The following is a 288358-nucleotide window of genomic DNA, read 5'->3' as shown; positions in this document are numbered from 1 at the left end:
ATTTTTTCTGAGCCAAAGTCACATCCTCAGTTCTCGTTCATTTCTCGCATTTTATTTATTTATTTTTTTTTTAAACACTCAAAATGTAGTTGTAACACAAACTTTTTGTGTTTACCATAATCCTCAAAAACATTATTTTTGAACTACAACTCAAATAATAACAAAAATAGGCGCGCCAGGGATTAGCGTGCCTTATTCCATAGGCGCGAAATTAATTATTTCTTGTGCAATAGTTCGGACAATTTTCAATCGTTTTCGTAAATGAACAATTGGAAAGCGAAGGAAACAATTTGAACTTCGAACAATGACCATTTGGTTATTTTGTTATCATACGATCAACGTTGTGTTCAGCCGAAAATACGGCCGAATATTCGGCCGAATATTCGTCTCACCGAATAATGGAAAAAAGGTTATTCGGTATTCGGCCAAAGGCCGAATAGTGCTATTCGGTACTTCTCTAATAAATTTTTATAAACATTTTTTAAGTATTGATTGAAGATTTTCAGAGGCTCAACCGGAGACCGTCTAAAGGCAGCACTGGGCACTAGAGGGTTAAGTTTAAAAGCTTTGGTACTTTGGCTTTTTAAAACTTTGCATACTGGTTTCTCAGCAGGAAGTTTTCAATTCTACATTTTTTGAGAGTCGAATTCTGAATTTATCTTTCACAGCATTGAGTTTTAGATTTTCAGCTCCAGCATTTAAGTTCTGATCTGGGGATTTTTAGTTTAATTTGAAATTCTGACTGATTGTATAAGGTAAGAGCTCTGATTTCTGAGTTCTTAGTTTTATTATCCAGATCTACAGATCAGATGTTAAAACCAAAAGCTTTTCAGGAATGCGTTATCGTGAATAAGGGCGTTTTTCTCTTCGCGATAAATGGTATTCTGAATTATGGTTTTTGTGTTCTGAGTTGTACATTTTGATTAACACTAATGTTCTAAGCTTTCAATTTCCGGGATGACTGAGGCTTGATGTTTTAAAAATTTGCTCTCCAGATGTGAGTTCTGAAACCGAATTTTAAAGTTATTTTAGACTCTAAGTTTAAACTTTTAAGTTTGAAATCAGACACATAAAAAGGTAATTCTCACCCAGAAATTTTTAGCTCACTGACCTTAGTAAGTCACGATTTCTATAATTTTCTATGATTTCGTAAGAGATTTGATGAGGTTTGACTTCAATACTAATTAACGAAAGAGTCCCAAACAAAGTCGACATTCGATGGTTTAAATCACGAGTTTCAAACTCTGAGTTCCGATGTTTAGAGTATGGTTTCAAGCTTTGAGCTTCAATCTTGATGTTCTAAGTTTCAAGGCTATTCCAACAATCCAAGTTGTCAGTTCTGAGTATTAAGCGGTATTCCCATTGTTTCCATGCCGGGACCAAGCCGGGTCCTGGCCGTGTCTGTGCCTTGTGTCGTCCGTGCTTGTTTGAGATTGATGGCATGCGTTCTTACGAACGCAAGCGCCGTGTCGAGACCGGGGCAGCGCCGAGTTGCTGCCGACATTCGAGAGAAAAAATATCGTTGCCAACGATATTTTGTGTTGCCCGGAGAGTGCACGGAAGGCACTATGTATGTTGTAGTGACTTATTTTGCGCGGAGTTAGCTGCGGTATGAAAAAAAAAGTAGGAGGGTGGTATTCAAGACACGACCGCATGACGTTGGACTACGGTATTCTTATATTCCATTAAAACAAATAATAGAGAGAATTGCAACTCTAGTATTTGCTGCAATTTTATCTAACAGTGCATTTCTGAATTCTGAGACGTTAAAACGTTATAAATAATAATATATACTGAAAGAATGGATATCTTTTATTTAATCGCTGTCATTTCATACATATTCGAATCAAACCTTTGTTCGTAGCTGCACTACCAAGACAATCATTTAATTGAGCGAATTGGTAAAATTTTCCTATCTAACCAAAAAGCAAACTTAACGAAACTATCTGAAAATGGAGCCCAGAACGATTTAAACGAAAATTTTAAATTTAAAAATTGTTTGACATTAAATCGATAAAACTCATGCTAGGTTATCTCCAGCCCAGCATATAACTTCATGTATTTAAAAAAAATACGTTTATTTCAATAACTTAATATAGCAAGAGTTCAGTTACACGTTTTTCGGTAGTTGTTATCAAGGTTTTGGTGAGTGACAGGAAAATATCTTAACTTCTTCATTTGCGATTTAGAGCATTTCTAATTGTTTTGTTATTTTTCACGATAGCGAAAAGTTTGTTTCTTTCTCTGTGTGCGAGAAACAAAATCAAAACCGCGCACCGAGAAACAAAAACGAAAATTCAATGAATGCTTCTCATTGAGAAAACTTGCAACTCTTTTTACTAATAATTTATGATACTCAAAAGAACCTGTTCAGATCTAAATGAAATTTCTAGTAAATAAGTGTTGATCATTCATAGGCAGTAATTTTTCCTCGATGAATAAAGACTGGCTGAAGCAGTTGAAATCGCTGCTGTAAATTCAAATTCACAACTGTGTTCTTTAAGACATTCTAATATTTTTAATGACTACAATAATCTCCCGATCAGAAGAGCATAACTAAAAAAATACAAAATTATATCAACGTGAGACACAAATAACATATTTTGATACAATTTTGTATTTTTCCATATAATATGATAACAAAATTGAATCTGAATGAGTTATAATAACAAAACGTGAAATGAAGTAGTTCTGAAACAAGTCTAACTAATTTTTCGTTTTCATCAAAACCTGTTGTTTCTAACAATCTTTGTTATTATATTGTTCTATATACTATCTTATTTTGTTAGAAAGCTGATATATTAGTAACAAATTTTGATATGTGTTTGATAATAGTAGAATCATTTCTGTTATAATTTCTGTTATTTTAACACCTAACGGGACCAAATTGAAAACACAGCCTGTAAGGTTTTTCCCGTAACAAACTAACAACTTCTGTTACATTTTTGTTTGTTCTGTCTGATCGGGTTCAATAAACACCCGCTATAGTTATCCACACACATGCTATAACTATCTATACACACGTTAAAACTATTCATACACACGCTGTAGGTATAGTTTTTTATACACATGCTAAAGCTATCCATACACACACTATTTCTACCCATACATCCGATACAACTATCTATACACACGCATGAGCTATCCAACCATGTGCTATCACTATCCATACATACTAGGGTGGGGAAAATGATCGATTTTCCAGAACCAAGTTTTTTTGGTTCTTTTTAGGATCCCAAACAACCCTAAACTTACCTGAAGTCGATTGGTCTTGTCTCCGCTTGGCGCATTGCATTTCAAATTTGTATGAAAAACCTACTTTTTTGCATTTACCTTTCTAGAGAGCTCAATAATGCTCTAATAATGCACTACATTATCTTAAAGTATAGTATTCTAGTTGCCTAACAACTTTGTAGAAGACACAAAAGAGCTAGGATGTCCCTAAGAAGAGCTACAGCTGTTCAAAGTTGAGTATGTCGATTTAAATGCAGAAAATCTTCTTTGCTGCCAACATTAACAATGTACCGGCGTCAGTAGGATTCCCATCAAAAGTAACCTGTCGTAACGACTTAATACACTCAGATGGATCAAGTGAACACATTTAGGTCAATATTCTAGGCGTAGATATAATCTAGAACATGTTTCAGAGGTAACTTCTGATGGAAATCTGACTGACGCCGGTACACTGGCAGTGTTGGCAGAAAAAATGGTTTGCAACATAAATTTCGACAATCTCAACTTTGAACAGCTCTAGTATTTTTTTGGCTCACCCTAGCTCTTTAGTGTCTTCGGCCAAGTTGTAAGGCATTAAAAACCTACCGTTTGAAGTAATGAAACCTATGGTTTGAGCCATTTTGAGCTCTTTAGTATGGAAAATGCAAAAAAGTTGGCTTTTCCATACAAATCTCCATATAAATTTGAAATGCAATGCGCCAAGCCAAATTCAGGATTGTTTGAGGCCCCAAACAGAACAAAAAAAACTTGGTTCTGGCTTTCTGCTATCAAATTTCATTTTTTCCATATAACGATTCCCCACCCTAATACATACGCTATAACTAATCATTAAACACGCAGCAGCTATCCACACACACGCTATAACTATCAGTACACACGCTGAAGATATACACGCAATGGCCATAATATGCTACACATGCTATGTCTTACACACGCTATAGCTAGCCATACACACGCAACAGCGCCATCCCTGTCATCGCAAATGTCATAGCAATGAAGATGCACATACGCTATATGTGCACACTGCACACACACTAAATGGCGGTAGCTTTCCTAGTGGCGGTGCTGGCTCGTGCAGTTTCTGGCCGTTTTCACCCAACGATATCTGAATTGGATTACTCCTGGTGGGGTCCAACTCAGATCGAAGAGGAACCGAACTGAATGAAGAAATGCATCTGCCCACTACCTCCGCCGCTGCTGGTTATTCAGGACCGTTCTAGTGGCCTTCCACTTGTTAACTGATGACTGCTATGAGACGACGCAGGCTATTATATAGCCCAAAGCAAAAATCCATCCGCGAACAAAGTAGAAGCGAGCTTGTGATTGGTTGAATGTGCACGACTTTTAACACAACTTTTAACTAGTTTAGTATCGAAAACATATTCAAATTATTATATGACAATCTTGCGCAATATTTCCCCTATCAATCAAGCCATTTGTGTTTAGAATCTGTTTAGTGGTAATGATAAAAGAAGCATATTGAAACGGTGTTGAAACACCTGTTGCAGCTACCGAAAGCGAGCTCGTTATTGGTTGAAAGCTGTGAGACTGTTTACAAAGTCAGATCGGTTGTATCCGTTAGTGTCGACTGTGCTTGTGAAGAGAGGTGGTGATTGGTTGTTCGGTATGATTTAGACAATCGATGTGATTTATCAATTTTTCAATAGTGTATCTCGAACAATAGGTTATTTTTGTTACATAAATTCAACCGTAAAAGAATTTCTGATCGGTTGATGCCAAAACCTCGAAATTCTGAAAAGAAATGACTGATATATAAGCGCTCGAAACCTAACCACTTTTCCCTGGTTTTCCCCGGTTGAATTACTAGATTTTCAAATTCAGGGGCCTAACTTCGATATAGACGTTAGTTCAACGTCAAAAGACGAAGACGTTCTTTCACATACACACATCAACATTTCTCAGCCAGAGCACGGCGCAGGCACGGTTCAAACACGGAGCAATGTGAATGCATGAAAAATCCCGGAGAAAACACGGACACGGCCCCGGCCCGGCCCGAAGCAATGGGAACAGCGCTTTAAGCTCCAAGTCTCGAGGGCTCCTTAATTCGTATTCCTAGTTTTCAGTCTTAACTTTCGATTTTCGAGGTCGCATTGAGGCAGGATTAAAAAGGTTCAATATTCTGGTTCATACTCTTGGTTCTAGATATAAGATATTGCATTTTAGAGTCCCGTGATCTGATTTCTTGCTACTTTTTTATGAGTACATGATTGTATGCGGAAGACTCTTCCAAACAAGAGAATATTTTTATTGTATGTTACAAGTAAAAAGGAAGGCCGAAGTCCAGTCTAAACGACATGTTATCAGCGACGCACCGCCATGTGAATTTAGTGAAGTCCGCCATTTGGCTAACAAAACTTGTTTTAAATAAATGTAAAAGATCATTTCTTTGTATCTCTTTTTTCAACTCAAAAAAAAAAAGTAGGAGAGTGGTATTCAAAACACGACCGCATGACGGCGACTACCGTATTCTTATAAAAAAAAAAATATTTCATTGAAGCAAATAGTAGAGGGAATTGCAACGCTTCTTTTACAAAACTTCTGTAACAAAATTTGAGGCACCAAAAGGTACCAGTTGCCGATTATTCTCGTTTATTGGTTAGTCCGTCCAGAATTCCAGCCATTTTAGTATTTTGCAGTAGCCATTTATTACTAACAGCCACCAGCATAACGGGTGAAACCGGCACGAGATGACCGGTACTATTTTGTCTTTCCTCCTTTCAGCTGCTAACACCTAGCGCTGTAGTGAAATTAACATCAACATAAACATGCATTTTTGCAAGGTTTTTTTCCGCTAGCAGCAGCAATTGTAAAACATAAAATTCAACTAACCGCTTCTATTATAAAACTGCGAGGCACCAAAAGGTGCCAGTTGCCGATTTCTTGTTTACTGGTTTCCGTCCAGAATTCCAGCCATTTTAGTATTTTGCAGTAGCCACCAGCATCACGGGTGGAACCGGCACGAGATGACCGGTACTATTTTGTTTTTCCTCCTTTTAGCTGCTAACACCGAGCGTCCGTATGTATCCGGTACGGTTTAGTAATGAAACTGATGGGGTGAAATGTTCGAACGGTACGTTTTATACCAAGGCTTCGTCAGATAAATAAAAAGAAGGTGGGGCTACATAGGTGATGGAATGGTAAGGAAAAATTTTTCTTGAAAGCTGCGCCGGCCGCTGTCGTAATATTAACACCAACACAAACATGCATTTATGCAAGGTTTTTTCCGCTTGCAGCAGCATTTGGTAAAACAGAAAATTCAATTAGCCGCTTCTGTAACAAAATTTCAAGGCACCAAAAGGTGCCAGTTGCCGATTATAGTTTCCTGGTTAGTCCGTCCAGCATTCCAGCCATTTAAGTGTTTTGCAGTAGCCATTTACTACTAAAGCCACCAGCATAACGGGTGAAACCGGCACGAGATGACCGGTACTATTTTGTATTTCCTCCTTTCAGCTGCTATCACCTAGCGTCCGCATGTCACTGGTGCGGTTTTGGAATCAGAATTATGGGGCGCCGGCCGCTGTCGTAATATTAACACCAACAAAAAAATGCATATTTGCAAGGTTTTTTCCGCTTGCAGCAGCATAAACATCGGAAACAGAAAGTGACAAGAACAATAACAACAAAGTCAGATCGATTGTATCCGTTAGTGTCGACTGTGCTTGGGAAGAGAGGTAGTGATTGGCTGCGCGGTATGATTTAGACAATCGATATTAATAACCAATTTTTCAATAGTGTATCTCAAACAATAGTTTGTTTTTGTTACATAAATTTAACCGTAAAAGAATTTCTGATCGATTGATGCCAAAACCTCGAAAACCTGATTATAGATGACTGCAAAATAAGCGCTCAAAACCTGACCACTTTTCTCTGGTTTTCCCTGGTTGAATTACTAGATTTTCAAATTCAGGGGCCTAACTTCGATATAGACGTTAGTCAACGTCAAAAATAAATAGAAAAACTGTCTAAAGAGTAAAGTTCTGAATTTCGAATATTGAGTCATAAGCTCTGTGCTAATAAGAATACTGAAATCCAGAGTATGATAGTGAGTCTGTAATATATCTAATCTAAAATTTTTGATTCGAAGTTCTCTCTATGGAATTCTCAACTTCGTAATCTTGTTTAACTTATTAAATAAGCCAGCTCGATTCGAGTACTGTGATCAATCACAACTGTTCTACTAGTTTATCTAGTAAATCTCCACCAGTGAGAACAACTGCATTCTGATGTTGTTAATAGAACAAATCTATTCAGCTAATCAAACAGCGTGGCCACACGGGGCAAATGATTCATCAGCTTGCAAACAATTTACTCGCATTAATTATCACCTTAAATAACCGCTCGGATAGCTGCCGATCTACAGACATTACGATGACTCCCATAGCAGCCGTAGTCATTTTGATGTTCTCTGCGCGGCTGGCCGCGGCACTAGACAATATGCCCCCCAATGGCAACGTCAGGGGATTAATTCCGCTTACGTTAATTCATGTTAACGATTTCCATGCGAGGTTCTGCTTTATAACCATAGGTTTCTCTCATTTCATTCAATATGTGTTTTTTTTTCAGATACGAAGAAACGACCTTACAATCAAAGGTTTGCTCACAACAGGTTCGCGTCAACGGCAACTGCATAGCTGGCATCGCTAGGGTGCAGTATACAGTCAAAAAGTTACAAAACGACTACAAGGAACTTAATTCAATCCATCTGAACGCTGGAGATAATTTCCAAGGAACTTGGTGGTACAATCTGTTGAAATGGAATGTTACCGCTGCGTTTATGAAGAAACTAAATCCGTCTGTTATGGTGAGCATTTCGTAACAGTTGGTTTTCTTATACTCAAACACATTCTAGGTCCTAGGTAATCACGAATTCGATGATGGCGTGAAAGGTCTTAAACCCTATCTGGACGAACTGGAGAAGAACAACATTCAAACATTAGCTGCGAACATAATACTGAACCACGATAAAGAGATGAGCCGATCGAAGTTACCAAAATCGACGATACTAACCGTGAACGGGCAGAAAATCGGTGTTATCGGTATGTCGTACTATAAAACTCATGTTGGTGCTTATGTTCTCTTTTTAAACACCCTTTCTGAACGCTGTTTACCGTACCACAGGAAATTTCCAATACGGGAGTGGTGACCTTCTCCAGTGCTATCGAGGCGGTCAAGTCGGAAGCTGCTGAACTAAAGAAGAGAGGCATCAAAATCGTGGTGGTACTTTCTCACAGTGGTTTGGCAGAGGATACAAAAATCGCGCGAGAGGCGGGAACTGACATCGACGTGATTGTCGGTGGCCATTCGCATACTTTTCTGTACTCTAAGGAGTCCAAAATGCCCTACGATGAGAAGAATGATGTGATTGAAGGATCCTATCCAGTGATTGTTGAAAACAGTGAAAATCATCAGGTACGTTTTTTCCTAGCTCAACTAATGTTAAAGATGGAAAACAATTGATTTGCTGTGAAGGTTTTGATAGTTCAAGCAAAAGCGCACCGAAAATATGTGGGCCGATTTACCTTATATTTCGATCAAGGTGGTCATGTTAAATACTGGGAAGGTTTTCCGCTGTTCGTTAATGGATCCGTTCCCCAAGATCCAGAAGTGGCAAAAGATATGATCCGGTGGAGAGAAAGTGTGAATAAAATAGGCTCAACTGTTGTTGGTCGTACCGAAGTTGAATTGGTGCAACATTCATGCCGCCAGCAGGAATGCAATTTGGGACTTCTTGTCGCTGATGCTTTCGCAGACTATGTAAAAATGTCCAGTAGATTGTGCAATTTCATTCTCACACGGTTCACATTTACAGTACACCAATCGGACCTTCAAACCGGTGGTCGTCATTCAAGGAGGAAATATTAGAATCCCAATAGAAAAAGGAGGTTTGAGCAATATTTTTATCGTACGATCACTCTTTGTAGATCTGATTTTATTTTCACCTAGATATAACCCATGGTGATATATTTGAAGTTGTACCATTTGGTTCGACGGTGGATTTAATCCGTTTAAAAGGACGGCATATTTGGGAGGCGGTGGAGAATTCCCTCACACCGGACGCTGCGAATCGGCTTAACTGTTTGCAAGTCTCCGGTTTGCGGATGGTAATCGATGCTAACAAAAAGGTCGGAGACCGCGTTATTTCAATCAAAGTTCGTGATTACAGAAATCCGAATGCTGAATTCTATCAACCGCTGGATTTGGAGGCTGACTACTACGTGGCCTTGACGTCCTACCTGGCTGCCGGCAAGGACGGGTTCGTTTCGTTGAGCAAATTCACATCCCGATGGTAAGAATTTTTGGATACTATCTTCTATTGTAACTGATTCTTCAATGCTCTTCTACGGTCCAGGAAAGGTCCACTGGATGCGGACGTCGTTAAAGCTTACGTAGAAAAAATTGGTGTGATAAATGAAATAGCGCTTGGACGCGTGAAAATAGTCGGTAAAGATAATCGTAGAAAGTGATTGACGAAAAATTACTGGCATGTTTTTTGATAAAAATCACTAACATTATGTTCTACGAATGTCTGCTTTTGCGTCTTTAGCTCCGCAAAGCCTTGGCCGTACTTGGTACGTACGGGATGGGTTTTTGTGGAATAAAAAATAAGCGAAAAATTAACATTAACATTATTGTTGATGACGGTGAGCATGGTAGCTTGTGTATCACTAGTGTTCTTATATAAAAGCTTTTTTTTTGTGTGAAATCAATTGCTTTAGGTGATCTATTGCTAGTGATCCGACGGCAAAATTGGATATTTTAACGAATAAGTAGAAGTGTCTTTGCATGCTTTTTATTTATTCTGGTTTTTACCGATTTATTTTATACCAGCGCCGACCAACGCATCTATGTTATATAGACGCTACGGCTGCTGATTGAAATTTCATTGTTGTGTTTTTTCATTGTTCATTTGCCTTTACCCTCCGTTGCTGCTGGACGAGTCCAGCGTATTTGTTTGCAGCAGCTTCGGCTTGTTTGCAGCGGGAAGATGGATTGTGGCAAATGTGGTAATATCATTCGCATTAGCGACGATCCAGTTATTTGCGTCGGTAAATGCAAATCTCAGTATCACAGAGTTAGCACGCCCCTTACGAAAATAGCAGCGAAAGTCGTTAATGATAATGAGAATATTGTGTTTAAATGTGTTTCGTGTTTATCAGCATGTGATGACGGTGGGAAACTTGATGTTTTGAATGAGTTGACAAAGATGAGAGATGCCCTATCATCTGTCTCCTAGTCGCTCACGAATAATCAAAACAAAATTGAAACCCAGATAAATGTTGCTGTTTCTAACGCGATCGAGACTATTTTGAAATCTGTCAGCGATTCTCTTCGTGAGAGTCTGGCAAACATTGAGACCAGTGTTGCTAGAAAGCTGGATGATTTCAAAAACCATATAGTCTTAAATACCGATCGCGATAGAAATAATGATCCAATGAACAGAAAAAGGAGTCGAAATGAGAGAACGGTTCACTCTGAATCGGACTCTAACCCCAGTAAAAAGATGTTAATAGTACGTGATGATGAGGTTTTTTCGAATAGTATACCAACATACGCGAATGTTTTAGCGGGTTCGGTTTTTGAAAAAAACTTTAGATCCAAAAATCCACAAAATTAGGAATTTTAGAAACGGTAAGAATGGCTCGATAATTGCAGAGTGTGCAGTAGGGGATAATGTTGAGGTTGTTAAAAAAGACATTGAAAGCAACCTAGGTGAACGATATAATGCTGTTATTCCCACAATCCCGAAGCCTAAGTTGAAAATTGTGGGAATGAGTGATCGATATTCCTCCGATGAATTCATAGACTTGTTAAAAAGTCAGAATGATAGCATCGGCTTTAAAAAAGTAAAGGTTATTGCCGAGTATGAAAATTCACGCTTCAAATATAACAAGTTTAATGTGATAATCGAAGTTGATCAAGACACTTATAACTGCCTAATGAATGCTGTAAAAGTAAGCATTGGGTGGGACAAGTGTTTCGTACGAGAGGCCATAAATGTATTGCGTTGCTTTAAATGTGGCGAATTTGGTCATAAAAGCACAGAGTGTGTTAATCATGAGCAGTGTGTCGAACAGTTGACATTTTTGCATGACACCGTATCGAAAAATACTGTTGCCTCTCTTGCAGACTGCGACAGCAGCGTTCAACTGTACGCTTCTCTATTTGAGAGAATCGTGTGACTTAAAGCCAACACGGACGGTTAACGATTCTCTTTTGTGCCGATCTCCAGCCGCTTCGATATCTCGACTGTCGCATTGTGCGAATGACAATAATTGGCAATCATGCGACAGTTTAGCACAGTAATAAGATGGAAAATTAATAATCACTATGTATGTACTGCCGAAAAATATTATCAATCGTGTACACCGGAAAATTTGAATCTCAACTTCTAAACCTTTTCATTCGAAAATAGTTCGCTGTAGCGAAAGTCTCATCCAAATTTTGCATATTTAATTAAAAACAGGACAATAAAAGCATGAATCTTACAAGTTCAATTAACGTTCTCGTGCCAAAATGAAAATTGACGCTAAGAAAATTGATTCCACTTCAATTCGTAATAAATGCAATAAATACTACAGACAGCTACAGTCAATAACACACGATCTATACAATGACAACAATATAAAAAGAAGTGAGCGAGAGAATTGTTGTTCATATTGAATTCGTGACAAAAAGCAAGAGATAAAGCAGATCGTATGAAACTTCGGTAGCGGCCACTGTCGCGTAGTGTTTCATTCCACAGAGGTAATCACAAAAATTTTGCTGCTGTCGTGTGAATACTGTAGCGTACCAGTACATTTCCCTACCCTGATGCTCTAAGTGCAGTGGAAAGCACAAAACATCGGAATGCTCATCGACTGATTATAATTGCGTAAATTGTTTAAAACATAATAATGATTTAAAAATGAATTTGGACGCGAAACATCCAGCATCAAGTTCGCAGTGTCCAGTTTTTCGAAGACTGCTTGAAAAAAGGAAAAGCAACATGTTGTCAAGTAAATAGCAGCTGAAGAAAATGCAATGTGAGAGGAAATTAGAAATAGTTTATCTTAATATTGCTGGTTTATCCACAAATTATGTTGCTTTGCGGCATCTTGTGGAAACAAAACGACCAATGTTAGTATTGCTGGCTGAAACTCACATAGTTGAAGCTGATGCATTTGATCATTATAGCATTCCGGGTTATAAAGTTGCTTTTTGCCTTTCACATTCCAGACATACTGGTGGGGTTGCTATTTACGCTAAGGAATCAGTCAAGTTCAACATTCTATCAAACGAATCTGTTGAAAACAATTGGTTTCTGGGAATATCAGTTCAGAGAGGCATGACGATGGGAAATTTTGGAATAGTCTACCATTCCCCCAGTTCAAGTGACCAGCGTTTTTTGGAAATTTTAGATAACTGGTGGGAAAATTTTGTTGATTTGAATAAATTAAACGTAATTGCTGGTGATTTCAATATTGATTGGCTTGGTGAATCGAATTCGAATCAATTAAAGTTTTAGTTAGTTTAGTTAGTTGGTTTTTTTCAATTTAAGACAAACAGTTTTTCAATTTACAAGAATTTCCAGACACTCTCGTACCTTGATTGATCTTGTGTTCTCAAATTTTGATAATGTTCATTCCATTACAGAGGCCGATTATAAAATAACAGATCATGAGACAATTTGTATTTCAAATGAAAACGATCAAAACCGAGAGGATAAAGTAAAAATGAAGTGCTGGAATAGTTATTCGAAACAAGTAATGTCTCAGCTTGTTTCAAGAAGTTTGAATTTTCATCCAATAACTGGAAATTTGGACAATAAAGCAGCTGTTCTAACCAATACGCTGGAAGAGTGTACCAAGAATTTAGTTTTTGAAAAATTTGTTGAGTTACAAAATTCGAACAGCTGGTACTCTTTAGATCTTGTGCGTTTAAAACGTAAAAGAGATAAATGCTATAAAAAATTTTGTAGAAGTAATGATAACGATGATTGGAACAGGTACACCGCGGCGCGAAACATATATTCACGCACCTTGAAAAAGGTTAGATGTGCATATATACAACGGAAGATCGATCAATATCAAAATAACAGCAAAGAGTTATGGAAAACTTTAAAAAAATTAATGAAAAGTAATAATACATTATCACAGTCCATAACTTTTAATGGTATTGAGGAGAACTCCGCGCGAGTTATTGCAAATAAATTGCAAATGTAATTGGACACGACCTGCTGGACCTTGTCAACGAATCTTTACAAACAGGGCACGTGCCTGAAGTTTGGAAGGAATCTCTTGTGGTTCCTATCCCCAAAATTACTGGGACGGATAAAGCCGAAGAGTTCCGCCCCATTAATATACTGCACACATTAGAGAAAATTTTGGAGCTAATTGTTAAAGGCCAGCTAATGCATTATTTGAACAGTAATAATTTGCTAATCCCAGAACAATCAGGTTATCGAGAGGGACACTCTTGTGAGTCTGCATTGAACTTGGTGTTAGCAAAATGGAAAGAGAAAATCGAGGCTAAAGAAACTATTTTTGCGGTGTTTTTGGATCTAAAACGCGCTTTTGAAACAATTTCTAGGCCCTTATTGTTGCAAACATTGAAGTGCTTTGGTATCGTAGGGACAGCATACAAATGGTTTGAAAGCTATTTGTGTGCTAGAACTCAGATCACTCGTTTTTATGATTCTGAATCAGTTTCCATTGCTAGCACACTGGGTGTACCGCAAGGAAGTGTTTTGGGGCCCATTTTGTTTATAATTTATATTAATGACATGAAGCGAGTATTACGGTTTTGCGATGTAAATTTATTTGCCGATGACACTGTTCTGTTCATTGCGGCTAAAAACCCAAATGATGTTGAAACACTTTTAAACCAAGATTCACATTATCTGGCGAATTGGTTGAATATTAAAAAACTTAAACTAAACATTAGCAAAACAAAATATTTGATTATTTCTTCGGCCAACTCCACACTAGACGTAAATATTGCAATTAATGGTGAGACGATTGATCGCGTAAATGAAGTAAACTATCTTGGAGTAATCATTGATGACAAGTTAACTTCAACGTCATCAGAAAAATGGCTAAAAAATACGGTATTCTGTGTCGTTTAAAAAATGAATTGACTGTTAGTAGTAAAATTTTGTTGTATAAGTCAATCATTTCACCACATATAGACTTTTGCTCATCCATCTTATTCCTTGCAAATAATACACAAATATTGAGATTACAGCGGTTACAAAATAAAGTAATGCGATTAATATTAAGATGTAATAGATACACTTCCCCAAGTTTCATGCTGGACGCGATGCAATGGCTTTCTGTGAAGCAACGAGTATATTTTTTGACAATGGTGTTTCTTTATAAAATTTTTATTTATATGCTGCCTCGATATTTGTGTGATCGAATTGATAGAGGAAGTGATTTTAATAGGTACAACACTAGAAACGCGGAGGACGCTAGAACACCACACTTTTTATTTAGTAGATCACAGAACTCTCTGTTGTACAAAGGAATTAACTCTTTCAATTCGTTGCCCGGACAAGTGAAACGTGCAGCAACAATGGCGGAGTTTAAAAGGCTTTGTATTTTACACATAAAATCTGTTTTGTAGACAGATTTCAACGAACTTTTTGTACATTATGGAGAAGATTGTAATATTTAAGTTTTTTTTTAAATTTATCTGGTACACTAAGTTAAGTTATTATGTTCATGGATGATGATGGATTTTTGTTTGAATATAGCTAATAATATTAAATAGTAGAGTTAAAAAAAAATGAGTTGACTACACATGTTTGAGCCACGCGCGCGTAGACTGACATAGACAATCTGGATACTGAGTACATCAGGGTTAAACCCCTGAAATTGAAACAAATGGCATATCGGGTTGATAAGTTGCTTTTTGGTTTGTAATAGTATATATATCTCGAGGAACCTCAACAATATTATCTATCTTCTTCTAGGGACCTTGTATTTTAAAGCAACATATTTCATGCATCAAGTTCTTCTTGAAGACCAAAATACACAGAAATCCATAAGCACGTCATCATGAAGAAAGGCGATTAGGGTGTTTTGGTCTATGAAATGACCGCCAAAGATGAGGTGGGGAATCAAATGTTAAAAGGAAACGATAAACTCAATCAAGGAGGAATACGTCATTTATCGTAAGATGTGTAAATATCTAATACAGTTTAATAATGAAAAAAAAACTGTTACAACTCAACTATTAATTTGTTTATTCATTTGAATTTATTACAATAAATTCATTAAATTTTTCAATAATATTATCATTACTATGATTATATATAATTGCACACCGTTGTCTTGGGATTCAGATCCGCCTCGAAGTGGTTAGGTGAAATTATTTTTTGCCCGTCTATCTTTTCCAGCAGGAACCAACGGTTTTAGAAACGTTGCATAATATTTATCATGGTGGTGATAAAGACGATTACCAAACATGATAGCAATTTTCGCATGAAATTTTACCATTAACAAAGAGGGAACCATAAGAAGTTGAACGGCTATTCTCGAGGCTAAATCGTCCAATCTTGAGGTGGTGACACTGACTGAAAGAAGTTCGAAAAGAAGGTCCAGGACAAGATAAACAGTTGTTTGTCTCCATACTGTGGAAAAGATGACTTTGTCAGCAGGACAGTAGTGACATTGCTGGGGATGGTACTGACTCTTGAATGACGAATTACTATCTGAAATAGTATTTTTACCTGAAATTTAATTTTTAAACTTCATAGAAATTATGGCAATAAACTTTACCTTGCAAACGAGTTGTTTGCGTGGATAGATCATTTTCTCGTTTTTTATTACCGCTATAATTTCATGTGGTTTGTAGTCCTTAGATTTCGAATGTCGTCATCAATTCTCTCAGCGGCATGCCACGGCATCTAAAAAAACAATGTAAAATATATAAACAATATAAAAATAATTCATCAACTTACCGAGATTAGATGAAAAAAACTCCATCTTCCGCTTTCCATTGCATTTTACCGATTAAGAATATTCACCAAGTTTTGCAAACAACAACTGTAGGTTCGAGGTCCAATCTGCATCTGTCAACATTTTTATACGAATAACAGATTGGCCTACTTACAGGAAAAACGTCCAATCAGAAAACTGAGTAATATTGTACTATCCATCCAATTGGACGTTTTTCTCCCAACCTCTGAAATTTTTATAGAAATCAAAAATCGATTTTAATTTTTGAAAACTCAAAGACATAAAGCTTTTTTACAGGAATAAGCATAAATCGGGTTTTGTTTACAAATGTCAGATTGGACCTTTTGAAATGTTCCTCGAGATTTGTTCTCATCAAGCCTTTGAAGCCTTGAAATCAAAGGACCAATGTGCCGCCAATATTTACTAAGAGACCAATCATATAGGGCTGTGATAACGAAAACAACATAGGTCCTATGTAACAAAATCATCAATAAAACCTGGAAAAATGATTCAAAACATTAAAAAGAGCATTGAAGGTAAAGACGATGTTCTTTCTTAATACTCGAGGTCATAAAAGTGATTAAATTTTATTTTTGTTGAAATTGGCATTTGAAATAGATTTACGAAACTTCAAGTTCGTTTTTCTCTGATTAGCATCAATGTCAGATAGGACCTTTTGAAATGTTTCTCTAGATATCTTTACAAAGATTTTTAATATTTATCTGTTTTCACGATTTATAACAAAGGGTTGGGAGAAAAAACTGAAAAGGCTTGGGTTTGCCTGTGGACTGTAAAGCTCGTTATCGAGAAATATAATATCATAGGATCTCTCTCGTAGTTCTGGATCGTTATCCAGAACCAATTCTGATTAGTTAAAGCTCCAGATCCAGATAATTTTTCGGGTTGGAAATGTTTTGGATGAGCCTTGGATCAATTATGTTATTGGAAAATCGCTTTTTTTATTTTCATTGTACATTGTATGTCTCTAAATAATATCTTTCATAGATGAATCGACCAGCTCAAACCGATGTAGGGGTATGAGGTGGGACCATCATCATCATCATCAACACAGAATTGATATTAGCAAAAGAAAGTCCCTCCCATTTGCACTTCCTGCAAGCCGAGAAATATACGCTTTTAATTTGATAGCATTGATGGGACGATACGTTTGGATGTGTTTCCGAAATCTTCCAGAAGAAAGTTGTTGACTTCATCAATTGTTACGAAACTTTGCATAGTTAGCTACCATTTCTGATTAGAAACTCAATTTAGTAGGAATATGCGCGACAGATCAGCGTCCGTGGTTACACTGCGGAATGACTACCGCACTGTTTAAAACGTGTAAAATAGCAAACGAGTCACACCAGTTTCCATGCAATCGTTGAAAAGCTCTGAAAAGTATATTCGCTGTGTAATTCTTTTTTTCATTCGTTGCGTGTCGATCCGAAGACGAGCATCAAGTACCAAGTGCATGTTAGATAGAAAGCAAAAGCTACCTACCTGAACCAGCATGTTTTCCTTCAAGACATCAGTTTTAATAACAGACAACAATAAAATATGTACCTGATTCGAACGCATTGTTGACGGATATCCTTGTTGAAAACGACAATATGGTCACAACTGCCTCCAAGTTGAAATCATCGCTTTCTTCTGAACCTGACGCAATTTCTGCTGTCGTATTGAAGAAGAGTATTGAAAGCTTGCTACAGCCACTGCCATGCCTGTTTCGGTTATCACTGCGTACCGGAACCTATTCAATTCTATGAAAACCTGCTTTCGTCTTCCGGATCTATAAAAATAATGTTGATAATCTATAGGAATTTTGACATTGTGCGCAATATCAAAGCTGTTCGAACTGGTGAAAATAACGTCAGTTTTTTCCATTCTAAACCCTTTATCTTCGATGAGCAACAGCGGTTTATACCAAATCGATCAACCGCTAGAAATCTGTATCCTAGAATCTAGGAAAAATAAAAAATATTTTTTTTTTCGGATTGATACTCTGTATTTGAACAAAAAAAAAAAATATTCTCTACAACTTTGCCAAAGACTCCATACTAGGGTGGTTTACCGGTAAAACAAAAACCGGTGAAACCGATATTTTTTTCAATACCGAAATACCGGTATTGGAGAGGCGAAAAACCGGTATTTTCGGTATTTTTCTCAAAATTGAAAAAAAAACTTGTCACAATTTTCATAAATCATTGTAGGGCTGATGAATGCTACCAACTTACGTAGGCGTTAAAAATCATATGACGGTGTATATAATAAATACATTTACACAAAAGCAACATTGAACATAAATTTATTTTCTAAGTAAAGCAGCTAATCTCTATACACACTCATACTTACAGGGGCAACTAGTGAGTTTCGAACCTACTAGTCAACTACAAATTCTGAAAATCATAGTTTGAGGCAGCAATCACAATCATGGTCGCGAAAAAACGCAAGTCATTATTCGTTTTGTGCTATTTCAAGGTAAAACTTAAAAAATAAGATAAAAATATAAATTTGGATTAGGAATTTATTTTTTGTTCGGCATCTCCGTGTGCATTGCACAAGTTGAACCTAGTTATGGACAAGTTGCTCCTGATCCTTGTGTTTACAGGATGAAATAATCAATCAATGAAGAATTTTATCCTTAAAATTACTGTCCCTTGAAAAATTACATTTAAATAGCTATAGCATGGTCAAAGCTTCGTCGCCCATACCGCAGTGGATTCTATTAGCCATATTTCTAGCGGAGAAAAATGTTTTCTCAGGTTCAACTGAATTCGGACGAACTGTTCAAACAGACAGATCCGAATAGAGAAGTATTTACCTTCGGTTCCTTTCGATTCTTGTCTGATCATCGTTTTATTTTCTTCTTCATTCATTTACTCTTCTCAACAGTTTCAGTTTCTCTAAGACTTTTGAAGTTATTTACTAGCTTAATTCATTCACTAGCTTAATTCATTCGATTCATTCATTGAAATTTTCCAAACACTGTTAAATGTATCTGGATCGTATACCACAAGAGATCAAAACAATGGTCGCAGTGCACATAGGAGTATTTCAGTCAAAAAGCTGGCCAAAATACGAAAAAAAATAATTTAAGTGTTCCTCGTGCTATTGATCCTTTTTGCATTCTCTTATACATACTACATTGCACAATGGTACAGAAATCGGATTTAGGGGGAAATTTGGGTCTAGAGCTCTATAGCAACATTTTAGAGAAAAACTTTTTTCTACAAAGTTGTTAAATATGATAAAGCGCTCATTGAAAAATTATCAAAAATTAGGGTGACCAACATTTTCGATGCAATCAAGTATCTAACTTTTTTATCTTTGTAGATAGAAGAAAAATTTGTTCTACAATGTTATAGCTACATTAATTTTAAGTAACTTTGTAAAATAAAGTTTTTCTCTATCTTTGAAAACAACCGATTTATATTGAAAAAACATTTTTTACGCTCTAACTTTTTTATTCCAAGTTTCATCTCAAAACTGTCTGAATGATTTTTAGAGCTTTTTGAGAGAAACAATTTGCAACGCTGACATCGTAAATATCTCAATTTTACTCAAAGTTATTATTATTTTTCATCAAAATATATGCGTTTTTCATTTGTATGTCATTCATTTTGGGGCAAACATAAAAAACATCTCTTGGTCTCATTTTGAAGGGCATATTTGACTCTATAAATGGAGGAACTTTTAGAGATATGTTATTTTTTAAATTTGAGTAAATTCAATTTAAAAACAAGACGACAATTTCAACAATTTTATACATTATGCATATAAAAGCACCCAGATTTATTTTTTGGTATTTTTTCTTATAACTAGACGTAATTACCTTTAATTTGACCCAAAAATATCGAAAATCGATCAACTGGTTTAAAAGTTATAATTTTTTTTAAATAAAATACATCGAATATAGCCGTTTTTTATGATCACCCTATTTCGGAGCTGGTCCCCTTAACAACCCAACGAAACAATACGGGTTTGATTATTTTCAACATAGATGCATCCCTGCGATTTTGAGCACAATTGAAGCACTTTGCGTGACCAACTTCGAAATAGGGTGACCATAAAAAACGACTGTGTTCGATGTATTTTATTTTAAAAAAATTCATAACTTTTGAACCAGTTGATCGATTTTCGATCTTTTTGGGTCAAATTGAAGGTTATCACGTGAAGTTATAAGAAAAAATACCAAAAAATAAATCTGGGTGCTTTTATATGCACAATGTATAAAATCAATGGAATTTTCGTCTTGTTTTTAACTTGAATTTACTGAAATTTAAAAAATAACATATCTCTAAAAGCTCCTCCATTTATAGAGTCAAGTATGCCCTTCAAAATGAGACCAAGAGATGTTTTTTATGCTTGCCCCAAAATGAATGACATACAAATGAAAAACGCATATTTTTTGATGAAAAATATTAATAACTTTGAGTAAAATTGAGATATTACGATGTCAGCTTTGCTAATTGTTTCTCTTAAAAAGCTCTAAAAATCGTTCAAAGACAGTTTTGAGATGAAACTTGAAATAAAAAAGTTAGAGCGTAAAAAATGTTTTTCAATATAAATCGGTTGTTTTCAAAGATAGAGAAAAACTTTATTTTACAAAGTTACTTAAAATTAATGTAGCTATAACATTGTAGAACAAATTTTTCTTCTATCTATAAAGATAAAAAAGTTAGATACTTGATTGCATCAAAAATGTTGGTCACTCTAATTTTTGATAATTTTTCAATGAGCGCTTTATCATATTTAACAACTTTGTAGAAAAAAGATTTTCTCTAAAATGTTGCTATAGAGCTCTTGACCCAAATTTCCCCCTCAATTTGGTTTCTGGACCATTGTGCATTGAATGCAGCCCATCTTGAAACTTTCTGAATTGTTTACAAACGACAGTAACTATCATAACCTTGGTATTAGTTAGAGCCCATGAATAAGTCACAAAATGTTCTACGAAAAAATATAAACTTCATCTCATGTTATTATAACTTTAAAGTGATTCTTGAGCGTCAACGGAGTCGCTTTAGTTCAAATAAAATCGACAGTTTCGAAATATGACTAAATTGGTAAAGCTTAATCATGAAATTGTAAAGTGTGTCGGAAGCTTCACATTCATCAAAACGCAAATGCTAAGAGAAAATGTACCATTGGATGAGTTGAGTTACGCAGTTAACATGACTCAATGATATACTGGAACCACTGTGGTTTCCGAAATATTCATATCCTTTTGAAGCGAGTGATTGAAAAAACGCTTTAAAAGTAGCAGAATCAATTATTGGCAAAAAAGTATTCACCAGAACAAGCTCTTACTATATTTGTGTCGAATTTCAGAGTGATGGTGATCTAACTTGACGGAAACTTGTTAATAATAAGTTTTTATGTCTAAATATAAAGTTTAATAGAGATAAAACCACTTTAAAACACATTAGAAATGTAAATGATAAACATTTCAAAAGGTCCTATCTGCTTTCATCGTTTTTCCGAAACGTCTTTTCATTTTGGAAATGTTTAGCTTAAGTAACTCTCCCAAGCGTGTTTTTTTGTTCAGATGCTAGAGTAATCCCTCCGCTATCTACTTGTGCAAATAACGTGTCAAAAAAGATGTTTAATAAGTTGCGGTGATTGAATGAAAGTGACCGATCCAAAAATCGATCAAAGCAGATAGACCTTTTGAAATGTTCCTCTAGATTTGCTATCTGAAAACTTATTAAAAAAATGTTGGCCAAGTTTTTGTTCTACGTACTCCTATGTGCAATGGTCTAAATCTTACAAAAAAAATCTGGATCGTAATAAAGCATAGGTACTCATAAATGCAGTGACACGTCCATAGATGCAACCTGAGACGCTGAGCAAAAAATAAATTCAAAATCAAAATTAATGTAAATGTAAATTTTCTAGTTTTATTTTAAATAGTACAGTGAGAATAGCTTGCCTTCAGATTTTCAGACTTTTGTAGTTGAACAAGTAGGTTAAAAGAATACGAGTCGCCCCTGGTTTGCATAAATCCGAAAAAATGAAGATACCGGTTTTTTACCGGTTTTACCGGTTTTTATTTTTATGAATACTGAAATACCGGTTTTTCGAAAAGTCGGTAATACCGCGACCACCCTACTCCATACTTATAAAATCAACCGTTTTGGCCCTAAAAATATGTGTTATCCTCAACAGATGGTGGGCGATCTTACCCCGTTCATGGGCGGGCATACCCCGCATGAAAAAAATCTGCAAATTTTCAATGCATTTTTAAAATTAAAAAAGCAAAAGCTGGAAAATAAACAAAAATATTTCGATTCTTATTTTTTGGAGGCGGGCATTAAATAGAAGAGCCTCTTTCCAAAGAAAAAATGACATTGCAACTTTTGTTTTCCATAAACATTCCGCGTCGAAGACTCGACAGAAACGAACATGCAAAGTGGTCGTTCCATTATAATCCGGTCCGTGTGTACGAATAGCCAAACAAAAGAGAAGATAATCCGTGTTCAAGGCCAACTAGCTTGTGATCTGTGTCGCTGCGTTGAAGTGACTCCGCACCCGGCTTGCTGTGTGGCTGTATTGCCCTGCAGCTAACGACTGCAGCTTCGAACGATTGGACAACCAACCCCGTTGGAAGGAAATAGTAGCGAGGTACGTGTTCTTGTTGGCGCTAGTGCGCTAGATTTAGCGCGATGGATGTAGATCCCGCGCCACCATCCCAGGACACCCCTCCTCCCCCGACCCTGTCCCTTCCTCTGTTAATTCTTCAGTCTGCCCTCGCCCCAGGCTTTACCCGGCCGGATCTCAGGGCAGCTTTACTGTTTTCTTTCGGCCAACGGCAGGACCGAAATCGAAACCGTTAAACATCCTGCCGATTTCGAAAGACCTGATGAAAGGGTACAAGACCGTGATCGAAATCTCCAAGGTCAGACCCAACAAGTTCCGTGTCGTGGTCAGCGACCTGGAACAGGCGAACGCTATTGCTCGCTCTGAGCTTTTCACACGCGAGTATCGCGTTTACATACCTGCACGAGACGTAGAGATCGACAGTGTCATAACCGATTCGAGTCTGTCGGTCGAGTGTGTTCTGGAAAGCGGCTTTGGCGGCTTTCAAAATTCTTTGTGTCACGACGTAAAGATCTTAGATTGCAAGCAATTGCGGTCTGTGTCTCTTGTCGACGGCACAAAAGTGTACACTCCATCAGACTCGTTTCGTGTTACGTTTGCCGGATCTGCTCTCCCTAGCCACGTCTCGATCGATCGGGTTCGTCTGCCTGTGCGATTGAATGTACCCCGTGTTATGAATTGCACCAATTGCAAGCAGTTAGGCCACACAGCCGCCTACTGCTGCAATAAGGCATGATGTAGCAAGTTTGGTAAAAAATCATGCGGACGATTCTTGCAGTGTAAATGCTGGAAAATGTATTCACTGCTAGAAAAATCAGCATGAGCTCTCCACATGCCCGGTGTACATGCAGCGCAGAAGTTTATTTATTTATTTATTATCTATTTTCATCTGACCATATTGGTCTCCATGAAAGTTAGTGGATGGGGAAAAGCCTTTTGAGGCCATCCTCATGGAGGCATAAAAACCCCATCATCTTTTGTTAAGAATACATTTACAATTTTAAACATTTACAATATTACGCATTTACAATTTGTCAATAATAAAACTACAAACATTACGAACTAACATTAAATTCAACAAAATACATTGGGTTGCCCCGAGTCAGCATATTAAACATTGGTCCTAATATTATTCTATATGGTCAATTAAAAAATATTAGACATAGTCACTTTTCGTAGGAATTTGTTCGACGGTTCACCGAATTCGAAGATCTCTTCAACTGAAGTGAATGCTCGAACACATGCAGTGACAGGTTCATTGTAACCGAACATTGTGCGATGCACTCTGGGTTGTAGCAATCCAGCGGACCTTAGTGAGCGTTGCGGAGCGCGAAAATTCAGCAAAGATAGGGTTCTCGGTGAGTCAATTTCGCCATTCAATAACTTGGCCACAAATCCGGCTTGCTGGTCTCCTGCGTCGTTCAAGCGTGTCAAGGCCAATAAGGCGACACCGCTCGGAATACGGTGGTAGGTTAGCGGGATCACGCCAGGGAAGATTTCTCAATGCTAAGCGGATAAATTTTTTTTGCACTACAATCCTCAGAGTCCAACTAAGCTGATAAGGAGACCAAATCAAACACGCATTTTCTAATATTGGTCTCACGAGTGAACAGTATAACGCCTTCAAACAGTATGGATCATTAGAATCACGTCCTATTTTACCAATGAATCCGAGTTGTCGAGTTGCCTTAGAAATGATAAATGAGCGGTTCAGATTAAAGTTGAGCTTGGCATCGAGCAAAACACCAAGGTCGTTTACTTGATCCACTCTTTCGATCACATGACCATCAACCTTATAGTCGAACAGGACAGGATTCGCAATACGATGGAATGTCATGATCTGACATTTCGCAATACTAACTATGAGCCAGTTTTTGCGGCACCAACTTATAAAAATATCCAACAGTCTTTGTAACTCACGACAATCATCAATGGTTCGCACAGCCAAATACAGCTTCAGATCATCAGCATACACCAGCTTACATCCAGCACTTAATAGCAATGTCACATCGTTAAAACAAAGTAAGAAAAGGAGCGGCCCCATATTACTACCTTGTGGTATTCCAGATGTATTGGAGAACGTAGAGGATAAACAGGAGCTCAACATCACGCGTAGTGTCCGACCACATAAGTAGGATCTTAGCCAACCAACAAATTGTTGCGACGCACCAAGTCTCAAAAGCTTTCGTAAAAGTATGCGGTGATCAATTCGGTCAAAAGCTGCCTTTAAATCAGTGTATATGACGTCAATCTGGGCCTTTTGCTCCATGTGCGATATGCAAGTCGTAGTGAAGTCCAAAAGATTTGTGGTAACAGAACGTCCCGGCATGAACCCGTGTTGGTCGCTAGAAATGTAGTTTTTCGTACAAGATAAGATTCTCGAGCTAACTACAATTTCAAACAATTTAGACGAGGCAGAAAGACTGGTAATGCCCCGATAATTCCTGATGTTACGCCGATCTCCACTTTTAAATACAGGAAACATGTGCGACTGCTTCCAAATCTGCGGGAGTTTTCCTTGCTCAAATGATCGGTTGAAAATGCGAGATAAGGGTTCAGCTAAAACGGTTGCACAACGGGTATAAACTACTGCTGGGATTCCATCGGGTCCCACGGAAAAAGAAGTTTTAAGTCTTTTCGCAGCTTCCAGTATCATGTCCGCAGTAATTTCAAATGTACTTAGATCAACTAAGTTTAGCGGTACATCTGCCGAAGCAATCTCAGCATCCGATTCGGAAGCAGTGCTGTCGGCGAAAACAGAAGCGAAAAATTTAGCAAACAACTCACATGAATCCAGAGAGTTGCTTCTGTTCCATCGAGGTAAACATTAGAAGGAATTACCGAACACTTTCGCTTCGAATTTACGAAGTTCCAGAACTGTTTAGGGTTTCGACGGAGATCAGTTTGTACCCGCATCACATAGGTTTTGTATAAGCTGGCGTTCAATCGACGAAAATCTGTACTTGCTCGTTTGAAATTACTTTTTGTCTCGTTTGTTCTAATGTTTCGGTATTTACGCTGCCAAGCATTACGTATGCGCTTCAGTGCACGTAGCCGCGAAGTAGCCCATGGAGGGGAAGCAGGCTTATTAACTGTCGGTAAATTTTGCCTCAGCCACTGGCATAATGTTTCACTAAACGAGTTAGCTAGATCGTCAACATCAATTACTCCGTAAAGATTCTCCCAGTCGAAACTTTGTAAGTACTCTGTAAGAGCCGTGAAGTCAATTTTGCGGTAATTCAAAGCTCTAGTGCTGTCCGCTGACGATTCCGGTGTCGTCATTTTGGATATAATTGGTAACGATATAACTAGCGGAGGATGATGCAGGTCAACGGGAACAAGTGGGGCAACACAAACATCGACGACACAAGTTTGCTCGGAAGAACAAAAAATAAGGTCGAGCATGCGGTCGAGATGGTTTAATTGCTGGTTCACTTGGCGCAGATTTGAAAAGTCCATGCCATCAATCAACGCAGCACTAGCAGCAGACAATTGAGAAGAATTGGTGTGCGTTTCACTCTCCTGTGTCCAAACGATGCGAGGCTGATTAAAATCACCACAGATTAGAACGTTATCACCAGCTGATCTCTTGTTGCACAGCTCGGTGACCGAGGCAATATGTGCGTCAATTATGGCTGGATCGTTGCTTTTGTCTGGCGGGATGTACACTGCACAAAGCAATATTTTCGAGCCACCAATAGTGGTGCTCACGCATATCTGTTCCAGATGGTTGCCATGTAAAGTATATAACAGGGCGCTCCGGTATCGTTTATTAACGGCGACCAAAAGAACGTTTATAACTGTTAATAGAGCTTCTATCGCACCGGAAAACATTAAACGTGTCGCCAAACAGCTGTGAGTTGATGCGGCTGTCCAGTCCAGTTTCAGTCAACACGATCACGTCGAAATTGCAGTCGTTAGTTGCCAGGTAAAACTCGTCGATTTTTGTGCGTAGACCGCGAACGTTCTGGTAGAACAACCAAACAGCATTCGTATGTTGGGCAGTGTGCTGAAAAACGTCACTACACGGTACAGGTTGTTGGGAAAAATCATCAAGATACTCGCCTTTGGTGGAAACCCGAAGGTTCCCACCGTCCACAGTAGATCGCAAAAATTCGTTACCAACAGGCTCATGCTCGTTGCTTGCAGTGTAGTCGGCATCGCATATTAGTTTTTTGGTATGTCGACAAACTCACGAAACAGCAGTCCAGTAGGCCACGAGGCAGGATTCAAAGCGACGCTCTTCAGGTCCGGATCCAGGCCGATTTTATAGGACACATACGAGTAGTTGGATGTATCCGTTCCTTTCCTAACGAGCCGAACAACAGCAGCAGGTTCAGTTGTATTCAAGCAGCGTGAGATGATTTTTTGAATATCATTATCGGTAAGTTGTGGATTCAAACCCGACAGATATAGCCAAAAGCGTTTCTGTACTGCGATTGAAGCGATGGATGGCACTGAAAGATCGCTTAAATCGATATTGTTTTCACCACGATCAGGTTGAACCGGGATGGGTGCCCGCTCTGTTCGGCGACGCTTTATGTTTTTGTTGGGCCATACAGGAGTGGCAAACGAGGTAGATGGGGTGCCGAGAGCAGAATTTCCATTCATTGATATTTGAGAGAAATTGTCGATTTTTTTGCTTAAACCGTCAACAACCTCGAAGAGTTTTTGAACCTGAGCCGGCAGTTCAGTGAGTTGCGTAGTTTGTGCGGGTTGCTCTAACTGTGGTAGTTGCATATCTGCTATATATGAGCTAATAGAACGACCGTTCAGCAATTCTCTGCATTCCGGGCAAATGAACATAATTTTGCCAAGTGCGAAAAGATCCTTGCACACTCTACTGTTAAAACCACAGCATTGTTGGTTTATGTGGTAACAGTTCTCACAGAAGCCACATCGGATTGGTTCGATATCATTGACAGCTTGTTTACATTCTCCACACAGTTTCTTCTCCATTCTGTTTTGATTCACTTCGTAGCGCAAAGAGCGGCAAAATTCGACGAAAGATGTGTTTTACTATCAAAACAAAACAAGGTAGCCTGTACAACTTGGCTGGAGAATCCACACAATTAAATTGCTCGTTGGCGGCAGCAAAGTAGTGATTCAACGATATTTCACAACGTTCGGGTAATTTAACAGGTACACTTTACTATACGCAGGTAAAAAGCACAAAAGAAGAGCTTTGTCACTTTACGAAATGTAAACTAGATTGAGAAAATCGAAGCGCAGTTCACCATAAACTTAACGAAAGCGAATATAAGCGAGATAAAATCAAGCGGTCACATAAGGAGCGTTCAAAGCGATCTTACGCTGAGATGCTGAAGAAGGCCCTGACCACTTATACCATAGCATCGAACCCCTTTGATCCGTTGTCCTCTGATGAAACCAATTCTGACGATTCACCAGCGGGAACATCTTAAGCCAATCCTGGGGAGTCTAAAGAGAGGGAAAATATTTCCTTTCCTAAACTTCCTCAAAAAGGTCCTAAGATTTCCCAAAGTGGAATAAAGGTTATAAACAAACCAAACAGTGCTGCGGAAGAACCGAAGCAAACTCCTCCTGGGCTTGCAAATTTAAAGTCCCAGAAGGAGTTCCCAGCACTGCCAGCAACATTTAAAACCCCAGTTGTTCCTTTTGCACATCCAGTTGATGAAACAAACTCTGGATTTGTGAAATTCTCTGACGTTGTGGACTGGATTTTTGAACTTTCAATGTACCCGATCCAATCAAAGTTTTTCTTACAGCAATCCTCCAAATAGTTAGATCATTTTTGAAGCAGTTGACTGCCCAATGACCCCTTCTTGCAGCGATTCAGATTACCTTAGCATGCGTCCCTTCCCCAAGGTATCTACGAACCCGTGGTTCAAGGGATTGGATGTAGGACGGGATTTCATTTGCGTGATGTCCCGGCTTATGTCCAATCACTACAGATTTGACGCGCATCTCCGTTTCGAGGAAAGTGGTATCTGTGCCTGTGGTGAAGGTTATCACGACATAGAGCACGTTGTTTGGTCATGCCCTGTACACCGTGACGCCAGGTCTAAATTAATAGCTTCCCTTTAGGCCGAAGGTAGGCAGACGGCTGTATCTGTTCGTGATGTCTTGGCGAGTTGTGACCTACCCTACATGTCCCTTATATACGTTTTCCTGAAATCCATCCATGCCCCAGTCTAGTCCCATTCCCTTCCGCCTACATCCAACCAAACGACAAGAGCACGCTATGACCCCGGATCCGGAACCAACAACCAGACCCGCACGATACTCTCAGACCCGAGGGAGACAACTCTATATGCCAGTCCGTAATATCACGGCCCAGCAGCGGAACATACTAAATATGCTGCTTACCCACGGGAATGGAAAACCATCAAATAACAAACCATTCTAGCTTAAGTTAGATTCAGTTTTAGCTCGTAGTCAGCAGCGAGGCTAAAAAATTTGCTTTTAGTTATTAAGCTACTTTAGAGAGTACCTCAGATATAATTGGCGCCGTTAAACATTAATTTGTATTTGTGCCCTGTCAAATGAATATTAAATGAAATAAAGGGCGGTTTTACCTCGCTTACCCCAAAATAAACTCTCACAGTAGATCATTAAATTGTCTACTAATAGGGATAGTTATGTTAAATTGCATGTTGGAAAAAAACCTTAGTTGACCTGTTACCGAGGCGAATGACTAAAATTGATCGGTTGAAGCCTCGTTAAATTAAATAAATGAGAAGATAGTTAACATGTTGGGACGGGCAGATTATAACGAAAAAAATGTGGCTGCTGATATAGATAATATCACAGAAGACGGTTGATGTCTACTCATGGCGTCTGTGCCAGGTCTGCTCGTGATTGGTTCATTGTTTACAAAATTGTCCATAATTTTATGCATCCAACAACTCGACGCCGGCCGGTGAAAGTGTCGGAATAAACCGTGAATTACACAGGTGCACTCCAAAAGCTCAAACCGGAAAAACTGACAGATCATAGCTATTCAGCCATTCCTGTGGTTTTGGTGTCCCTAGCCACTAACCTTTTTCAGGGACTCAATTGCGGTTACTTGTATACGTAACGTTGAAGCGACGAACCTGGTGAGCAATTACTATGCAAACTCTCATGTAAATTGACGCGTTTTGGTAATGGCAAGGGGACGAAAATTCATAGGAATGGTTAGGTTCATAGCTATAATCTTTCATTTTTTTTTGGTTTGAGCTTTTGGAATGCATTTTTTTCATATTGTAGACCAGTAATATACAGAAGGCTTGGGAAAGTAATTAGCTTATCATACGTACCTCCCTATTTCTTTGATCAAGGACTAAACCCAAGTTACAAATTAGGTTATTTCAAAGTTGTTTAGTACATGATACAACTAAAACATAAAACCTTCAATGCCGACCATGCGGTTATAACAACCTACTTACAACAGCTACAAACATGTGTTATGGCTAGTTGGCCCAGCTTTATTGCAGTCATCAAAACTTCATATACGCTCCAACATAGGATCAGTTGTTTTATACAATCCAGCTTACTTACCACATGATGGCCTCGAACTTTAAATCGAGATTTATTCTCCAAGTTAGGTGTGATGCATTGAATTCTATCTTGGCTTTAATACTCTATGACAGGAGTTATTCCCGGCAGTGTCGTGAAAACAAAATTGTGTAAATTTTTATTTCCATCTTGACTGATTAATGAATATATTGTTGCCTTTAAATTAGTTTCGTGCATGTGAAAACACATGCCATAAAAAATTTGTGGTGAAACCAGCCACGAATTTTATCGCAAATGATACGCGCCGCAGGAAATCGGTAGGAAATGAATATATAATTAAAATTTAATTTCTCTAAACTAAGGTGATAAATATATAAATGCCATGATTTTGAGTATTTTGTTCAATGTATGCCGCTATCTATCATTAGATTTTCAAAACAATGGTGTGGTTTTGTTATTCTCGTAAAAGAAAAAGCTGATTTCAGATATAATTACAAAAGTTTGCAATTTTTCCATTCAATGCGACATGTTGTTTTTGAATAAAACCCCGGACGTATTTAAAATCTTCGTCATAACCAATTCTCATAATTTGATCAGAACATAGCATATCACAACCTAAGTAAACCTATTATAGCATTCGTCTGGCTATGTTCCGATCATCAAGTTTTATACAAACCACAATCATAACCTACATGGCGGGGTTGCCATAACAAATTCTGTTTAAAAGGAAATTACAGCTTGAAAATTAATCTTAGCTTTAAGAGGGACTATCATGCAACTCCATGGGTGATATATTTCTGGTTTTATTTGGTTGTTATGAAAGTCAATATAAAACAAATTTATGGCCGTTCTTAAAACTGTGAAGCTAAGTTGTATTGTGGTAGACATATGATGGTTTGTAAAGCCTATTTGCAGAACATATTTCATGACTATCAAATAAAATCTTTTTACAATCGAAGGCTTTAACGCAAGCCAACTTGAAACAAAAAAAAACCAGAATAAATTCTTGAAGCATTCTGCATGTTACTTGGGAAGATAACAGTCGATGTATACTTGAAGGCTCTGCAGGGTGTTATTTCCTACGGGGATGAAGAAGGTTACTGCTGAGGGTCATTTAATCTTACACTAAGTCGGAGCACCTGCTCAAAATGCCGCTGAAACGGCTGCCTGAAATGTTAACAAGTTTTTGAAGAGGGAAATTTGGATTCCCAGCAGTCCCGAAATCAATGCTTTGGATTATTTCATGTGGAGCGTCGTCAATCGGGATACCAACAGAACGCCACACACCACACTTAGGTCGCTCAAAGCCAAAATCATGGAGGTAATGACATCTTTGAATCAAAAATAGTTAAACTTGCAAGCGGTAGTTATGGACATCGAAAAGAGAGGCAATTTTTGAATGAAATAATAAACTCAAATATTTTACGAAAGAAACCAAAAAATTCATCGCATATATGACTAACAGATGTAAATTTACTAAAACATGTTGTATATAGCAAAAATTTGTTACACACCCTGTACACAAGAAATGAAAGTAAAATATCATACAACAACGAATGGAAAAATCAATAAAACATCAAATAGTAACTGAATCAGAAATTTTGCAGACAATTAAAAAAAGTAGGAGGGTGGTATTCAAGACACGACCGCATGACGTTGGACTACGGTATTCTTATATTACAATAAAACAAATAATAGAGAGAATTGCAACTCTAGTATTTGCTGCAATTTTACCTAACAGTGCATTTCTGAATGCTGAGACGTTAAAACGTTATAAATAATAATATATACTGAAAGAATGGATATCTTTTATTTAATCGCTGTCATTTCATACATATTCGAATCAAACCTTTGTTCGTAGCTGCACTACCAAGACAATCATTTAATTGAGCGAATTGGTAAAATTTTCCTTTCTAACCAAAAAGCAAACTTAACGAAACTATCTGAAAATGGAGCCCAGAACGATTTAAACGAAAATTTTAAATTTAAAAATTGTTTGACATTAAATCGATAAAACTCATGCTAGGTTATCTCCAGCCCAGCATATAACTTCATGTATTTAAAAAAAATACGTTTATTTCAATAACTTAATATAGCAAGAGTTCAGTTACACGTTTTTCGGTAGTTGTTATCAAGGTTTTGGTGAGTGACAGGAAAATATCTTAACTTCTTCATTTGCGATTTAGAGCATTTCTAATTGTTTTGTTATTTTTCACGATAGCGAAAAGTTTGTTTCTTTCTCTGTGTGCGAGAAACAAAATCAAAACCGCGCACCGAGAAACAAAAACGAAAATTCAATGAATGCTTCTCATTGAGAAAACTTGCAACTCTTTTTACTAATAATTTATGATACTCAAAAGAACCTGTTCAGATCTAAATGAAATTTCTAGTAAATAAGTGTTGATCATTCATAGGCAGTAATTTTTCCTCGATGAATAAAGACTGGCTGAAGCAGTTGAAATCGCTGCTGTAAATTCAAATTCACAACTGTGTTCTTTAAGACATTCTAATATTTTTAATGACTACAATAATCTCCCGATCAGAAGAGCATAACTAAAAAAATACAAAATTATATCAACGTGAGACACAAATAACATATTTTGATACAATTTTGTATTTTTCCATATAATATGATAACAAAATTGAATCTGAATGAGTTATAATAACAAAACGTGAAATGAAGTAGTTCTGAAACAAGTCTAACTAATTTTTCGTTTTCATCAAAACCTGTTGTTTCTAACAATCTTTGTTATTATATTGTTCTATATACTATCTTATTTTGTTAGAAAGCTGATATATTAGTAACAAATTTTGATATGTGTTTGATAATAGTAGAATCATTTCTGTTATAATTTCTGTTATTTTAACACCTAACGGGACCAAATTGAAAACACAGCCTGTAAGGTTTTTCCCGTAACAAACTAACAACTTCTGTTACATTTTTGTTTGTTCTGTCTGATCGGGTTCAATAAACACCCGCTATAGTTATCCACACACATGCTATAACTATCTATACACACGTTAAAACTATTCATACACACGCTGTAGGTATAGTTTTTTATACACATGCTAAAGCTATCCATACACACACTATTTCTACCCATACATCCGATACAACTATCTATACACACGCATGAGCTATCCAACCATGTGCTATCACTATCCATACATACTAGGGTGGGGAAAATGATCGATTTTCCAGAACCAAGTTTTTTTGGTTCTTTTTAGGATCCCAAACAACCCTAAACTTACCTGAAGTCGATTGGTCTTGTCTCCGCTTGGCGCATTGCATTTCAAATTTGTATGAAAAACCTACTTTTTTGCATTTACCTTTCTAGAGAGCTCAATAATGCTCTAATAATGCACTACATTATCTTAAAGTATAGTATTCTAGTTGCCTAACAACTTTGTAGAAGACACAAAAGAGCTAGGATGTCCCTAAGAAGAGCTACAGCTGTTCAAAGTTGAGTATGTCGATTTAAATGCAGAAAATCTTCTTTGCTGCCAACATTAACAATGTACCGGCGTCAGTAGGATTCCCATCAAAAGTAACCTGTCGTAACGACTTAATACACTCAGATGGATCAAGTGAACACATTTAGGTCAATATTCTAGGCGTAGATATAATCTAGAACATGTTTCAGAGGTAACTTCTGATGGAAATCTGACTGACGCCGGTACACTGGCAGTGTTGGCAGAAAAAATGGTTTGCAACATAAATTTCGACAATCTCAACTTTGAACAGCTCTAGTATTTTTTTGGCTCACCCTAGCTCTTTAGTGTCTTCGGCCAAGTTGTAAGGCATTAAAAACCTACCGTTTGAAGTAATGAAACCTATGGTTTGAGCCATTTTGAGCTCTTTAGTATGGAAAATGCAAAAAAGTTGGCTTTTCCATACAAATCTCCATATAAATTTGAAATGCAATGCGCCAAGCCAAATTCAGGATTGTTTGAGGCCCCAAACAGAACAAAAAAAACTTGGTTCTGGCTTTCTGCTATCAAATTTCATTTTTTCCATATAACGATTCCCCACCCTAATACATACGCTATAACTAATCATTAAACACGCAGCAGCTATCCACACACACGCTATAACTATCAGTACACACGCTGAAGATATACACGCAATGGCCATAATATGCTACACATGCTATGTCTTACACACGCTATAGCTAGCCATACACACGCAACAGCGCCATCCCTGTCATCGCAAATGTCATAGCAATGAAGATGCACATACGCTATATGTGCACACTGCACACACACTAAATGGCGGTAGCTTTCCTAGTGGCGGTGCTGGCTCGTGCAGTTTCTGGCCGTTTTCACCCAACGATATCTGAATTGGATTACTCCTGGTGGGGTCCAACTCAGATCGAAGAGGAACCGAACTGAATGAAGAAATGCATCTGCCCACTACCTCCGCCGCTGCTGGTTATTCAGGACCGTTCTAGTGGCCTTCCACTTGTTAACTGATGACTGCTATGAGACGACGCAGGCTATTATATAGCCCAAAGCAAAAATCCATCCGCGAACAAAGTAGAAGCGAGCTTGTGATTGGTTGAATGTGCACGACTTTTAACACAACTTTTAACTAGTTTAGTATCGAAAACATATTCAAATTATTATATGACAATCTTGCGCAATATTTCCCCTATCAATCAAGCCATTTGTGTTTAGAATCTGTTTAGTGGTAATGATAAAAGAAGCATATTGAAACGGTGTTGAAACACCTGTTTCAGCTACCGAAAGCGAGCTCGTTATTGGTTGAAAGCTGCGAGACTGTTTACAAAGTCAGATCGATTGTATCCGTTAGTGTCGACTGTGCTTGTGAAGAGAGGTGGTGATTGGTTGCTCGGTATGATTTAGACAATCGATGTGATTCATCAATTTTTTATTAGTGTATCTCGAACAATAGGTTATTTTTGTTACATAAATTCAACCGTAAAAGAATATCTGATCGGTTGATGCCAAAACCTCGAAATTCTGAAAAGAAACGACTGATATATGAGCGCTCAAAACCTGACCACTTTTCCCTGGTTTTCCCTGGTTGAATTACTAGATTTTCAAATTTAGATGCCTAACTTCGATATAGACGTTAGTCCAACGTCAAAAAATGTATAACCAGTTAAACTTAGTGCCTCAACAAATAAATACAGTATAAACAAGGAAAAAAAACAAATTGAAAAATATTCATTAGTAAAACAAAAAATACGAGAAAAAATAAAAGAAAATTATTGTGTGGCAAAACAAATCACCAATTCGGCAGAAATTATCATGAGAGGCTTTGTCATAATCTCTTATATATAAAAAAAAGTTACATATATGTGCGACCGCCCATAACTTTACAACGGAGTGTCTGATTTGAGCTGGCTTTGTTTTGTTGTGTTCGTCTTCATCCAAGGCAAATTGTTATGGCGAGAAAACTAGGAAAATTTAAAGGAAAATGGTGACAGCAATTTAAAATAGGTGACTCTCGTCAGTTATTTTGAAATTATCCTTTAAAAGCTACCACCGAAAATTAAATACAAATAGAATCACGCTCAAATGGTGGCTACCGTCACGGTGATCGGTTCAACTATCTAAACATATAGAAATGCAACTCTGTCTGTCTGTCTGTCTGATTCATATAGGCTTGGAAACTACTAAACTGATCGGCGTGAAATTTTGTATATAGGGGTTTTATGGGTCGAGAAAGGTGACTAAGGTAGTTCGAGACCCCTCCCTATTCTAGAAGAGAAGGGTCCCATACAAATGAAACACAAATTTCTGCACATCTCGAAAATTGACCAAGCAAATGGAACCATGGATGTGCTTATGGATGTCTTTAGGGGTAACAAATATGTCCATATTGGTTCAAAACCCTTCGCTCTTCTATAAGGGAGGGGTCCCGTACAAATGAAACACAATTTTCGCTCAGCTCGAGAACCAATCAAGCAAATACAACCAAATTTGGTATGTGAATGTTTTTAGATGTAACAAATATGTCCATGATGGTTCAACACCAAATACAAATTAAACAGATATTTCACCCAGGTTTTCTGAAAAACAGCATATAATGATCGGAGCAGCATATAATGCACAGGAGTCGAAACTCCGGACGCCATTTTAAATTTAAGATGGAAAATTCTGGTTTCTAATATGGGTATTTTCGGAATCGTAATGGTGCACAGAAGCTAGAAATCGATCACAGACACCATTTTGAATTCTAAGATAGCGCTTTCCGGTGTCTGGAAAACTGCCAAAAATGACCAAATAACAACCAATATGGGTGTTTCTTTAACCAGAATGACGCTCAGGGGCCAGAAATTGTCTCAAATGCCATTTTGATATCCAAGATGGCGACTTCCGGTTTCTGAAAAACCGTCGAAAAAAAACCGAATATTACTTAATATGGATATTTCCGTAATAGAGATGATGACTATTTTGAATTCAAAAATGACCACTTTCAGTTTCTGGAAAACAACAAAATTACTGAATACCACCCAATATGGGTATTTCCGGAATCAGATTGATGCCAGAAAAACAGCTGAAAATGATTGAATACCACATAATATGAATATTTTCAGGATGGAGGTAATGTACAGAAGCCAAAAGGCGAGGATGTTGTCATTCCGATAAAGTCAATTATTTCAAACGATTTGCCTTCTGACTTCCTATGGCCGATTCGTCGTGCATTTGCAGACTATAAACAAATCGCAAGGAATCATAGAATTTGGAATGTTTAAAATTATTAAATTGAACACAAAAATGGGCGAGACGAAGTTTGCCGGGTCAGCTAGTTTTGAGTATAAAAGTGTCATCAAAAATTTACAATAAAACTAAACACAAAAGTGCCAAAAACACGGTACAGATCGCATAAATACCGTCCCTGGCAATCGCCAGCATTGCGTCGTTTGAAAAAAAATGAAAAACTCCGCGTTGAAGCGGTTCTCAGCGACAGGCGCTCATTTTCTTCGCGATCACTACCGAAAGCTGAACTACGAGTATAAAAGACTTCGCCGACGGTGCTACTCGAACTACAGACGCCATATAGAAGGCAAATTGAGAGCAGATCCGAAGAAATTTTGGAACTTCGTCAACGAACAACGGAAGGAGTCAGGTTTACCATCCACGATGGAATGGGTTGGTGAGAAAGCCGATAATGTTGCTGCTATTTGCCGAATGTTCGCTGCAAAATTCTCAAGCGTGTTCAGCAACGTAATACTAACAGATGGAGAAATTTCTGATGTTGCTAATAACGTCCCTTTTCCTGGGCACTCCATGGCTTCGATCAACATTGACGATAACGCAATCCTTGCTGCATCTAGAAAATTGAAACACACGTACTCTCCGGGCCCGGATGGAATCCCAGCTACTCTGCTTAAGAAACGCATTACTGGATTGCTTACACCGCTCACCCATTTGTTTCGTTTGTCACTCACGACTGGTCGATTCCCTACAACCTGGAAGCAGGCCTTCCTGTTCCCGGTTCATAAAAAGGGCGATCGCTCGAAGGTAGATAATTATCGAGGCATTTCTGCTTTGTGTGCTATTTCGAAGCTTTTTGAGTTAGTCGTTTTTCAACCGATTTTTTCTCATTGTCAACGCACTATTGCGGACGACCAACACGGATTCCTTCCCAAGCGATCCTGTGCTACAAACTTGCTCTGCTTGACTAGCTTCGTGTTCGACAGTTTTGTTCACCGACATCAAACGGACGTTATCTACACGGACCTTTCGGCTGCCTTCGACAAAGTGAATCATCGAATCCCCGTTGCCAAACTCGATCGATACGGATTCAGTGGTAACTTGCTTTGCTGGTTAGAATCCTACCTGTTGGGGCGAACTCTCAGAGTGAAAATCGGTGACGAAATCTCCCAACCATTTGTCGCTACTTCCGGAATTGCCCAAGGTAGTCATCTTGGCCCATTGGTGTTTCTGTTGTATTTTAATGATGTACATCACTCGCTAAAATGTCCTCGTCTCGCGTTCGCTGACGATTTGAAGCTGTTTAACGAAATCAACAACGTCGATGACGCCACTTATCTCCAACAACAACTCAACTTATTCGCACGTTGGTGCAAGCTAAACTGCATGGTACTCAACTCTGAGAAATGCTCAGTAATAACGTTTACTAGGAAACACCGTCCGCTACACTTCTATTACATATTAGATGGGTCTTCTATACAGCGAGTCGATCACGTCAAGGATCTTGGAGTTTTCCTCGATACCAAACTGACATTCAAGCAACATATATCGCTTATTGTTGCTAAAGCCGCTAGACAACTGGGATTGATTTGTCGCATGACACGAGATTTCAGAAATATACAATGTTTAACAACACTCTATTGCTCGCTTGTTCGGTCCTCATTGGAATTCTGTTCCACTGTTTGGGTTCCTCACTACAATAATGCAATCCGCCGCATCGGAAACATCCAGCGCCGATTCGTACGCTACGCTCTTAGAATGCTCCCTTGGCGGCAACCAATGCGTGACACCCGATACGAGGACCGCTGCCAGCTTCTCCAGCTCGATACTCTTCAGCTTCGCCGCGAAACAGCGCGTGCCATGGTAGTCTCGGATGTTTTGACTTCACGGATCGATTGCCCGGCCATTCTTCGCCTGATCAATCTAAACGCGCCATCCAGAACCCTGCGGAGGTCATCTGCGTTGCAACTGCCTTTTCGTCGCACCAATTACAGTGCAAACAGTGCCATCATTGGTATTCAACGAGCCTTCAACCGGGTGTCATCTACTTTCGACTTTCATTTATCGCATCGAGTCCTACGTACAAAATTTGTATCTCTGTTTCGTAATGTTTTATATATGAATAACCATTAGGACTAGTTCAATAATGTCTGTTGGTAAAGATGAATAAATAAATTTGAGATTATCTGTCTACATACCACTGATCAATGTGGAATAATAAAAGATAAAATAATAATTGATAGAACCTTAAACCTAAAATGAAAAAACAAAACAAATTCAAATACTTGAAAATGAGCACATACATTGAAAAATACAAAGAAGCTATTGCGTGAAAACAAGAATTAACCTGATTGTTACATAATATTACATATTAAAAGAAGACAAAACATTCTAAAAAATATCGTGGAATAAGGAGAAAACGAGGTTGAAAAATAGTTGATTTCCTGTGAAATATTTCTGCTATTCATTGCATACACCATGGAAATTTCAACCGAAAAACGATCAGTTTATTTATCGAACGAGTTAAAAAATCGTACAACGCTCCAAAACAGTTGTTTTAAAGACCGACAAAGTTTCGTAAATCAAATAAATTCAAAACAAATTTTAAAGCCCGCCTGCTTGTGAATCTTAGAAAAAGGGATAACATAAAATCCAAAAGTGTGATTATGGTTGAAACTTTCTACTTTTATTTTCTCTCGAGTTATTCTAATAAATAATTGTATTAATTTTTAATTGCAACGGCCAGAGGAGCTCATTTCTTTCTCCACAGTCGTGAATGGCCTTGAAAATGACCTCAAGTTGCGTCGCACATTTTATTCTAGGAATAGAATAAATAATAATCAACTAGCTTATTTTTAAATTTACCTAAACAGAACCTGAGCTGGCAGTGACTCATTTAAATATTGCTGCACCATTCTATACTGTCAAAACAGAGTAAACTCGATTTTTTGCTTATCATGTTATTGGCCGGTATCATTCTGTGCGTATAATCGATCTCATTAGACAATAACTATCCCAACGATTAAATAACTCATCTAGCGTGACGTTCATTTTTCGCCTATAAAAGCCCACTTCCACCGGCAAACGGCAGTTCCAAAATAAACTCCCCCAAAACAGTTTTATCACAATGCAAAAACAAAATCATTTGCTGTGCTTCGTCGCAACTTCACTGTTCTGCGCCTTACTGGTAAGTCTAGTTCTACAGCAACAAGTTGGAAATTTTGTCCAGCGGAAGATGCTTCGTGACACCGTTAAATTCGTTGACGTCACACGCGTACGAGTACCCGCCCGGAATGTAGTGTCGCTTCCACTTCAACCAGGTTATCCGCTCGGAAACATCGTTACAAAAGATATAATCGTTCTCGATCTCTTCCTGCGTGGCGTGCGGATTATTGACCCCAATCAGCGCAATTCCGGCATCGTTTTTCTCGTCGTGCAATATTTTGTAGTAAACTTTCGGAACGGGAATTCGCCCTCCATTGTTGGGATCAACGTCCATGTAGATCTTCTGCATATCGCCGTTCGCATCGGGCAGCTCCAGCACACCATAAGTGCCGGTGTACACAGTCACTGGAGCTTCCCGACGGGCGATAAAATCTTTCACGCCCGTTTCGATGCGCTGCCAGTTGAAGCCGTTGAACTTTTGCCACTGCGGAGCGACGTTTATGAACCAAAAGGTTGCCCGCTGGTGAGGACTGTATACGAAGTCTGCTTTGGCCGCCAGATGGCCACGGGCTAAAAATAGATCTTTCTTTTTATCCAAAACCGCGTCGACGCGTTCCGGTGAGCCTAAGATTTTTTGTAGATTTTCGCGCTGCTTTTCAAAGCTGTACAGTCGGGACATTTTTAGACCCGGATAGAAATCACCCTGCACGAAAGGAGGCCTTTTCGTGGGCTGATGTTTGACATTCCACGGGGACAAGCTGTGCTTTACGAAGTACGGCTCAAGGGTGTGTTCGTCAAAGCACACTTCGTACATTTGCAGAAACCGAGAGGTTTCCATATCGAATCCCACCTTGACCAGTGTTGCATTGTTAAAGCAGCTGTCTTTGGTCCTGAGAGCCACATGGAACAACGGACCCTTGCAGGTGATTTGTGAGATATCGTGCACCTCGTCGTTGTGAATGAATCCGTTGTTTCCGTCGCATGAGCTAACGATTGATTTTTTGTCGGAGTCGGAAAACCCACGGGTACAGAATAGTTCTACCTGTTCGCCCTGGCGGAACAGGAGGTCTGTGGTGTTGGGTGTCGGAACGTAGAACTTGTCCGTTCCAGGAATTAAATACAGTGGTTGCTTCGGACTTAGTGTCTCAGCTAACGATAGCTTGCACTCTAAAAGATAGGCTTAGTTATGATAATTCCATTTAATGTACATGCCTCATAGTTACTCACCTCCGCTTTTCATCAACTCTTCAGAAAGTGGTTCGTAATCTTCGATTGAAGTCTCCAGCACAATCCTACAGTCATGTCTTCCCAGTTGTGATAACATCAACAGCAACACGAGAAAAAGATTCCACATTGTTAATCGGGTTCAAGTTTGATTGTACGATTTACTTTCACTCTGTCCTTTATTCGAATATTTAACAGCAGCTCCACTAGCACGCGGTCAGGTTTCAGCGACTGACCGAAACCTAATGAACACGAATGGGCAATCCGCCGTGCGCTCACAGTCGAACATAGGAGCGCATCAAAGCCACACTTCACTCCGCCGTTATAAACAATACGCCTCGAACGAGGTGAATATACGGTACCTGCCTAAACCGCATCGAGAGAATCAGCGATGATTGCAGCGTCGTGAGACGGTGCACTCGAACAATGATATTTCTTTAAAAAATCACTAATGAATTCGTTTATTTTCCTACGTGAACATAGATAAATGCACTGGAAATCGTGGTCCACAAAGTAGAGCATAAGAGCAACCCCGACTACACAAAGGTCTTCATCAAGATTCGCAACGCGACCGAAAACCAGCGCAACACCGTCATCGACATCGATTCGGAGATGTACCGGGACATCACCGACGGGGTCCACGTACGGGTGGATTTGGCATCGAAGATGGGCAACGAGTATCGCGCCCTGGTCAGCAAGGATGTCGATCTGTGCAAGCTGAATGCTTCCCGCTCCGATGATCCTTTGCTGCGACTGCTGGTAGGCGAATTGAAGAAATATGGCAACATGAGCGTCGACTGTCCGCTGCACTCGGTAATCAAACGCAAATCGCTGATTCATACTGATCATTAGAATACATGTATCCTCTTTGTAGGGCAAATACGTGGTGCGTAACTTCCGCGTCAATCGCGAAAACATGCTGATAAAGCTTGCGCCACCCGGCGAGTATCGGCTGGGCATCGATGTAAGACACAAAATGGAACAAAACAAACCGGCGGTTCCCGTTTTCGATTTAGAACTTTACGCAACGCTCGAGGGAGATAAAGCGTGAACGGTTTTTCTTCTTCTTCTTTTTCTAGCACTGCGTTGCAATGATTGAGTTCGCTAATGCGGTTTGAAAGGTTTGAATCTAATTATCTTTATGAATATAAAGGCATACAGAACTGAGTGAGCAGCTCTTATCGTTAATTGTTTTAATATCTACATCCGATTCCACAGCGAACCAATTTTGTTGCATGTATGTTGAACTCACAAATTTTGTATGTATTGTTTTGCATAACAGATTTTAACACATGTCCACACGGGGGGGGGGATGTAATTTTTAAATTTCGTTTCAACACTTTGAAGAAACAGAATCAGTTTTGTCCTTAGTCTAATCAATCTATGAAATCACTTTAATTAAATATGAAATCGATGTTTTCTTTTCCCTTTGCTGTCTTTTGGAAGCATTTTCCAATTGCTGGAAGATAAACCAAATTTGAAATCTATTTTTTAAATTTTTTCAGACCCTAGAAGCGTTCTCAAGCATTTCAAGTTATTTCGAAATAGTTTATTACTTTTTTCAGACAATTTTCGAATATATTTTAGTCGGGTTTTCATTTTATTTTTGTTCTTGTGCATTTACCCAAGGAGCGGTTTTCAACCCTTTTTGACTAAACTTTGATCAATTTCTCTTGTGGCCTATTCTGGCTAAATTTTGATGATGTAATTTTTCTAGTCGTTCTATCTTCTAGAATTGTTTGAGATAATTTTATTATTTTCATGCATGAAACGCGCGTGCCGCTAGTTTCATAGAGAACCCTATCAAATGGTGGGAGTTAAATCGCCTGCAAGGTAGACAATGAGTGCTCGAATCAAGGGGAATTACTGATGGGGGTTGGATACTAATATTTTGACAGTCTTGGAAAAGGTTGGTTTCACTGATCAGTAAACGAAAATAATTATAGTATGGAAATCATCGTCAAGAATTTCTACAAACGGAAATTAAAAGAAATTAAGAAAATTCGAGGCTTGGCTGAACGAGGGAAAAAATAGCTCGATCTTTCCCGTTCAGACCGCCGAACAGACAAGGCAGAAATTTCTAAAAAAATAAGCCAGTGAACCATAAAAGTTAATTTTATTAGTGAATTCAAAAAAAAAAACAAGTGAATAAATTTAACCGTTGCAAAATTGAAGTGTATTCTAAGTAATTTGATTTTTTCCAGATTTTGACCTAACAAAAGGTTACTGGTTCATTCTGTGCCGAACACGCATCAGTATCGGACGTGTGATCGGTGATCGCTCCGATAGAATATAAAACAAAAGACGTGTGAACAAGTGTTGGCATTGTTTGCCTGGTCGAGGGAAATAAATCCGGGTTCAAGGTCGCGCCTTTGTGCAACTGTTTCGCATCGTGACTACCAGCTGGTGCGTAAGCCGATTTGGCTGCTGGCTGAATTGTGCTACAGCAGTGGACGAGACACAAAAGAGGAAAAAGAAGAAGCCATCAGTTGACAGTTGAGTTGTATCGCTGTGTGGAGTGATCTCACACCTGGCTCGCTGCTGGTGGCTGTTTGGTGCTGCTGTATTGGTGCTGCTGGCTGTAACGGCTGCAACTTCGAACGATCGGACAACCAACCTTACTGGAAGGGAGAAGTAAAAAGGTACGTGCTCTTGTCGGCGCTAGTGCGCTAGACTTAGCGGGATGGATGTAGATCCCTCGCCTCCCGCGCCACCATCCCCGAACCCCTCTGACCCTGACCCTTATGTTACGCCCTCCCCTGTTCATTCTTCAGTCCCCCCTCGCCTCAGGCTTTACCCAGACGGAGTCCAGGGCAGCTATACTGTCTATTTTCGGCCAAAGGCGGGACCGAAATCGAAACAGTTGAACCTCTTGCAGATTTCTAAAGACCTGACGAAGGAGTACAAGGGCGTGACCGAAATTTCCAAGGTCCGGCCTAACAAGCTCCGTGTCATGGTCAGTAACCTGAAAGAGGCCAACGATATAGCTTGCTCTGAGCTCTTCACACGCGAGTATCACGTTTACATACCCGCACGAGACGTGGAGATCGACGGTGTCATAACCGATTCGAGTCTGTCCGTCGGGTGTATACTGAAAAGTGCCAAAGGGTGCTTTAAAAACAAAACCTGTCCCGATGTAAAGGTGCTCGACTGCAAGCAATTGCGGTCAGCATCGATCATCGGTGGCAAAACAGTATACACCTCGTCAGACTCGTTTCGAGTTACGTTCGCCGGGTCAGCGCTACCAAGCCACGTCTCGATCCACCGGGTTCGTCTCCCTGTGTGATTATATGTGCCTCGCGTCATGAACTGCCTGAATTGTAAGCAGTTAGGCCACACCGCCGCCTACTGCTGCAATAAGGCACGTTGTGGCAAGTGTGGGGAGAATCATGCGGATGATTCCTGCAGTAAAAGTGCTGAAAAATGCATTCACTGTGGGAAGAGTCAGCATGAGCTCTCGACATGTGCGGTGTACATGCAGCGCAAGGATAAAATAAAGATGTCTCTCAAAGAGCGTTCGAAGCGTTCTTACGCTGAGATGCTGAAGAAGACCGTTACCACTTCTCCCATTACATCAAACCCTTATGATCTGTTGTCCTCTGATGAAACCGATTCTGACGATTCACCAGCGGGAACATCTTACGCCAATCCTGGGGAGTCTAGAAAGAGGAAAAATATTTCCTCTCCTAAACTTCCCAGAAAAGGTCCTAAGATTTCTCAAAGTGAAATGAAAGTTACAAACAAACCAAACAGTGCTGCGGAAAAACCGAAGCAAACTCCTCCTGGGCTTGCAAATTTAAAGTCCCAGAAGGAGTTTCCAGCAACGCCAGGAACATCTAAAACCCCAGTTGTTCCTTTTGCACATCCAGTTAATGAAACAAACTCTGGATTAGTGAAGTTTTCTGACATTGTGGACTGGATTTTTGAAACTTTCAATGTACCCGATCCAATTAAAATTTTTCTTACAGCGTTTCTCCCAACAGTTAGATCATTTTTGAAGCAGTTGACTGCCCAATGGCTCCTCCTTGCAGCGATTGTATCCTTCGATGCCTAATTCAACTGCGTATATGAAGGATTCTATCTCTGTCTTACAGTGGAATTGTAGAAGTATTTTACCAAAAATTGATTCGATTAAAGTTTTGATAAATAAAAACAAATGCGATGCATTTTCCCTTTGTGAAACTTGGCTTACTTCAAATATTGATCTCAACTTCCATGATTTTAATATTATTCGCCTTGATCGAGACACCCCATATGGAGGAGTACTTTTAGGGATTAAAAAGTGCTATTCTTTCTATCGTATTAACCTCCCCTCGATTCCAGGCATCGAAGTTGTCGCATGTCAAATGACAATACAAGGTGAAGAGCTTTGTATTGCCTCAATATATATTCCCCCCAGAGCACAGGTTGGGCAACGGCTGCTCTTTGATTTAATAGAACTTCTTCCCTCGCCACGTTTGATTTTGGGAGACTTCAACTCTCATGGCGTGGCTTGGGGTTCCCCATACAATGATAACCGCTCCTCTTTAATCTATAACCTTTGCGATGACTTCGACATGACTATTTTAAACAACGGTGAAATGACACGTATCCCGAAACCTCCAGCGCGCCCAAGCGCTTTGGATCTATCCTTATGTTCGACGTCGCTACGGTTGGATTGCACATGGAAGGTAATCCTCGATCCTCACGGTAGCGACCATCTGCCTATTCTTATTTCAATTACTAACGGGTCAACTCGCATGCGACCAATTGACATTCCGTATGACCTCACACGAAATGTCGATTGGAAGTTATACGAGGAAATGATTTCAAAAGCGGTCGAGTCGATTCAACATCATCCACCACTTGAAGAATACAACCTCCTCGCGGGCTTGATTCTCGACGCCGCGTTGCAAGCCCAAACGAAGAAATATCCCGGCGTAACGATTAAAGAACGGCCTCCCACTCCGTGGTGGGACCAAGAGTGCTCCGATGTCTACACGCAAAGATCCGACGCGTTTTTGGCCTACCAGAAGGGAGGTATACCTGGCGACTATTTACGGTATTCGGAGCTTGATACCAAGCTTAAAAGCTTGGCTAAAGCAAAGAAACGCGGATATTGGCGTCGGTTCGTGAACGAGACGTCGAGGGAGACATCGATGAGCACTCTTTGGAACACAGCCCGAAGAATGCGGAATCGCGTAACGGTCAACGAAAGCGAGGAGTCTTCAAGTCGGTGGATATTTGATTTTGCCAGGAAAGTATGTCCGGACTCTGTTCCTGAGCAAAATATTGTTCGTGATACGTCTCCGGGCCACGATGCGATAGAATCACCTTTTACGATGGCAGAATTTTCAGTTGCCCTCCTGTCCTGTTACAATAACGCGCCTGGGTTAGATAGAATCAAATTCAACTTGTTGAAGAATCTACCCGGCAATGCCAAGAGGCGCTTGTTGAACTTGTTCAATAAGTTCCTGGAGCAAAACATTGTACCGCAGGATTGGAGGCAAGTGAAGGTGATCGCCATCCAAAAACCAGGGAAACCAGCCTCTGATCACAACTCTTATAGGCCGATTGCAATGCTATCCTGTATCCGGCAATTGATGGAAAAAATGATACTCCGTCGTTTAGACCATTGGGTCGAATCAAATGGTCTACTATCAGATACTCAATTTGGCTTCCGCCGTGCCAAAGGGACGAATGATTGTCTTGCGTTGCTTTCAACAGATATTCAGCTGGCGTATGCTCGCAAAGAACAAATGGCGTCTGCGTTCTTGGACATTAAGGGGGCTTTTGATTCCGTTTCTATTGACATTCTTTCGGGTAAACTTCACCGACAAGGATTTTCTCCAATTTTAAACAATTTTTTGCACAATTTGTTGTCTGAAAAGCACATGCATTTTACGCATGGCGATTTGGCAACTTTTCGCATTAGCTACATGGGTCTTCCCCAGGGCTCATGTTTAAGCCCCCTTCTTTACAACTTTTATGTAAATAACATCGACGAATGTCTGGCAAATTCATGCACGATAAGACAACTTGCAGACGACAGCGTGGTCTCTGTTACAGGAGCCAAAGCTGCCGATTTGCAAGGACCATTGCAAGATACCTTGGACAATTTGTCTGCTTGGGCTTTACAGCTAGGTATCGAATTCTACTGTGTTTTTCGATACATCCATGATAGAAGAAACTCGTGGAATCCCGGATCATTTACGCGTGCAGCAGATCCCCAAAATTTTTTCCAATAAATATCGAAACATCAACTGCGACAATATGTTCTACACTGACGGATCACTTCTTGATGGGTCCACTGGCTTCGGTATTTTCAATAACAATTTAACCGTCTCCCATAAGCTCGATAATCCTGCTTCTGTTTACGTCGCAGAATTAGCTGCAATTCAGTACACCCTAGGGATTATCGAAAAAATGCCCACGGACCATTATTTCATCTTTACGGACAGTCTCAGTTCCATTGAGGCTCTCCGATCGATGAAAGATGTTAAGCACTCTCCGTATTTCCTGGGGAAAATACGGGAACATCTGAGTGCTTTATCCGAAAAATCGTTTCAGATTACCTTAGCGTGGGTCCCTTCTCACTGCTCGATACCGGGCAATGAGAAAGTGGACTCTTTGGCTAAGGTGGGCGCAACAAACGGTGATATTTATGAAATACCAATTGCTTTTAATGAATTTTTCGCACTTGTACGTCAGAATACGATCATCAGTTGGCAAAATTCTTGGGCCAAAGGGGAACTGGGAAGATGGTTACATTCCATAATCCCCAAAGTATCGACGAACCCGTGGTTCAAGGGGTTGGATGTAGGTCGGGATTTCATTTGCGTGATGTCCCGGCTTATGTCCAATCACTATAGATTTGACGCGCATCTCCGTCGTGTTGGGCTCGGGGAAAGTGGTATCTGTGCCTGTGGTGAGGGTTATCACGACATAGAGCACGTTGTTTGGTCATGCCCTGTACACCGTGACGCCAGGTCTAGATTAGTAGCTTCCCTGCAGGCCGAAGGTAGGCAGCCGGCTGTTCCTGTTCGTGATGTCTTGGCGAGCCGTGACCTATCCTACATGTCCCTTATATACGTTTTCCTGAAATCCATCCACGCCCCAGTTTAGTCCTATCCCCTTCCGCCTACATCCAACCAAACGACAAGAACACGTTAAGACCCCGGATCCGGAAACAGCAACTAGACCCGCACGATACTCTCAGGCCCCGAGGGAGACAACCCAATATGCCAGTCCGTAATATCTTGGCCCAGCAGCGGAACATATTCAATATGCTGCTTACCTATGGCGATGGAAAACCATCAAACAACAAATCAGTGCTTTTAATGCAAAACATTCTAGCTTTAAGTTAGATTTAGTTTCAGCTCGTAGTCGGCAGCGAGGATAAAAAATTTGCTTTTAGTTATTAAGATACTTTAGAAAGTAAGCTTCCAGATATAATTGGCGCCGTTAAACATTAAATTGTATTTGTGCCGTGTCAAATAAATTATAGATGAGGAAAAAAAAAAGGTTACTGGTTTAATTTGATAAAACCGTGAGTTCAGCAAATTGATTAAATTCTAAACGGTAAGCACGCGTTGCTATAAAAGGAAAACGAAATAAATCTAGTAGCTATTTTATTTCTAATTAAAAAAATTGATCAAATTATAACAGAAATCAAAACGTGAGTCAGAAAAAATCAAACTATTAGTGAGGCAGAGCTAAATAAAAAAAACAGTTTCGTGAGGTAAATTGGTGGAAATTGAATTTTGTGTGTGTTGGGTGTTAATTAATTTCTTTCTAGTCGGTCACTGACGACCACGGAAAAGCGTTGGGAAGTTTTGGCCAGGATATCCGCTTCTTCAAAGGCGGACGACCCGCAGATTGGCGGCCCTCCTCGGCCAGCACGCGAACCTCTACCATTTATGGTTATGGTAGCATCGAGACATGCTGTAAGTACGTCCGGACCTTTTTATTACACACCGACACCCCCCACCACCACCATAAGGAAATAGTAGGGCATGAACAAATTGTAAAAACAAAAGGGGAAAAGAGATTTTGCACAGATAGGGAGACTCACGTAACAGGGAAATAGAAAACATATAGTGACGTTACGTAAAGGAACTGGATTCCTGGGATAGGAGAAAGGTGTAGGGACAATAGCAAATTAAATCTCGTTTTGTAGTAATCAAAATTGACTTAGAATAACTTCAACCTTATCATTATTTTTATCGCCTGCGAATATAACCACTTTTCATAAAAAAAAGCAATAATAAAACAACTTTTAATGGTTCCAACCATTAAATCGTAGTAAATTAGAATTTTTTGTTGAATTTGGGAAACATTCCTGCTTTGCGAATTGAGGTCGATGAGTTTTGGGATAGTCGGGACTTTTAAGAGGTGGATCCTGCAGTAGGGTTAGTACTGAGCTGGCAGGGCAAACTGATCCGTAATTCTGGCAGATGATCTTGGTCATCTGGCGCATAAGCTAGAATTTAGAGGCCCTACCAGGATCCTCCTTACATGCATTTTGATTCGCGTTAGGAGCGATATTCGTTTCAGGGAGCGTTTTTGATTATTTTGCTTCTGGTTTTTCTAGCCTTTACGGGAGTCTCCAGTTAAATTTATTAATTTTTTTTTCTTTTCTGGTTTGTATAGACCAGACGTCAAGTATCTAAGTTGGACAGATGCTGGTGATGCAGTTTGGTTCTCAATCATAGAGAATTGTTGTCAAAATGCCCTTCAAATGTTGTGCGTGAAGTGCCACTAAAACAATTTTAAATTGAATAGCATTTCCACTACGCACACGGGTACTCCACCACAATGTCGTGTTATTAAACCAGTTTAGATCTTTTTTTAAAAGCAGCAATATTTTGCGAGTCGGTATGATGGACCGCTTCGACTGCCTACGAATGGAAATGTTTGGCCAGTTGAATTACACCTTCAGAATTTCCATGTATTCAGTTCCATTCTAAGGGAGGAAGCGGATAGACCACAAAAAGGTTCTGGTCCTATGAGCTGATGAGACGATCCGATTCTTGCCAGTTCATTGGCTCTTTCGTTTCCATCGATTCCACAGTGACCCAACATAAATTTACATGATTATTACAACCCAGTGTTTGAAGTGACACGGTTATATGGGAAAAAAGCGATGGGGTTATTTTTTCGCCCCCATGCATATAGTTCCACCGATCGATCTGAAGGTTACACGATTGTTATAGGACCCATAAAAAACACGAAAAGTGCGTGGGAGCTGGAATTTATTTTTTGTCCCACCCTATTGGACACACTTCCAAATAAGTTTTGATGGGCATATCGCAGACTTCAAAGCTCTTAAGGTTGCTTGACGATCGGATATAATGCAAATGTTTGAGTGTCTGTATTTCTTGCGTAGCATATAACAGAACATCCTAAAATTGCTTGAACTTCAGCATAGAAGACAGTCGGCTTTTATTTTATTCCATTGAAATAGGTTGGTCTATCCTTGGGCCAGTAACCCCTGCTCCCACTCAGTTGTTCGTTTTTGAACAGAATCTGTGTAAAGTCAAGTTCAAAATTGTGTATTTTGTCCATCCAGTCTTCATTGTTGACTATTAGGAGATTAATACGAACAGTTTTTAGAATATTCTGATGATCTGTTAGGTCCCCTCAAAAAGTTTAAATGATTTTTTGACCCGTAAACTATAGGGATACCATCTGGTCAGAGGAACATATCAGCAGGGCTGTCATTCGCACACTCATTGCGCTCAGTGTGTGAATTTTACGTCAAGGCACAACGAGAACGGTACCTACACATTTTGACAACCAACAGACACAAAGAAAAAGAGCGAAAACGAAATGACTATGAAAGATATCACCAAGTGAGAAATATTTCAAGAGAGGGAGAACGAACAACACTTTGTGCTGCTTTTTGTGACACATTGCGTGATAACAAAGAGCTTCAGTTTGAGCAGTTTGCGTTGCGTTGCGGGTGGAAAAAATAGCAGAGAAAAGGAACCAAGAAAGGACCATATACATTTTTGAGAATTCATTTACAAGGTTGTTACAGAAACCTTAATTTTGAATCCGCAAAATCCGCGCCACGGATTTTTGGATCCGCGCCGTGAAAACTAAATCCGCGCCGAAAAAAAACTAGGGTAAGAACCCCAAAAATCGCCACCCCCCCATTTTTCGCCAATCAGTGAATTTTGTTAAATTTAAACTTGATGTAGTTACGGCTCATGATTATATTTAATACCTTTAAAAATTGGCAATGTTTTCAGTGCTTGAACGCACTAACAAACATATTTTATTATTACAAAATGTCTTCTAAAATTATGATCGAAATAACGTTGTCATGTAAAGAGCAAAATTTTCTGCCAAACCATAACAGATGGCAAAAAAAAAACTTAGTGGAAAAGTTGGCATCAAACATTTAGTTTATTGAAAACTTTGTGAAAGTACTTTTAATTACACTGTTATTGCTTGGTTTTCATGTTCATATAATTCAAATTTCATGAAACTACTGTAATTTTATACCTAAATATAACTGGCGAAATTTGGATCCCATATTATGCGCTCGACCCTAAATTCGCCAGATTATCACAAAGCCAAAAAGGCTTTGGAGCAATGTGTTTCTGTGATCGGAACGTCAAAAATAAAAAAGTTCAAGAGTGATTTCGTCATTTTCGACAACCCAGACGAAAAAGCACTCTTTACCATCGTTCAGGTTCTGAGAGAGACAATGCCAGAGGCAGTCGAAGCAATCGAGAGAAGTAACCTAGAGGGTGAAGGCAGCACAGTGGTTTTTGATGCAATGGAAATTCAAGCAGACATAACTGAGCTACCTGTAAGCGGCGTCTGTGGAACACAACATGAGGCAAATTCATCGACTGCTAAGGAATCAGTGGTTGATGCCAAAATGCCCCAAAACAGCGCCCCTGACTTACTCAATCAGGCATTAAATGATTACTTGAAGATGCCACCCACTCTTCAAAGAGAAAACAAAAGGGAATACAAGTCCAAACGGTATCACGTTTTAACATCAGATGAATTTGTTCGTGAATATTCTCAGAAGGAGGAGGAGAAGAGACGCCTCGAAGAAGAGAAGGAAGACAGGAAGCGAATTCGAGAGGAACGCAAACTCGAAAAGGATTTCAAGAAAGAGGCGCAAGCGAAGAAGAAGGAAGAAAGAGAAGCAAGAAAAAAGACAACATTGGCAAAAGTAAGACGTGTAGTTTCAAAGCAAAACTAATGTTCTTGAAAAATTTCTTTGCATCACATATTTTTGTTATCACAATACACACAAAAAATTAAAACACATGAAACGGCGTGTTCTATAAATTATCTTGTTGTGAAGTCTTATACAGATTGCCCCCTGACTGACAAAATGATCTTCTTACAATCCAGCTTAAAAATATAAGTTCAACATAAAATAGAATATTTTCAAAACCACCATATATTGAATTCCGAGTAAGGCTGGATACTCAGCTAATGTAAAATAAAATAAATGCTTCTCATTGCTAACCAGTCAATTGCATAACATCATCAATTTGATTCTATTTTGTATGTGTTGATTTGTTTCATTTTACAGCTGTCTTATAACATTTAGGCAGCAACAGAATTTTTTCAAATAGCTCAATGATCGAGTATTATTTGCATTTCCGTCCTGTTTCGAAGGTGGCGAAAAATGGGTCTTTGGGTTGGCGAAATTAGGATTTCGGGTGGCGAATTTAGGGGCTTGTGCACCCATCAGGAAATTTCTATTTAACATGACTAGATAAGTTATTTTGGCTGTGATGCAACCCCAATTTGTAACACAATGTTTATTGGGCAGTATACAGTAAATACTGTACATTGTCGAAGTAACACATTAAAATGTATCACGTTCAACTTGCTTGTCTTGAATAAAAGTGGTGATTTATGGGCCCGTTACCCTAATAAAAACTTATGATTCAACATGGTAAAATTAATACCATTTTTAAAATGTCATTCTGATATGTATAACTTGTTTGTATTTAGTTCAAACGCAGGACAGTTGACTTACTGCGGCCATGTTTAGGAATGATGCTGACCAAAAATGTTGTATGAAAATTCTTATATACAAATGTAGAATGCCCGTAGCACTGATTTTCTCTCTCGCGATTTTCTCTCGTTGAAAAAAGTATGATTATGACGAGTAAAATTCCGGTGAGACATAACTTAGACCTAAAAAGTGAGAATTGATTGACGAGATTTGGAAAGTGATGGATAACCATTTAAACCTGTATATTTTCGGAACATTCAAAAAGTAATTAATAATCTTCGTGAGCTGCAAATGATAGCAAGTTTTACTAAAATTTGCAAAAAATCTTGTTGAAAATAATTCAAAAGGACGAAATAAGTTTTAGCTAGAAAAAAGGTTATAAATACGGTTAAATATATGTAACTCACGTAGAGCGCCAAACTCGAAAAAGTAGAAACAATCGAAAAAGTAGAAAAATCCCTCAACTCGAATTCAGGTCTAACATTCAAACATAAGTTGAATGTCATTAAAAATGTTTTCGGAAAGTCTGAACAACATCCTCTGTAGAAACATGGAATAGTCTCAAGTAAAAGTTTTTTAATGTAGGGTGACCACTCAAAATCAATATTCGATTTCCCGCTTTTTTCCCGGGTTTCCTGATGATAGGTTCTAAATTTTCTCGGTGCTTTATTTATAAAAAATATGTGAAAAACATCAATTTTACATGTTTATATATATCCTGGCGAGAATAGTGTTATTAAAACTATGGAAAATATTTCTCCTTCAAAAAAATTTTCTTCCTTTTAACTGTTTATCGACTTTAGAAAGTACCTTCATGGAAACCTGCACAATTTGCGCCCTTTTTATATAAAAATCGTTGACAATCTTCCTTCTGCTTTTACTCTCTGTCAACCTGCTCTTGAATGCCAATGGAATGTTTGGAAAATATTAAACATCGATCGTTTTAAATTATAGCTTAGAAGTTTTGTCTTCTCATGCAAAGTTTGTTCTCAAGCGAACATCGATCGGGAAGAAAAGCCTCAAAGTGACCAATGAAAAAAATCACATGGAACTGTTAACATTATTTTTTTATGGTAAATGTGTTGAAAATTCATAAAACGTTGAGGTCTGTCATCTCGAAACATTTTTTTTTTAAGTTTCGATCTTGGGACCAATTGAATGTTTGAGAAATTCACTAAAATCCGTAAAATAAATTCAACCGACACTCTGAATAAGCAATTTGAAAAGAATATTATTTGAAACAATTGGTGTACAACGCGACTTTTCTGGGAAATCCGCATGATAAACCACGAAAATTCCGAAATTCTCATTAAAAAAAGACGTGAAAAGCCAAACCAAAAACTGCGTAAAAAGCAATTTTAATACATTTCTAAACGAAAGCTTGGCAGTTTTTCAGGAATTCGATAAATTTGAGCTCCTTTTTTAAAACAGTATACAACACATCCTAACGAAATCGTCTTGAAAATTCTAAGACATATCAAAAAATTGTATTGCCAAAATAGTTTTTGAATGACATCAATTTCAGATCGTTATAATTTGGAAAAAAAAAGAATGATAATTAAAAAATAAATAATTTTCTTTTTTAATCCAATGTATATATTTTCCAGATCTAGGAATTAGTTTGCTACAACTCGTTCATTGGCAACATTAGTAGAAGACATACAGAAGGATGATTTTCCTGATGTGAAGCCTAATTTCCCGCTTTTCCTGTCTTTTCCGGTGATTTGAAATTCCCGTCTTTTTCCCGCTTTTCCCGGCAGAGTGACCACCCTGATTATCAATGTACGTAAACATTTTTGTAAACAAAGCTTCGAACGACGATTTGAAGCAACTGCTAAGTAGGCGTCTCAAGGTACGTTGCTGGCCTAACAAGCCAGTTATCGAAGGCTCGAGTCTCGGCACGGGAAAGACTGTTAGTATCAGTAGGATGGTAACGCCCCGCAATTGTCCTGTACACTTAACAGTCGGCTGCGAAGTCTGTGTATAATAAACAGAAAGTCAAGTTCCGAATCGGATTGTAGCACCAAGGCTTTGCTTTGCTTTGCGTTGGAAGCTTTGTTTACTTTTTTACCTGAACAAACAGTTTGAAATTAAGAAAAAATAAAACATCAACAATATTGGATATTTGCATTTTGAACAAATTTGAGATTTTCAAATAGAGTTTTTGTTAGAAAAACTTTTTTTTTCTTAAGAGTGGGGCCCCAGAGGGTGTTTTATTGTCGAGCACATAACGGTGACGATAAAATTTTTTTTTGTAGTACACTAAGGTCGTTTTTTACGCGGGGGATGCGTTCCAAATTTGTATGGGCCCGCGTGAAAAAAGACTTTTTTGAGTTGCAAATATTACAAAGAAAATCGTCTTAAAACGTTTAAACCTCGTTTGAATATGATAATGGCCAATCTAGAGACTAAAATTCATTATATTAAATTTTGAGTACTTACACCAAAAATTGTGATTTTTTTTTTGAAAACTGATATATGATCACTCGTGGCCTATAACGGAAAACGTGATTAAAATGAGGGTCGATATCTTGTACCGTTTTTGAGTAATGGAGGAGAGAAACCCGCGTAAAAAAAACCGCGCAAAAAAAAACCGCGTAAAAAGCGACCTTACTGTATCTCAATTATTTATTTCTCTCAATATTTTTAAATGGAAATTCAGACATCTTTCTCAAAGTCATTTTTTGACGACTTTTTTCTCTTGTCATTATTCAGATATATCGATTTACAAAAAAAACTTCAGTCCTCTTTAAATGTAAGTCTAGATAATTTAAAAAAAATAATATTGAAAAATAGGATGCCAACCAAAATGGTAATTTTAAGAAACCATAAACAAAATTTTCACCTGCCCGAAAAAACACCTAGTGAAAAATCGGAGCCCAAGAGGGGTCGGCTGCATGAAATTTCGGTTTTCGAAAAATTTTTGGTGTCAGATAGCTTACAAATACATGAAACGTCGAGATCTGGTATTATATGAAAATAATCATGATTTTTATGATTTTTCGGATTTCTCAAGGTCTAACTTCGTTTTGCATTTTGAATCCAACTGACCTGAAATTTCGCACATGGTGTTTTTCGGGCAGGTAATCATTTTGTATAGGGTATTTTTCCTAAATTTTTTGATTACTTTTTTCTCATACAAGTGATTGTAGGGTGCCACCTACTACACACCCACCATATTTCACAGAACTCTGAAAGGGTGTTGCCAGCCCTTCAGTCGATATCCTGATTTTTGGGTAATTGAAAGCAAGGTTGCAAGGCTTTCCGCAAAATCCGCGCCATAGAGTAGTAAAAACGCGCCAAATCCGCAAAAAACGCAAAATCCGCAAAAAACGCGAAATCCGCGCCGACTGTAACAGCCCTGCATTTACACACGGTTCTCAATGGCGTGGACGTGTTTCTTAGGACATATTACGCACGTCCAGACATGTTTCTGCCCCGGTATTCATATAGAATCGCTTCATGCATTCACTACTGTGACCGTTCATTAGAGTGGTAATGACTTGTATGGAAAAAAATTATCCATCGTCGCATTTAGAAGTTCAGTCAGTCAAAAAGTGAAACTTTAACCGATCGATTGTTTCATTTTTTGTTTTTGAATAACACCAGATCTCGATGTTTCATGCATTTATAAGGCATTTGGTATCAGAATTTTTTGATATTCAGAAATTTATGAATTACCTGTGCATTTTTTTCGTTGGTCACAAAATAATGCTTTCGTGCTCCCAAAGTCAGATTAAGCTGAAGTTTAGTATGGGAACTTTTTTCGAAGACAAAGCTATTGAGCTTTACTTTTAAACGAAATGCGAAAAGTCTATTTCTATTACCACCCTACTGTTAATGTACGAGACATATTGCGGCTATCTCCGGGAAGAAACCATTTTTAGTTTTGAAACAAAACGCATTGAGCCGCACTGAAAATTAGCTTCTAAATTATATCAGTAGGAGTCAAATGAAGTGTAAAAACCAAAAAAAAAATAATACTATAATTATTCGTTTGTCAAATCCGATAATCATTCCCTTAGGCAACACACGAAGTAAGACACAATGTGTGGTGTCGCACATTTTAGCAAATACACAAAGAGTACTCAGTCGCATTTTTTCGGTGCGAAAGAAATAAAAAAGAGCGAATGGGGAGAAGAGAACACAATCGAAATATCGGGAGTGGCATGCACGGTTTGATGGCAAATGTGTTGTGTACAAATTTGTGTGGTTCTGTCTGCACTGAGGTGAATTCCAGCCCTGCATATCAGGACATTTTTTTCCGTACAAACTAGATCTAAATTATTTTTATTCTGGTTTAAACTGGTGGTATGTGATTTGCACTTCAAAATGCGATTCGGTTGTTAATTTTTTTAACACGTATCTCAAACGATCAAATTTTATCAAGCAACTTTGAATTTTCAAAAATTTGTATGGTTTCAAAGAATTCTGTTTAAAATTAAATATAAAAATTGTCAGATGTTTAACACTATTCACTTTACTTAGGCTCAATTAAAGAAATAATTTACGCACTGAGCGTTGTGTAGTAAGGTACCGAGATTTATCTGAATCATCCGCATTATTGCATATGTATCAAGATAGACAGGTTTAATGTCTATTCTCCCAGATATTTCAAAAATAATGCAGATTTTTCCAGTTTTTGGGACCGATTAAAGGAAACGAGACAATTAACTTGCCTGACGAGCCAAATGTTGTATTAGGAAACGCGAGTGAAACTTGGCTGGTGACAGTTGAGTGGAACAGTTTTGCAGACGAGCTACTCGTCCGAGATCCAGCAGACTCACTATCTGTTATATCATATCTAAATTGGTCAGGCGAGTAAGTCGCTGCTCAAGTGCTCACTTTGTTGACTGTTATAGGCCCCTTTATTTTCTTTAGCCCGCAAAATGGTCATCACTTCAAATTTTACAATTTTACCTCATAAAATGTTACTTTAAGAATTTTATCGGAGAAAAATGTCCTTTTGTTTTTATTTTTACCAGCGAAGAATTCGAACTGGCAACCAGAAATGAAAAAAAAAATACTGGGCAATCTCTAACAATTCCTAATCTCAGGTAACATTCACTTTTCTGTTAACAACTTACCGACTTGTGCCTTGCAATATGAGCTTGGTGATTGAAGGTTATTGCATGTCTTATTAAAATCAGAAGAAATGCAAGAATATAAAAAATAAATCAGGACGTCCTAATAGGATCTCAAAATCAGGACATGTTCTGCTTAATCAGGACGGATGGTATCCCTAGTAAAGTACCCTTATCTGCTTCTAATTGTATGAATTAATGTAGTGGAAGCCTTGGCAGGTATGCTCTACGTTACACTCGTTATTGAAACAGCCGTTGTCTAACCATTGAAGTTTTTCAACTTATCTTAAGTCCCTTTCTCCTTAGTTTTCGACAACCAAACCAATGAAGATAATTCTAAGTCTCACAACATCCGAATAAATTCGGTTTGAGTCCCCACGGTTTATCAAAAGTTTTACTACGTATCCATGGAGTATTTGTGGCTTTACTTTTGTTATTCCGGTTGAGTTTTTTGTCGAGAAGTACTCCGAGGTATTAGACGTCATCTGAGAGTTCCAAGAGCTCACCGTTCAGTCTAATATTATATAACCTAATTTCTTTACTTCGTGTGAATGGAATAATACTAGTTTTTGAGGGATTCTCATTTTGCATCACGAGGAAACAATGTTTAAGGCCACTTCTTCGCATACCTACTGCTACTTGAGAAATGCATAAGTTGGATGCTTCAGACTAATATTTGCCACCTCCCGCTTTCTGCTGCTTCAGAAAGAACCGTCGGCTTGGCTTTTGAATACTGAATGGGTGAATTGAAATAACAAGCATTCTCACATAGCTTCTGGAAGCAAAGTACCAGTTTATATGTATGTACTGCCGCTCATGGCAAGTCCGTCCCAATTGCATTTTTATCAATTTTGAGTTTATTTATGGAATCAATTCCTTTTTATATCTACTTTCGATAAAACAAATATTTTTGAATACTTTGTTCTGAGGAACTATGAAAAAAATAGCAAGTCGGTTTGTCCCATAGCAAAAGTGATCGCAAGTCGGTCCCATTGAAAAAATCTTCGCAATTTAACCCCACAGCCAATGATGATTATGAAGAATGTGATATTTACCAGAACTTATGGTCTTCAGGTTTAGAATTGGATGTACCAAGTGATATTTGATAGGAGGTTTGATTGAATTTTACGTGTTCTACATCGTGTGGCTCTAGCTGATAGTACAATGTTTTCTTCAAGACAAGGTTTCCACCAGTAGCTTCTTCAGCTGCTGTTTGTTGATACTAAACGCTTTAGGGGTGTCACTATATTGTTAGTTGAAGCATTCTTTACTAAATACTACTTTTCGTATTTTATCCGTATTTTATGTAAATACGTGGTTAAGAATTGTTCAATTATTATCGTGGATTTCGTTTTGAAGTTTTTGTCAGTCATATCAAATACTTCGGTACGCTACTTAGCTGTTTTTCATCGGAACAAACATTTTCCTAAGCTATAGGTGTTCTTTTTTATTTTCTGCCACTGCTACATGGAAGCTGTCCGCCGTCACGAACGTGTGACCCCTCTCAGGAAAATTTGAAACAAGTTCCTACACCTAAACTGACTTTGAATTTATCAGTAGTATCAAATGTAAAAACAAAATCTAATTTTCTTTTGAGTGGTGCAGTTGGTACATTGTGTTATGCTCCTTACAAAAAACTTGTTCAATGAAGCACGAGAGAAGGTCATTTATGAATTGACCAGCGATGGATTCATTCCAAACGCAAGCTATAGCACCGCCATCGATTTGCAGTAGTTTGTTTTTCATCACCGGCCGTAGCTGGCTATGGGACTGACTTGCTATCATTCTGGTTACGTACCGTAAAAGTAATCGCATGTGAGTCCCAGCTTATGGTTTTCAACAAATTTGAATCAAATTTCGGTGTCAATGTAAGTTTATGATGCAAAAGTGTTAGATTGTCATTGCAGTACTAAATTCTGTTGATGGTCTTGATTGAAAAAGCATTTGAGTGCAAAATTTCACCTAAAGTGTTACGATTTTCAACTGCTGTTTTCTCGTCAGCACCAAACCGCAAATGGGACGGACTTTAAGGGGGGATTTGTTAGTAGCTTAAGTATTTATGATAAATATTAGTAAATAATGAGTATGTGTGTCCAATCACAAATGGTGACTTCTCAACACTGTTAGAAATTTGTAATTTTAATTGTTAGGATTTGTTTGCTTTCGCAATTAGGACTTATCATTCGTAGGGATTTAAACCTACTTGTCAGAAAAGGGGAAGTAAACTTACAACTAACTTAATTGCTAACTTATTGGCGATAAAGAGAGCTTATCGTAGCAATTGAGGATTGCAACGATTTTTGTCGAAAATTGTTAATAATTTTATTTGACATAGCTTCTAATGGTTTAACACCAGTAAGTCTATGTAATTCGAGTGTATCAAACCAAGGAGGACGCTTCAAAATCATTTTCAGAATTTTATTCTGAATCCTTTGAAGCGTTTTCTTCCTTGTTGAACAGCAACTTGACCAGATCGGTACAGCATAAAGCATTGCTGGTCTAAAAATTTGTTTGTAAATCAAAAGTTTGTTCTTTAAACAAAGTTTAGAATTCCTGTTAATGAGAGGATATAAACATCTCGAATATTTGATGCACTTGGCTTGTATACTCTCAATGTGCTCTTTTAAAATAAGTTTTTTATCATAAATTAGTCCCAAATACTTAACATTGTCGGACCAACTTAAAATAACCCCATTCATCTTGACAACGTGATTATTGTTTGGCTTGAGGAAAGAAGCCCTAGGCTTATGCGGAAAAATTATCATTTGAGTTTTAGAAGCATTGGGAGAGATTTTCCACTTTTGCAAGTAGGAAGAAAAAATATCTAAACTTTTCTGCAATCGACTGCATATGACACGAACTTTTTCCTTTTACGGAAATGCTTGTGTCATCGCAGAACAATGACTTTGTGCATCCTGGAGGCAAATCAGGAAGATCTGAAGTGAATATGTTGTACAGGACTGGACCCAAGACTGAACCTTGAGGTACACCTGCTATGACAGGAAATCTATCAGATTTTGAATTCTAATAGACAACCTGCAGAGTTCGATCAGTAAGATAATTTTTTAAAATTTTGATTAGGAAAATTGGAAAATTAAAAGTTTGCAATTTCGCAATCAAACCTTTATGCCAAACACTGTCGAATGCTTTTTCTATGTCTAAAAGAGCAGCTCCAGTGGAATAACCTTCAGATTTGTTAGCTCGTATCATATTAGTAACTCTGAGCAATTGATGAGTTGTGGAATGCCCATGGCGAAATCCAAACTGTTCATTTGCAAAAATTGAATTTTCGTTGATGTGTGACATCATTCTGTTAAGAATAATTCTCTCAAACAGTTTACTTATTGAAGAAAGCAAACTGATTGGTCGATAACTTGAAACTTCAGCTGGGTTCTTATCCGGTTTTAAAATGGGAGTAATTTTTGCATTTTTCCATAATTTGGGAAAATATGCAATTTTGAAGCAGCAATTGAAAATTTTCACTAAAAATTCCATTGTGCTCTCAGGGAGATGTTTGATTAGTATATTAAAGATTCCATCGTCACCAGGTGCTTTCATATTTTTGAAATTTTTAATAATTGATTTAATCTCATTCAAGTTAGTTTCAATTATTTCTGCAGGTAAAAAATTCTGGGAAGAAATTAAATCAAATTGACGTGTGACTTCATTTTCAATTGGACTCACAAAATTCAAATTTGAGTTATGAACACTCTCAAACTGCTGAGCAAGTCTTTGAGCCTTTTGTTCATTGGATACAAGAAAACGTTCACCATCTTTTAAAACTGGAATAGGCTTTGAAGGTTTCTTAAGAATCATCGACAGCTTCCAAAATGGTTTTGAATATGGTTTCAATTTTTCAACTTTAGTCTCAAAATTTTGATTTCTCAGAAGAGTAAATCTATGTTTAATCTCTTTCTGTAAATCTTAATAAATAGTTTTAAAAACAGGGTCACGAGAACGTTGATATTGACGTCTGCGGACATTTTTCAAACGAGTTAGAAGTTGAAGATTTTCGTCAATTATTGATGAATCAAATTTCACTTGAGCCTTTGGAACAGAATAATTCCTGGCATCAACAATTGCACATTTTAATGCTTCCAAAGCGGAATCCATATTCACTTCGTTTTGCGAATCAAGCTCATTATTGAAATTTCTCTCAATATGAGTTTTGTATCTTTCCCAATTAGCCTTGTTATAATTAAAAACAGAGCTCATAGGGTTTAAAACTGATTCATGGGATAAAGAAAAAGTTATTGGAAGATGGTCAGAATCAAAGTCAGCATGTGTTATCAAATCACTACATACATGACTTTGATCTGTCAGCACCAAATCAATTGTTGAAGGGTTTCTTACAGAAGAAAAGCATGTAGGACTATTCGGAGACAAAATAGAATAGTATCCTGAAGAACAATCATTGAATAAAATTTTGCCATTGTAATTACTTTGAGAATTATTCCATGAACGATGTTTAGCGTTAAAATCGCCGATTATGAAAAATTTCGAACGATTTCTGGTGAGTTTTTGTAAATCACCTTTAAAATAATTTTTGAGCTCGCGTGTGCATTGAAATGGTAAATATGCTGCGGCAATAAATAAAATCCCAAGTTCAGTTTGAACTTCAATTCCCAAAGTTTCAATAACTTTCTTCTCAAGATGGGGAAGAGCACGATGTTTGATTCGGCGATGAATAACAATTGCAACTCCACCGCCGGAACCCTGAATCCTATCATATCTATGAACCACGTAATTGGGATCATATTTTAATTTTATGTTAGGTTTCAAAAATGTTTCAGTAATAATTGCAATATGCACATTATTTACTGTTAAAAAATTAAAAAGCTCATTCTCATTGGCCTTCAATGAGCGAGCATTCCAATTTAATATTTTAATTGTTTTATTTAAAATCATTGCTAAATTTTAAATTAGAAACAATTTTAATAGTAAAATTTGTGCCTATTTGAATGGCTTCAAACATTGATTTTGCCTGCAACATGGCGTTCATAAGATCGAACATTGCCTTTTGCAAAAAAGAAAGTTTACCTGCCGTAATAGGCCCCAGGCAGTTGACATTAGAAAAAATATTTTCGGCAGCAATATTAGCTGGAGTAATAGGTGTACAATTATTTTCTAGCGTGTTTTGCTTACCCATATTAACGGTCATTTTCGAACTACCAACACTAGGCGGTATAATGTTCGAACTACCTGTAACCTGTGCATAAGTTAAACGGGTATGCAAAGGAGTAGGTAAACTATGCGTCACTGGTACGCTTGGAGAATTTTGTTTTGGAGTTGGTTTTAATTGAGAAATTGAATTTTGTTTACCTCGCCTTGACAATTGCTAAACGGACTGGGCATTGATAAAAATTTGACATATGGTTGCCGTTACAATTCGCACAGCGAAAATTTTCACTCTCTTTCACAGGACATGTGTCCTTTTTGTGAGAAGAGTCTCCACAATTAAGACATTTTTGGTCCATGTTACAGAATTTGGAACCATGGCCATAACGTTGGCAAGTACGGCATTGGGTGATATGCTTTTCACCTCCGCCATACTTCCTATAAATTTCCCACTTTACACGCACATTATACAAAGCATGTGCTTTTTCAAAAAATTTTAAGTTGTTAACCTCATTGCGGTTAAAATGAATTAAATAATTAACAAGGGAAATTCCAGTTCTCTGACTTGTTTCGCCTCGTGATTTTTGTTTCATTAGAATTACTTGGGTAGGGGCTATGCCAAGTAATTCTGTTAAAGTAAGTTTGATCTCATCAACGGTTTGATCGTTGGTGAGACCTTTCAAGACAACCTTGAACGGCTTGGCGTTCTTGGTGTCATATGTAAAAAAATTGTACATCTTGTCAGTTAAATACTGAACAAGACGATCACGACCCTTTACTTCACCTCTACGGCCAATTTGATAGGTAACTTTAACGTCAGAAACAAACGTTGAAAGTTCCTTTTTGAATATATTAAATTCAGAAGAAATAGTTACCACAATAGGTGGAACTTTCTCCTTTTTTAAAGATTTTATATTTTGTATAGTTTCATTATTAATAACTTCCATTTCACCAGCTTCTTGCTCAGGCAAAATATCAAAAGGATTGTCACTACAGACACTCGAAGTGTCAGAAAGAGATGCCTCTCTTTTCCTCCCCGCAGCGATGCGAGGTTTCTTTTTCCGTCCAGCCATTTCAGGTGATACGAAAAAAGTTAAAACAAATGTTAAATTCAAAAGTAGGTAGTCTTGAGAAAGACTGATGGGAAATAACTTTCAGGTTATTGAGGTTATTTTGAAATAAAGCTTTCGGCGTTTTCCTGGCATAATATAAATTTGGATTCAATTTCATATTTTCCTGAGAACTTGTTCAACTGAAATTGAAATATTTTTTCTTTATTTTCCTGTTTCAAATGTGTTCATCAATTCATGCTTTACCTTTTATTGTTCTTTTGGTGTGTTTCTCAGCCCTTCTATGCTGAATTTTGATGGGATTCTTTTCACTGATGGCTTTTCTAGTCTAGGTGATTTTAGGCAAAATTAATTTTTTTAGTAATTCATTTGCTGTTTTTTCAAGTATTATATAAAATCGTAGTTATTTTCCTTCTGACCTCTGCCTTTTAAAGTTGTTGTGAAACATTTGACCTATTTTTTTTTCCTTTAATATTTTTTTTTTTTTATTCTCGCTTATTTTACGTCGGTCTATTTCCGCCACTGTTGTGGCCAATTACCGACGCCCAGGGAGGCGACTCCACACCCAGGTCCCTAACTCACGACCCGTTTATTAACGGACCGGCGCCAACGGCTTTACTTCCTCATGCGATGGAAGGCGTGATCCCAGAGATTTTTCGCCTCAGAAAATCTCCCGGTGTCGGCTAGGATTGAATCTAGACCAGTTGGGTTGGTTGTGAGTGGATCACGCCACCCCACAACCATCGACACCTATGTCGGCGGTGGGATTCGAACCCAGGCGTCGAGCGTGGCTGGCGGAGACGTTACCAACCACACTAGGCCCCCGCTAAAATCCTTTAATATTTGACCAATTTCTTTTCTGATATTTTCTGGTTTTCGATACGACTTCAACTGATCATCATTCTAGTTATCTATTGTTCCTGTTCGGCGAACATCACGATTATTTCAAGCTAAATTCACGATCTTATATTTGACTTTTTGGTATTTGGGAAGTTATTTTTAGCCATTTCAGCTTAGTTTGGCAGATGCTTGTCCACATAAGCACTGATGATGGTTGTATGTAGCAGCCGAAATACGTATCTGCGGACGATATTTCGATTAAAGGGTATTCGATTTTTTGTAGTAGAATTAAATGGAAACATAACCTGTTCTCAATATTCAGATGCTTCTAGTTGAATTTTCCGTATTGTATTTGTCTTTTAAACTTGGTAATTTAAAACTAGAAATTTCTTTTTTCCAAAAACCTTTCCAAGCTGAACGAAAGATCATTAGATACTATTCATTTATTAGATGGTATTGGAAATTCATTAGATAGTATTAGAAATCAATTTCTTTGTTGACCCCTGAAGTATATTTTCTTTTTTTATGAAATAATGTACATTTTTTTGTTCGTTTTTTTTCTGTCGTCTACAGCAACTACTCTGCCTAGAAGCGTTATTATTTTCAACCTGACTTGGGAGTAAATTTTTGTTTGCTTGCTCTAGTTGCTATCCAAGATGAATGTGGACGGCCCTTAATCCCAGAAAAAGGTTCGTTGCATCGCTTCACACGGTAATTATTTTATTCATCACCTTCATTCTTGTTTACGTTCGTATCCAACATTCGTACGAAAGTTTGGATTCGAATGAGTTCGAAAATGCCATTCTTGTTTACGTACAAAGACCATACGAATCCATTCGTATCGCATACGAATGCGATACGTATACGAAAAAGGTGGATGTCTATGCAAAAACGGTTGATGTCTAGACTTAAGGGTTAAAAAAGTTTAAATGTCAGGAGAGAAATGTCGAGTGTGTTAAGCCGATTGAGCGAGGCTCCTGACGGCAAACAGTTTTTTTTATGAAAGAAAATGAAATATGTTTTTATTATAATTTGCATAATAAAATGGTCTTTTTTGAGAAACATTTATAGTTAACGTATGCCTACAACACAAGACTATCGCGGTTACTTAAAATTTTCCTTTTATAAATAGAATTTGTTTGGCGAAATATGCAATTGGAACCAAATTTACAAACTCCGATGCAAAAACAATAAGCGGGTCATGGGCCTGCATAATGCATTAAAACTTGACTGTTTACGTTTTTTGAACGACTTGGACAGCATACTTGAGCAGTTTATTTTGCTAAATTTTGGTGAATATTGTAATAAGTGAAAGGGTGAACAGGTGTGAGCCGACAGATATGGATAGTGCTACGACAGAGTAATTTCACAGTAAGTGTTCTTTTGTTGCAGAATAGTTTTTCTTCATTCTCAAAAAAAACTACTTTTTATAGGAGTCACACAGCACGACCAACTTGCGCTCGTTCCATTGTTATAAATTGGTCCACAAAAAGACGCTCGCCGATAAGGAAATTAGCCTGGCCTACAAGCGGCCTAAGCATCAGGTAAGTTTGATTCTAAAGAAAATTAACAACTGATATTTAATTAACTACACCCACTAGCCAAAACGCGTGTGTGTGTGAACGTTGTGTCTTTTTCTCGCGAATTTGTGGACCACTTTTTCTAAGAGTTTTTTGTGTGTTAAATTTCAGAACCAGCCGACACTGAGCAACGTATCTTGAAGAACATCATCAATGGCAAACAGCAGCGACGGGACTTGCGTTAGGCCGCCCTGTGTCGTGCCAGTTTAGTACTATTGTTAAATCCTAGCGATCGGCCAGGACTAAGTAGGGCACTTCCCTAAAAAGGTGAATTGTTAATACCATGCAGGAATTTTTGTCAGACCCTCTGTGAGTGACAGATAATGAAAAATAAATAATGCTTCGCCTACTATTCTGAGATCTTATTTTTGAATTAAATTCCTGCTACCTGTCCGGAGGTGGATTAAATTTTTGTTGTACACATCGACAATTTTTGTTGTCGAAAAATGAACAACCTGATCGACTATGTGACCGAGGAATAGTCGTATTTTAGTGCGGCTGATTGTCAAGATTGATTTGATTAAGGAACAGTATTTATTCTGCGTCAATGATGTGAAACCCGAAATGAATTTAGAGGGCAAAGGGTTTGTGGGCGATAGAACGAACGATGAAACGTGCGGTGGAGCTGCGACCGATGGTTCCATTAATGTGCGTGATATATTAAATGTCAGGACAGTTTGCGATTAATATTACTGCGAAATGTGCTGGTGCAATTCATTACAAGTACCTCAGGCAAATGCAACGATGCTTCGATCAGGCACCATAATGGAATTAATCAAGATAATCGAAGGTTTGCTAACTTATGCCAAAATGTTTAGAAACTCAACAAGGCTTAAAGTGGAACTGCACACTGACTCGAAGTTATCAAATTAGTTAACCAATATTTGATCAAGAAAAAGTACTTCGTCGTGGTTGAGAGGACACAACTTCCAGTTTCTTGAAGACATGTATCACTGTGTGGGAACGACAATTTGTAGGTATTTTGTTATTTGAACAGTGTAACAACTGTTCCGATTTCCTAATTATTAGTACTACGAATGTACACTAAGGTCGCTTTTTATGCGGGGGATGCGTTCCAAATTTGTATGGGCCCGCGTAAAAAACGACTTTTTTGAGTTGCAAATATAACAAAGAAAACCGTCCGAAAACGTTAAAATCTCGTTTGAATATGATAGTGGCCAATCTAGAGACCAAAATGCAATATTTTAAATTTTGAGTATTTACACCAAAATTGTGAAAACTGATATATGATCACTCGTGGCCAAAAACGAAAAACGTGATTGAAATGAGGTCGATATCTTGTACCGTTTTTGAATAATGGAGGAAAGCAACCCGCGTGAAAAAAAACCGCGTAAAAAGCGACCTTACTGTATAGGGATACCATCTAGTCAGAGGTAGAAATCAGGACACCCTTTTTTCGGCACAAATTTGATCTAAGCTTAAGACCTCCTAGCTTGTCTCAAGGTACGATGTTGGCCTAACAAGCCAGTGGTCATAGCTTTAAAACCCACCCTGGGAGAGATTGTTATAATAAAATCGGAGCGTTAGTTCCGCAATTGTTCTGTATACTAATAATTGGCCGCAAAGTCTGTGTCCAACAAACAGAAAGATCAAGTTTCGACAGCGTAATATTAGTACCTACGTTTCTTTGATTTAACTGTTATAGATGTGAAGAGGCAGATAAATGAGTAGAATGATTGTAGAATGATAGTCTAAGAATCACAGTGTCGCAGTGAAAAAATATGACATAGGTGGTTCAATTCTGTTGAAACCGCGGGGCATTTCAAAGGCGTGGGACACGTTTCGTTGGATGTATTTCTAGACGGGACATTTTGTTGAAACACAGGATGCTTAATGATTTTAACATTTCTCTCGTCACATCGCACAGTGTTTTATTTTGCCGTTTTCATGCGATTAATTGAATAGCAATATAAATGTTGATTATAGCCATAATGTATGTTCGGATAAGTTTCAATGTATTCAAAAATGCATATTTCGTTCTAGAAAGATGAGTGATCAACCCACCCAAAAGTGAGATAGAGAATTTACTTTTTCATCAGATTGAGATAGACGAGTGGTGTCTTCGACAAACTTTTAGTTGATATCAAAACTAGACACTTTGCCGTTATAACTTTTTTCTTAGATTTCTCTTTTATTTTTTAAACCTTCTACAAAGTTTTAAGCCATCCAAAAATGCATGTCTATGCTAAGCATTGTTATTTTTAATCACCTAAAATAAAAAAGTTATTTGACATATTTCGATATTTTTGGTGATACCTTCACGTGAGCCCTCTCCAAATTACGCAATTTTACGCAAGTGGCAGTTCCATACGATGAAATAAATATCTTAAGACTTTCAATTGAAGGCACAAACTTTCGTATGTAATAGTATGTAAGCAGCCTTTCAAAACTATTTGATGCCGATTTTTGTATACAAAAATATAAATATTAAAAAGGTTTGAGTTTTGAAGGTAGCACTAAACCATCTTGAGCTAAACATGCATGCATGCTTTCGTAAGGTTAGAAAAATTACTCTAGCTTGTACCTTATATACACTACCCGTCATAAGTTTAGAATCGCTTTACTGCGTATTGCAACATCCAGTTTGAATATTGCAACACCCCGAAAAGTTTAGCATCACTTGATATGGGCAGATTAATGTAACGCTATCTCTTGATTCCGGAAACCCAGAGAGTTGTGGTCTTCAGCAAAGTTGCTCAGAAGGTCAGAGGCTTGTAATTGGCGGACAGTATAGTGCGAAATTTAGCTGCAACGCAGCGCTAGTGTGCATGTAGTTTTGAGCGTTTCGACCTTTTTTTTTCGTAGGATTTGAGCCACTGCGACCATTGTATTGATCTTTTGTGGTATGTTTCGAACTTAGTTTAGCTCAATAATCACATATATATACATATATATATATATATATATATATATATATATATATATATATATATATATATATATATATATATATATATATATATATATATATATATATATATATATATATATATATATATATATATATATATATATATATATATATATATATATATATATATATATATATATATAATTTTAATTTAAGGAGTAAATGTAGTACTGAAGATAGAAAATTAAACTAACTGAAAATATGATTGTAGAAACTACGAAAAATATAGTTCAGCAGGTGGGACTCGAACCCACAACTTCCAACTAGTTGTGGGTTCGAGTCCCACCTGCTGAACTATATTTTTCGTAGTTTCTACAATCATATTTTCAGTTAGTTTAATTTTCTATCTTCAGTACTACATTTACTCCTTAAATTAAAATTAAAAAATAGCATGACTTTGCTTAGAGTCGAAAAAAGAAAAGTAAATATATATATATATATATATATATATATATATATATTTTTTTTTTTTTTTTGTTTCAGGTGGAGGGGAAATTTGCATCCAAACCCCTGAGGTAACCAACCTCAGGGAGTGTGGGGTTGGTTTGAATCAGTGACCGGACCCACTAAAACCCCTCCAGTCTCCAGCCCATAATACTCCCCGGGACCACCGCTAGGTATTGCTTCGGGGAGCGGCTTTTGTGCTCTGTGCACCCTCTTGGTTCTATAGATCTCTTTGCTAACTTAGCTAACTAACCTGGAGACTGGCCGTTAGCTAACACTGGCGTGTCGGTGGTCAACCTGTCGCCTGTTTTGCAATTCTAAAACTATTTGAGAGGCGGCTGTACAAACCGCCCTCCAAATGTTTGGGTCTTTACACATCCTCCGAAATAGGTTGTCCGGAGTGGTGTCTGGCCCGCTCACTACCATCATGTCGCTCCGCGCATGCACAAAACGAGGGCACACGAAGAAGACATGCTCAGCAGTTTCTTCCGCATCCGCGCACTCGGGACACATGGGGGACCCCGCATGCCCGAATCTGTGTAGATACTGCCTGAAGCAACCATGACCTGACAGAATCTATGTCAAGTGGAAGTTAACTTCTCCATGGCGCCTCCCGACCCATCCGGATACGTCCGGAACAAGTCGATGCGTCCATCTACCCTTTGCGGAATTGGACCATTCCTGCTGCCATCTGATCATCGAGAATGACCTTCTGGTGCCTCGTATACCCCTTGTGTCACGTTGATCGAAGCATTCTACATCCTCCTTAATGGCTATGCTGATAGGCATCATGCCGGACAGGACGCAGATTGCGTCGTATGACACTGTACGGTACGCACTCACAACCCTCAGGCACATGAGCCTGTAGGTACTTTCCAGTTTTCGACGATGACTGTTGGTACCTAACGCTTTGGACCACGCTGGCCCACCATACCTAAGTATGGACGAAACCACGCTGGCAAGAAGTTTACGCTTGCTGCCATATACCGCTGAGCTATTGGACATCATTCGAGATAGTCCTGCAGCGGCCGTTGAAGCCCTCTTACAGGCATAGTCGACGTGACTCTTAAATGTGAGCTTATCGTCAACCATAACCCCCAAGAGCTTCAAGGAACGCCTTGAGGTAATGGTGCAGTCACCGACTGTGACCACCGCCTGTTGCTCTAATTTGCGGTTGTTCACAACCGTAACCTCCGTTTTATGGTGCGCTAACTCCAGTTTCCTAGAGTGCATCCAGTCTTCGACCTTGCGTATGCAGTGCGCGGCCGTCAACTCGACCTCTTCGATCGACTCGCCGTAGACCTCTAGCGTGATGTCGTCTGCGAAACCGACGATCACAACCCCTACAGGGAACTTTAGTTTCAACACCCCGTCATACATGACATTCCACAACACCGGGCCCAGGATGGAACCTTGCGGTACCCCTGCGGTGATTGGGACGCACTTCTGACCCTCCTCCGTGTTGTAAACTAGTACCCGATTCTGGAAATAATTTTCCAAAATCTTGTACAACGACACCGGTACGTGGATGCTCCTAAGCGCGAGCGCTATGGAGTCCCAACTGGCGCTATTGAATGCATTCTTCACGTCAAGCGTGACGATTGCGCAATAGCGAATGCCCCAACTCTTACGCTGGAGTGCTACCTCTGCCGTCTTGGTGACAGAGAGAATAGCATCCAGCGTGGATCTACCTTTCCGGAAGCCGAACTGGTTACTTGCCAGACCGTTTACACCCTCTGTGTACTTCACCAGTCTGTTGAGGATAATCCTCTCAAGCACCTTGCCCGTAGTGTCCAGCAGACAGATAGGTCTGTATGCCGATGGGTCCCCTGGCGGTTTCTCAGCCTTCGGCAACAGCACCAATCTCTGTCGCTTCCACCTGTCCGGAAAGAGGCAGTCATCCAGGCACTTCTGCATGACTGCTCGAAATAGATCGGGGGCCACTTGCATGGCCGTCCTGATGGCCAAGTTCGGGATTCCATCCGGTCCCGGTGCCTTGCTCACCTTTAGGGAGTTGGCGATCACGATGAGTTCCTCATTCGTAACCCTTACCTCCTCCACAACCTCTGCACGGCTGCCGTCTCTCACGGATTGGATGCCCAGCAGGTTGGCCGACCATCCCTGGTCTGTGTCTGAGATACTGGAACGTCGGACGTGAGACTCAGCAACCGGAGGCCAAGGATTTGGCTCGTGTCGTGGAAAGAGTCCCTCGATGATACGCTCCAGCATCGCTGGTGACCGCTCTGCAGGCGCCAACACGCCTTTGGTCTTCGGCATTACGACTCTGTAGGCGTTGCCCCACGGATTCGTATTGGCACTCGCGCATAGCCTATCGAAGCAGGCCCTTTTGCTCGCCTTTATCGCACTTTTAAGCGCCGATCTTGCAGATCCGAATACTACACGACGCTCTACCCTCTGTGCATCGGTACGTGCACGTTGCAACATCCGTCTTGCACGGAGGCACGCGCTACGGAGGTCCGCTATCGCGTCGGTCCACCAGTATACCGGTGACTTACCATTCCTAGGTTGGCGGGTCCTAGGCATGGTGGCGTCGCACGCCCGCGATAATGTGGCAACTAATTGGTCAGCACTCGGGCGGAGCCCCCCTCGCGCTCTCTTCTCATTGCTTCTGCAAATACCTCGGCATCGAAATGCGATGTCTTCCACCCGCGGACGGTCGGAGTATTGGCTCTACCCGTCGCCTGCCGCCTCACGTTCTGGACTACGCTATAGCAGACCGACTGGTGGTCACTATAGGTGTAGCCATCGTCTACCCTCCAGTTCACGATCAGTCCTGGGCTGGAGAACGTCACTCCGATGATCGACTCCGCACCATTTCTGCTGAAAGTACACTTGGTTCCAACGTTGGCCAGATCTAGGTTGAGCTTTGCCAAAGCTTCCAACAAGATCTGGCCCCTCCGGTTCGTGCGGCGGCTTCCCCACTCAACAGCCCAAGCGTTGAAGTCGCCCGCCACTACTAAGGGTGTTAGTCCCGTCAGCTCCATAGATAACAAATCGACCATCTGGGTGAACCTTTCGATAGACCAACGCGGCGGAGCATAACAACTGCAGTAGAACACTCCGTCCACCTTGGCAACCGCGTATCCTTCATTTGAGGTTGACACAACCTCCTGAACCGGGAACTTGCTGGTCGTGCATATGGCCGCCGTACTGGACTTATCTGCAACCCAATTACCGTTTCCGGGAGGAATGCAGTAGGGGTCCGATACGATTGCGATGTCCGACCGCGACTCAGACGCTGCTTGGTATAGCAGCTGCTGTGCCGCATAGCAATGGTTCAGGTTCAATTGTGTCACCCTCACGCCCGTGGTTTCGTGGCCGCCTTACCGGCTGGGCACCGTGGGCCTCCCATAAAGTGCTTGGCGTCCCGTTTTCCAGTACATACCAAGCACCTGGGAGGCTCCCCGCAGTCTTTAGCTTTATGGCCAGCACCACCACAACGCCTACATAACTGGCTCCTATCGGGCCCCTTGCAGGTCCAGGACTTGTGTCCTCCCTCGAAACACCTGAAGCAAACGTCCGGCTGCTGGAGTATGCTCAGGGGACATACTGACCAGCCAACCTTAAGTTTGGCTGTCTTCAGGGCCAGAGTTGCATCGGCCGATGCAAGCCGGAAAGTGGCCACCTGGGTCCCCGCTGGACCATTTCGGAGGCGAATTACCCCAGTGGCTACTTCCACTCCGCACTTCTCCTTGAGGGCCTGTGCAATATCGCACCTCTCGGTGATTTCATCCAGGTTTTTGAGCTGGAGAGTCACCTCTGAGGTGAGTGCCCGAATTTGCACATCTTTCCCGAGGACCTGCTCGGCTACCGTCTTGTAGGCAGCGCCCTTGTTTTTAGCATCCTTACGGAGCTCAAGGATCATCTCGCCGGTGCGAGAACGACGGATGGTCCGCACATCCGCTCCCAGATCCTTGAGCTGGGTTTCGCCTCTCATTTTCTTCAAGACTTCGGAGTACTTGGACCCCTCCGTCTTGAGTATGAGGGCGTCGCCCCTGCTTCGCGCCTTCTTTCCCATTTTTGGGCGATTTGTCGCCTTCTCGTCGTTGCGCTTGCTGTCTTTTTGGCGCTTCCTTCCTCCCACGGTAACCCAAGGGTTTCCCGTAGCTGCCACTTCGGCAGACTTTTCGGCGGACTTGGAGGCCGTTGGTGTGCTATCTCGCGGGCTTAGCACAACCAACCGTTTCTTGCTGTTCTCGGGGGCTTCCCCCGGAGACTGCCTTGCTCTTTTTGCGGCTGACCCGGAGGCGCAAACCGCTGCAAACATGCAGGTGTCCGTTTGGACCGACTTCGTCGCCTTTCCGGTCACCTCCGTTGCATTCTTCTCTGCAGCCACCGCTCTTGCCTTGAGCTCGGCGTGCTCCTCCTTCGCAGCATCGACGGAGGACCGAAGCATGTAGAGAGCCTGCTTCAGGTACTTCGTCGTGTTGGTGCGACTTTTCGCAAACTCGATTATGGCATCGAGCTGCTCCGACAGCGCTACTACCTTCGGTAGCGTGTCTCGCTGTCTTCCGACCGCCTTTATCAACAGTGGACCAGCCACTGCGATGTCTTGCGTCGATCCGGTAGGCGTACTGCCTTTGCCGTCTTCGCAGGCGTCCTTTACTGCATCCATCTCCGCCTTTCTCGGCGGAGACCTCTGGATGCCTCCTCGTGCAAACGGGTTTTTCAACCCATCTGCGCCCAATTGTTGATCTTCATTATGTTCATTATTCATTTTTGTTAAGTGGGTCCCCCTTCCAGCCGCTATCCTTATCCATACTGGAGTGGTCGCCTATCTGGTCCCATGGTAGTCTATGCCGAAGCAGTGAGGCCATGGCTAGGGGCGGCTGCCATAGCGCCTTATGAGCAACTATGACACCCCCGACCGGCGCAAGTCAGGAAAGGACATCTGATCCCACTCCTGCCCGGTTCCCACCGGGCAATGAATTTGGAACGTACTGGAAGGCCTGCCAGGTTTTACGGGACGGAGACCCCTGCACCGGTTGTTGTCTCGCCGTTTCAAGCCGTTGTCACACGACCTTACTAAGAGAGCTCGGCGCAGGTGCCAGCCCAGAATCGTGGTACGAAAACGAAATCCGACTCTTATCATATGGCGTTGCGACCAGTTACCGTAATTGGGAACTTACTGGCATCAATCCCAATGGGCGAATTAGTGCATTTGGGTGGTGGGAGCGGCACTATTCGCTCCGTCAGAGCTGCTTCCGGATAATGTGGCTTTTGTGAGAATTCGGCGGCCCAATGCCTGAGTCTCACCACAACCTAGGCTAGCTCTCGCTGATGGTCCGGGACTGCGTTCTTGCAGTTAGCACTTCCGTGGCCTACGGTAATCGCCAAATACCGACCCGTGGTGGCATACAGCTCTGCTATCTGCCAAATATATATATATATATATATATATATATATATATATATATATATATATATATATATATATATATATATATATATATATATATATATATATATATATATATATATATATATATATATCTACTATATAAAAATGGAATTCCGTAACGCTTGATCTTATTCACCTTCATTCTTGTTTACGTTCGTATCCTACATTCGTACGAAAGTTTGGATTCGAATGAGTTCGAAAATGCCATTCTTTTTTACGTACAAAGGCCGTACGAATCCATTCGTATCCCGTACGAATGCGATACGTATGCGAAAAGGGTGGATGTCTATGCAAAAACGGTTGGTGTCTAGACTCAAGGGTTAGAAAAGGTTTAAACGTCAGGGGAGAAATGTCAAGTGTGTCAAGCCGATTGAGCGAGGTTCCTGACGGCAATCATTTTTTTACTGAATAAAAATTAAATATGTTTTCATTATGATTTGCATAATAAAGATGTCTTCTTCTTAGAAATATCGTTGGTAAACGTATGCATAAATACAAGATAATTTCGGCTATTCAAAATTTCCCTTCCAGGAATGATATTTGTTTGGCAAAAAATGAAATTGGTACCAAATTTACAAACACTGGTGGAAAAACATAAGCGCGTCATGGGCCTGCATGATGCATCAAAAAATAAACTATTTTACATTTTTGTGCAGGTCAGGCTGTATTTTGTGGGCAGTTTATTCTGCTTAATTCTGGTGAATATAAGTAAATTGGACGTGTAGTAGATTTATAAAGGAGACTAATATGCACGGCCGAAAATGAAATCAACGGCCGAAAAGGAAATGAATAGCAGGTAAGTTTGCCAGAGGAAATAATTACTTTCACTAGTCAAAACTGCAACTTATACCGATTTTCTTGCGAACTTGTGTGCAGCTGTTTTTAAGAGTTTTTTTGTTACAGAGCAAGCCGGTCGAACTTATAGTCAACGACGTTCTTTATCTAAACTTACGTCCCATAGCAAACTGCTGCTGCTTAAAAAGCTCCAGAAACAACAAGTACAACGAGTGCGCGGAAAACAGGATAAATCGGATAACATTGCCGCATAGGTATTGTATTGGTTAGTAGTTTAAACGTGACTCGTTTTAATTTAAATTTTGACCGTTTCAGTTATTCTTGGAAAATAAAATAAATTCATCTGCTTATCTTGCTTCAAGTAGGATCCCCCAGGTCGGAGGTGAAAATCAGGACACCTATTTTTCGACACGAATTATTATTATTCGATGTATAAATAAATTAAACTCGTGGTATGTGATTTGCACATCGAAATGCTATGCGGTTGTTTATCTATTTAACATGTTTCTCTAACGATCCAATTTCATCAAGCAACTTTGAGTTTTTAGGCTTTCGTAGTTACCCAAAGAATTCAGCACACGTATATTATTTAAAATAAAACATACATATACATATAGGCACTTTTTTCAAGAATTTAGGCTTTGAATACATAGAACTTTGTCAGATTTTTTCTTTTTGTAAGCGGGTGTCAGCTTTTTCTTCGTCTCAGGGAACTCATTTCGCGGGAACAGGAACACAGAGATTTCGCGCGCTATTGTTTTTACGCCCGATATGGCTCTCTGGTTAGAGACTTCGTTCGTGTTTTTTCTTCACTTCACCAGTTTTCCAAGCGTTGTAATTTTTGTTTCCCGTACAATTGCTAACAATTTTCATTCGGCGAAAGATTTGGCTTACGTTCTATGAAATCAATTCGTGACTAAGAAGATGGTGCACAAATTGAAGCGGGCATTTTTCAAATGATTAATGATTAGGTATTAGGTAACCGAAATTTAATTGATATTTCTATTTTCTTGTATACCTACACAGCGGATACGGAGTCATTTCATTGTCTCGTGGTGGTCGGAAGCCCAGGGACCAAGTAGTAACCTTATCATGAATGTAGTTGTATAGCAACGATCGTACCACCTACCTCGGTGATCCAGATCAGTTCCATTCCGCTACCACTAACTCCTTTCTTTGATACTTATGGATGCTGCACAGGGTTTCTCAAACTCTAGTAGCAACTAGTATTGGATTACTACTCCAAATATCTCATCCTTTTTGATCTGCAACTGACGTGGCCATCTACGTTATTTACTAGGTAGTGAAAAGCAAAATCATCAGGTGTTGCTCACCAAAAATAGTTTGCTATTCCCAGGACGGTTTTGACGGTTTTTTGTGCAGTTTCAGCTGATCCTGTTTAATCGCGGGCAACACACGGGCGATATGCTATGCTATGCTAGTTAACTCCTGATGCTTGTCCGAATGTGGTGCTCATTTGCTAATTTGTTGTTTTTTTTTGTTGCAGTGCCAAAAAAGCCGTTCAATAAAATCACCATGCGTTTTAATTGAAGAGATACTGCAATACATGATGGGGACGCATCTGATATATTTTGTTATGTTGAAGATTGAAAAATCTACAATTTTTAAAATATCAAGCGATACGGTCTCCTGTGTCCTGGAACCCTCCAAATCGGCCAAACGAGATAAGATAATGGTGTACGCATAGTTATTGTTGTTCGAAGCACAATTAGATACTTTTCTCGAAAGGCCCATTAATTAACTTCAATTTAAGGTCTAAACACTAAAAATCGGTAAAACGGCTCGAAGGTTACAAATTTATGATAATTTAAAAATTAAAATAAAACCCAATTTAAAAAAAAAAATCATATGGTTTGGTAAACCATTTAAATGTTTATAAAGCATGTTAAACTTGATTTTCAATAACGTGGTCCACTTTTGAGGTTCTATTCATCATAGCTTCGAGCGCTTTGAAGCACCCCTAATATATGTCCGATCGAGTTAAAATTTTACACAGGATTTTTTGGTGCCTGTGTAAACGTACATAGTCATTCTTCAAATTCGATCGTAATTTTTTCCATAGAGGTCTTCAGGTCTTTATCACCTTAATATACATAAGGAAAGCATTACTTCTTTCCAATGCACGACGCTTTTAGAAAATGTCATTGAATTTTATTCAACAAAACCGATTTAATGCAAAAATTTTTGTGCAAAAAATATATGTATATATATATATATATATATATATATATATATATATATATATATATATATATATATATATATATATATATATATATATATATATATATATATATATATTAGGAAAAACATAATAACAGTTCATTTATTCTATTCAGAAGTCATGTTTTTTATTTGCAAATCAATCAATTCTTTTTTTGCTTTCAACTTTTCCAAGGCAATTTTTTCAATCTCGAGATTATGGCGGCGCTGTTCTCGAAGTTGCTCGGCCTGTACATTGTGGATCTCCAGCAAACGTTTTGCCACCTGCTTATTGTAATATGCTAGATCTTCTAGCTTTCTCGTTTGCTGTTCCAATATTTTTTTTAAATCCTGATAAAAAAGCTGTTGTTGCTCAACCTGTTGATCAAGTAGGGTCAGCGCATTTTGTTTTGATCGAGGAGTGCGTCCGGGCTCTGGGGTGGAAGGCTCCTCGGGAATACCTCCTGCTGCTCGTTAGGGTGTGGGGAATCCGACTCTTCCCGGTTGCTATTCTGGATAACCCCATGTGAAGAGGTTGACGGTACGCCATAAGAGACGCAACCGTCTATCCCTTCAACCGCTGGGGTTAATCCAGATATTTGCACCACTCTTTCTTCGAGAGCGCTAATTTCAACAATTTTGTTTGGACCTCCCCAAGTCGCCTTTTGTTCTCGCTTATTGTGGGCAAGTTTCCGCTTCAAATTCGACTTCCAGTCAAACCACACCTGAAACATTGAGCGTACAATTATCTTTGACCTTATATATATATATATATATATATATATATATATATATATATATATATATATATATATATATATATATATATATATATATATATATATATATATATATATATATATACGAATATATATTTATATATATATATATATATATATATATATATATATATATATATATATATATATATATATATATATAAATATATATATATATATATATGTATATATATATATATATATATATATATATATATATATATATATATATATATATATATATATATATATATATAAATACATATATAAATATATATATATATATATATCCCTCTACAATTATGGGTCAGTCAACGTGTTGTCGATCAATAATTAGTTTCACTGCAGTTCATGCGTGTAAATCGGTTGGGAAGAAAAATATCACTTACATAGCAAAAGACACAGCTATGGGTGACTTTTTGCATTCAAAATCATTTAGTTTATAAAACCGTTAAAACAATGCAAGTTTTTTATTGTTGTAAAAGTTGTTTTATTCGGTCATGATGCATTATCATGTAAAAGTAATAAAAATAGCCAAAATATGGACTGACCCATTGTGCACCGCAAGATGTAGCATTACTACAATTATGGGTCACTTCACTTCCTGCACTGAGCAGAATTATAGTTTTTAGTGACATTTTCAACTTAAAATTATTTTAATCGTATAAATGAGGTTACAAGTGAGTTACACAAAATACCACTGCTAATGAAAATGGTTTAGTTTCGTGAGAATAGAGGTATTTGCGTAAAAGTGACCCATAATTGTACTGTATAGGCACTGTACATATTTTTTTTTTTTCATTTACCTTCTTCCATCCAGCTGGATCTTTCATTGGTGGTCCAATAGCATTTAATTCGACGGCACAATTTTCCCAAAATGTGTTGCTATTACTTCTTGTGAAGCCTCTTGCTACGTCCGGGTGTTGTTCCAATATATCTACCAATTTTAAGTATTGCGCTTTAGTCGTGCTTTTGCTTTTTTGCCTTTTGGACCTTAAAATAAACAGATATTTTGCCGATGTTAAAGTTCAAAATTACTATACTTACATTCTTGTTGAATATGCCTCTTCACAAATAAACGTAACTAAACGGCGACCAGTTGCATTTTTTAAACATATCGATACATATAAAAATGGAGTTCTGTCTGTCTGTTTGTCTGATCCACATAGATTTGGAAATGACTGAACTGATCGGCGTGATAATTGATATGTAGGGGTTTTTCTCTACATAACTCAAGAACTAATCAAAAAGTAAGGATTTTAGAGTACATGAAGCGTTTCTATGATGGTTGGACACCCCTCCCAAATCAGGAGAGGAAGAGGAGATGGTAACAGCCAGCCTTCTGAAAAGAACTGTCTTTCCGTGACAGCAAATTTTAAACTTACTCGGCTCTCATTGTATTGCACAGCTCTCCCTGCCATATTTGCATATGTTATCGTAAGTGGCTGTCTCACTTACGATAACACACACATGCAATGTTGAACGGACAGTTATTTATCATCTCCCTATGCCCGTTGGTTGTTCCAAGCTGGCGCTAATGTTACCCTTTACAGCCTGACATCCTCTGGCACAAATCCGAGCGGGATGTCAGATGATTATGGTTCAAGAGAGTAAGGCTGATCCTATAATGGAACCGAGGCGGTGCAAAACACGTTTTTTTCTCACCTGGAGAGTAATATAAACAATGGGAAATATATGAAACGGTTTGCTTTGTATTCATTATGACATCGGCCTAAGATAAAGGAGAAGCGAAGCCCAATATCATCGCTAACAGCCGCAGCCGATCAGCAGGCTGTCAACAGCGCAGGCCAAACCAAACTAACTCAAAATGAACAAACTAGGGTATCATTTCTGAACGAACAAAATACGTGCGCAAGAACGAGCTGTCGTGTGCAACACAAGACGGCTTCGTTGCCTGTGTAAGCTTCAACTGAATGTGAGCTCTAATGAATAGCTCATTCATCAGGATGCTAGAGTAAAAAGATAGAATAGTCGTCAATATACTATCACACCGCAGTAATCTTCCAAACAGCCTTATGAAGTTCTACGTCAAACTTTTGGCCGTGGCTCTGCACACAACGCTTTCTGATCATTAGATTTATACTTATATAGACCATTTTACGAAACGTTTCTGAACTCAATTCATGAATGAAATTTTGACAGAAAGCTCGGAACCGCTCACATAACGCACGTAAAAGCAACATCAATATCAGCAGGATCCGTGACACCTGTCAGTTCGTAAATTGGTCTATACAAGAATCAATATGAGGTATTGTTTTTTTTTTTTTTTTTGATTTTCGTTTGGTTGATTTCGTTTCCGTAAAATTTCAGCTGATTAATATCGACTAAAGCGAAACTCATTACAAATATGTCTTCGAATGTCGATATTTTTTTTTATTCTCGCTTATTTTCCGTCGGTCTAGTTCCGCCACTGTTGTGGCCAATTCGAATGTCGATATGAATTTTATCTTTCAAAACGAAATTTTTGAAAATCAACATTGTGTATTAACAGTAGATTATAAAAATTATCACGAAGAAGTAACCAATCCGCTGGGTAGGAATCACGCCTCGAAACCTAATGAGACAAAATTTTACGTAAAGCATCTAAAAACCAATGTATTACAAGCAACGATACTTCAAGACAAAGCCCATGACAAAGATGTTCTCATATCGATGAAAAAAAAATAATTCAAACGATTTTTATTTGAGTTTGAGTCAATGTTTGAAAGTATGTGGAATCAATTTAGAATAGTTCAATTAATTAAATAAAGAAAACAAATGAGAGGGACGAAGTTCGCCGGGTCAGCTAGTACAGGATATAATTTATCCGCAGTATATTTGCGCCTCACATATCTGGCATTATTGAGTGAAATAATAGACGTTGTGCACCATCACATAAAAGGACCACTCACCGATTCAATCTCAACTACTCGCTATATTTAGGGCTGTGCATTTACCCACGGCAAGGCGAATCGCTTTGCGATACTATTCACGCTTACTATGTTACCGTCCATACAGTGCGGAGAGTGATAATAAATAACGTTTGTTATTGGATTATATGCTAAGTGATTATTAACAAATGTGTCGATATATATTTGTGGCAACAAGTCGCCTGCGAATTTTGTAGAAGCAATATTCTATATTTTCTGGTTATATTCGTGATGGATTCTATTATGTTACGATATATAGCTGCACAAGAAGACAAAAGGCAAAATTGTAGACAGCGAAGATGTAACCTACGGAAAAAGAGTAACGTCATGAGTTTGTCCGCTACAGAGTGAGTTTTAAAAAATGCCACAACAAAGGCAAGTTTGTGTTTAATTTACTATAAAATCTTTTAGATTCAAAAAGAATTTCCGATTGAATAAAACTGCTTTTAGAAATGTACTGAGTGAAATAAAAAATGATTTTCCTCCACAGAGACATGGCGGGTTATCTGTATCAGACAAGCTGGCCGCATGCTTGAGATTTATTGCTGAGGGTAGCTTCCCTCGTTCCCACGGAACAGAAAAAGACTACGACGTTGCGATTGCGCAACCAACTTTTTCTAAAATCCTCAGTGAAATGCTAGACATATTGGAAAGAAGGATTTGCTCGAGATGGATAAATTTTGAAATGACCGCAAATGAAAAATATCAAGCAAACCGATATTTTTTTGAAAAGTCGAGAATACCCGGTATCATTATGTGCGTGGATGGGACACACATAAAAATTATCCCACCGAAAGTTGATAGAAACTTATATTATAATAGGAAAGGATTTTATAGCCTTAACGCAATGATCGTAAGTTTTAAAAATTCCATGTACTTAGGAATAATCATGTTAATACAAATATTTCATAGATGTGTGACCACACTCAACGGATCAGATTTATCGATTCCAGCTACCAGGGATCAAATCACGATTCCCATGTTTGGGGACTGAGTTCAGCTCGTGCACATTTACGGGATATGCACAGAAACGGTAATACAAATATTAAAATTTTAGGTTAGGCAATTATTTTTCTGGTTATATTCCTGCATATTTGAAAATTTATTATATATATATATATATATATATATATATATATATATATATATATATATATATATATATATATATATATATATATATTTATATATATATATATATATATATATATATATATATATATATATATATATATATATATATATATATATATATATATATATATATATATATATATATATATATATATATATATATATATATATATATATATATATATATATATATATATATATATACATATATATATATATATATATATATATATATATATATATATATATATATATATATATATATATATATATATATACATAGTTTCTTCTACCGAACTCAGCAATCTTTCAAACGAGTTCTCACATGAAAGTAAGATATCCATTTTTTTTTGAAAATCACACGCGAAACACTTAAAAACTCAGCTTCGGAACTCTGAATATTTGAAAATGGCGGACATTTGATGTTTCGTTTTGACAGATGCAGAAAAATTACCGAACAGTATAGTAAAAAAACAACAAGATAAGTCCAGTACGGCGGCCATATGCATGACCAGCAAGTTCCCGGTTCAGGAGGTTGTGTCAACCTCAAATGAAGGATACGTGGTTGCCAAGGTGGACGGAGTGTTTTACTGCAGTTGTTATGCTCCGCCGCGTTGGTCTATCGAAAGGTTCACCCAGGTGGTCGATTTGTTATCTATGAAGCTGACGGGACTAACACCCTTAGTAGTGGCGGGCGACTTCAACGCTTGGGCTGTTGAGTAGGGAAGCCGCCGCACGAACCGGAGGGGTCAGATCTTGTTGGAAGCTTTGGCAAAGCTCAACCTAGATCTGGCCAACGTTGGAACCAAGTGTACATTCAGCAGAAATGGTGCGGAGTCGATCATCGACGTGACGTTCTCCAGCCCAGGACTGATCGTGAACTGGAGGGTAGACGATGGCTACACCTATAGTGACCACCAGTCGGTCTGCTATAGCGTAGTCTATAACGTTAGGCGGCAGGCGACGGGTAGAGCCAATACTCCGACCGTCCGCGGGTGGAAGACATCGCATTTCGATGTCGAGGTATTTGCAGAAGCAATGAGAAGAGAGCGCGAAGGGGGCAGTTGGCTCCGCCCGAGTGCTGACCAATTAGTTGCCACATTATCGCGGGCGTGCGACGCCACCATGCCTAGGACCCGCCAACCTAGGAATGGTAAGTCACCGGTATACTGGTGGACCGACGCGATAGCGGACCTCCGTAGCGCGTGCCTCCGTGCAAGACGGATGTTGCAACGTGCACGTACCGATGCACAGAGGGTAGAGCGCCGTGTAGTATTCGGATCTGCAAGATCGGCGCTTAAAAGTGCGATAAAGGCGAGCAAAAGGGCCGTGGGGCAACGCCTACAGAGTCGTAATGGCGAAGACCAAAGGCGTGTTGGCGCCTGCAGAGCGATCACCAGCGATGCTGGAGCGTATCATCGAGGGACTCTTTCCACGCCACGAGCCAAATACTTGGCCTCCGGTTGCTGAGTCTCACGTCCGACGTTCCAGTATCTCAGACACAGACCAGGGATGGTCGGCCAACCTGCCGGGCATCCAATCCGTGAGAAACGGCAGCCGTGCAGAGGTTGTGGAGGAGGTAAGGGTTACGAATGAGGAACTCATCGTGATCGCCAACTCCCTAAAGGTGAGCAAGCCACCGGGACCGGATGGAATCCCGAACTTGGCCATCAGGACGGCCATGAAAGTGGCCCCCGATCTATTTCGAGCAGTCATGCAGAAGTGCCTGGATGACTGCCTCTTTCCGGACAGGTGGAAGCGACAGAGATTGGTGCTGTTGCCGAAGGCTGGGAAACCGCCAGGGGACCCATCGGCATACAGACCTATCTGTCTGCTGGACACTACGGGCAAGGTGCTTGAGAGGATTATCCTCAACAGACTGGTGAAGTACACAGAGGGTGTAAACGGTCTGGCAAGTAACCAGTTCGGCTTCCGGAGAGGTAGATCCACGCTGGATGCTATTCTCTCGGTCACCAAGACGGCAGAGGTAGCACTCCAGCGTAAGAGTTGGGGCATTCGCTATTGCGCAATCGCACGCTTGACGTGAAGAATGCATTCAATAGCGCCAGTTGGGACTCCATAGCGCTCGCGCTTAGGAGCATCCACGTACCGGTGTCGTTGTACAAGATTTTGGAAAATTATTTCCAGGATCGGGTACTAGTTTACAACACGGAGGAGGGTCAGAAGTGCGTCCCAATCACCGCAGGGGTACCGCAAGGTTCCATCCTGGGCCCGGTGTTGTGGAATGTCATGTATGACGGGGTGTTGAAACTAAAGTTCCCTGTAGGGGTTGTGATCGTCGGTTTCGCAGACGACATCACGCTAGAGGTCTACGGCGAGTCGATCGAAGAGGTCGAGTTGACGGCCGCGCACTGCATACGCAAGGTCGAAGACTGGATGCACTCTAGGAAACTGGAGTTAGCGCACCGTAAAACGGAGGTTACGGTTGTGAACAACCGCAAATTAGAGCAACAGGCGGTGGTCAGAGTCGGTGACTGCACCATTACCTCAAGGCGTTCCTTGAAGCTCTTAGGGGTTATGGTTGACGATAAGCTCACATTTAAGAGTCACGTCGACTATGCCTGTAAGAGGGCTTCAACGGCCGCTGCAGGACTATCTCGAATGATGCCGAATAGCTCAGCGGTATATGGCAGCAAGCGTAAACTTCTTGCCAGATTGGTTTCGTCCATACTTAGGTATGGTGGGCCAGCGTGGTCCAAAGCGTTAGGTACCAACAGTCATCGTCGTAAACTGGAAAGTACCTACAGGCTCATGTGCCTGAGGGTTGTGAGCGCGTACCGTACAGTGTCATACGACGCAATCTGCGTCCTGTCCAGCATGATGCCTATCAGCATAGCCATTAAGGAAGACGTGAAATGCTTCGGTCAACGTGACACAAGGGGTATACGAGGCACCAGAAGGTCATTCTCGATGATCAGATGGCAGCAGGAATGGTCCAATTCCGTAAAGGGTAGATGGACGCATCGACTTATTCCAGACGTATCCGGATGGGTCGGGAGGCGCCATGGAGAAGTTAACTTCCACTTGACACAGATTCTGTCAGGTCATGGTTGCTTCAGGCAGTATCTACACAGATTCGGGCATGCGGGGTCCCCCATGTGTCCCGAGTGCGCGGATGCGGAAGAGACTGCTGAGCATGTCTTCTTCGTGTGCCCTCGTTTTGTGCATGCGCGGAGCGACATGATGGTAGTAAGCGGGCCAGACACCACTCCGGACAACCTAGTCCGGAGGATGTGTAACGACCCAAACATTTGGAGGGAGGTTTGTACAGCCGCCTCTCAAATAGTTTTAGAATTGCAAAACAGGCGACAGGTTGACCACCGACACGCCAGTGTTAGCTAACGGCCAGTCTCCAGGTTAGTTAGCTAAGTTAGCAAAGATACCTAAAGAACCAAGAGGGTGCACAGAGCACAAAAGCCGCTCCCCGAAGCAATACCTAGCGGTGGTCCCGGGGAGTATTATGGGCTGGAGACTGGAGGGGTTTTAGTGGGTCCGGTCACTGATTCAAACCAACCCCACACTCCCTGAGGTTGGTCACCTCAGGGGTTTGGATGCAAATTTCCCCTCCACCTGAAACAAAAAAAAAAAATAATAAAAAAAAAAAAAAAATATATATATATATATATATATATATATATATATATATATATATATATATATATATATATATATATATATATATATATATATATATATATATATATATATATATATATATATATATATATATATATATATATATATATATATATATATATATATATATATACATAGAGAGAGAGATACATATAAATTTCTGTTATTCTTAGGTGATGCTGGGTACCCTTCCGAACCGTGGTTGATAACACCATACCGAGCGCCAGAACCAGGAAGCCCCGAAATTTATTTTAATTCTAGGCACAGCTTGGGTAGAGGCATCATTGAAAGAACCATTGGAGTCTTGAAAAATCGCTTCCGGTGCATTCTTGGTTCTCAAGAGCTCCATTAGGCTCCAGCTAAAGCGGCTAAAATTGTGAATGTCTGCTGTGCTCTGCACAACGTTTGTTCAAGCTACATGGAGGAAAACGATCTCGAGGATGTTTGAAATGTTTAGTGTTCTAAATGTAACATGTTTGTGATGTATTTACTACACTTAGGCTAACTAGACGGTACAGCAACGTTTTTTGACTATTCTTATCGTCCAGTCTTTCCAAAAAGTAACCAGATTTTGGCACTCATTTTAACACAATTTCTATTTGTGACACTCGTAGAAATGCAGTAGAACTTGCGGTCTATAAACAGAACGAGCATCATCATCCTTTTCCTCCCCAAGTAGTGCAGCCGGCGTCGTTATTGGTCAGTGCAGCGGTCCAGAAACGAAATAAATAGGGAATTTTAGATCTAGAGCTCGATAGCAAAGTTTTAGAGAAAAACTTTCTTCTACAAAGTTGTTACTTATGATTAAGCTTTTATTGAAAAATGATTAAAAATTGGAGTGACCCAAATTTACGATTAAATCAAGTATCTAACTTTTTTATGGATAGAAGAAGTTGTTTTACGATGTTTTAGCTGCTTTAATTCTAAACAATGAAAGCACACCGATTTCTTTTTTTCGTATATTTTCTTGAAACTAGAAAAATATACGTTGATTTGATCCAAAAAGATGAAAATCGATCACCTGGTTCAACAATTATGTTGTTTTTAGAATAAAATGCAATGAATAAAGCTGTTCTTATTAAGATCACCCTATTTCGGAGCTGGTCACTCTGACGACTTAATGAAAAAATACGGCGGTTTGATTATTTTCATCGAAAATCCATGTCTGCAATTTTGACCACAATTGAAGCCCTTTGAATGACCAACGCTCTTGGGAGATAAACCGAAGTGCTTCACGCCAGAACCATAACTATCGATTATGAAAATATTTAAAATATTTTTATTATTAAATCCTAATCTTAATATTAATGCATAGGTATTATTAAATAAAATAAAATAAAATTATCCGTCATTTGTATTTTTGGTCAACACCAAACGGAACCAGCTCTCAAAACTGTCCTTTGTAGCATGTAGTGGTTCATTGACCCAATTGTGAAAAATTGAGGCATTGGAAATTGTTTGCTTTGTTGCATTCTTGGTCTTCTACAAAAATAACAACATGAAATAATTATGCTAATAATTTAATAAATAGTAAAATAACTTATTTGCTGGTAATTTCAAAAGCGTTGGAAACTGCCTAATTTACTCAGCAAAGTTATCTCTCATAGCAAGTATAAATATTTGCCGGAAGGATCGTGATTTGATCTGATTTCAAGTATTTTCCAGTGGCTCCTGATCGATTATTTCTACAATATCAATAGATTTAAATATTAGTTTCAAACACTATTAATTTGAATAATCACCTGGTACACAAGTCGGCATATATATCAGTTGAGTAATGATAAATTAATTATCCTGTATCCTGTTACCCAGTCAACTATCTGCGCCAATCAGAATCTGCTAGCTAGTTTACTCTTTGCTGTTGCCGGGAAGACGATCCAAATATTCGGCAGATTTTTGTAGTACCTTGATGGTAGCGACTTATTCCTTTTTCTATCGCCATTCTCCCAGAACTAACGGCAAACCTCAATCAGCTTCTAGCGGCTTTTTTTTTTTACGCGAAACAACCAAAACATCCCACGGCGACGGCGATTTGTACAGCCATTCGGATTTTCGACTGACGGTGTTCTGTATCAACTGGAGATTTTTGAGAATGGATTTCCACAAATGTTCTTCAGAATGTTACTTACACTTCACGAATCAATAAAAACTATTCGGTTTATTTATTTTTTTTTAAAACTAACACCCAAACGGCAGAAAAACGAGAAAAAACTACCGGCGCCGGCGATTCGTACAGCGATTCGCAACTTTTGACTGACGTTTGCGAACGAGAGCAAAAAGAATACGGATACGCATTCGTACGTAAACAAGAATGGCACGTTCGTACGAAAGCAACGATGTTCGAAAGCTCGAATTGGTTAGAACGAATCGGATTCGTATGCGTTCGTATGGCATTCGTACGTTGCTGCTGCTTTCGTACGAAAGCGATACGGCCGTAAACAAGAATAAGGGTGCATGACTAATTTTTGAAAAGTTCTTGCGGAAAATTGGCATTGATTTTTGAAAACATTTTGAGCCAGAACGGTTTGTTCATGTGATGATTTTGGCAAAGTTGTAAATTGTATTCAGTCAGAATGGACCATGTAGATTTTTTTTATTTACCTTTGGATTTTTTTTCTTTTAATGTATATTTTTTTGGTTAACGAGGCTCGAAACTAGTTGACAAGGTACCTAGTATCTTTGAAATAAACTAATGCTGACTTCGAACCAATGCCGAAAATTGCGATAATTACATTTTTTTTTAACACATCTGTTCACTCTGTGTGTTCGCTATAAAAGGGGGGTGGGGGGTTGTGAGTAGCTTTTAGGAGTAGCTTTAGTACTTATCATTCGTAGGGATTTTAACCTACTTGTCAAATAAGGGAAGTAAACTTACAACTAACCTAATTGCTAACTTATTGGCTATAAAGAGAGCTTATCGTAGTAATTGAGGATTGCGACGATTTTTGTCGAAAATTGTTAATAATTTTATTTGACATAGCTTCTAATGTGTCAAAACCCGTTAGTCTATGCAATTCGAGTGTCCCAGACCAAGGAGGACGTTGCAAAATCATTTTCAGAATTTTATTCTGAATCTTTTGAAGTGTTTTCTTCCTTGTTGAACAACAACTTGACCGGATCGGTACAGCATAAAGCATTGCTAGTCTAAAAATTTGTTTGTTAATCAAAAGTTTATTCTTTGAACAAAGTTTAGAATTCCTGTTAATGAGAGTATATAAACATCTCGTATAATTGATGCACTTTGCTTGCATACTCTCAATGTGCTCTTTGAAAATAAGTTTTTTATCGTAAATTAGTCCCAAGTACTTAACCTTGTCAGACCAACTTAAAATATCTAATAAGCTTAGTAATTGCAATGAATCATCGAAAAAACTCATACACTGCAGCGTGTAAAACTTATTAGATTCCGATGAAGGATTAATAGAGACAACATGTGACCAGTTTACTAGATACTAAAATAAACGCGAATGTAGCACCAACACACGCTTTACATTCTAAAACTTTCTGAGTATAAATTATTATATTGAATAAAAAAATTTGAAATCTTTTTTTCTAATTCCAATAAAGGAATCGTCCAAAAACATCTTTGCTACATCTTCTCATCAATTTTTTTTATTCAGTCACGGAGACGCCCGACAATTACATCGTTCCGTCTCTCTAGTTAATCATGATGCACAATTAGACCGGTAAAATATGATACAAAATATAGTAGACAAACATCTCTAATTACTTCTTAGCAGCAATTTGCAACTACCGTTCGCTCTTATTCTCATCTCCCTTCACCTTAAGCTTGAAATTTAGCACGTACATCTCAGCATCACCGTTTAGCGTTACCTCCGGCGTCGAATTGGCAGCACCGCCACCACCACCCCCACCGTCATAAGACGTAATCGGTCGCAACTTGAGAGGCTTTCTTCCACTTTGATTCGCAGCTTCAACTGGTTCCACACGCCCTCCACTGCTGCTCCTTCTCCTCCGTCTGCCGCTGGCGTTAAGTATTTCATCTGAAACTCATTAAATTACATTAACGCACGTGTACTGCATGCTATTCTTGGCTGTACGGTTCAGAATCAAGGACGCTGCTGCATGAAAACCCGGCAGGTTAAAACTGAACCGTCGCAGAATTATGCAGTCAAGTGCCCCTCCCCTTCTCTCTTTCACTCACAGCACCTGCTATTATAGATAAAGGTAAGCTCGTTGCTCTGGCTGTTATTAGCATCTTTTGCACGCTTTCGCCTTTGCAATCATTTAACTTACAATTTATCGTCGTTATCCGGTCGTTAGTTGTTGCCGATAGGGAAGGAGTCTGGCTCACAGCGTTTGTCTTTCCCTTCGATGGCAGGATCTCTCGCCACTTTCTTTGCTCACAGCGGCGGCTGCTGGTACTAGCAATAGTAGTAGTGCCGCTCTCATTACTGCGTCTCACAGTCGGGGATTTTCGTTGATTTTCCCTACTCGAACTGGCACCGGATACGGCTTTTCCGGCAGCCAGCGACACTTTCGGCTCCCTAATTGGCGTTTTAGGTCGTCGCAAATCGTCAATTACCATTATGCTGCCGTGTGCAGTGACACTGCAATCGTTTTCCTGCTGCTGCTGCTGCCGATCGTCGGCCAAAATTAACCGTTCGCCTAGTGCATTTTTATAAATGATGGCCGTCGACCCTCGGCCATTAGTTTTGTCGGGGGACGTCTGCTTCGGGTTTTGTTCTGTAGTGTGTGATTTTACAGCTAGGAACGAGAGGAAATTATTGGCAACCGATATTAATGGCAGCGATTAGCTGGAAAAATGTGTCCTCTCTCTGAATTGGAAGATGAGTCGGACGATTTTTTCCACTGTGGACAGAAATGACCTATTCTGCTACATAGTTCGTTTGTGCATTCAGGTTTGAAATTGACCAAAATAATAAAATTTCAGGACTTGCAAACAATTACCGAGCTTTTCCGACATGGTTGGCGATTCGACGCCGAAAATAGATGGAACAGAAACCGGGAGTAGAATTGAGTCACTTTTTCTTGATGAAGAGGTGGAATTGATTACTGGCTTTTCTTGGAGGGAACTCTTTCTAACCTGCTCGTAGCTCAGCTCGCGTGGTGGGAGAGAACCGATTGACCGATTGGAGGTGATACTTGATTGTCCTTCGAAAAATAAATGTTAGCTTTAAACTAAAATTGCTGAGAACGGGAATACTTCTCCGAATTCTGGGTGGTGAGGATTTCAAGGATTGGCTGTGTCCGGTTGCATCTATGTCCGAGATCGCGCTGCGATCCAATGATTGACTTTTCTTCTCCTCGCGAAGTACATTGTCCGGGGATATCTGCTCCATGGGACTTTTGAAATGTTCTTGCACTGGAAATTTATCACTGCTGGTCGGAGATTTGTAGCCGGAAACGGATGAAACAGGTACCGAGGGAAGGATGCAGTCACTTTTTCTTGGCGAAGAAGTTGATTTGATAGCTTGCCTGCCCTGGAGGAAACTCTTTCTAAACCGCTCGTAACTTGATTCACGTGGTGAAAGGGAATCGATAGACTGATCGGAACTGTTGCTTGATTGTCCTTAGGAGAATGAACAATCGGTGTTAGTTTTGAGTCGGAAATACTGGGAACAGGAATACTTTTCTGAGCAAAAGGCGGTAATGATTTCGGGGATTCGTTCTTAACGGTAATATCTATGTCGTGGAGAACGCTGTGATCCAATGATTGACTTTTCTGCTCGCGAAGTACATTGTCCAAAGATATCTTCTGTATGGGACTTTTGAGATCGGTGGATTCAGAAAGACTGGCTGATTTCAGTGATGCTTCAAAATATGAATATGTTTAGCAGGTTTTTGACGTTGGAGTTAAAATGAAATATTTTGTAATGCGTTTCACGAAGTTTATATGATATGCAGAAACTTCCTCAGAGTACTATTCTAATTTCCTTGGAATGTTCTTTTTGCAGTAATAAAAAACGAATAAAACTATGTGCTTCTTACTTTTGGATATGCGTTTTTCGTTAGTGATGCCAGCAGCTTCAGTCACTAGAAAAGATTTTCGAAAACTGTTAATACTGTATCGCTTAATCTTCCAACCTTCTGGTGGCTTCATGTTTGCTGAGTTTCGAATAAGACTTAAGGGAAAGCCCAAACTAAATTAATCAAAAATTTACCTTCCGATCGCTGCGTTGCTCCATCTTTAACAGCTATTTTTTCGACTGTTTTGATTGCAGCTGTCAAGTCACTCTCGGCTAATCGATCTGAAACGTCACTTGGAGATCCTCTATTATCAACCGATGGAACATATTTCGCAGTGGAATCACCAGTGCTGAAACTACTCCAAGGCAAAACCTGATACATATCCAATGTTGCCAAAGTTTCCGGTTCGGAAAGGGTCTTACGATTGTGGCAGGCACTTGTCTCAATGATTTTGGGATATGATTCACTGCTGTAAACTTTGCGAAATTCATTCCGAGCAACCGATGGAACCGGGCTTTCGGATAGTTTCCAACTTGAAAATGACACCGAACTCAAATCGTCGCGTAGCTTCAAGGTCTTTTCGGATCCATAATTAGCTTCAATGGAGTTCAAATAAATCTTGATTCTGATGAGTAAAAAAATGTGTATTGATGTAACGTAAAGTGTTGAAAATCATGTGAAAAATGGCAGTAACTATGAAAAGATTGTCAGCAATGTGGCTAAAACGTGGAATACCTATTGTAGTCATCTTCTTCCTGTCTCGATTGCACCTGCGCATATCGATCGTCCGTGATCATTCGCTTTAGCTCTTGCAGTTGAACATTGTACTCGCTTGCCAATGCGTCACTTTTAGAGGCACGATCGCGCTCCTCTGCTAGCTTTTCACTCAACTCCTCAATCTGACTCTTCAGAGATTTGACCTCTTGATTCAATGGACCGGTTATCATTCGTTGTTGTTCAACTTCCGAACGGCATGCAGCCAGCAATTCCTGCAGACCATCAACAGCAGCTTTGTCACCGATTTTGGCCAGCGAAAGTTGTCGCTTCAGTGTGTCATTCTCGCGATTCAACTGCTCCCGAATGGACGAATGTTCGTCCAGCTCCGCCTTCAGCATGTCCTTCTGCACGTCCAGCTTAGAGCACAGATCTTTGGTCGCTTCCAGATCCTCCCGAAGATTACTGTTCTCCTTCTTTAGGCTTTCAACTTCTTCCTCGAGCGAAACGATGCTCGTCGACAGCTCGTTAATTTGCCGTTCATATGTCTTAATTTCAGTCTGACGCAGCTCGAGCTGCTCCTGCAGTTCGCCGATTCGATCTTCCGCTACCTGGAGCAGTTTTCTATGTATTTCAGGTTCCCGCGAGGGAGAAAAATAGTTGGTTGCACATATGAATGATAAGAAAAACGGAAAATCGGTATGAAAATAAATTGGCAATAAAGCAATAAACGTGGGAAAAACTAATTATCTTCTACAACAGCAGCCTCTATACCTACACCGGTGTAACGGTCATGCATTACCGGAAGGAAAGATTATAGACACATCCAGACAAAGTGAGTTTGATAGGGGAAAAAAGAGAATAATGCACAAAGGATATTACCAACTGGGATCAGCAGTCGATGGTAGTTATTTTCTAATTTATTTTACTAAGGTGTGAGGAAAAAACCATTACCAGCAGCCATGAGCAGATGTGCTTTACTCGGTATCACCATTTTAGTTAGTCAATGTACTTACTTGACTTCCGCGCTCTCTGCCTCTAGAGTGTGATTGCTACTTTCTAGTATGTTGACCCCTTCGGATAACGACTTGTAGTGCTCTAGCATTTCTTCGCGTTCCTTTTCCTGACGAAATAAATCGAAAAGAATCGGTTTTAAGTGAAAGTCAACGTTTGTGGGGCACTAATTAGGCTCGAGCGACAAGTGATTTCATCAAACGGTTGCTACCGCCTGGGAATGCATAGTAAATCTAATTACCTTGCTACACAACAATTGCTCGGCACGCTGGATTTCCTGCACGTATTCGCGAAGCTGCGACTTCATTCGCTCGACCTCCTGCTGGCAGTCAGCCAGCTTGCGCTTCGTTAGCGTCAGCTCCGATGCGGAATTGGTGAGCTCATCCGACAAGCGTCTGTGGGTAAGGGATAAAAACGAAATAAATTTTACTCAAAATTCAACTGCTCAAAATAAGTTTTAATCACAAACAAAGATTAAATCCTGATACCGCTAACAAAATTCTGCTACAGGACTGAAGGGGTAAAGCTTTAAAAGCTTACCCTCATGACAACCACCCAATAAACGTAATGCTTCAAAGCTCACCCATTTTCCGTAACGGCGTTATCGTGCGAACGCTTCAAAGTCGCCACCTGCTTCTTCAGTGTGTCGGTTTCGGACGTTGCGCTTCGTAATGTGCTCTCCTTATGGATGTTGTCCACACTTGCAGCCCTGGAAATAAAATGAAACAGGAGGTTAAACAGAGAAATGATTTTTAAATAACATTCTTAAACGTCATGATTCACACAAGCTAGTGATATTGGCACAATTGATTGACAAAACAGTGTTGCCATGACCATGACCGTCTACCTTAGCAGTGCAAGTCACTATTGGGATTCACCTATAAGTCACTGCCCACTACTAGCAGTAGTAGCAGTCAACCACAAAAACTACCACCAACCACATTTACTTCCATCCGGGCGAAGGCCGGGCAGTGAAGTGACACGACGTCATTGACATTGTGACCATCAATGGCCATACTATTGCTGGCGGCTGATTGCCCACTACCAGCCCAAGAGGTACAAATAAACGACGAATCATCAAACGTGGGTTGGAGGTTCAATGCAAAACCAAACAAAACTTTAATTCGATGCATGATCACGTAAAACTAAAAGACAAAAGCAAAACCGCACAAATGGTCGCGGGAATTCCGACCAGTCAGTTAACCGATTACTACCGCCTGATAGCTTATTACTAGTACATACGAGGAGTTAGCTTCGCACGCGACACACCACACTACAAAACATCAATGTGCGATTGTTGTCACTGTCTAGCATATTAACGCAGGTGACATACCGCTACCGATTGATCCCACGCTGGCGGATGCGCTGAGTTCCGAAGGTTTTCGAGCATATCGAACGAACACGGAGCGTGTGTTTTATGGCCGTTTAACCACCTTGCGTACATAGTTGAGACATAACACGCCACCACAGAAAGGCAATGAACTTCAGCTGGTAGTAATATGCTAATTATGCTAATTAGCTGCTAGGTAACATAATGTCGCAAACATTGTATGTTTGAGGAATAATTCAAACAGAATAATTGTTGTGCAAGCAGCTATGATGGTAGTGAATGTGCCTTTAAACATGAAAAATATCAATCGACTTAAAAATCCAATGAGAATTTAGAAAATGATTAGAAGTTCACGGTGCTCCCACAGACCGTTATTATAAAAAAAATGCACCAAAGAATCTGAGTACACCATTCGATTCGTTATGACGTCCAGAATCTCTGGTCAAAATTTCAAAATCATCGTACGGTTCATTTTTGAGTAATGCCCTTTCGAAGGTCGTAAAGTACAAAGAAGTGATATTAAAACGACGAAATACTCAATGTAAAGCACGTTTTTCAGCCACAATTTTATGAAACAACTTCCGAAAAAGTTTCTACACATTCCAAGTATTATATTTCAAGACATTTACAGTTGGTTGAAAGATTTATTTGAAAATCCCACAGTGCACAGTGGTCTAAATTCGAAAAATCGTGATCGTTCTAGATTAGACTATGAAAAATTGATTTTATGTACTCAATGTCTTCAGCAAAATTATTTTATAGAACAAGGCCTTACTTTAAGCGTTTTTGGTTTTTCGATCAATTCACCTAACAGTTAGATAAAAAAAATATTTTTTCTAATTTTCAATATACCGGATTGCTTCCTTCAGCAAAGTTGCGGAAAATTTTAAAAGAAAAATAATTGCTGAATACTGCGATGTCCTGTCTGTACGTTGAACACGACAAAATAGAGGTTTTTGTGGAACACCCCTCCTTTTAAGCGGTACCCTTAAATCATATCTGATTAAGATGAAATTTCGCACAAATCATTATTTTGGGCAAATAAACAAAATGTACGGCGATGAAGCAAACATAAAATAGCATTCTCACGGGGAACGCATTATTTATTTCCTAGCCTCGTGATTTTGAAAATTCGTGGTGGTGCTCAAAGTCGGCCGTTTGTGGCTTTAAAGCCGTTTCACCTTAATTTTGTGCTAACGAATGGTTGAAGTGATACCAAATTTTAATTTGCGCATAAAAATACAGCGACACTGAAATGGCACGAAAAAAGTTTAACAAGTAAGAGTGCATGCAGATTAGAATAACATTTCTCTTTTAATTCTAGCGCTATTAAATCTACAACCATTTATTTGTTTTGTCCTTGTTTTTCAGTTTCATATGATGTTGATCACATCTCTGTTCCGACAGTGGGGATAGAACACAATCCAAATTGGAGGTTTCGATAGCTTACAAAGGTCGATAAAAATTAAAGAAGAAAATGATCTCAAATCGAAATCAGAGTAATGAAATTACGCTTCTAGCGAAACGAGAATTTAACTTAAAATAAGATGAACAGGAGAGATACAATTTTAAAAAAAGAAAAATAAACTCGAAAAAAATCCCAAATCTAGCTCAGAATAGTGGAAAAACAATTCCAAAAAGCTAAGAAAAGATGAATGAATAAATAAAAATGCAAAGTTGAAAAAAAATTAGAAAAAAAAATAACTGCAAGTTGAGCTGGAATGACGAAAAACGCTCCTGGAGGCCAAAAAAAATTCAACAAAAAAGTAGCTCAGAATAGCAAAACGCTTCTGAAAAGCCAAAAAAGTAAACAACTCAAAATTGAGCTTTGAAAAATGAAAAAACTCAAGTCAGAAAAAGCTCAAGAGTATGTAATCCAAAATTGAGCTTAGAGTGACAAAAATCGCTTCTAAAAAGCAGAAGAAACGAAAAAAGCCAGAAAAAATGATAAAAAAAAGGCTTCCAAAGACCAGTAAAAGACAAAAAATAACCTCTAACTAAGCTCAGGATTATGAAAAACGCGTCCAAAGACAAAAACGCAGAAGAGATAATAAATTCTGACTGAGCTCAGAACCGTGAAAAACTAATTTCTTAGGCTAAATAACTAAACAGTGGTGTGCAAAGCCCTGACCACAAGGTTGACGTAGAACTACATAAAGCTGTGTTGCATTACTTGCATTCGAGAGTGATCAATACCAATAACTTTTATCCAACACTTATAAAATAACTCTCTAGAAACATGTTGTGACACTAAAAAAAATCATAATGATAACATATTAAAGTACTCAGATAAACCTGTTTTGAACTGGAAGCATTTTTTAGCAAATAAACTGATCGTTCATTAACAGTATTATAATTTGACCTTGTTTGACATTTTGAATGAAGTGTAATAACTATTTATAGAAGTTTTTGAATTCTAGCGCGGATGTCTTCACTAATGTATTTGTTTTGTCCTCAAAAGGACAGTTGTTGTTCAATTTAAATTGGAGTTTTGGGGGTTAAGGCACTCAGAAAACACAGTGGAAAGGAGTCCTTACATTTAAAATAAACGGCCATTTTGATTTTAATCTTTTTGATTTTTTTGATTGACAGGATTCAGAAGGTTTATGTTGGTGCCAAAACAAAGCGTCACCAGAGGAAGTGGCCATCTGTGTCTGCTAATAAAACAATTTATTTGAGTCGAAAGCAGTCTCGGTAAGCTTACTAGTTCCGTCGCTGGTATCCGCTATCGCATCCGCTACCGTTACCACTGTTACTAATTTCAGACCGTCCTTTCCACTATCCACTAGTAAAATGATTGATACTGGTAATAATTTTATTTGACATAGCTTCTAATGGTTCAACACCAGTAAGTCTATGTAATTCGAGTGTACCAAACCAAGGAGGACGTTTCAAAATCATTTTCAGAATTTTATACTGAATCCTTTGGAGCGTTTTCTTCCTTGTTGAACAGCAACTTGACCAGATCGGTACAGCATAAAGCATTGCTGGTCTAAAAATTTGTTTGTAAATCAAAAGTTTATTCTTTTAAAAAAGTTTAGATCTCCTGTTAATGAGAGGATATAAACATCTCGTATATTTGATGCACTCGGCTTGTATACTCTCAATGCTCTTTGAAAAGTACTTAACCATGTTAGACCAACTTAAAATAACCCCATTCATCTTGACGTGATTATTGTTTGGCTTGAGGAAAGAAGCCCTAGTCTTTTGGAGAAAAATTATCATTTGAGTTTTTAAGAAGCATTGGGAGAGATTTTCCACTTTTGCAAGTAAGTATCTAGACTTTTCTGCAATCGACTGCATATGACACGGAGACTTTTTCCTTTTACGGAAATACTTGTGTCATCGCAGAACAATGACTTTGTGCATCCTGGAGGCAAATCAGGAAAATCAGGAAAATATGTTGTACAGGACTGGACCCAAAACTGAACCTTGAGGCACACCTGCTCTGACAGGAAATATATCAGATTTTGAATTCTGATAATCAACCTGCAGAGTTCGAGCAGTAAGATAATTTTTCAAATTGTTTCGTTTTTAGATTTTCATTTTTCGCTCCTATTCAGCGAAATTTCCTGAGAGACGTAGTTCTACGTAAAAAATTAACCGAAAATCATATTCTTGAAAATAAAAATGAGATAATAATAAGACAGCTCAAACATAGAAAGACTATAAAATCTTTCGATTTAAAAACAAAAAAAATATCAGTGAACCAAGAAATTTTCTATTTTTATTAGTAAAACCACAATTAGACATTTTGCGATTCTGAAACTTTTTGGCTCAAAAAAAAATAATTCTAACCAAAAAATTACACAATCAATGATTGAAAGTTGATCAGTCAGCATGATCTGTAAAATTGAAATGAGAATTGAAAAACAAAAAAAATGATCGAAATCGGTGTGAAATACAGTCATATCTCGCTATAAGGCAACTTAATTTTTATTCTCGTTACGTTATATCGAAGCAAAAAATTTTTTTTTATTTATGCAAGGATGTTAATGGTTACTCAAAGATGCGCGAAAACCTATTTTCCATAACCTATCAGTATTTTTAAACCTTTAGAAATATTTTCAGAAGCAAAAGCTATTTACCATCACTTATCAGTATTTTCAAACCATTCTAGGACCCATTTAGGACAATTTTCAACAAGCAAAACTTTTTTTTTTAATTGATGCAAGACTGTTGGTGGTTACTCACAAATGCGTGAAAACCTATTTTCCATCACCTATTAGTATTATTAAACCTTCCTTATGCCCATTTAGGACAATTTTCGCATTGGTTACATTAGTTTTAAAACTTACTGCAAACATTTTTTTGAAGCAGTTTATACCCCAAAAACAGTTGCTGTATTATTTATTTTCTATTTCATCTATTTTAAAAAGTTACGTTATATCGAGGAAAAAGCTATGTTATATCGAGTTACGTTATATCGAGGTTGCCTTATATCGAGGTATGACTGTATTTTCAAATTTATAGAAGATCTAAGAACTGCGAACAAAAAACAGATAAAAAAAAACCTCAAGAATTAAGCAATAGAAATACAAACAAACAATTAAAGGTAATAAAAAAAATTAAAATTTATTCCGCCTGTCGCAGCTCTGCTTGCTGCTAGTCGATCCAGTTCACAATCATTCAACTTGTTGCAACAGTGATCGGATATACCGCTGCTGTTATCCGCTGCCGCTGCTACTTGGTTAAGACCGTGTCAGTGGTCATTCACTAGTAAACCGATCGGTTTGAGCATAAGCAGGATCTTATATAGCTCAAATTGCATTCTCATAATATTCTGTCGACCAAGGCTTGATACATTTCAAAAGTACAATAGTTAGAATAATCAAACTACAATGTTCTGCGATTGGGACGGATGAATATATGTATGCTTTTCCAATCGATTGCAATAGCAATGAAGGAAATTCATTTAGATACGACGTCCAGGAACACTTTGAGCTGGTAGAACTGGAATCATGGTCCGTTTCTTTCGGATTGTTGATGTCTTTGTCAATTCTTGTCAAATGAATCGAACTTTTGTGAAATTATTAGGCTGATAGTCAAAAATCTGCTGAGTTAGGTTCAGATGGTAGCTGAGAAAGTTCATTCCATATTTCGTGGCAGCTTGACGAAGGAACAGTTTTGTCTATGTAACATTTTTGCGGCTTGCATCGGGCGGAGTGTATCCGGTTTTTGATTTCTTTTTTAGAACTTTTTGTTCGTGAGTCATAACCAAAATTGGCAGAGATTGTACAAAACATGTTTTAAGCATCATTTTACATAGAAAATTCAATTGCATTTCTCAAATATCATTGTTTTTGTGTGAAGCTATTTGTTATGGCGTTGTTTCCATTCGCCCCGTAAATTTGCGAACCAAGAGTTTTCCATGAAACGGGGCAATTCTCAAATTCTCTGTAAAAACTTTAAATGCTTTACTACCGACCCAGTACAACACGCAAACGGGTAAAAAGTGGAACAAAATGGCTTCCATAGGCAAAGTTTTTGGGCACCCGGGAACGCTCTGAACTCGAGCCTTTATTTTGTATTTTTTTAACAAACCAACAGTAGTGCTTCTAATCCATAAATGAGTTTGAGGTACTTGCTTACTATGGAACTACATTGAATTCCGTTTTTACGCGACTTTTTTCTACGTGATTTCATTTTACACGATTTTTTTCACGCGTTTTTTTTTCGAAATTGTGCACACACATACACAACATACACGCACATACACACATACTTACACACATACACGCATACATACACACATACATACACTGGCACTTACCACATAGCGAAAGATTTTGTCTAAACGAAGCAATCTTTTTTCACACGATTTTTTCAAAATTACGCGATTTTTTTTTCAAAAGTACGCGACTTGTAAAAAAATTTTTCAAGCTCAGAAGTTTTGTCTCTATTCGCCCCACTCTTTCTATTCACCCCGTATTACGATAATGTTTGTCTATGATCTAGGAAAAAAATCTAAAAAACGCTTTTACAAATAGCTCTTCAATGTGGAATTTCTCCTCAATTGAACGGAATAAACATAACTGGAATATCCGACTACAAGACCAAATACCAAATAAGGAATTAGAAGTGGATAAAATAAACTAGATGGAATAAATAATCATTAACTCCTAGATCCACAGAAAAGGGATCAATAGTCATTGTCGTATTATGTAATTTTTTTTAATGCTCTCAACCAACTAATCGAAACTACTATCCAAGTTGCATAATTTGATTTCTTAACCTTGTAACACGGAAACCCAGTGCAATGCAGTACACGTACGTAACAATTTCTCAAAACTCTAGCAAGTGTACAACGATTTACGCAGGTAATTTCAGTCCCAATGGGGCACACCGTTGAATCATCATTTTTGATAGAGATTCTGTGGTCAATCACTTGCACAACATATATTTACCATCTCCGCCGCCGACACAATCCACGATTAGCAACAGCGGCTACCAAATCACATTAAACGGAAGGAAAAAAAAAAAACATTTAACGCCAACATAAAGTTTCGATCGAAAAAATTTTCATTACAGCAATACCAATTTCCTGCGGCCTGGCAAAGCAAACCGAAAAAGACCTAAACCACACGAAGCGACGAACCCGTCACGGAGTCGATAAATTATCACCGAAATTGGTCTCTAAAACGTGTCTGTCAATTAACATATTATGCTACGTCTTTGCATAATTTCAAGAGGTAATAAACTGTTGATAACTACATCATTAGAAGACTAGCTTACTTAAGAACATTTATGTTTGAATGATGAGTTTGCTGGCCACCAAACGTAGCTCAGCATCAACAATCGGAAAACAAATCTCCACGAGCAACATTGCAACCGAGTTGCATTATGTAATTCCGTTTCACAACTGCAGCCCGTGCCTACGACAAGGACAAACCTATACATGCTACAATCCAACACAATGGTCGGAAAGCCCAGCCACAACACGATCGTCGGAAAGAACCTTCTGAACCTCACAAGGTAACAGAAGCTCATTCTCACCACGCGCTCACACTACCGTGACTGATCTTCTCTCTTTCAAAAGATACCTCCCCATAAACTCTCTTTATTTTCTCTCAATATTTTTTTTTATATTCCACACAAATATGATCAAGTTCGAAACCGCCGGTCGATTCACAACAGAGCGTTCAGTTTCTTTCGTACGGTCGTCGCGTTTACAGCTTTTTTAGCGCCCTCGAGGATCGGTGGTTTTTCGTATGCTGTACTTGGAGTGTGGTTTATGGTTAAAAACTTGACCATATTTTGTTACGATCAATTATGATCAGGAACAGAAAAACCAAACAGGAAAACGAAGTGTAGCTAACTGAATCGTTTCTGCAATAGCAAAGCATAAATCAAAACCAAGAACTGATTGATGGAGTCCTGAAACTGGTTTTCTTTGTCCGTTCTCCACGCCTTCGTTCTGGGAGTGTTAAGAAGTAATTGTTCTTATGTGTGAGTGATCGTACGCAGCACTGGTGGTTTGTCCCATTCTTGTGTGCCCAAGTGTAGATACCGACATCCGGATTAGCAGTAGCAGCAGCGTCAGCAGCTCAAGAACCAAGGTATGCTGTTGGTGCATTATTTGTGTACAATGGCGATCAGTAGGGAAGGCTTAACCTATAATCCAAAAGTCAGAAACACAACAGACGAAAACGACATCATTTACAGCCAATAGACCCCTGCTGGGTAGAATTCTATATTATTTTAACGAACAATTGTTGCCCATTTGAAACCGGTAGGTAGCAATAGTGGATGGGAACCAGGAAAACAGTCTAGTCCTGTTTCCGCGATCTCACGCCACTGGCCGTTGAATATTCAATGCGTTCAATCCTAGGCAGACAAAGAACAAGTGTATCATTCTTCAGAATCGCAACCATCCGGTTGCCTTTTAGCTCCGGCAGTCGAACTGGGGTCGAATGGTTTAAGACAATAGGATGAAAACGTACAGCTTAATTGCATAGAATAAAGGATTCAATCGACCGGTTTCGCTTACCCATTCTTGCTGATGATAGTAATTTATTTATCGGAGAAAATGCAGGCATGCAGCGTGAGCTGACAAGTTAGACGTATATTAAAAGATTAATATTTTCAATTAATTTACGATGGTTTTTCTCTACTTTTTAAAGAAACAGGTAAAAGAAAAGATCTTGATTTCATTTTGAAAATTTCAAACGAAATTACTAACATGTAAAAATTTTTCAAAAGATTATATATTGCTGTGCAAGGTAAAAATTACACGTAAAAAATTCAAAAAATTCAAAATATTGTAAATGACATGAAATGAAAAAAAAAGGTTAAGAAGCGTCAAGCAAAAAACTAAGCACGAAAAGTGTTAAGGAGGAAACAAAGTTGAAACAATTCAAGGCATTTTGAAACGCCAAAATGAGCAAATTGAAACTGAACCCAAAATAAGCTTGAGCGGCTAAAGATAGTACAGTAGTCACAACAAAACCTGGGGTGACATTGCGCATTTCGTTTCGAGCAACTCGAACAAAACTAAATGATCGCTGGGGGGCGTTATGTTTCGTTTTTCGTATCTTTTTCGACTTTACGGGTTAGATGAGCCGCAGGACGAATGACAATGACAGCTCCTCTTAAGCTTAAAGCATAACTGGCAGTATGTGACCTACTCGAAAATAGCGAAAATCGTTCGAATCGAGCTGCGCAATGCCACCGCTGTTTATGTACAATTTCCTACTTGTGCGATTTTTTATTTGTGTTATTTGCGATGTTCGTTAAAAAGGAGCATATCAGTCGAAGTTTTCTATTAAATGACCGATAAGTTTCAATCAGTGATATGTTTTTTATTGCATCACATTGGTATCGAATCAACCAATTACTTTTCAAACCAGTTTTCCACAAGGAAGTTCGCGTATTGTCGCGGTGTAGAAAAGTTTTGTATATTGAAATAATATTTAAAAATGTTCTCATGTGTTGTGAGTTATTTTAAACATGGAATATTTTTTATGTGGCTTTCTTTTATTTGTCTCATGTGCGTATCCAAATCATGAAGGTTTTAAATATTTTAAACATGTGATACTATTCTTTTTTTGCAGTATTGCGAAAATATTTTATAGCTCATCTTGAAGATTTATACGCTCTTGCAAGATGCAGTACCGCATGATCTTCCGGAAAAAAACAATTCCATAATTCAATAGTTGCGGTTAAATAGAAACAAACAGAATTATACTGGAGTCACCATGCCGCGGAGATACGCGGAGGGTGATAAAATCCGCTTAAAAATGAGTAAAAACTGGTTTTTTGGTAAACGAAAAAGTTCACTTTTCTAAAAGAAAAAATATCGCAAGCAAAATTTGAAACAACCTTTCAAGCTTCCTTTTTTAAGAATAGTCGCAAACTCACCCTGTCTTCAAGGGGAAGAAACAAAAAAGTACTCGCTGTTAGTGAATAAATGGCGCCGGCAGCAAGTGCTTGTCAATTTTGACATATCCTATACCTGAGAAATCAAGCTGAGACATATGGTAAAAAATGGTTTCGACACGTTAGCGATTTTATTGTGGCGTCCTAAACTTGTAGTTATGTAAAAATGTATGATTTCGTGCCGAATAATCGTCATTTGCGGGAAGTATTATTTTTCTCATTTTATTTCAAGAAGATGGCGGCTGAAGCGCATCAAGATTTAAAAAAAGTGTACAGAAAGGTTCATCTAAGTAAAACAACGTACCGTAATTGATTTCATCGCTTTAAAGATGGTTTCGATGTTGACGACTGTTCGCCACAAGGAAAGTTCCTTATGATTTGAATCCATGGGACGTTGAGAGTTCTCCTGTGAACAACTGCTCCAGCGGCAGAAAGGGAAGAGTTTTCTTCATCGTATTGTGATGACAAATGGATTCATTCCCATTCCCGTTGCAACCCAAACGATAGAAAGTCATGGGGACTGTCTGGTTATGCTTCTACGCCGTCGGCTCTACCAAACATGCACGCTGCGAAGGTTATGCTGTGTATTTGGTGGGACCAGTTCGTTGTTTTTTATTATGAGCTGTTCAAACCGAACGAAACCACCACTGGAAAACGATATCGAATTCAATTGATACGATTAAGCCGAGCACTGCGCGGAGAACGGACACAACACGAGCAAAGGCACGAAAAAGTGATTCTACCTCATGACAACGCTCGGCCCCATACTGTCAAAATCGTCAAAACTCACATGGAGACGCTCAAATAGGAAGTCCTACCTTGGCTCAAAAAATGACCTGTTCAAATTTTCAGCTCAATCGGACTTGATTCAGGGGTGCCTTAAAGCGCTCAAAGTTATGATTTTGACGTAGGACTACGTCTTTGTTTTCTATGCTATATTACATTTTCTAAATTTGAAAATGAAACTGGCCAATGTTGCGATTATAGCAAGTGAAGGACTTTATGCATCTTAGTCATTTATGTGTCAGTGGATAGATAAAATGTGTGACAATTGTTTTTTATAATGGGTAAAATTGTTGCCTTACTGCTTGTAGGTGAAAAACTCCAAGGTCAAGCTTTTCAATACGTTTCCCGAGCACGGATAACAATAAGATGGACGGAATTAATCTCACTGCCTACATATTCTGACTCAATAAAGTGTTTTGTTTCGTTTCTCTTTCTCGAGACTGCGTGGCCCCGCCTTCAACGCAAAAATCTACGCTCACTTCGATACGTGGCTTTTAGAGGCACGCGGCATTGGGAAACGAGAGCTGCGTACGAGTCAACTTTCAGGCACTGCGGAACACCTTACCTTTATTTTGCATACGACAGCAACCGGTATCATTGTATGCTGCAGAATATTTTGCTGGCACAGCTACCAGAGGGCAGTGCGAAGAGCAAATTTATTATGTGCGGCCAAGCAAAATATTCGATGCTACCGGTGCAGTGGTACGATCATCATCAGCCTTCTGTAGCACACATTTCTATTTAAAAATTATGGAATCAGTTCTTTTTAGAATTATGAATGCTTGATGATGAAAGTTATGAGAATTTTCTCAACTACTACTAGTGCAGAATTTTCATGTATTTCTCAATAATCATTTTTACAATAACGATAAGGCACCAAGGATAAACGGTAGTGTTGCCTATAAACAGTTTCTCGCAGCAATATATAGCCCTCATTTTAAGAAATTCCACTGCTAAATTGGGTGATTTTCCGGTTCAATTGTGTTTGTACCCAGTCGAACACCGTTATCGGTCCAATATCGATAACGCAGAATAGTTAATCTAGAACCAGGGTAATTTTCGCATCAGAGAAGCACAAATTTCCTTTTGGTGCTCATGACAATAATTCAGTAGTATTAAAGGTGTTTTGTTTCGTTTCTCTTTTTCGAATCTGCGTCGCTCCGCCTTCATTGCACAAATCTACGCTCAACTCGATACAAAAAATTGCGTGTAAAAAATTCAACTTCATTCGTGTTCTTATCACGATAGCAAGTGAAGCCCTTATACCTGTGTTAGATACACGACGTATAACCGGCTTAGTGAAATATATTAAACAAGAGTTAAAATCAAAATTTATATTTGTCCTACGTCACCCTTTCATACAACCCCTAGAGCTGTATACCTGGCAGTATTTTGACTCTCTTTTCGAGGTCAATGATTCAGTTGAAATTTATCAAAGGTAATTTTTGATCCAATAAACAACATGTACATGAAAATGTTATATTAAAAGATTTACGGGAATGCTGGGAATAAAAATACGTAACAAATGGCCCGATTCAAAAAAATCTACTCTGCAACCTGTGTTTAGTTCTACGTCACCATTTCCTAAACTCCCTTGGATGTTCACCTCATAGTATTTTTTTAACAAAATTATACTAAACACAGAATAACATTTAGCTGATTTAGAAACATATAGGTGCTTATTACGAAAGTCACTTCACGGTGAAATCAAACTGAAGAAAATACAGCCCTATTACGGGACGTGGTGAGAAAAAGGTCGCAAAGTGGTAAATGCCGTGAAATCTAGGTTATTATTATATCTAGGTTATCAATGATATAAATAATTTCCAAAATATCCGCTCTCAACGTGCGTAATTCTCATTTCTGAGAAAATGGGTAAAAAACGTCGTGGCGGCGATACTCGTTTAACATGTTTGTTCAAGATTGTATTAGGACAGCAAGCCTTGGTAGCGTCACAGAAAGAAGAAGACGATTATCATAGTGAAAAGTGGTTCTACCGTGACCATTTCAAAGTCTGTCAACTTTTTGAACTGTGGTCAATGGAACGTAAGGGAAAAAATTGACCGTCGAATTCCGTTAAGCAGTAGGGCTCAAAAGTTTCGTCTTCTCGAAAAATGTCCTCATACAAAATCTCAGCTCAACAGACTATCTGGGACTTTTATTTTTTGAGCTGGGAAACTTCTTCATTTCACTTGTCCTATTCTCATTTTCACTTCACTGTCAATCTCACCTCGCGGAGCTAATTGTCATTACCTCACTTTAGGTGGAATCGGAAATAGGTCTCAAAAAGTGGAGTGAGCGTGAAAGTGAAATTTATTTCACCGTGAAGTAACTCCCGTAATAAGTACCATACTTTACTCTAGGTTCAAAGAAGTAAAAATTATTTTTCAAAACTAGGTTTGACTATGTTATCAACTAAAAAATTATCACGGAAATATTCACTCGCTAGTAAGGCCATGGCATTAGTTTTCTGGGATCCGCGTAGAATAATCTTCAGTGATTTTTTTTCTAGAACGAAAACTCTCTTATTTACTCACTTAAAACAAATCAAAACTAAAAGGCTGCGTAAAAGAAATGTCAATGCCTCTGCGTATGCACGGATATCTGCATCTGTTCTGTCATTAGCGAAAATATCGAAAAGCCTGTGGGCTCTCAAACGTACTCACATTTCAAGGCTTCTACCAATGAATGGAAAAACTTACCTATCCTTTTCTAAAACCAATCCATTGATTTTAGAGATTTTCTGGATTTTTGGTGGTGTTCGATATTAAGAACATTTTGTTATTATTGATTCTTTTTGAAACCTTTTCCGTTAGACCGAAATCATAAATCATGCTATGGTTTTCAATAAGTTTATTTTTCCGTATCGTCAGCTACTGCTTAGTTGTTTCTTAAGCTTGTTAGCGCTGTATCCAGAAAACTCTTTTGTGTGGTTCGTTAGGTTTAGTTTGAATATCAATTATTTCTATACTCTATCAAGTACTTAGGACGTAAAAAATCACATTATTTGAAAGATGTCATCAGCTTCAACAAATTAAATGACGAGATGTGTCGTGTCGAATAACCTTTACGACGAAACAAATCTGATGTTATCATGTAAATAGTGTGGTTTCTCGACAATTCTCATGATAGAATAACTAAGCGCAAAAACCCCTGCACACTTTTACAAACCGGTTAACACCACCGCCCTTCACCTGAGCCAATTAGCTAAGTTTTGCAATCGATAGACGTTGAAGAAATGTTCTACTCCGACAACTTTCATTCATCACACGCTGGGTCAAAGAACCGCTGATGCAAACGATCGATTCGAGCAGCGAATGTGTCAACGGAAATGTCGCCATTGCAGGAGGAGGTACCGAACGTACGTATGTACGTACGCTCTAGGCGACGAAGAATAAATTTCCATCTAATTTGCACGCCTCTGAATCATCGACCGGCGAACGGCTTGCTAACGGTAGGCGCAAGCGATCGATCGTTTCTCTGATGAATTGACCGCGCCTGTGGGGGCTTTGCGTGGGCCACCGATCCGGTCCGGTGCCAATAAGCGACATCTTTGCTTCTTTTGTGTTTAACAAAATACAGTTAACGTTCAAAATTCATCAGTTTGACATTCCCTTTAGTTTCCTCACATCCTGTGTCATACCCTGGGAGGTTCAAACATTACATCACCGCTGAAGACCCTTCTATGAAAAGGTGATTCTTGTCGCGATGGCAGCACCGCAGACGTCACTTTCTGTTTTTCACTGTTTTCCCTAAACGATCGATTTCAATGCTTCTCATCATATCGCTTGAATGCACGATTTACTTTCATCATCATCATCTTGGCTAAACATCATCGAAAGTGGTTAGTTAGCCTTCTGCTTCGTTAAATTTCACCTCATCTCCACCAGCCTCCCCACCTCCTAAACAGTGCGGTATGCACACAGCACACACAGTTTCGGCTTCGCTTGGCCGGCCTGTTTGAAGGTTTAAACTGTAACTGATGCAGCCCAGAGTGTTGAACATCTTCTTTCCTCGGGTGCGGATCTCGTTCGAATACAAACCACACACCATAAAAAACGCGCAAAAATGTTCAAATGAACGCTCTTCAAAGCGCATATTTTTACTGTTATTGGATTTTGCAATTATTTTGTAATAGTATACGCTTCGGCTGCGAACAGCTGCGAGAGAGACAGAGATGCGAAAGATGCTGCTAACCACCACCCGAAAAATCAGCGCGCTCCGAGAGTGCTAATGAATGTTGACCATCTCGAAGGCACGGCGTTTGCAACATCCATCGGCGCCAAGTGCAAACTTTTGCATCCTTCCTCTGCACTGTGGCTGAGAGTGCGGTTACCACAACCGCAGAGCCGCACCACGGCAAAACTAATAAATATTGAATCAGCAATTGGTGCTTGAGATGAAACAATAACTGCAGCGTAACCAGTCATTCTGGGAAAGCAAAGTTAGGAGCACGAAAAAAAAATAAACAAGCAATTGTCGATTACTGAAGGTTTGTTTTTCCAGTGATGCGTTGAATGATAGTGCGTATTTGTGCTGTTACGGCTGAAACAAAATAAGGAACAGACTTTTTCAAGGCTCATCAAGTGTTAGGAGTGACTAACAATAAATTGACAAATTCCATTGTTTACTGTTCCGGAAAAAATCAGCTGTTATTTAGCTGTTCAGTTAGATTACCTGTTTTGGCTATAGCAATAATCATTCAATAATATATCAATGTACCACCAACACCCGCAAAGCTACTGTAAAAAAATCTAGTCGATATCGCTACGAAAATCGTGATCAATAAGATAGACCTTTTCCTGATTTACTGGTTAATAATTTGTCTAGTTTGACCCGATCTTCCATCTTCGAAATCAGCCCATGGAGAGTGTAAAATTACACGACCTCGCTGCTAGAGAGTTCATTTCAAAACGACAACCGTTCCTGCAAGCAATTTCAACCCATAGTGAACCTTAACTGGGTGAATTACCACCAAGGTGGTAGACTGTAACCCATTAAAAAGCATCCACAAAATCATTAAAGGTGCTTGCCTTCAGGCACCCGGGGATGCTGCCGTTTGGAATTATGCAATTGCCTGGAATGTCATTTATCGTCGATTGCCCTCTGATATTCTGCTTGCAGCTTCCATAAAACCGTCTTTCCGTATAAAATGTGGCTTTTTTCTGCACAATCACGATTCACCATAAGACTACCGCAGTCGATTATGTGCCTTTTCACGTCACTAGGAAGGCCACTACGAAAGGGGGAATCTTGTCTTGACATCGGTGGAGGTTGAGGTTTGGCAGGGTGTACCAATCCTTCAGGGGCATAACGAGCGTACCCAATGTAAAGACCAGTTTGGTCACCCTGTGTTTTGATTGCGGAACATACGGCTAGCTCGCAAGCGACCAGTGACTATCATCAGATCCAAGTGCAGTTGCAGTTGCAGTTGCATTGTTCAGCGGGGAAACTGGTCCAAAGACTCGTTTATGCTACTTAGACAAAATGAACCGACAATCATAAGCTGCATGGTTGCAAAGCTAAAAACCCGACTAGTTTACTCCAAATACGTTCGTGGACCGAACCATGCACCGAGGAACGAGCAAGTGGCAAGTTTCCATACGGTTTACGCTGCGAGGTCCGCCGGGGCATGTGAATGAATCTGCAGTTGAACACCTTTCATTTTCCGCTGACTTTTCGCTGCACCTAAGGCCTAAGTGCCTGAAGATCTAAATGTAGGTTAGCAAGCTTACTTTTTGCGCGCACCCACTTTGGAGTTGCACTAGGCGACGAGCGATTGAATAATCGACGACCCGCCGAAGCTGTTTACTTCTCGAGTCGGTCATCAAGTGTCAGCTGGTTTCTGTGCAAATATGGATGCCGTTGTAGTTATTACTACTGATTAGGAGATTTATGAAAAGTTAGTAAAAAGATATAGGGTCGACAAGTCACAAAACAAAACAAGTATGATCAAATCTATATTGAGAAGGCTCAATATTTTTAAAATAATCTCAAACCGATAAACAATCAAAATAATTTTAGTCAGGTTAACAAGGCATAATAAAATTTTTAACAAATAACAGTATCCGTAAAATCCGACTTGAAATTAATACCAAAAAGATGAGCCCAAAATCAAAAGTAAGCCATTTTTTTCAAATTTTTCGATATAATAATAAAGTTTTGAAAAATTCCTTTGAATATGTCATGGAAAAGAAAACAATAAAATTCACACAATCACAATTTTTATGACAATATCATCAGAAACAAAAATTTCGTACCTGCAAAATTCTGGTATCTTACGGGCCATCCACATACCACGTGGAGAGATTTTTAACGATTTTGAAGAAGATTACAGTTTATCCTGTAGATTGAGCAACTTCGGCGTTTACCATTTTTAGACTTGACGGTAATAAAAAAACAAAAGCAAAAGACTGGTACGCAAAGCCATTTGCATCTGGAAGGATGTTGAACTACAATTCATTCCACTATCTGAAGTACAATATTAATACAGCCAGCAAGATGTCACTGATCACTGACGAAACGTCGGATAGTATAAAATAAGTCGTTCTACTTTCTTTTGTTACTGCTTAGTCGAACGTATAACCAACATACTATTTTCAGAAGAAATTCAGTATTTAAAAAGTCTCATATAATGACAAAAAGAGATATAGTTCAGGAATCCGCCACTAGTACCGCTGCAATGTCTAACTTTTCAATTTTACACTTCATAGAACGAGTGTCTTAAGCAAAGTTGTAGATAATGTCGACGCAAAAAACTTTACCGAAGATATTTTTCTTCCTAGTCCTCTTCTTTTGAAGATATTAATTTTATACAAGACTACTCGCTGAAATGCGATGTTTTTAAATATCTAGAAAAATGAAATATTTAGAAGGCAACAATGTTGAGCATATAGTTGTGTATCATCCGAACACACACAAAAAAGATAACTTCTACACAGTTTAAAAAAAAAAACAAATGCCTCTTTGAATTGCATATCTGGTAATGAGAATACTGTAAGGGACAAACGATTCAGTAAATTTCGTAAAGTTCTTAGGATAACACACCCTCGCGTTTTTGCTCAAAGCTATCTTTTTTGAGTCTTCAACAAAGTAATACCTTAATACTATAATTTTGAAACATCGAAAAATCGAATATTAAGGACTAGTCTAATACGAACGGTCTTAGCTCCAAAACAAGAGAAGTTAGAAGAAAAGTGTCTTATAAAAGCTTTTGTGATAACATTATTTAATAGGTCTCTGAAACTAATAATTGTAAAGTAAGGCTGATACAAATTTCGAATTTTTTTTATGTCCAAGGTTATCAAAGTTAGCAAAGGGGGTGGCAAAAAATAAATAACACCGAGACGAAAAAAAAAGAAATATCTTTGACCAAAGTTTGTGTGCAAGTTATGACGTTTCTAACTTGCACTCAAATAAATGTTGAAAAATAACACTCAATTATTATTGTTATTTATTTCGCTTGCCTTTCGACGACACTCTCGCTGTCACTGGACTTGTTTGTTGCTAAATAAAGTATTTATGCTGTCGGAAAACCAATAAAATGAACAAAACGGTTTGAGCTTTTTTTTCTTCCCATATACATAAATAAAAACAAAATTTGTAACGGCCTAAATCAAAAAAAATCACGATTCTAAGCTTTTCTCTACTGTACAAGTTTAATACTGAGTTAGAACCAAATTCAGGTTTCAATCCTAATTCAAGCTAAATCTAAATTTTAGTTAAGTTCCAGTCTGAGCAAAACTTAAGTCGAAGAACAAGTCGATATCTAAGTACATGTTTAAGTGTAACTCTAAAACCAAATCCAAGTTTAAAATTTAGTTTATTTTCTGGTCCAAGTCTAAATTCGAGTCCGAGTCCAAGTCCTAGTCCAAGTCCTAGTCCAAGTCCAATCCCAATTTCAAGTCCAAGTCCAAGTTCAAGTCCAAGTCCAAGTCCAACTCCAACTCCAAGTCCAAGTTTAGGTTCAAGTTAAAACCCACATTCAAGTTCAAGTCCATATTCAAGTTTAGGTTCAAATCCAAGTTCAAGTTCAAGTCCACAATCTAGTTCAAGTTCAAATTCTAAGATCAACTCTGATAACAAATTAATTCCAAGTCCAAGTCCGAATCCAAGTCCAAGTTAAAGTTTTAATTTAAGTTAAAATTAATGTTCAACTTCAAATTCAAGTCCAAGCTCAAGTCCAAGATTAGGTCACACATTAGGTTCACACTATTAAGGAGATTACTTAAATCCAGAGAAAATTTCTTAAAATGCTTTATTTCTTAAAAATGCTGTAACTCGAGATTTGCTCATAATACCTCGGGGTAAATAATGTAGCCAGAAATTCCTTCTAGGAGGAGGGGTGATTAGATAGGAAATGCGAATTTTGAGAATATTGAAGAGAGAGTTACCTTAGCAAAATGGGATTAGAAAACGAGAGGTTTAGCGCGCTCACAACACTCACTCTCAATATGGGTTGCGTTGTAGTGAAAATATGAACCAAATGAATAATGAAGCGAAAAAAAAGGAGAGAATACCGTAAAAGATTAAGTGTTTTCTTGCTAACTTGAGTGATACTGCTTACCGTACAACGCGCGTGGTTTTAATAAATCGTAGTTCCGAGAACAACATTAGAATTATTGTTTATTGCATGAAATAACCAGCAGGGTGCCAATGGAAATTAACTTTTCGAATTTCGTTTAGCGGTAGGTATCTTAAGGTATAGACTGTTCTGGAAATTATAAATACATCTTCTTTCTTGAATAAAACAAAAAATACAGGATTTTTCGGGTCATTTTATTCTGAAATATAGATAATAAGTGTTTTCTTTCCAGTTTCAATTCAAGTTGGGATTATTTTTCGTAGGATACGCGAGTTCTCTAATTTTTCTCTTAACACTACTCATAAGCTTTGCACAGTGTGTTCTCCGACCATTTTTACCACTTTAAGCCAATCTTTTTTAAATTTTTCAACTTTGTCCGCTGGTTTGACATATTTCCTCAGTTTTGCCTTGGTCGAAGCCCAAAAAGTTTCAATAGGGCGAATTTCAGGGCAGTTTGGAGGATTCATCTCCTTTGGAACACATGTGACATTATTTGTTTTATACCACCCTAGTGCATCCTTAGAGTAATGGCAGGGAGCAAGATCGGGCCAAAAGATTGGACCATGGGTAACAACCTTTTCTGCAAACACTCTTTCACGTAAATTTTACCATTCATTGTGTCATTCATAATGAATGGACGAGATATTTTCCCACATTCACAAATGGCCTGCCAAACCATTACCTTCTTGCCGAATTTGGTGTAAATGGCTTTCACTGGTCCAGGGACATCCTTTCCTTTCGGTAATGTATAAAATTGCGGTCCTGGCAGAGTCTTACAGTCCAATTTTATGTAGGTTTCGACATTCATGATAACACACCCCATTTTTTTGGTCAGAAGTTTGTCATAAAGCTTCCGAGCTCTCGGTTTCACAGATTCAGCTTGTTTTGGATTTCGTTTTGGCTGCTCCTGCTTCCGACGGGTCTGCAGTCATTCTTCCCTTGGCACGCATAACGTTACTCGCCGAGGTTCCAAGCTTTCTCGCTACATCTCGTACTGATACTGGAGGATGCCGCTTGTAGTATTCCTTAACCTTTTTGTCGATTGTGGGATCAACAGGCCCGGGTTTTCTACCACGTCTTGGGGCATCAGTAAATGTGCACTCTTCACAATACTTCCGCAATGCGGTTTGAACTGCTCCGACACTTATAACTTCTTCTCTGGCTAATTTTCTTATAGAAAGACTACTCACGGTGCCCCATTTGTGCACAATTCGCTTTCTTTGCTCTGGAGAAAGGCCACGCATTTTTAAATTTCGCACTGAATGTTAGAAAAAATGACAGCATCTGTTTCTTTTGAATGTAAACAACAGGACGCAGCCAACGTTTTGTTGAATACTGCACGTTATTTGAAATGACGTTGATCGTGAGTGTATTTCTAATTATCGGAACGGTCTATAGTTATCTAAAGTTTTGTCTTCTCGAAAAGAATCTCCATGAAAATTCCAGCTCAATCGTGCAGTTGTCTCCTCCCCAGAGCAACATAAAAAAACTCAAAATTCTATTCCCACATACAGGCAGATATTCGAAGCAACCTTCCGTTGCGTAGTCTGAAACAGTATATTGTCTCAATATTGCTTTTCCGGAATTAGGTGCTGATACTAGACACCTTATTTCCCGTGGAAGAAACAACGACGACTGTATGGTAACGAAATAAGCAACTAACAAAAAAAAAAAACAAATAGCGATTAAGTTTCCCTTCTTGGTAACTATGGGAGACAGTAGAATCTTGATATTGAATTGAGGTATAAATTTCCGGATTCCAGATTTAGATCAATCTAGGGTTTAGATTTCAGGTTGAAAAGCGAAACCTGATATTCCATAACCCAGATTTTGGAATTTGGATTTCAGATTGAGAATTATTATTTTCAGACCTCAGATTTTAGTTTTGTTCTCAGAATGCATTTTTCAGATTCCACAAACTTTTTGAATATTCTTGGATGAGCTCATGATAATTTCTAAGTGACTGAATATTTCAAGAGAATGACATAACCAACTATTATCGAAAAAAAATTGAAGATGCAAAATTTATTTTTATTAGATTTTAGTTACTTTACTCAAGGTTCTATATTTTACATCAAAATATAGTTATTTGATCGCTCTCTAAATATTAATTGCTATGATTTTCTGAACTTATTTGAGTGGTTATGAATTGGCTGATATCTATTTTGAATAGTTTGCTCTCGATATTCTGGTTCAAAATACTCCCAGCTGGTCTCGAGGAATGATGCTGGACTTCCAAGCCAGTCGTCGTAGGCTCGACTCGGGAGAGACTGTTAGTGTCAGTAGCGCTAGCCCCGCAATTGTCCTGTAAACTTCACAGTTGGCTGCGATGTCAGTGTATAATAAACAGAAGGTCGAGTTCCGAATCAGAATGTAGCACCAAGGTTTTACTTTGCTCTTCATATTCTGGTTCAATTAGCATCTAGGTAAAAATTGTTTGTACACTACATAACTAAACTAAATAGGACAGTACTTTATTATCTCAAAGAGTCCAAACATTTCTTATGCAGCGTGCTCAGATAAAGGGAATACAAATTTATTTCCCAAACCTCAGAAGGAATACTGCTCGTGGTTATAGAAGATTGGAAATTTGGCTGCCCATTCATACTTTGTTCAATAGAACTATTACTCAGCATTTGATACTCAGGTGATTATTCGAACAAGGAAAAACAGCATTCTCAATGAGTCATTATCCTGTACTTATCAAATACTGATTCAATACCACCGCAAACGTTAACTCATGTTTTGCCCGTCTTTTTGAGCAGAGAGTACGTAAGGCTATTATCTGCTATGACCTACTGAATTCCGCTAACATTCCCCAGTCATCGGAGATAATTCGCACGTTTTTTAATTGTATCTAGCAGTTCCAAAATTTGCTGTTTACGTTCGGCTAAATGAAGCATCAATGCCTTCATGCACATAAGCCAATGTTTAAAATTATTACTCAACTGCTGGAACGCAGGCGAGTTTTCGATGGAAGTGAGTACCTAGCTATCAGAAGGATGGTCAACGAGAGTTTTTTTTTTGTTTGGTGTGATTTTGGTAGTGAACAGTTTAGTGAGCTTAGTGTTATTATTTTGGGCTGTTTTCGTCATTGCATTTTGATTCGTACCAAGTCCAAGCTGACGTCTTTATAGTAACAGTGTTCATGTACTTATATTGTTTAATGAATAAAAATTCATAAGCGTGAAACATATTTCGGTGTCCCAAAAACACGTTTATACTTTTTCACGTGCAATAACCTTGAGCTGTTTAGTGCTAATGAAACAGCGCTGAACAGTAAAAAACAAAACATAAACCAACATTACTGCTGTTTACGATCCCGACGCTAATTATCAAATCTATGTGTGCCACATTATACTATTATGCTGTAACGCAATCGGAGGTGACGAAAACCATCGTAAGGCCCGGCCTAGTCACGCGCCTACTCCAAAAACTACTAAAGCCCATCTCGAAGAAACGAGCCCTTCTTCGGGTGGTCTTGAAACGATCAGCGCACCGCGAGATGAAGAAGGCACTAAACATCTTTTTTTTTTGCACGGTGCAAGTTTCTACAACGTGGAAACTGAAACAGAAACCGGTTCCACAATGAAAACAAAATCTGAAGATAAATGGTGCTAATAGAGTTGGGTTACATGTGGACCCCGAAAGGAGGACGGTGCGATTTTTTTTTCTTTACTTTTTTGGGAAGGTCTCAAGGGTGCCTAGTTTTGTTTCAACTACCTCTCAAGGACGGAAAAAGTTTCCTACTGAAGTATTGCCAGTTACAAGCGATAATTACACGACCCTATTGGTAACGAGATGTGAAAGATGGCTGGTGGAAGAGCACGCCAAGCTTCTGGCTTGTTTCGACTTATGAGTATACCGGCTTCGCGTGGTGGAACAGAGTAACAACAACCGTTTCTGGCGGTTTTGAAATTTTGGCGCAAATTGCTTCTGCCGCAGTCCAGGGTGAAGTGCGTACAGTTGCAATGCGCTGGCGCCGCACCGGTGTGTTTGTTTATTGGAAAAAAAATGTTCTTTCGATTAGAAAATGCATGAAATAGCAAACCGCAATGTGAAGGCGATTCGTTGTGTTCACCGAACCGAGCCTATGTTAACAAGTACATTATGGAAGACCGTGTAGTATGTAGTACTAAATAGACGATTAGGAGTTGAAATCGATGCGGCAATCGGTCTAACATTAAAATCTTGTTAACATGGTTTCTAACTTGCCGATCAGATGGATGAGTAGGTCAGCGTGTCAAGCGACCGGTTGAGCAGGTTACATTCCGAGGCAACCCTTTCGATCCTCGAAAAAGAGGTCTACATCTCATTATTATGCGGCACAAATTTATCACTCCAACCGGGGTAACTGCACCCTTGTGCCTCGCGTGTTTGCTGTGTGAATGGCCGGCAACCTTGAATGCCGTTGGTTATGGAAGCATATTTACTGATGCGATAAATTATCACCTTGAAATCGTGCAAACTTTCTGCCGACGTGAGAGGGAAGCAATTCCGCTTAAACTTAAAGTAAATCGATAGTGTAAAAATATTGCTGTCCGCTACCACAGTATTTTCTGTTCGGTTTGTTTTCCAAGCCCACAGCATACCGGGCATCCTCTGTTTACCGCGAGTAAATAATTCATTGTCATGCTACATGGCTATGTAAACTGTCACGCTTTACAGGTGCATACGTAAGTAAGTAAGCGCGACAATAAACAATACGTGCGAGGTGTAAAATTATTTGCCAAAGACAAAGCGTCTGGTTGATGTCATTGTAACAGTCGAAGAATTGAATAATCTTCAGTTATTTTCCTGGGGAGGAAGTTTATGTTAACCTCTTCCAGCCGGAAACAATAGTTACAGTGTTTGAATAACTCAATTTGGATTGTACCTATTCCGAAGCCTCAATCCAGATTAGCGCATCCCTGCAGAAAAAAAACCTATCTTCGTTTTCGATTAGGTTATAATGGCTTTTTAAAGCCGTTCGAGATTAAATGCTGCGTTTCGATAGACCTAGCTGATATCGGTCCGGAAGCGTAATTGAATTGTGCAACACTGTAGAAAATGCTACCCTAATAGGATTGTAAATCGTTTTGATGATTCTGTGCCACAATAAATACTCTAACGGGTATTCTAACGCTACAATAATTCGGCACAAATCTAGAAAAAACTTATTCAACGTTAAAATTTACAATTACACTCTCGACTATGAATAACACAGGTAAACCAAAGTAAACGCACAGAAAACATGCAATCAAGTGCATGCAATATGCAGATGTTGAGCCGTTCACAAATCAACGATGTTTGATTTTAGGCTACCTACATAACAATTGAAGGCTATCAACAAGGTTTGAAGTCAATAAATCGTTATGCAATTATTGGCAGCTTTAGCGATGGATTTCCAGAGATGTATGTCTCTTCAGTTCATTTTGTTCAATTAGTAAATACTATACACCAATTGAATATTCTACATGGAAAGAGTTCTGAAAATTCCAAATTGTAATAAGGATTTATTCTACACGTCGCATTTTTCGAATTTTTAGGAAAAAATATTTTAAAGATATTTGAGTAATTAGTATTTTTTGTTACGTTAGCGTTGATAAATATCATACTGAATTAAAAGTTATAGCATTTTCTTAAAATTTTAGGGTGTTTTTATCCAATTTTAAGCTTTACCCTATACTTCACGAGGGTGTAATTGAAAGAGTGAAAGAGTTAGTAAGTGTGTGAGTCAGTGGATGAGTTAATCATTGAATGGGTTGATTAGTGAATTGGTAAGCATATGCATGAGTGACTTAGAGAGTGCGTTGATTAGTGGGTGAATAAGTGAGTTTATGAATCCATGAAGCTTTTATGATCGCATGAGTTAATCGTTGGTTGAATTAGTGAGTGAATGAGTTTGAGTTAAGGTGGCTGAATAAGACAGTGAGTGAATTAAGGCGGCTGAGTGAATAAATGAATAAGTGAGTTAATAATGGCGTCAGCTAGTGAATTGGTGTGCTAGAAAGCTAGAATTAGTGACTGAGTTAGCCAGTAAGTGTCTAAATCAGTGAGTGAGTTAATGAGCAAGTAAATAGTGAGGTGATGAGCATATTAGTAAGTGAACTGGTGAGTGTGTAGGTTAAGTAGCGAGTAATTGAGTAGTTAATGAAAGATTTTATGATCAAATGAGTGAATAATTAGTTGAATTAGTAAGCGAGTGAGTTGAGGTGTCTGAGTGAATAATTTAGTGAGTGAGTCGATGAGTAAGTTAGTTCAATTTACAAAATTAGTAAGTGGATAAAACGTTTAGTGAGATGATGTACTAGTTATTTAGTTAGAGTTAGTGAGCGAGTAAGTCGATTAGTAACTGAGTGAGCGGAAAAATCAGTGAATAAGTGACTTCCATCCAGTGATCATCTCAGCTGGTAAGTAAATTGGTGAGCCTGTGTTTGCTGTGTCTAACAACATCTATGGTTTACTGTTAACTTAAAAATAGTTGGTGCAATACTTAAATGAATAAGTAAAATTAGATAAGGCAGTGTTTCAACACAATCTCTTAGAAAAGTTACTCTCAAGAAATCAAGTTTGACAAGTTTTTATAATACTAAAATTTAAAATTTGGCAATCTTTTATATAGATCAAATACAGTCGCGTTCTTCCGTTTTACTGTTCAGAGTAAGCCGAAGACGCTTTTTTTGTTTATTTTATGGAACTATTATGGCAATAATAATCACGAGTTAGAGTTTTATGAATAACAAAAGTTTAAGTAATGAATGAGTAAGAAAGCTAATAAGTTAATGAGAGTTTTGACGATAAAATGAGTTGATAAGTGAGTGAATCAGACAGTAAGTAAATGAGCGAGTTAGTGAGCAAGTGACTGTGACATAAACGATGAATAAAAGTTCGTTCGAAAGATGAGTTCGTGAATCAGTAAATCAATGAGTGACTCCGTTAGTAAAAAAGCTGATTATAGAGTGGTTTATTTAGTGAGTTACTGCACGAGCGTTGGTGAATGAATTAGTTAGTGAAATTATGAGCGAGACAATGAGAATTTAGTGATCAAATGTGTTAATAATTGAGTGAGGTGATGAGTGATTTAGTCACTGTGTCTGAGTAAATAAGTGAATCCGTGAGAGAATGTGTGACATAAGAAATAAGAGATGAGATGAGATTATGAAAGAATGGATTAATAAACTATCGAGTGTGTGAGCTAATGAGATATTAAATAAGTGAGTGAGTGAGGTAAATAAATGAAGTAGTTAACGAGTGAATGATTGACAGAAAGAGTTAGTAAGTGCTTGCTTAAACACTGCTGTAATGCAATTTGTGTTAATAAATGCACAAAAATGATTAACTGGACAGGACTGAGTACGTGCGTTGTGTAAAAAAAGTTCTTTTTCAAAATGTTACTAATTATTTAAAAGTAGGGTCAATCTACTACTTCCTACTTTTACTCCGAGAAGGATAATCCATATAATAAAAATGAGTCCCAAATCACGATTCAATTCTGGAACGGATCAGCGGATCGGCGTAAAAAATCGTATGTAAGAGTTTCGGGTACCAAGGAGGGTTAATATGCTGGTTCAGAACCCATCCCTCTTAAATTTTGTGAGTTTTTTTTTTCAAATTTTTGCATAAAGTTTTTTTTTCAAATTTTTGCATAACTCAAGAAATAATCGAGCAGATGGAATCAAATTTGGCATGTGAAGGTTTTTGAAAGCAATAAATATTTCTATGGTTGTTCCACATCCCTCCCTCCTCTGAACGGAGTGATCCCATACAAGTGAAACACAAATTTCAGCATAATGCGGGAACTAATCAAGCGAAAGGAACCAAATTTGGCATCTAGGAATTTTTAGGAGCAAGAATTATTTGTATGGTGGAACGACACCCCATCCCGCCTCTGGAAAGGTGGGATCCCATACAAATGAAATACAAGTTTGTGCATACCTCGACAACTAATCAAATGGAATCAGATTTGACCTGAAGAGGTTTTTGGGAGCAAAAAATATCTATGTGGTATTTTGAGACATCTTCCTTCTCTGGAATGGAAGAGTACCCATACAAACTAAACACAAATTTCTGTACAACTCGAAAGCTTATCAAGTAAATGGAACCAAAAATGACACGAAAAAATATTACAACACAAGACATTTGAAAAGTATTTTGAGCTTCTTAGCAGAATGATTTAAGAAATTAGAAGAAAGAATTTTAAGTTTCCGTTAGACTCTACTAGAAATTTGAGAGATAAATATTGAATTTAGTCCAAACAAATACGTATTTCGACTGTGTCATACAGTCATCACCAGTGCTTATGTGGACTGGTCATACAAGACATGCTTTTTTAGAGAACTTTAGAACCAACCAGCCAAATGGAACCAAATTTGGAATGTGAGGATTTTAGAGTACAAGAATGATGATTAATTTTGATTTGATACCTCCCCTACCAGATAAGAGGGGTCCCACACAAATGCACAGAAGCCAACAATCGATTCCAGAGATTCGTCATGCATTTAAAGACTATAATCAAATAGCAAGGTCAATCTTTGGAAGTATACCGAATCAATTAAGAATTCCCATGCTTCCAATGTTAAAAAGAATTAAACAAAAAGATTCAGCCCATTCTTTATAGGCGGGACAAAGTTTGCCGAGTGAGCTAATGTTCGAGTAAAATAGTATTTTTTTATAATAGAAAGCTTTGTTCTATTTTTTCAGTTTTCTTTTCTCGAAAATAAATTGAATAATTTACAACGTTGTTTTTGCCGAAGTTCAACATTTTTCATACTATAATTAAGCAGATTAATCACTCACTCGCTCACTCTTTAACAGTAATTATTGAACAAAAAAACGGTAACCCAAAAACCATCAAAGTTTCATTCAGATCAGGAACACTCGTGTCTAATCGTTTTACTATTTGGCTTAGGGGCCATCCACATACCACGTGAACAGATTTTTAACGATTTTGACCCCCCCTCCCCCTCCGTGGACAACTGCCCATATAAATTCTAAAAAAAATGTATGGACCGTGGGCATTAGCCATCCTCCCCCTCATAGCTGTCCACGTGGTATGTGGATGGCCCCTTATTGGAGTAATTCATAGGATTTTGCAAAGCATTAATTGAAAACAAAAAACTGTTTATAACTTTGGAATAAATATCCTGAATATTCTACTGAATTTAAGAATAAATTAAAGATCTGAAATTTTTGTGGATATAAAAATTCAATTCTTTTAACTTTTAACAGCAAATGGTAAAAAAAAGTCACTTGAATTTAAACTAACTTTTCCAAGAGTTGTTAGAACTTCTTTTAGAGCAAGGTTTCACTGAAGTTCTTAGTTTAATTTTATTAAAAAATTCCTTACAATGTGAATCAGAATCAAATTCAGGGTTTTGTTACTTTACCCAGTTTTTGTATTGTGTTGAACTTCAGTACGGTTTGTTAACCAAAAAATGTCTTGGCACTTTAAATAATGATATCTGATCGAATATAACAAAGAAAAAAACAGTCTAAAGTGGTTAAGCATTTTCTCGCGTTATCCGTTAACAAATATCGGACAAAAACGATCTACTCTAGAACTAACTGACTTTATAATTTTTATTTCACAGAATTTATTTCAAGCGTGTGGCACCGTTCCTTTTGCATAAAAGTAGTAATTTTCGGAAAGTTCAGTTATTCAACAACAACAAAACACGTTTGTTCATAAAAAAAACAAATTTTTGGCGAGTAATGTCCGTTTCCCCGAAACCGGTTGTTTAATCGTTTTAATCGATCGTTTTCATGAGTATTTTGTTTTCAGTGCAAACGGGAATGTTTTAGCGCTGAAAATTCCATTGAAACTTTTTTTCCGTCAAAGTTAAGCTTCGTGTATCAAATATCGATCGTTCAACGACCGGGAAATTTTTCTAACGAACATTCAAAAAAAAGATTAAGAAAATCGGTTCAGTAGGTTCGCCGCAATCGTAAACACGGCAAACTCATTTTTTGAGAAACACCATTCCGAGATAAACGCGTACATATAAAGTTTCAAGTTAAGTTTATGCGGCCGTGGCGAGGCGCGCTGCAAATCGCTCTAACTTTCTCCCTTTTGCTCAGATCTTTATGAAAATTTGTAAAAATGTTCTCAAGATGTTGTTTTATAAGATAATACAATAAAAAATCGATTTTTTGAAAACTAAAAAGATATATAACCCCCTATCAGTGCCTTGCAAAATGTCATTGTAGAATTTTCTATATGGAACAACGTTAGAAGACATCTGTGTAGTAGTTTATTCCATTAGGGCTAAACCATTTTCGTCAATTGATATGCCATAACTTAGCACATTGCATTTAAGGTATAAACCAAAAGCTATGATGAAAATTTACTATCAAAATAATGCAACATTTGTGATAAGTATCTGTCAAATGACCCCAACACAAAGTTTATGATGATTTGACAGCAATCGTGATTCAAGTCAGCGCGACAATTAACATTAATTCATCCCATAAACAGTCAAGCGTGCAAACAATTAAGGCTTATTATTAGCTATTAACAGCAACACAATCCGATAACCTCTCTTCTTCTCTCCGGTGCATCACCCATGACCCAAAGCGGAACAACAACGCTGCAAGAGCAGGGCGTTTTGTATGTTTTGTTTTTCATTTGAATGCGAAGGAGTTACACGCAGGCAATAGACAGTTTTTGTTAACCTCTTATTTCCATCGTTTACTCACAGTTTGCCTACACTTACTGCACTGGGAGGCAAGGGGATCCTCCCAGACGTATAGTTTTGCATAACCTTCTGCCTCCGTCGTGCCCAAACTTAGTGCGGCTGTACGCTATGTAAGCTAAAATATTACTCTCCACCAGCCTCAGCTAAGGCCTGTTTTTTTGCTTCCAATCTCTAAAAGTTACTTTACGAAATCGAATATTCTCTCTGTACCTTTCGCATGCGATTGCTCTATGATGCAACAGGCCAAGCAAAACATTGAGTCTAAACGACAACATAATTACAGATGCTGTCATCGAATGAGAGAAGGTTTATTGTCGAAAAAATTGAAATATAAAGAAAAACCCGCGCGCTTCAAACCTAAGCAATTTTTAAATCATGGTTTTGCGCTTCATAATCGTCTATAAAAAAATGCTCCCATTAGTACCATTCAGGTTTTGTGTAATTTACGTTGTTTGTTTGTCCATTCGGTCAGTTCAGTTGTGAAGTCAGTTGTGAACACAGGCCAATCAACTGCCAACCGTTAGAGAAACAAATAGGTGTCCCATTTCGTCAATTTTGAACAATCGAATCAATTCAGATGCTCTCTCCAAGTGACACCCAGTTGAAGGCCAATGTCTGTTGAAACTCATGAATAAATGTATAATTTGAAGTGGCAAAGTCACTCTAAATCAAGCCCCTGCGGGGGCTACCCCCAGCTACCGCCGACCGTGCGAAAACAGAAACAAGAAAAGTGACCAATTGTTTACCGGTTGCCAAAAATGTTGGTCACCACAGCACTGCCGCGCTGCGTTGATTGACCCCATCAGCTGGGCGTCTGCGTCAACGAAGTCCACACTGCTGACCTATATTATCTCAGCGTGGTTTAAAAATTGTTGCTGACCATGACAGCGGGTAGGCAGCTGGTTACGTAATCGATATGCGATATGGAATCGTATACAGTTTTGATTCCGTGGATCACAACTATTATTATTAAGCTTCTTGTTGTCAGTTAAATTACGTTGTCTAACCAGCTTTTTTCTTTGTTTCACGCAATATTTGAAGTTGATTAGTTTTCCCATGGTTATTACACCGTTTGTCATAACACTGGTTTCACAGTTCTATTGTGCTTATTGTTTTCAAATCGGTTGCTGGGTCTGATTCTCAGAGACAATTTTGTCGCGAAAGCCGCGACCAGTTTCAATCTTACCAAATTTAATTGACCCACGCGACTCACTTGTTTTCATCAACGTTTACGACTATTGCCGATTCGAAATAAAAATTGTCCAATTTTGTTGGATCAATTATTTTTCGCCAACACAAAGGTCAATACTACCCAAGCAAAACAGGAAGAAGTGTAGGACGGTAATTTGCGACAATAGTCGAGCGTCGCTTTGCAATGGCACATTTAAAAAAGCCGCAAAACGAGACTGTACGAACCCCGGCACCGCACGAATAAATGCCGCAAGTCACATTTAATCGGTTTCGAGGCTGGAGCGATTCCTTGCAATTGGAAACACTTTGCAAGAATAATTAATAATGGCAACTGTGCAGGTAGTTTCACATTGCTAGCCTGAAACGCTTACCGATTGTACCGGAAAGCTTAGTAGAGTAACGAATGTGCTCCGGTTGTTTCCGATTTATTTTATATAATTGAGATGCATATCTAATATAATACTCACAAACTGTTGAGTGTTAGATCTGATATAAAGATTCACTTTATTGTTCCTCTCCTAGAGGAACTAGAGTAGTCTTTTGATGCTAAAAAAAATCCCTGGCGGCTTTCTTAATATTGACGGAGCATTTGATAATGCTTTCCGGGAATCTACAAAGTATGCTATAAAAAAACGCGGTTTTGACATGTGCATCTCAAATTGGACACTTGCTATTTTAGTGAACCGGGTAATCACAGCCAAATCGGAAAAATCAACTTTATCGACAAAACCAACAGGAGGTTGTCCGGAAATTTTATCTTCTTTATTGTGGACAACTAAACAAACCTGGGATACAAAGTTATTGGTTTCGCTTATTAGATTACTATTTCAGTTAGGGGTAAATGTGGGTCTACTATTACTAATTACTGAAAGCAAAAAACGCTCTTTGGGCTTGCAGCAAAACATTTGACAAAAAGTGGGGACTCAAATCGGAGATGATTCACTGGCTATACTCGGCAATAGTAAGATCCAGAGTAGCATATGCTTTGTTGGAGTGGTGTCCTGAAACTACGCAAGTATCAGCTTAGAAAAAGATAGATAAACTGCAACGTCTGGCATGCTTATAAACAACAAGAGAAGCTTATTTATATCATCTACCCTTGCATCAAGATGTAGGGTAGGGAACGGCTTAAGCAGTGGCGCCTATTTTAATCAGTCGAAGAAAGCAGGCCCTAAACTTCTGGATTTTGATCAATATCGACAATTTCAATGATGGAAACGATAACTTTGATTGTCTAGCTGTCTTACGAATATAAGAAATACCGTTAATCACGAAGAAATCACACAGAAATCACCATTCGAAACAAATCGACCTGTATCTGAAAACAACTTCTGGCAGAGAAAAAAATAGAGAACAGATTGATATACTTAGGTTTGAATTTCCCCCAACACATTTCGAGTATTTCGTCTCAATACACAGGCGGCTCCTAAAGCTGCTTAGAAAATGTTCTCTACCCCACAACTCTAAGACTAATTTCAAGTTTTCCTTCAAAGTGATTAAATCCAATCTACAGGCACTGAGTTTACTGGTTCAGGAAGCAATATATTAATTGCAATTGGACAGTAGCCCACAGTTTTTCAAGCTGTAATAAAGGCTATTTTAACATGTTTAAAGATTTGTTTGGCTAGTAAATAAAGGTATGCCAATATAACCATCACTGATACCCATAGTGATGAATCGAACTGACAGTGCATAGAAAGTAACACTGAGTCTACCACGGAATAGTGTATCGAACATCGTCGGCAATGGTTTTCTTTGGCAGGTTTTTGCATAAGATTGTTGCAAAAAAACCTGCCGAAAAAAACAGTTACGAAGACGTTCGATACCCTAGCTAACTAATGGTAGCAGTAGTCGTAAGCTTCTACAATGATAAAAATCATAAATCTATCAAGTGATCACAATGTAGTCAAAACAAGATTATACGCATTACGCCAGGTGTTGTGCGTGGGGGGCCCAAATAAAAATTTCAAGCGAATATAAAACAAAACACCGGATTATCATGTATTTACACACATAGCGTGTACGCGTGTGGTTAATGGGTTTGGTTCGCAACACCGATGTGCTAGTGTCAATCCCGTGCACTCCCGTCAATGGATTCGAAGAGAATGAGAGCAAACACTGGGAGCGTTGAAGTTTAACAACATTGTACACTCTCCGCAAGTCTGTTGTTGCTTCAATGAATGCATGAAAGCGAGGCGAAACGTTTCTATCTATTTTCCCATTCTTGCTATTGTTCCTCATGGAATAAAACGTGCATCACACCTATTCGCAATAGTATAACATCAGCCTAAAACCGATGACATAGTAAGCGCGAATAGCGTCTCGAAGTTCTTCGTCTTTCCGTGATTAAGAGCCAGTTCAAGAGAGCCGCAACCGCCTTTCTGAGGGACGTTGTTTTGATGTACTCCGATTGGGCTGAAATTTTCAGCGTTTGTTTGTCTATTCAAGGTAGGATGTTTTGCAAAATTTCAATTTTTTTCATTGAGGTTAAGTGGGGTAAAACGGCCATTGAAAACGATATGTCCAAAAACGTCCAAATACTAAAAAGTGCAATAACTTCTGCTAGCCTTGACGGATTTTCCTAACAATTTGTGGTATTATTCTACACTAAGAGTACTTCAAAACGCATGGTCACAATATATGGCAATGAGGTAAATTGACGAAAAAAACGCACTTTTCTTTTAAGAATTGTCAATTTTCAGGGTCATCCTACTCTTCTTAACATCGCTAGAAAAAATTTCTGAATATGGCTTTTTGTAGAGCAACTCAAGAGCTTTAATGTCATGTATAAGCCAAGTGTGCCAAATGGGGTAAAACGGCCCTAGAAGGTTTTTTTCAAAAAACCGTCAAAATCACTAAAAGCACTATAGTTCCTGCTAGACTTAATAGATTTTATTGAAAATTTGGATTATCACTGTACCTTACCAGAACTACCTACTTTACCAGAAAGTACGCAATTTGGGGTAAAACGTTCCTCGAAGATTTCTTTTTTCGAAAAAAGCCGTCAAAATCACCAAAACTGCAAGAACTTGGGTTAGACTTGATAGATTTACTGAAAATTTAGATTATTACTTCAAATTAATACTTAATTTTAACCTTCTAGGGCCGTTTTACCCCATTTGGCACACTTGGCTTATACATGACATTAAAGCTCTTGAGTTGCTCTACAAAACGCCATATTCATATATTTTTTCTAGCGATGTTGAGAAGAGTAGGATGACCCTGAAAATTGACAATTCTTAGAAGAAAAATACGTTTTTTTCGTCAATTTACCTCATTGCCATATATTGTGACCATGTGTTTTGAAGTACTCTTAGTGTAGAATAATACCACAAATTTTAAGGAAAATTCATCAAGTCTAGCAGGAGTTATTGTACTTTTTAGTATTTGGACGTTTTCGGACATATCATTTCCAAGAGCCGTTTTACCCCATTTAACCCCAATGAAAAAAATTAAAATTTTGCAAAACATCCTATCTTGAATAGACAAACAAACGCTGAAAATTTCAGCCCAATCGGAGAACATCAAAACAACATGCGGTTGCGCCTCTCGCGAACTGGCTCTTAAATGTTACGGCTTGATATTCCTCATGTGAGAAAAGACGCATTTCGCGCAGCTTCGCTATCAATATAACATCGAAGCGTTGAATGCTTACATAAGAATTCTCAAGAATAAATCAGGAGTTCGAAGACGATATTTTCATAAATAAATTTGATTTCATATAAAACAAAAGTTAATGAAAGATCTTCTGGATCTCACGGGAAAAATAAACACTAAATTACCAGAGTTGAATACTTTTGCATTGACATGTGTGTTATATTGCACATTCATAATGACGGCAACTGGGGAGGAAGAGTTAGTATGACATAACCTTGAGTGCACAGTCAGTATCTAAACCCAAAAGACACCACAGAGTTTCACTAAACGTTGAAATTGTAGCAATCGTATTCAATCGCATACTATGAATTTCAATAAATATCTGAACATAATTCAATATAAATTAAAACCTAATTGAAAAAATGTTTTCAATACTAGATGCCGACTCCCACTGGAAGCTTATATCATATCATGCAAAATAGAAATTAAGCAGGAAGTCACTAAAAAATCAACAAAATGCAAAAAATTCAAATTTTGTTAAAAAATTTAAGATCATCAAAAGGATAGCGAAATATAAAATAGTTATTAATTTTAGCAAAGAAAGTTTTGCATTTGTTCCTGCAAGAAATGATCCAAAAACTGTCTTTTTACTATTGGTGCCAGCGATAAGAAATGTCACATCAGAAACGTCTGTTGAGATCGCTCTATGCATTCGTTTCTAAAAAACAAGTAAGAGTAGTTCGGATGTCACAGCACACTTCATTCAAATGTCTCCTACTCTTGAATGCAATGATAGCGTTCGAAACTTGCTATGGCGACTTCCATAAATTATGTAACGCAAAAACCCAATTTTTGGAAATTTCACACAACGCAGACAACGCAAGTTGAAAATTTGCCCTAGGTATGTTCAGCAAAAATTAAAAAATTTCTAGAACATAGCATTTCAGAGAACATAGCATTTCAGAGAACATAGCATTTCAGAGAACATAGTATAAAAGTACCAGTATGTGGCCGATATTCAAGAGATAGAACCATGCTGTCTTAGTTTTTCTACATAAGATTGTCTACAACTTTGCTGAAGACTCCATTTTGATTTGACAAGGAATTAAAAAATAAAATTTTTATCTCACTTTTGGGTGGAAAGAATCAAAAAATTATTTGCATCAAAAGAAGCCTCCTTAGATTTACATTAGATTTACACTGTCGATTACACTATAGCATTTAAATGCCATTATTGAACTGAAAAGGCTGACAATCACGTTTTACGCGTTTTAAAACCACTGTGCGATAGATAAAAAAACAAAGCCTTGGTGATACATTCCGATTCGGTACTCGACCTTCCGTTTATTATACACAGACTTCGCAGCCAACTGTTTAGTGTACAGGACAATTGCGGGGCTAGCACTACGATCCTTCTGACACTAACAGTCTTCCCCCGAGCTGAGACTCGAACCTACGACGGCTGACTTGTTAAACCAGCATCGTACCACGAAACCAACTAGAAGATGCCATATGTGCGTAATCATAGATTTCTAGGAGGTAGGTTATGATTTTTTCAACGATAAAAAAAATCAATTTTGATCACGCTTTCTTAACAGTTACTCTTTACAAACAAATCAAGAGTTGATTGAACAGCTCAACGATTTTATCATTTAGCATGGAAATGCTTAACTATGTTCTCATAAATGCTCAACAATTCTTTGAAAAGTCATTGACAAAAAAAATCACATTGTGTTAAAATGAAAAAAAAAATGAAATTCAATAAAAAATCATTAAGCTTAACAAATAGCTATTGAAAATTTTTAAAGAAGAAATTGAGAAAAGAATTGAATTGAAAGAAACAACACTCTGAAGCTAATTCAAGTTTAGGAGAATGTTCCAAATCAATTTCAAATAATAATAGTAAGAATTATTCCCCCTTCTCTGTCCGCTCTTTTTTCAGATCTGTAATGAGGCATGCATCCGTCTGGGTGTGCATCCTAACCTTCTACAACCTGCAGTCGTCCTCGCTAGCCGCCATCGTACCACCGCCCTGGAGCGACCCGAACAAGAATCCCTGCGCTAGTCAACCGGGCGGTTGGCAGCTCCTGTACTGGCCACCACTTAAGAAATGCTTCAAAATCTTCCAGATGGGCTACCCGTGCCCAGAAACGATGGAACTGAGCCCGGTCGGAGTGGGTGCCACGGCCGCAGGTTCATCGGCTGAATGCCGCTGCCCACCGTCAACAGCACAGTACCCCCTAACGAAGCGATGCCATCGATTGTTCGAGCGAGGTCCGTGCGATTTCGGCCAGTATTTTGCCCCATTCGCGGATTCTGAAGTGAAAAGTGCCATGTAGGGCGTTACGATTTTGTCACACAGAGGAGGCGTTTTTACAATTTGTTTTATTTCCTTCAGACCTAGACAACGATGGGGAACTTGCAAATCGACGGAAATCTGCGAAAGTGGAATGACATTTTGGCCACAGGACAACAAGTGCTATCACCTTCATACTAAAGGACCCTGTCCAAAGGGAAAGTTAATCAGCATGGATAACGATGGCATTGCAAAATGCAAAGTAAAATAAATAACACCACCAAATTTAACAACATCTAAACAATTGTTTTTTCTATTTCAGTGTGAAAAAGAAGGTGAACTCGGAAACTACTTCCACGAGGAAACGGAAACGTGTCATGAATTTTTCAGCAAAGGCCCCTGTTTGCGAAGTGGAGAGCTATTTTTGCCCTCCAAAAAGTGCGCCTGTCATCAGCGGTTACCGCATTTTCATAATGAAACAAACCAGTGTTACGAAATTGGAACGATCGGGCCTTGCCCTATCGGACACACGTTTATTATCGCGGACAAAAAAGGTCGGCAGGAAGTTACCGCCATGCGAGCGGAATGTCGATGTAAGGACAATTATGTGCTGTGGAAGGATGGTTATTGCTACAAACTGTACACCCAGGGACCCTGCGAAACCGGATCGTTTCTGATAGACTCCAACACCTGTATACCAAATCCCTGTGAAAAGGGTCGACTGTACTTCCCAAAAGAGAAAACATGCTACCGGATAGGGTCGCAAGGTCCATGCAGTCTACAACAGGTGGTAATATTTGACTTCACCACCCGACCGTCACTAGACGGCATTTCGTATAACGGAATTTGTGGTTGTTCTGGAGTGATTCATAATCTAGACCAAACCTGCTCAGAGGACGAAGTTCCTAAGAGCGCCTGTGATAGCACTCCAGACATGGTCGAGATAAATCGGCAGTGCTATAAACTCTACACCCGCGGGCCGTGTGGACCGGGTCAGTGGTTAGAGCCGAAGAAGGGTTCTGTCAAAATTCGGGCCGCCACCTGCAGCTGTCGGCCAGGTTATACTCCGTATGATGCTCCACTTCAGAACGGAGTCATCGGTTGCCAACCGCCAGCCGTTGGACTTGCCAGGTATTTGAACGGAAATCGACTACTGTCCATCAGGATTGGGAACTTCACGTTAACCATACCCCAAGTTTAGATTAGCGCTAACCGAATGCCCCCACCCTCTCCTAACATCAGTCAGCATGCGATTCGATGTTAATAGCATGAACTACTTATCCTAGATCAATGTTGGTATAATATGGTTAGATAATTGCACCCACTCCAGTAACGATTTCGAACCGAACAGATTTTTTCCTTTCTATAGGTGGTTCATGAGTTTGTTAGGACTCGGACCAGCGGAGACGGAAGAATACTGAGTTACCAAAAATAGACGACATGAGAGACACGCAACGGGAGACATTCACGGTAATTTATTACTAGAACGTTGGACATCTTTATATGATAGATATTCGGCACGGCTGCCGGAAAGCAAATAGGTAGTAAATGTATTGTGATTGTGCCATAGTTATGAGAACGGAGTGAATCATGTGTACCTAGCCTTAAGATGATATTCGTAACCATCGAAGCCGACTGAGTAGAATAATATTGTATAGGAAATAAAATATAATATGACAGAAAATAGCCAAATTGTACTTACTCGAGTTTCTTCTGTAGCCGATCAATGTTGTCCCGCATTTCGGATTTACTTGCTTTGAGCTTATTTAGCTCACTTTCCACGGTGAACAACTTTTCTGTTTTATTATTCAGCTCCATCTGCAAAAACGAAACTAGTTAGTAACCAATGTTCTACCTTAAAAAGACAACCCATACCATCAGTTTATCATTCTCTCGCTGCAAGGACGCACTGGAAGCCTTCAGTACGCCGATATCGCCTTTCAACTTTCCGATATCCTTATTAGCACTTTCGATAGTACCATCAACCTTCGTAAGCTTTGCCTCCGCACAGCCCAGTTGATTTTCTGAACACATTAGTCTTCTTTGTTGTTGGGTCAGTGCACGTTCCGTTTGCTCTTGTAACATTTTGAGCTGCGAGTGGGACACCCGCAGCTTACTAAAGTCATCCTCCACTTGCTTCAGCCGCTCTTGCAACTCGCGGTTTTCCTCCTGCAGCATCTGAATCGTCGATTGAGAGGAGTTCCGTCCACAGAGCATGTCCCGTTTAGTCGCTTCGAGCTTTGCAAGCTGAGAGCTGTAATCCATCAATGCCTGTTCGTGTTTGGCTTGTTCTTCCTTCTGTGCTTTGGTGGCCAATTTCAGCTTATTTCTCAGCGAATCTCGCTCGATCTCCAACTGTTGTACCTCACGTTTCGCTGCATCACGCTCCCGCTCCACACGATGAAACGCAGATTGCACCGAAAGCGAAGATTGGCCGGATACTGCCGAGTCCGCCGTCTTGATAGATCGCCCCCCGTTCCCTGCAGCGGCGGTCTTTCTCAACAAATGTAGTTCGCTTTCGAGTTGGGCTATTTTATTATCTTTTTCTGTTGTCAGTCTGGTTACGGTATCACGCAGCTGTTTGACCTCACTGCTCAGGAAATCCCGATCGGATGTTACGTTTTTCAGGGATTCTTCCAAAAATTGATTCCTCTCTCGTTGTTCTGAAAGTTCACACTCATCTTGATTGGTTTCTTGACCGTAAACATTCTGCTGGGACAGCTTTAGTTTTAGTTTGGAATATTTGCTTTTAACTTTCTCATAATCATTCAAAAACGTCTGCTCCCGTTGCTTCAGTTCATTTAGCTGCTTGTATAAGGCACGTTTTTCTTCGTTCGCTTGTTTCAAAGCATTCTGCAGCGTGGAGTCCATCGAGCAAGCGGACGCCGAAGAACTACTGAGAATAAGTGCTGGTGATTTTGCCTCCAGCATCGCTTCCAGCTCCTTTATTCTTATGTTGGATTGGTGCAGCCTAACGTTCAAATCCGAGTTCTGCCTATCCCTATCGAGAATGTGCAAATTGGCCTCAGATTCCACATTCAGGGCGACGTTTTCGATTTCTTTGAGCTCGTGTTCGAGCTGCTTGTTGCGCTCGGACAGTTTCTGGATCTTTTTGCTAGCATTCTGCTGACTCTCCAAAGCGCTGGCCAGCTTGTTTTGTATGGACGTCTTCTCCGCCTGCAGCTTCTGGACGTCCTCCGACAGTGTGTTGACGCTACGATAGCAGCAATCTTTCGCAAGAGCAACAGATGGGCGACCACCGGCGAACAGTGCACCGAGTCGCTGAATCTCCCGATCGCGGTAGTCAATCTAAGGGGGAAAAAGAATATTTTGTTAACAGTGGTAGTGATAAGAGCATGAAAATCGAATTCATCTTGGAACTGGTTTAACGTGCAATTATTGATTGTACTCTTCAGATATTGGAACAATGTTTTCGTTTAAATTTTGATAAATTAAGGCACCATTGAGTGACCATTTTATTGTACGCTTTCATTTCATTTTACTGCATTTTCCAAACAAAACGCCACAAACGGAGACTTCCCTGAAAAACAAACCATATAAAAGATTCAAAAACCTACAAAAAGGAGGATTTCTAGTTATTGGCAGTGATTCTGGATACTAGCTGATTCAAGCTTGAGTACAAAACAACCTAAGTACAAACAACTAAATTTCGGTTCATACTGTAAAATAACAGCTGATGCGGAATCACGATCTTGTTATCATCTTTCATTATGATTGATAACGGTTGTATCTAATACTACACGGTCGTCTGTATTTGCACTGATAACAGTCTACTGCAGTGGTTCCCAACCTTTTTGATTTTTGGAAAACTTACAAGACACAACCAGGAGAATTCCAGATACAGGTTCTGTATTACGAGATTGTGTGTATCAGTCTCATATCGTCGTGCACGTATCATTTGTTTTTGTGTTGATTTGCAGAAGGTTTAAAAATTTTCACAGTTTTCACAGTTTCCCCCTCCCCCCTCCAGCCACCACGTGGTTTGGAACCACTGCTATTACAGAAATATCACTTCCCGCAACAAGGTCGACGTCTATTTGGAACCGTCCCTAGCCAACATTTAATCTCTTCATTGCTATAAATTGTTCACACAAACCGGTTATCAAATCGCGCATCAGTACGGTACCTTATACTCAGCGTTACAATGAAACAGTTTGAAGAGCATTTTATCACGTTTCTATTACCTAGTTTAGTATGAGCCAGTCTTCGGAAGGCTAAACACCAAAGGTTTCCGGCAGTCATGTTCCACTACAGACGTTTATCACGAGGCGAAGTGGAACGTTTCGAAACTCCGTACAACGAAAACTTGCTCGAAGTTCACTTGACCGATTGGCCCGTTGATGGTAGTGACGATGATGACTCCAAATGGCTACCAAGTCACTGCGTGATGCCCTCCAGGTATTGCCAATTTGCGGAACGAATTCGAAATCTCACTGTCTACGAGGACGACGTCTGGATTGTAACTTTCCCAAAAGCTGGCACTACCTGGACTCAGGAGATGGTGTGGCTGATTGATCGTGATTTGGATTATGAAACTGCGGCGACTGTTAATTTACAGCAACGATCGAAATTTTTAGAGTAAGTACAAACCTTAGTTTGAATCGTCGACATCATTATTGTTTACTTCGAACACTAGAATGTTCACCTTCGTATCCAAAATGAACCTACCGGACAGTATTGCGTTGGTGGAAGAAATGCCCCGTCCACGGCATATTAAATCCCACCTGCCCGTTGCCCTTCTGCCACAGCAGTTGTGGTCTGTCAAACCAAAGATAGTGTATGTCGCACGGAATCCCAAGGATGTAACAACATCGTACATGCATCATTACAAACACATACATGGCTTCGAGGGTGCCCAGCAAGACTTCCTGGATGGAATTCTCCAGGACAAAATTATCTGGTGCCCGCAGGTTAAACATGCTGCTGATTTTTGGCACATGGCCAAGAATCGCAAGCATATTTTATTTCTACATTTCGAAGATATGAAGAGGAATCTAATGGGCGTTCTAGCGAAAGTTTGTACGTTCATGGGCAAATCGTACAGTACAGAACAGTTGGAGCGCTTGGCGGAGCATCTATCGTTTGAAAACATGAAAAGTTGGTATTTCGATTCGAACAGATTACACATATTTATTTTCTAAATGGTTTTCTAACGAATTACAGACAACAAAACAGCAAACAATCAAATATTGGTCACCCAAGCAGCGGAAGCAATGGGACGCAGCTCCGATCAGTTCAAGTGAGTGATAAATTATTTTGCGTAGAAGAAAATTACTAACTTTTCGTGTTACGTTTAGGTTTATGCGGAAAGGAGAGATCGGAGCGTACCGAAGTGAATTGCCAGTGGATTTTTCTATGAAAATGGATGAGTTAATTCGCGAGCAGCTCTCGGGCTCAGACTTCAAATATAGAGAGTAACATGGCCGTTCAAAAGTTCAATGCCTCAATGTGTTTACTCATATTTTAAAAAACATTTGCAAATCAATAAAAATGGCCACACCAACTCGAAAAATCGTCGTCTCGTGGACAAATCTGCGTATTTGATATCCTTGATTTAATGTGAAAATATTTTAAAAAAATTATATCCTAATACTAACTTATGATAAAAAGATTGGAAAACAATGATAAATCACAAATCAAAACTAATGGCGTCACGATCATTACCAGTCCAGTCTTAAAATACTCGAGAGGAACATTTAATTGTTTAAGACCATCACTTCTACGTAGTCCGAGACACGAGACAAGACATTGGCGTCCATATGTCATTGATACGGTCTTGGAATGAAAATGATGGTGAAATGTTTGTATGGTACCTTTAAAATCAAGGTTTCGTCAGTTACTTGGAAAGAGGGAGGAGCGCAGCAGAATAGGAAATGGCAAGGAAAGTAAAATATTTTTAAAAACTGAACCGGCCACGGCCGAAAAATTAACACTAACAAAAGTGAAGCGAGAACTCGATATGCATAGCTTTTACCGCTATCAGCAACATTTTGTAAGAGAGAAAAATGAACTACCTACTTCAATTACATAGCTTTTGGGGCACCGAGAGGTGCCAGTTACCGATGATTCTTGTTCTCTGGTTAGGCGTCGTACACAAATTACGTAACGCATGAAGGGGGGGGGGAGGGGAGTTGAGTCAGCGTTACTTATTGTTACTTAGGGGGGAGGGGGAGTAGTAGAGACAGTTACGTAACTGTGATGTTTGCCCGAAATTGAAAATTCCGAAGGGGGGTCAGGCTGATCAGCGTTACATAATTTTAGGGGGGGAGTCATGTCGAACGTTACCTATCGTTACATAGGGGGGAGGGGGTCTGAAATCTAGATTTTTAGCGTTACGTAATTTGTGAACGACGCCTTATTTTGGGCAGAATATCCAGCTATTTTTGGCCATTTTGCAGCTGCCAAGTACTCCTTAACAACTGCCAGATATACGGGTAAAACCAGGCACGAGATGACCAGTACTATTTTGCCTTTTCTTTCTTTTCACGATCAGCACCTAGCATCCGTATGATATCGGCACGGTTTTGGAATGAAAATGATAAATGTAAAACGGTAAAATGAGTATGAGTGAGACATCACGTTTCAACTCAAAAGATAAAATTCAACTTAAAGTTCATACTTGGTTAAGAATAATATGAGTTTAACCCTTTCCCGCTCATGGTGACTCTAGAGCACCAAGAATTGTAATGACTATACCTCGACAAAAAATAAATTATTTTGAATTCTTTTTTCTACAAAATCTTGCATTTTTAATGTACTTTCAACTTGGCATATCAAATGTCAGCTTGATTCAATGTTTAAACTGTTATAAAGAAAACTACAGAAGAAAGTCCGAATTTTACGATAAAAAAATAATGTATGTTTTTAGCAACTGTTTTTCTATAACATTCATCATTTGTTTTTATAATAAAAATAACTTTTACGTAGATCCATTGTTCATTGAGTGTAACGGTCCATAAAATAAACAATTTTTGTTCTCGTTCACTTGTTCCATAAGTATTTAAATGGTGCCTCAGAGCACCACTGGGCATACAGGAGACAAAAAAAAAACCGATGGCCCTAAATAAACTATATATCTCATTTCATATTTTGCTGGCCGTTCTTCTCACTACGTGGTGATTCCAGAAGGGAATGAATCAGAACCTTATGAAATAGGAAGCGACATCAAATATGAAGTCACTATGTTTGCGATGGATCCATTACCAGATGAAGTTCATGAGTATTTTTCCGAGACAAACGAGGCAGAAGTAGTGACACCAGCAAAACGGGCCAAGAATGAAAAGAAAGTAGGCCTAAACGCATTGAAAGCGGACCAAAAACGAAAACTTACAATTTCTGGGAAGAGGTTCAAGCCAAAATCTAGGTACATGACAACTCAGAGATGAAGAAAAGAGGAGAACTCGGATATGACAAGCTCTGCAAAATTTGTTCTTTCATCGATGCAGTGAGAGCCAATTTTCTAGCCTAGAAAATTCCTTACTCAATAAAAAATAAATCATCAAATAGTCATAAACTAAGTTTTTTTTCCAAAACTACGTTGTTTTCATTATTTTCTATAGTATTTGAAAAAATACTTCAAAAAGTTTCAGAAATTTTTTTTTTCGTGTTTTTAAAAAATGTCCCTGCTGTGCTCATAGGTGCTCTGGAGCACCATTTCAAAATTCGCTTTTTTCTTCAAAATACAATGTTTTACAGTGATTTCAACTACCCTGCAAAGTATTTTGCCTAAATTGGCCCGAAAAGTATTTTTAAATCATGAAAAACCTCGTGAGCGGGAGAGGATTAAGATAAAATAAATGAAATAAATTATTTCTTTTAAACCAAAAATGCGCAATGTTCGGCAGTTTTGTTTTACTGTATGTTTGTTTGTAAATAAAAGCGCAATCTTTTTAAAAAATCATCTCGGATGCTGCAGTTACTACCTCGACTTTCCCTGTCGTCGATATTCAATTTCATCAACAGAATCCTTGGACTTAGAACAGTTTAATTCTTTTTCAGTAAAATTATTCTAATTTCAAATAGAAAAGACTTTTTACACATTGCTTAACTTTTAGTAAATAATAACCATTTTTGTTTTTTTCTAAGTTTTGTGTGAATTTTTCAGTGGAGGCCCCTAAGTTTCATCCCACAAAGACCCATTTCAAAATTCACAAAAATCCTAGAGCTATAAGCATAAGATGCTATTATAGTAGGGATGTCACGGATATCCGCATCCGCAAATGCGGAACATCCGCATGAAAATTAACATCCGCATTCCCATCCGCATGCGCATCATACCATGCGGATATTGGAAAATATTATCGTAGAAAAATTATTCTTTGTGTATTTACTGCTCGCCCAAATAACTTTTGCACTGGGGAGGGACATGGTCATGAGAAATAAGCAAAATAAAACACAAGGGATTCTACGGATATTTGCATCCGCATCCGCGAATGCGGAACTTCCGCATGAAAATTGACATCCGCATCAACATCTACATCCGTAATCACATATCCGCATCTGCATCCGCATCTGCAGATGTCTGAAAAATCACATCCGTAACATCCCTGCTGTATAGGTTATAAGATGCATTCACAGTTCAAATCCAGAACGTCCTAAAAAAGATGAAACAATTGTATAACTTGCACATCATAGACAAGCAGTTCAATGAAAATAGGAAATTTTAATATTTGAACTTTTCGAAGAATTCAAGAAGTAATTTTTAACACTAATTTAAAACTCGTTTTTTAATTAAATTTATTGATTATAAGTTGTGCCAGTCTTGAAATCAACTCACGACATAGTCACCTGCATACAACTTCAGCGCTTACACTGCGAAATAACTACCACACTTTTCAACGTAAAGCTCTATTTACGACGTGTAAAATAGCAAACAAAAATCAGAATACAGGAAGACGCAACAAGGCAAAGGAAGACATTCGACCAATGTCTTAGAGCCACACCGGACGCTCCATGTGACCATAGAGAAGGCCCAAATGCTGTTTATCGTTCGTTGCGTGCCTATCCCAAGACAAGCATCAAGCATCGAATACTAGGTAAGAAGCAAGAGCTACATTTTGGCTCTACCCTCAGTGACGTGCGTATTTTACCAATTTCGCTGCTGCCTTCAAGACATCATTTTAATAACATTCTCACAAGTGTTCTAAAGGTCCCGTTATTGACAAGTAGGTTTAAATCCATACGATTGATAGGTCCTAATTTCTGTTTGTGCAAAGCAAACAAATCCTAACAATTGAAATTACAAATTTCTAACAGTGTTGAGAAGTCACCATTTGTGATTGGCCACAAACTCATTTTTTACTAATATTTATCATAAATACTTAAGCTACTAACAAACCTCCATCTATATAAAAAGGTGTTCTAAAAGTACAGCCTTGTTTCACTGTCTCCTTAGAATACTTTTTCTGTTGTATATGTTTGCGATAGCTACCCGCGCTAGCAGTCGGGTGATCACAATGTACGAAAAATGTACTTCCTGTTTCGATTCGGCATTATTTGGAGGATGTCTTCGAAATAGCAAATAAAAAAGAAAGAAAAAGATCTTTTTTTCTAAAGACGTTCGTGTCAGTACTACATACAAATCCACTGAAGTTATATGTAGAGGAACGCTCTCGAATGTCATCAATAAATGTCATCTCTTGGTACGTATTCTACCTTGGATCATTGAATTGTCTGCAAAAGGAGGTTGCTACAAACTTACAAGAAATGCTCATATACCCGGATGAACACATACGATTCGCATAGATTCTCTAGGATTCCTCACATTGGATTCGTGAGCGTCCTTGAAAAGGATTTTTTTTTTTGTGGACCCCACTGCGACCAGTAGTTGTTTGATCTATTGTGGCATTGTCCGGACGTTTTTGCTGTTTGCACAATTCTGTTTTTTTACCATTTTGCAGTGCTACTTATTGAGAAGTAACCTGCTCCGTGTTATAGTGCTTTTTGTCTTCTCCTTCAGACTTAGTAGTCTACTACCTTCCTTATCGACCTTATCATATCCTCCTGCAGGCTATCACTCTAAAAGCATATAACGTGCTATAGTCTATGATATTATCGAAGCTTTAGATCAGTGGTTATTAAGTCTGGAGGAAAGTTATAGTGCTTTTTGTCTTCTCATTGAGATTTTGTAACCAACTCTCTTCCTTATCGATTCTATCATATCCTCCTGCAAGCTATCACTCTAACAGCGTAGACGTGCTATAGTATATGATATTATCGAAGCCTCAGACGAGAGGTTATTAAATCTGCAGAGAAGATTTTGTGTGGAAGAGCCTGAGAATAAACCCATACAATTTTTGCGACCGAATGGTTTGGTTCTACTATGATTCGAACCTATCACCTTTCGCTTGTCAAAGCGGACTCTGTAACCTTGCGGCTACGAAGCTCGACTAGGATTACTGAAAAAAGAATCCGAAAAGGATTACTGAAAAAAGAATCCTCAGGAATGCCCTGTACATGGCTCTAGGATTCTTGAATAAGAATCCTGAGTGGGAATCCTCCGGATCGTGTTTGCGATTCCGTTACCGTGTTAGTAAGGGTAGGCAAAAATCTGCAAACAATCTCAGAAAATCTGTCAAATAAAATTAAACATGGAGACAGGGGCGAAGTGTGGCTTTGGGGCCATCTACATACCACGTGGACAGATTTTCAACGATTCTGACCCCCCCTCCCTCTCCGTGGACAACTGCCCATATAAATTCTAAAAAAATTGTATGGACCGTGGACATTAGCCGACCGCCCCTCCCTCCCCAAAGCTGTCCACGTGTTATGTTGATGGCCCCTTTTGAACCTGCCTGTTCAACTAAAAATTCTGAAAATCACAGTTTGGGGACATAATCACAATCAAGTTCGCGTAATCACGCAAGTCATTCTATTTGTTACTGGTTGAAAGTGAAACTAAAAATCAATAAAATATAAATTTGCGTTTGATATATGTTTTTTGCCAGGCGTTCCCGTGTGCGATGCACAGGTTGCCGGCTCTGCATGGAGAAATCTGTGAACAAATCTGAAATAAAAACCGCAAAAATCTGCAAATCAATGAAAATCCGTAAGCGAATTCCAAAATTTTCACAGACAAATCCGCACATTCAATATAACTGGTTTACTGGTTGATGAAGCGATCAAACAATTATAAATTACAGACCAAACTTTATGACGCTACGATTGTTTTGAACGAAAGTTGAATCTAATTGATTTAGCAAATTTCAAAAACTCTACGACTTCTGAACCAGACCATGTCTCATTACCAAGGTGGGTGTCCAAAATGAATTTTCGGTTCACGGTTCTCATGAAGTAAAGCTTTTTTGAAGCATTTCGAAACAAACTCCTGAGCAAGATCGCGCCAAATGACCTATGGTCGAATATCGACCATTTTTGATTTGAATGAAACTTTGCACACGTATTTGGCTTAGCAAACTGAGCATTTTTCACAGATGGAGAGATTTTTTACACCCATGAGTTACATTCTAAAAGGGCGTATGCCTTTTGGCATAGGTTTTATTCGAAGCATTGTAGCCCAGAAATCGTTGGTTGTAAAGAAAAACTGTCTGAGAATGAGTTATAGGGAATTAAAAATGCACCATAAAAAAATATGCACTGTGCAAAAAAAAATTTTTTTTACCACAAAAAAATTTAAAATAAACATTATATTTCAATTTAAAAATAAAAGAGTTGAATTTTTTTTCTATTTTTTTTTTTTTTTTTGAAGAAACTTGACGTTAATACGCAACTTTAAAATAAAAATCCAGGATGGAGAAATGACAAATAATTTTTTTATGGTAGATTAATTTTTTTATATAAATTCTAATTCAAACATTTTTCAAAATATTTGTATTCTGATGATTTTAAAAGATGCAGAGAGTCATTTTGAATTTAAAAGCTCTTGGTAGTAAACATTCTAAAGGCATCGGTTTTCGAGTTATTTTGAATTTAAGCTCGAAAAATTATTAATATTTCAGAAAGTACACGTTTTTATCAACTTGTCCGTGGTTCTCCAGCAAAAACCATTCGTTCATTGGAATGCTTGATCAAAAATATACAATTCATTCTTTGACAACAAAACGATTGGATAAATAACTCAAGCGCTAAACCTTAGCCTACCTACACGTTCCCCCTTGCCGAATGTTTTATAAAAAAATATGTTTGTCGTGCAACACTACCTACTTGTTTACAAATAATAACTGTTTGTAAAGTACGCAACCAATAACTACTGGGTTACCTATAATATCTGTTTTCGTATATAAATACGATTGCACTACTCCAGATGTGTTAGTAATAGTTTGCATTTTGTGAAGATGAATAAAGTGAAAATGGAATACACCAAGCACAACTGTTGTAAACCCTTTCCTGATCATCGGTGCTCATCAAGCTTACGCAAATTAAACGAAAACGTTATTGCAAAATTAAAAATATTGAACAGTCAAGCTCATTTTAATACGTCTTTATCAATTTGTGATTCGTGTAGTTATTGGAATAATAGTCAAGCCACCATTCATCCCTTCGTTGTTTACTATTCAGAATCTGGAACACTTAAGAATATCAGCTTCATCATTATATCGGAAGTACTCCATCATGATACTGTTGCGGTTCAGGTGTTCATTGCCAAATTAATGAGTTTTTTGAAAACAACAATACAGTTGAAAAAAGCGATATTTATGTCCGATGGAGCTGCCTCAAAATATAAAAATAGAAAAAACTTTGCAAGTTCAAGACAAAATATAACGTCGATGCAGAGTGGCATTTTTTTGCGACTTCTCATGGTAAAGGCCCATGCGATGCAATTGGTGGCATATTAAAACGAATGGCAAGAAATGCAAGTTTAGCTAAAGAACATGAACAGCCCATTACAAGCGCAAAAGAATTGTATGATTGGTCTAATCGGAAAAGTAATAAAAATTCATCAAAAATGTCATGTAGTTGGGTTTCATATAAAGAATATGAACAAGGAGTAACAGAATGGAGCAATATTTCAAAAAAAACTATAATAATAGCTGCCACACAAAAGTATTACTCTTTTGTTCCGATTTCAGAAAATAAGATACAAACGAAGATGTTTCCAAAAGATGACCAATCATTTACTTATGATGTATATAAAATACAAGCTAAAACTAGTTCTGTAAAGTATCTATGTCATAAAAAAACATGTTCCCAAGATAATAAAACTCGAAAATAAATATTTGATTCATATATATATTTATATCACTTCGAACATTTAACTCTTTTCTTGAGAACCGTTCGCCCAATCGTTTTGTTGTCAAAGAATGAACTGTATATTTTTGATCAAGCATTCCAATGAACGTATGGTTTTTGCTGGAGAACCACGGACAAATTTAAAAAACGTGTATTTTCCTAAATACTTATAATTTTTCGAGCTTAAATCAGAAATAACTCGAAGATGCCTTTAGAATGTTTACTACCAAGAGCTTTTAAATTCAAAATGACTCTCTGCATTTTTAAAATCATCAGAAAACAAATATTGTGAAAAATCCTTGAATCAGAATTTTCATAAAAAAATAATCTACCATAAAAAAATTATTTTTCATTTCTCCATCCTGGACTTTTTTTTAAAAGTTGCGTATTAACGTCAAGTTTCTTAAAAAAAAAAATAAAAAAAAATCAACTCTTTTTTTTAATTGAAATTCAATGTTTATTTTAAATTTTTTTTGGTCAAAAAATTTTTTTTTGTACAGTGGATATTTTTTTTATGATGCATTTTCGATTAGCTACAACTCATTCTCAGACAGTTTCTCTATACAACCAACGGTTTCTGGGCTACAATGCTTCGTTTAAAACCTATGCCAAAAGACATACGCCCTTTTAGAATGTAACTCATGGGTGTAAAAAATCTCTCCATCTGTGAAAAATGCTCAGTTTGCTAAGCCAAATACGTGTGCAAAGTTTCATTCAAATCAAAAATGGTCGATTAAATTTTCGCGTATTTCCAGGCGATTTGAAATGATTTTGATCTCCTGTCAAATATTCGAATCCGAATACTAGGAGCGCTGCACTGAAAAAAAAACCAGTGCGTCCTGAAATTAATTGACCTGTATCTATATCTTTGTTCATTGGAACTGTATTAACTGTGTGATTCCATCAAATAATGTACTGTTGAGTTAAATTCTGCATTAGTAGTTTTGACAAGCGATCCCAAGGCTCAAACTTTCAATATCATGATTTGAGCCGTTGAGAGCAAAAGTGGTACATGTAAAGTTATTTAAATTTTCAGGAAATGCGCTTAACAAAAACTTCGAATAGTAAATTATTTTCAACAACTTTCTCCAACATGACTGCACTAAATCCTTGCTGGAAAGGTTTCAAAAAACAGTAAATGGAAACATAACGAAATAATATAAAAATCTCATTTCCCGGGAGCCGGGGATGGAAAAATAATTTCTTAGCAAATAAAATTTTATTGTACAAAGTTACCAAATCGTTTACAACTTCATTGTCAATTCGCATGAAAAACGAAAAAAAAAAAACAAAACTTATTCAATTTCACATCAGAAATTCACGATCGATTTTTATTGCAAATATTAGCAGAAGAGCAGGTTTGTAAGTCATTGAGGCAGACAATGTGTGCAGCAGGGGAAGCGAAAAATAAGCGAACTGGAAATATTATACAACAGATTTGGAAAAATATACCGCATCCCGATATTTTTCCAGATCGCTTATTTTTCGCTTCCCCTGCTGCACACATTGTCTGCCTCAGTGAACTTGAATGTTAACGGGTAAAACCCGTTGCTAAAAATAGAAATTAGTTCGAAAATACTACAAGATATACAGCCCTAGGGTTGTATGAAATGGTGACGTGGGACTAAACACTGTAATTAGGGGATTTTCTGTTACAAAATATATAGAGTCTGCAGACAGAATCAATGTGTTTGCTCAGCGACTGTACGTATTTTTATTTTCGGCCTCCTCTGGAAATCAGTTTTTAAAATATATTCAACAACACTCGAAAGAATATCGTTTATATTTGGCGATATTATGCCTGTAGTATTTTTTCGTGCAAACAACATGTATTTGACAAGGCACAAGCATATCGTGCTTGTTGGAGAAGCACCAAGAATTTCTCGTAATGCGTCAAAGTCAGAATTAACTCTAAATCCTCAAAAACCAAATCCAATAATACCTAAGTTATTATAATGAATGGTTTTGTCTTATATAACTCTGATTAATTCAAATCTATAATATGGATCTTACTTTCAAAAGAAAATGGAAGCCCTTACAAAGGTTCATTAGTTGGCAAACATAGGAAGATATGTTAAACAAAATTATTAACAAGTTCCAGTAAAAAATCGTAGCAATCAACAATTCCATTTTTGTGTTTTTGCTTGACAATTTTTTCATTTGCCTACAACTACATTCTCTGTATTACGAAGACAGCTAATATACGTTTAATAATAATATATCATCTAACAATTTTGAAATGTAAAAAGAGATTCTTGATGAATATTAGTAAATGAACCAAAAATTCACAAGCATTCGCAGGCTTTCACTCTTCTATAATTGGTATATTTGGGAATTTTCTTTTCCGATACTATCCGGTCAGGATTATCTAGTGAATATCGAAGATAAAATTGAATAAATATCCGTTGCAAAATCTTACAATTCTTGTTGAGTAATTTATGGTAATCATATTCATGAGATAAAATTTCAATCACCATCAACAGCAGCATTGCAGTTTTTCCTCGATTGCAAACAAATAGGAATGAGGGTCCTGCGGTTCTTTACTCCACTGGTACTGTTGCCTTTACCGGCATGTTTTCTTTCAAGACATAAGTTTTTATTAGGTTCTGAAAGCAGGTTTAGAAATTGTTCAAGAATGGGAATTGTTTCAAACTTTTCGGAAACTTTTACCTTCGAGACATCATATTAGTCTAAGCTAATAGAAGCAAAAATAAATTGACCTATTGGGACGGGGAGACTCTGTCAATTTTTATTTCGATATTGATGCAGAGAATATCACAGGGAACGGGTGCACGCTATTCCCACAGACCGTTATTATAAAAAAATGCACCAAAGAATCTGAGTACACCATTTGATTCGTTATGACGTCCAGAATCTTAGGTCAAAATTCCAAAATCATCGTACGGTACATTTTTGAGTAAGGTCTTTTTAAAGATCGTAAAGTACGAAAAAGTGATATAAAAACGACAAAATACTCAATTTTATGAAACAATTTCCAAAATACTTTCTACACATTCCAAGTATTATATATCAAGACATTTACAATTGGTGGAAAGATTTATTTGAAAATCCCACAGTGCATACAGAAGCACAGAAAAAATTATAGACAAAAAATTGATTTTGGGGACCACAAAAAAAACTCTATTTTGTCGTGTTTAACGTACAGATAGAACATCGCAATATTCAGCAATTGTTTTTCTTTTAAAATTTTACACAACTTTGCTGAAGGAAGCAATCCGGTATATTGAAAACTAGAAAAAAATTTTTTTATCTAACTGTTAGGTGGATTGATCGAGAAACTAAAAACGCTAAAAGTAAGGCCTTGTTCTATAAAACAATTTTGCTAAAGACATTGAGTACATAAAATCAATTTTTCATAGTCAAATCTAAAACGATCACGTATTTTCGAATTTAGACCACTGTGCACTGTGGGATTTTCAAATAAATCTTTCTACCCATTGTAAATGTCTTGAAATATAATACTTGGAATGTGTAGAAACTATTTTGGAAGTTGTTTCATAAATTTGTGGCTGAAAAACGTTCTTTACATTAAGTATTTCGTCGTTTTCATATCACTTCTTTGTACTTTACAACCTTCAAAAAGGTATTACTCAAAAATGTACCGTACGATGTTTTGAAATTTCAATCAGAGATTCTGGACGTCATAACAAATCTAATGGTGTACTCAGATTTTTCGGTGCATTTTTTTATAATAACGGTCTGTGGGAGCACCGTGGGTGGTGTCCATTCACGTCGTCTGTGCTAGGAATGCTCGCATGTAATTGGTTCATTATTCGCGTAAAGTTGTCATTGAAACTTTTTATCAATTTTACCGCTTAACAATGAAATAAGAGTGATAACTAGCATATTACAAAATTGTTATACATTTTATCTATCCAACAATATACTGGTTATTGTTATCCATCATGTGGTTATACTGTTATAACCATTTGAAATCTGACGCAACATTTGCCAGTTTCGTTTCTAATTTTACAAAATGCATCCCAGTATAGTAAACAAAGACGTAGTCCCACGTCAAAAGTAGGTTTGTAAGTTTAAGGGTTTTCATGTCGCCAAACAATCGCTTCAGCTTCGCTAACAATTTTCCGTTAAGCCCAAATAACGTAATTTCCATCTGTAAACTTTGCTTAAGTTCGTTGAATCCTCGCTGGTGTTTGATTTCTAGAAAACTTCTCAATCACTGATTCCAGCTCTTGCTACATTTCATTAGAAACTTGAGTGTCCAATACTTTCAGTTTGTTGAAAAGTGAGTTAAGCGTACTGAATGTTTTGGGCAGAATATTTCTTCGGGCTAATATAAATGCTATTAGCGAATATATACTCAAAGCTCTGTTTGTAAAGCAAAGCCTCTTCGCTTATTTTTTATCAAATATATTGGCAATGCCACTACACGATGCAAATTACTATAACTATTTTTCGTAGGCCGAACAATGTTTCAAATCTTTTTGGAATTGGTATTACCATTGACTAGAGAGTAGGATTGCGTGTAAGAAATTTTATTGTTTTTTGGCCACTCGCCGGTTTGCTGTTTCGGCGCATAGGATAAAAAGAACAGTAAGAAATATACCTCTAAACTTCGAAAAACATACCCTGTCCCAGCATGATGGTTTTGTCCAACTAATTCTTAAATCATCTTTTCAAGAAATCTTATTTCGTATAGTTAGATTTTATTCGTTTAATGTGCAGTCTGTTTTTCATTTTTAGGAATAGGAAATCCTAAACAGCAATTATCAAATCCTAAACAACAAAGCAACTGGTAAGATAATGTCTGCTGCAATAGAAGAGTTCACTCAACGAAAATAATAACAATTTTGATACTAAGTTTGTTGCCTGTTATGCATTCTACTGTACTTTATCTTGCGCCACAACGTTACTTACCTTCGACTTCACTGCTAGCCTAGTATCACTCACAGCTGCGACATCGCGAAAGCCACAAAAAATATTCTCTCACACACTAATGGACCCAAGTGAAAAGGCCGGTGTTCTTACCGATATCCACAGTGAACAGATCGAGATTCGCTTGAACGATACAGCTGATCTTCCGGTCGGAGAACGTAAGCTAAAGCCAGCACATTGTGTGCTAACGCCTAGATACCTCCAAGCTGCGGAACGCATTCGGAACCTTACGGTGTATGAAGATGATGTCTGGATCGTCACCTTTCCGATATGTGGCACTACTTGGACCCAGGAAATGGTGTGGCTGCTCGATCACAACCTGGACTACGAGAAGGCTCGCAACGTGAACGTGCTAGCGCGTTCCGTATTCCTAGAGTACGAATAGTGACTATTCCAAAGCATTCGTTAGCTTTAAAACAATCCCATTATAGGCTATTCTGGGTGGTAGATGTTTTACCTGGAGGTGACACAATCGCGCAAGTCGAGGCACTTGCGAGGCCACGCCATATCAAGTCGCATCTACCGTTGGCTTTTCTGATAGTTCTAATAGTTCTGATAGTTTATTGTGCTAGAAATCCAAAGGACGTTGCCGTGTCCTATTTTCATCATCATCGACATATCCAAGGATTCCGCGGCACAATGGAAGATTTTCTCGACAGAATATTGGCGGACCGGGTATTCTGGTGACCACAGGTGAAGCATGTCCTAGATTTTTGGAACATTCGACGCTTGGAGTATGTTCTGTTTATTAATTATGAAGATATGAAAAAGGTAGGAGAACGCAACGCATGACAAACTTGTGCTATTCTAAAATGTTTTCCTTTCTAATAGGACATGATGAGCGTATTGAGGAAGCTGAGCGCATTTCTTGGGAAAACTTATAACGATGAACAGTTGGTCGAGCTTGCCAAGCATCTATCGTTCGATGTCATGAAAAGTAAAGCAAAATTGAAAAAAATCAGGAAAAAAAATGTCTAATCGAAGTTTTAATACACTTCAGAAAATCCTTCTGCCAATAACTCTATAACAATGCAAGAAATAGCCAAACATACTGGAAGAACCATTGAGTTTTAGTGAGTACAATTTGTCTGCCTGTTGTGCAGTAAAACAATAATATTCGTTTCCTCTCTCTAAAATAGATTCCTGAGAAGAGGGCAGGTAGGAAGTTATAAGGATGAAATGCCTCCTGAATACGTGGACCGACTGGAGCGTTTTGTGCAAAAAGAATTGGAGGGAAGTGATTTTAGATATCGAGAATAAATTTTATGGTGTGTTTTCAATCAAATCTTTTTCAAATAATAAAACAGTTTCGAATAATGTCTTTTTTTTAACACCCCACATAGTCGCTTTTCATTTTCTCATCCGAATGATTCGTGTAAAAACACAATGATATGCAGCAGGTGCGAAAGATATACAGATATACAGCAAGGTGCGAACTACAGTGTCACTCTGACGAGTTTGTTTTTATTTAAAACCGCTTATCTGTTATAACACAATTGCATGCAGCGCTGAATGCTGTTGTAGACCTCCAGCACAGCGAGTGGGGAATCGGCACAAGCAAAATTAGAGCCTTGCTATCAAGCAATTGTTTGGTAGACACAGATAAGATTACCTCTTGCCCGAAACAGCCGATTTCAGATTTCCTAAGACAAATTGCTCATTTGAGTTTCTGCTAAGTGCCACAGAAGCAGTAATAGCGTCCAATCCGTCCAATCATGTTCTCTCACAAACTAATGGAATCGGAGCTGGCTGTCGCCGTGAACACCGAGGCTCACAGCCAGCTAGTGGAGATCTTCCGGAACGATACGTCAGATCTGCCAGACGGTGAACGCAAACTAGAGCCGGCTCATTGTGTGCTAACCACTCAATACCTTCAGGTTGCGGAACGTATCCTGAATCTAACCGTGTACGAAGATGACGTTTGGATCGTTACATTTCCCAAGTGCGGTACAACTTGGACTCAGGAGATGGTTTGGCTCATCGACCACGATCTGGACTATGACACAGCCAGTAAAATCGATCTTACCAGGCGATCGGTGTTTATGGAGTAAGAAAAAAAAAGCGTAATATTAGCATTACTATTATTTTTTTTTTTTCAAATTCAGAATCGGTTGGTTCTTCAAAGCTTTTCCTCATGATACAATCGCCGCCGTAGAGAACCTCCCCCGGCCGCGCCACATCAAGTCCCATCTGCCGCAGGCTCTCCTACCCAAACAACTTTGGACGGTAAAACCGCGAATCGTGTACTGCGCTCGCAACCCCAAAGACGTTGCGGTATCGTTTATGCACCACTATCGCCATCTTCACGGATACAATGGTCCACAGGAAACCTTCCTGGAGGCACTACTAGCCGAGCAGGTGCTCTACTGTCCTCAGATTAAGCACGTGCTGGACTTTTGGAATATTCGGCACTTGGATAATATTTTGTTCATCCATTACGAAGACATGAAAATGGTGAGAAGCAGCCAATCGTTACTTGCAATAAGTTAGCGAAAATTATGGTATCATATATTCTAGCAAATGACGGATGTACTTAAAGAGGTGAGCAATTTCTTCAAAAAGTCCTATACTGACGATCAGTTGAAAAAGCTAGCTGAGCATTTATCGTTTGCGGTGATGAAAAGTACATCCCTTGACCGTAACAAACATGTCTCAAGTTATTGACAATCAAAAATATTTCTAGAAAATCCATCAGCGAACAACACTCTACTGCTGGAGGAGTTAGGAAAATTAACTGGAAAGAAAATTGAGTTTGAGTATGTGACGCATCTATTATCTGGTACTACGTTTAGTTAAAATCGTTTATCTACAGATTCATGCGTCGAGGAGAAGCTGGATGCCATAAAGACGAACTCACTCCGGAGTATTTGGAACGATTGAGGGTCTACATTGACCAGCAGTTGCAAGGAACTAACTTCAAATATCGCGAAGTATCTTCGATTTAAATGAAGAAAAAATCTTGTACTCAACAGTTGCAGCGTTTATAACTAATTTACCTCTTCAGTAAAAAAAACAAGAGATGCTGTTATGAAGCTTATTCAGAATGATATTTCCGACTTAAAGTAGAAATTGAAAACATAATCAATAACATGCGGGATATCCTAAACTCAATGCCGCTGATCTCGAGATATGATACGGGTCTAACAAACCAGTCGTCGTATATTCGAGTTCCGGTTTGGAAGAGACTGTTAGTGTCAGTAGCATCATAGCACTAGTTCCGCAATTGTCTTGTAAATTAACAGCTGGCCGCGATGTATGTGTAAAATAAAAACAGAGCCAAGTTCCGATACAGCACCAAGGCGTTGCTTTTTATTTTAAACTCAATTATTATGTTATGCATTTTAGAAATGAAAACTCGGAAAGGTTGACAAAATGATTTCTTATCAACGATGTCTATTTTATAAATGCATTATATATCATCGTAGCTCGCAGCACCAATTCTTTAAAATTTAGGAGAAGGAAAATGTATGGTAACTATTGCTTTATCAGAACCTTGTGTAGTATCCAAGAGTAACCATTATGCCAGACAAACTTCCTAATCTTCCAGATATTTTATGAAGTGCCAGAATTTCTATGTTGAGCAATTTGAAAAAAAAAAAAAGATTACGAATATTTTCAAAGCCAGAACGTTGTGAACATCTTCGGTTCAGTTCAGTTTTGAATGATAATTGTGTCCTTCTGAAAAAAAAATTCTACTGCAAAAAAGAATATAGAAAACCCTAATAATCCGAAAAAAATTCCAATCCTATTTTTAATAGGAAGAGAAAACTGCAAAAGGGAGCTTCCATAAATGACGTAGTTTTTCAGGTTTTTCTGGATGGCAACGATTGGCAAGAAACTGAATATTTTACGTTCAGCATAACTCACAGTTTCCCATAGTTTTGCTTCGGGTCTGGCAGTTAATGCGGAAGTTTACAGTACTCAATGCTTACCCGAAGTCTCCAGGTTTATACAGAAGTTCCACGAAGTTGTGTTTTGGCCTGACTTTGCGTCATCACATCACGCAAAGAAGTCATTAGACGAAATGAACCGCTTTAAGACACATGTGGTACCCAAGGATTCCAACCCTCCCAACGTTGCGCAACTACATCCAATCGAAAAATTTTAGCTAACTCGAAAAGAAGGATCTATGCAGATAATTTTTTGGCCAAAAATACTGATGAACGACGAAGAGTGTACTAGAAAATATCCAAACAAGTTTTTTTCGAGTGCTATGGTTAATGATTCAGCTACCTACTGCAAAGCAGCTAGCAAAGGTGTAAATTCATTTTTGTAAGTGACAATAATAATTCATCTTGCAAATAAAAAAAACTGTTCGAAAATATATGTATTATAGTTTTTGATTCAGCTCACTTTCTGCAGATTTTCGGATTAACGCGGGTTGAGAACTAAAAACGTTTAAGTGTTTATTGAGTAAAAAAATATCGGGTTTTTTCTAGAGCCTTTTATGGTGGTTTATATTACGCGGATTTTTTAATTACGCGGTATTTTTTACGCGGATTTTTGAATTACGCGGTTTTTTACGAGGTTTGTAGAAAAAAAACCTGACTGTATATTAACTATTTCCAAAATTTTGTGCAAATGAGGAGTTGAAGTACTAGCGAATTTAATTTGCACATATAAAAGCGGTATCACTGAACAGGAATAGAACAACCGCTATGCGGCGCCTTGGTCCAACTGACAGCAATAGTCTCTCCTAAACCGAGACTTGAACCTACGACGACTGTCTTGTAAGAGCATCGTACTCGAGATCACCTTGGAGGAGTAACACGTCTAAGTCTAGCGCGAAAGTACTGAAACTTTAATTTGTGTTTTCCTAAAAAGGACAAATTGTTAATCAATAGAGAGTTGGAGATGATGCTGATCGTATCTCTGTGCTACCCCGACAGTGGGGATTAAGGCACTCGGACAATGCAGTGGAAGCTGTTTTCACACTAGAAATTAGACGACTGGCAGATGTTTAATGCACTGTTGAAAAATTTTATAAAAAATTGTTTTTTTTTAATTATAACTTTTCAGTTTTGTTACTTCATGTTCGAACAAGCATCTAAATTTAGCTAACATTGGTTCTTTTTTTATTTTTTACCTAGATTTTTTTTTTTCTTACGGTGTGTATTTTTTTAGAGCGACAAAAATAATACCTAATCCTTTTAGGTCCCCATGGTTCTGTGATTAGCGATGTCGATCGACTAGCTCTCCCACACGGTTGCGATATCGGGTTCGATTCTCTTGATTTTGCCTCCTTTGCCATTACCAGACATTCCGGAACAACGATGTGATGATGAAAAAAACCGTATGATTATCCTAAATAGGGGAACTGCTCCATTATTCATCTCATTAAGCCGATATTCACGAGGAATGCACGGATTAAACACCAAATTTTCACGAAATCAATGAAAAAAAAGCTAAATATGCTAACGTACTCATGTGGAATCGTAAAATTAGCTAGATTTATGCTGAATTTTGTAAAACAAACCATTTTTCACAATGCTTCGATATCCATCTCAAAACTTGAATCACTGCTCAATTATTCATCTCACGATGCCCCTATACTCATCTCACTGTTAATCATGAATGAATCACATTATCATGAATTAACGTAGTGGCAGCCCGTCGTAGTAGGTTACCTAGATCCGCTGCAGTTGTTTACGTGCAAAATATGGTAACCTAGGTAACCACTACAGTGCTGTAGATTTATGTCAATTATGTCGAAATAATTCAACATTTTCAGTATGATATTTTCGTATTAACAGAAACTGATTTGGCAACTCTTGACGCAGTGAAAACAGATGAAAATACAAACAGATGAAATTTAGGAATTGCAGAAATTCATCTCATATATTTCTGCTAATTCAAGCTTGTTTTAGGAAATTTGAGGTGAACATTTCAAAGATTAAAGTATTCTTAGTGTAGTGAGTGATTTTATTTAGTGATAAAGATTAAAAGTGGTCCGCTAGAGATGAAAAAACTTTGGTTGGCTGCTGAACGAGTCCCGTTGTAGCCGTATAGAACAATGCGCGGATTTTGTTTTTTGAGGTAGGTGATTGAATTAAATGAGTTTTCGAGTGCTGATGCCCGACTATAATATCAAATTTAGTGCTTTCAAGTGAGTTTTTGATGATTATACTTTATGAGGAATCTAAAGTGAACTAAGAAGAATCCATTCCATGGATTAGCAGATTAGTTTGAGAAGAAAATATGCGTTTTTTCCTGTTTTCAATTGTGTTTACATGTTGAATGAGATGAATATACGGGCTGAGATGAATAATGGAGCAGTTCCCCTACCTACGGTGAGAACTTACGCAACAACTTAGCGGCGCGGCGTAGGTGGTGGAATGGAGGAATTCGAAAATGGGGGAGCATGCACTATTTGTAGGTATACAGACGAACGTTGAGCGCGAAGCACATTAGTTTTGCTGATGTTCGTGAGTTTTCTCGAAAAAACGTAAGCTGACATTAGCTTCCGAAATCATGTGTACACCAGTGTTGCGAAATTTCGACCCGGTAAAATGAAAATGATACAACAACAATTTCACTCTCAGTGTCACCCATGTCAGTTCTCAGTGAAAATAAGCATCTACATCCTCAACCAGCATTATCGCTGTCAAGAAAAAAAAAATTTTCACTTTCAGCTCGCTCATGTTGAAATTGATATTCGTTGTTTTCTGAAACTGAAAACAACGAATATCAATTTCAACATGAGCGAGCTGAAAGTGAAAAACAGTGAAAATTTGCAACACTGGTGTACACTCCCATATACTCTGTTACTCGCGTGTACTCCTCTACTCGCGAGCACGACAAGCCGAAAAGAATTGTTTTAAGACGCATTGCGATGATGCGGAGAGACGTTCGATAGCCTACACGTTTCAGCATGCGATATGTTACTCTATATAGATTCTCTACCCCACTCTTAGCGAAGCAAAACTGCTTAGCAGCAATTCAGCTATATTAATCGCATGCGCTAGTCGGTGAAGGAAGCATTTTCATTTTCAAGCACTCATTTTTACGAGCACTCCTAGTCAAGTACTTTTAGTCGAGTACTCAGAGTACTAGCGTACTCAAATTTCTTACGAATGCTAAGGAAGTGGGAGAGGGGGATTTAACAAAGTCTTATGTGAGATTAATTTTTTTACAAAACAAAAAAAAAATTTACAGGATTCAAAAAAAATAAAATTAGTTGAATTATTCCTCGCTGCGATCTTAACAGTTGAATTTTGGAAAAGCAGTGAATTAACCGTCGCTGTATGATTATGTACTTTACTTCATTTCTACGTTTATACTTCGAAAATGTTTTTTTCCTAAAAAGAAAATTTTACGTAAGTCTTGGGGGGACGAGAGGGAAGTAATGCAAAATCATACTAAGCCTTATTATGGGAGGAAGGGGAGGAGTCGAAAATTTCTAAAAAACATAATTTATGGATGACGCCTAAGCAACGAGTGGCAGAAAAATAATAGCTACTTCAATTTTATAATTTTGAGCCGCTAAAAAGTACTATGGAAAGCTTGTTAAATGTATCGTTTTGGATTGTCACTTGACGATGACACGGGACGATTTTAGTTCTGCCGTTAATTCTTCGCACACACTGCAATTCACACTCACACACACACGCTACCAGACACACACAACTAACTTATAGCAGTGGCCAAATGGCTGGAAACAAACGCGACAGAGATTCAAATAGAATCACTAACATTTCCGGTCATGTTTAGCAATGCTGTGCAGTGCGGTCCGCTGGTTTCGCCTGTTGGCGCAGACAGGACCAGGCTGTGAAAGGCTGCGATCAAAATGCAAAATGATTTTGCAATCCTCGCCTGCTCAGCTTTGCTACAATGGAATCAGCCGCTTGCTGCAGTGCGGGTCAAACCATACTACTGAGAATGATACTTCCGATGGGCGTACATCTCGTTGCGAGCAGAACAACTAATTGTTTAGAAAGTCAAATCGTTTGTATACTTTAGTGTCGCCTTGGGAAGCAGTTAGTTCATAGTTGTTCAGTTTGATTTAAACTGATAATCAGAGTTTCGTCTGATATTTGACCATGTTTCCAACTTTGATTGCGTTTAACATGGTTCCACATTTTTATTAGTACAATAGTTAGCGTCACAAAATCACAATTTTCCACATTTTGGTGGACGTACAGCTAATTTTTCAATCGATTCCTGAAAGAATAAAGAAAATCTGTTGAAAACTGAGTGAGTTCTAAGCATTTGAACATGGAAAATTTCGTGAGGCTTCCTTCGTTTTCAGTTTTTACGGTTGTTCCCCTGTGTTATCGTAAGACATAATTCTACTTAAAAAAAAGTTTTCGATATAACACCAAATCTCGATGTATTATGCTTTTTAAGACATTTGGCATCCAAAAAATTTTTCGATATCGACAATTTTACTAACTCATCCTGTGCATTTTTTCATCAGTCAAAAAAGAGAAACTTTGAGTGTTTTGAAGACAAACCTTTTGAGGCCTGATTCAAAACGAAATTCCCTGCCACTTCAATATATATTAGTGTGGCGAAAAGGGATCGATTTTCCAGAACCAAGTTTTTTTGGTTCTTTTCAGGGCCCAAAACAACCCTAAACTTACCGGAAGTCTATTGGTTTTGTCTCCGCTTGGCGCATTGCATTTTAAATTTGTATGAAAATTTATATGGGAAAACCTACTTTTTTGCATTTACCTTTCTAGAGAGCTCAATAATACTCGAATAATGCACTACATTGTGTTAAAGTATAGTATTTAGGATACCTAACAACTTTGTAGAAGACACTGAAGAGCTAGGATGTCCTCAAGAAGAGCTATAGCTGTTCAATGTTGAGTATGTCGATTTAAATGCAGAAAATCTTGTTTTATGCCAACATTACCAATGTACCGGCGCCAGTAGGATTCCCATCAGAAATAACCTGTCGTAACGAGTTTATACACTCAGCTGGATCAAACAAACAAATTCAGGTCCATGTTCTAGGCGTAGGTAGGATCTACAACGTGTTTTAGAGGTTACTTCTGATGGAAATCTGACTAACTCCGATACACTGGCAGTGTTGGCAGAAAAAAAGATTTGCAACATAAATTTCGACATACTCAACTTTGAACAGCTCTAGTATTTTTTTGGGACACCCTAGCTCTTCAGTGTCTACGGCCAAGTTGTTAAGCATCAAAAAACCTACCATTTGAAGTCATGAAACCTATGGTTTCAGCCATTTTGAAATCTTTAGAATGGAAAATGCAAAAAAGTTGGGTTTTCCATACAAATCTCCATATAAATTTGAAATGCAATGCGCCAAGCGGAGACAAAACCAATCGACTTCCGATAAATTGAGGATTGTTTGGGGTCCCAAAAAGAACAAAAAAAACTTGGTTCTGGCTTTCCGCTATCAAGTTTCGTTTTTTTCATATAACGATCCCCCACCCTAATATATATTTATAAACAATTTTCACGCAAAAAATCCATGCACCATAATCGACGAAGCTTAAGACCACATTTCCAACACAAGCGTTATCATCATTGGTGGCACAGTCGCCGTGACATGGGCCTATTTGCCACACGATATAATTGCTATAGTCAATTGGATTGTCTCGGATATTTCGAGTTTAAATGGAATTCTTATTGCTACCTATTTCTTGAAGCTACAATTTCAATTAAATTTATTTTCCTCGAAAATAACTTTTTTAAAAGGCTTTCAAAGTTACCTCGTTGCAGAAAATTAAAAAAAAAATAAGAACTTTTGTCCAACTAAGATCGAAAAAGTTTCAGTTCAGTTTAAATTTAGTTTCAGTTATTTCAGTTCTGTTTCAAAACATTTTCAATTGAATTTTGGTACAGTTTCCGTTTTGTTTAGTATCAGTTCATTTTCAGTTCAATTTCTTTTGTAATTGTAATTTGTAATTGTGTAGTATAGAATCTCCAGTGTATACACCGTCCATGCTATACTAGTAGAATAGTGGAGATGGAACAATAAAGCGATCAGGCGGATCAAAATAGTATTGTCCAACTTACTGATTTAAGACAGAACGGCAATACTAGATTTTTGCACGAATCATTGTAATTGAGCATGACATCGTGCAACCCTCAAGCACTTCCACTATCTCATTTCGAGTAAATCACTAGCCATACATAATAAGACATTGGTTGGGATATATGCACTTGTAATGCATTTTAAAAATTTGATAAAAATAATAATAATATTAAAATAACAATAATAATAATAATGATAATGTCTGACTCATTATTGTATAGAAGAAGAGAAAAGAGAAAAAGTATATACTAAATAATGGTACACTAAAGCCTCTGCCAGGCCGAACGCCAACGCGAGCGATCGGGCGAAACTCCTGCCGTAGGTCAATCAACAGCTCTACTTCCCGCCCGACCGCCCGGGTCGGCATCAAGCATGACAGAGGCCTAATGTCTCCCCTTACGCCGTTTTTCTACGCTTTTTTACGCGGATTTCGGAATTTATGCGTTTTTACGCGCTATTTCCTGCATATAGAAAGACTTCAGTAATGTCAGTATGAAATCAACAAAATATATTATGAACTCAACAACTCAAAACTCACAGTTTCGAGAAAACTGTTTTTGAGAATCAACGTCGAAAACTTTTTTCATTTCCGTGAAAACTTCAAATTTTAAGACTTCCGATTTTAATTGAACCTGTTCAGGTCGATAATGAGCAAGTTATACAAGTTGTAATCTCATTTTGTGGTCTTTTTAGAACATTTTAAATTTGAGCCATAAACGCACATCTCCTTAAAACTCTGGATTTTTTGTGAATTTTGAAACGGGTCTTTGTGAGATAAAATTTAATCGTATTTAGCATCGTTTGCCACCGAAAACTCAAAATTGCAAAATTTTGAGCCGCGCCAACACCGAATCTAACCGACGATTTATTTCTAAGGAAAAGTAGAAAAAAAAGAAAGACAATACAGAAACAAAAAAAGAGAGAAGAAAAAGAAAAAAAAGCGAAAAAACAAAAACAACAAAACGGTGGTTTGGTCCACGTGTGAGATCCATTCTTCAAAACTAGCCTTTTGTAAAATAAAAGCATATTTTAATAAGTAGAAGCATTCTCCCACATAGGAGATAGCCAAGAGAAATCATAATAGGAAAAAGGAAAAGTAACAGATGGCCAATAGAGATGGTCGGGTTTCGGGTTTTTAAACCCGAAACCCGAGCCCGACCCGTACCCGACGGGTTCGGGTCGGGTTCGGGTTTGAAAATTTTCGAAAATATCGGGTACGGGTCGGGTTCGAGTTTTGTGAAAAAAATATTTTCGGGTTCGGGTCGGGTTCGGGTTTGAAAATGTCGGGTTCAGGTCGGGTTTGGGTATGAAAACCCGAAACCCGACTATAAAATCTATGAAATGTCGGATTCGGGTCGGGTTCGGGTTTCAAAGAAATAAAATTTTCGGGTCCGGGTCGGGTTCGGGTTTGAACGAAAAAAAAAGTTTCGGGTTCGGGTCGGGCCCGGGTTTCAACCGAAAAAAAAATCGGTTTCGGGTCGGGTACGGGTTTGAAAAACATCAAACCCGACCATCTCTAATTGCCAACTCTCTTCATCTCCCACTCCCATCCGCCACCCGGGAGTACGCTTCAGTTTAGTTTCAATTTAGTTTCAATTCACCGTTATCTTAGTTACTTATTATTCATCAATAACTCAAATTTAACATAATTTGGAAATTTTCAGTTTATCAACAATTACTTGAACAAAAGATGAATTACATTTGCTTTACATCACAAAAACAATGGAGGCGACTTGGAATGCGATCATCTAGTGACTGAAATCAAAATCATTGCCTTCTAGTTTCTGTCTGATGTACTCCTCGAATCGTTCAATATAATCAACGCTCAGTTCGTTCTTATAATCACCAACTTGTCCTTTTCTCATGAATCTGGAGAGACGAGAAGCGAATTTTATGAATTAGAAAATTCAATATGCCGAAATATAGTACTACTCACTCAAACTTCTCACCACCCCTTCCGTTCATTTGCATCGCTGCCGCTACCATTTCAACGTTGTTGGTTGCCGGATTCTCTGTGAATGCATAAAGAAATTAGCCGAAAAATATATAATTTGAAATACTGCAACTTACTCTTCATTTCATCAAAGGACAAATGATGAAACAGTTCCGTGAGTTGTTCCTCGGAGAAGCATTTCCGAAAGAACTGACTGACTCGCGACAGCACCCCAACCAGATCGCGTTTCATTTGTTCGTAGGTCAAAAAGAGCACATTTTGCTGGTCACGAATGCGCCAAAAATCGAGCACATGCTGTACCTGCGGACAGTACATCACCTTATCAGCCAACAGCCCTTCGAGAAAATTTTTCTCCGTTCCGCGGTAACCCATGATCATCTGGTAGTGGTGCATGTAGGAAACTGCCACATCCTTGGGATTCCGTGACACGTAAACGATTCTAGGCTTCACCGTCCACAGCTGCTTGGGGAGCAGGGCCATCGGCAGATGTGACTTAATGTGACGAGGCCGTGGAAGGTTGGCGGTATTCGAAATGCTATCCACTGACAGGTTGTTAGCGATGGCACCAATTCTGCTTAGTTTGACAGTTAGTTACAAGTTCGGATGAAGAAATGTATGACTTACTCGAAATATGCCGAACGACGGTTCAGATTGATTTGCTTAGCTGTGTGATAGTCTAAATCGTGATCCATCAGCCAAACCATTTCCTGTGTCCACGTTGTGCCACATTTCGGGAAAGTAACGATCCAAACATCGTCATCAAACACCTCGAAATTTCGCACTTTATCAGCAAAATGTTGATATTTTTCCGGCAGAATACAAGTTTTAGATTCACTATCGAGACGGGGATTTTCAGAAAGGTCTTCTAACTTTACTTCGATAAACGTCGGAGCTCCCGGACAGCTGAGCGATTTCACGAGTTCACAATTTAACGGCTTGAATGAAAACATTTTGTTTTGCTTTTGTCTTCGATAAGTTTAACGACCGTTTCGTCTCGTCTACGTCGATAGACTGAACGCAATACAGACAGAGTGACTCGGTTAGCAGAAACTTTCAATTGTGACCTTGAGGACTGCTACTGGTTAGCTGCAGAAATCTATTGGACGTCGTAGTGCCGCAGTGTTGATTTGCTTGGTTGAGTACAACATAACTTTAACACGAACAGAATGAATCGTGGTTTTGATTTATTGACATTGGAATTGATAATTTATGTTTTATTTTTTTTATAGTGACTGGAATGATGCTTATCTAGAATCCAATAGGAAAGCCGACTAAGAGATGTCATTATATGGATATTGATTTATCATTCAGGATCACGATTGCTTTCTCGAAAAAGTATTACAGCAATGACTACATTTAAATATTGAATCCTAAGAGATATCTGGATCTTTCGGCTAATAAGATACTTATAACATAAACCTGAAATTTCTTAACGGTTGGTTGAATCATGGAAGTACCATCGCAACAATTTGTAATGATTCGACATTCAAAACAAATATATTTAAAACAATAACATTTGATTCAAAATGATCCAAAACTCATGAAAAATATTTTTTTCTCTAGTTGAATTCGAAACAAACTAATTTCCTCTAGTTTCGTTGAAAGTATTTCTAAAACGACCTCTTTAAATACCACTCATAAGAACTAAACTATCCTCTGAACTTTCTAATACTAGTTTCTATTGTCATATGACGCAATACCTGCTATTTTCTAAGAGTCAGGTAATTTACAATTAAATTTGTAGAAGCCAATCTTTAACACGGCATCGATGAGACCACACTCGACCGACGCCGTCAGGCAATGCAACTAAAGCGAGCAATCGCAAACGCGTCTATCGCTTCCTAACCCAAAGAGAGGTCATTTACTTAAGCGAAGAACCCGCTGGACAACTATATGGCTGTGTACAACTATTTGCAGTCAATGCACCCGGCCGCCTCTATCTATCTATCTCTTCATACGCACAGTGCATTGCATGAATGAACGCAGGTAATACTAACCGCAACTTATTTTGCACTCAATCGTACATCGGTCGCATTTGAACGCACAGCTACTTGTGAATTCTCCACAGTAAAAAGCACAAGAATGTTTGAAATCGAAAAAATCAACACCGCAGTACTGAATCGTGTTGAGTGTCCAGGAACAGAAAAACATTACAAAATTACCCTGCCAGATGGACTGCTCCCGGATTGCCTGAAAGATGGGAAGGCTAGGTACAGTGTGATGATCGAAACGTTTCTACCGATTGCCGAACGCATCAAAAAGTTCCAAGTGTACGAGGATGACGTGTGGGTGATTACCTTTCCCAAGTGTGGCACAACGTGGACCCAGGAAATGGTTTGGTTGCTGAACAACGGTTTGAACTTCGAACGTGCTAAGAAACATTCTCTTGAGGAACGATTTCCCTTTCTGGAGTGAGTGTTCAGCTTTATTTCACAGAATGTTAGTAATCTTTTTGAGCCACCCTCGTAGATTGACCGGAGCGTTAAACCTAATTGGTGGGGATTCCGTGAGTGACGTCGAAAATCTTTCCCGCCCGCGGCACATAAAATCCCATCTACCACCAATGCTACTTCCTGATCAAGTGTGGACGGTCAAACCGAACATTATCTATGTTTCCCGTAACCCTAAAGATGCGGCAACCTCCTTCTATCACCACTATCGTAACATCGTTGGCTACGACGGACCTAAGGAGCACTTTTTCGATGCCTTCCTAAGTGATAACCTAATCTACGCGCCGTTTGGCAATCACGTGCTGGACTACTGGAAGCTGCGCGATGAACTCAATGTACTGTTCCTAACGTACGAGCGAATGAAACGGAACCTACGGGCGGTCATCGACGAGGTTTCCTTGTTTCTGGGAAAGTCGTACAGTAAACAGGATGTGGACGCCCTGGAGGAGCATTTATCGGTGGAATCGATGAGAGGTACGTGGAGTTGAATTTTTGAATGCTTTTCACGGTTCATTTTTGAAAGACGGCATTTTCTCTGTGGATAAGAATTGTTGATTTGTTGAACACGAAACACCGAATCTATAAACATTCATTTCTATAAAAAGATCCTTCGCTTCTAGACTCTCAATGTAAAAATTTTCACTTATCCAGACTTTTTGCCTTCCTTCTAGAAAGGTATAGCAATCACTGCAAAAACTAAAGGTATAAAAGTGCTCAAAAGGGCCGAATGTCGTATATTACTCGACTCAGTTCGACGAGCTGAGCATTTTTTGTATGTGTGTGTGTGTATGTGTGTGTGTATGTGTGTGTGTAACGCTCTCCTAATCTCACTCGATTTTCTCAGATATGGCTGAACCAATTTCAATGAAATTAATTGCAAATGAAAGGTCTAGTTGCCCCATAAGACCCTATTGAATTTTATTGTAATCGGATTTCTAGTTTAGAGGTTATGTATCAAAATGTAAAAATCACGAAACTTTATTATCTCAGAAACTACACGGGGACGGGACACGAGGCATATGGACGCTAGGCATATGGATGTTAGGCATAGTATGCTAGGCATACAGACGCGAGGCATAATGGATGTGAGGCATAGTGGATGTGAGGCATAATGGATACGAGGCATACTGCCAAAAGGCATAACGGACGCGAGGCCGAATGGACACAAGGCCGAATGGACACAAGGCCGAATGGACGCGAGGCCGCATGGACGCGAGGCCGAACGGACGCAAGGCCGGATGAACGCGAGGCCGAATGCGATGTTGTACGATCGCATGAGATTCAATTATGTAGTTCAGGTGTTATTATATTTCTAAACAGTTTAAGTTGGGTATAATACTTTTCTTGGAATCATGCGGCGAAGACGCATAATCGAGGGCAAGGAAACGAGGCGGCACTAAGCCGCCGTGGTTTCTGCAGTCCGAGCCGGCCGCCGACCCGCCGTCGGAAGCGGCGGCCTCTCGCACCCAAACGACTGATCTACTGGTTCGCTAGGTCTACTCAAACAGAGTTTTCTTCCCTTAGTTAAGTCCGAACGAGCGGTAGCGAGTAAGGACAGCATTCACTCGAACAACGAGTCGGCCGAAGGCCGCGAGTGTATTGCTTTCCAAATGACAGTTTGAAGCGAAATACATGTTATTGAATGCTGTGATGATGATGACGATAATAACATATTCCGCATCACTTCCTTTTGGCCTCGCGTCCATTCGGCCTCGCGTCCATTCGGCCTCGCGTCCATTCGGCCTCGCGTCCATTCGGCCTCGCGTCCATTCGGCCTCGCGTCCATATGCCTCGTGTCCGTATGCCTGCCGTCCATTATGCCTGGCGTACTATGCCTCGCGTCCGTATGCCTCGCGTCTGTATGCTTAACGGGGTGTCATCATTGAATTTTATTGTAATCGGATTTCTAGTTTAGAGGTTATGTATCAAAATGTAAAAATCACGAAACTTTATTATCTCAGAAACTACACAACCGATTTGAACAATATTGATATCAGATGAACGGGCTAGTTAAGGGTTGACTGATGAATTATGATTGAACAAGTGTTTTCATAATTCGGCTGCTCTATACGTTTCCATTTCGTTCGACTATAATCGAACTCAAGCAACCGTTATATATTAAATTGATAAAACAACGATACTATTATCTCAAAGATTACACGACTTATTCAACATAACTAGCGTCATACGAACGAGTTATCTCTTAAACTTACAAATAACTAACTTCATAACAACTTGATATGTGGTTCAAAAGTTATGGAACGAAAAGAAATTCAAAGACTATTTAAAACTATACCTGCTTTGATCAATATATGTGGCCTCAACATAATTTAAATGTGGTTTCGTACTATTTGAACGTTCCCGGTATCGCTCGAGATGAAATTGTTCGAAATTAAAAGTCATTTCTTTTATTTCGTTATTTCTTATGCACTAACATCACGTCAAATTTCATATTTTATACTTCAATTACAACATCAATATTTTAGAACCCAAAGAGTGAATATATTTTATTGGGCTGAAGCCTCCATGTAAATCTATTTTTACAAATAATAACCGCTAGGTGGATAAATTTAGGTTTTTTCCTATCCTACCAATATCGCCAAATTATAATTCCCTAGAGTGAGATTTCACCCAACTGGCCAGGTTTATCAAAACCTCGTTCCTCGTGCCAACATCGCCATTTACAATTTTCTGGAGAGGATAAATATTCCTATGATCAGTTTTATTATAAGAAGCACTTATTTTGTTAGTAGGAAGGAGTCTTATCGAAAGCTCGTTCTTCCTACCAACACCGCGTCACAATTACAATTCCCTGAAGAGGCACTGAATGCTTTACCTCTGATCAGTTTTATTTTCAGTAGAACCTTTTTTGCCAAGAGGAAGGAGTCTTATCGAAACCTAGTTCCTCCAGCCAAGATCATGCCATGATCACAATTCCCTGAAGAGAACTATTATACGTTACTCAGACCAATTTTATCATAAAAGGAACTTTGTTGTTAGGATGAAAGTCAGCAGGAGTACTACAGAATTCAGCTTGAAGGAAGGGGATGTAGTGGAGAGCCTGAGAATAAACCCATGTTAAAGCCTTGCGACTACGAAGCTCCCCAGCATGAGTTATATGTAAGTGGAAAGAAAATCAATGAAAGTTTCATGCCACGCAATGTTCTTGGTTTATTGGAATGAATAGTGCATATAAGCCATGCACGAACTGCCAAAGCGCTGAAGGCTTATGAGCAATTCTTGCTGAAACCAGGCTAGAAATAGAGAAAAACTGATGCCATTTTTGTTTGATCGAATTTGTAGACCCCTCGTTCACCAAGCGGTGAAATAGTTTTTAGAAAAGTTGAAATTTTAGCTCCGCCGTCTTGGATTTGGCCGCTATCTTGGATTATATCAGAAAAATGCGATTTCAACCCTGTTCATAACTACCAATTTTCAACCTGAGACAAGCATTGGAAAGCAGAGAAAAAACGCTATAAGATGCTCAATCGACAATTCTATGCTCTTTGTTTGACTAGAGTGTTTTTCTTTATTAGAGAGGCTTTCAGCTTTTGGCTGGTTCGCCTCTACAGACTAAAAAGGTAATGCACCTCCATCATTGCATTCAATGTTTTCTAACACAATAAGAATCGCCCGTATCGGTAAGGAACCTTGTTGACACCGAATCTCCGCTTGACGTCGATGTTCGATTGGGATACCGTCAAAACCACTTTCACCACTGCTGGTCATGAAGGATATTTATCCGCTCTTCCAGAGGTTGTCATTCCGAAAGACTGGTTCCAGCAATTATAGGCCCGAATTTAAGAGAAGGGGGCAAAGGGGGTAAATGCCCCGGGCCTTTCGACACGAGGGGCCGTACGTGAAGACAGAGTGGAGACCTTTTTTTGCTCGTCAGTTTCCAGCGAAGCGTTAAGTCATATCATTTTTTTTAAGAAAAGAGAGTCCCGCAAAAATATCTGCCCCGGACCCCACAGCACAAATCCGGCCCTTAGTAATTATCAACCCTCAGTATTTCATTGTCTCGCATTTCGTATCGGTAATTCACTCAACACAGGCTAACAAGAGGTAATATAATGCTTTTTAGCATTACGTTTGAAATCTATACATATAAAAATGGAGTTCTGTCTGTCTGATCCGTATAGACTTGGAAACTACTGAACCGATCAACATGAAAATTTGTACGTAGAGGTTTCTGGGGCCGGGAAAGGTTCTTATAATAGTTTGAGACCCCTCCCTCATCTGGAAAGGAGCCCCCCCCCCCCCACACAAACGAACCACAAATGTTTGCATAACTTGAGAGCAATACGAGCAAAAGAAGCCAAACTTTTCACGTAATGTATTAAGAAGCATGAATTATTTCTCTGATAGTTTGACACCCTTACCATTCAAACGAAACTGTATATAAATATCTGTATAACTCGAGATTTATTCAAGCAAATGGAACCAAATTTGCGTTTGGTGGTTCACGGGAGCAAGCAATAGTTCTGTGATAGATCGACGCCCCTTCACTTTTCTAGAAGAGAGGCTCCCATACAAATGAAATAGAAATTTCTACATAACTCATAAACCAAACAAATAAAGGAAACCAAATTTAGCATGTGGAGCTTTCTGGGGGTGAGAAATGTTACTATAGTTGTTCAACACCGCTCCCTCCTTTGGAAAAAGGGCTTATAAGTGAAACACAAATTTTTGCATGACTCCAGAATTAATCAAGCAAATGGAACCAAATTTGGCATGATAAGATTTTTGGAGATAAAAAATACCTTCATGATGATTTGACACCCCTCCCTCTTCAGAAAGGGAAGGGTGTCATACAAATAAAATACAAATTTCTTCACAACTCGAGAACTAATCGAGCAAATGGACCCAAATTTTGCATGTGAAGGTTTTTGGGGATTATAAATGTTTCGATGATGGTTCGACACCCCTCCGTACTTTGAAAGAAGGGGAGGGGGTGGAAAACAGTCAAAAGTGACCAAGTTCCCCCAAATATGAGTATTTCTGCAATCGTGACGCTGCAAAGCAAAGCAAAGCCTTGGCGCTACGTTCCGATTCGGAACTTGACCTTCTGTTTTTTATACACAGACTTCGCAGCCGACTGATTAGTGTACAGGACAATTGCGGGACTAGCGCTAGGATCACAGAACGGAAGGTCATCTGTGATTCGAAAACTGCTGAGTGCTCAGTGAATTTTGCAGAGCTCCCTTGTGGTGGAAAGAACGCATTTTACACGGAAAATAAATAGAATTTATTTTTCTTTTACCGAAATCTGTCATACACACTGGTATAAATCTGCCATGCGAAAAGACTACAGGTGCACTCTTTTAATGCGGTTATGTGTTTATTCTATATTATTTCTTTTAAATTCTCTCTAGTTTCCCAGCAATAATAGTTATTACATTATTTGAAAGATGTTTTATATTACACTTTTGACGTATGAGTACCAGTGGTGGGCACCATTCCGCTAATTCGCTAATTAGCGACGCTAAAATTCAGTTAGCGATTTAGCGATTTCGCTAATTTTTGAGCTGGTTAGCGAAACTGTTAGCGTCGCTAAAATTTTGGCCTTCGAAACGCTAATCGCTAATTCGCTAAATTTTGTGGAGAAGCGACAATAGAAATATTTAGAAAAACTGTGAATTGCTGATGGCGTACGTAAATTGCTTCGAAAGATGAACATACTTTACTGCGAAAGTTACTTTTGTCAGTTTTTTTTACCTTAGAATGGAGTTCCAGTTATCGTACAAGCCACAGGAGCATTTTGAAGAACAAGCACAAGGTCTAGATTGAATTTTCGGCGCACCAAGAACTTCGGTAAATTGCAATGCGCTTGAAATAATGACAACTTTGGTTCTACTTTTTCGATTCAGATAATAATGAATTTTTATGAAAACATTCCTAAGAGTATCTATTTTCAAAGCAAGCTAAATAACTTGTTTTTACAAAATCAAATATGAATACCGTTTCGTGAACCTCTTACTGTAAATAGCTTTAAAAAGTAATTGTTTTCGTTTGTTCTACCAAAACAGATCAAAGTGGTCCAAATCTTACAAAACACGAGCAATAAATATAGCGATATGACTATATACATATTAAAAATTTAGCGATTAGCGATTAGCGAAAGTTACGCTTATGTGGGTTTAGCGTTTAGCGTTTAGCGATTATCGAGCTAGATTTTCCGGTTAGCGACTTAGCGATTAGCGTCGCTAAATTTTCGGTTAGCGGGGCCCACCACTGATGAGTACGAATAATATAATCGATCTGGAAATTTGCAAATTTTTACTACTGCAAGGTACGGGGATGAAAGGAATATTTAAATTGCGTCCGTCACGAAAAGTGATTAGGATTCGAATGCTTATAGAATCTGCGATCTCGAACCGTCCCAGATGGTCTCGAGGTACGATGCTAGCCTATCAAGCCAGTTGTCGTAGGTTCGAGTCTCGGCTCGGAAGAGACTGTTAGTGTCAGACTGACACTGTTAGTAGGATCGTAGTGCTAGCCCCGCAATTGTCCTGTATACTCAAACAGTTGGATGCGAAGTCGGTGTATAACAGAATGTCGAGTTCCGATTTAGAATGAAGTAGCAAGGCTTTCCTTTGCTTTAGAACCTGCGATTTACATACTATCGGTGCACGAGAGATATTGCATATCCTATTTTCTAAATCCTTTGTATTGGTTACATCCACATAATGTGAAAAATCGTTCAAAGACTTATTTCAATTAATTAATTAATTTTAAATTCAATATAAAAGTGTTCTAAATTAGTTTCGTTTCGACGCATATTGATTTTTGTGGAATAGAACTCTGTGTGAAGAAGACCTGCTTTTTCGTGTGCATTTTTCGAAATAAGACCAGTAAAACAGGAGGTGTGAAACGACCCGGGGACAAGCTATTTCAGTCGCACTCCTGCTCAACATGTCGACGGGCTTTGGCAAAATGTATAACTGGGTTATTTTGGCCGAAGAGCAAGACTTCACATAGGGGTGTGCGAAACGGCTCTTTTGCAAAAGCGGCTCTGAACCGATCACTCACCGTTCCAAACAGACTCATATGAACGGCTCATAGTTCACAATGATTCACAAACGTTGAAAGTTCGTATTTTCTCGCGTAAACTTCGGGTTCGCGCGAATCCATCAGTTTTGGTGCGCTCAAAAAACCGTGGCTCTTTTTCGTGAGCCGTTCATTCTTTCGCTCTTTTCTAAGAACCGGTTCATTCACACATTCGAATAAAATCATGATTTTAAAAAGTTTCTATCGTTATCCTTCGGTTTTAAAATTCCGATTTAAAACAGTTCGAAATCTGCTCGAAATCGCTACAATAACAGTTCGCCCATGTACCAACTGTCATTCATGCGATTTAGTGCGATTTTCATTCTTCATTGAAAAATTAAACGACAATGATATAAAATCACGTTTGTTCAGAAAATTACATCCTTTTAGCTGATATATAAATGCCAGAAATCCGTGAATAGTTAATATCGAAATATCGTTCGCAAAATTAATATGCTACAACCACATTATCCGTTCGTACAACCACATTATCCGTTGCTCCAGAAGGTTATCCAAGTTTATCTAATCTCATCCTCTTTATTTTTATTCCATCGAATGCATCTAGCATCAATGAGTCCAAAACCGATATACCTTCAGAGTTTGGATCTCGGGTGATCGATAAAACATGTGATATAATGAAATAACAGGATGAATCCTGTTTAGAAATTTCATGGTTTCAAGGTATTGATTCAATATTATAAAATATCTAGATATTTGCCTAGAAAAATTTATCTGTACAACATCTTCTTACAACACAAAGTTGCACTTCCTTTAAACAAAAACAAAAAAAAACACTTCATATTTGATTTATGACAACGATAAAGTTTCAAACTAATTTTTATGAATAACTTTCGCTAACACATGATACAATCGTGAGAGGAAGACCTTCGCAATAATTGCATCATTAACAGTTTCGAACACCCGATTTTAAATAGCATTGATTGCGGTTCGTGTTCCAAACCAACATGTACGGAACATCAGATAGCTTTTGTTGATACTTTCACTCACTTCCACTAAGCCACATTATAGATTTTCGAATATAAAAAATTGCACAAATGTGAAACTTTGATGTTTTCGCACAACGTTTTTGCATTGCACGTACAAGTTCGAATTGAACAGGTTAAACTGTTGAAATAACCGTCAATTCAAAACATCGAATAAATTATGCCACTTTATACCACTGTCGCAGTGGCGTAAACGTACACGACAAATATATACTGCTGAGGGCAAAGAAAATTCATTCGTGATTTTTCAGTCCTCTTTGTGTACACCTTCTGTTTGATCATATACATGAAGTTGACCTTCCGTTCTGTGGCTAGGATCCTACTGACACTAACAGTCTCTCCCAAGCCGAGACTCGAACTTACGATGACTGGCTTGTTAGGCCAGCATCGTACCTCGAGACCATCTGGGAGATCGTGACGCTGCACAGAAGCCAAAAATCAACCTCAGATACTATTTCGAATTCTAAGATGGCGATTTCAGGTTTCTGGGACACAATCCAAAATGACCGAATAACACCCTATTCAAGAGTTTCCGAAACCAGGATAACGCTCGGAAACCAGAAATCGACTCCACATGCCAATTTTAAATCCAAAATGACGACTTTCTGTTTCTAAAAAACAACCGAAAGTGACCAAATACCACCTAATATGGGTATTTCAGAAATCATGATGATGAACAGAAGCCAAAAATCGACCACAGACACAGTTTTGAATTTCAAAATACAGAGGCGTCGCGTGGCTGATTTCGTTACATGTGTACCAAACATTTATTCAAGTTCTTTTTCCACAAATGAAATGATACAATCAAACCAATGCTTTAAATTGAAGGGTTTCGCTAGTATGATTACTTGTGTTTATAGGTTACAATATTTTGATAATTATGCATATGCTCGGATATTAGAGAATAGGGTACCTGTGCAGTGCACATGTTGCACAGATAGACCCGACGCCATTGCCAAAATGGCAACTTCCGGTGTCTATGCCAATATGGCTATTCCCGTAACTTTGCATCGTCAGTCATATAGAAGTCAAGTATCGACCTCAGACACCATTTTGAATTCTAAGATGGCAACATCCGGTGTATGAAAAATAGCCGAAAGTGGCCAAATACCATCCTAAATGGGTGTTTCCGTCATTGTGATGATGAAGAGAAAAAAGACCGATTACTACCTAAAATGATTATTTTTAAAACAATAATGACGCTCAGAGGCTAGAAATGAACTCCACATGCTGTTTTGAAATCCAAGATAGCGACTTTCAGATTCGGAAAACAGTCGAAAATGGCCGAATTCCACCAGATATGGGTATATTTGGAACCAGAATGATTCAATTCTTTTTCTGGAAATCAGGAGCAAATATGGGTATTTTTAGAATCGAGGTGATGTACAAAAACTGAAAGGCAAAGATGTTCCCATTCCGATAAAACTAATCATTTTAACGATTTTTCTTTTAAGTTTGAACGTACTCAATGTCCGATTCTATGCATTTGCAGACAATTAACAAATTGGAATGTAAATCTTTGGATGAAGGTGAAATCAATTTAGAGTGTTTAAAAATCGTTTGAATGAAGTTTGCCGGGACAGCTAGTCTATAATAAAACCAACGCTCGCACAGGCAAAAATCTGCAAAAGCCTGCAAGTTCCGTTCCGTTGACAGTGGGCAGCACTATCCGTCGAAGTTTGGTCAATATTTGAATGAAAAAAGTCAATAGAGTCATTATCACTTTATCAATCCTGCCTTCAACGTCTTGAGCAGAAAATTCCCTTGAAACATATCTTATGTAAAATCACGGTACTGAGAATTTATTTATAACAAACTTTTAACCATTTTTTTAAACTTCATCAAAGTGGTAACAATTATATCGCAAAAAAACTATTAGGGTTCTACAGTGGCGTAGCCAGAAATTCTGTTTGGGGTTTTTTTGATAAAAAAATGTGAATGTAGAGAATATTGGAGTGGCAGGTTGAGAGAGAGAACAACCTACTTCAATGACATATAACAAAACGGAAAACAGTGATTTGGCGCAGCTCACGTCTCTGACTATCAATATGGGTTATGTTGTAGCTTACATATGAGTGCAAAAGAATATTGAAGAGAGAGAATTGGGGAGAACATAAAACGTGAAAGATAAAGTGTTCTCCTGCTATCATTCGCGATACCGCTTACTGTGCAACGCACGTTTTGTTTAAATCAACCGTTGTGCAGTTTAGTCAATGGTCAATTCGAAAGCAACTTTTGACCTGTTGTGTATCTCATGACATAAAAAATAGGGTGCCAAATAAAATCGACTTTTCAAATTTCGTAGTCTAGTGGTAAGAAGGGTTTGCAATATTCCCGAGAACCGGGAATAAAAAATCGCATTTCCCGGGAATTCCCGGGAATCGGGAACAGACAATTTTTTTAGCAAAATGAGATTTTTAATAAAGTTGATCAGTTGATCAGTAAAAGGTAACAAAAAATTGTTTAAATTTCATTCTCAATTCGCATGAAAAAATTAAAGGGCTTCATGTCGTCAAACAATCGCTTCAGATCCGCTGACAACTTTCCGTTAAGCTCAAAAATTTTATTTCCTTCTGTAAAACTTTGCTCAAGTCTGCTGAATCACCGCTGATGTTCGATTTCTAGAATACATTCAAATCACCGATTACAGCTTTTGCTACACCTAATTGAAAACTGGTGTCCAATCCATTCAGTTTGTTGAAGAAAAAACTAAGTGTTAGGCAGGCATTGGGCGCGGAAAATATTTGCTATATTCGGTACGGACTTTTTTAGCAAAATGTTTTTTACACTACAGTAAATATTTACTGTTTACTTGAGCGGTGGCAAACCTATTCGCTATTTTTTTTTCATTTAAATATATTTGCTATGCTATTGTGATAATTATAAATTAACTGCGTTTTTAATCTAATTTTCATTGACAGAACAACATTTCAAACCCTTTTGGAGTTTATATCATTATTGATTAGAACGTAAGATTTCGAGGAAGAATTTTGGTTCATCAACTACTTTATTTTGTTATTTCGCCGTTCGGTGGTTTTCTGTGACCGAGACAAACCGGAAGGAAACGATAGAATACTAAATAATCAGTTTAATACGAGTCAAAAAAAGTCAGTCTTAGAGCATTTGAAGGCTTACTAATTAACATGCAAAGATGATTTTTACGTTGAAATACTATACTGACTTTAAGTTTTATAAAATGATTCAATTCACTGCCCATAACCGCATAATTGTAACATTTGCAAAATTGGTTGTTCGAGCAAATGACACTTTTATATTTTGACCTTAAATGCATTGTTCCCAATATATTTTTGCAAATAGACAGTTCAACTAAACTTAGTATCACGAAGAAAGCACTACTTTACACTATGTAAACGTTGAACACTACTTTTGAAGTCAAATTGGTGGAAATTTTTGCAATGATACTTTTATGCCGTTACTTTCAAGCTACTTTTGGAATTTATCACAGTGGAAATGAAGTTTTTCTTGTATTCAACGAGCATGAGCTAAACATCAGAAACGGATCACCGGTGGTTGGTTTCCGGACCAGAATCACTTCCGAGTTCCACAGGATGCAGATGTGGATTTGGATGGAAGCTCTTATGACAAATTAGTTGAAAAGGTTAAGTAGTGTGACAATTATGCGGTTATTTACGCTATGTGACAAAACAATTTGGTATTTTTTACAATTTTTTTCAAACAAACATAAGCATATTTTTTCAGATTTGAAAAGTACATACTATTTTGAGCATTTCCCAATAAAAAGCGCAAAATCCATAAAATGTCGAATGTTACAATTATGCGATCACAGGCAGTTCAGGTCGCACCAGTTTAACGTATTTAATTTTATTTCAATATTGCATAAGAATCATACAAAATTTTTTGCGGAACTCGGGAATCCCGGGATCCCGGGAACCAATATTTTTGTTCCCGGGATCCGGGAATCCCGGGAAAAGCTATTTCCCAGGAAATCGTTCCCGGGATTGCAAACCCTAGTGGATTTTTTGTTGCATAGTCTGAAATAGAATATTTCCCGACTTCCTTTCGCCACAATAAATTGCTGATACTAGACACCATATTTCCCATGGGAGAAACAACGACAACCGCATGGCAGCGAAATGAGTAAGCAACAAAAAAAGAAGAGCCATAAAGTTTTAAAGCCCAGAATTAAAGAGCTAAAAATGACAAGGAGAAAACGACAAGGAAAAGAGAATTGTTTCGCTCCGCAATGTCTGTAGGTTGGGTTTAAGTTGAATTCTGCCGTTCCAAGCATAACTCTCCCAGCATACATAAGGTTTGTGTAGAATATGGGACAACTATGCTTGGAACGGCAGAATTTGTTTAGAAAAAATCAGTATAGTAACTGACTTGAATCCAGGTGGCCGTTATTTTCTACGCACGTACGGGGATTCATGTATTACAAGTCCCAGGCGAAGTTCTCAAAGACTAACTTAACCTTTGTAATCGAACTTCCGGAAGTCTTAAGACAGGACTTCACACTCAAAGATTCACTTTTCCGATCGATGATAAAAAAAGATAAAATTTTCGTTACCGAAAATTTTTTCTAATGCCAAAAACTAAAAAACTGCATGGATCCTCGAGATATGGTTTTGATTTTGGATTCACTGAGGCTCTATGAAAAATACAATTACCAGGGCACTGAAAACATAAGAAATTAGATTCAGAACATTGTAAACGATCTTTAATCAGTGGTGAAGGAAATAAAATCGTTAACGAGAGTTCCCAAGTAACAGTGTCACACAAATTCAAGAAAAAATAGGAAAAGAATGACAACCAAACGTATGCATTGAGATACACAATAGTTGGCAATACAAAACAAAAAGTTTCCGAGTTCCAGAAATCTTTGAAAAAAATTGCAAGTTCCAACTTTAGTCACTCTAAATTCCAAGATTTTAAGACGCTGTGGTGGTTAGTTTTATAATAAAAATGGACTACGAAACCGGCAGAGATACTTTTTACGTCTGTTGGTGAGGTCACGACATCATTTTTCTGTGATGCACGTTTACTTTTCATTGGTTAGATTCAACAAGTAGCAAAAAACGGTGAGAACAAAAAATCACAGAAAAGAAACGCGCACTTCTGGTCCCAAAAATGAAGCAATGGCTCTGCGGTAATCGACTTGTCAACAATGAACATATAGTCTAGTCTCACGATTTAGCCTCATTGCATTAAAATCCATTTGTCATTCCCGAATCACATCAAACCATAACGAAAGCGTCAGCGCCCCTGTATGAATGCAATGCCTTCACAGGAGCAAATAGATGTTGCAGAATTGCGTGCAAAAAATATGGATACAAGTATACTTTCCTCCTGATGTTTGCATACAATCAGTTGTAATTCGTTCGCATCATAATTTGAGACTTGGACGTCTTCACTATGCAAAGCATTTAGAATATGAGTCTTCACTTCAAAGTGATGAAATATTCGCGAAGAGAACCGATCGCAGCAAAACAACTAGCGAACTTTGCACACTCACGATTCTCTTATAAGCCTCTAGTGCCCAAGTTAATTTTTAGACGAACTTCGGTAAAATCTATGAATCTTCTTAAACATTGTTTAAGTTTTTATTAAAGCTTTTTAGAGGTTTAACTGAAGCCCGTCTGAAGGCGGCATTGGGCACTAGAGAGTTAAGAGTAGTTATCGAGTGAATTCAAATGTGGAGATAAATAAAGTTGTTTATGCCGTTCCTTTTGAACTTTTTTCTTCTCCGATGAAGAGATTGCTTATCTAACAGAAGGAGGTAGGATTTGCGGCAAGTGTCTCATACAGCGAAGGAATATTGAATATATGAATCAGGAGCCTTGGCTAGAAGCAAACTATGTTGAAAAATTAAAATATAAACCTTTCTAAATTCTCAATGTTCCATTGTCAGGTAAAAGAGGCAAAAGCACTGAAGTTAGCGCTTGACGAAAAACCAGGAAAAGGGACAATGTCACCGAAAAACACTAACGCAGCAAGTCAACGAGAAAAGGAACAACTCTTTATTACGCACGTTTGTAATCGAATGAAAGCAAATATAATGACAATGTATGTGAACAAAGGTATGGTGTTGCCATAAGCAAATACAAGGGGTGACACAGTGGTCATTCTACTCCCACACTCCTCCTGAATAACCACTGGTCAAGCTGAAAGTCCAATACGCTCGACAAATTGGCTATGCAACAATGGCCCTAAAGGCTTGGTTAAAGCATCCGCCACCATCTCACTTGAAGGGCAATACGTCAAAACGATGATATTACGATCGCAGAGGTGTTTGATGAAATGGCCTTTTGTGTCAATATGCTTTACTCTGCCGCTTGAACGTTCCGCCTTCGCGAAACATATACACCCCTGGTTATCTTCATATAATGTTGTTGGTTTCGCTTGCTGTTCACCCAAGTCCTTGAGCAAACGTCTTATCCAGACAGCTTCCTGGCACGCTATGGTTAGCGCATTATACTCAGCTTCTAACGACGAAAGAGCTACTGAAGCCTGAGCTTTACTTATCCAACTGATGGGCCCTTCACCAAAGAAAAACACTACTCCAGTCGTCGATTTTCTATTTTGCTGATCACCAGCCCAGTCAGAGTCCGAGTACCCAATTAACTTCCAGTCCTTAACCGGACCAAACTTCAGCCTCAAATTCTTTGTAGTGTTTAAGTACTGGAGAACTCTTTTAGCAGCTGCCCAGTCACTTTGATTCGGGTTACTCATTTTTCTGCCTAGGAGACCTACACTTATGGATACGTCTGGGCGAGCGTTCACCGACAAATAAAGCAGCGCTCCCACTAGACTGCGGTAAAGCGTTATATCCGAAAACTGCTTACTGTCAGTGTTAATTGTGGTATATCCCGGAACCATAGGTGTCTTCACAGGAGCAGCGTTTGTCATTCCAAACTTAGAAACCAACTGCTCGATGTACGATGTGAGACGCAATGAAAAATAACCGTCTTCACGCACTATTTCAAATCCAAAAAAAATCGCACTGGTCCAAGATCAACGATATCAAACTCTTCGCGTAAACAATTGTACACCTGGGTAATTTGGCATTCTTCCGAAGAACCAATTAATGAATCGTCCGCATATATCAGTATATACACTAGCACGTTCCCGGTGCGTCGAATATACGGACAGGGGTCTTAATCACACCGCCGAAAACCAAGGCTACAAAGTACACTGTCTAATGACCTGTTCCAACATCTGGCCGACTGGCGCAAGCCGTAAATGCTCTTTACGAGCCTACACACTGATTCCTCCTTGCCTTTAGTGACAAATCCAGGAGGCTGACGCATGTAAAGCTCTTCGTCTACGGTTCCATTTAAGTATGCTGTTTTGACATCGTACTGCCTGAGAAGTAACTTGTTCTTTCCTGCTATAGCCAACATCGCACGCAGCGTTGTTTGTCGCGTTATCGGAGCAAACACTTCCAGATAGTCGATACCAAGCGATTGTGCATAGCCCTGTGCAACGACGCGGGCTTTGTGTTTCACCACCTTCCCCGTTTCGTCACGTTTGATCTTATAGACCCACTTAGATCCAATCACTTTCTTCCCAACTGGCAAGTTCACGAGTTCCCACGTACCGTTAAGCTCATGAGATCTCATTTCGTCTTCCATAGCATTCTTCCACTTAGGTAAGACCAGCGCCTGCCGATAATCATCTGGCTCTTCATCATGACAAGTAACTTCCACTACATAATCATTAAATCGTTGCGGTAGGACTCCGCGAGTACGCCGATCAGATCTCCTCAAACACTGTTGATCACTATCATTCTGGTTTTCATCCTCCTCAAAACCCAAGAAATCACACTCGCTTGTATCATTGGCGTCTTCGTACACTGAATTTTCATCGAGTTCTTCTGCTACTCCATCTATCTGCTCAACGGGATTCATCACCATTTCACACTCATTATCAGCTGTCTTCTCATCAGAAACTGTTTGCTGCTTCTGCTTCTCAGCAATCTCCTGCTCCGATCCGTTATTCAGCTAGATGAAGCGCGCATCCCGGCTTAAAACAATCCTGTCTGTATTCCGGTCGAGAAAGCGAAAACCTTTATGATGGTCCGAATAGCCAACAAACACAAGCTTTTTCGCTTTAGGGTCAAACTTCTTTCTTTTGATATCCGGAATGTGAACATAAGCTTCACAACCGAAAACTCTGAATTGCGTCAGGTCAGGCTTCAATCCGGTCCACAACTCATACGGCGTGCGACCAACCGCACGCGAAGGCATTCTGTTCAGAATAAAAGCTGCAGTCAGAACTGCCTCTCCCCAATACTGCTTTGGTAAATGAGCGTCAAGGAGCATACAATTAGCCTTCTCTTGAAGAGAGCGATTCTTCCGTTCCGCTACTCCGTTTTGTTGTGGTGAGTAGAGAACAGTGAATTGTGTCTCGATTCCTTCGGATTTATAAAAACTTTGCAAATCATGCCCGGTGTACTCCCCTCCGCCATCTGATCTGATGGCTTTAGGTTTCCGACCGAAAACATTTTCAGTCCAACGTACATACTCACGAATTTTACCTGCTGCTTCATCTTTCGATTTCAGGAGAACCACCACACAAAATCTGCTGTAATCGTCTATCAGCGTCATCAGATATCTGTTACCGCTTGGCGTCCGGTGTTCCATCGGTCCGCACAGATCACTGTGAATAAGATCCAGTGGCTGCTTGGACTTGCGCTCGGTTACTGGAGGGAACGGATTGCGCACCAGTTTTCCTTGCAGACAACACTCACAAACGATTCGTTGGCCACAGTCTTTAATCACTAGTCCACTTGCTAGATCCTTGGATTGGATATCCGCTATGACACTCACATCTCGATGGCCAAATCTTCTGTGCCAAGTATGCTGACACAGTTCGTTGTGGTAGTGGCTGTCAATTTCACTGCATTACATTGCTCTGCTAGTTTTAACTTATACTGGTTACCGATCGTTTCACCCATTGCGACAACGACACCATCCGGGGCACGGATCTCGAAGCAGTTAACCTTGAAAATTACTGCAAACCCTTTCAATGCTAATTTTCGAACTGAAATTAGTCCACCTTCGAGCGACGGAACGTACAAAACATTTTCCAATTTGATCGCGATTCGTTTACCTTCACCATTTACGCCGAACAAAACCCCGTTACCGCTTCCAACCGATTTTGTCCAAGTCCCATCAGCAAGTGTTACCTCGACAACGACATCCCGCAAAAACTCGTTAAAAAACTCGCGGTCGTTTGTCATGTGACAGGTGCAACCACTATCTATCGTCCAGGCACCAGGAATTGCTCCTTCTGCAACGAAACATATAGCACCATGTACCGTGCTCGAACTCGCTGATGACGTCACCATTGGTTTCGGTTCCACCTGAACCTGCTTAGCTTTTTGTTCGCTGGAGCTAGGAGTCGGTTTGTTTATATTCTCTTCCTTTTTCGAAGCAATTAACTTACGGCAGTTCTTTCGTATATGGCCCGGCATATTACAGAAAAAACACTTTCGTTTGTCATTTTTAAATTTAACTACACTTTTTAATGCTCGCTCCTCCTTTACCTCGCTTTCCGGCAGGCTTCTTCGCTTCTGGCCAAATCCATCGTGAAATCTTCCGGTGGTCTGTTTTCTAACGAAGTAACGAAGCTATCAAAGGACGACGGTAAACTACGCAGCAACATTATGATTCGAAGCAGCTCGCTCAATTCAACTCCCGCATTGTCCAAACGCTCATAGAGATTTTCAATCTCTTCGATGTGTTTTCCGACATCACCGCTCTCGCCCAAATTTAAGGCACATAATTGCTTCAACAGCAACGCTTGATTACCAATAGTTGCTTTCTCGTGGTATGATTTTGTCCAAGTCCCATCAGCAAGTGTTACCTCGACAACGACATCCCGCAAAAACTCGTTAAAAAACTCGCGGTCGTTTGTCATGTGACAGGTGCAACCACTATCTATCGTCCAGGCACCAGGAATTGCTCCTTCTGCAACGAAACATATAGCACCATGTACCGTGCTCGAACTCGCTGATGACGTCACCATTGGTTTCGGTTCCACCTGAACCTGCTTAGCTTTTTGTTCGCTGGAGCTAGGAGTCGGTTTGTTTATATTCTCTTCCTTTTTCGAAGCAATTAACTTACGGCAGTTCTTTCGTATATGGCCCGGCATATTACAGAAAAAACACTTTCGTTTGTCATTTTTAAATTTAACTACACTTTTTAATGCTCGCTCCTCCTTTACCTCGCTTTCCGGCAGGCTTCTTCGCTTCTGGCCAAATCCATCGTTAAATCTTCCGGTGGTCTGTTTTCTAACGAAGTAACGAAGCTATCAAAGGACGACGGTAAACTACGCAGCAACATTATGATTCGAAGCAGCTCGCTCAATTCAACTCCCGCATTGTCCAAACGCTCATAGAGATTTTCAATCTCTTCGATGTGTTTTCCGACATCACCGCTCTCGCCCAAATTTAAGGCACATAATTGCTTCAACAGCAACGCTTGATTACCAAAAGTTGCTTTCTCGTGGTATGTTTTGAGGTTATACCACATTTCCCTCGCTGATTTTGCTTTCTTTATGAACCTAAGCTGGCTATCCTCTACAAATAGAGCGATTGTAGAACGTGCTTTTCGATCATTCTTCTGCCACTGAGGATAATCATCATCGAGCTCCTCCGGTTTCGGCGATTCGATTACATACCAAACCTCATCTCGCTCCAATATCGTCGTCATACGATATTTCCAGGAAACATAATTGCTTCCATTTAGCTTAGTGAAAGAAATTTTCACATGATCCGCCATCTTGACTCGATCAACTTAACACAATCGTCGGAGAGAAAAACGCGATTCTTCCGGAAAACAGCTTTTCTTCATAAATGACCGCTTTTCCTGACACTGGGCCGATAACCTGAAGTTAGCGCTTGACGAAAAACCAGGAAAAGGGACAATGTCACCGAAAAACACTAACGCAGCAAGTCAACGAGAAAAGGAACAACTCTTTATTACGCACGTTTGTAATCGAATGAGAGCGAATAGAATGCCAATGTATGTGAACAAAGGTATGGTGTTGCCATAAGCAAATACAAGGGGTGACACAGTGGTCATTCTACTCCCACAAGCACCATCATGAACCATAAATCAGAGCACTTTTTCCAAGTCATATATTCTCTACACTAAACTTTTTATTTCGCTAATTGGTTCAATACACAGCTGAGACGAAATGACAGAGAAATCAGTTCTCATGTTGCAAGGAAATTATTTACAGCTTGATATTGCTATAAAGAGACGTTATGAAAATTCTACCTATAATTGAATTTATACGACTTGCATTATCTTTGCAGCAAACAAATCATGCAACATGGACGCACTCGTAGAATGGGCCAGGAAGACTAATTATAGTGAGGATAGAAAGCGAAACGATGCCAAAGAATTCCGGTGAGTTCAACTAATTAATTACGTTAGAAGTTAATCAAGAACAAACGACCAATTTCAGTTTTATTCGGAACGGAAATGTCGGGTCCTACAGAGAAGATATGAACGAAAAATACGTTGAGCAATTTAACGATTATGAAAAAAAAATAACCGCTGACAATGATTTTAGTTTTAACATGTGAATATAAAATATCGAATAAAGTTTTTTTTTTCTCTCACTCAAACGAATTGTTGTGTGATAATCAAACCGGACCCCAAACTTTGAATTTACGCCACAATAAATGTCTTATCTAAATGATACGCCAATTCGCTCTAAGCAAAAACATTGAATCGCTCCCCGGTAGCAGTAATAGATCAGAGCTATACCAAGTCGCCACGATGAGTGTCAACTATATTGAAATAACAGATCCCGTGTATCGTACAAGCTGGAAGAAACGAAACGAGCACGGTTATGTTCTGGTCGAACCGAAAGAGCATTGGCGTATTCCGATCCGTGAGCCCGGTTGGAAACCAAAACCCTGCTGTCTTACCAAAAGGTATAATCCTGTCTTCTGGAGAGGTCAGAGTATGTTTTAAAAAGAACAAAATCGTTACACTTAGATTCGAGAAATTCGACGATGAGTTCAGTGCGATGGAAGTACGTAGCGACGACGTTTGGCTGGCTTCGTATCCAAAAACGGGCACAACATGGAGCCAAGAGATGGTTTGGTTGATCTGCAATAATTTGGATTTTGAAACCGCCAGGAAGGAAAGTTTGTTTATGCGGTTTCCGTTTGTCGAGTAGGAAGCTGGTCGAAACTAGGAATTCATTTCACTAAAACATTTATTTCAAACAGACTCAACGGCATCGCAGACCTTCCCGGTGGTTTTGATTATTTTAAAATAGCCCAAGATATGCCATCTCCTCGGTTTATTAAAACGCATCTTCCGGTGGGTCTGCTGCCTCACCAAATTTGGTCGGTAAAACCGAAGCTTGTGTACGTCTACCGGAAGGCGAAATCCGTAGCCGTATCGTTCTACCACCACATGGCGACAATAGCCAACTACAAGGGAACTTTGGAGGAATTCACCCGATCGTTCATGCGTGACTTGCAATTATACTCGCCTTATCACGATCACGTTATAGACTATCACAAAATTTCCCACCTCGATAATTTACTGCTAATCAACTACGAAGAAATGAAGACGGTAAGATGATACGGCAGTTTGGATGTATACTAATCAACCCTATTTGCAGGACCTCCCTGCGGTCATCAAGCGTGTTTGTGTTTTCTTCAACAAAAGCTACACTGACGAACAGTTAGCAGAATTATGCAATCACTTGTCGTTCGAGTCAATGCGAAACAATCCATCGCTCAATGCAAATGAAATGGTTGATATGATTTTAACTGGCACTGGCCGCGCGCATGAACGTGACCATGCGAACAGACAGTAGTTTCCGAGACGTTAGTGAGTGAACGATTGTAATCCTATGCTTTTCATTTGTTTGCAGATTCATCCGCAAAGGCCAAGTGGACGGTTGGAAGTCAGATTTAACACCGGAATTGGCAGAGGAAATCGACAACTGGACGAGAGCAAAAGTACCCGACGTAAAGTATCAGAAATTGTTTTTGTAATTGGACCTAATCGCAGGTGAAGTTCAAAAATAGCTGAAGTAACCAACTAATTGCTTCATGTAATGATTATGCTAAAAGAGATGATTGATGATACGGCATTTTACGATACTGCCATATCACGGACTAAATATACTAAGTACTAAAGCTTCAATTTCTTATCAGCGAAGGTGATATTTTAATGCCGATTGTTACTTCTCACGATAAACTAATCAGTTATTCTTTCCCAGTTACGTTTGAACCATTCAGTGCTTATAGTACAAAAAAAGTTCACATACCTGTTTCTTATAGGCCTCAATAACTTCCTCTTGGTTCTTCGTTTCCGCCTGTAACCGTTCAATCTCGTGTAGAATCTCCTGCTTTCGTGGTTTATTGCACGGACATTGACACCTGCTCTCGCGCTGTTGAGCTTCACAGCACTCGGGCGGCTGATAATATCCAGATCTAACAGTGGAAATGAACGGTTTACGCTCTGAATAAACAACCAAAAGCAATAGTTATTTCCTTAGAGTCAACTACACTTACAGTAGACTCACGCATAATTACACCATCCTTTTTAGACTTGCAGTCGGAACTTTGAAGCTCACGAATTTTTGCCTCGGCCTGCATACATCGTTCATCAAGATGTTTTTTATCGGTCTGTAAATTCCGCACTCGACACTTTAGTTCAGTGTTGGCCAACACAAATTTATCACGCTGTTTCACCAACTCCAAATGCAACCCGTTACACTCCGCCAACAGTCGCGAGTTGTCACACTTGTATGGCTCCACACCAAGTTCCCAGGCTACCTTTTCCTGTTTTTTTTTTTAATTACGTAAAAAAATTGTTGAAAAATGCTGGAAAATGTTACAGTGACCTACTGTGATCCTTACCTGTTGCAGTTGATCAATTTGTTGCCGGGCTGCTTTCAGCTTTTCTGAAGTCTTAATCAAGTCATCGAGGATGGCGGACACAATCCCGATCGCTCCGAGTGGAAGTGGGTGATTAAACCCCAACACGTCTAGCCGTTTACGGAGGTCACAGTGTAGCGCGTCAATATCCATTCTGGCTCAGAATTATTTACTCAGCTAGATAAGTTCATGTTTCTTTATGAACAAATATGACTTAGTTCCAGCTAGAATAGCCCCTAATATATTGTATCAATTTTAAAAATTATCCGATTAGCAACGGTTTTCCACGATTTGTGTACAAAATTAGACAGCAAACTGTAAACAGACCGAAACTACGCGCGTCGAACGAAATCAAATGCAAAAGCAAAACAAAAAATTCGAGCGGACAACGGTAAAGCAAAAGTCAAGCAAAACGCAATGCACGCTTCTTTTACTGCACTCTGTTAGACAGTAAAAAGAGCTCTTTCTACTAACTTTTAGATTAAGCGCGGTATGCAGTTGAAGACTAATAGTGAATTTCTTTATTCCACTGTGTGCGGGCAAAACTGCCGTCATCGCCATTGAAGACGCAAGTAAGAAAGAGATGCCAGATAATTGTTAACGAACTTAGCACGTGCGGTGGTGGGTTGAAGCTGACAAATTTTACAGTGCGCTTCGGGCAGCACGGCAGGTCAAAACTGGGTCAAAATCGAACGAATAAAGAAGGGTTTTGACAACAGTTAGTGCGCTTCCAGGTCAAAACGAGGTGAGCTGGTATTTATAGCGAATTTCTTGATTCCACTGGGTCAGTGCTAATCTAACAATCTCTTTTTATATTCCACTGGGTCAGCACGAATCTACCCATTTTCGTTTATGCTTGCGTCGTAAATCGTGATATCATTTCTTCATTCTTTGGTAGATTTGCACTGCCCCAGTAGAATAAAGAAATTCGTAGATATATATAGAGGCCATTTGATAACTGCAAGACTTTTAACTGCAACGCTTTTTAACTGCAAGAACGATAACTGCAACAACTTTGCAGTTATCGGACCGCAATCCGTCAAATCTGATGTCAAAGTCATATTTGACATTGAAGTGACAGATCTCGCGGGGGGATTCTAAATGCTTTCAAAAATGAAAATTGTTGTATCTTTGTAAACATTTCATTTTCTTTCGATTTTTTTTTTTCGATTCCGTTCACTTGTTGTCTCTTTATTCTAGATTGGAGATAATAGATCTCTCCTATTAATCAATGAAGCAAAATCACCATGTTATGTGGTTCACTTTCCGTAATTATTATAAGAGTTCTCTCTTACAATAATATCCCTTGTGCATTGTTTGGCTAGCTTTCACTACTCAGTGCATAGTAGATCACAAACAATGTTTTGTGACCATGCATTAAATAGACCAGTTTACGAACCGACAGGTGTCACGGATCCTGCTGACATTGATGTTGCTTTTACTTGCGTTATGTCTGCGGTTCCGAGCTTTCTTTCAAAATTTCATTCATGAATTGAGTTCAGAAACGTCTCGTAAAATAGCTTATTGTAGTGATGAACTTTATTTTCGCCTACATATTGGTTTTATAAAGTAGTTACTAAAACGCAATAAATTATGATGCGGAAATATGAATATCAAATTGATTAATCGAAAAGCTTGCCTATTTTAGTTTTCTGCTATTTTTGCCACTATTCCATATAAAAAATATATTTCAACATCATTGAAAACAACAATGGTAGTGACGGACCCCCCCTCCCCCTAAATTTTGGCATGTGTCAAGTGTTGCAGTTATCGAACGGCATTCGATAACTGCAATGTAAACATGTTTCAGTTATCGAACGACGACTGTACATATTATCACACGCAAAAGAAAACAAACCAAAAAATGGTTTTTACTTGAAAAAGCATGAAAATAAATTACATATATCTACAGTGACGTTGCATGACCGGGTGACACCCAAAGCGGAAAATTTGGGCGTCAACCCTTTCCCCTGGGTGTCACCCCCACCAGGTTGCTGTGAAATCATCTTGTTATCAAAAAATTAGATAATTACTAATTATCTAATAGATATATCGTCTACCTCAAACCTTTGTAGGGGTAAGAGGCGGGACCATCACCATCATCATCAATTGTGAGAGTTAGCACGTTCGTTTTCAATTGTTCTAAATCTACCCATTTTCGAAAAATTTAAACAATTTTCGAGGGATTCAGCTCGACTTCCACCTAATTGATAATTAATCTCACGGATGTCACGCTTTTGAAGGTGACAAATATGGAAATTTTTCTCACGGATGTCACCCCCTCACGCTAAGCTAGTGCATATCTCACAATTTTAGATATCAGAACGGTCAGAAAATTACTTAAACAAAATTCAGTCTAAAAACCTGAAAAGCATATAGCAGCGAAACACGGCGTCTGTTGTAGCCAAACATAAGTCGCAGTTCGCCCATGTAACAGCTGTCATTGTAGCGATTTAGAACGGTTTTTATTCTTTATTTAAAAATCGAAGGACGATATAAAATTTAAAAAAAAAATCACATTTTGCTCAGAAAATTACACACTTTTGACTGATGTATAAAAAGTAGAAATTTGTGAATAGCTAAACAACTAAATTTGCTTAGCAAAATGTGATTTTTGAAAATTTTATATCATTGTCATGGTGTCTCTGTTTGAAAAACTTATCAAAAAAAAATTAGTATCGCTCTAATACTCGTCATTCGGAAGCTTGAGCTGTCCCCTTTAATATCCTACCAAAATTGAAATGTTCTATCGGGGGGTCTAGAACAATCTGTTTTCTAACATATATTTGTAATTGAAAAACTAGTGAAATGGAAATAAATAATATGTTTCAGAAATACAAAAAGTTATCAGGGTTGTCTGATCGTACTGGAATATTCAAGGTTGTTTTTATTTATATAACAAAACAAAGCTTTACATAATATCAGATTTTTTGAAAAGGGTTAAGTGGGGTAAAAAAGACCCCTTAAAAATTTGGAGTCGAAAATCCGCTGAAAACAAGTAAAATGTTGTGACTTTGGTTACATTGATTTTGATTGATGATTTTTTTCTTCATCTATAATTGATTGATGATTGATTTCTTCAAGAATCGACATTCTATCCTATTAAATAAAATATGAAATGCTGGTTGTTAAGAGTTGCTGTCGTGGTTTCATTATGGGATATTTGCATTTTCCTTCGAAAAATGGTGATTATAACAGCTCTTTTTTGCTTGTCAACAAAACTGGACCCTGTATCTAAGCTATACGTTTTATAGAGCAACTCAAGAGCATTCATTTGATGTTATTAAAAATGCGCTGTTTTAGTAACCCATTGTGTCAGGAGCGCGCAACTCCGTTTTGTATCGATGTCCCTCAATCGAGCTAAAATTTCCAGGGTTTGTTCATCCATGAAATAATTTGTACATATACGTTTTTTGGGAAAGGAGTTAGTAGGGTGAAATGCAGAGTGGGATTCAGGTGTTGGGGGCCCGGGACAGAAATTTTCGTGGGGCCTCTTTTCTCAAAAAAATTGGTTGAAATGATTTAACGCTTCGCTGGAAGGTGACGAGCAAAACAAAAAAAAAGGTCTCCAACCTGTATTCACGTCTGGTCTAGAACCAGGGGGGCCCTTGTGTCGAAAGGCTCGGGGCATTTGCCCCCCCCCCCCCCTCCTCCATTTAAATCCGGGCCTGGTGAAATGGCATTTTAAACTCTAATGTCCAGGTGCTGCTAAATCATAATGTTACTGTAACTTTGAGCAGAATGCATCGATTTTTCTGCAATTCGGTATGCACATTCTTAATGGTAATGTTTGAAGTACTGGCCGCTAGAGATGGTCAGGTTTGGCTTTCTACAAACCCGTACCCGACCCGTACCCGAATTTCGTTTTTCGGTTGAAACGCAAACCCGACCTGAACCGAAACTATTTTTCCGATCCCGAACCCGAAGCTGTGAAGCCCGAGCCCGACCCGAACCCGAGATTGTTTTGGAGGTCAATTTTCTAAACCAATTTGAGACTGGGATGTTATAGAGCTATAGCCTGCTATACTGCCTATAATCGCATATCAGTCCCACCTTAATTTTCATCATGTTTAGAAAACAGCGCGTAAGGCTATTTTTCTTGCTTTATTGGTTTATTCCCATATTTTCGACATAATATAATGAGATAGAGATTAACCATAACTTCTCTATAAAAACGACAAGAACGCAGGTGGGACTGGTATGCGAATATAGGCAGTATAGCCAGCAAATTAAATCTGGGTACAAAATGGAGTTGCGCTCCTTGTGTAACAGGTTCGAATGATGGCCTAAACCTTGTTATGAAAAAATCGTTTTTTTTAAACGGTGCAATTTTTGAATACGTCCAATAAAAGCTCTTGAGTTGATTTATAAAACGTATTGTTTAATTGTAAGACCTAGTTCTGATGACAAAAAAACTACAAAAATCACCATGTTTTTAAAGAAAAATGTAAATCTAGAGAAACATTTCAAAAGGACCTATCTGCTTTGATCGATTTTTTGATAGATCACTTTCATTCAATCGACACAACTTATTAAACACCTTTTATGCCACGTTATTTGCACGAGTTGATAGTGAAGGGATCACTCTAGCCTTCTGAACGAAAACCACGCTTGGGAAAGTTACTAAAGCTGAACCATTACCAAAATAAAAAGACGCTCCGGAAAAACGATAAAAGCAGATAGGACCTTTTGAAATGTTTATCTTGAATATCTAATTATGTAATCTCGACAGCAACTTTCAATAACCGACATTGTATATTTTTACAGGATAGAATTACCATATCAATTTTCAGAAAAATGGATTAAGCGTACAAAAAGTTATAGCTTTTTTTGTTTTTTCAGCAGTTTTTGGACTCAAAATTTCCGAATCTTTTTCACCCCACTTTACACTTTTCAAAAAATCTAAGTGTTTCATTATATGAAAAAACAAAACTTAAAGGTTTCAACACTATCTGATCGGGCCCCCAGCACCTAAATGCCTTGATAAGTATACATAGTTCCCATTCCACCAGCTTTTCAGTAACAAAAAAAAATGTCTGTAAAAAAATTGTTCTGGACCCGCCGATAGAACATTTCAATTTTAGTAGCATATTAAAGGGGACACCTTGAGCTTTCGAATGAGTATAAGAGCGATACTAATTTTTTTCGGATAAGTTTCTTCTACCAGAGACACCGTGTTGTCCTTCGATTTTTGAATGAAAAACAAAAATCCCCCCAAACCACTTGAATGACAATTGGTAAATGGGCGAATTGTCATTGAAGCGATTGGGTTGTTTCAAAGAACAAAAAAAAATACAAATTTAGCTCGAAATGGTTGAAGAAAATCTCGAAAGACTAGAAAACGCCAACATTATTTCCAATGTTTTAAGAAGCACAGAAAAGATTAGAATAAAATATGATTACAAATTAATCAAAAAGAACTGAAAAATGATATGGAAGAAACAGAACATGAAGCAGGTATTAGACGAAGCAAACATTTGCTATTTTTGGTACGAATTTTATTTGCACAAAATAAAATCCGTACCAAAAATTGCAAATATTTGCTTCGTCTAATACCTGCTTAAAAAGTAGTTCAAAATTACATGAAAAACTCCTCTGAAAAACGGTAAAAGCAAGCAAGTTGTTCCGAACTAAATAAAAAAGGTTGAGAACGCTTTTGAAATCTAAAAAAGGAAAAAAAAACATTCCAAACAGTTTTCATTCTTCATTTCAAAATCGAAGGACAACGACAAACATTTTTCAAAAATCACGTTTTGCTCAGAAAATTATACTCATTCTGCTGATACATATAAATCAGCAAACCGTGTTAACTTTAGAATTCAGCTGAGAGTTGTTTTTGCTATATAATAATTTCTGATTTTTATATATTAGCTAAAAGTAGGAACTTTTCCGAGAAAAACGTTAACTTTAAAGAAATTATATCTTCGTCCTTCGATTTTTGAAAAATAAAAAATGCTTTAAATCGCTTGAATGACAGTTAGTAGATAAATTCATCCCACAAAAATATTAAGATGCGATTCAGATCATGTTTACATTTATGTTTTATCAGCAAATTATTATGGTGTTGACACGGATCCTACACTTTTTTATTTCTTCGAAAATGTTTATCGAATAATAGCTGACCCGGCAAACTTCGTCCCGCCTATTTTAGTGTTTAATTTAATAATTTTAAACATTTCAAACATTTCAAATTCATTGATTCCTTGCGATTGGCTTATATCGTTTGAAATGATTGGTTTTTATCGGAATGACAACATCCTTGACTTTTGGCTTTTGTACATGACCTCTATTCCGGATATATATTGGGTGCATTTTAGTTATTTTCGTTGTATTCCAGAAACTGAAAGTGGTCATCTTCTAATTCAAAATGGTGTCCAGGGTCAATGCTTGGCTTCTTTACATCATTTCGATTACGGACATATCCATATGTAGTAGTATTCGGTTATTTTCGGCTGTTTCCCAGAAGTTGCCATTTTTCAATTCAAACTGGTGTCTGAGGTAAATTTTTAGCTCCTTGCATCATTCTAGATCCGGTGATACTCATATTGGGTGGTATTTGGTCACTTTGGGCTATTTTTCAGGAACCGTAAGTCGCCATATTGGATTTTAAAATGGTATTTGGAGACAATTACTGGCCCCTGAACGTCATTCTGTATAAGAAACACCCATGTTGGGTGTTATTTGGTCATTTTCGGTTGTTTTCCAGAAACCGGATGTCACCATCTTCCAATTCAAAATGGTGTCTGTGGTCGATTCTAGCACCTGTGTATCATTCTGGTTCCGAAGATACTCATATTGTATGGAAATCGGCCTTTTCCGGCCGTTTTTTAGAAACCGGAAATTGCCATCTTACAATTCATAATAGTGTCTGAGGTCAATTTTCAGCTTCATTCTAGTTCCAGAGATACTCATATTGGGTGCTTACAATTCGAAATGTTGTCTGAGGTCGATTTGTGGCTTCATTGCATCATATCAATTCCGGATAATACCCATATTGGGTGGTATTTGGTAATTTGCCGCTGTTTCTCAGAAACCGGAAGTCGCCATCTTGGATTTCAAAATGGCATTAGGAGACAATTTTTGGCCTCTGAGCATCAATCTGGTTGATTTATCGGTCGTGTGCAATGCTTCGGTGTAAACCGCGTTTTCGGCTCGGGAGAGTTTTGCTCATATGAACGTTTTCGAAATGAAGTGATTTCGCGGCCTACCCAGATACCTGTTTATGTCTCACGGTGACCATTTAGCCGAAAATTTCGTTCGGTAGATAAATATCGTGACTAACGAAAACGCGATGTATACCGTCCAAAGAATCACGTCAGCCGACGTATACTCGGGATTGACAATTAGCTGGTTGCTACGAGTGGCAAAGGCTACTTTGCGCGCGTCGTACGCAGAGGATCGTGGTGTTTGGCAAGAAAGATACTCATAGTTCGTTTCCGTAATAAGCGTGCAACATTTTTATATTCCGTTTTTCAGGTGTGATTTTCGCGGGATCGTTTTCTTTTTAAAGCAGACGAAGTGAATACGAGAGACGTCGTTAGTCGATCTGTTAGATAGAAAATATCCGGTTGACCGAACCCCTAGAGACTCCGCGTTTATACCTTTAATGAGGCCGTATTATCTTCAAATAGATCATCAACGCGCAATAGCTTTCGGTATAAAGAGGATCACCCTACGAGGAGATATCCAATCATTTGAAGTTGTCTCAATTCGGTCAAAGATCCAGTATCCTTGCGTACGATTTATTGTTGCGGTGTTACATTGTCAAACTGAATAAGTTCGAATTGCATTATGAAAATCGTGGCGCGACACTTGTTCTAAAGAACCCGACGCTCGAAATCAGCGCATCGTTTACCAAAACGAACCCTGCTGTATACTTTGCCCTTTCTCCAACATCCCAGTGGTTTCTCGTGGAAGTGCAGAGGTGTTCTCGGCTTCCATAAAGCGAGTATCACGTCAACATTTTCCTATACAAACTCCTTCTTTGACCTGCATTCGGATGCGGCCGGCGCCGATATTGCCTAATAAACAGATTAAGGTCACCAGTTTTTACACATTGAGGATGCATGTTAGTCCCAAGCATCATCTATTGGTTCTCTGTGTAATTACTGCTGATCTGGCAATAACGGAGTAGCAACCGCGGGCGGTCAATCATGCTCATGCTCATGCTCTGAGCATCAATCTGGTTGAAGAAACACCCATATTGGGTGTTATTTGGTCATTTTCAGCAGTTTTCCGGACACCGGAAGTCGCCATCTTGGATTTTAAAATGGCATTTGTAGACAATTTCTGGTTTCTGAGCGTCAATCTGGTTAAAGAAACACTTATATTGGGTGGTATTTGGCCATTTCCGGCTGTTTAGAATACACCGGAAATCGCAATCTTACAATTCAAAATGTTGTCTGAGGTCGTTTTGTGGCTTCAGTGCATCATAACAATCCCGGAAATACTCATATTGGGTGGTATTTGGTCATTTGCCGCTGTTTTTCGGAAACCGGAAGTCGCCATCTTGGATTTCAAAATGGCATTTGGGAACAATTTCTGGTCTCCGTGCGTCAATCTTGTTAAAGAAATGCTCATATTGAGTGGTATTTGGTCACTTTGGGCTGTTTCCCGGACACCGAAAGTTGCCATCTTACAATTCAAAATGTTGTCTGAGGTCGATTGGTGGCTTCATTGATTAATAATAATCGTGGAAATACCAATATTGGGTGGTATTTGGTGATTTGCCGCTGTTTCTCAGAAACCGGAAGTCGCCATCTTGGATTTCAAAATGGCATTAGGAGACAATTTTTGGCCTCTGAGCGTCAATCTGGTTGAAGAAACACTTATATTGGGTGGTATTTGGTCATTTCCGGCTGTTTTCCAGACACCGGAAGTCGCCATTTTACAATTCGAAATGTTGTCTGAGGTCGATTTGTGGCTTCAGTGCATCATAACAATTCCGGAAATACCCATGTTGGGTGGTATTTGGTAATCTGCCGCTGTTTTTCAGAAACGGGAAGTCGCCATCTTGGATTTCGAAATGGTATTTAGAGACATGCCAGAAGAAGGAAGGGTGTCGAAACATTATGGACATGTTTGTTTCACCTGAAAACATTCACCTGCCAAATTTGGTTATATTTGGTTGATTGGTTCTCGAGCTGTGCGAAATTCGTGTTTCATTTGTATGGGACCCCTCCCTTGTGAAGAGGGAGGGGTGTCAAACCATTATGGATATATTTGTTACCCCTAAAAACATCCACCTACCGAATTTGGTCCTATTTACTTGGTTAGTTCTCGAGATGTGCAGAAATTTGTGTTTCATTTGTATGGGACTCCTCCCTTCCAGGAGAGGGAAGGGTATCAAATCAACATGGACATATTTGCTACTTTCAAAAACATCCACATGCCAAATTTGGTTCCATTTGCTTGGTTAGTTTCCGAGATGTGCAGAAATTTGTGCTTCATTTTCATGAGACCCCTCCCTTCCAGGAGAGGGAAGGGTGTCGAATCAACATGGACATATTTGCTACTCTCAAAAAGATCCACATGCCAAATTTGGTTCCATTTGCTTGGTTAGTTTTCGAGATCTGCAGAAATTTGTGTTTCATTTGTATGGGACCCCTCCCTTGCAGAAGAGGGAGGGGTCTCGAACTATCTTAGTCACCTTTCCCGGCCCCTAAAACCCTTATATACAAAATTTCACGCCGATCGGTTCGGTAGTTTCCAAGCCTATATGAATCAGACAGACAGACTGACAGACAGACAGAGCTGCATTTTTATATGTTTAGATGTTTACATACATCTGTTGAAAGTTTGCAGGTAAAAACGTATCTGCATGAAAACCCCGAAAACCCACACAGAAAAATAAAACTAGCCAAATATGCGTATTTTTGACGCTAATCAGCTTTCTGTGCGGGAAGGTACTTTTAGGTAAAAATGATTTACCTACTTTTGAGTACCTGCACGGAAGTCATCATTTAGGTAAAATTGAATACCTTTAATCATCAATATCAATATAAAAAACTTCATACATTTTTTTCTCAAAATTAGGTACACGCATTTTATTAAGCTGTTGCGTTGTTTTCTCCAATTTTTATGCGTGTTTTTCACCTAAACCAGTGAAAACATTCAGGTTTACGTAAATTTACGTTGTTTTTACGTGTTCGCTTGGTAATATTTTCTTTGTGTGCAATAAACAGAAAGCTAGTGAAACAAATTTATCAGTGTGTTTGGCATCTTTGTCGCAAAAGCAGAAAGAGTAGAAAAGTAACGGTGGAAACTGACATCTGACGTTTTCAGCGATACAGCGTAGAAAGAATGTTGACTCGAAAAATAGTGAATCATAACAAATCTTACAAGATGATTTTTAAATATTAAGCTATTTGTATAACTGCAGAGTTTAAAATGTTTGTATAATCGAAGCACGTGAAACTGAAAATAGTACACTGTGTAGAGATGAAGTTCCAGTTCCTACGAAGGAGCCGTTTTCCACTGTTCGCGTTGCTGCTGCTCGCCTTCATCAGTGTACCTGCGAACGGGGGCGACATAATCGATATTACGGATCTGGTGTTCGGTTCGATGACCGACACAATCCCAGCCGCGTACGGCGATTTCAATTCCGATGAACTGTTCGATGTGTTCGTTCTGCGGAACAACTTCCGAACGGTGCAGATCCTGTTCGGAAGTGATGATAAACCGTTGCTGCAGGAAGGGCCCAAGTGTGAATACAAACGGTTCCAGATAACCAGTGTGATTCCGGGCGATTTTGACGGTGATGCCTACATGGACGTAATGTTTACGGTTAAACATGATGAAGAACATCAGGCTGTTTACATCAACTGGGGTGGCTCGGAATACATGAATTGCACCCAGGAAGACGAAGAACCGTTGATTGTGATGCGTGGGCAGCCTCTTGCTCTTGACTACGACAGGGATTTTATCATTGATCTATTTGGCGTTGATAAGGAGGGTAGAAGGATGTTTTGGATCTTCAAGCAACCAAAAGATGGCCAACGAAAACCTCCAGATGTAATCCAAATGGAACCGCGCATTCATGAGGAGCTGAAAATTCCCCACTCGCACGCGATTATTGATCTGAATAAAGACTTCACAGCAGATCTGTTTCTTACGACCAACGGCGATTACGAGGTGTGGAATGGCACAACACCAAACGGTGGATTTGTGTTTAGTCACAGAATCAAAGCACCTGAAGGAAACCTAGGCGCACATATTGGCCAATCAATTTTTCTGGATGTGGAATTGGACGGAAATTTGCTGCAGATAGTTCCAGTATGCTTCGACGCACATTGTCACAATTCTAGTATACTGGTTTTTCATGGAAATCACTTCCATGATTTACACATTGATTTCAAAGATGATCACAACGATTTGTGGGGCTTTGTGGTCCCAGATCAGTCCAATTGGACTACCCAAGCCATAACACTTCGAGGAGGAGACTTCAATCTGGACGGTTATCCGGATCTTTTGGCTACACTTGCGAAATCGAATCAGATGCAAACGTTTTTGCTGGAGAATGTTCTTTGCGAGAAAGTGGCCTGTGGTCACATGAAGCGAACCTTTGTGGTGCGCTGGAAAGCTTTGGCACCGTTTGCCAACGGCACGATAATGGGTTCTTTCTACGATTTCTACAACGATGGCATTCTGGATGTGATTCTTGTGGAGAAAACCTCAAATTCAACTCGGTTGGTAGCGTTCCGAAACTCACTGGACTACGATGCTAATTTTGTTAAGGTAATAGTACTAACCGGTCTGTCCAATCGTACCGGACCAAAGAAACTGACACCGCTTGGCAGGAAGAAAAGAACTTACGGTAAATAATCGGTATCATTTTCGATGTGCCAAAACACTAATCAAAGTATTGTTTTAGGAACAAATCTTCCCGGCCCTCGCATTGAATACAACACAACGACGCAGGACGGAGACCCACAGCACGGAGCTTCGGCCCAGCTGCCACAGTCGGCGTACTTTTCCTTACACCTTCCCTACACCACGTTCGGCCTCGGACGCACTCCGAACTTTGTGGACTCGCTGACAGTGGGCCTGTTTAATAATTCGCGCACCTGGACTCAGCTGATTCCCAACTCACAGATGATTGTCGTACCTAAACCGATCTTCGAGCCGGACAAGTGGAAGGCCCAGCTCTTCGTCACCCCCAGCAAGCTTATTCTGATGAGTGTTGTAGCCCTCGGTGGCATCTGTCTGGTGATATTGCTTCTAATACTGATACTGTACGCTAAGGAAAAACGAGAGGACAGAATACAGCGATCGCTAGAGGCGCATCGATTCCATTTTGATGCTATGTGAGACCGACCACGGTAGAAGGTCCTTCCGCAAAGGGGTACATTTTGAGCAGTCGTTTGATATACCTTTTTTCTATTATAAACGGTATTATTTATGCGTGTGGTTTAGCTCCTTTTTGAATAATTTATTTTTACCGGATGAATGAAATCGAATAGTGAGAAATGTTTAAACGAAGTTACTCTTCTTCGCACTATTGATAACCGAATAAAATAAAAATCAGTTCCAAATTATGGTTAATACAAGGAAACAGTGGTGCAGTTATTGTTGAGAAAGCGCTGGCTATATTTTTTTGGGAAAGCTTCAAAACGGAAGTTCTATTTTCACCCTGCGACAGATCCTCTATATGTTCCGGAAGTATGACTTGCAGACTCACCATCTGTTTGTGGATTTTGAGGCGGCATACGATTCAGTGAAAAAAAAAACGAGCTTTGACGGATAACACAGTGCAACACAAATTTACTTAGTTTTCTACCTTGGTTTCTATATATATTTTTTTTTGTGTATTTTGATGCAAAACCGAATTTACCCGAGTTTAAACATATTTTAACTTAAGGGGCAACAATGGCGCCATTTTGATTTTTGAGGAGTCGGAAATTTTCGATGTTTTTTCGACGCTTTTTGTTTTAAGATCAAATATCGAAATTCTTAGAGTTTGTCCACATATTAGCATCTTCTTACACATCTTTAAAAAAACAGATCCTAAATCGGACAAAAGCTGTGCTCAAAACGGTGATTCTACGAAACCGGTTTTGGCATAGTTTTTGTACATTTCGCAAAGCAAGATAATATTAAGAATGTCTGAGCATTAATGGTAATGCACATTCCACTAATATCTGAATGTGGTATTCAAATTATGTCTTATATTAAGTAAAAAATCTCAGGAATCGATTGGTTGGTGTCTGATCTACGTAAAATGTCAGCAACATGTCAATTTTGCCCCAATTCTCCTACAATAATTAAAATAGGTTCTTCTCGACATTAGATTAACTTATTTGAAATCTGTTCAATGTAATGTCGAGAGTGTAAGCGATACTCAAAGATACAATAACAATTTGTCTTCACATGACCCTTCCTCTTTTGCGGGGACGGGGTTGCATTTTTGGCCAGGACCGGTCAAAACATAAAAATATCGGTTCAGCTATGAGACAGAATCATCGCGTCTTCGATAAAGTTAAATGCGACCCCCTCCCCGCATAATGGAGAGGATTATGTGAAGACAAATTGTTATTGTATTTTTAAGTATCACTTCTTGATATTACATTTACAAGATTTCAAATAAGTTAATTTAACATCGAGATAAACCTATTTAAGTATTGTAGGGGAATTGGGGCAAAATCGACATGTTACTGACATTTTACGTAGATCAGACACCAACCAATTGATTTCTGAGACTTTTTTACGTCATATTAGTGCATTACCATTAATGATTTTTTTTTTATATCGATAGGGTAACGACCCCATAATTCGCCCACTTTATTTGAGTACCCAAAATTCGCCCACCTAATTTTTTTCATTGTTCGCAATATAGTGTCAACTCTTAGAACCGTGTTTAAACATAAAAAAGAAACAGCTGAGATTGAAAATAAATTATTATTGAAATATACTAAAACCATGCCAAAACCAGTTTCGTAGAATCACCGTTTTGAGCTCAGTTTTTGTCCAATTTAAAATCTGTTTTTTGTAAGATAGGTAAGAAGATGCTAATATGTTGACAAACTTTTAGAATTTTAATATTTGGTCTTAAAACAAAATGGTGTCGGAAAAACATCAAAAATTTGATTTCTCAAAAATTTAAAATGGCGCCATTGTTGCCCCTTAAGTTGAAATATGTTAAACTCGGGGAAATTTATTTTCGCCTCAAACCATCAAAAAATTATTCATAGAAGCCAAGGCAAAAAATTGTTGCACTGTGTAATGCAGGAACACGCTCTCCTGACGAAACTAATGGGGTCCTAAAGTTTTAAACGGTTTTCTAATTTTTATATATCAGCTGGAAGAGTGCAATTTTCTGAGCTAAACGTGATTTTTAAAAATTTTCTATCATTTTCCTTTGATTTTTAAATGAAGCATAAAAATCTGCTCGAAATGCCTTAAATGACAGTTCTCTCCAACTTACTGTTTATCCAAGGCCTTTGAATGAAAAGCAAACGTACAGAAGAACGGTACAAACATCACGAAATCTCACATGCTCCTTGGTTTTGCGGACGACATCGATATCATCGGTATCGACCGTAGAGTAGCGGCGAAGATAACTCTGCCGAAACTGAGCACATGAAAGCTGGCAGAGAGTATGGGAGTTCCGGTGGTGTTGGTGCTGAAGTGGAAATTGATGGGGAACTTGGTAAGCTTGTAACATGTGACAACGATATGAGCCGCGAAGGGAAACGACGAGTTGCAGCTGCGAACAGGGCCTTCTCCGGACTGCGTAACCATCTAAGGTTACGTAGTTTGCAAACTCGCATTAAACTAGCGCTGTATAGGATGCTGATTCTCCCAGTTGCCCTTCATGGACATGAAGCATGGACGCTGAAGGAGGCTGATCGACGTGTGCTCGGAGTATTTGAGCGTAAAGTTCTGCGATCGATACTTGGCGGTAAATTGAAAGATGGAGTGTGGCGCAGACGCATAAATCACGAGTTGTACCAGGTATATAAACTTGCTTATATAGTGAAGGTAATACAGCGGGGCAGGTTTCAGTAGGCTGGACATGTGGCCAGAATGCCTGACGGGAGAGCCAACACTATATTCAGTAGAGAACCAGGAAGAGGCCGTCGAATTCGTGGTAGTCCTCGCACTTGGTGGTTGTGTGGGTGAACAAGATGCACGATCTGCTGGTGTACGAAGTGACAGGAGAACGGCTGCCTAAGACAGAAGAAGCTAGACATCTCTGGCTCGTTCGGTGTTTCGCAAATCAAACCGCAAGGGAAATAAAACGACGCCTAGAACGTGTGAAGAGTTTTATTAGTGTAAGCACATGCAATACATAATGTGAAACATCTACTGTGCCGTGAATGTAAGCCAAATGCCATGGCCAAAACTTTACCGAACGAATGTTTACAGATCTTTTAATTGTAAGGATCGTTTCTGCTATGATTAGGTTTTTATAATAAACCACATTTTTTTTCAGATTCAAGTAGTACTATTTTGATTTCTAACAGTCAATTAGAATGCAGTGAGGATACTATTGATAGGAACCTTCAAATCCGTACAGCAACTAACCAGTCTTACGATGGAGTCAATTGAATCATTAGTGCGGTCAATACGCAAGCGTCTGCCTCCTTGGTGGTCCAGTGACGTAAGCTGTTGGATCCTGCAATTGTCAGCGAACCCGCGCCACTTCCACCGTCATTCGTGCCAACGGCAGCTGCTGCTGCGGTTGCCATGTCACCCAGATCAATACTAGAGAGAGCCTGCGAACGCACCCGAACTTCAAACGTAGCAAAAATACGATAGCACACACTGCTGGCCATGTAGCGGTGAACTGATCGCTGGGAGTGCTCGGTTGCGTCCGGTGCAGATTGTAGTAGTATGTGCGTACCCGGAACAAAGTTATCACCTACGGTGCTGCTGTCCGGGAGGAACTGACACGATTCTACGAAAAAGTGCAAATTTTACTGCTTTATAGTGATTAAGAAACACCCAGTTGAACCTACCAATCGGCAATGGTTGTCCATGGTCCAGAACCGAACGAATTTTCTCCACCCGGGCATTGTAGTACGCCGTTGTCCAGATGCTATCATCCGAAGTGTTGGCAGCGCACGAGCTGCTCAACGTTTGGTGGTTTATTTTGAAGCGAATCCAACCTTTCAGCAGCGATCCCTGCAGTGACGGAGCGCAGCCTTCGCAGTAGCAGCTAAAGGTGTCCCCCGCGAAGAACACATCCGGCAGCATTAGGGTCCGTTTGAATCCCATTACGAGCTTCAGATAGTCGCAGTCCTTGTTCTCGACTACGCTCAGCATCGAAGACGAGGAGATAGAATTCGCTCGTGATGTACGATTTTGATCGTCCGCAAACTCTACGTTGATCGGTCTACGACCGATAGCGATAACCCCGTTGATCTGCGATTGTTGCAGTCCATTGGAAGCAACAGTAGGAGCAGGCGCTTGATGCTCTGGAGCAGCTGAGCAGGTTGCTTGTAGAGGCAATCCCAGCTTGGCTCGATTGTTCGCTATCGTGTTGCTGTCCTCCTCCGCTTCCGATTCGTTGAGTTGAATACTGAAATCGATATTGCTATCCACGTCTTCCAAATAGTTTGGATCAGTGTTGTTCTCCGCTGACGCTAGACCGGAAGTTTGACTCTGGGTTGAAGGACCATTCGCTCCAACGGGTTGGGCACTAGTCGTACCCGAACGATAGTCCTCGAAGCCCTCGTCAAAATTAACCGATTGTGACAGTTCGCCGCCACGATTACTGTCGAAGCTTCCCTGCAGGGCGTTAAAGCGATGCGTGCTCTGGCTGCGCTGGATGTTGAGATTGGTCGAGTGCTGCAGCTGCAGGGAATCCCGAAGACAACTGTGTAGGAGAAATATAAATCATTAACACGAGTTTAAGAATGGTTTTGTCAAATCATACCAAGAATTTGATAAGTCTTGATTCCTCGCTTCGTTGGCTGTGCGATTTTTGATGGATATGTTCATTAGTAGGTTCTCAGATACGCTATCCATCACCGAACGGCTCCTGAAAAAAATAAATCATAAATAATCTTGTTTTTTTCAATGTTTGTCTCAATACTAACATTGACGAAGCGCCGGCACTGGAAGCGCACGCGACATCCGTTTCCTTTTCGTGCACTTCTAGGTCCGCCTTCTCGCACTGGGGTACATTGTCAACATCGACCGTTGAAGTTCCGACTGTCGTGGCACACGCGCCAGCAGCAGTCGACCCGGAAGGCATGGCAGCTAGTTCTTCGTTGATTGGACTGCCACCTTTCAGGTCTCCGTTTGAGATGGCAATCCTCTCGCATTTGCCGTAGACATCGAACACCGGGTAGACGTGATGCGGCAGCCCGCTCGCCAGATCGTCCAGCTGGGTCTGGCCGAAGGCGATGCCCAGATTACCGGCGTGCGTTAGAGTTAGAGTGATAATCGTACCGACTTGAATTTGTTCGAATATCTCCGCATAGTTGGATTGAGTTTTGTTGCCGTTGATGTTAATGTAGTCGTGGGTGGCTATCCAACAGGGCCGCCTAAAAAGGATCGCCGATGTCGGGAAAGGAAACTGATGCGTACTCGGACAGACCCCTAGGGCTCCCACCGCGATGGTTCCTTTCCACTTAGGGTTCACTGCGGTGATTTTGATGCTTACACTGTGTCCTTTGCATAGGGGCTTCGATAGGCAGACAACTCCTTGATGATAGGATTGAAGACGTCCTGCGGACTTTTTGTCGTCAAAGAGCTGAACGTTTTTACCGTGACACTCCGAGAATTCGAACGATAAACTGTCGGAATCGATCGATTCGAGCATGGAATCTTGCTTGTTGAGTGGATCTAAACCGAGTTCTAGCGAGTCTTGCAGGCGAAGGCTGCACGGTCTCAGTGGTGAAGAAGGACCCTGCGAGGAAATAACCTGGGCAGCCATGGTAGAACCCAGCAGTTCTACGACAGCGAATATATCCTCGGAAACGTTCTGGAAGCTGATATTCATGTCCTCCGAGTTGAGAAGAATCTTCAGTGATCGAGAGGAGGTAAGTTCGATCGCGATACGATCACCGACTCGTAACCAATCCAGTGAAGCAAGCGATTTCTGAAGCAACGTCGAATTGTAGCGAACTTCGTTACCACTGACGTACCAAACATTAGCTGGAATCCGTTTCATACTGATGGGTATATTTTTACGGACATGTTCATCCGACAGATTGAGATCTGTTACACCAACTTTCAAGCTTCCGGCGTAGAGTGGATTGATTTCGGTAATTTTGATTTCGAAAGTTTCACCCACTACCAGAGGACGCTCGGAAAACACCAGACAATGAGATAGCGCGCTGTTTGTACATCGGGATGCCAGTGTCCAGTTTTGCATTAATGTGACGTTACCGGAAATACATGACCAACGATGTTTTGCTTCAAGCGCGGGTTGAATGACGGAGGTTGCTTGTAGACTTTGAGAGTTTTCGCTGATTGCGTACGGTGCTCGAATGTCCGGCTGTGGAGTTGTAATGCTGACCTGAGCGCACTGCCCGTACAAGTCGATCACTGCGTACAGATTGGGTGCTTTGCACTCGTAGTACGGACCTTGATCTACGCCGTTAATAAAGAAGTGAATGTTATCACCATTACGCATCACTCCAACGCGAGAACCTGCGCTAAGCGTGTCTAAATCAAACGGTAAATCATTCCTGATAGTCACACCGTTTCGCATCAGCGTGGTACCTGAGATCATAATTGTGTCATGTTCTAGATCAGTTGCTGTGCTCGGGAGGCTCAGCTCATCCGGGCGTATGCCCGTGACTCCTATCTCGATACTTCCGTTCCACTGATCGACAACTGTTTCCAGCACGATTTCAAATAATTCACGCTGCCTCAATGGTCGGTTACTAAACACTATAGAATCGTTGAATTCGGCTAGAGCTTTCGGTCGACACGCCGTCAAGCCCCCGTTGGAAATTCTTGCGTTTTTGCCATGGACTGAATGGAACTTAAGCTTCGGTTCGCTGCTAAACAAAGTGGTGTTGGAAATCGTTGAGTTCCCAGTGTCCGGCGTTCCACATTCGGAAGTATCCACAATACTGGCCTGGGCAGCTTGACCATACAAATCGATAACTCCGTAGACCTTTTCCGGAACGTTCGAGGCGGCTGGACCCTGATCGACTCCATTAACCCAAAAGTGCAGCGTTCCGTCGTCTTTCCGAACCACGCCCACTCTATCACTGACCTGTAGCCGATCCAAGTTCTGCCCGTACTGCTCGATCACGGTCATCCCATTGTGCATCACACCGTTTCCGGTCATCATCCACGTACCGGAACGAACGTTTGTCATGGTAAATGGAAAATCCAGATCCGTTGGACTGTGAGTCGTAACGCCCATTTCAATGGAACCAGCCCACTTGGTGACAACCCTTTCCAGACGTACCTTCGGAACAGAAAATCAAGACATAAGCTTTCAAACCTGCTTTAAAATGCATGACTTAATCTCACCTGGAACATTTCGTTCGGCCGCAAAGGCCGCCGCGTTAGAACGACACCGTTGTTGAAATCATCCGAAGCATTCGGTCGAAGAGCGGTCCGGCCGCTGTGCGTAACACTGGCATGCGAGCCACATGTTGGGTGAAACAGCAGTCGGTCCGAGTGGCTGTAGTCGATCTCCGGGCTAGGTGGAATCAGCTCCTGCTCGGCAACCGGTAAACTCATCAGATTGTTTCGTCTTGTGACTAAATTTTGTTGCTCCCGTTCGTCCCGATCAACAATTGTCACTTTAATAGTCATCCCGTACAAATCTATCACACCCCACAGGGTTTGCGCTACCCGTGTGGCTGCGACCCCTTGATCGCGTCCGTTTATATAGTAATGCAGATTACCATTCGATTTACGCATCATCCCTACGCGGTCACCTTCGCGTAGCTCATCGAGATTAAATTCCCCATACTCGCGTCGAGTTCCTTTACCGTTAGTTAAAATTCCGCATCCAGACATCATAATGGTTCCACTGCGTAGGTTGGTCATAGTAGCCGGGAACTGCAATGCCGAGGGACAGTGCGTTGTGACCCCAACCTCTATCGAGCCGGACCACTTATCGACCAGCCGATCAATTCTTATTTCAAACAGCTCGTTGTCCCTTAGCGGTCGGTGAGTCATCACGACCCCATTATTGAACTCATCCAGCGGTCGTCGCCTCTCCGCCGTACGACAGTTTGCACTCAACTTCACCAGTGAACCGCACCGCGTATGAAATCTCAGCTTATCGTTCGGATCCAACGCGTCCGAACCGGCTCCCGACCCGGACGGACCACCTCCGTTGGCATTCGCACTCACGGACATTTCCACCGACATTGCAATATCAATGTTCTGCGAAATCTGCGTACTCTCATTCGTGTACTCTAAACTGTCCGAAGGACAGATAGAAACCTGTACGCACTTTCCGTACAGATTCACCAACGCATAAACATTTTTTGGAATGTCGACAGCAGCCACGCCCTGTGATTCGCCGTTCACATAGAAAATCAGCTCCCCTTGGGCGGTTCGCAAAACACCAACTCGGTCGCCTTCGCCTAGTTTATCCAAATCTGACCCGTAGTATTCCATCAGCGAAAGGCCATCTTTTAGAACCGAAATCCCGGACATGACCCACGTTCCATTACGCAATTTAGTCGCACACGGAGGCAGCTCGGTCGCTTCCGGATTCACCGTGGTCACACCGATTTCAATGCTACCGCTCCAGGCATGAATCTATTGAGCGAAATAAAATTGAACCATCATTAGACCGAACAACGAGGAAAAAAATCGATAGCTTTCACCTTCTCGTCGATTCGCACTTCGAACAGTACATCGTCCTGCAGAGGCTCTGCACTGAGCACCAGACCATGGTTGAATTCGCTAATATTCCGCATCGCCGTCCGGTTGCTGTTGGCCAGCGTTATCCGTTTGCCACACCGTCGGTGGAACGACATCCTGCAGGAGATTTTATCCGCGCGTAGGATAGAATTTACTTGCTTCTCTGCCACCCAAAAAACAAAATCACTTTCCGCGACTGAGCTGATGATGTTTGTGAAAATTTTTGACAGTTCGCTTTCGCTTCGTCCGGTCTCTGTTGCTCTGTTATGAATGGATCGATAAGGGTGGAAAAGAATGGTACAAAAACAACAGTTACGGAGCGTGCGGAGTGTATCCAGCAAAGCGTAAATAATACAATGATAGCGTGTTGATTGGTTGGTGTTAGTGTAATCTACAGGTGTTTTCATAATTTGTTTGCAAACAAATGCCTGTAGGAGCATTTCCAGCTCAAGACGCATAAAGAATGTCATTTGTGTTTCATTAGTTCGTATGTAAACTGACACGCAAGGTTTAGTGGTTTAGATTTTAATTGTTAGTATAAAAATGGAAATTGTATAGTTTGTAACTGAAAAAAATGTTACCTAAAATATAAAAATCAAATTTTTTATGAACAAATTTTATTTTCAAAATCAATACCTTTCATATTTATACACTAATGACTAAAATCACTAGGGTTGCCACCTCTCCGTGTCTCACCAGAGGTCTCTGGGTTATCGCGAATTTTCTCCGGACCAGTGAGACTTTTTACAATTCGCTTCAATGCAAACGAAACAAAGCATTCATTTCGTACGGTTTCTTTTCAAAACTTAGACCTCCAAAACGCAGAAATTCAGTGCAGTATTTTAAAAGTTTCGTTTCGTTTGACAAATTAAAACGGATGTTTATTTCTGCCCGACGTTTCGGCCAGGGATTAGCCTTATTCAAGATGAAAAGTCTACCTCAAAATGTCAAGGAAAACTTTTGAAAATGGTCACAACCCCTGGCTGTAACATCGGGCAGTAGTAAACATCCGTTTCAATTTGTTAAAGACTTGCGTAACCGAATTTCAAACAAAACTGATCAAAAAATTTCAATCGAACTATAAGTATTTTATAGGTTCTTGGCAGGAAAGCTTTTTTTTTCCTCATCTATAGTTTATTTGACACGGCACAAATACAATTCAATGTTTAACGGCGCCAATTATATCTGGTAGCTTACTTTCTAAAGTATCTTAATAACTAAAAGCAAATTTTTTATCCTCGCTGCTGACTACGAGCTGAAACTAAATCTAACTTAAGCTAGAATGTTTTGCATGAAGAGCACTGATTTGTTGTTTGATGGTTTTCCATCGCCATAGGTAAGCAGCATATTGAATATGTCCGCTGCTGGGCCAAGATATTACGGACTGGCATATTGGGTTGTCTCCCTCGGGGCCTGAGAGTATCGTGCGGGTCTAGTTGCTGTTTCCGGATCCGGGGTCTTAACGTGTTCTTGTCGTTTGGTTGGATGTAGGCGGAAGGGGATAGGACTAAACTGGGGCGTGGATGGATTTCAGGAAAACGTATATAAGGGACATGTAGGATAGGTCACGGCTCGCCAAGACATCACGAACAGGAACAGCCGGCTGCCTACCTTCGGCCTGCAGGGAAGCTATTAATCTAGACCTGGCGTCACGGTGTACAGGGCATGACCAAACAACGTGCTCTATGTCGTGATAACCTTCACCACAGGCACAGATACCACTCTCCCCGAGCCCAACACGACGGAGATGCGCGTCAAATCTATAGTGATTGGACATAAGCCGGGACATCACGCAAATGAAATCCCGACCTACATCCAACCCCTTGAACCACGGGTTCGTCGACACCTTGGGGATTATGGAATGTAACCACCTTCCCAGTTCCCCACTGGTTCAAGCATTTTTTTTTTCTGACGTACAAATGCGAAAAATTCATTAAAGGCAATTGGTCTTTCATAAATATCACCGTTTGTTGCGCCCACCTTAGCCAAAAAGTCCGCTTTCTCATTACCCGGTATCGAGCAGTGAGAAGGGACCCACGCTAAGGTAATCTGAGTAGATTTTTCGGATAAAGCACTCAGATGTTCCCGTATTTTCCCCAGGAAATACGGAGAGTGCTTAACATCTTTCATCGATCGGAGAGCCTCAATGGAACTGAGACTGTCCGTAAAGATGAAATAATGGTCCGTGGGCATTTTTTCGATAATCCCTAGGGTGTAATGAATTGCAGCTAATTCTGCGACGTAAACAGAAGCAGGATTATCGAGCTTATGGGAGACGGTTAAATTGTTATTGAAGATACCAAAGCCAGTGGACCCATCAAGAAGTGATCCGTCAGTGTAGTACATATTGTCGCAGTTGATGTTTCGATATTTATTGGAAAAATTTTTAGGGATCTGCTGCACGCGTAAATGATCCGGTATTCCACGAGTTTCTTCTATCATGGATGTATCGAAAAACACAGTAGAATCAGAAGTATTTGATAAGTCGACACGATTTGGAATATTCGAAGAAGGGTTAATATTTTGGGACATGTGATTGAAATACAATGTCATAAAACGGGTTTGAGAATTAAGTTCGATTAACTTTTCAAAATTTTCAATCACGGGACGGTTCAAGACCTCACATTTGATAATAATACGAGAAGACAGGCTTCAGAAGCGGTTTTTTCAATGGTATTACTCCAGCTAAGACCTCCAAACTCATCGTATGGGTCGACTGCATGCAACCTAAGGCGATACGCAAACAACGAAATTGTATTCGCTCCAGTTTGATCAAATGTGTGTTTGCTGCGGAGCGGAAGCAGAAACACCCGTATTCAATAACAGACAATATCGTTGTTTGGTAAAGCCTTATAAGGTCTCCTGGGTGGGCTCCCCACCATTGTCCGGTTATTGTACGAAGAAAATTCACTCTTTGTTGACATTTTTTCATCAGATACCTCACGTGACAACCCCAGGTGCCTTTAGAGTCGAACCAGACACCAAGATATTTGTGTACCAAAACCTGAGAAATCGTTTTACCCATTAATTGTGTTTGAAGCTGAGCAGGTTCATGCTTCCTAGAAAAAACTACTATCTCAGTCTTCTCCGGAGAGAATTCGATACCTAGCTGTAAAGCCCAAGCAGACAAATTGTCCAAGGTATCTTGCAATGGTCCTTGCAAATCGGCAGCTTTGGCTCCTGTAACAGAGATTACACTGTCGTCTGCAAGTTGTCTTATCGTGCATGAGTTTGCCAGACATTCGTCGATGTCATTAACATAAAAGTTGTAAAGAAGGGGGCTTAAACATGAGCCCTGGGGAAGACCCATGTAGCTAATGCGAAAAGTTGCCAAATCGCCGTGCGTAAAATGCATGTGCTTTTCGGACAACAAATTGTGCAAAAAATTGTTCGAGATTGGAGAAAATCCTTGTCGGTGAAGTTTACCCGAAAGAATGTCAATAGAAACGGAATCAAAAGCCCCCTTAATGTCCAAGAACGCAGACGCCATTTGTTCTTTGCGAGCATACGCCAGCTGAATATCTGTTGAAAGCAACGCAAGACAATCATTCGTCCCTTTGGCACGGCGGAAGCCAAATTGAGTATCTGATAGTAGACCATTTGATTCGACCCAATGGTCTAAACGACGGAGTATCATTTTTTCCATCAATTTACGGATACAGGATAGTATTGCAATCGGCCTATAAGAGTTGTGATCAGAAGCTGGTTTCCCTGGTTTTTGGATGGCGATCACCTTCACTTGCCTCCAATCCTGCGGTACAATATTTTGCTCCAGGAACTTATTGAACAAGTTCAACAAGCGCCTCTTGGCATTGCCGGGTAGATTCTTCAACAAGTTGAATTTGATTCTATCTAACCCAGGCGCGTTATTGTTACAGGACAGGAGGGCAACTGAAAATTCTGCCATCGTAAAAGGTGATTCAATCGCGTCGTGGCCCGGAGACGCATCGCGAACAATGTTTTGCTCAGGAACAGAGTCCGGACATACTTTCCTGGCAAAATCAAATATCCACCTACTTGAAGACTCCTCGCTTTCGTTGACCGTTACGCGATTCCGCATTCTTCGGGCTGTGTTCCAAAGAGTGCTCATTGATGTCTCCCTCGACGTCTCGTTTACGAACCGACGCCAATATCCGCGTTTCTTTGCCTTAGTCAAGCTTTTAAACTTGGTATCAAGCTCCGAATAACGTTTAAAGTCGTCGGCATCGTCTGTATCCCGGAAGGTCAGATACGCGTCGGATCTTTGCGTGTAGACATCGGAGCACTCTTGGTCCCACCACGGAGTGGGAGGCCGTTCTTTGATCGTACGCCGGGATATTTCTTCGTTTGGGCTTGCAACGCGGCGTCGAGAATCAAGCCCGCGAGGAGGTTGTATTCTTCAAGTGGTGGATGATGTTGAATCGACTCGACCGCTTTTGAAATCATTTCCTCGTATAACTTCCAATCGACATTCCGTGTGAGGTCATACGGAATGTCAATTGGTCGCATGCGAGTTGACCCGTTATTAATTGAAATAAGAATAGGCAAATGGTCGCTGCCGTGAGGATCAAGGATAACCTTCCATGTGCAATCCAACCGTAGCGACGTCGAACATAAGGATAGATCCAAAGCGCTTGGGCGCGCTGGAGATTTCGGGATACGTGTCATTTCACCGTTGTTTAAAATAGTCATGTCGAAGTCATCGCAAAGGTTATAGATTAAAGAGGAGCGGTTATCATTGTATGGGGAACCCCAAGCCACGCCATGAGAGTTGAAGTCTCCCAAAATCAAACGTGGCGAGGGAAGAAGTTCTATTAAATCAAAGAGCAGCCGTTGCCCAACCTGTGCTCTGGGAGGAATATATATTGAGGCAATACAAAGCTCTTTACCTTGTATTGTCATTTGACATGCGACAACTTCGATGCCTGGAATCGAGGGGAGGTTAATACGATAGAAAGAATAGCACTTTTTAATCCCTAAAAGTACTCCTCCATATGGGGTGTCTCGATCAAGGCGAATAATATCAAAATCATGGAAGTTGAGATCAATATTTGAAGTAAGCCAAGTTTCACAAAGGGAAAATGCATCGCATTTGTTTTATTTATCAAAACTTTAAACGAATCAATTTTTGGTAAAATACTTCTACAATTCCACTGTAAGACAGAGATAGAATCCTTCATATACGCAGTTGAATTAGGCATCGAAGGATACAATCGCTGCAAGGAGGGGCCATTGGGCAGTCAACTGCTTCAAAAATGATCTAACTGTTGGGAGGAATGCTGTAAGAAAAATTTTAATTGGATCGGGTACATTGAAATTTTCAAAAATCCAGTCCACAATGTCAGAAAATTTCACTAATCCAGAGTTTGTTTCATCAACTGGATGTGCAAAAGGAACAACTGGGGTTTTAGATGTTCCTGGCAGTGCTGGGAACTCCTTCTGGGACTTTAAATTTGCAAGCCCAGGAGGAGTTTGCTTCGGTTTTTCCGCAGCACTGTTTGGTTTGTTCGTACTTTTCATTACACTTTGGGAAATCTTAGGACCTTTACGGGGAAGTTTAGGAGAAGAAACATTTTTCCTCTTCCTAGACTCCCCAGGATTGGCATAAGATGTTCCCGCTGATGAATCGTCAGAATCGGTTTCATCAGAGGGTAACAGATCAAAGGGGTTCGATGTTATGGTAGAAGTGGTCACGGTTTTCTTCAGCATCTCAGCGTAAGAACGCTTTGAACGCTCCTTAAGTGACCGCTTGATTTTATCTCTGCGCTGCATGTACACCGGGCATGTGGAGAGCTCATGCTGGTTTTCCCCACAGTGAATACATTTTTCAGCATTAACACTGCAAGAATCTTCCGCATGAGTCTCCCCACACTTGCTACATCGTGCCTTATTGCAGCAGTAGGCGGCTGTGTGGCCTAACTGCTTGCAATTGGTGCAATTCATAACACGGGGTACATACAATCGCACAGGCAGACGAACCCGGTCGATCGAGACGTGGCTAGGGAGTGCAGATCCGGCAAACGTAACGCGAAACGAGTCTGACGGAGTGTAAACTTTTTTACCGCCGACGAGAGACATGGACCGCAATTGCTTACAATCCAAAATCTTCGCCTGTGTTTCGGTATTTTTGAAGCAACCGGTTGCGCTTTTTAGGATACACTCGACAGACAGACTCGAATCGGTTATGACACCGTCGATCTCCACGTCTCGTGCGGGTATGTAAACGCGATACTCGCGTGTGAAGAGCTCAGAGCGTTAAGACCCCGGATCCGGAAACAGCAACTAGACCCGCACGATACTCTCAAGTCCCGAGGGAGACAACCCAATATGCCAGTCCGTAATATCTTGGCCCAGCAGCGGAATATATTCAATATGCTGCTTACCTATGGCGATGGAAAACCATCAAACAACAAATCAGTGCTTTTCATGCAAAACATTCTAGCTTAAGTTAGATTTAGTTTCAGCTCGTAGTCGGCAGCGAGGATAAAAAATTTGCTTTTAGTTATTAAGATACTTTAGAAAGTAAGCTACCAGATATAATTGGCGCCGTTAAACATTGAATTGTATTTGTGCCGTGTCAAATAAACTATAGATGAGGAAAAAAAATGCCTGTAGGAGCATTTCCAGCTCAAGACGCATAAAGAATGTCATTTGTGTTTCATTAGTTCGTATGTAAGCTGACACGCAAGGTTTAGTGGTTTAGATTTTAATTGTTAGTATAAAAATGGAAATTGTATAGTTTGTAACTGAAAAAATTGTTACCTAAAATATAAAAATCAATTTTTTTATGAACAAATTTTATTTTCAAAATCAATACCTTTCATATTTATACACTAATGACTAAAATCACTAGGGTTGCCACCTCTCGGGGTCTCACCTGAGGTCTATGGGTTATCGCGAATTTTCTCCGGACCAGTGAGACTTTTTTCAATTCGCTTCAATGCAAACGAAACAAAGCATTCATTTCGTACGGTTTCTTTTCAAAACTTAAACCTCCAAAACGCAGAAATTCAGTGCAGTATTTTAAAAGTTTCGTTTCGTTTGACAAATTAAAACGGATGTTTATTTCTGCCCGACGTTTCGGCCAGGGGTTAGCCTTATTCAAGATGAAAAGTCTACCTCAAAATGTCAAGGAAAACTTTTGAAAATGGTCACAACCCCTGGCTGTAACATCGGGCAGTAGTAAACATCCGTTTCAATTTGTTAAAGACTTGCGTAACCGAATTTCAAACAAAACTGATCAAAAAATTTCAATCGAACTATAAGTATTTTATAGGTTCTTGGCAGGAAAGCTTGTTCATTTAAATATTTTTCTGACACTGGAGTAACTATTTTATTTTTAAATATATATTAGGTTCTACCTTTTGCAAACCAACACCTTTCCCCACCCTACTCTACACTTTCGAAATTTTCGGGTAAGATATCCGTGTCAGGTGGCAACCCTAAAAGTCACTTAAAATCACCTAAAACTAATACCAAATTTCTATAGACCATTTTACGAACTGACAGGTATCACGGATCCTGCTGATATTGATGTTGCTTTTACGTGCGTTATGTGAGCGGTTCCGAGCTCTTTGTTAAAATTTCATTCATGAGTTGAGTTCAGAAATGTCTCGTAAAATGGTCTATAGTCCGCTGGCTCAGCGCAGATCTACCCAGGAAAAAGAAACAACTTCGCGATTTAAGGTGTAAGTAAGAAAGAGATGCCAGATAGTTGTTTACGAACTAAGCCCACATGCGTTGGGCTAAAATCGATAAATTTTGCGGTGCGCTTTGGGCAGCCAATCAGGTCGATATTGGGTCAAAATAAAACGATTAAAGAAGGATTTTGACAGTACTTAAGTTAGCTCCAGCTTAAAATTAGATGAGCTGGTGGTAGAAGTAAAGTAAAGAAGAAGTAAAGTAAAGAGTTAATTCCACTTGCGAATCAAGATGAAAAAAGGGAGATAAAGTTAAATAGTTAAAAGAAATTAGTGAATATTCAAGAATTTGGTATGGGAAACATAATCAACATTATAAATAAATAAAAAAAAAAAATACAACTTCTTATAAAAAGTAGCACAGCAAAAAATTAACAAAACCATATCGCGTAAAAACTGACTGTTCTGGAAATCCCGCGTATAAATAGCGCTTAAATTTGGAAATCTGTGTGAAAAGACGCGTGCAAAAACGCGCCGCGTAAAAAGTGGCTTTTATGTAGAAGCAAAGGAGTTTAAAAAAAGTTTTTCCCAGCATTAACCAAAGTGTGACATTCAATTCTTTTCTCGGTGCACCCATAAATGCGTGGGATCGCCTCCCCGGGCGTCGCACACTGTTTCCAAAGCTGCAAAAATGTGATAGAAATTATTTTGACCCAAAAAACTTGATTTTAGAGCCATAGTTAGTGTCTTCAGTAAAGTTGTTCCATTAACTATTCTCCATGTTATAGAAGTTACAGTTTTGTGATCAATCCACTTAACAGTGAAAAGCGAATTTTACGTTTTTCATTTTTGCGTATAAAAATTCATCGTGTTCGACAAAGTTTATTTGTTTATTTGTAAAAAATACATCAATAGGCCTTGTGGCCCACTGATTTTTTTAATCTAAGTGCTACGTGCTAATGTTAAGAATCGGTTCTTCAGTACCTAGGGTACTGAAGGTGGCTACCTTGAGGGATGCCGGAGTGAGCGGAAAACGAATTCGAGGAAACTCCGTTAATGTTCACTGCTAAACGCCGATCTGTCAAGTAGGATATAAACCATAGTAGTAGGGGGCCTCCGATGGCGAGCTTTTCAAGCTTCACAACGGCGATCTCGTGATTCAGTTTGTCAAAGGCGGCAGGAAGGTCCGTGTAGATAACGTCCGTCTGAGACTGGTCGTCAAAGCTGTTCATTACGTAAGATGTAACGTTTCTTCTGTTCTCTTTCTTATGTACTGGAAACATGTATGCCGATTTCCAGATCGAGGGGAGAACACCCGAACTGATAGATTTGGTGAAGAGATTACTCATTGGAGCAGCCAGACTACTGATACAGTTTCTCAGGAAAAAGGACGGTATGCCATCTGACCCAGCGGATATGGAAGACCTGAGTTTCGTGGCGGCTAATGTAACCGTGCTAACGTCGATGGAAATGTTAGTCAATGCACGACCGAAAAAAGGAACACGTGCCGTCGCAGAAGTAATTTCGTCCGTCGTTAACCTCTCGTCTACAAACACGCTAGAGAATTTCCGCGAAAATAGTTGGCACATCTGTTCGACACTATTCGCTGTATCACCGTCTAAGAACATGCTTGATGGTAGGCCGCCGTCTTTTCGCTGTTCATTCACATATTTCCAAAATGGTTTGGGGTTACGTTTGAGCTTGCGCTCGACATTCCGAAGGAAGCCTCGAAAACAGGAGCGACTTAGCTGTTTATAGCGAGTGTTGATCGATAGGTAGTGGTTCCGTAGAGGTAGAGTTCAGTATTTTGAAAACCTTCTCAAGGCCGCTTTCCTATCTGATTTTAGACGTCGTAGCGTAGTGTTCAACCATGGCAATCGCTGTTGATCGGAGTTAGTTTTTTTCGGTACATGTCGATCAATGACGTAATTAAGAATATGGGAAAAAGTTAAGGCGGCGGCATTGACGTCGTCTGTGTCCAGAACCGTGTTCCAGTCGATTTCAGACAACAATACGTTGATATTGTCGAAATCGGCACGGGCGAGTTGTAGCACATTTGGTGAGAAACAACTTTGTCAAAGACACCATACTTCTATCTGCCTATTTTAATGGATTTATGTGGAGTTTTCTACAGATTGCCACTAAAAATCAGTTCTTCCAATATAACTTTTAGTAGGGGTTTTCTACAATTTTTCAATGTTCTATGATATTGTTTCCTATAACAAAACAAACAATTTCTTCGAAGAAAGTTTATTTTTATCTCACATATTTTTTTAGTTATCGACGATTTCTACTTGAATAATGCACTAATTCACACTAATTACTTTCTATTCAAAAAAATTGATTTTGGAGCCATAGTGTCTTCAGCAAAGTTGTATTGTTAATTATTCTTCATTTTATGAAAGTTATAATTTTGTGATTAATCTACCCAAAAGATAGAAACGAATTTTATTTTTCTCATTTTTGCTTATAAAAATCCACTTTGCTGAGTAAAGTTTTAGCATATTTTTAAAAAAACAACTTTGTAGAAGACACCATATTTCTATCTGCCAATTTAAACCAACTTCAGGTCGGACTCGATTATCTGGAGACTCGATTATCCGGGGGCTCGATTAACCGGGGCTCGATTATCCGGAGAAAATGGTTCGTTTATCTGGAGTATTTTTTTTTTTGTATTTCTATAACGTTCTTTTGTCTTCCGGGTCAGGTGAAAGGTTCGGGGATGTTCAAAATTGTATAGGTACAAGCCCCGTTCTGTTTAGACAGTTCTCTTTTGGCAGCATTCTTGTCGTGCCTTCAACCAATTCTTACTCAAAAACCTTCAAAAGGACGGTATTATGGTTTTTTGTTGCCTATGAAGAAAAACCGCTATTGGTAAACCGGTTTCGGATTTATGGCCGGATCATATTCCTGTAATAGAATGGCCATGATCAATGCAGTACTTAGAACCACAAGCAGGCCTGTTCCGGTTGTGTTCCGGATACTCTCGGATTATTGAACCAAAACTCATCAAGCGAAATCTATAACGACTTGAAATCCGCAAAGTTGCCAACTAGTGGCCATGGCCATATTGAGCGTCTAGAGCGTTAAAGGTCACTCAAGAAATAGAAAAGAACAAGAGTGTTGTTTTATTTCGTTTTTACATCTTCGAGATAATCAATATAACATAATTTATTATTACGTATATAGGGTAATCGCTCCATTATTCATCTCAATAGCTAGGTGCACCTATATTCATCTTAATTCTCTCATTTGTCCAATTTTCCGTTAAATTCCTAAAAATTTTGATAGTTAATCTATTTGCTTCTTGCTTTTGTCAAGTGGCTTGAAGTTTTACGTTAATATGGTAAAAGGCGTGATGAGATGAATATGGGTACTGAGATGAATATAGGAGCGATTACCCTATGTATAGTAAACGCCGAAAAATAATCTAAAGATGACTTTTAATATTTTTCGTCGGCACATGTATTGTGTACAATATATTATGATAAAAAACTCGCTGTTCTAGATGAAAGATAGTAAAAATTTAAATAAAAAAATGGCTCGATTATCGGAAGGTTCGATTACCCGGAGCAAAATGTTTTCCAAACTCCGGATAATCGAGTCCGACATGTATTGTGAAATTTCCTCTAGAAAGCATTTTTTTATATAACTTTTTATAGTGATTTTCTAAAATTTTTCAATGTTCTACAATGTTTTCCAGTACAATAAAGACACGAGTTCACCGAAGGAAGCTTATTTTTATCTCTTACAATTATTTAGTTATTGAAGATTCCTATTGAAATAGTGCACTTATTTACTTACAGATATAAACACAGGAGACAGCGAGAGACAAATGCCTTTATTTGGATTGAATGATGATTTAGTTATACTTCAATATAGAAATGATTTAGTCTGCAGATATTTGCAGATTTTGAAGATATCTGTTAGTATATTAATGCATTACATAAATGAAAATCGTCAACAACCAGAGAAATATGTGAGATAAAAATAAACTTTCTTCGCGGATGTTGTTTGTTTTGCTATAGCAAACAACATTGTAGAGCATTGAAGAATTATAGAAAATCACTACTAGAAGTAATGTTGAAAAAACTTGGATTTTTAGTGGCAATTTGTAGAAAACTCCACATAAGTCCATTTAAATAGACAGATAGAAGTATGGCATCTTTGACAAAGTTGTTTCTTAAGAAATGTGCTACAACTTTGCCGAACGCGATGAATTTTTATATGCAAAATAAAAAAAGTTAAATTCGCTTTTCACTGTTGAGTGGATTAATCACAAAACTGTAACTTCTATAACCTGAGGAATAAATAATGGAACAACTTTACTGGAGGTGCTGTGGATCAACAAGTGGAAATCAAGTTTTTTGGGTCGAAGTAATTTCGATCACGTTCTTGCAGCTTTGGAAACAGTGTGCGCCGGTGATTGGCACATCACACTGGCGGAACTAGACCGATGAAAAATAGGCGAAAAAAAAAATTTGCGACATCTACAACTTCTTGGCACTAGCGACAAGAAGCTTCAAGGATAGTGGAGAGGGAGACCGAGGGAAAAGTGGCTACATCGCTGCGAGCGCTTGGTCGAGCGTTCGCTCGTCTACTAGTATCGAAGCTGTAGGCAACGATGGAGCAGCAGCGGCTTAATAAGATGGTCAAGTCGTTTTCCCGGCAAATCGCGACGTGGCGGTGGTGATGGATGATGAGACCTATCTCACTTTTGATGGTAACGACTGGCGGGGCTCTTCGTATTTTGCTTCCTCCACGAAGAAATTGTGCTAGCCGATGGAAAAAAAAGCGCAAGAAGCGGCGTTGAACCGAATCAAACCAAAATAACGCCGATATCATTTACTAGTTGACACGTTGGATTTAGGGGCCATCCACATATCCACGTGGTAAAAAATTTAATTTTAAAAATTTTGTATGGACCGTGAACATTACACATACCCCCCTCGACCCGAATGACCAAATTGGTTAAAAGGTCGTAAAATAAACAAACAAACAAACAAACATATCCCACCTTGGCTCTTTAAGTACCACAGAGCTTGCAGCTGAAGATGACGAATACGAGTGAAGGGAATAACAGAGCATTCCTCATAATTGACAAGCATGCAGTTCGAGCGGGGGTTTAACGTAGTAGGTAACATCTCCGCCAACCACGCTGGGGACCCGGGTTCGAATCCCACTACCGACATAGGTGGCGATGGTTAAGGCCAATGTTGAGTTTGGAAATTCAATCAAATCAAACTTTAAAACTTATTTAAACGATGTTGTAGCCGTAGCATTTATTAGTAACTTCGAAATCAACATAACTGCTGGCGCCAAAATGTAGGCTAGCTATTTCGGTACACTTGTCGCAATCCCATCGCATAATTTCTCTCTAAGTGTCAGCCGCTCATAATCCCGTTCAGACTCACTTAGCGCGATAGTCTCTAAAGAAACCTCGAAGAAAGGTTGAAAAGGGACAGATAGAGCCAATTTAAGATTCCAAGATGAAACAGCCAAAAGAATCGTAGATTTCCGAAGTAACCCGAAGAAGTTGGCGGGACATTACGTATTTCCTGTAAGTCGTACGGAATCACCTTCCCTTATCTGAGGACTTACATTGCTCGTTCATTTCGTCCTAGTCCGCCAAGCATTTCGGAAGTGTCGCGCGTGTGCCTGTTGTCCGCGTTTTTCTTTTAAGTTCCTAATAGTAAGTCATATAATGTGAACATAGTAGAGTTGTAATAAATTTCTTTATTTTAAAATTAGATAGAGTCGAATAACGTGTGCAAATAGTTTCGCCAATTCAATAAAGTGTGCGAGAAAATTCAGATAGGTAAATGTGCTCATTTCATAATGTCAATGACCCGCTCACGTGCTAATGACCCTTTGTACAATAGCCAGCCGGCTACTTACAATTTATTCGACAGCCAAGACGAACGAAAGGAAAGGGGCAGCGAAAGGCGCACCGCGCACTGGTTTTTTCCCCATCGGACGAAATTCCCGACAGCGCTACATCGTCGGAAGACACGCGGTATTCCCAAAATCCGCATCATCGTGTAACATCCTGTAGACCGGGGCCCTCCGGTGAGCTAGTGTCCGTTTCAGGTCGAGATATCTCCCTGTAAGCGGCACTAAGGAAGCGAGTTATCCCCGCCGCAGTTCATCCCCCGTCGGCGTTTGCCGACCGATCGCACGCCCGTTGCCACATGTGATCGTCATCACCAGCAGCCAGCCGTAGCCAGCAAAGCAACTAACATCATCACCAGCAGCCAGCCGTAGCCAGCAAAGCAACTAACATCATCATCAGCAGCCAGCCGTAGCAGTATCCAGTAAAGCAACCAATAGCAGCAACAACAGCGACCGTCGCAGCAGTCTCGGTGAGTCGTATCGTTCTTTCTATTGAAGAGGCCTCCTTAAAGGACGCCCTGTAGATCCTGTATTAATTTTTCCGACTTAAGTCGGCCGCGACCGGCATGCTACCGCCGTGTCTCTAAAATATAAGGTGAGCAAATTTTGACGTGCACGCAATTATGATAGATAATATTTTATGAACGCCACCTTACCGAATTACACACCCGGGTGCAAGCACTTGCTTAAGCCGGTGACGTCACTGTAGATTTTTAATGAAGCAGCTGATTGAAATCTAAAGCACATGGGTCCACGAGCACAGTAGGGAATAAAAAGCACACGAACAATAGAAGATAGGCCTAGATTTAAGAAATACCAATACCCATACAATACACATTCAAGCATGCTATTAATATAAAATACAAACCTGTTTCTTTGTAGTCTCCAATAAATGGTTTATTGGTTAAACAAATCATGTAATGTGTTTACTGGAAGGATTTAGTACGTTCTAATATGTTCACGTCATTCGTATTCGTTTAGTTTGGTTCGTTGTGTCTTCCGCGTGGCGGGATTTGAATGTCGAGCAAAGCTCACTGTTCGAGATGTTTGCGCCGTCTAGCGGCAAATAGCGACTTTGCCCGTGATGATAACATCAAGGTATGGGTGATCCCTTACCGTAAGCTTTTATTGAGTTCACTTTGGTATTGAAGATTTCTGCTGGCTGATAAAAGGGTTTTCTACCCGCTTTTGGAGCCTTAAATTTATTAGCCTGTCTGGTCCGATCCTGATTCCTTTTCTTCATGGCAACTTTGACTGACCCTTAGGTGAGTCTCACCGGGCAAACATAGCGTGGCGTGCAGTCTCCTAACGGAGTGGCGCTTAAGCTGCACGCTGATTAGGGATCGACCAGGGCTGGCTACAATGTTCATATTTCGTTCATAACAGAATGACCATTGTGTTTCGGAACAGAGTGGTCTACGTACATTGATCGATGTTATATCCGAAATGGTCATCACGGCTGCCAAGAAATTAAAAACTTCATATTCCGCTGGGCCGGATGGGATTCCAGCTGTAATATTTCACCGATGCGCCGAATCGCTTGCTGTGGCGCATGTTTAATAAATCCTTCGCATTAGGAAAATTCCCGGATGTCTGGAAAAATTCCATAATGTTTCCTGTTTTCAAAAATGGTGACCGTAGCAAAGTAAAAAATTACCGCGGCATCACCAAATCATCAGCAGGCTCGAAACTGTTTGAAATTATCGTATGTGCAGCTATACAGCGTACCACTAGAAACTTTATTTCGTCTGACCAACATGGTTTTACAACTGGCCGCTCCGTCACTACGAATCTCCTAGACTTCACCTCTAGTTGTATTAACGAAATAGAACGCAAAGCGCAGGTGGATGTGATATACACTGATCTGAAGGCAGCTTTCGACCGCATAAATCACCGGATACTTCTGGACAAGATTTTACGAATGGGTGCTTCGCAACAATTCGTAAAATGGCTATACTCATATTTGTGTGGTAGACTAGTGCGAGTGAAATTAGGATCACAGCTATCGCCTCCATTCACCAATAAATCTGGGGTACCACAAGGCAGTAATTTGGGACCACTACAGTTTATACTATATTTCAACGATGCTGTTGCTGTATTAGGAATTGGATGTAGGCTTTTTTTATGCTGACGACCTTAGAATATTTTTGACGATTCGTTGCATCGAGGATTGTCATCGTCTTCAGGAAATGATAAATTCGTTTGTGTATTGGTGTAAATTGAATTGTCTGACAATCATCATTGCTAAATGCAACGTAATAACTTATCATCGTATAAAATCGCCCATAAAATTGAATTACCAAATAGATGGCCAAGCTTTGAATAGAGTTGAGTACGTGAATGATCTTGGTGTGACCCCCGATTCAAAACTGTCTTTTGATCGTCATCGTACTATGATTATTTCCAAAGCCAATCGCCAGTTAATCTTCATATCGAGAATTGGACGTGATTTCAAAGACCCATACTGCTTCAAATCACTCTATTGTGCACTTGTCCATCCTATCCTCGAGTCCGTCAACCTTGTTTGGATGCCACACCAGCTTTATTGGAGTATACGATTGTGCAGCGTAGGTTCATACGTATAGCTCTTCGAGACTTACCTTGGCGACAACCTGACAATCTTCCAGCGTATGCAGACCGTTGTCGTTTACTCAATCTGGGTACCTTGGAACGCCGCCGCAAGATACAACAGGTATTATTCGTGGCAAAGTTGTTGAATAATGAGGTAGACTCTCCAACACTCTTGTCGTTGATAAATTTTCGTGCGCCGCAAAGAGCCCTTCGATCATGCTCACTATAAATAAATTACTCTCATCGTACGAACTTAGGTCACAATGAACCCGTTGCCTCGTGTATTATTATGTTTAGTCGTATAGAAGAACATTTTGAATTTGATGAGCCTTCGCAAAAATTGAAAAAAAAAAGCTAGATAGGATAAGTTTTTAATATTATAGACATTAGGGTGGGGAATCGTTATATAGAAAAAAACGAAACTTGATAGCAGAAAGCCAGAACCAAGTTTTTTTGGTCCCAAACAATCCTGAATTTTTTGGAAGTCGATTGGTTTTGTCTCTGCTTGGCGCATTGCATTTTAAATTTATATGGAGATTTGTATAGAAAAACCAACTTTTTTGCATTTTCCATTCTAATGAGCTCAAAATGGCTCAAACCATAGGTTTCATGACATCAAATGGTAGGTTTTTTGACGCTAACAGCTTGGCCGAAGACATAAAATAGCTAGGGTTTGCCAATAAAATACTAGAGCTGCTCAAATTTGAGTATGTCGAAATATATGTTGCAAATCATTTTTTCTGCCAACACTGCCAGTGTACCGGCGTCAGTCAGATTTCCATCTGAAGTATCCTCTGAAACACGTTGTAGATTTAACCTACGCCTAGAATATTGAACAAAATTTGTTTGCTTGGTCCAGCTGAGTGTATGAACTCGTTACGACAGGTTACTTCTGATGGGAATCCAACTGACGCCGGTACCAGTGGTAATGTTGGCAGAAAACAAGATTTTCTGCATTTAAATCGACATACTCAACTTTGAACAGCTATGGCTCTTCTAAGGGACATTCTAGCTCTTCAGTGTCTTCTGCAAAGTTGTAAGGCATCTAAAATACTATACTTTAAAACAATATAGTGTATTATTAGAGCATTATTGAGCTCTCTAGAAAGGTAAATGCAAAAAAGTTGGTTTTCCCATATAACTTTTCATACAAATTTGAAATGCAATGTGCCAAGCGGAGACAAAACCAATCGACTTCAGATAAGTTCAAGGTTGTTTGGGACCCCAAAAGGAACCAAAAAAACTTGGTTCTGGAAAATCGATCACTTTTTCCCACCCTAATAGACATATATACCTTAGTTTATTAAGACTTCGAGTCAGATGAAAATTATAAACAAATAAACAAATCACGTGTGACGTGTGACATGTAGTAGGTAGCAGATGCAATGTAGTGCAATATATCACATGTGATTTATAACATGTTACATATGATATAACACCATGTAACACGTAAAATGTGAAATAACATCGAAAAATCTCATGGATCACGCCTTCCATCGCATGAGAAAGTGAAGCCGTTGGCATCGGTCCGTTAATCAACGGGTCGTGAGTTAGGGCCCTGGGTGGAGTCGCCTCCCCGGGCGCAGTGGCGGAACTAGACCGATAGACAATGAGCGAGAATAAAAAAAAATAGCATGCAGTTCAGGTTGTACTAATTCATGAACGTGGCATTTAAGTACGTAGTCAAATTCATTGAACTACAACAGGAAGATTAACGGTCCCAATTGGCTGCCTTGTGGGCTTCTAGATGAGGCCAAAAAAGAATTTGCTTGAAAATTATCGATTGTCATAATCAGTTTCTGACCGACAAAAAAAGTAAAAGACATTTTTTTCTAGCCCGGTTTTGCTGATGGTTCCAATAACGCTCGAGAGATCATTGCTTCGTCAATGTTGAATGTTGAATGTATTTAACAACCTAAAGCGGAACTTTCGTTGCGAGCATGTTTTCCACATATCATAACATTGTTATTTATTAGGGCCATTTCTGAATGAGCATTTATTAGAGGTCGTGTAGTGATGGATTTAAAATTCATTGAATTACATGGTCGGCGTGCGACCAGACCGAACGAAGCGCCATTTTTTTGAAATTGAGTTTTTTCGAAAATGACTCGGAATTACTCAGTGTTATTTATGGAAATTGAGAAATAACATTCGATTATGCACTCTTTATTGGGCAAAAATTTGTGTATCGGATAACTAACAAGTCAAAATAGTTCATAAGAACACTACAAAGAGTGTACAGTGATAGGAAAAGCAAAATTAAATGGAAAAGATGGGGTTTCGATTAGATTTCACTGCTTCGAATCTATTAACATTCCCAAAGTGCGTGAAAACATGTAAACTTTGCATGACATTTTACTCAATGTACCAACATAATGAAAACTCCACTCACTCCAACCTGGTGGAAACGCACGGTTAACGGTGCAAACTTCTAGTGTTCAGCAAACATTTTCCTCCCTCATCATCCCAGTCAGCTGCTGGATGCAACTGCTGCAACCCGAGTACTGATAACGCACATATAGAGCTCGGCTTTAGTCCTGGCCTTGTTCGGGCACGCTTCTCGTGTCAAACTTCGGTACAACCGGCATCCATCGTGGCACGTTCGGTTTTTTGGGATTCGTCAACAACACACCGAACGGTGTTCGTGCACTGATACGCTGAGCTAGGCTGTTCGTCGTTGCTAGCAGCAGAATCAGGACAATCAGTATCCTCTGAACAGCCGGCGGTGACGGTCATTGGTTCCTATCCGGATCGAGTCGACGGTATTAGAAGGGTTTGCTACTTGAGAGTTATTGTGTTTGCTTCCTGTGAGGCGGGTGTAGAGTGATAAATAAATGGAGAGTTAATCGTCCGGCGTGAAATTGTGCACCGCGGAGTGTGTTTCCAAGAAGAAGGGTCAACAACGGCCGATAGGCGACGGGCGATTCGTGGCAGCTAATTGATGGCATTAGTCCCGTGCGATGACTGGTGAGCTCTGATTTCGGGTGCCGGCCGTCATTGATGTGGTGATCCTGGGGCGCACGTGGCCCAACTGTCGCCAGCCAGCCAGCAGTTGGAAATCGACAACACGGGAGCTCGTTTAATTCGGTGCAAAATTGATTTTAAATAATAATCAATTATGTAAATAATCTAAATGATTGCTAATTGTATCGTTTGATCAACGGTGACGGGGTTTGTGAATCTGGGTGGTCCGGTAGTGGAAGAAAAATAGAGAAATTCGGAATTCGGTGGTGCAGTGTGTGTGCGGAGAAATTTTACCCGTACGGCTGGGAAACCTTCCCAAGTAAGCTTTACTACCAGGAAGCCAAACTGAGCCTGCCGTTTCTGTAGAGAACAGCGTAACGAAACAGGATTCATCTGTTGGATCGGATCGGCGAGAAAGAGAGAGAGGAAGAGATAGAGGTAGTGAGCAGACAGGCGGCAGCAGAATGAAGTTTGCAGTGCTGCTCTGGTGGCTCTGGCTGCAGATCGCATTTCAAGGTATTTATATGAAAAATTTAAATTCTATTTTCGCCGTGAAGGATTTGCGCGTTTGGTTTTTGATAGCGACCGAAATGTGTTTGATGTTGGATGGTGGATGGAATCGAGAAATTGTAAATTCGTTGAAGCCTGGTTTGGTTAGCAGCTTAAAGTTATGTTTGAATTTTGAGTTGTAACAGCGATGAGTTTGAATGAGACCAAAAATGGAATTATTGAGCCTTTTACTGGAAACAATACATAGTTTTAAAATATAAAGGATGACAGAATATAAACATGAAGGGGCTTGGTTTGGTTTTTATTGCCCAACCGACTTTTTAGCAAGCAGAGCTCACATGATTCTAACAAAGTTGAGTGTTTCTATTTTAATATATCTCAATTGAAATGAAATCAAATTTAAAAATAAATTCAGATGCAACCTGCATAGAACGTCAAATAGAAATAGAAATAGAAATAAGATATTGTTGAATATTTTAAAAACAAATATTATTCCATTAGGACATTATGGATATATACGTACTTTAAACTGAATCTGAGAAACTCTACTGTCATGAAACGAAAGTTTCCAGACTAAACACTTTTTGTGAATGTAATAAAAATAAAAAGTTGGAATATATCACTTAAAAACTATATTTTTTTTATTAATCCTTTAATTAATCCTAAGCTGAAGATAACGTGGAACATGCATGACTGGTGCCATCTGGATTTTTCAAGATCATATATAATGATACATTGGGTTTCAGATTTTAATATTTTTCCCGTTCTGCTGACCTATGGATAATTTATTTTGAAACCACTCACTCCACTCCATCTTTTTTCCACATGCAAAATTCTTCAGATCCCTAAAGTAGTCATATCTATTTTGTTATCATGGTGTGAATTGAGTTTATAGTTTTAGCATGTATGTATTGGAAGTCTCTTTGCAATACATGGGCTTTCTACGAGTACGAAAATGGAGTAAAACGGTTATATTCAAGGAATTCTCGAGAACGACTAGAGTCAAACAGTAAGTTATATTTTTCTCGCAAGCTGGAGCTGGTCACTACCACTAGTTTGGAAAGAAATACAATTTGATGTTGACTTTCTTATATGTTTTTCTACATAAATTAAATTTAGGCTGTTTAAAAAATGCTGAGCTCCACGTAACGCTTCGTAACTTCATACTAAAACCTTTGTGTTGCTGTTTGTAGCATCTCCAGTGTTTGTTGCTTCCGGCTAATATTTCTATGGTATTTCCCGAACAAAAACATCTTAAATTAAAACTTCTGGCGCGCAAAAATTTAGTGCGAACCTTTACTTCACTGCAAATTTTTCCAACTGGTTTGATTTCTACGAAAACCGGTGAAAGTTCGCTACAGCAAAACAATTTTCTCCAACGACTCACCATTATACGAAAAATTTATAGCTTCTGGTATTTACAAGTTTCTGACATTTTTGTATAGGTCAAATTCAAATCGATACATGAAAACTACTGAAATTGTTGTTTATTTCTGATTCCCAATTCAAATCAAAAATAAATATGTCTCTTGAGGCGCAAGAATGAAGTCACCCGAATAAAAAGTGTATAGCATGAGAATTCAGTGCTCATTGAATGCCAAAACACCTTATGTAGTATTCCATCCTGATTTTTTTTACTGCTCCGTGTCGCTAGAAAAGTGTAAGCCGAACATTACTTCAAATTGGCGTTTTTAACAGTTATGTAGTGGTGTCAATAATCCAATATTCATTAAATGCTTCTTAAAACACTTGGTTTTGATTAAAAACTTCTCATTTTCTTCTTCTTCTTATAAATAAATATAAAATTTCGTAACGCAGTTGTTGCCCCTTGAACTCCTTTCTACAACAATTACTTGAATTTAGGTTGAAAAATATCAGTTTGGCATTACGGGTCAGATTTCTTAAACTTTTCCTTAATTAGAAATATAACTAAATAGCAGTAAAAAATTTCTCTTGAACTAATTCAAAACTACTTATCCACTAAGTATAGACAAATGTATGCTTAATTAACACGATGTACAAAAGGGTACCTAACCGAACTTGATCATAAAACGGGTTAAAAACGTAAGTATAACCTGAACATAAACTGAACTACGTCGCGAAACTAAAATTTTTCTACTGTACTTAAATTTATAATGTCTGCGGACTATGAACGAATAAAGCAGCGTTCAAATTTGGACAATAACCTTCTCCGATGATCTCCGCTAAAACTTGTGATATTTTGGCAGGAAGAGTCACAATATCATGTACGCACGGCCACTCGACCGTGCAAAATAGCTCCAAGAAAGCGATTATTTTGATTAGTTAGAATAACTTACGCACAAGATAGCTAGCTCAATTCTGTTGGTTTCGTTGGAAGGCTGAGGAAATTTTGTAATCAATCGCCTTCTAAAAACCAGAAAAGGCCAAAAAAGAAAATGATCCCAAACTGAGCTCAAAATGGCCGAAATCGCCTTTTATAGGCCAGAAAAGGCCAAAAAAGAAACTGATCCCAATTTAAGCTCAGAGTGGCCGAAATTATCTTCTAAAGGCCAGTAAAGGCCAAAAAAGAAAACGATCCCAAGTTAAGCTCAAAATGGCCGAAATCGCCTTCCAAAGGCCAGAAAAGGTAAAAAAAATGATCCCAAATTAAGCTCAGAATGGCCGAAATCGCCTTCTATAGGCCAGAAAAGGCCTAAAAAGAAAATGATCCCAAACTAAGCTCAGAATGGCCGAAATCGCCTTCTAAAGGCCAGAAAAGTCCAAAAAAGAAAATGATCCCAAATTAAGCTCAGAATGGCCGAAATCGCCTTCTAAAAGCCAGAAAAGTCCAAAAAAGAAAATGATCCCAAATTAAGCTCAGAATGGCCGAAATCGCCTTCTAAAGGCCAGAAAAGGCCAAAAAAGAAAATGATCCAAAATTTAGCTCAGAATGGCCGAAATCGCCTTCTAAAGGACAGAAAAGGCCAAAAAAGAAAATGATCCCAAATTAAGCTCAGAATGGCCGAAATCGCCTTCTAAAGGCCAAAAAAGAAAATGATTCCAAATTAAGCTCAGAATGGCCGAAATCGCCTTCTAAAGGCCAGAAAAGGCCAAAAAAGAAAATGATCCCAAATTAAGCTCAGAATGGCCGAAATCATCTTCTATAGGCAAGAAAAGGCCAAAAAAGAAAATGATTCCAAATTTAGCTCAGAATGGCCGAAATCGCCTTCTAAAGGCCAGAAAAGGCCAAAAAAGAAAATGATCCCAAATTAAGCTCAGAATGGCCGAAATCATCTTCTATAGGCAAGAAAAGGCCAGAAAAGAAAATGATTCCAAATTTTGCTAAGAATGGCCGAAATCGCCTTCTTAAGGCCAGAAAAGGCCAAAAAAAAAAAAAATGATCCCAAATTTAGCTCAGAATGGACGAAATCGTCTTCTAAAAGCCAGAAAAGGCCAAAAAGAAAATGATCCCAAATTAAGCTCAGAATGGCCGAAATCGCCTTCTAGAGGCCAGAAAAGGCCAAAAAAGAATATGATCCCAAATTACGCTCAGAATGGCCGAAATCACCTTCTAGAGGCCAGAAAAGGCCAAAAAAGAAAATGATCCCAAAATAAGCTCAGAATGGACGAAATCGTCTTCTAAAGGCCAGAAAAGGCCAAAAAAGAAAATGATCCCAAATTAAGCTCAGAATGGCCGAAATCGCCTTCTAAAGGCCAGAAAAGGCTCAAAAAGAAAATGATTCCAAATTTTGCTAAGAATGGCCGAAATCGCCTTCTTAAGGCCAGAAAAGGCCAAAAAAAAATGATCCCAAATTGAGCTCAGAATGGCCGAAATCGCCTTCTAAAGGCCAGAAAAGGCCTGAAATCGCCTTCTAAAGGCCGAAATCGCCTTCTAAAGGCCAAAAAAGAAAATGATCCCAAATTTAGCTCAGAATGGACGAAATCGTCTTCTAAAGGCCAGAAAAGGCCAAAAAAGAAAATGATCCCAAATTAAGCTCAAAATGGCCGAAATCGCCTTCTAAAGGCCAAAAAAGAAAATAATCCCAAATTAAGCTCAGAATGGACGAAATCGTCTTCTAAAGGTCACAAAAGGCCATAAAAGGAAATGATTCCAAATTAAGCTCAGAATGGACGAAATCGCCTTCTAAAGGCCAGAAAAGTCCAAAAAAGAAAATGATCCCAAATTAAGCTCAGAATGGCCGAAATCGCCTTCTAAAAGCCAGAAAAGTCCAAAAAAGAAAATGATCCCAAATTAAGCTCAGAATGGCCGAAATCGCCTTCTAAAGGCCAGAAAAGGCCAAAAAAGAAAATGATCCAAAATTTAGCTCAGAATGGCCGAAATCGCCTTCTAAAGGACAGAAAAGGCCAAAAAAGAAAATGATCCCAAATTAAGCTCAGAATGGCCGAAATCGCCTTCTAAAGGCCAAAAAAGAAAATGATTCCAAATTAAGCTCAGAATGGCCGAAATCGCCTTCTAAAGGCCAGAAAAGTCCAAAAAAGAAAATGATCCCAAATTAAGCTCAGAATGGCCGAAATCGCCTTCTAAAAGCCAGAAAAGTCCAAAAAAGAAAATGATCCCAAATTAAGCTCAGAATGGCCGAAATCGCCTTCTAAAGGCCAGAAAAGGCCAAAAAAGAAAATGATCCAAAATTTAGCTCAGAATGGCCGAAATCGCCTTCTAAAGGACAGAAAAGGCCAAAAATGAAAATGATCCCAAATTAAGCTCAGAATGGCCGAAATCGCCTTCTAAAGGCCAAAAAAGAAAATGATTCCAAATTAAGCTCAGAATGGCCGAAATCGCCTTCTAAAGGCCAGAAAAGGCCAAAAAAGAAAATGATCCCAAATTAAGCTCAGAATGGCCGAAATCGCCTTCTAAAAGCCAGAAAAGTCCAAAAAAGAAAATGATCCCAAATTAAGCTCAGAATGGCCGAAATCGCCTTCTAAAGGCCAGAAAAGGCCAAAAAAGAAAATGATCCAAAATTTAGCTCAGAATGGCCGAAATCGCCTTCTAAAGGACAGAAAAGGCCAAAAATGAAAATGATCCCAAATTAAGCTCAGAATGGCCGAAATCGCCTTCTAAAGGCCAAAAAAGAAAATGATTCCAAATTAAGCTCAGAATGGCCGAAATCGCCTTCTAAAGGCCAGAAAAGGCCAAAAAAGAAAATGATCCCAAATTAAGCTCAGAATGGCCGAAATCATCTTCTATAGGCAAGAAAAGGCCAAATATAAAAAATGATCCCAAATTTAGCTCAGAATGGACGAAATCGTCTTCTAAAAGCCAGAAAAGGCCAAAAAGAAAATGATCCCAAATTAAGCTCAGAATGGCCGAAATCGCCTTCTAGAGGCCAGAAAAGGCCAAAAAAGAATATGATCCCAAATTACGCTCAGAATGGCCGAAATCACCTTCTAGAGGCCAGAAAAGGCCAAAAAAGAAAATGATCCCAAATTAAGCTCAGAATGGCCGAAATAGCCTTCTAAAGGCCAGAAAAGGCCAAAAAAGAAAATGATCCCAAAATAAGCTCAGAATGGACGAAATCGTCTTCTAAAGGCCAGAAAAGGCCAAAAGAGAAAATGATCCCAAATTAAGCTCAGAATGGCCGAAATCGCCTTCTAAAGGCCAGAAAAGGCTCAAAAAGAAAATGATTCCAAATTTTGCTAAGAATGGCCGAAATCGCCTTCTTAAGGCCAGAAAAGGCCAAAAAAAAAATGATCCCAAATTGAGCTCAGAATGGCCGAAATCGCCTTCTAAAGGCCAGAAAAGGCCAAAAAAGAAAATGATCCCAAATTAAGCTCAAAATGGCCGAAATCGCCTTCTAAAGGCCAAAAAAGAAAATGATCCCAAATTTAGCTCAGAATGGACGAAATCGTCTTCTAAAGGCCAGAAAAGGCCAAAAAAGAAAATGATCCCAAATTAAGCTCAAAATGGCCGAAATCGCCTTCTAAAGGCCAAAAAAGAAAATAATCCCAAATTAAGCTCAGAATGGACGAAATCGTCTTCTAAAGGTCACAAAAGGCCATAAAAGAAAATGATCCCAAATTAAGCTCAGAATGGACGAAATCGCCTTCTAAAGGCCAGAAAAGTCCAAAAAAGAAAATGATCCCAAATTAAGCTCAGAATGGCCGAAATCGCCTTCTAAAAGCCAGAAAAGTCCAAAAAAGAAAATGATCCCAAATTAAGCTCAGAATGGCCGAAGTCGCCTTCTAAAGGCCAGAAAAGGCCAAAAAAGAAAATGATCCAAAATTTAGCTCAGAATGGCCGAAATCGCCTTCTAAAGGACAGAAAAGGCCAAAAAAGAAAATGATCCCAAATTAAGCTCAGAATGGCCGAAATCGCCTTCTAAAGGCCAAAAAAGAAAATGATTCCAAATTAAGCTCAGAATGGCCGAAATCGCCTTCTAAAGGCCAGAAAAGGCCAAAAAAGAAAATGATCCCAAATTAAGCTCAGAATGGCCGAAATCATCTTCTATAGGCAAGAAAAGGCCAAAAAAGAAAATGATTCCAAATTTAGCTCAGAATGGCCGAAATCGCCTTCTAAAGGCCAGAAAAGGCCAAAAAAGAAAATGATCCCAAATTAAGCTCAGAATGGCCGAAATCATCTTCTATAGGCAAGAAAAGGCCAGAAAAGAAAATGATTCCAAATTTTGCTAAGAATGGCCGAAATCGCCTTCTTAAGGCCAGAAAAGGCCAAAAAAAATGATCCCAAATTTAGCTCAGAATGGACGAAATCGTCTTCTAAAAGCCAGAAAAGGCCAAAAAGAAAATGATCCCAAATTAAGCTCAGAATGGCCGAAATCGCCTTCTAGAGGCCAGAAAAGGCCAAAAAAGAAAATGATCCCAAAATAAGCTCAGAATGGACGAAATCGTCTTCTAAAGGCCAGAAAAGGCCAAAAAAGAAAATGATCCCAAATTAAGCTCAGAATGGCCGGAATCGCCTTCTAAAGGCCAGAAAAGGCTCAAAAAGAAAATGATTCCAAATTTTGCTAAGAATGGCCGAAATTGCCTTCTTAAGGCCAGAAAAGGCCAAAAAAAAATGATCCCAAATTGAGCTCAGAATGGCCGAAATCGCCTTCTAAAGGCCAGAAAAGGCCAAAAAAGAAAATGATCCCAAATTAAGCTCAAAATGGCCGAAATCGCCTTCTAAAGGCCAAAAAAGAAAATGATCCCAAATTTAGCTCAGAATGGACGAAATCGTCTTCTAAAGGTCAGAAAAGGCCATAAAAGAAAATGATCCCAAATTAAGCTCAGAATGGACGAAATCGTCTTCTAAAGGCCAGAAAAGGCCAAAAAAGAAAATGATCCCAAATTAAGCTCAGAATGGCCGAAATCGCCTTCTAAAGGCCAAAAAAGAAAATAATCCCAAATTAAGCTCAGAATGGACGAAATCGTCTTCTAAAGGTCAGAAAAGGCCATAAAAGAAAATGATCCCAAATTAAGCTCAGAATGGACGAAATCGTCTTCTAAAGGTCAGAAAAGGCCATAAAAGGAAATGATTCCAAATTAAGCTCAGAATGGACGAAATCGCCTTCTAAAGGCCAGAAAAGTCCAAAAAAGAAAATGATCCCAAATTAAGCTCAGAATGGCCGAAATCGCCTTCTAAAAGCCAGAAAAGTCCAAAAAAGAAAATGATCCCAAATTAAGCTCAGAATGGCCGAAATCGCCTTCTAAAGGCCAGAAAAGGCCAAAAAAGAAAATGATCCAAAATTTAGCTCAGAATGGCCGAAATCGCCTTCTAAAGGACAGAAAAGGCCAAAAAAGAAAATGATCCCAAATTAAGCTCAGAATGGCCGAAATCGCCTTCTAAAGGCCAAAAAAGAAAATGATTCCAAATTAAGCTCAGAATGGCCGAAATCGCCTTCTAAAGGCCAGAAAAGGCCAAAAAAGAAAATGATCCCAAATTAAGCTCAGAATGGCCGAAATCATCTTCTATAGGCAAGAAAAGGCCAAAAAAGAAAATGATTCCAAATTTAGCTCAGAATGGCCGAAATCGCCTTCTAAAGGCCAGAAAAGGCCAAAAAAGAAAATGATCCCAAATTAAGCTCAGAATGGCCGAAATCATCTTCTATAGGCAAGAAAAGGCCAGAAAAGAAAATGATTCCAAATTTTGCTAAGAATGGCCGAAATCGCCTTCTTAAGGCCAGAAAAGGCCAAAAAAAATGATCCCAAATTTAGCTCAGAATGGACGAAATCGTCTTCTAAAAGCCAGAAAAGGCCAAAAAGAAAATGATCCCAAATTAAGCTCAGAATGGCCGAAATCGCCTTCTAGAGGCCAGAAAAGGCCAAAAAAGAAAATGATCCCAAAATAAGCTCAGAATGGACGAAATCGTCTTCTAAAGGCCAGAAAAGGCCAAAAAAGAAAATGATCCCAAATTAAGCTCAGAATGGCCGGAATCGCCTTCTAAAGGCCAGAAAAGGCTCAAAAAGAAAATGATTCCAAATTTTGCTAAGAATGGCCGAAATTGCCTTCTTAAGGCCAGAAAAGGCCAAAAAAAATGATCCCAAATTGAGCTCAGAATGGCCGAAATCGCCTTCTAAAGGCCAGAAAAGGCCAAAAAAGAAAATGATCCCAAATTAAGCTCAAAATGGCCGAAATCGCCTTCTAAAGGCCAAAAAAGAAAATGATCCCAAATTTAGCTCAGAATGGACGAAATCGTCTTCTAAAGGTCAGAAAAGGCCATAAAAGAAAATGATCCCAAATTAAGCTCAGAATGGACGAAATCGTCTTCTAAAGGCCAGAAAAGGCCAAAAAAGAAAATGATCCCAAATTAAGCTCAGAATGGCCGAAATCGCCTTCTAAAGGCCAAAAAAGAAAATAATCCCAAATTAAGCTCAGAATGGACGAAATCGTCTTCTAAAGGTCAGAAAAGGCCATAAAAGAAAATGATCCCAAATTAAGCTCAGAATGGACGAAATCGTCTTCTAAAGGCCAGAAAAGGCCAAAAAAGAAAATGATCCCAAATTAAGCTCAGAATGGCCGAAATCGCCTTCTAAAGGCCAAAAAAGAAAATAATCCCAAATTAAGCTCAGAATGGACGAAATCGTCTTCTAAAGGTCAGAAAAGGCCATAAAAGAAAATGATCCCAAATTAAGCTCAGAATGGACGAAATCGTCTTCTAAAGGTCAGAAAAGGCCAAAAAAGAAAATGATCCCAAATTGAGCAGAAAATGATTCCAAATTTTGCTAAGAATGGCCGAAATCGCCTTCTTAAGGCCAGAAAAGGCCAAAAAAAAATGATCCCAAATTGAGCTCAGAATGGCCGAAATCGCCTTCTAAAGGCCAGAAAAGGCCAAAAAAGAAAATGATCCCAAATTAAGCTCAAAATGGCCGAAATCGCCTTCTAAAGGCCATAAAAGAAAATGATCCCAAATTAAGCTCAGAATGGACGAAATCGTCTTCTAAAGGCCAGAAAAGGCCGAAAAAGAAAATGATCCCAAATTAAGCTCAGAATGGCCGAAATCGCCTTCTAAAGGCCAAAAAAGAAAATAATCCCAAATTAAGCTCAGAATGTCCGAAATCGCCTTCTAAAGGCCAGAAAAGGCCAAAAAAGAATATGATCCCAAATTAAGCTCAAAATGGCCGAAATCGCCTTCTAAAGGCCAAAAAAGAAAATAATCCCAAATTAAGCTCAGAATGGACGAAATCGTCTTCTAAAGGCCAGAAAAGGCCAAAAAAGAAAATGATCCCAAATTAAGCTCAAAATGGCCGAAATCGCCTTCTAAAGGTCAGAAAAGGCCATAAAAGGAAATGATTCCAAATTAAGCTCAGAATGGACGAAATCGCCTTCTAAAGGCCAGAAAAGTCCAAAAAAGAAAATGATCCCAAATTAAGCTCAGAATGGCCGAAATCGCCTTCTAAAGGCCAGAAAAGGCCAAAAAAGAAAATGATCCAAAATTTAGCTCAGAATGGCCGAAATCGCCTTCTAAAGGACAGAAAAGGCCAAAAAAGAAAATGATCCCAAATTAAGCTCAGAATGGCCGAAATCGCCTTCTAAAGGCCAAAAAAGAAAATGATTCCAAATTAAGCTCAGAATGGCCGAAATCGCCTTCTAAAGGCCAGAAAAGGCCAAAAAAGAAAATGATCCCAAATTAAGCTCAGAATGGCCGAAATCATCTTCTATAGGCAAGAAAAGGCCAAAAAAGAAAATGATTCCAAATTTAGCTCAGAATGGCCGAAATCGCCTTCTAAAGGCCAGAAAAGGCCAAAAAAGAAAATGATCCCAAATTAAGCTCAGAATGGCCGAAATCATCTTCTATAGGCAAGAAAAGGCCAGAAAAGAAAATGATTCCAAATTTTGCTAAGAATGGCCGAAATCGCCTTCTTAAGGCCAGAAAAGGCCAAAAAAAATGATCCCAAATTTAGCTCAGAATGGACGAAATCGTCTTCTAAAAGCCAGAAAAGGCCAAAAAGAAAATGATCCCAAATTAAGCTCAGAATGGCCGAAATCGCCTTCTAGAGGCCAGAAAAGGCCAAAAAAGAAAATGATCCCAAAATAAGCTCAGAATGGACGAAATCGTCTTCTAAAGGCCAGAAAAGGCCAAAAAAGAAAATGATCCCAAATTAAGCTCAGAATGGCCGGAATCGCCTTCTAAAGGCCAGAAAAGGCTCAAAAAGAAAATGATTCCAAATTTTGCTAAGAATGGCCGAAATTGCCTTCTTAAGGCCAGAAAAGGCCAAAAAAAAATGATCCCAAATTGAGCTCAGAATGGCCGAAATCGCCTTCTAAAGGCCAGAAAAGGCCAAAAAAGAAAATGATCCCAAATTAAGCTCAAAATGGCCGAAATCGCCTTCTAAAGGCCAAAAAAGAAAATGATCCCAAATTTAGCTCAGAATGGACGAAATCGTCTTCTAAAGGTCAGAAAAGGCCATAAAAGAAAATGATCCCAAATTAAGCTCAGAATGGACGAAATCGTCTTCTAAAGGCCAGAAAAGGCCAAAAAAGAAAATGATCCCAAATTAAGCTCAGAATGGCCGAAATCGCCTTCTAAAGGCCAAAAAAAGAAAATAATCCCAAATTAAGCTCAGAATGGACGAAATCGTCTTCTAAAGGTCAGAAAAGGCCATAAAAGAAAATGATCCCAAATTAAGCTCAGAATGGACGAAATCGTCTTCTAAAGGCCAGAAAAGGCCAAAAAAGAAAATGATCCCAAATTAAGCTCAGAATGGCCGAAATCGCCTTCTAAAGGCCAAAAAAGAAAATAATCCCAAATTAAGCTCAGAATGGACGAAATCGTCTTCTAAAGGTCAGAAAAGGCCATAAAAGAAAATGATCCCAAATTAAGCTCAGAATGGACGAAATCGTCTTCTAAAGGTCAGAAAAGGCCAAAAAAGAAAATGATCCCAAATTGAGCAGAAAATGATTCCAAATTTTGCTAAGAATGGCCGAAATCGCCTTCTTAAGGCCAGAAAAGGCCAAAAAAAAAATGATCCCAAATTGAGCTCAGAATGGCCGAAATCGCCTTCTAAAGGCCAGAAAAGGCCAAAAAAGAAAATGATCCCAAATTAAGCTCAAAATGGCCGAAATCGCCTTCTAAAGGCCATAAAAGAAAATGATCCCAAATTAAGCTCAGAATGGACGAAATCGTCTTCTAAAGGCCAGAAAAGGCCAAAAAAGAAAATGATCCCAAATTAAGCTCAGAATGGCCGAAATCGCCTTCTAAAGGCCAAAAAAGAAAATAATCCCAAATTAAGCTCAGAATGTCCGAAATCGCCTTCTAAAGGCCAGAAAAGGCCAAAAAAGAATATGATCCCAAATTAAGCTCAAAATGGCCGAAATCGCCTTCTAAAGGCCAAAAAAGAAAATAATCCCAAATTAAGCTCAGAATGGACGAAATCGTCTTCTAAAGGCCAGAAAAGGCCAAAAAAGAAAATGATCCCAAATTAAGCTCAAAATGGCCGAAATCGCCTTCTAAAGGCCAAAAAAGAAAATAATCCCAAATTAAGCTCAGAATTGACGAAATCGTCTTCTAAAGGTCAGAAAAGGCCATAAAAGAAAATGATCCCAAATTAAGCTCAGAATGGACGAAATCGTCTTCTAAAGGCCAGAAAAGGCCAAAAAAGAAAATGATCCCAAATTAAGCTCAGAATGGCCGAAATCGCCTTCTAAAGGCCAAAAAAGAAAATAATCCCAAATTAAGCTCAGAATGGCCGAAATCGCCTTCTAAAGGCCAGAAAAGGCCAAAAAAGAATATGATCCCAAATTAAGCTCAAAATGGCCGAAATCGCCTTCTAAAGGCCAAAAAAGAAAATAATCCCAAATTAAGCTCAGAATGGACGAAATCGTCTTCTAAAGGTAAGAAAAGGCCATAAAAGAAAATGATCCCAAATTAAGCTCGAAATGGCCGAAATCGCCTTCTAAAGGCCAAAAAAGAAAATGATCCCAAATTTAGCTCAAAATGGCCGAAATCGCCTTCTAAAGGCCAGAAAAGGCCAAAAAAGAAAATGATACCAAACTAAGCTCAGAATGGCCGAAATCATCTTCTATAGGCAAGAAAAGGCCAGAAAAGAAAATGATTCCAAATTTTGCTAAGAATGGCCGAAATCGCCTTCTTAAGGCCAGAAAAGGCCAAAAAAAAATGATCCCAAATTTAGCTCAGAATGGACGAAATCGTCTTCTAAAAGCCAGAAAAGGCCAATAAGAAAATGATCCCAAATTAAGCTCAGAATGGCCGAAATCGCCTTCTAGAGGCCAGAAAAGGCCAAAAAAGAAAATGATCCCAAATTTAGCTCATAATGGCCGAAATCGCCTTCTAGAGACCAGAAAAGGCCAAAAAAGAAAATGATCCCAAATAAAGCTCAGAATGGCCGAAATAGCCTTCTAAAGGCCAGAAAAGGCCAAAAAAGAAAATGATCCCAAAATAAGCTCAGAATGGACGAAATCGTCTTCTAAAGGCCAGAAAAGGCCAAAAAAGAAAATGATCCCAAATTAAGCTCAGAATGGCCGAAATCGCCTTCTAAAGGCCAGAAAAGGCTCAAAAAGAAAATGATCCCAAATAAAGCTCAGAATGGCCGAAATAGCCTTCTAAAGGCCAGAAAAGGCCAAAAAAGAAAATGATCCCAAATTAAGCTCAGAATGGACGAAATCGTCTTCTAAAGGCCAGAAAAGGCCAAAAAAGAAAATGATCCCAAATTAAGCTCAGAATGGCCAAAATCGCCTTCTAAAGGCCAGAAAAGAAAATGATCCCAAATTTAGCTCAGAATGGACGAAATCGTCTTCTAAAGGTCAGAAAAGGCCATAAAAGAAAATGATCCCAAATTAAGCTCAGAATGGACGAAATCGTCTTCTAAAGGCCAGAAAAGGCCAAAAAAGAAAATGATCCCAAATTAAGCTCAGAATGGCCGAAATCGCCTTCTAAAGGCCAAAAAAGAAAATAATCCCAAATTAAGCTCAGAATGGACGAAATCGTCTTCTAAAGGTCAGAAAAGGCCATAAAAGAAAATGATCCCAAATTAAGCTCAGAATGGACGAAATCGTCTTCTAAAGGTCAGAAAAGGCCAAAAAAGAAAATGATCCCAAATTGAGCTCAGAATGGCCGAAATCGCCTTCTAAAGGCCAGAAAGGCCGAAAAAGAATATGATCCCAAATTTTGCTAAGAATGGCCGAAATCGCCTTCTTAAGGCCAAAAAAGAAAATAATCCCAAATTAAGCTCAGAATGGACGAAATCGTCTTCTAAAGGTCAGAAAAGGCCATAAAAGAAAATGATCCCAAATTAAGCTCGAAATGGCCGAAATCGCCTTCTAAAGGCCAAAGAAAATGATCCCAAATTTAGCTCAGAATGGAAGAAATCGCCTTCTAAAGGCCAGAAAAGGCCAAAAAAGAAAATGATCCCAAATTAAGCTCGAAATGGCCGAAATCGCCTTCTAAAGGCCAAAAAAGAAAATGATTCCAAATTTAACTCAGAATAGCTGAAAACGCCTCCTAAAAGCCAGAAAAGGCCAAAAAAGAAAATAATCCCAAATTAAGCTCAGAATGGACGAAATCGCCTTCTAAAGGCCAGAAAAGGCCAAAAAAGAAAATGATTCCAAATTTTGCTAAGAATGGCCGAAATCGCCTTCTTAGGGCCAGAAAAGGCCAAAAAAAAAATTATCCCAAATTAAGCTCAGAATGGACGAAATCGCCTTCTAAAGGCCAGAAAAGGCCAGAAAAGGCCAAAAAAAAAATGATCCCAAATTAAGCTCAAAATGGCCGAAATCGCCTTCTAAAGGCCAAAAAAGAAAATAATCCCAAATTAAGCTCAGAATGGACGAAATCGTCTTCTAAAGGCCAGAAAAGGCCAAAAAAGAAAATGATCCCAAATTAAGCTCAAAATGGCCGAAATCGCCTTCTAAAGGCCAAAAAAGAAAATGATCCCAAATTTAGCTCAGAATGGACGAAATCGTCTTCTAAAGGCCAGAAAAGGCCAAAAAAGAAAATGATCCCAAATTAAGCTCAGAATGGCCGAAATCGCCTTCTAAAGGCCAGAAAAGGCTAAAAAAGAAAATGATTCCAAATTTTGCTAAGAATGGCCGAAATCGCCTTCTTAAGGCCAGAAAAGGCCAAAAAAAAATGATCCCAAATTGAGCTCAGAATGGCCGAAATCGCCTTCTAAAGGCCAGAAAAGGCCAAAAAAGAAAATGATCCCAAATTAAGCTCAAAACGGCCGAAATCGCCTTCTAAAGGCCAAAAAAGAAAATGATCCCAAATTTAGCTCAGAATGGACGAAATCGTCTTCTAAAGGCCAGAAAAGGCCAAAAGAGAAAATGATCCCAAATTAAGCTCAAAATGGCCGAAATCGCCTTCTAAAGGCCAAAAAAGAAAATAATCCCAAATTAAGCTCAGAATGGACGAAATCGCCTTCTAAAGGCCAGAAAAGGCCAAAAAAGAAAATGATCCCAAATTAAGCTCAGAATGGCCGAAATCGCCTTCTAAAGGCCAGAAAAGGCCAAAAAAGAAAATGATCCCAATTTAAGCTCAGAATGGCCGAAATCATCTTATAAAGGCCAGAAAAGACCAAAAAAGAAAATGATCCCAAATTAAGCTCAGAATGGCCGAAATCGCCTTCAAAAGGCCAGAAAAGAAAATGATCACAAATTTAGCTTAGAATGGCCAAAATCGCCTTCCAAAGGCCAGAAAAGACCAAAAAAGAAAATGATCCCAAATTAAGCTCAGAATGGCCGAAATCGCCTTCTATAGGCCCGAAAAGGCCAAAACAGAAAATGATCCCAAATTTAGCTCAGAATGGCCGAAATCGTCTTCTAAAGGCCTGAAAAGGCCAAAACAGAAAATGATCCCAAACTGAGCTCAGAATGGCCGAAATCGCCTTCTATAGGCCAGAAAAGGCCAAAAAAGAAAATGATCCCAAATTAAGCTCAGAATGGCCGAAATCATCTTATAAAGGCCAGAAAAGACCAAAAAAGAAAATGATCCCAAATTAAGCTCAGAATGGCCGAAATCGCCTTCCAAAGGCCAGAAAAGAAAATGATCACAAATTTAGCTTAGAATGGCCAAAATCGCCTTCCAAAGGCCAGAAAAGACCAAAAAAGAAAATGATCCCAAATTAAGCTCAGAATGGCCGAAATCGCCTTCTATAGGCCCGAAAAGGCCAAAAAAGAAAATGATCCCAAATTTAGCTCAGAATGGCCGAAATCGCTTTCTAAAGGCCAGAAAAGGCCAAATAAGAAAATGATCCCAAATTAAGCTCAGAATGGCCGAAATCGCCTTCCAAAGGCCAGAAAAGAAAATGATCACAAATTTAGCTTAGAATGGCCAAAATCGCCTTCCAAAGGCCAGAAAAGACCAAAAAAGAAAATGATCCCAAATTAAGCTCAGAATGGCCGAAATCGCCTTCTATAGGCCCGAAAAGGCCAAAAAAGAAAATGATCCCAAATTTAGCTCAGAATGGCCGAAATCGCTTTCTAAAGGCCAGAAAAGGCCAAAAAAGAAAATGATCCCAAATTAAGCTCAGAATGGCCGAAATCGCCTTCTAGAGGCCAGAAAAGGCCAAAAAAGAATATGATCCCAAATTACGCTCAGAATGGCCGAAATCACCTTCTAGAGGCCAGAAAAGGCCAAAAAAGAAAATGATCCCAAATTTAGCTCATAATGGCCGAAATCGCCTTCTAGAGACCAGAAAAGGCCAAAAAAGAAAATGATCCCAAATAAAGCTCAGAATGGCCGAAATAGCCTTCTAAAGGCCAGAAAAGGCCAAAAAAGAAAATGATCCCAAAATAAGCTCAGAATGGAAGAAATCGTCTTCTAAAGGCCAGAAAAGGCCAAAAAAGAAAATGATCCCAAATTAAGCTCAGAATGGCCGAAATCGCCTTCTAAAGGCCAGAAAAGGCTCAAAAAGAAAATGATCCCAAATAAAGCTCAGAATGGCCGAAATAGCCTTCTAAAGGCCAGAAAAGGCCAAAAAAGAAAATGATCCCAAATTAAGCTCAGAATGGACGAAATCGTCTTCTAAAGGCCAGAAAAGGCCAAAAAAGAAAATGATCCCAAATTAAGCTCAGAATGGCCGAAATCGCCTTCTAAAGGCCAGAAAAGAAAATGATCCCAAATTTAGCTCAGAATGGACGAAATCGTCTTCTAAAGGTCAGAAAAGGCCATAAAAGAAAATGATCCCAAATTAAGCTCAGAATGGACGAAATCGTCTTCTAAAGGCCAGAAAAGGCCAAAAAAGAAAATGATCCCAAATTAAGCTCAGAATGGCCGAAATCGCCTTCTAAAGGCCAAAAAAGAAAATAATCCCAAATTAAGCTCAGAATGGACGAAATCGTCTTCTAAAGGTCAGAAAAGGCCATAAAAGAAAATGATCCCAAATTAAGCTCAGAATGGACGAAATCGTCTTCTAAAGGTCAGAAAAGGCCAAAAAAGAAAATGATCCCAAATTGAGCTCAGAATGGCCGAAATCGCCTTCTAAAGGCCAGAAAGGCCGAAAAAGAATATGATCCCAAATTTTGCTAAGAATGGCCGAAATCGCCTTCTTAAGGCCAAAAAAGAAAATAATCCCAAATTAAGCTCAGAATGGACGAAATCGTCTTCTAAAGGTCAGAAAAGGCCATAAAAGAAAATGATCCCAAATTAAGCTCGAAATGGCCGAAATCGCCTTCTAAAGGCCAAAAAAGAAAATGATCCCAAATTTAGCTCAGAATGGAAGAAATCGCCTTCTAAAGGCCAGAAAAGGCCAAAAAAGAAAATGATCCCAAATTAAGCTCGAAATGGCCGAAATCGCCTTCTAAAGGCCAAAAAAGAAAATGATTCCAAATTTAACTCAGAATAGCTGAAAACGCCTCCTAAAAGCCAGAAAAGGCCAAAAAAGAAAATAATCCCAAATTAAGCTCAGAATGGACGAAATCGCCTTCTAAAGGCCAGAAAAGGCCAAAAAAGAAAATGATTCCAAATTTTGCTAAGAATGGCCGAAATCGCCTTCTTAGGGCCAGAAAAGGCCAAAAAAAAAATTATCCCAAATTAAGCTCAGAATGGACGAAATCGCCTTCTAAAGGCCAGAAAAGGCCAGAAAAGGCCAAAAAAAAATGATCCCAAATTAAGCTCAAAATGGCCGAAATCGCCTTCTAAAGGCCAAAAATGAAAATAATCCCAAATTAAGCTCAGAATGGACGAAATCGTCTTCTAAAGGCCAGAAAAGGCCAAAAAAGAAAATGATCCCAAATTAAGCTCAAAATGGCCGAAATCGCCTTCTAAAGGCCAAAAAAGAAAATGATCCCAAATTTAGCTCAGAATGGACGAAATCGTCTTCTAAAGGCCAGAAAAGGCCAAAAAAGAAAATGATCCCAAATTAAGCTCAGAATGGCCGAAATCGCCTTCTAAAGGCCAGAAAAGGCTCAAAAAGAAAATGATTCCAAATTTTGCTAAGAATGGCCGAAATCGCCTTCTTAAGGCCAGAAAAGGCCAAAAAAAAATGATCCCAAATTGAGCTCAGAATGGCCGAAATCGCCTTCTAAAGGCCAGAAAAGGCCAAAAAAGAAAATGATCCCAAATTAAGCTCAAAATGGCCGAAATCGCCTTCTAAAGGCCAAAAAAGAAAATGATCCCAAATTTAGCTCAGAATGGACGAAATCGTCTTCTAAAGGCCAGAAAAGGCCAAAAGAGAAAATGATCCCAAATTAAGCTCAAAATGGCCGAAATCGCCTTCTAAAGGCCAAAAAAGAAAATAATCCCAAATTAAGCTCAGAATGGACGAAATCGCCTTCTAAAGGCCAGAAAAGGCCAAAAAAGAAAATGATCCCAAATTAAGCTCAGAATGGCCGAAATCGCCTTCTAAAGGCCAGAAAAGGCCAAAAAAGAAAATGATCCCAATTTAAGCTCAGAATGGCCGAAATCATCTTATAAAGGCCAGAAAAGACCAAAAAAGAAAATGATCCCAAATTAAGCTCAGAATGGCCGAAATCGCCTTCCAAAGGCCAGAAAAGAAAATGATCACAAATTTAGCTTAGAATGGCCAAAATCGCCTTCCAAAGGCCAGAAAAGACCAAAAAAGAAAATGATCCCAAATTAAGCTCAGAATGGCCGAAATCGCCTTCTATAGGCCCGAAAAGGCCAAAAAAGAAAATGATCCCAAATTTAGCTCAGAATGGCCGAAATCGTCTTCTAAAGGCCTGAAAAGGCCAAAACAGAAAATGATCCCAAACTGAGCTCAGAATGGCCGAAATCGCCTTCTATAGGCCAGAAAAGGCCAAAAAAGAAAATGATCCCAAATTAAGCTCAGAATGGCCGACATCGCTTTCTAAAGGCCAGAAAAGACCAAAAAAGAAAATGATCCCAAATTAAGCTCAGAATGGCCGAAATCGCCTTCCAAAGGCCAGAAAAGAAAATGATCACAAATTTAGCTTAGAATGGCCAAAATCGCCTTCCAAAGGCCAGAAAAGACCAAAAAAGAAAATGATCCAAATTAAGCTCAGAATGGCCGAAATCGCCTTCTATAGGCCCGAAAAGGCCAAAAAAGAAAATGATCCCAAATTTAGCTCAGAATGGCCGAAATCGCTTTCTAAAGGCCAGAAAAGGCCAAAAAAGAAAATGATCCCAAATTAAGCTCAGAATGGCCGAAATCGCCTTCCAAAGGCCAGAAAAGAAAATGATCACAAATTTAGCTTAGAATGGCCAAAATCGCCTTCCAAAGGCCAGAAAAGACCAAAAAAGAAAATGATCCCAAATTAAGCTCATAATGGCCGAAATCATCTTTTAAAGGCAAGTAAAGTCCAAAAAAGAAAATGATCCCAAATTTAGCTCAGAATGGCCGAAATCGCCTTCCAAAGGCCAGAAAAGAAAATGATCACAAATTTAGCTTAGAATGGCCAATATCGCCTTCCAAAGGCCAGAAAAGACCAAAAAAGAAAATGATCCCAAATTAAGCTCAGAATGGCCGAAATCATCTTATAAAGGCCAGAAAAGGCCAAAAAAGAAAATGATCCCAAATTAAGCTCAGAATGGCCGAAATCGCCTTCCAAAGGCCAGAAAAGAAAATGATCACAAATTTAGCTTAGAATGGCCAAAATCGCCTTCCAAAGGCCAGAAAAGACCAAAAAAGAAAATGATCCCAAATTAAGCTCAGAATGGCCGAAATCGCCTTCTATAGGCCCGAAAAGGCCAAAAAAGAAAATGATGTCAAATTTAGCTCAGAATGGCCGAAATCGCCTTCTAAAGGCCTGAAAAGGCCAAAACAGAAAATGATCCCAAACTGAGCTCAGAATGGCCGAAATCGCTTTCTAAAGGCCAGAAAAGGCCAAAAAAGAAAATGATCCCAAATTAAGCTCAGAATGGCCGAAATCATCTTCTAAAGGCCAGTAAAGTCCAAAAAAGAAAATGATCCCAAATTAAGCTCAGAATGGCCGAAATCGCCTTCCAAAGGCCAGAAAAGAAAATGATCACAAATTTAGCTTAGAATGGCCAATACCGCCTTCCAAAGGCCAGAAAAGACCAAAAAAGAAAATGATCCCAGATTAAGCTCAGAATGGCCGAAATCGCCTCCTATAGGCCAGAAAAGGCCAAAAAAGAAAATGATCACAAATTTAGCTTAGATTGGCCAATACCGCCTTCCAAAGGCCAGAAAAGACCAAAAAAGAAAATGATCCCAAATTAAGCTCAGAATGGCCGAAATCGCCTCCTATAGGCCAGAAAAGGCCAAAACAGAAAATGATCCCAAATTTAGCTCAGAATGGCCGAAATCGCCTTCTAAAGGCCTGAAAAGGCCAAAACAGAAAATGATCCCAAACTGAGCTCAGAATGACCGAAATCGCCTACTAAAGGCCAGAAAAGGCCAAAAAAGAAAATGATCCCAAATTAAGCTCAGAATGGCCGAAATCGCCTTCTATAGGCCAGAAAAGGCCAGAAAAAAAATGATCCCAAATTATGTTCAGAATGGCCGAAATCGCCTTCTAAAGGCCTGAAAAGGCCAAAACAGAAAATGATCCCAAACTGAGCTCAGAATGACCGAAATCGCCTTCTAAAGGCCAGAAAAGGCCAAAAAAGAAAATGATCCCATATTAAGCTCAGAATGGCCGAAATCATCTTCTAAAGGCCAGAAAAGTCCAAAAAAGAAAATGATCCCAAATTAAGCTCAGAATGGCCGAAATCGCCTTCCAAAGGCCAGAAAAGAAAATGATCACAAATTTAGCTTAGAATGGCCAATACCGCCTTCCAAAGGCCAGAAAAGACCAAAAAAGAAAATGATCCCAGATTAAGCTCAGAATGGCCGAAATCGCCTCCTATAGGCCAGAAAAGGCCAAAAAAGAAAATGATCACAAATTTAGCTTAGATTGGCCAATACCGCCTTCCAAAGGCCAGAAAAGACCAAAAAAGAAAATGATCCCAAATTAAGCTCAGAATGGCCGAAATCGCCTCCTATAGGCCAGAAAAGGCCAAAACAGAAAATGATCCCAAATTTAGCTCAGAATGGCCGAAATCGCCTTCTAAAGGCCTGAAAAGGCCAAAACAGAAAATGATCCCAAACTGAGCTCAGAATGACCGAAATCGCCTACTAAAGGCCAGAAAAGGCCAAAAAAGAAAATGATCCCAAATTAAGCTCAGAATGGCCGAAATCATCTTCTAAAGGCCAGAAAAGTCCAAAAAAGAAAATGATCCCAAATTGAGCTCAGAATGGCCGAAATCGCCTTCCAAAGGCCAGAAAAGAAAATGATCCCAAATTTAGCTCAGAATGGCCAAAATCGCCTTCCAAAGGCCAGAAAAGAACAAAAAAGAAAATGATCCCAAATTAAGCTCAGAATGGCCGAAATCGCCTTCTAAAGGCCTGAAAAGGCCAAAACAGAAAATGATCCCAAACTGAGCTCAGAATGGCCGAAATCGCCTTCTAAAGGCCAAAAAAGAAAATGATCCCAAATTAAGCTCAGAATGGCCGAAATCGCCTTCCAAAGGCCAGAAAAGAAAATGATCACAAATTTAGCTTAGAATGGCCAAAATCGCCTTCCAAAGGCCCGAAAAGGCCAAAAAAGAAAATGATCCCAAATTTAGCGCAGAATGGCCGAAATCGCCTTCTAAAGGCCTGAAAAGGCCAAAACAGAAAATGATCCCAAACTGAGTTAGAATGGCCGAAATCGCCTTCTAAAGGCCAGAAAAGGCCAAAAAAGAAAATGATCCCAAATTAAGCTCAGAATGGCCGAAATCATCTTATAAAGGCCAGAAAAGTCCAAAAAAGAAAATGATCCCGAATTAAGCTCAGAATGGCCGAAATCGCCTACTAAAGGCCAGAAAAGAAAATGATCCCAAATTAAGCTCAGAATGGCCGAAATCGCCTTCTATAGGCCAGAAAAGAAAATGATCCCAAATTAAGCTCAGAATGGTCGAAATCGCCTTCTATAGGCCAGAAAAGAAAATGATCCCAAATTATGTTCAGAAAGGGCGAAATCGCATTCCAAAGGCCAGAAAAGGCCAAAAAAGCAAATGATCCCAAATTAAGCTCAGAATGGCCGAAATCTCCTTCTAAAGGCCAAAAATGAAAATGATCCCAAGTTTAGCTCAAAATAACTGAAAACGCCTACTAAAGGCCAGAAAAGGCCAAAAAAGATAATAATCTCAAATTATGTTCAGAATGGGCGAAATCGCCTTCTAAAGGCCAAAAAAGCAAATGATCCCAAATTAAGCTCAGAATGGCCGAAATCGCCTTCTAAAGGCCAAAAAAGAAAATGATCCCAAGTTAAGCTCAAAATAGCTGAGAACGCCTTCTAAAGGCCAGAAAAGGTCAAAAAAGAAAATGATCCCAAATTTAGCTCAGAATGGCCGAAATCGCCTTCTAAAGGCCAGAAAAGGCCAAAAAGAAAATGATCCCAAATTAAGCTCAGAATGGCCGAAATCGCCTTCCAAAGACCAGAAAAGGCCAAAAAAGAAAATGATCCCAAATAAAGCTCGGAATGGCCGAAAACGTCTTCTATAGGCCAGAAAAGGCCAAAATAGAAAATAATCTCAAATTATGTTCAGCATGGGCGTAATCGCCTTCTAAAGGCCAAACAAGAAAATGATCCCAAATTAAGCTCATGACCGAAATCGCCAGAAAGGGCCAAAAAATACGGACCCTCCGACTTGAAGCTAGGTTCTAGGCCAAACGTGTAACCGCCGCTCGAAGGCATATAGACTGGAAAACAATGTTTTTTTTTGCTTGTCACCTTCCATTCATTTCACAATTTGCAACTATTTTGTCTCTAAAGGTTTGAAAGAAAGAGTGCCCCACGAAAATGTTTGCCCCGGGCTCCCAACACTCAATTACGGCCCTGCCCTGAGATTAGGGGTTTCAAGTTTTACTTTTCAGTTTCCTTCTTCGTAAAAATCTATGTGAATTAGTTATCTCGAATTTCATAAACCATTTTTGGCGGTAGTTTCTGAGTATTTTTACATTTTATTCTTGATTACTGAGAAATTTTGAATCACGAAAAACTTTTCAACTTCCTAAAATAAAAGGGAAAATATATATTTTGAATGGTTCGGAGGATATTGTTTTAGGAAATAAAACTATTATTTTGATTGAAAGTTTGTACACATTTTCAGTTCAGGTTTTTCCTCCGTTAGTCCCACGACAATCTTGAAGCTTAAAACATGCTTGGCTTCGTGGCTCCTTTTGCTAAACATTGTGAAGCACAGAGAGCTTCGCGGCCCCCCGAAAGATATTCGGATAAAAGTATTGCGATGCAAGGCTGCATTTCTCAGTCTCATATCATTCTGCAAGTCTAATTTGTTTTACGTCTTGGTCCTACTAGGCAGAAAACTTTCTCTCACATAGATAGATGAAAAGAAATTTTAATTACCTGTCAAATTACCCAGAGGTTCGCGGCCCCCTTGCCAGTCGCGGACCCCCGGTTGGAAACCACTGATTCAGCTTAAAAAAACAGTGAATTGAAGTACAAATGTCTTCCAGAATCGATCGCACTTGCTAGGAAAGCGGACTTCTAAAGGCTCGCTTGTTCATCTCTAAAAATGTATGCATGGGGACACGTTTTTCGTCGAATGAAACGGTGGCGGCACCAGCGATTCCCGGATTCTAACGTCGAAAATAGAGTCACATCAGGCGTTTCAGTGAGTCGAATTTTAATCGCTTAATCAAATCATCGCGTTTGTTAGTCCTTTCACGAACGGCTACACAAGTGTAAATGTTTGCTTGCGATATTCAGTGCAATAGTTTGTTTATTTTTACACAATGTTGCCATTCGATGGCAAGAGGAATGAATGCACACTGCACTGTATTCGGATCGGTTAAAAAGTGTGAAAAGGTCCACTCGTGGTCATCGATGGAAGATGCCTCCGCGAGCGACAGAGTGACACAAAATAGACAGGATATAAATAGGATTCATCAGAGTTCAATGGTCATCAATCATGGGAGTGTAGCGCATGAACATCAGCAATTTAATCGAATGGTGATGAATGACTTTTCTGTGTATGAATAAATTTGTCCAACAGAAATTGCCTCTGCAGTAAACATGGTCGTATTATCCGATCCGATCGGGAGGAAAAAAAATCTCGACCGCCCGAGTGGAAATGAGAGAAACTGTTACCATAGTGGCATATTTCTGGAGTTTGTTTCCTGTGTTTGATATATGATAGTACGAATTGGGTAATTGAGAATTTTCATTTTATTCATTCGTTGCAAGCGTAAGTATAATTCGTGAATCCAGTTCCGGTGCACTACAAGTACGGTAATAAATCAGATTGCAACAGTTGAAAATACACAACCGCTACCGGAAGGCTCGAATGGTTCCGATGTACTTTTCCTATATTCAAGCATGCAACATTTGCAGCACAACCTATTGAAAGCTTTCGACTATTTTTCCACCAAAAAGCATCGTCATCCTTGTTTCTTGTCGTCCAATACAGTATCTAATTAGGATCCGGGTTACAAAATATGCCACAACATTGGTCCCGGTGATAGGCTGCTAGTTGGGAAATTCAGTCACGTAATGAAATCGCACCACGGGCACCTCCCACTTTTCCCACCCCTTTTGTTAGCACGTGACCAGCATCCATAATAAACGAAACTGGAGAGTAATTATTTTCTTTTTTCATTCGAACAGACTAGCAATCGGACATCAACGTGGTGTCCAATTTATTATCTATTCATAATCAATCAGAGCAATTGGTTTTTCCGGACGGGCGAATGAAAGAGGGTATCGCCAGCCGGTGGGATTATATGAGGCAGAGATAAATTATATTTTGCAGTTTTATCAACTAGCGCGCAATTCACCTGGTTCAAATGCATAAAGCTTAAAATTGCTCTTTGTGCCACGCAGTCCAATTGTCACCTCGAACAAAAAAAGGGAAGCAAAAAAAAGCGAGTTTGTTCCATACAAATTGCGATTTCCACCATAGTTGCTTAGCCTAGCTTCTTCTATTATAGTGTGTCAACAATATGATGTCAACCGAGAGAAAAAAATCCGTAATTTATGCGCTCCCGGAATCTCTCCTCACTTTGATTATATTCGAAAGCCAAATTATTCATCGGATTTTCCATATTTCATCTTTCATTCCGATGCATATCCTGTTTCGCTTATTCTTCACATTCCGCTGCTTTTGTTTATTCATAGATCAAGTTGTGAAAACTTCTCCCTACTCCTGCTGCTGCTCCTGCTGCTGCCTGTCTGTGGGGAAAACAAAATATATACGTGCAGGCAGTCACTAGATGCGGCTGTGCAGCTGGCTACTACGCCTTCATTCTCATGGGAACGTGCAAAAATCCCTACGAGATGAATCCATAGTTTTGAGGCCCTAACCATGGCAACCGAAGGTGCAGCACCGTTTGGCTGACGACGATGTCGACGACGGTGACTGATGGAAATAATGGTTGGCTTTCTGTGGGCGGGAGAGGAAAAAAAGCCGGGTGGTTTTAATTCAATTCAATTGTTTTGACGCTGGTCGCGGTAAGCCGTAGGGTAGAACACAGATACAGGCTCGGACAGTGCTGCCAGTATTCAAATTTTATAAATTTTAAATTTTATTAGTTTATAATTTTCCTAACCGAATATGAATAGGTGTTAAAGTTAATTTTATTGCTCATTTCTCGTCTACTACCATACCGAAGAATGATACAATTATCGCTTTGAAACTAATGACCCATTTGAGTTATAACTTTAATTACTTTTGGAAGGGTTATGTTCGCTAGCGTACCGGTAAATGTGCCCTGATATGCCGGGGGTATCATTGCCATTTATGGCTTTCCAAATTTATGAGCCGAAAACTTCTAATTCTGCAGAAATGATCCTACCAATCACGGCGCGTTTAATTGGTGGGAGAAACTTCTCAATCATATCAGCTATCACCAAACAATACTTAGGCCTGCAGGAGGGAATAGTAGCTGATTATTGTTTTATGTTAATTAAACCCTGCTCGTTTCTGTCCATATGCAGTTATCAATTCGGATCTAAGAAAAAATATCACACGTCAAGGTCGAATAATATTGTACGTTAAGTGGTCCGCACCGCGATTAAAGTTTGGGTCTTTGAACAAAATGGCTTCCAGAACCAGCCCATAATTATTATGATGTTTTCTCTTATTAGTTTTTAACTCACGGTTTAATCCTGTTTTCAAACAATAAACCTGGACGTTCAGCTACAAACAAATATTTATTTGCTGATATCCAATTGCATTCCAAAAATAATGATCTTTACTACACGCAAAAGTTGAAGTCTTGTACAATCATTGTGTCTTCCCGATTCGCACAAATGTTGCACAGAAATCGCACAATAAATGTGTAAAACGCATAACGCAACAGTTATACTGCGAATACATTGACATAGAATGAAATCAGAATATGTATCATATACCGACACTTTATTTCTCACGTCGAGTATATTAGTGACTAGACTAGACACATCACATACAATTTGCAGGTTGCTCTTTCGCTTCTCTTTCGGTTCGGATTGCGACGCGCAAGGCGATATTTCGTTGCTTCACGAAATGAGCGAGACACCCGTGCTGTACATACTTGATACCATAGTGTTGTTAGTCTCACTCATACTGTCGGTGCGTGCTTGCTGCTATTCAGAGGAATGCATGAAGAAGAAAAAGTATCTCGAAAGCGTGTGTGCAAAAGACTTGAAAAGCGTAGCATATGTCTCGTCCTCAAGCAGAAAGGAGGAGAATGGTTTTGCTTCTCGCTCGCTTTGCAATGCTGCTTGATACCAGTTAAAACTGTTTAGGTGTAGTAGTTTGGAGCTGCCAAATACATCGGAGAAACGCTAGAGCATTAATTGCGTTATGCCCAACACGCAATCATTGTACTGGTTCCGAATTACATCAACAATTGCGCTAAAAACGCACAATTTTGCACTGGTTTCGCACCATCCAACATTTGCGTGTAGAATTATGTCTATGGACGAGTTGCGAAAAACTAGTTTCTACTTGGAAAAAATGTACACCCTAGAAAAAGTGAATAAAACGTTTAAACTGAAGTTGTTTTTTTCAACTCAGCCATCCAAAATTGACGTCATTCTAAAACTTTTAAAATTCGTCGCAAGATGAAGCAAAAATTAGTTTCGAAATTTCTGGAATAATCAATACTTGTACATTATTAAAAATCATATATTTTCTTGTGAACTTTTCTTGTTCGGAATTATTGATTCTTACCAAACCCTGTGCACTGAGAGATTGATTTTTGCTCACATTGAATACTTTAGAAAATTAGAAATTAACAAATTTATTTTTTTTTGAATTTTGAATTTGAAAAATTTCTTAAATCGGGGACTCATTGAACGCAGCGCCAAAAAATGACAAATTTGAAAAGGAAACTATCAAGGCAAAAGAAAAGTTTTAAGGACGCTTGTGAACTATAAACACCACTGATAATTTATCCGTTGACTGTTAGCACAAACCCAAAAAAATACAAGACAAAAACCAGAGGGAGGAACAAAATAACAAACAAAACATTGCTGAATAATGGGGCAAAAACCTATTCTTTTTAAATATAGAAAAGCTGATACCTTGATGACTACAGCATGTCCTCACACCAATGCTGGGCGTATCGTAGAGCACCATATTCGTCGGTCATGAGTGATACTCCTTCAGTTCCCTCGAACGTTCATGGCTTCCAGGTTCTCTTCCACTGCATATAGCCAGCGTGTTCGTGGCCTCCCACGAAGCCGCCGACATATACCTGGTTCCCTAGTGAACACTATTTTCACTATTCTTTCTTCCGATATTCGTGCTAAGTGCGAACTAAGGGCCCACTGTAGTATACCGTGTTTAATACGGTCTATGATGTTCACTTCTCTATACACTTGGTACAACTCGTGATTCATGCGTCTGCGCCACACAGCATTCTTCAGTTTGCCACCGAGAATTTTATGCAGCATTTTTCGCTCGAAAACTCCATAAACTTTCCAGTCCATTTCCGTAAACGTCCACCCTTCGTGTCCGTAGTGGGCCACCGGGAGGATCAGCGTTTTATACAAAGCAAATTTCGTCGACGTTTGCAAGTTGCGAGATTTAAGCTGGTTACGCAGTCCGTAAATAGCCCTATTTGCTGCTGCATTTCGTCTTTTCACTTCACGGGAAATATCGTTGTCACATGCCACAACTGTTCCAAGATAAACAAATTCTTCAATAAGTTCAAACACTTCCCCATCAAACATTACCTTAGCCCCACTACCACTAGACCTGCCTCTGTTTCCACCCGCAACCATGTACTTCGTCTTGGTAGAGTTAATGGTTAAGCCTATCCTCGCCGTCTCCCTTTTCAGAGGTACAAAAGCCTCCTCCACTGCCCTGCAATCGATTTCTACGATATCTATAATGTCCGCAAAATCAAGAGGTATATGCGACCATGTGATGATATTGCCGCACCTCTGCACGCCAGATCTCATAATCGTACCTTCGAGTGCAATGTTGAACAGTGAATTTGACAGTGCATCATCCTGCTTCAATCCATCTAAGGTCACAAACGAAGTTTACACTTCGTCTGCAATCTGAACACTTGATTTCAAGCTATCCAGCGTTACACGTATTAGCCTAATCAATTTCGCCGAAAAACCATGTTCGATCATTATCTGCCACAACTCATTTATTTTAACTGAATCGTACGCTGCCTTAAAATCAATGAAGAGGTGATGAGTCTGCAAGTCATACTCCCGGAGTTTATCCGAGATCGTCCGCAGGGTAAACATCTGATCTGTCGCTGATCGGCCCTCACGAAAACCAGCCTGGTATTCGCCGACAAAGAACTCCTCAAGCGGTCTCAGTCTGTTGAACCGGATACGTGACAGTATTTTGTACGCTGATTTCAAAAGGGTGATCCTTTGTATTTGGTGCACTCTAGTCTGTGCCCTTTCACGTAGACTGGGCATATGAGGCCATCCAACCTTTTAGTAGGCAATTCTGCCTCCTGCTATATTCTTAGAATCGAACATGGTGGATCAATTGATGTAGCTGCTCACTTTCGCGTTTGAAAAGTTCGCTCGGGATCTCGTCCTTCCCAGCAGCTTAACTATTCTTCAGCTCGCTCAGAGCCTTCTTAACCTCATCTAGTGTTGGTGGTTCCACAGCTTTACCGTCGTCATTTACGTTTATCCTGCTTTTCGATACGCCTTCATTATCATCGTTCAATAATTATTCGAAGTGCTCCTTCCATCTAACTGCAACCGTTGTTTTGTCTGTTAGCTAATTCCCCTCTCGGTCATTGCACATGGCGGGTACAGGTGCAGTCTTGTGCCGCGCACCGTTGACAGTTGCATAAAACCTCCGCATATCATTCTGATCCTTTTTTCTTGCGCTCTAGCTATCACATTTTCTTCGTGCTGCCTTTTCTTCTTGCGGTGAATTCGTTTCTCTTTCACCCCTGCTACCCTGTACCATTCTCTAGTTAGTCGAGTACCAAAAACTAGCTTTTGGCTTCTGGCAGAATTTTTCTCGTCCGTCACTCGTTGGCACTCCATGTTCCATGTATAGACTCCCATAAACTGGTACGGTACTCTGCAGCTACACCTTCAGCTGATAAGCGTTGGATATTGAAATGCCTCGTTCTGTTGTTTCTTGAACTCGTGACGCTGGATGATCGCGCCCGAATTTTTACAACTACAGGATAATGATCTGAGTCGATGTTTGGTCCTCTGAATAACCTCACATCCATAACGTCCGAGAAGAGTCGACCGTCGACCAGTACGTGATCTATCCGGGATCAAGTGTCACCACTCGGAAGTTGCCAGGTGTGTTTGTGGATATTCTTGCGTTGCGTGCAGTGAATGTCACCAGCCGCAAATAGTATAACCTTTGCAGGATGTATATTCGGCCGATCTAAAGACGTAGAAACATGACCAGGCAGCCCTCATGACTTTCCTTCTGTGGACTACGGTCGTGGATCCATTTGCATCACCCATCACGATGCGATAAAGAAAACTCTTCCTTTTTGCCGCTGAAACAATTGTTCATAGGCAAAATGAAAACGATGCTAAACATACCTTGGTTTCAAATCTTACACGCAAAAGTTGGAACGTGCGAAACCAGCACAAAATTGTTCGTTTTTAGTGCAACTGTTGATATAGTTTGGAACCAGTACAACGCAAATCAGGCTCTAGCGTTTTTAAATGTATTTGGCAGCTCCAAACTATTACACTTTAAAAGTTTCCACTGGTGTTAGTATCGTAATGTTGATTTGTACTTGTAATGATAATGTTTTTCAGAAGGTTGCTCTCGTTGAAACAATGAAACCAGCAATCAATACTGATAATTTGGGTACTGACTAGATTTATGAAAATATTAACTGATTGGTTCACTTTCATGAATCCGGTTTTTTAAAAACATTATTGAATCATTAACAGTTAAAAAGACATTAAGTTTGTTCAAAATTTTCCATTCAACTGGACTGACTCTGGTTTTGTTCATATGCATATGATTCCACGTTATTGGCACCAGCGTCACCATATGTATATGATAAAAAGCAAAGCAAAGCTTTGGTGCTAAATTCCGTATCAGAACTCGACCTTCTGTTTATTATACACAGACTTCGCAGCCAACTGTTTTTTTTTGTGGACCCCACTGCGACCAGTAGTTGTTTGATCTATTGTGGCATTGTCCGGACGTTTTTGCTGTTTGCACATTTCTGTTTTTTTTACCATTTTGCAGTGCTATTTATTGAGAAGTAGCCTGCTCCGTGTTATAGTGCTTTTTGTCTTCTCCTTCAGACTTAGTAACCTACTTCCTTCCTTATCGACTTTATCATATCTTCCTGCAGGCTATCACTCTGAAAGCATGTAACGTGCTATAGTCTATGATATTATCGAAGCATTAGATCAATGGTTATTAAGTCTGGAGGGAAGTTTCAGTACTTTTTGTCTTCTCATTCAGATTTAGTAACCTACTTTCTTCCTTATCGATTCTATCATATCCTCCTGCCAGCTATCACTCTAAAAGCTTATAACGTGCTACAGTCTATGATATTATCGAAGCTTTAGACGAGCGGTTATTTAATCTGGAGAGAAGATTTTGTGTGGAAGAGCCTGAGAATAAACCCATACTTAACCCTCTAGTGCCCAAATTAATTTTTAGACGGACTCCGAAAAAACACTATAAAGCCTTATAAACATTTTTTAAGTCCTTATTGAAGCTTTTTAGAGGTTTGACTGAAGACTGTCTGAAGGCGGCACTGGGCACTAGAGAGTTAAGGTCCTTTTTGCGAACGAATGGTTTGGTTCTACTGAGATTCGAACCTATCACCATTCGCTTGTCAAAGCGGACTCTGTAACCTTGCGGATACGAAGCTCGACCAAAGCCAACTGTTGAGTCTACAGGACATTTGCGGGGCTAGCGCTACGATCCTACTGACACTAACAGTCTCTCTCGAGTCAAGACTCGAAGCTACGACGACTGGTTTGTTAGGCCAGCATCGTACCTTGAGACCAGCTGGGGAGGCTATGTATATGATATATATTCTAATTTCAATCGATGTCAATGTATTCGCAGTACAACTGTTGCGTTATGCATTTTACACATTTATTGTGCAATTTTAGTGCAAAATTTGAGCGAATCGGAAAGACACATTGATTGTATAAGACCTCAACTTTTGCGTGTAAGGATTAGAAACAATTTTTTGTGTTTTTATGTCTTAATGGCTCGACGGGTACCTCCTAATACCGAAGCAAGCTGTTCCCGCGTTTGACATAGATCCTTTTTGAGCAATTCCTCCAATTCAGTGTCTTTTAAGGTTTTTTGGTCTTCCTTCACGCGGACAGTTGTCAACATCTAAATTAGCGTCTTGAAAGCGACGAAACCAATCACGAAATCACAGAACCATTTTTAACCCTCGATGTACTTTAGCCGCTGTTTATTTTCACACAACTAGTAGTATAATACGCCACAATAAAATCACTTATGTGTCAAAGTGGTTTGTTTTACGTATGTCTCAGCTTGGTTCATCACGTTTTAGAAATGCCAAAATCGATCAGCACATACTACTGGCGCCATCTACTGACACAGTTGCCCAACATATAATTTTGTTAAAACTCGGCACATTCTAAAAATTTTACACTTTTGTTCTTGTCTTTAGGTTTAGTATTACAAAACAAACAAAATTAAATTTGAGATTTCACACTGAAAAACACATCATTTTAAAAACAAAAAAAAAATTGAAATTCTTAACAAATCAAGTAGAAGGAAAAAAGTTTATTTAGCAAAAACTGTTTCATGTTTGACGCAGTCTCAAGTTTTTGCTTCTGAGGCCATGAAACTTCAATAATGACAAAATGTAGAGAAAAGTTGTCAATGGAAGATTTTTAGGAAATTGTCTGAATTTCTATTAAAACATATAGAAAAAATTGAATTTGAGATCCTACGCTGAATTTTTTTTTTCAAAAACATTGAGTGGTATTAAAAAAATCAGTCATCTCAGTTTTTTCCTCAGTTTCCCTTATGTTCTTCTGAACAAATCAAAGCGGGAACTCTTGAGGAAATAAAGTTTTTCTATCGGTTGCTGCAAAAATGAAGAATATTCGTTTAAAAACCAAAAGGTTAGCTTAGCTTAGCTAGACTGACTGTACATTTCAATGGTTGCACTTCTTGATTGATCGGAATAAAAATTGCACATTTAATCAACTGGGAGTTTAGTTGTTTTTGGACCAATCTAGTAAAAATAAATGAACTACCCTAATGAAAATATAGTTCGAGTAGCTTAATAACATTAGAATAATTTACATGTGGTTTAAAGCGAGCTGTGAATCATTTTGAAAGTCAATTCTAAAGTATCCCTAAAATAGGCTCTTGGTTGCCCAACAAACGGCTTTGTCACCGAAAGTCTATTTAAAAAAAATGTGTCGTGATAACACCAGATCTCGACGATTTATGCATATTTAAGTCATTTGGCATTTCATGAGTCAAATCATGACTTTGAGCGCTTTTAAACACCCCTAAATCATGTCCGATTGAGCTGAAATTTTGCACAGTAGATAAACAATTTGTACATGATCGGTTTTCGGAATTTGACATGACCCTTTTCGCTGCCACCCTAGCAGACAGTATATGCAGCTGGGGTAGTGAAAAATAAACGAACTGCTCATGTCCCGTCTGGATGCGATATTTTTCTTCAAATTCTGAATCATATTTTTTAGGGTTTGCAATATTCCCGGAAATTGGTTTCCCGGGAAACGGGAATGAAAAATCTCAATTCCCGGGAATTCCCGGGAACCGGGAATGGAAAAAATTCTTAGCAAAAATGAGATTTCAAACAAAGTTTATTATTAAAAGGTATCAAAAAATCGTTTACAATTTCGTTATCAATTCACATGAAAAACGAATTAAAAATCAAGACTTATTCAAGTTCACATTAGAAATTCTCAATCAGGGTTTTTATGTCGTCAAACAATCGCTTCAGATCCACTGACAATTTTCCGTTAAACCCAGATAATGTAATTTCCGCTGAAAAACCGCTGGTGTTCGATTTCTATAATATTTCTTAATCACGGATTCCATCTCTTGCTACATTTCATAAGAAACTGGAGTTTCCAATACTTTCAGTTTGTTGAAGAATAAGCTGAGTGTTAAGCAGGTAAATATTTGCTTTACACTAAAGTCGCTTTTTACGCGGTTTTTTTACGCGGCTTTTTCACGCGGATTCCGGAATTTACGCGGTTTTTTTACGCGGATTCCGGAATTTACGCGGTTTTTTTTACGCGGATTCCGCAATTTACGCGGTTTTTTTTACGCGGGTTCCGGAATTTACGCGGTTTTTTTTTTGCCCGGATTTCGGTTCCCCTTCACTCGGAATGCAAAATTAACGATGGTTTCTTTTACGCGGATTCCGGAATTTACGTGGTTTTTTTACGCGGTTTCTTTTTACGCGGCACGTATCCCCCGCGTAAAAAGCGACTTTAGTGTATTTGGTACTGCTTTTATTGAGCAAAATATTTATTCGGGCTATTTTATATATGCTATAGTATTGCACTATAATCAATGTCAATTATAACTCTGTTTGCTTAAAAATAGCAGGGCCGGTTCGCTCATATTTTACCGAATATATTTGCTATACCACCACACGATGCGTATTTTCATAAAATAATCAATGTAACAATATAGTTTTATTTGGCATAACAACATTACCAACCTTTTGGGTTTATTTGCCTAATTTTTCGTTGACTGAATAAGACAGCAAATGTTTTTGACAAATAATTGAAGCAAATAATTTTATATTACACGGCCAGCAAATATTGACCGTCATTTCAAGCAAATATTTGCTCCCTATAATGCCCACTTCAAAGGTGATATGCACTTTGACGACTTAAGTTACGTGTTTGTACAGTATCATAAATTCTATTGCACAATTGTATGGGAAACTATATTAAATCTTACGAAATTTTTCGAAGAACTCGGGAATCCCGGGATCCCGGGAATCAAGATTTTTGTTCCCGGGATCCGGGAATCCCGGGAAAAGGAAATTCCCGGCAAATCTTTCCCGGGACTGCAAACCCTAATATTTTTCACTTCGCTTATTTTTCGCTTCCCCAGCTTCATACACTGTCTGGTCCAATGAAGTTGTATGTTGACGGGTAAAAAGTCGTTGTAAAAATTGAAATTAATTTGAAAAACACTGGTCAACACAGGTGCACTCCGAAAGCTCAAACTGGAAAAAAATGAAAGATTTTACCTATTCAACCATTCCTGTGAATTTTGGTGTCCCTAGCCATTACCGTTTTTTCAGAGACTTAAATGAGTTTTGTTCGTAAACACAACGTTAAAGCGACGATCCCGGCGAGTTATTTCTATACGACACGCTCACGTAAGTGGACGCGTTTTGGTAATGGCTGTTATTTAGTTTACTTGCGCACAATTCGTTTTCTCGGTGTAACTACACTTGAAATAAAACATTTTCAGTGTAGTTGCATTGGTATGCGTAATAATAGGGATAAGTGACAATTCGTTTTGTTTTGGTCATTATCGCCAGCGTCATTTTGTCTCGTTGACATTTCATATTTTCATCTCGCAAATGTGCTGAAAAAATATTTACCTGACACTTTACCACGTGGAACGAGAACCAGTTTTGACAAATACGTGTGAATGTGTTGGTAACTTCCTACAATACACTCTGCTTTTTTCGCGTGTAGTCCGGGACAAAAAAAGTGTAGTCAGAGACAGAAAAAGTGTAGTCCGGAAAGTGAAAAAAAAACATTTACGGGGTGAAAAGTGTAGTCCGAGTGTAGCTACACTGCGAAAACGAATTTGACATTTTTTTGTGGTTTTCTTGCAAGGGATACAAGTTATCATATTTTTTATTTTTAGAACCGAGTTAAACCAACAAAAATTAAATCTGTTGTTGGGACCACACACGAGTATGTGTGGTTAGTCTAGTAAATATCAGAAGTGTTTTTCTGATTCTATGATTTGAATCTGGTTTTAACCAACATTAAAAGATGCTGGCAGTCACGTGTTTTTGACTTTATATTTTGGTTATAACGTATGCTTTAAAAAAAGGCCTTTTTCGGATGGTGGTAAGAAAATAACTAAGAAAGATAATTGAGTTTGATAAATTTCCCATGGAAGGTAATTATGTTAGCTTACTTGTATAAAAATACTACGATATTGCGTGGGGCCTTCTGGTAGTTAACCGGAACATTCACCATGACGGACGAAAACATGCATGTAGGCATGTTTTTTAATTCTTTCGTCGTTTTATTTATCAATTCCTCCTCAGTATTCGCGACAAAATTGTTGAAATAGATCTTACGTTTCAGGCTTGCCCAGAAATCCTAAATGGGACGCAACTTGGGGACGTTGGGAGGGTTAACCAACTTGGATACCACATCGATATTCAGTTGCTCCATCTCCTCAAACGATCGCTTCGAATAGTGAGCCGACACCAAATTCGGCCAACACCGCATATTCGGTCTTATGGTATTTCTTGACGTAACGCCGCAGCTTCCGGCAGGCACTTCGTACTATAAATTTCCCCGTTCACGGTCAGTCCGGAGCGGAAGAAGAGCAGCTTTGAATTTCCCTTTTCGCTGATTTTTAGCCACAACAGCACCTTCTTGGGGAACGTTGGGAAAGTAAAATACAAAGTGCCCTGCCAGTCGTTGCCATCCAGGGTGATAAAGGTCTCGTTGTCCATCACCACCGCCACGTCGTGATTTGCTGGGAAAATCGATTTGACCATCTTATTCAGGCGCTGCCGCTGCGTCATTGCCTGCAGCTCCGAGACTAGCGAACGAGACTGTTGCTTCCTGACATGTATGTCCATTTTGACGCGACGAGGTACCGTTCTTGTAGTGCGCACACTTTTGAACGGAGTAGCTTCACTGTTTTCACCATCACGGTTAGAGTTCGACTGATAGAGCTGCCAAATTTTTTCTGTTGACCCATGTAAAACCGACAATTTTTGTTATTTTTTTAGCGCAAACGCTATTTAAGGAAGCAAAATAATGATACTATTTGAATCGCAAATAAGAGAATCACGCGGTACGGTATAATGTTACATTGAGTGATTAGTTCACACGCGACTGTTTCTCATATAGATCGTTAGTTTTCTTACTACTTTCGACGCGTTTTTTTGTAATGACACCAAAATTCACAGAAATGTTTTAATAGCTATAATCCCTCTTTTTTCCAGTTTGAGCTTTAAGGCCGCACCTGTAGTTTTCTTCTTGTGATCTAGTTAAAAGCTCTATCGGTTATTTTGAAAGATAGAAAGAAACTTTTCTCCACAAAATTGCGTAGAATTGACGAGGCAACAATGTACAATGTAGAACATCGTTTAACTTTATTTGCAAATCATTTGCAAAAGTTAGATAGTAGATTTCATCAAAACCTTTGGCCACCCTAATTCATAATTGCAGGAAAATGTGCGCTCCATCATATTGCACAATTTTGTTGAAGAGGTTTTTCTCTAGAATATTATTATCGAGCTCTATTTCCTCCTAATTTCATTTCGCTGTGCAATGGTTATTTGGCGTCTCCATTGATTCAACAATGAAAGGAGACGCATGGTTAACGTTCGCGTTGGAGTGGGTGGGAGCTTTTGACGTGTTCTTGACATGATTAGGGGCATCAAAATTCACAAAAATAGGTTAAATAGTTATGATCTTCAATTTTTCCAGTTTGAGTCTCAGGGCCGCACTTAGTTGACCAGTGTAATGAATGTATTTCGATGAGAAATAAATTGGTTTTCCTTGAAGCACATTTACTTTTTTTGACAGCAGTAAAAAAATTCAAATTTAAGCTGTCACCCGTTATAGGTACCAGAAATGCAGACAGACAGACATTCGTAGTTCTAAATATAGATGAAATGTTATATATTTTGTAGGTAATCATTCTTACCATATGTCACAGAAATGATATCGTGAAGATTTTGCGTGTGTCCATTCCCTGTTTTTTCACTGCTTTCCAACATCTGTTTTTCATTTATAAACCCTTTTTTGTTCTTCAAACTTTGATATATTTTGAGCACTTCTGGTTGTTTGTTATTTCTTTTTATTCCAATTTTTTTTTTAAATTTACATCGATACCTTAGAGTGAGACATTGGCGAATAGTGAGATAAATAACTAGTAGCAGAATCGTTTGAAAGGATATACAGGTTAGGGTGGCTGCGAAAATGGTGATGCCAAATATCTCAAATCGACCATGCATATTTTGTTTATTATCCTAAAAATGATCTGTGCAAAATTTCAGAGCAATCGGACATGATTTAGAGGTGCCTCAAATGGTTCAAAGTTTTGATGTATTGACTCTCGAAAATGGACATCCCTAGTGAAAAATATAGTTCAAGATGTCTAGTAACCAATAAAATGATTCACCAAACCACATGTAAATCATTCTAATAATGCTTATTAGGCATGTTAAACAAAATATATTCGGAAATGCATAATACTTATTAAAACTACTGTTATATAAGAGAATTTAATTTGTGATTGTTTTCAGAAGAAAAGGTTATTCTTTCAGAATTTTCCTTTTCAAACTAGCAGAGCAATAATGATTATAGAGACATTTTACCATTCTACGAAGAAAAGCGAAGGCAGTATTCAACCAAACAAAAGAAGCCTATGCTAATAAAGCTGCTCATGCTCAAGTTTTATGTTTGGATAAAATCTCCCGCGACCTAATTGTGTCTGGTAATCCCTTCGAACTTTCCACATGGCCGCCAAAAACGAACCATTTCGGCTTGATTGGACATGGGATTCCGTCGTCGTCGTCGTCCTCCGTGCGAGAGTCAAACACAGCTGGTACGCTGAGTGCTTGCCGACGACCCAAATCATCCAAATGACAGAATTATCGTTTTCAATTTGAACGCACCACAGTCAGTTGAGGGCCTTAAGGTTAGTGCTGTCCGAGAGAGGGCGGACGGCCGGGCTCTTGCGTTAGATGTCAAGATATCAAACAGGCAGATAATTCGTGATTTATGGAGGTGAATTAGCGGAAGATAACAAGGATTCCATTGTTCGTGAAAGGTCTTTGTTTCACTGTAGTGTTACTGTGCAGGTGGGTGATTTTATAATTTGTGGTAAGTTTTACTTGAAATTAGATAGAAAATTTTGTTCTTTAACCTTTTGCAGTTCTACGGTTGCTTTTGACTAGTCTGTAAAACCACTCAACAATAATAAACCTGTTTGTGTTATAGCTGGGAGGTTTCTACCTACGATACGGATACCGATAAACCGATCCGAGATAGGCAACAAGGGGATTACGGTTTTCTGACGGTACCGGCAGTGGCAAAGCAGTTCCGCATAAGCAGTTGTGCGGCTTAACTAGCCTAAATCCTTTCCCGGTTATGGCAGGCAAATCCTTCAGCTCCAGCAATTTCCAGCGGCGGCCTCATATATTCAAAACAATATATGAAGCATCGCCCGGGCAGCAATTTGTCGTGCCATCAATCTTCCCAGACCTTCTCGATGGCCGAACACCGCCGCAGTCGGAATCGACTGTTTCTCGATGATGTTTGGCCACACTGGCCCGGACTTCAGTATGAGGAGGGGCTTTACGGGTAATATGCGCCTTTTGTTGCCGACCCCGCTATGACGCTATGTTTGACTGGCTGGGATCTCAGAACCCCCGGCTTTGAAGTTAGTCTGCAAATCGGCTTTCCGATGGTGGCGATGAAACAATGCAGTGGATGAAAACTGAATATTTCTCTTGTGCGCCGCACCGGAATCACCGGGACGGAAAAGGCCCGAAGCAGAAGCAACACTACCATCTGGTGTGCCGGGCGCTAGGGTTTGTTTTGCGTGGAATAGTCTGGCCGTTTGGAGGTGGGGAATTCCTTAGTGGCATGCGTAACAGATATGATGTGCAATCACTCGAAGAGAGTTTAGTCCGAATCGAATTGATTAGACCATGGCCAATGGTTGTGCCCTGAGAGCTTATATTATGCAACATTTGGGAGCAGCTTATCTTTTGGGAAACTAATCGATGAAGGTTTTTGCTTAAAGTTAGTCTGAGGGAAATCTTGTTCAATGGGGGCGCATTATTCTTTGGAAACTGGAATTATATGGAACGTTCCTAAAGCTCATCCTCCTTTTACCAAAATGGGTGATGACTGAAGTGGTCTTATTTTGTGTACTTATATGTTGCATTATCGTCCTGCAATACAGTTCCATGAAGTTAGGAATAATTATGTTTTACTACTGTTAGCACAACCATTTTCGATTTATTTTAACAATCTAAGGATCACCAGAAGTATTGTGAACCTTCAGAACTGAGCATTTGATTATTTTTATAAATCATATTATTGACCCCAAAATCATAAAATTTCAGCAGGGTTTCAAGATATGGTAATTCAACAATAAAAATGAAAATGTGATCATGACCACGTTGCTTAGGTACGCAAATCAAGCATTCCTCACCGATGAGCCATCATCTCCTACCGTAAAGAGCGAAGCCAATTCCTACGCAAAACCAGCAGCAGCAGCATGGGGCAGGTTAAAACAGCAAAGTCGTTATCGACTTTGTTGCTACAGTCGAGAGAAGCAGAGAGCGTAGAATAGAAGAGGCATCAAACTATAATGAAAACTTTCGTTCTGCATTCCATCCAGGCCCTAGTCAATGGGGTGGCACTGATGGAAGGATAAAATTTTTATGCGGCTGCTGCTGCCCTAGATACGGCTTCCGATGGATGCTGCTTGTTATTTTGTATACCAGCCAAAACGATCCCAAATCTTTGGTAGTGAAATGGAGTGTAACCACATCGGAAAGTTTTTACTTGCAGTGCTTAGCTGTTGGCGGAAAGGAAGGTGGGTTGATCCCGCGTGGCCTAGATATGTCCCTCGGAACCGATACCGCCGGCAGTCTTGGCAGCCAGCGGCTTGCTGGAGCGGGTCCGTGCCAGACTTGCCGGAGACTGACTAGTAGTGAGCAATAAAAAAATAAAGGATCTCCTCTTCAGAGGCGTGATGACGTTGGCCAACAGCGCTGGTACACCCGGCGTCGGCTTGTCTGCGCTCTGTTTGGATCCGTTTAACCCGCAAGACGATGCTGGCGGTCGTTTAGTTTTGGTCCCGTCCGTCATCGTTCTGCAGTTCTGGGCGCCAGAATTGGCTGTTTATCTTTTGGATCTTTCTGGAAAAGTGTAATTTCTTGTGCATGCTGACGGGGTGGGGATAGTTTCTCAGGGCACACGGAGGATTTTATGAGTTATTGGTTGCTATAAAAATGGTAATTGCGGCCTCGAAATCCGCATGCTGGTAATCGCTCGACGCTTCCGATGATGTTGGCAGCTTGCGAAGGAAAAGCTGGCACAACTACCGAGAGAGCGATACACAAGATTGATAACCGGGCTAATGCGGTAGTATTTTTTCACCGCGCTTCAGTTTTGCGATGCACTTTTAGACTATCTTCGATAATGCAGGAAACAAACATTTTGTTCCATTTAAACGTGCCAAAATCACTGACGTCAATCGATGATGCTACAACACCGTGTGCTACTTTGACAGTCACTTTCTGGCGAGCCTGACTCGACTTGTCGGCGGTGATGGTGTGAGCATCAATTTTCTAAATGGAAAAAGTTTTTTGTTTTGTGTTTTTTTCTTGTTGAACCATAAAACACGCATAAAATGCAGTACTTTCAAACTGGCCTCCATTCTACCGTGTGCCTATGATGTTGGTTCGCTTGTTTGTGCACATCATACGGCAGATTGCTCACGCTTTCACCTCACGAAAGACAAGCAAATGTTGCACAGTTTCACCTATGCAGCAGCGCATTTTATCGCTGTGCTGCCGTTTGATTTATTTGTGAGATGAAATCCTTCACATGTCTGATGAAAAACAAAAAATCTGAACAAAACGAAAAACTTCTTGTACGTCAAACACATATACACACACCTTGTTTGCGTAGTTCACCTGGCTTTAGCCTTTCCGGTCGAAATACCGCTTTCATAAGTTTCCTCTTGACTCAGGTCCAGCTTAAACTGGCGGGCTGCGGAATAGTTTCTGGGAAGGGAGGGTAGTTGAAAAATGCTAACATGTTTGCAAATTCAAGAATTTCTCGATGCTGGCCCGAACTTACTAGAGCGCAGTTTTGGTCTTGGCTAACCGACCGGTGTTTGTTTGTTCGTGTATGCGTTTGTGTGTGTGACCGGGGAAGAAAAAAAACGCCATATCCAAGTACAAAGTGCTTCCTCGCGTTTTATAACTTTTGGTTCAAAAAGGTCCCACCAGGGAGGTACGTACGCTCCAGTTCCTCTCGGGTGATGTATTTCTTCAGTATTTGCAGGAAAAGTTTTTTTTTCTCTCTCTTTCTCTTGTATTATGTTTTGCTGTTTCGATTTTGCTGCATCAAATGATCAAAAGTTTCTGAAACATCCAACAATCAAATAGCATTGGGAGATCGGCGATTATGTAATAGTAATGTGTGTTCTACTTGAGAATATGTTTGTAATCCTTTTGCGACCGCGAGATAACTTTTAATTATTATATAATTTTCACAATTGTCGTATCATGAGAGAGCAATTATTTCATTTATTTAACTAATGTGTGTTAAGCTGTGTCATACTTCAGAGACAAGTTAAGTCATACTGCAGAAAGAAATGAAAGTTCGAAGTAATTTCATGTACGAATATACATCCATCATGGATTGGTGTTTTAATTTTTTTTTGTACAAACATGAATCAATCAAACAAAAATTAGCCTTAGAAAAATATTTTCTAGGGATTTAGGAAGTTCAAAATTCAAAAATAATTCTAAATCGATGCAAAAAATAAATAAAATGATTCACGAAAAGTTTTGTTATGGTTCTTAAATATATCTAGACTGAAAAAAAAAACATTGATTTCAGGATGATTCTAATATTCTTCTAAAATGGTACTAAAATAATTCTTAAATATTTTAAATAATTTTAATTAAATTTTTTGATTCTAAATGATTTTTAAATAAAACAAAACCATGCTGAACTAATTCTAAAGTGATTCTAAAATGATTCCAAAATGATTTTAAAATAATTATGAAATGATTTTAACAGATTTCTAACAGTTCTTTTGCATGATTTCAGCATTATATTTGAATGATTGCGAAATGATTCAATAGTTATTTGAAATTATTTTGAAAAAAGTCTAGCATAATTCTGAAATGATTCAAGGTTTTTTTTCAAAATTATTATGAAATTATTCTAAAATTATTCTAAAATAAATTGAATAATAATTTTCATATAAATTCTAAAAATATTCTAGAAATATTTAAAAATAATTCTTAAATATTTGAAAATTGATTCTACATTGATTCTGAAATTATTCAGAATAGGTTGCAAAATGATTTTAAAGTAATTTTAAATAAAGCCTCAGTTGATTTTAAAATGATTTTTTTTTGTAATAGGGAGGGGGGGGGGGGGGTAATGTTTGTAATGATTTATTTATGCACTAATATCTATTCAGAATTATTATTGTGTGTTCTGCCACAAATGGTTACATATCAACACTAATTAAAATGATTGTGTAGTGTTTCTAGACTAATACGAATTTTTAATTACCAGAAGAGCAATTCCACAAAAAAAACGGGCAACCAATTTAATCGACCATTTTTGATTTGGCGGAAACTTTGCATAGACGATCCTATAGGCAAAAGATGCCATTTTGTGCTTTTTTTTTTTTTTTTATTCTCGCCGTCGGTCTTGTTCCGTCACTGTTGTGGCCAATCACCGACGCCCAGGGAGGCGACTCCACACCCAGGACCCTTGCTCACGACCCGTTTATTAACGGACCGGCGCCAACGGCTTTACTTCCTCATGCGATGGAAGGCGTGATCCCAGAGATTTTTCGCCTCAGAAAATCTCCCGGTGTCGGCTAGGATTGAATCTAGACCAGTTTGGTTGGTTGTGAGTGGATTACGCCACCTCACAACCATCGACACCTATGTCGGCGGTGGGATTCGAACCCAGGCGTAGAGCGTGGTTGGCGGAGACGTTACCAACCACACTAGGCTCCCGCTTAAGTTTAGGTAGTTAATTGGTATAATTTAACATTTGTGCTATTGGTTTAATTTTTTGGAACACGACTTAGTTTTGAGAAGCTATCGAAAAATGCTATTTTGGGAAGGAATTGATGATTACGAACATTTTAAAGGCCAGAAGGGTTTGTTTGAGCGGGATGACGTCTTCGGCAAAGTTGCAGATAATAATTTTGTCTTTCCGAAAAAAATATACACTAAAAAATGTAATTTTTTTTTGAAAATGAGTTCAAAGAGAAAACTAAAAATTAATCATCTGTAAATGCTCAGTTTTTCAGAAAATTTTAATATTTGGAAAAAAAATTCAATTTTTTTGAGGGGCATATTTTTTTTGAAGGACAACATTATTATCTACAACTTTGCCGAAGTCACTATGCCAATCATTCAAATCGTTTTGGCTGTAGAATTTTTTTTTATTTTCAATTGAGCACACAATGGGGAGTTAAAATCAAATCGAAGTCAAAATGGTTTATTTGATTGGCGTAGTGTCTTCGGCAAAGATGTAGATAATAATTTTGTTCTTCCATAAAAAATGTACCCCGTGAAAAAAAAATTTTTTTTTTCGAAAAACCATAACTTTTTTTTCTTGATTTCTCCATGTTTGAACCGGTTGCTTTGTTTAGGAAATCTTCTGTAGTTTTTATTAAAAAGAAAAATAGATTTTAAAAAATAGCAAAACTGGGACATTTTTTGTGGAACGTTGATAACTTTGAATTAAATGTTTTCAGATTTATTCCAAAATAATTCTTAAATGATTCTGGAATTATTTCAAACCTATTTTAAAATTCCTTACTCTAAAATATTTTTAAAATTATTCTAAGATAATGCTAAAATGATTCCTAAATAATTATATAATGGATCTGAAATGATTTTAAGGTAGTTTTTAAACGTTTCAAAAATGATTCTGATAGATTTTAGAAATGGTTTTTATACGAGTATGATAACACTGGCCGACTAAAGGGAAAAAATGCTGCCCTAAAGTTCAATATGAAAAAAATGAAAGATTCTTGGTATTTAACTATTCCTGTAAATTTTGCTGCACTAGCCATTTCAATTATGCGACAAAAGCTCCCACCCACTTCAACGCGAACGTTAACCGTGCGCCTCCTTCCACTGTTGAATCGATGGAGATGCTAAGTTAATTATTCGACACCCTTCTAGGTGAAGAGCTTACGGGGAAGATTCGGATCTAGAGTTCGATAGTAATATTCTGGAGAAAAACTTTTTTTTTACAAAATTGTTACATATGATGAAGACACGTTTTCTCGTAATTACAAATTGAGGTGACTCAAATTTTCGATGAAATCCAGCACATAACTTTCTTATCCTTGCAAATAGTGTTATATGATGCTCTATAATATTGTAGCCTCATCAATTTTGCGTAACTTTGTAGAATTTTTTTTCTATTTTTCGAAATAACCGATGTAGTGTTATTTTACTAAATCACAACAAAAAAACTACGGGTGTGGCCCTAAAGCTGGTACTGGAAAAACAACGGAAAATTATAGCTATTTACCCATTCCTGTGAGTTTTGGTGCCCCTAGCCATTACAGGTACGCGAAAAAAGCTCCCACCCACTCTAAATCGAACATTAATCGCGCGTCTCCTTTCATTGTTGAATCGATGGAGACGCCAAGTACATCGTTCTGGGGGATTTGGATCTAGAGCTTGATAGTAATGTTCTAGAGAAACACTTTCTTCTACAAAGCTTTTACATATGATGAAGCGCACGTTTTCCTGTAATCACAAATTGAGGTCACCCGAAATTTCGATGAAATCCAGCACCTTACTTTCTAATTTTCGCAGATAGCGTTAAACGATGTTTTACAATATTGTAGCCCCATCAATTTTGCGTAACTTCGTAGAGGAAAGTTGTTTTCTATCGTTCAAAATAATCAATATAGAGTTATTTCACTAAATCACAACGAAAGATTATAGCTATTTACTCATTCCTGTGAGTTTTGGTGCCCTTAGCCATTTCAGTTACGCGACAAAGGCTCCCACCCACTCTAAATCGAACATTAGTCGCGCGCCTCCTTTCACTGTAGAATCATGGAGACGCCAAGTACATCGTTCTGGGGAAAGAGCTCAGAGGGAAATTTGGATCTAGAGCTCGATAGTAATATTCTAGAGAAAAACTTTCTTCTTCACAACTTTGAAGGAGAAAAATATCAAATATGTACAAGTTATTCAAGTTCTTGCATCGATTGTTAATTAAAGACGGCTCATGTAGTGCGTGTAGTGCAAAAAAATAAATCTAAAAAACGCATTGATTAAAAAATGTCGTAAAAAAACCGCGTAAAAAAACTTTACTGCACTTGAAAAATTTTTCACAAATAATAACATTGGAATAATATTGTTAGGATACTGGAAATTAGAAGTATTTTTCCAGACGATTGTTTTAGTAATTTATAATAAGAGCATATAATTTGTATATGACCCCTGCCAGTCTTCAAAAAAGTACTGCGGTGCGACATTATACTGACGACTGGGTTCTCTTTCAACCATAATAAGTAATTTATGAGAGCTCACATACAGCTGAAAAATAATAGCCCATTTGGCATTGCATGTGTGCGCTGTCGCCAGTCGCTGTCGGGCTGTGTACCGTACGTATGGGGAGCCGGGAGAGCTGTGTAATGCAATGAGAGCCGAATTAATTTGAAATTTGCTGTCACGAAAAGACAGTAGTTTTTAAAAGACTGACCCCTGCACTAGCTTTGACATATTTGATCTGTAAATTTATTGATTTTCGTAATTCATTTTTGCAACCATAACATTGTTGATATACCATTTCATAACGACTCGAAAGTTGTAATATACCTGGATGTGAAGCATACGTACTAAATTATCAGTTATGATTAATAGCTGTAATTTGGGGTGTATGAATATTAAAAATATTTATATTTAGTTAACGGTCAATCATACAATTTTGATGTTTTCGATAACTTTATGCCTATTTTGGGAAGGAATATAAACATATAGGAATATATGATATAAACATATTTCCCGAATTTGCAAGCACCAGCTATTTAAAAAGTAGATATCAGCACCATCTACAGGAAGGAAGTTGAAGCTACCTGAATACATTTTTTAAAAAGATATTTCTATGCTGAACAATATTCCTGAAGACAAGTACACTGTGGGGATATCTGTTTAGGATTTTTGAGGTTTCCTCGTACCAACGGACCAATTTGCCCCACTGTGCGCCGCAAATATTCTCTGCGTGTGAGGCTGAGGAGACACACTCTCTCTCAGTCACAAATATAACATAGAAGATAGCCATTTTACGCATATCTGTGAACAATTTGATTTTTTTCTATAATGATTGGAAATTAAAAATTTTAAAACATTTTATGATTTTGAAATAGTTCCAAGATGATTTTGGAAAGATTCCAAAATGGTCTTTAAGGTGAAACGGTGCTGAAGTCACAAATGGCCGACTTCGAATCACCACTTCGAGTTTTCACAAGCACAAGACTCGGAAATAGTTATTGCATTCCCTATGAAAACGCTATTTTATACTTGTTTCATTGCAGCAAATATAAAAGTTTTAACAGTTGACACACTAACTATCACTGAGTCTTTTTTTTTTCTTCACATAACATTTATTTGACACGGCACAAATACAATTTAATGTTTAACGGCGCCAATTATATCTGTTGACTTAAAAACTAAGGCAAATTTTTTATCCTCGCTGCCGACTACGAGCTGAAATTAAGTCTAACTTAAAACTAGCATGGGATTTCCAATCAGTGTTTTGTTGTTCAATGGTCGTCTGATAATCGTCGAATGGCATGTATGGATTCGTTCTGCTGAGCCACGATGTCGTGAGTTGGGACAGAGGCTCGTAGTCCTTGGGTCCTGGTTCTGTTGTGCGGGGTCTGGTTGCTGGTTTTGTGCTTAAGGTTCAAACGTGTTCTTGTCGTTTTGTTGGGTGTAGACGGAGGGGAACGGGACTAGACTGGGGCGTGGATGGATTTCAGGAAAACGTATATAAGGGACATGTAGGATAGGTCACGGCTCGCCAAGACATCACGAACAGGAACAGCCGGCTGTCTACCCTCGGCCTGCAGGGAAGCTATTAATTTAGACCTGGCGTCACGGTGTACAGGGCATGACCAAACCACATGCTCTATGTCGTGATAACCTTCACCACAGGCACAGATACCACTTTCCCCGAGCCCAACACGACGGAGGAGCGCGTCAAATCTATAGTGATTGGACATAAGCCGGGACATCACGCAAATGAAATCCCGACCTACATCCAACCCCTTGAACCACGGGTTCGTCGATACTTTGGGGATTATGGAATGTAACCACCTTCCCAATTCCCCTCTGGTCCAAGCATTTTGCCAACTGATGATCGTATTCTGACGTACAAGTGCGAAAAATTCATTAAAGGCAATTGGTCTTTCATAAATATCACCGTTTGTTGCGCCCACCTTAGCCAAAGAGTCCGCTTTCTCATTACCCGGTATCGAGCAGTGAGAAGGGACCCACGCTAAGGTAATCTGAGTAGATTTTTCGGATAAAGCACTCAGATGTTCCCGTATTTTCCCCAGGAAATACGGAGAGTGCTTAACATCTTTCATCGATCGGAGAGCCTCAATGGAACTGAGACTGTCCGTAAAGATGAAATAATGGTCCGTGGGCATTTTTTCGATAATCCCTAGGGTGTACTGAATTGCAGCTAATTCTGCGACGTAAACAGAAGCAGGATTATCGAGCTTATGGGAGACGGTTAAATTGTTATTGAAGATACCGAAGCCAGTGGACCCATCAAGAAGTGATCCGTCAGTGTAGTACATATTGTCGCAGTTGATGTTTCGATATTTATTGGAAAAAATTTTAGGGATCTGCTGCACGCGTAAATGATCCGGGATTCCACGAGTTTCTTCTATCATGGATGTATCGAAAAACACAGTAGAATCAGAAGTATTTGATAAGTCGACACGATTTGGAATATTCGAAGAAGGGTTAATATTTTGGGACATGTGATTGAAATACAATGTCATAAAACGGGTTTGAGAATTAAGTTCGATTAACCTTTCAAAATTTTCAATCACGGGACGGTTCAAGACCTCACATTTGATTAGAATACGAGAAGACAGGCTCCAGAAGCGGTTTTTCAATGGTAGTACTCCAGCTAAAACCTCCAAACTCATCGTATGGGTCGACTGCATGCAACCTAAGGCGATACGCAAACAACGATATTGTATTCGCTCCAGTTTGATCAAATGTGTGTTTGCTGCGGAGCGGAAGCAGAAACACCCGTATTCAATAACAGACAATATCGTTGTTTGGTAAAGCCTTATAAGGTCTCCTGGATGGGCTCCCCACCATTGTCCGGTTATTGTACGAAGAAAATTCACTCTTTGTTGACATTTTTTCATCAGATACCTCACGTGACAACCCCAGGTGCCTTTAGAGTCGAACCAGACACCAAGATATTTGTGTACCAAAACCTGAGAAATCGTTTTACCCATTAATTGTGTTTGAAGCTGAGCAGGTTCATGCTTCCTAGAAAAAACTACTATCTCAGTCTTCTTCGGAGAGAATTCGATACCTAGCTGTAAAGCCCAAGCAGACAAATTGTCCAAGGTATCTTGCAATGGTCCTTGCAAATCGGCAGCTTTGGCTCCTGTAACAGAGATTACACTGTCGTCTGCAAGTTGTCTTATCGTGCATGAATTTGCCAGACATTCGTCGATGTCATTTACATAAAAGTTGTAAAGAAGGGGGCTTAAACATGAGCCCTGGGGAAGACCCATGTAGCTAATGCGAAAAGTTGCCAAATCGCCATGCGTAAAATGCATGTGCTTTTCGGACAACAAATTGTGCAAAAAATTGTTCAAAATTGGAGAAAATCCTTGTCGGTGAAGTTTACCCGAAAGAATGTCAATAGAAACGGAATCAAAAGCCCCCTTAATGTCCAAGAACGCAGACGCCATTTGTTCTTTGCGAGCATACGCCAGCTGAATATCTGTTGAAAGCAACGCAAGACAATCATTCGTCCCTTTGGCACGGCGGAAGCCAAATTGAGTTTCTGATAGTAGACCAATTGATTCGACCCAGTGGTCTAAACGACGGAGTATCATTTTTTCCATCAATTTCCGGATACAGGATAGCATTGCAATCGGCCTATAAGAGTTGTGATTAGAAGCTGGTTTCCCTGGTTTTTGGATGGCGATCACCTTCACTTGCCTCCAATCCTGCGGTACAATGTTTTGCTCCAGGAACTTATTGAACAAGTTCAACAAGCGCCTCTTGGCATTGCCGGGTAGATTCTTCAACAAGTTGAATTTGATTCTATCTAATCCAGGCGCGTTATTGTTACAGGACAGGAGGGCAACTGAAAGTTCTGCCATCGTAAAAGGTGATTCTATCGCGTCGTGGCCCGGAGACGCATCGCGAACAATATTTTGCTCAGGAACAGAGTCCGGACATACTTTCCTGGCAAAATCAAATATCCACCTACTTGAAGACTCCTCGCTTTCGTTGACCGTTACGCGATTCCGCATTCTTCGGGCTGTGTTCCAAAGAGTGCTCATCGATGTCTCCCTCGACGTCTCGTTCACGAACCGACGCCAATATCCACGTTTCTTTGCTTTAGCCAAGCTTTTAAGCTTGGTATCAAGCTCCGAATACCGTAAATAGTCGCCAGGTATACCTCCCGTCTGGTAGGCCTTAAACGCGTCGGATCTTTGCGTGTAGACATCGGAGCACTCTTGGTCCCACCACGGAGTGGGAGGCCGTTCTTTGATCGTTACGCCGGGATATTTCTTCGTTTGGGCTTGCAACGCGGCGTCGAGAATCAAGCCCGCGAGGAGGTTGTATTCTTCAAGTGGTGAATGATGTTGAATCGACTCGACCGCTTTTGAAATCATTTCCTCGTATAACTTCCAATCGACATTTCGTGTGAGGTCATACGGAATGTCAATTGGTCGCATGCGAGTTGACCCGTTAGTAATTGAAATAAGAATAGGCAGATGGTCGCTACCGTGAGGATCGAGGATTACCTTCCATGTGCAATCCAACCGTAGCGACGTCGAACATAAGGATAGATCCAAAGCGCTTGGGCGCGCTGGAGGTTTCGGGATACGTGTCATTTCACCGTTGTTTAAAATAGTCATGTCGAAGTCATCGCAAAGGTTATAGATTAAAGAGGAGCGGTTATCATTGTATGGGGAACCCCAAGCCACGCCATGAGAGTTGAAGTCTCCCAAAATCAAACGTGGCGAGGGAAGAAGTTCTATTAAATCAAAGAGCAGCCGTTGCCCAACCTGTGCTCTGGGAGGAATATATATTGAGGCAATACAAAGCTCTTTACCTTGTATTGTCATTTGACATGCGACAACTTCGATGCCTGGAATCGAGGGGAGGTTAATACGATAGAAAGAATAGCACTTTTTAATCCCTAAAAGTACTCCTCCATATGGGGTGTCTCGATCAAGGCGAATAATATTAAAATCATGGAAGTTGAGATCAATATTTGAAGTAAGCCAAGTTTCACAAAGGGAAAATGCATCGCATTTGTTTTTATTTATCAAAACTTTAAACGAATCAATTTTTGGTAAAATACTTCTACAATTCCACTGTAAGACAGAGATAGAATCCTTCATATACGCAGTTGAATTAGGCATCGAAGGATACAATCGCTGCAAGGAGAGGCCATTGGGCAGTCAACTGCTTCAAAAATGATCTAACTGTTGGGAGGAATGCTGTAAGAAAAATTTTAATTGGATCGGGTACATTGAAAGTTTCAAAAATCCAGTCCACAATGTCAGAAAATTTCACTAATCCAGAGTTTGTTTCATCAACTGGGAGTGTAAAAGGAGCAACTGGGGTTTTAGATGTTCCTGGCAGTGCTGGGAACTCCTTCTGGGACTTTAAATTTGCCAGCCCAGGAGGAGTTTGCTTCGGTTTTTCCGCAGCACTGTTTGGTTTGTTTGTATCTTTCATTTCACTTTGAGAAATCTTAGGACCTTTTCTGGGAAGTTTAGGAGAGGAAATATTTTTCCTCTTTCTAGACTCCCCAGGATTGGCGTAAGATGCTCCCGCTGGTGAATCGTCAGAATCGGTTTCTTCAGAGGGCAACAGATCGAAGGGGTTCGAAGTAACGGGAGAAGTGGTAACGGTCTTCTTCAGCATGTCAGCGTAGGAACGCTTTGAACGCTCTTTGAGAGACCGTTTTATTTTATCCCTGCGCTGCATGTACACCGCACATGTCGAGAGCTCATGCAGATTTTCTCCGCAGTGAATACACTTTTCAGCGTTAACACTGCAAGAATCTTCCGCATGAGACTCCCCACACTTGCCACAACGTGCCTTATTGCAGCAGTAGGCGGCTGTATGGCCTAACTGCTTGCAATTCAGGCAGTTCATGACGCGGGGCACGTAGAGCCTCACAGGGAGACGAACCCGGTGGATCGAGACGTGGCTTGGTAGTGCAGACCCGGCGAACGTAACTCGAAACGAGTCTGACGGAGTGTATACTGTTTTGCCACCGATGATCGATGCTGACCGCAATTGCTTGCAGTCGAGCACCTTTACTTCGGGACACGTTTTGTTCTTAAAGCACCCTTTGGCACTTTGCAGTATACACTCGACGGACAGACTCGAATCGGTTATGACACCGTCGATCTCCACGTCTCGTGCGGGTATGTAAACGCGATACTCGCGTGTGAAGAGCTCAGAGCAAGCTATATCGTTGGCCTCTTTCAGGTTACCGACCACGACACGGAGCTTGTTAGGCCGGACCTTGGAAATTTCGGTCACGCCCTTGTACTCCTTCGTCAGGTCTTTAGAAATCTGCAAGAGGTTCAACTGTTTCGATTTCGGTCCCGCCTTTGGCCGAAAATAGACAGTATAGCTGCCCTGGGCTCCGTCTGGGTAAAGCCTGGGGCGAGGGGGGACTGAAGAATGAACAGGGGAGGGGGTAACAGAAGGGTCAGGGTCAGAGGGGTTCGGGGATGGTGGCGCGGGAGGCGAGGGATCTACATCCATCGCGCTATGTTTAGCGCACTAGCGCTGACAAGAACACGTACCTTTTTATTTCTCCCTTCCAGTAAGGTTGGTTGTCCGATCGTTCGAAGTAGCAGCCGTTACAGCCAGCAGCACCAATACAGCAGCACCAAACAGCCACCAGCAGCGAGCCAGGTGTGAGATCACTCCACACAGCGATACGACTCGCTGACACTGATGGCTTCTTCTTTTTCCTCGTTTGTGTCTCGTCCACTGCTGTAGCACAATCCAGCCAGCAGCCAAATCGGCTTACGCACCAGCTGGCAGTCACGATGCGAAACAGTTGCACAAAGGAACGACCTTGAACCCGGATTTATTTCACTCGACCAGGCAAACAATGCCAACACTTGTTCACACGTCTTTTGTTTTATACTCTATCGGACCGATCACCAAACACGTCCAGTACTGATGCGTGTTCGGCACAGAATGATCACTGAGTCTTGTGCTTTTGAAAATTTGACGTTGTGGCTCGAAGTCGGACATTTGTGGATTCAACATCGTTTCACCTTAAATGACTCTAAAATGAATCTAGGATAATTTAAAAATAATTATCATATGATTCGAAAGTGCTTCTCAAACTATTTTAAAACAATTCATAAATTATTAATGAAAAATCATAAGAAAAAATCCTGAACACAGGTTTTGTCCTAGAGCTCTGGAAAAAAAAACAAAGATTATTACTTCCCAAGTAACAATATTGGTTTCATCAAAGTTTTATAGCGCCTAATACAGCCAAAACAGCGCTATAAAACCTTATATAACCAGTTTTGCTACTTGGGTTACTTGCTACTTTACTTCGTTGGCTAACGGATCGTTCACCGGTCTTGGGCCGAACGAATTAGAGATGTTCAGCTTCTTCTGTTTTGGGCAGCCGTTCTCCAGTCTCCTCGTATACCAGCAGATCGTACATCTTCTTCCACCGCGCACATCCACCGCGAGGGAGGCCTACCACGGAATTGATGGCCTCTTTCTGGTTCTCCACTGAAGATAGTTTTAGCAGCTCTCTCGCCAGGCATTCTGGCTATACGTCCAGCCCACTGAAACCTACTCTGCTGTATTGCCATCACTATGTCAGCAAGTTTGTATACCTGGTACAACTCGTTATTCATGCTTCTGCGCTACACTTCATCTTCCAGTTTACCGCCAAGTATCGATCGCCAAACTTTACGCTCAAAAACTCCTAGCACTCATCGATCAGCTTCCTTCAGCGTCCATGCTTCATGTCCGTAAAGGGCCACCGGAAGTATCAGCGTCCTATACAGTGCTAGTTTTGTGCCCATTTGCAAACTATGGGACCTTAGCTGGTTATGTAGCTGCAAGCTGCAACTCGTCGTTTCACTTCACGGCTCATATCGTTGTCACATGTCACAAGCGTACCAAGATAAACGAATTGAAACCAAGAAAAACCACTCTCAATCGTTCTCCATATATCTCCACCTCAGCAATTTTAGGTTTTAAAACCATTCTTGTGATTTTTTAACCCGTAGCAAAAATTATTTTTTTTAGAGACTTTATTGAATTTTCCCATAAGCAATCGTAGAAGCGACGAACCCGTTGTTCAATTACTCTGCGGTCTTTTGACGCACTTTCGCGTTAACTAGGGGCACCAAAATTCACAGGAATGGTGAACAAATTATAATCTTTCATTTTTTCCCGTTTGAGCTTCCAGGCATTTGTTTTGCTCTTGTTAACCAGTGTTATTATTCTTGAATGTTAGCACAATGATTTCAAAATGATTCTGGAGCATTTATGAAACCATTCTAAGAAGATTTTGGGCTTGTCAATTTTTTGTCTAGATATAATCTTAAATAATTGCTTGGCTTTGATTCCAAAATTATCTGAAAACTACATATATTAGAATTCTGTTTTTTTATTGTTGATTTTAATACCAAATGTACATAATTTAATCGGAGGCTGAAGCTTTGGACAGATACTTTTATGAGCTAAAGATGTTATCTTGTGCTGTTTGAATCACATGAATCACTCAATTTTTAGAAAGGGTTTATGTAAAAATGGTATTAGCGGTTAAGAATATTTTCTAGGCCAGGACGGTTTGTTTGATCGGCATATTTTTTTGGAGAGACCATTATTATCTACAACTTCACCTAAGACACTACATCGGTCAAACGAACCTTTCATTAGAATGTGTATCCGTGAAAAAATAGGGTTAGACTGGATTTACTTTTCTCTTGTTTTCCAAAATATTTGGTCGTTTTAGGTGTAATTAAAAGGGTTCATCTTCACTATTCAACATTTTAAAAGAAGTATTTGTAAGCAGTTTGTTCTTTATACGTATAATTAGTGTTTGACTATCATCGGCCTGAGAGCTGCAGAAAATTTTCTCATTTTTCTTAATTTAATATTTATGCTTCTCTGTTATCAGTTGTTATTTATTTTTCATTTTTCTTTAGTTTTCTTCAATATTTAGTATGAAGTTTATAAGAAACGCAAAACATACCTGAAACTGGTATGGTATTTGTTACATAATTTAATGATTTTAGTTGCAATGTATTGTGTTTAAGTTTTTTCTTCATTTTCTTTTAAGCATCTTTTTATTTTATGCTTCTTCATGCATCAAAGTTAGTCTTATTTTTGCTTTTTCGATAAACATGAATTTGTTGTTTTCTAATTAACTTCTTATTCTTCTATTCACTTTTGTCTTTTCGTGACTTACGATTTTATACTGACTAGACTGAGGCCGTTGCTGGAAGCCTTTGTTGGTGAATACCAGTGCGGTTTTCGAGCGGGACGAAGCCGGATGTTCATCTTAAGATAGTTCCGAAATCACAACTTGCAGACATCTTGCTATAGATTTCAAGGCGGCGTACGACTCAGTGAAACGCAATGAGTTGTGGCAGATTATACCTGAGCATGGTTTCCCAACAATACTGATTAAGCTGAGTCGAGCGACTCTTGGCGGTCCCACATCAAACATCAGCTTTGTGACGTTGGATGATCTGAAGCATAGGGACGGGCTCTCAAGCTTGCTGTTCTATTTAGCCTTGAAAGGTGCTGAAAGGCAGTTGTGCATCATCACGAAGGTCTACATGTTTATAGGCTTTGCGGACGACAGCGAATCATCGGTTTTAATCGTTGAGCTATGGAAGAGGCTTTTACGGTTCTTAGTAGGGAAAAACTGAACAGTCCACTGATAAAAACTATGCCGTTTTTAGAAAATGCATTGAAATTTTCAATATAAAAGTACGGAAATCGCACAAAAACAATGTAATTTTTTTTAGAAAAAAATGTTGAAAAAATTGAAAATTAATTATCTATAAAAACTATTTTTTAAAAATTTAGCTTTTTTACAACTTTGCTGAAGATGCTCTTACATTTCTAACGTTGTTGACATTTGTTTTTTTATATTCTTTCATTTTTGAAAAAAAAATTCTAGCGAGAAATTAGACAGCATGTAGCAGGTAGTAAAGATAAAATTAATTTAAAAAATGAACTCTCTAGCGAAATTGCTATTTTGCATAAAACCTTGTTTGTAACTTTAAACTAGTTTAGAAGTTACATACCAAAATAAACCATGAGTGCTTTCGCATAGAGAAACGAGGGAGAACGGAACGGTTTCCAAATGTGAATTCTCGTAACCAACACCCCTCCAAATGGTAACCAGGCAAGTGCTGAAGCTAGACACAGGAATATTTACTGATGTAGTTTGGAATATGAAGTCATTTATTACTGCTGCGGTGGAGGCAAAATGTTAAATTAAGCTAGCATTCCCGGGGCAAAATACTCGTGCGTTACAAGCTCGGAATGTTCACGTACAATTATCGGCTGACTACAGCTCTAGACATGTCGAGAATCCCGAAACGAAATGTTTACCTCCTAGTGCAATACAATTTGAAAGTGAGAACGATGAAGTTTTCGGAAACCACGCGAGTTACTGTTGTAAGTTGCAAAGTTACACGCGGTTGAAGGGGGAAATTTATTTGATGTTAATGATTGAAACTCAAAACGTATTTGCGGTAATTTATCTAAGCCTTCAAATTATAAGATGTTACTAGCTGATTAAAAGTGACTAAGAAAGTGATAATAAATTCAACCACATTTACTTCCCCACCTACGAGAGACATTCGATTTCGAGTACCCTCAAATCCCCGATTGCTGGTAAGCTCCGTACGAATGTTTTTCTATAAACTAACAAACCATTTTTCAGTACTGTCGATTATATTAAACCCGACATCGTCAGCAAATCGACCGACCGGCTGCCGTCTCCGGCTAGATGAAAATGCGCTGGCGTGCTGTTGGAAAATAAAATCAGAATAATCGGGTGGCACTAGAAGCGGCAATAAGTCGTCCGTTTGGTATTCCTAGCTTGGTATTTCTAGGCATCTAGGGGCAATAATATTCTGGATCGCTACGCTTAGCCAGTCAGTATGAAGCCACCATCGTCAAAACATGACACATCCTTAGAAGATATCCAGCATCGTACCCATTGCCGCCACTCTGCCGTCTATGTCAAATGTCGCCTCACTGTCTAGATGGGTTTTGGCGGCTTTCTCGATTCAGCATGTCGCACTGGAGATGTTGCCATTCTAACCTCAACCAATCTCATCCTCTTGCCCCCAGCAGCTGGCGTTAGACGTGGTGGTACTTTTTATCTTCCAACTTTGGCCCCGATCCTCCTCTTCACCAATGCTTCGTTCATCCTTTTGCGATGTTTTATGGGATAAATGAATGTTAGTATCATGTTCTGTCGTTTTTCTTTTCAGTCCTTTCATGGCCTGGTTATTGCGACGATTTTTTTTCACTGCTGCTACTATCTCTTTCTCTCTTTCTCTACACTCCGGGTTTGGTTTGTACGGGTGTATGTGAGTGTACGTGGTATGTCCCCCGGAAGCCTTCTCTCGGTCCTCGACTGGAAGCGTGGTACCCGGTACCGCATCGGCTAACGGCAAACACTTTGGCATCCGAAGAACTCGCTCGTTGCTGCTGATTGCTTATACGGAATGGTGCTCCGCATGCAGATTGGCATTTTAAATTAAAATTAAATGCTGTTTTCTCATATTATTGAATTTTTCGTTTCCACCCCGTTCGGTTCGGTTTGGGGTGGATTCTTGTTTGCTGCTTCTTCCCTGTGGCTGTGGTGCTCTCGGTTTCGTCGGCGTGATTTCCAGTCAGCCGGTCGGTTCCCCCACTCCGACCAGCGAGCGCAGTGTTGTTTGCCTTGGGCGTTTGTTGATCCGGAAGAGATTGATTTATCTTGCAGTGATTGACACAGTCTACTGCCACCGTTAGTGGGCTAGGTGGTGTAATTTATTATCTAATTTTTTACAATTAATCCGTAGACAGAAATTTGTAGACAGCTTAAAAAACAAACTCGCTCTTGACACGGTCTTCGACGTATGACACTGAATTCGAAAAATCCTTTCGCCATCCTTTCTGCTGACCCAATTCATTCCCATAATCGTAATGTCAAATGGGACGTACCGGAATGAAGCCGCCCAAAACCAACAATTCGCTCGTATAAAATCACAACACACACGCTCAGCAAATCCGTGCATAATGTTTTACCACTGATTCGGAACGCCACTTGGAAGCGGCCCAAGATCTGAGAGGCGAACCTCGATTAAGGATAATGCAATCGTACAAATGTGACTGAATTGGCTTGAAGACCTACGGGCAGTGGGTATAAAGTAGAATGGCACGCCTTAGACATGCCGTCGCCTGGCAGCCTGTCGACAGTTCACTTCGCAATGGCTGCTGCCAAGCAGCCTGGGGTTCTCGATATTTGGTCATAAAACGGCTCCAAGCGACGGCTTTCTCGGATCTTCCGTCTTCAAATGAAGAGTGCCCACACACACGCATATGTTTGCACACATACAAGCAGCCACGGTGATTGATGTTATAGCAGCTTCGATTGCCGCTATCATTCCTCTTCGATACGAACCGTAAAACTCATCTCTGTTTCAAATGGTTTCATACTCTAACTGAAACCATTCGTGGCCACAATCCTGTCTGGTTTGAGCCCTTCTAGGTAACAGGCTAACAACCTACAACGTATTGACAGCTACAAACCAGTGGACGATAAAATTGTGTAGAAATAAAATGTTTGTGATCCATATTTTTTTCCGGCCCGCAATCATTATTAGGTTCATGTTTATGTTCGGATGCTGGTGGCGTACGAGCGAAAAGAGGCGGCTAACATGTGTATCGGTATTGCCGCTTCCAATAATGCTACCGAAACCGAAAACAGATTGAAGACATAAGCATACCAGATTACGATTAATGAATTCATTGGCACTCCACGAGCCCCGGGAGTAATAAAACATTCCATCTGTTAGCGGAAAATGCTGGCATATGGTGTGGTGTTAGGAAACGTGATACGTAGCAGAATGCAATTTGTTTCTAAATTTTTGTGCCTTTCTTTTCGTTGCTTGAAAACAATTTTTAAAGCTAAACCACGGTTTAAATTAACAGCAAAGATGAATCAGAATTAAACAAAAAAAAAAAAGCAAACAAAGCAAATATAAACGCTTACTCCTGTTCAAAATGGTGAACAAATTTGATAAAACATGAGTAAACGTGTGGCTGGGGACAGTTTAAGATGTTTAAATATCAAAACCAGTAAACACGTAAGCTTCAACCGTTTGAAATAGATAGCGAACAAGCCAGATTCTTGCTCTGGATAAAGGATAATACCAAACCAATCGACGAGCAAAACAACAAAGGCAAAATAGAGAGATAGCATCGTGAGTCTTTATTGCGACAAATCCTAGAGATCCGATAGAGATGCCGAATGGTTGAAATCGATTAAGTTTAAGCTTTTTGTTGTTGCATTCGATGCTACCCTGTCGTTCAATATTTCAGAGCATATTTAAGACAGAATTACGCATTTAGATGAAAAAATGAAAGCCGTTTTGTGTTGTCCAGTGGACAAAGAGTTGTTACGAAAACAGACACGGTGCTCCCACAGACCGTTATTATAAAAAAATGCACTAAAGAATCTGAGTACACCATTCGATTCGTTATGACATCCAGAATGTCTGGTCAAAATTTCGAAATCATCTTAAGGTTCATTTTTGAGTTATGTCTTTTTGAAGGTCGTAAAGTACAAAAAAGTGATCTAAAAACGACGGAATACTTATTAAACAGCACGTTTTTCGACCACTATTTTATGAGCCAACTTCCAAAATAGTTTCTACACATTCCAAGGGTTATATTTCAAGACATTTACAATTGGTGGAAAGATTTATTTGAAAATCCCACAGTAAACTCGAAAAATCGTGATCATCCTAGATTTGACTGTGAAAAATTGATTTTATGTACTCATTGTCTTCAGCAAAATTGTTCCATAGAACAAGGCCTTACTTTTGGCGTTTTTAGTTTTTCGATCAAACCACCTAACAGTTAGATAAAAAAAAATATTTTCTAATTTTCAATAGACCAGATTGCTTCCTTCAGCAAAGTTGTGAAAAATTTTAAAAGAAAAAACAATTGTTGAATACTGCGATGTCCTATCTGTACGGAGGACACGACAAAATAGTGATTTTTGTGGAAAACCCCTCCTTAAAATCAGTTTTTTGTCTATAACTTTTTCTATGATTCTCAAAACAATAAATTTTATAAAGTCTTGAGGAATACTAGTTGAATGAATAAAATCTTAGAACATTTTGCATTGTTTTGACCATTACAGACAAAATTATAGATAAAAAACTGACTTTAAGGAGGGGTGTTCCACAAAAAGCTATCTTTTGTCGTGTCCAACGTACAGATAGGCAATCGTAATATTCAGCAATTGTTTTTCTTTTAAAATTCTCCACAACTTTGCTGAAGGAAGCAATCTGGTATATTCAAAATTAGAAAAAATATTTTTTTTATCTAACTGTCAGGTGGATTGATCGAAAAACTAAAAACGCCAAAAGTAAGGCCTTGTTCTATGGAACAATTTTGCTGAAGACATTGAGTACCTAAAATCAATTTTTCACAGTTAAATCTAGGATGATCACGATTTTTCGAGTTTAGACCACTGTGCATTGTGGGATTTTCAAATAAATCATTCCACCAATTGTTAATGTCTTGAAATATAATACTTGGAATGTGTAGAAACTATTTTGCAAGTTTTTTCATAAAATGGTGGTTGAAAAACGTGCTTTACAATAAGTATTTCGTCGTTTTTATATCACTTTTTTGTATTTTTCGACCTTCAAAAGGGCATTACTCAAAAACGTACCGTACGATGATTTTGAAACTTTGACCAGACATTCTAGACGTCATAACGAATCGAATGGTGTACTCAGATTCTTTAGTGCATTTTTTTATAATAACGATCTGTGGGAGCACCGTGCAGAAACTTTGGAGCTTCAAGAACGATTTCAGAAGTAAATGGAAAGCTTCCGACTATA

At 39.2% G+C, this 288358-nt stretch overlaps 13 protein-coding genes, 2 long non-coding RNA genes and 1 pseudogene across 20 annotated transcripts in view; 12 read left to right on the top strand and 4 right to left on the bottom strand.

The window, feature by feature from the left end:
* Window positions 1–7635: 7635 nt before the first annotated feature.
* LOC129721754 (apyrase-like) lies at window positions 7636–9924 on the top strand. The gene is made up of 8 exons (XM_055674671.1): window positions 7636–7760; window positions 7819–8056; window positions 8105–8314; window positions 8374–8664; window positions 8725–9009; window positions 9065–9137; window positions 9199–9541; window positions 9605–9924. The coding sequence occupies exons 1-8, from the start codon at window positions 7654–7656 to the stop codon at window positions 9717–9719; spliced, it is 1662 nt and encodes a 553-aa protein (XP_055530646.1). The 5' UTR covers window positions 7636–7653; the 3' UTR covers window positions 9720–9924.
* A 29716-nt stretch (window positions 9925–39640) lies between these two features.
* Window positions 39641–41663, bottom strand: LOC129721752 (uncharacterized). Its single transcript, XM_055674668.1, has 2 exons — window positions 41355–41663; window positions 39641–41294 (listed from the first exon to the last, which is right to left on the bottom strand). The coding sequence occupies exons 1-2, from the start codon at window positions 41479–41481 to the stop codon at window positions 40162–40164; spliced, it is 1260 nt and encodes a 419-aa protein (XP_055530643.1). The 5' UTR covers window positions 41482–41663; the 3' UTR covers window positions 39641–40161.
* On the top strand, window positions 39902–42518 carry LOC129721753 (uncharacterized). Its single transcript, XM_055674669.1, has 3 exons — window positions 39902–40149; window positions 41835–42164; window positions 42226–42518. The coding sequence occupies exons 1-3, from the start codon at window positions 40090–40092 to the stop codon at window positions 42400–42402; spliced, it is 567 nt and encodes a 188-aa protein (XP_055530644.1). The 5' UTR covers window positions 39902–40089; the 3' UTR covers window positions 42403–42518.
* A 24016-nt stretch (window positions 42519–66534) lies between these two features.
* On the top strand, window positions 66535–67403 carry LOC129721751 (uncharacterized). The gene is made up of 3 exons (XR_008727460.1): window positions 66535–66811; window positions 66874–66984; window positions 67132–67403. It is a non-coding gene; the product is annotated as an uncharacterized LOC129721751 (long non-coding RNA).
* Window positions 67404–76168: 8765 nt separating this feature from the next.
* LOC129721750 (uncharacterized) lies at window positions 76169–77221 on the top strand. Its single transcript, XR_008727459.1, has 4 exons — window positions 76169–76294; window positions 76350–76614; window positions 76722–76867; window positions 76929–77221. It is a non-coding gene; the product is annotated as an uncharacterized LOC129721750 (long non-coding RNA).
* A 13767-nt stretch (window positions 77222–90988) lies between these two features.
* On the bottom strand, window positions 90989–187727 carry LOC129721742 (centrosomal protein of 135 kDa). 2 transcript variants are annotated; one of them, XM_055674656.1, is made up of 16 exons: window positions 187330–187727; window positions 186993–187251; window positions 186735–186928; window positions 134730–136163; window positions 134557–134672; window positions 95600–95725; window positions 95258–95411; window positions 95019–95125; window positions 94024–94626; window positions 93483–93913; window positions 93310–93426; window positions 92950–93132; window positions 92525–92890; window positions 92269–92472; window positions 91594–92064; window positions 90989–91340 (listed from the first exon to the last, which is right to left on the bottom strand). In XM_055674656.1, exons 1-16 carry the CDS (start codon window positions 187498–187500, stop codon window positions 91087–91089), a joined length of 5190 nt encoding a protein of 1729 aa, XP_055530631.1. In that variant the 5' UTR covers window positions 187501–187727; the 3' UTR covers window positions 90989–91086. The 2 variants fall into 2 exon arrangements, with proteins under 2 accessions (XP_055530631.1, XP_055530632.1); XM_055674657.1 differs by having other exon boundaries at window positions 93310–93354.
* Window positions 103514–134540, top strand: LOC129721743 (uncharacterized). 5 transcript variants are annotated; one of them, XR_008727458.1, is made up of 5 exons: window positions 103514–103905; window positions 132501–132893; window positions 132957–133116; window positions 133177–134146; window positions 134206–134540. XR_008727458.1 is itself a non-coding variant. In XM_055674660.1 (5 exons), exons 2-5 carry the CDS (start codon window positions 132508–132510, stop codon window positions 134273–134275), a joined length of 1407 nt encoding a protein of 468 aa, XP_055530635.1. In that variant the 5' UTR covers window positions 103514–103905; window positions 132501–132507; the 3' UTR covers window positions 134276–134540. The 5 variants fall into 5 exon arrangements, 3 of the variants coding, with proteins under 3 accessions (XP_055530635.1, XP_055530634.1, XP_055530633.1); XR_008727457.1 differs by having other exon boundaries at window positions 133177–134160; window positions 134224–134540; XM_055674660.1 differs by having other exon boundaries at window positions 133177–133985; window positions 134224–134540.
* LOC129721746 (luciferin sulfotransferase-like) lies at window positions 137032–138414 on the top strand. The gene is made up of 4 exons (XM_055674665.1): window positions 137032–137453; window positions 137512–137972; window positions 138039–138114; window positions 138173–138414. Exons 1-4 carry the CDS (start codon window positions 137116–137118, stop codon window positions 138291–138293), a joined length of 996 nt encoding a protein of 331 aa, XP_055530640.1. The 5' UTR covers window positions 137032–137115; the 3' UTR covers window positions 138294–138414.
* Window positions 151013–152213, top strand: LOC129721749 (luciferin sulfotransferase-like; annotated as a pseudogene).
* Window positions 152572–154268, top strand: LOC129721747 (sulfotransferase 1 family member D1-like). The gene is made up of 5 exons (XM_055674666.1): window positions 152572–153027; window positions 153086–153434; window positions 153498–153603; window positions 153664–153736; window positions 153793–154268. Exons 1-5 carry the CDS (start codon window positions 152696–152698, stop codon window positions 153923–153925), a joined length of 993 nt encoding a protein of 330 aa, XP_055530641.1. The 5' UTR covers window positions 152572–152695; the 3' UTR covers window positions 153926–154268.
* On the bottom strand, window positions 162661–164428 carry LOC129721748 (luciferin sulfotransferase-like). The gene is made up of 4 exons (XM_055674667.1): window positions 163568–164428; window positions 163060–163514; window positions 162926–163001; window positions 162661–162858 (listed from the first exon to the last, which is right to left on the bottom strand). Exons 1-4 carry the CDS (start codon window positions 163891–163893, stop codon window positions 162738–162740), a joined length of 978 nt encoding a protein of 325 aa, XP_055530642.1. The 5' UTR covers window positions 163894–164428; the 3' UTR covers window positions 162661–162737.
* LOC129721745 (luciferin sulfotransferase-like) lies at window positions 164915–185059 on the top strand. Its single transcript, XM_055674662.1, has 4 exons — window positions 164915–165354; window positions 165413–165867; window positions 184753–184846; window positions 184905–185059. The coding sequence occupies exons 1-4, from the start codon at window positions 165026–165028 to the stop codon at window positions 185023–185025; spliced, it is 999 nt and encodes a 332-aa protein (XP_055530637.1). The 5' UTR covers window positions 164915–165025; the 3' UTR covers window positions 185026–185059.
* On the top strand, window positions 185138–186617 carry LOC129721744 (sulfotransferase 1 family member D1-like). The gene is made up of 5 exons (XM_055674661.1): window positions 185138–185379; window positions 185444–185623; window positions 185680–186031; window positions 186081–186274; window positions 186336–186617. Exons 1-5 carry the CDS (start codon window positions 185138–185140, stop codon window positions 186457–186459), a joined length of 1092 nt encoding a protein of 363 aa, XP_055530636.1. The 3' UTR covers window positions 186460–186617.
* A 9883-nt stretch (window positions 187728–197610) lies between the features above and the next one.
* LOC129721741 (T-cell immunomodulatory protein) lies at window positions 197611–199900 on the top strand. The gene is made up of 2 exons (XM_055674654.1): window positions 197611–199162; window positions 199220–199900. The coding sequence occupies exons 1-2, from the start codon at window positions 197788–197790 to the stop codon at window positions 199654–199656; spliced, it is 1812 nt and encodes a 603-aa protein (XP_055530629.1). The 5' UTR covers window positions 197611–197787; the 3' UTR covers window positions 199657–199900.
* A 2695-nt stretch (window positions 199901–202595) lies between these two features.
* On the bottom strand, window positions 202596–208370 carry LOC129721740 (neuralized-like protein 4). Its single transcript, XM_055674653.1, has 6 exons — window positions 208104–208370; window positions 206788–208035; window positions 204390–206722; window positions 204227–204331; window positions 203307–204166; window positions 202596–203245 (listed from the first exon to the last, which is right to left on the bottom strand). Exons 1-6 carry the CDS (start codon window positions 208254–208256, stop codon window positions 202878–202880), a joined length of 5067 nt encoding a protein of 1688 aa, XP_055530628.1. The 5' UTR covers window positions 208257–208370; the 3' UTR covers window positions 202596–202877.
* An 18569-nt stretch (window positions 208371–226939) lies between these two features.
* Window positions 226940–288358, top strand: part of LOC129721739 (uncharacterized) — a 359998-nt gene continuing 298579 nt past the window's right edge. The window contains exon 1 of the mRNA XM_055674652.1: window positions 226940–227702. Coding sequence (XP_055530627.1) covers window positions 227651–227702 — 52 coding nt within the window. The 5' untranslated portion in view covers window positions 226940–227650. The remainder of the gene's footprint in view (window positions 227703–288358) is intronic.

This window comes from Wyeomyia smithii, chromosome 2, assembly GCF_029784165.1.
Source record: "Wyeomyia smithii strain HCP4-BCI-WySm-NY-G18 chromosome 2, ASM2978416v1, whole genome shotgun sequence".
Classification (NCBI taxonomy): Eukaryota; Metazoa; Arthropoda; class Insecta; order Diptera; family Culicidae; genus Wyeomyia; species Wyeomyia smithii.
This window is presented reverse-complemented; position numbering and strand designations above follow the sequence as displayed.

What these genes read in the sequence shown, in the direction of transcription:
- LOC129721754 (XM_055674671.1), top strand. Translation starts at nt 7,654, where the DNA reads ATGTTCTCTGCGCGGCTGGCCGCGGCACTAGACAATATGCCCCCCAAT. An exon ending in AACTAAATCCGTCTGTTATG is followed by an intron (nt 8,057 to 8,104) that starts GTGAGCATTTCG and finishes AACACATTCTAG; the next exon opens with GTCCTAGGTAATCACGAATT. An exon ending in CTGATGCTTTCGCAGACTAT is followed by an intron (nt 9,010 to 9,064) that starts GTAAAAATGTCC and finishes TCACATTTACAG; the next exon opens with TACACCAATCGGACCTTCAA.
- LOC129721752 (XM_055674668.1), bottom strand. Translation starts at nt 41,481, where the DNA reads ATGTGGAATCTTTTTCTCGTGTTGCTGTTGATGTTATCACAACTGGGA. An exon ending in AGAGTTGATGAAAAGCGGAG is followed by an intron (nt 41,295 to 41,354) that starts GTGAGTAACTAT and finishes CCTATCTTTTAG; the next exon opens with AGTGCAAGCTATCGTTAGCT.
- LOC129721746 (XM_055674665.1), top strand. Translation starts at nt 137,116, where the DNA reads ATGTTCCACTACAGACGTTTATCACGAGGCGAAGTGGAACGTTTCGAA. An exon ending in ATCGTTTGAAAACATGAAAA is followed by an intron (nt 137,973 to 138,038) that starts GTTGGTATTTCG and finishes AACGAATTACAG; the next exon opens with ACAACAAAACAGCAAACAAT. An exon ending in CGCAGCTCCGATCAGTTCAA is followed by an intron (nt 138,115 to 138,172) that starts GTGAGTGATAAA and finishes TGTTACGTTTAG; the next exon opens with GTTTATGCGGAAAGGAGAGA.
- LOC129721745 (XM_055674662.1), top strand. Translation starts at nt 165,026, where the DNA reads ATGTTTGAAATCGAAAAAATCAACACCGCAGTACTGAATCGTGTTGAG. An exon ending in GAACGATTTCCCTTTCTGGA is followed by an intron (nt 165,355 to 165,412) that starts GTGAGTGTTCAG and finishes CCACCCTCGTAG; the next exon opens with ATTGACCGGAGCGTTAAACC. An exon ending in ATCGGTGGAATCGATGAGAG is followed by an intron (nt 165,868 to 184,752) that starts GTACGTGGAGTT and finishes TTATCTTTGCAG; the next exon opens with CAAACAAATCATGCAACATG.
- LOC129721753 (XM_055674669.1), top strand. Translation starts at nt 40,090, where the DNA reads ATGCAAAAACAAAATCATTTGCTGTGCTTCGTCGCAACTTCACTGTTC. An exon ending in CACTGTTCTGCGCCTTACTG is followed by an intron (nt 40,150 to 41,834) that starts GTAAGTCTAGTT and finishes ACGTGAACATAG; the next exon opens with ATAAATGCACTGGAAATCGT. An exon ending in TCGACTGTCCGCTGCACTCG is followed by an intron (nt 42,165 to 42,225) that starts GTAATCAAACGC and finishes TCCTCTTTGTAG; the next exon opens with GGCAAATACGTGGTGCGTAA.
- LOC129721748 (XM_055674667.1), bottom strand. Translation starts at nt 163,893, where the DNA reads ATGTTTTCATTCAAGCCGTTAAATTGTGAACTCGTGAAATCGCTCAGC. An exon ending in CGTCGTTCGGCATATTTCGA is followed by an intron (nt 163,515 to 163,567) that starts GTAAGTCATACA and finishes CAAACTAAGCAG; the next exon opens with AATTGGTGCCATCGCTAACA. An exon ending in AGGGGTGGTGAGAAGTTTGA is followed by an intron (nt 162,859 to 162,925) that starts GTGAGTAGTACT and finishes TCGTCTCTCCAG; the next exon opens with ATTCATGAGAAAAGGACAAG.
- LOC129721744 (XM_055674661.1), top strand. Translation starts at nt 185,138, where the DNA reads ATGATACGCCAATTCGCTCTAAGCAAAAACATTGAATCGCTCCCCGGT. An exon ending in ATGCGGTTTCCGTTTGTCGA is followed by an intron (nt 185,624 to 185,679) that starts GTAGGAAGCTGG and finishes TATTTCAAACAG; the next exon opens with ACTCAACGGCATCGCAGACC. An exon ending in CGTGACCATGCGAACAGACA is followed by an intron (nt 186,275 to 186,335) that starts GTAGTTTCCGAG and finishes ATTTGTTTGCAG; the next exon opens with ATTCATCCGCAAAGGCCAAG.
- LOC129721747 (XM_055674666.1), top strand. Translation starts at nt 152,696, where the DNA reads ATGTTCTCTCACAAACTAATGGAATCGGAGCTGGCTGTCGCCGTGAAC. An exon ending in AGGCGATCGGTGTTTATGGA is followed by an intron (nt 153,028 to 153,085) that starts GTAAGAAAAAAA and finishes TTTCAAATTCAG; the next exon opens with AATCGGTTGGTTCTTCAAAG. An exon ending in GGAAAGAAAATTGAGTTTGA is followed by an intron (nt 153,737 to 153,792) that starts GTATGTGACGCA and finishes GTTTATCTACAG; the next exon opens with ATTCATGCGTCGAGGAGAAG.
- LOC129721740 (XM_055674653.1), bottom strand. Translation starts at nt 208,256, where the DNA reads ATGTCGTTCCACCGACGGTGTGGCAAACGGATAACGCTGGCCAACAGC. An exon ending in AAGTGCGAATCGACGAGAAG is followed by an intron (nt 208,036 to 208,103) that starts GTGAAAGCTATC and finishes TTCGCTCAATAG; the next exon opens with ATTCATGCCTGGAGCGGTAG. An exon ending in AGTGCCGGCGCTTCGTCAAT is followed by an intron (nt 204,332 to 204,389) that starts GTTAGTATTGAG and finishes TATTTTTTTCAG; the next exon opens with GAGCCGTTCGGTGATGGATA.
- LOC129721743 (XM_055674659.1), top strand. Translation starts at nt 132,508, where the DNA reads ATGAGGCATGCATCCGTCTGGGTGTGCATCCTAACCTTCTACAACCTG. An exon ending in TCTGAAGTGAAAAGTGCCAT is followed by an intron (nt 132,894 to 132,956) that starts GTAGGGCGTTAC and finishes TATTTCCTTCAG; the next exon opens with ACCTAGACAACGATGGGGAA. An exon ending in ATGGCATTGCAAAATGCAAA is followed by an intron (nt 133,117 to 133,176) that starts GTAAAATAAATA and finishes TTTCTATTTCAG; the next exon opens with TGTGAAAAAGAAGGTGAACT.
- LOC129721741 (XM_055674654.1), top strand. Translation starts at nt 197,788, where the DNA reads ATGAAGTTCCAGTTCCTACGAAGGAGCCGTTTTCCACTGTTCGCGTTG. An exon ending in CAGGAAGAAAAGAACTTACG is followed by an intron (nt 199,163 to 199,219) that starts GTAAATAATCGG and finishes GTATTGTTTTAG; the next exon opens with GAACAAATCTTCCCGGCCCT.
- LOC129721742 (XM_055674656.1), bottom strand. Translation starts at nt 187,500, where the DNA reads ATGGATATTGACGCGCTACACTGTGACCTCCGTAAACGGCTAGACGTG. An exon ending in CGGCTACAGAAGAAACTCGA is followed by an intron (nt 95,726 to 134,556) that starts GTAAGTACAATT and finishes TTTTATTTCCAG; the next exon opens with GGCTGCAAGTGTGGACAACA. An exon ending in AGCAACGCAGCGATCGGAAG is followed by an intron (nt 93,427 to 93,482) that starts GTAAATTTTTGA and finishes TTCGAAACTCAG; the next exon opens with CAAACATGAAGCCACCAGAA.